Source organism: Coffea arabica, chromosome 1c, assembly GCF_036785885.1.
Source record: "Coffea arabica cultivar ET-39 chromosome 1c, Coffea Arabica ET-39 HiFi, whole genome shotgun sequence".
Classification (NCBI taxonomy): Eukaryota; Viridiplantae; Streptophyta; class Magnoliopsida; order Gentianales; family Rubiaceae; genus Coffea; species Coffea arabica.
In genome coordinates this window covers 53,956,261-54,169,308 of record NC_092310.1, presented here as the reverse complement: position 1 = coordinate 54,169,308, position 213,048 = coordinate 53,956,261, and the positions used below count along the sequence as shown (strand labels likewise).

Below are 213,048 nucleotides of genomic sequence, written 5' to 3'. Positions count from 1 at the left end.
CCCTGCCTCGGATGGCTATGCTGAACTAAGCTACTTTGATTTTGCTTCTTTTAACCTCTGAATTGCATCTTTCGTACTAAATAGAAAAAGGATTGAGACCATTCTATTATTCGAATTGAACGCTTTAAGGATTGAGACCATTCTATTATTCGAATTGAACGCTTTATTAGTCTAGTTTATATAATTTGCTAAGATAGATCACAATCTATATTTTTTACCTCAAATTGCTGGTTGTTTTCTTCAATGGTATTTTGCTGACCGAGCAATTCTACAGCTACAATTTTTTGTGATAGTTAATCAATCCTTTCACTTTTTCTTCTTCTTTTATATTTTCCTCCTTTTGGAATTCTGAGACCTAGGAGTTGTCTTATATTTTCTTATGAGCTAGCTTTTCTTGTTTAATATTTTTTTTGTAAAATGAATTAAGCTTTTTTTTTCTTCATATTTTATGAAGGTGATGTTAATTGCCACAAGTTCACCCTTTAGTTTGACAATTGTTCCATGTTAAAGCTATAAAATCCTTGTTTTTTTAGGGTGGTGGTATCGATTCGAACTCCACGCTTCAGCTCCTTTCAGAACGGTTCAGCCGTTCTTTTCCATGACCAAGTGTCGCTCTGCAAAATGAGCCTTGTTATGACTCCACCGGTCATCTCGAGCACCTCGGATACTGAGATGTTTGTTGTGAAGCCCCATAATACCTAATGGGACAACTGGTACATATGTAACTCTACAAAGAGAGTCTAGTCGCCTAACTTCTTCCGTCAACATGAACTGGTAACTATCACACCACTTTACCTGGTACACAAAAAACCAACCACTGATTAGAATGACTACCGCCCTGTGGGGTTAAGTTCCCACATCGCTTGGGGGGGTTTGGGGGGTTTAGTAGTTAAGTGCTGCGGAGCACTTCAAAAGTTGCCGGCTTTTGAAGTGTCTTCGCAGAGTCCATTTATCGAAACACTCATACAAAAAACTGTGAGTTATGAAAGGGAAAAACCTGTCTCGGGGAGTCTGGGGGGTCTTTATCTCTTAGCAGCGGGGCACCCTGTGGGGTTAAGTTCCCACATCGCTTGGGGGGGTTTGGGGGGTTTAGTAGTTAAGTGCTGCGGAGCACTTCAAAAGTTGCCGGCTTTTGAAGTGTCTTCGCAGAGTCCATTTATCGAAACACTCATACAAAAAACTGTGAGTTATGAAAGGGGGGGGATTAGAATGACTACCGACTGCAAGTCATCAAAAGGGATCCACTTTTTGGGGAAGAGGGCATAGGAGGGTATTTCTTCCAACATCCGTCAAGGTAGGCTACGCGCAGCCAAGTCATTCCCAAGTCACAGTCTGTCGCTTACTAGGGGGCAAGACAATTGATGGGATCTGCCTGACGGACCTGATGAGACAGGTTGATATGCCCAGTCTGTTAGGGCATGGGAAGTTGGTCCTAACCGCCTTTCTCTCCGACTATCCCCTATAAATACAAGGAGGCTACTCTGAAGAAGGGTTTTTTTTTTTATCTAGGTTTTACAAGGTATATCGTCCACAAGCTTTTTCAATACTTTTCTCTAACATAAGCTAACTAGATCGTCGGAGGTAAACCGGGGGGACTACACCCCATCTCTGACACTTTGAGCAAGTGATTTCTATAAGGTTGTACCCACTTCAGGAGAGTTACTCCCGCACCTAGGGGAAGTCTGCTGATTCCGAAAATCACCTCTTCATTTTTTATGTAACTAATTTTGTAAAATCCTTGAAGAGAAAGACTTCTTCTTGATCAATTACTCTTACCCTCGGTTAAATCCCTTTTTTTTGGGGTGGGGGGGTTGTGATTGGTGGTGTTTAATCAATGCCTTGCCACTTTTAACATAACGTACCTCCACTTCTCCTGTCATATGCTTACCATCCAAAATTACTCCCAGGTGAAGTATGTTTCTCTGATAATTGTGTAGAACTTCAGAAAACTGATAAAAGAAGGAAATAATTACTTGTATTTTATGTCGTTGGAAAAAGAAAGAAAAAAAAGTAAAGAGAGAGAGATTGCAGTAAAGAATAGGAAAACAAACAACTACATTCATGATCATGTACCAATTGGATCTCAGTACTCTTAATGTAAATTGTTTAACTTCAAAAATTACCCAGCAAGAAAAAAGAGATGAAATTTCCCACGCATACATTGGCTAATTAAATCAAACTATTATCATTTTCCTTCGACAAATTATATCTATTCTGGCTGGAGGGAAAAACTGTATCGACAAATTATATTTATTCTGGTTCGGGCCGCAAGCGATTAGTCGGGCCCCGTAAGAATTGACCCAGACACCCCTGTGTCGAAAAAAAAAAAGAAAAAAAAAGAAAGACTGTATCTGAAATACCTTATGGCCTTTGTTGTTTAGTTCTTACTATGTTTATCTTTTGTTGCGTTACATCGACCTTTGATTTTGTTGCGTTACATCGACCTTTGACTCTGTAACTTCACAAAAGGCTACTTAGGTCCTATTCGCAGTCATAGTAAGTCCTATAACTTCAGCAATAATCACATGACTGTCCTCTCCCTACTGTTTAACACACTATACTTGCGAGTGTAAGTATATATGTGCGAATATATTCCTATGACTCCATCCCTACGTATCCCTTCTCCCCCTCCATCTTTCTCTCTGCCACCGCTGCGTGTGTCCTTGTGTGAGAGAGAAAGAGAGAAAACGTGCGTGGGTGTTTGAGCTATAGTGTGTGTGTGTGTGGGTGTTTGAGCGTGTGTGTGTGTGTGTTTTCTCTTCCACTGCAGGACTAGTTGATTCCCAAAGACAATGTCCGGGGTATGGATATTCGACAAGAAGGGAGTGGCCCGTTTAATCACAAACCCGACTCGAGAATCCTTCGAGCAGCTGAACCCAACTTACCCGGGCACACCTACCTCACCCGGGGCACGTCCAAAGGTCCTTGTCTACCTTCCTTCGAACCAGGTAATACGTTCTTACACTGAGCTGGAACAAAGACTTGAGGAGCTTGGTTGGACCCGTTACCACAACCCAAACAGGTCGGACTTGCTCCAGTTCCATCGCTCCGATGATTCGGCTCACCTCATTTCTCTTCCTAAAAGCTTTGCCAACTTCAAGTCGCTTCACATGTATGATATTGTAGTGAAGAACCGTTCTTTCTTTGAGGTCCGTGACTCCAACCGCCACCGTAACCACGACCACGACCACCACCAACCTGGTGCAAGATAATCTAATCCAAATTCTACATTTACGATTAAATTAATTATATCATTAATTATATTATCTAATTGCGAAGTTGTTTATATCATTCTCTTTGTTGAGAGCTGATTATGAACAAATGATTGCCATATAAGTAGCGGCAATGTGCTCAGTTAATAGCCAATTAATTGAGGATAGTGTGTGAGTGAATGTGAAGCTATATATATATATATATATATATATATATATATGATGAGTGACTTATGATCTATAATAGTATGTATTGCAAGTTAATTTTAATTTGTAATGTCTCTATAGTAGTATTGGCACCTTAATTTCATTAGTGCAAATTTAATGAAATTATAATGTTTATCAGAAGAAGAAGAAGAAAAAAAGAGTAGCTGCAATGTGGTCAGTTAGTAACCAATTAAATGAGGATAGTCTGAGAGTGATGTGAAGCTACGATGAGCGACTTGTGCTCTATAATATTATGTATTGCACGTTAATTTGTAATGAAATGAAAGTGAAGTATGGAGCTTGGAGGATGATGGGTTGGTGGTTCTAACTTGTATATACGTTTGCACTTGTTGGTTCTTTAAACTTTGCCTTTGATTTGCTCTCATGTCTCCTCAAATTTAGAGGCCTCGTCTCCGTTCACTTATTATTGTTTGTCGTTTGTTGTATGCTGGCATTGCATGCATGTATAGGCGATATCTCCTTTATGGAAAAACCTGAACCTTCTTTCATTTGATCTTTTTCGATCTAACCCTCACGTTACAATAATAATAGTATTAATGTGACTATTGAAATCGTGTCTGCTTCCTATTCTTGTAAAGGAACAAAAGTAACTTTTCTCGACAGTGAAAGCTCTAGGTTTCGAGCTGTGATCATATGTGAAGCCAGTGAAAGCTCTAGGTTTGCAGCCCTAAATCATGTGTGAAGCCTTACTCAACTGTCCGTATTGACTACGTTCTACGTGTAAGGAAATTACTTGTACTTGTTCGAAAACTTGAGCTTCCTCATTGAAAGCAAGTGATATTGATTTCGTCATAGCTGAAATATTTGGTCATTATTGGTTTGAGAGATACATATATGTTGCAACGAAAGTATAATAACATCTGGCATTTTTCCGGGTCTTAATTACTTTGGGAAAAGATGCTGTGTAAGAAAAATACCTCACTCGAGCTTTTATCAATCTTGCAGGCACGTAAGCTTGTAGTATCTAAATTGTGCATATATCTGTTTGGAAGCTCTGAGCTGCTTGAGCTCACAATAGGTGGCCATACTTCATCTTCATTACATCGATCACTCCATTGTGAAAGGCTGGTTCCACTTTGTAACCTTTACGAGAATCATTTTAGAGGGAATGTTAAGAAACGAAGTGAAGTAGAGAAATGAGAAAATCACTCTTGTGTTTGTTTCTTTCACAAGAAAAATTTTGGAAAAAGAATAAGAAAAGAAAGATTGGTTATATATAGTTATGGGAAATGTTGTACGTAACTAATATTTTTCCTCTAAAGCAGGCCAAATTTTACAGAACACAAAACGTAAGAAAATGACGGAAGGTGCAAGAAAATTTTGTAATTACTTTTAAACAAGCACATGCAAAATAAAGTTTTTACTTTCTCACACTTTTCCTTGCATACAAACAAGATTTAAATTCATATATTGCAAAGTGAACTTAGCTCTTATCTCATGAAATAGGGTAAAAATAGTGTATTTATTTGTTTGGCATCATCATAATTTATGATTGGAAAGGAGGAATTAAAAAGGGAAAAAAAAAAAAAAAACCAACAACCACAACAAGAAATGTACGGTTATGGTGGGTGATGCGATAGAACCACCCAATCCTGCCCTTTCATCACCCATCGCAAGGTAAGATTTTGCACCAAGTTCTTCTCCTTATCCAAACATCAGCGAGATTCAAGTTTCTTTAACAAGTGCATGTTGGGTGAAGAATTATTATTGATTCTCGTCAACAAAGGCAACTAGAGTTTTTGTGAAATTATTATGGTAGAACTTTATCGAACAAAATATATATGTGATAGAAAGGTAGTTAAGAAGCGTATTTACACAATTTTTTGAGAAAAAAAAAAAAAAGGAAGAAGCAAATCAATCTTGGAAGCAAAAATACAGAGGCAGGCGTTGGTTGCGTTGGCGGTGGGCAGTGCCCAAATGCCTAACCCTAACCAAGCGTTGTCCTGGGTTGACGAATGATAATTGTACTAGGAACTAGTAGTGGTAGATAGGGTGTAGCCTTTTTTCTCGGTCAAATCTTGGAATCTTCCTTCTGTATTTGGTCCTAGCGTGAGTTGTAAGGGCCACGAGGCATAAGGGCCAAAACATCTAATTACGGAAGGAGGATCTAAAGCTGAAAATTCATGTAAAGCTGAAAGTCTCATCAATAAGGTGTCTGTAGCTGTTTCTACTTCCCTGTTTCCGCATCCGTATCCATGTGCCAACACTGCTGATTAAAAAATTCAACTCGTGATCCGTGAAGTAAGAATATGGGCTATTACTGCTTCTCAGTCCTTGCTCTTTTGCTAACGAATACAAGTGGAGGACTTTTGAGCTAAAGAGTTGAAAGCAGTAATGCAACGAATTGGACAAATTAGTGATGGGGGAGTATGGCAAGCAAGAAAACAAAAAATTAGGTACAACCGCCTGCATATGTTACAATCTCGGCATCTTTACAATGTGCAAAATTTATTTCAGTCCTGAGCAGGGCTCTTCACGAATCGAGCAATTCACGAGACGACCCGCTCGACTCGAGCTAATCAAGCCGAGTTCGAATTCGAGTTCGAACTCAAAAACACTAAGTTCGCTGACTAGCGAACTCGAATATATATATATATATTTATTTATTTTAATAGTAAAATTACATATATATTTTTAATATTTTATTATTTATTAAAAATTATTCTTTTATTTATTTTTTTAAAAAATTATAATTTTATTTATTTTTAAAAATAAAATAATTATTATTTTTTTATTTTTTAAACTCGAATTCGAACTTGACATTTTAAGTTCGTCGAGCTCTAGCTCGAGTTCAAGTTTCATAAAATTAATTGGAGGTTCGGTTCAATTAAACTAAAATTCGACTCGATTCAACTCGTTTATACCCCTCGTCCTGAGCACAAGTATTTGAAGTTGTATATGATTTAACTGTAAACTAGAGCCGGTAAACAGACGATCTATTCATTAGAAGTAATAGCGCATTTCTTAAGAGCAAATCTTTACACTGTGAATAATGGATAATTTTCTGCTTTTAAGATTTGGCATGACTCATGTATCAAATCTATTTTACTCCAACTCTAACCTAACCTACGTTGTTGGAGAGGAAGAGTTCAGGAGGCTTGTAGGGGAGGCCGGGAACCACCATATTATATTAAATAAGTATATTACTAAACTCTCTGGATGTTTTAAGAAAGGAAGACTATACTTCCTTATAATTCATTATAAGACAGAATTTGGACCAAGGCCCAATGGTCAAAAAGAGAACAGAGATTGGAATCTTGGAAATCAAAGAGTCAAGACTTGAAATTGGAATCTTGGATCAAGAGAGCTCTCTTCTGTACTTGAGAGTTGAAAGCAAGAAATGCAGAGATTGAGATCATCCCTTTCATAACTCTCAGTTTTTTGTATGAGTGTTTCGATAAATGGACTCTGCGAAGACACTTCAAAAGCCGGCAACTTTTGAAGTGCTCCGCAGCACTTAACTACTAAACCCCCCCAAGCGATGTGGGAACTTAATCTCACAGGGTGCCCTGCTGTTAAGAAGTAAAGACCCCCCAGACTCCCGGAGACAGGTTTTTCCCTTTCATAACTCACAGTTTTTTGTATGAGTGTTTCGATAAATGGACTCTGCGAAAACACTTCAAAAGCCGGCAACTTTTGAAGTGCTCCGCAGCACTTAACTACTAGGCCCCCCAAACCCCCCCAAGCGATGTGGGAACTTAACCCCACAGGGGATTGAGATCATCCAATGGTGTTATTTGTGATTAGACAAATCCAACACCTTCGTGACGTGTCAGATTACGTCGTACGATTTAACCTTGACCCCATGCCATTAGACTACACTAGAGTCTGCGGTCTGCTACCTCATCACCGTATCTACACCATTATAGAGGCCCAGAGAGAGAGAGGAGCGATATGGGTTTGTTATTCTTGTCCTTTTAAAATTCCCTCGTCATCTTCAAGGTCACAGGTAAGGTTTCAGCTGCATTTATGTATCAGGCCGATGAACCACAACTCAAGCTACAAGTCTACAGCAGAGGCATCCTCATACCCAGCTAGTTCGTGTAATTATTCTCAACGGTGAGCTACTGTAGATTATCAAATCCCCCTCATCGTCTAAAATCATTTCCTTTAACTTCTTCGCTGTAAATAAGAGAGCCCTAATCGGCTATTCCTAACATCTTAGATCAGTCTCTTTCCCTCCCCCCCCCCCTGTTGAACGGTATGCAGACTACACTTGTCCTTTGGGAGCCAATGGTTTACGAACTTGTAGCAAGATTTTCTTCCCTGTATTCAGTTAGAATAAGGGGTCCGATGATCAGCTTTTGTCTGCAGTGGATACAATTAGTAGAAGCTATTTAAGAAGAAATGGATCAAATTTTTCAAGAAAAGAAAGGGAGTTTCATGATTTGCACGTTTCATTTTCTTATCGATTCAAGTGAACCTCCACTCAAGGAAAAGTTGAAAATATATTCCTAAATGCTAGAAAAAATGGACAAAATTTTTTTACCAACTCAATGACGGAATAATAGTGTGTTTCATAATCCTGATCAACACCTATATATATATACACGAGTATTTTGACCCGTGCTATGCATGGGTCATATTTCAAATCAAAATAATATTTTATATATTTATATATTGTAGTACAAAATAATAAATATATATATATATAGATTAAAAATTTTAAAGACGTGTATGCTTAATATCTTGAAAAAAATTAATCTATAATGATTTACATAATAAAAGAATTGTTAACGCATTTAAGAAAAGAGTTAGGTTGGATGATAAGGTGAGAAGAGTTTTCTAAAAAAAAGTCAATTTATCAATATCCGATAAAACATATTATGTTATACCCATATATCAAAACTTATAATATAAAAAAAATTATAACCAATTTATTTTCTTTCATTTTTAGAAAAAAAAAATCTTTCTCCTATCTTGTGCCCCTAAAATTGTTGACGGTATTTAGATTAGTATTTTTCATAATTTTTAACGTAAATTTTAAAAAAAAAATTCTCCGTAATATGTGTTTTTAAAATTCTCAAAATTATTAAAAATCATCATCATTTCTCTCTTCTCTTATATGTCAGTTAGTTATCAGATGCCTCCTACGACTTTCATATCTTCTATCATGGAACCATCTTCTCTATTATTATTATTTTTGTCATTTCTTTCATATCTCTGCAATCCCTTTTCTTCTTCTCTTCCTTCTCCACCCATCCTTTTAATCCATATTTCTTCTTCAATCTTTTCTGCTACTTTTCAACACCTCGCCATTTTCGTCCCTCGCTCCTCCCCCTATACCTAACCTCTAAATTCATAACCCTGCGACCCAATATATTTACTTTTACCTATCATAATGAAAATTAAAAATTAAAAATTAATTACAATGGTTGCAACTATTAGCATCAAAAAATGAAAATAAAAAACTAATAATATCTATAATATCCTCAAGTACTACAATCAATTCATATATATATATATAAATATATTAACATAGCAAATACATATTTATATATGAAGGCAGCAATAAGAATATATAAAATAATTAATGATACCAAAAGTTATCCTTAGTGTTTGGGTTTTGCATTTTTATTCAAATCTAATGTCAAATTTGGGTCAGATACATACAAATTAAGTAGTATTTTAGGGTTGAATGTTCTATATCTTTCTCTTAAACTATAATATTACTTTTTTAAAATTTTTGATAGAATTGGTGTTGTTATTATCATTTTTTTATCAAAAATTAATATTTCAAAAGTACTTTGTTTTTTATTTAGTACTTTGTTTTTTAATATAGTACTTTGTTTTTTATTTAGCGATTTCATAACTTAGATTTCATGAATGGTACCATTCTTGATTTTTTAAATTCACGACATTATTTCCTTTTTGTTTTCTATTTAATTTTGCCTTTTTACTTAGGATTACTAAGTTTAAAGATAAAATATTATCATTTACTTTTTTACTTTTACTAAGTTTGGCAATGTTTTCTTTTTATTTACCCTCCCATTAATAAACTTCAAACCAAATTCCTATATAAGTGGAGCCACTACTTTTTTAAATTAGAAAGGCATGAGAGCCACTTCTTACTTAAGAAAATGTTATTTGCACTCAATTTTTTATTATTTGCAATTCCACCATTTGTTTTATCATATAGTCTAATTAATGAAAATTATATGATCAAAATGATTATCAAAGCGCGAATAACAAAAATAGAGTATAAATAATCTTACTTATTTAAATTAATAAGAAAGCATGAAAGGATATTATATTTGTTATATCTTCTTATGGTCTTATAGAAGTTTTAATTGTTGTAGAATCATAAACAAAGCAAGGCAATTGGAAACGTGATGGGTTGAAGTTCAAATAGGATAACATACATATTAACCAATAATTTAAAATGAAATTATTTTAAAAAATAACCAACAATTTTAAATATGAAGAGTAGATGTGGAAGTTGAGAGAAATATATTTTATAAATTAAATTAAATATGAAATGCTAGAAAAATATAATTGATGGTGGGAAGATGCGTGAAGGTTTGTTGCTAAAAATTCCTTCTCAAATTTATACAGATATAGATATGCAAAAGTCAATAATATTTTTTGGGTGGTTATTGCAGGATTTTCTAGTACTCTCATGAATTTTTGTGGAAGATAATGGGCCGTCCAAGAGTTTCATTTTATCGTACAGAAAACTCCGGTCAATACCGGTTGCATATCAAAATCAAATTGATTACTTACTCCATAATTTAACGATCTAAGAGCATTGTTCAGCGTTGGTAATTGATCGGGAGTGGACCTTGTTGCCTGCGTCGCTGACATCTGAATGCTTGAGATCGTCATGGTGCATATTATTGTTCCAAAACATCTATTTTTCCTTATAACTACGCAATACCGATTAGCCTTCAAAATGTAGATGTTCTAAGATACAATAAAAAGGGAGGACTCAATAAAAATTAGCCTTCAGAACTTAGAAAAATAGAAAGTCAAGAGCTACGATAGAAAGTCAGTAGCTCTCAACCTCAATCATCATGCTAATTGGCACCTACGAAAAGTACAAACAAAAACTGAGAAGAAAAACTAATAATCATGGACCCGGCTTCGTTTAACGCTTAATCAAGAAGTTTGAATAATAGAAAAAGATCATGCGTTGGGTTGCAGGCTTGATGATGTCGACTGTGAAAATGGAGCAGCGGGGCTGACTCGGTCCATGGCTCTACCGCCTCTACGTCGATTCGTATCTGGACCCCAACAATGATACGCCTCTTTCCCTTGCAATCTACTCTAACAGGAACGCCATTACGTTGCATGAGTAATGTTTTCTGCTCGTATCCATGATGCCAAAGAGACAAACATGTTACTTCTTTAGTTACTTACGCTAGAGTATCCTAGATTACTGGTGTTTGTGGCGCAGTAGTATGAATGAAGTTGCTTGAGCCTAGGAAATTAAACAAAATGAATAGTTATTTGCTTTTTTTTTTTTAAGTTCCATTTTAAAATAGCTACTTTAGCTTTAGGGGCTTTTAACGTGTTGGATGTAATTTTTTTTTTTTTGGTAAGTTGAAGATTTTGGGTTGATCTTCTATCTTACCATCCAATCCTCCCACATGCGTTGGATGAGATTGCAAATTTTAAAAGCGATTCTTATCTTTGGTAAATTAAAAGAGTGATAATCAGATCACCAAAAAAAAGAAGACAACAAAAAGTGACGACCCTTGACAAGCCTAAGGCTTAATGTAAAGTAATATATAACTTTCCAACATTTAATTATCTCGTGTCAAACTTTATGCCTCTGACATAGATGGTGCTTCATCTTTCTCTTGGTTTGAAAACCAATTATCTTTGGAAGGGTATTTTACTAAGCAAAAATGTGGCATTTTAGTATTACAATTAAGGGAAATTTGTCAAATTGGTCCCTAACATTTACCAAAAACACTTTTTTAGTCCTTTATATATAAAATCAGCCAAAATGATCCTTCACATTTAAATTGTGAGTCAATGTGGTCCTATTGCTCGTTTTTGCTCATTTCTCCAGCTAAAAATAGCACGCCTCTCTCACGTGGTCATATTTTTAGGGGCAAAACCGGAAACACATTTCATTACCTGTTAAAAGTAAAAGGTGTGGACAACTACCAAAATACACATTTCACCTTTGGCCCTCAAAGTTTCAAGAAACCCTAAATTGCATCCCACCGCCAAGCCCTCAACTGACTCAGCCACCTCCTCCCTCGCTATCCCTTCTCCTCTCTCCACTGTTCGTCCTCCCCCTCCCCCTCCCCCTCCTTATCGCCAGCATTTCTCCAACCTCCGGCGAGCTCTCTCCTTCGACGATGATATTGATGCGAGGGACTCGCAAGACGAGGGAGAGGATGAGGAAGAGCACCAGGAGAACGAGGAGGAGCTTCTCGAGCTGGAGCCCCGAATCGGATCTTGCCGGGTCCGGAAAGCTGCCGATGAGTTGTCTGTGGGAGGTGTTGAGGAGGCTCCCGCCTCCAACACTGTTGTCGGCGGCCAGGGTTTGCAAAGGATGGAGGGACACGAGTAAGCGGCTTTGGCGGGCGGCGGAGGAGCTGAGGCTTAGGGTTCCAGCTAAGGCCCAAATTGGATTCGTGGGATCGATGTTGCACAAATGTCCTGGACTTGTTAGACTCTCACTTAGAATGGAAAGGTTAGGACTTTCGGATATAAGTAAACAAGAACCAGATCTATGGATTCATCAAGCACATCACTTATACAGGAGAATTACAAAATAATTTTTGCCACCATTCGGGGATGCAATTCAGGTTTCTTGAAACTTTGAGAGCCAAAGGTGAAATGTGTATTTTGGTGGTTGTCCACACCTTTTACTTTTAACAGGTAATGAAATGTGTTTCCGGTTTTGCCCCTAAAAATATGATCACGTGAGAGAGGCGTGCTATTTTTAGCCGGAGAAATGAGCAAAAACGAGCAATAGGACCACATTGGCTCACAATTTAAATGTGAAGAACCATTTTGGCTGATTTTATATGTAAATGACTAAAAAAGTGTTTTTGATAAATGTTAGGGACCAATTTGGCAAATTTTCCTACAATTAATAAGAATAGTACGCTTGAAGACTTGACGAGAGAAAAGGTGGAGTTGTTAATCTTCCCTCCTTCCTTCTCCCCAACTCCCGCAACCACTAAAAAAAAAATGGATTAATATCAAAAAATGCTATAATCCCTTTTGAATGTGATAATCATGATTCTAATCCATTTACATCTTGTCATATCATTTAATAATTTATGTTCTTGAAATAATTAAACGTTGACGGTGAATTGATACAGCAGTGAAAACTAAAGGAACTATAGAAGTCTTCTATATAATAAGGACTTGTTTGGAACATAAGTTTTTTGTCAAGTTTATTTGCTACTAGTTTTTTAATAACTTATAAGTGCACTTACGAATTTTGAAGACCATCTCAACCGTCATCATAGATATATATAATAAAGTCGTATTCTCATTCTTATCCCTTCATGTTTTCTCTTTCTTACGTGGTTTAACGAGACGGCAAGTAGTTTCCTACGTGGTTTGCTCTTTTTTTGTTTAAATATATATATCAATTCTTATTTCTTATAAGAATTCTTAATATTATATGATTCTTATTTCCTATCAAAAAATGGAACTGGAAAGTAATGCGATATAAATAAAAGAGACATAAATATCTCTATTAGTTATATCTCCAAATTCATGCCAATAATTTGTGTACTGCATAGGAAATCGAAGTAAATAAGAATTGTTATCACTAGAAAAAGTAGAAAAGTAACTAATTTCAAAATGAACCATTAATAACAGAAGTCAATATCTGATGTTGGAAATAAGATTCTTAATAAATTTTATTATTAAGTGCGTTATCAAGACATAGTGCATAGCATGAAATTTTTGGAAAAGAAAAAGTTAATTGAATCCAATTAACTATACGTATTTGACCTGTACGATCAAATATAAATTCCTATTTGAGCACGAGTTTGTAAATTCCTATAAATCCGTTCGTTGTTAATCAAAACATGCATGCAGGTTATACTCATTGTTAAGTTATAGGATTCACAATACATCTCTATTCAGATAGTGGAGAGTATTTAGTGTGTGGGCCCACACCACAGGAATCCATGCACTTAAAGGACTCGATATAATTGAGGTGGTCTTTCAAAGTAGGTAAAATCTGTCTTGAGAGCGCACTTTTATTTCCTATAAGAATTCTTAATATTATAAGATTCTTATTTCTTATCCAAAGTTACGTACTTTAAACAACTTAAATCAAGATAAACCTACATTTAATGTTCTTACCAATATCTTTTTAGATTCTTATCAATTCTTATTTCCTATGTCTACACTACATATAGCCTCTAATATATTGATTTCAAGCATCAAATTCATGGTTAGGTATTTTCAGTGCAAACGGTTGACACATTAAAACATCGATTTTGGATTTCCACTCCTCTTGATTATCATATATATTTTCTTTCAATACATATATATTTTTTAAAAAGACATGTTGATCTTCAATTGTAAAAGTTTAGTAATATGTCTTGAATTTTTTTATTTTTATTTTCTGTTTGTTTTTTTTATGAACACATAGGATTAGTAATAAATCTTGAATTAGTAATCAATTTCTCTTATATTTCACATATTATATCTCACATAATATTTTTACCTTTAATTTTGATAAATTATTATCAGATTGATGGAACTGACAACCAATACCAATTTGAAGCATTTCTTCCCAAATCTCAATTAGTATAACAGATTATTCTAATCAACAACACTTCAATACACTTCATATGAATCATTCATCAGAAGGTTCAACAAAAATCACAGAGGAAGGAAATTCTCATAAAAAGATTTGCATGAGAAGGTAGATTTAATATACTATTTTACTTTCTTAAATTATAATCTTTACGTGTTGTTATACACAATTTTGAATGCAATAAATTATTTATTTTTTTATACTTAGTTATCCTGCTTTGCTATCATGCAGTGATAATGGAAAATCAATAAATACTGATTTGTACGGACAAATCGAGGAGAATGTTCAAACAGAAGAAAAACAAAAACAAGTTTCTGAATAATAGAATATTATTTGATACAATTTACTGCACTTTTTATTTATTTTCAAGTTTTTAAATGTTATGGTATTATCGAATGTTATTTTTCCATTTTTAAATTATTATTTATTGAATTAGATGTTCAAATTTATATTATAAGAATACTTTATATTACAGTACGCATATAGTAATATACTTAAGAAAGATTATAATAAAATATACATTAAATTTGTATTTTATATAGACATTTTTATAAAATAGATTAAATAATTTATTATTTTTCGAAGATTCCCGTTCAACTCAACGAACGGGTACAAAACTAGTTAGTATTAATTAAAACCGAGAGGGAACTAGTTGACATTAGAGCGAATCTGGAAGCTTGGCTGGCTCACGGCCGTGGTCCTACGCTCATTTTTGCTTCCGCCACCAGCTTGGAAAGTCATTCACGGTCACGACTGCGATCCACCAACCTGCTATCGACATAGTCATACTCCAAAAATATCGGCATATGCTCTTTTCCGTTCCAAAAATATTCTCAACTACGTTTCACGACCCCATTTGCAACTAATAAGGGGTCTATAGCTGGTTAATTGCAACTAACTCCCAAATAATGGGATTACAACCCAATAACTTATTACAATCCCTATCCATCGAAATTTTTGTAAACAAAAAAACTACAGTAATTATTTGATATATGAAAATTTAAAAAATATATTCATGAAAATGTAAAACACTCTCCTTGAAAAATTGCAAAACAAACAAGAGCCGTCAACAAAATATGCGTGAAAAGACCCGCTTCATTAGTCGCTACAGCCGCCGCCTATCCATTCTCACGACTCCATTTGGAAAATTAAACGACTTCTTCTCTCTTCTCCAACCTCCTCGTAATCCAAAGCTTAAAAAAATTTGCAATCAAACCCCTCCCTCCAAATATCCATTTTGTATTCAAACTCGTCACCTGACCTGAGAGACCGCTCCTACCAACTCTCTCTCTCTCTCTCACGCACACACACACACTCTCTGCAGTCTGCAACTGCTGCATTCCTCAGTCATTCCTGTCTCGTGACTCACTTACCATTTCTCTCCCCTTTCGCCCGCAACACGACAATAATATCTCCCCTCCATTTCAGACACCGGTGAAGTGCATCGTTAACCAATATCCCATTAAAAAAAAAAAAAATTTCGAGAAAACCAATGTCCCATAATTTTTTCTCACTTGCTACGTGGTAAGTAGTGAAATATCCCAAGGTAGATAGCATTTGTGGTTAGTTGATTGCCCAACTGCCTTTTGACCTTTTCCGTTTCCCAATTCACCTATTTTTCGCTTCTCTGGAATCCCATTTCTCATGTCAAATTGGGAATAAAAAGGGAAGAAAAATATGAAATGCTTTCATTTTACTAATGGGGAGACAAAGGGGGACGATGAGGACGTCGACGACGCCGTATTATCTCGGACATCCAAGGTGACTTGGGCACGCTCCTTGAGCGTGGCTTCCAGTAGTGTTGATTCAGTGAGGCGCTCTGAGTTTGGCTCCGAGTCCAGGGACTTCACCGACTCCTTCGGCTTCTACGAGTTTCTGAGCCAGCGGAGAGCTAATGATCTCAGAGTTTTCAGCTTTTACGAGCTGAAAGCAGCAACCAGAGGGTTCAGCAGGGGTCTCATGATCGGAGAAGGTGGCTTCGGATGCGTTTATAGGGGGGTTGTTAATGTTGGGGGGCAACCGGACCCGGATTCGGAGGAGAAGATGGAAGTTGCTATCAAACAGTTGAATCGCAATGGATTCCAGGCATGCCCTTTTTTGTTTCTATTATTTAATTAGTGGAAAATTTTTGATGCATTTGGGAATTTGTTCTGTATTTGTCATTTTTCTGGTTTGGGATTTTTTTTTTTGGTTCTGAAAGTTGATCATTTCTGGTAAGAAATTGATTGAAGCGATAATCATGCAAAGAAACCCGAAAAAAGGGACAAATCTTTAAGGATTTTATATTAATATAGAACAGTATCATGTTGGATTCTTTTTATTTTTCCACTGATTGTTTGTCAGCTTCAGCTTTAATTGAGATTAACTGGTATGGATTTGATGGTTCCTGCTTCAATTTAAAACAGCTCCAGTTTTAGAATCTAATTTAACATAAAATGCACTGATCTTCCTGTCTGGTGGTTAGAAACTTTAGCTCTGATAGCAGTGTGTCATCTGTGGCGAGTCCTGGTCCAGTACAGAAATTTTTAGGCGGCGTATTTGAGGTTCATCAAACCAACTTCATAATTCAATAAATTTTGATTACGTTGAAGACTTTGTCAAGGAGCTTGTGTGTGTTTGTGTGTGTGTGTTCTTTCTACTGAACTGATAAAGGTTGTACCCATTCAAACTTTCAATGTCGCTGACTAAGTCTAAGAAGAACATTGCCATCAACTGATCACAACATTAGCCCCAAAGAGTTGACTAGCTTGCTAAAAATGGTTTTTTTCCTTAGCACATTATTTATTTTTTTCATTTTTCTTTCTTATCCCTGTAGTTTGTTTTACTTTATGCTAATGGCTATGCAGATTTGAGTTTTTTTTTTTTCCTCTTGAACATGAGAATAAATTTCTCTTTACCTTATGGGTTACAATTTTGCATTCTAGTATTCAGGGGCACAAAGAATGGATCAACGAAGTGAACTTTTTGGGTGTAGTCAATCACCCGAATCTTGTCAAGTTATTTGGATATTGTGCCGAAGATGATGAAAGAGGGATCCAGCGGCTCTTGGTCTATGAGCTTATGAGAAATAAAAGCTTGGAAGACCATTTGTTGGCCCGTTCTGCATCTCCTCTCCCTTGGATTCAGAGATTAAAAATTGCTCAAGATGCAGCTCGTGGTTTGGCATACCTTCACGAGGAAATGGACTTTCAGGTGATTTATGCTTGTCATTTTTCAATAAGAGTAGTGTTGAACAAAAAGTTTCTTTTTTAGGTTAAGATAGCTTATCATATTCTGATAGTTGACCCTAATCAAGTCTTGAAACGAATTTCTTTATCTTGTACATTATGATGTATCCCAAGCCAAATATGAAGTGAATTGACTTCTGCAAATATTTTCTTAGTTTATGGTTGTATGAAGTACCTAAACTGATTATATTGCCCAAATGGTCTATTTTATGGAAGTATCTTCCTTGTTAAATCTTTCTGGAAGCGTTATTGTCGAATTTTCAAGTTTCCCAAATTAGTTGAGTCAGGCATGCTCTTGGCTGTATCTTAAACAAAAAGAAATTTTGTCTGTTGTAGTGAAGTCGAGAGCTCTATGTATGGTAATCAACAGTAGCTATTCTCTGTATAACTGCAATTGAATGACATACATTTAGCGGCAAAAATCTTTTACAGTTGCAAAGAATTTGTTAAATATCTCAGTTCAAGTACACTGTTGGACATTTTCCTTTTTATGATTTAAATATGCTTATATTGTAATTCTGACAGATCTTGGCTTGAAAGGTAGCTCCAGTTGCCATTCTTGATTAGTGATTGGTTTAGGCATTGAGGAGAAGGGGTTTGCCTATGTTGATAATCTTAAGACTCTTTGCATGAGTGACCCTTCAGAAGAAAAAGTAATCATCTTCATGTCCATGCATATCCTACTTGGATCTAGTCATAAGAGTTACCATATAATTGTATCATCCAAATTGTTGCCATCTCTTTTCATTTGGATATCCTTCATCTTTGTGAATTGCTGGCTCATGTCTTGAAGCAATATTGTAGTTATACTTTCTTTGGATGTTGTTTTAATTTCTGATGAGCTTTTCTGTTTCCAGCTCATATTTCGAGATCTCAAAGCTTCCAACATTCTTCTGGATGAAGATTTCAAAGCCAAGCTTTCAGATTTTGGACTGGCCAGACAGGGTCCAACAGCTGGATTTGGTCATGTTTCCACATCCGTAAGTTTCATGTATCTCTCTGTTTCCTTCTCCTTACTTTAGTCTTGAGATTTGGCTTCGCATCTACGCTATCAAAAATTATTCTTATGCTGTATCTAATTTTGGAAGTTGTCTTCCATAACTGATCGATTTTTCCTTTCAACCTATAGCACATTCACTATTACATCTAAATTCATGAATTTCTTTTTCTTTTCTTCAATGACATTTCGTGTAATGATGTCTGGCATTCCCTTTAGGTTGTTGGTACAGTAGGCTATGCAGCCCCCGAGTATGTCCACACTGGCAGACTCACCGCTAAAAGTGATGTATGGAGTTTTGGTGTGGTTCTATATGAGCTTATCACAGGAAGGCGGGTGCTGGAGCGAAATTTGCCCAGAGGGGAGCAAAAGCTTTTGGAATGGGTGAGACCATATGTGTCAGATTCTAAAAAATTCCACTTGATTCTTGACCCACGACTTGAAGGCAAAGATTGCCTGAAGTCAGCTCAGAGACTAGCATCCGTTGCCAACAAATGCCTCTTGAAACAATCCAAATCTCGCCCTAGAATGAGTGAGGTGGTTGAGATGCTTGGGAACATCATTAGCGAGACAGCCTGTTTGGATCGTGTACCCGAAGGCGTCAATGAAACTGAGGATGTGAAGGAAGAAGTTGCAGGGGTTGAGCTTGAGTCAGGCAAGCAGGGGAGCAACGATAGAAGAAGGGGCTTTGATTTGAAAGAAATGGTGAGCTTTAGGAACAAATCCATTGGGAGGCTGGATTGGAGAAATTGGACGCCAGGCTTAAATAAGAACTTCTTGATATGCACAGGGCTGTCTCTGCGGGCGTCACTAGCCAATGCGCTTTCTTGAGAAAGATGGAGATAGAAGAACATACCGGCCATGATCGCATGGTTGTGAATTCACAATCTTCCCTGTACCACTCGTAAATATTAGGTGTCGCTGTGTGAGGAAGGGTGAAAAGCCATTACTAGTGTTGCCGGATTAAGAAGCGCATATGTAGCGTTATCTTGTCACTACAATCTTGTCCATTCGATGCCTTTGATATCATTATCTTTTCAGGTGTCAAGTTAAACATCTGTGTGTGTGTGTGAGGTTGGTGAAGGATCTTCATGCTGCAATCGAATGCATGTCGTCAATTCGCCAGTTATACAAGTCAAGTCAAAATGGTTCGCGGTATTTGAACGGGCCATAGAATTTTTCCTATGATATGTTTATTGTGACAAAATAGCCTGATGCGAGCTGCAACCATGTCACAAAGAAAGAAGCTTCTTCCTCCAGAAAATCAGCAAAACTGGAATGGCCCAACCCCATTAGAGATGAATATGCGCAATCCCGGCCCTTTTGAGATGATCCAAGTTCCCAGTGCGGACGCATTGGTTGACATACAAAAGCCGCCATTCTAATCCCGTTGCTGCCAATTTTATGGGCTATTATTCTCTTGGATAGAAGTCACACACTTCGCTAATAAACTTCGAGCCGATATACGAATCCCTTATTTGAATTTTCTGGGCCGTTCCCCGATCATTCCTGAGATTTTGCATATTTAAGCTTTTTGGGTCGACAGATAGGAAAATGTTGTGTTGGAAGGTGACGCCATCGATGTTATACTAACATAATTTTAGAAGATGCGGAGGAGAACCACTCGGTTTTGGGGTTGTTGTCCGAGGATTTAGTCTAAAAGAGATTTGCATTTCATGAATTTGCTCATGAGGCTATTACCGTATCAAATATGGTAGCGTGAAACAGTGGATTAGGTGATCCAACCTCATTTTGTAAATCATTTCTTGCTGGCAGTTAGTATTTAACTTTTAGGTTAAGGGTCTCAGACATGGAATTTGCCGCTGGATTTACACGGACGGCACCAAGAGAGAGCGACGCATACGACCACTTTTTTTATCTTCCAGCCAGTTCTAGTTGTCGAACTCTTATAAAGCATAAGTGAAAGTGATTGCTATTTTGCTACTGACATTTATGCCAGGACCACTCATTCACAAGGTCATTCCTCCTTTTCTCCATTGGAATCAACTAATCCGTCAGGAGAAGCAAGAAAACAAAGAATATGAAGCCAAAACATTTTAAGGTAGATAGCTATGTGCTTAATGTTTTCCCTCAAGAAAGAATTGCAAAAATATATATAGAGAACTACACACATATAGATATACAAATTTGAAGATGACAAGACCCCTGCAGGGAAAACAAAAATTTCCCAATAAGATGAGAGCTAACATCATTTTATGCTAGACCAAGCTGTATTCCTACCTAGTGTTGCAAACATGTTTTAAACTGAAGGCAGGAGATCTTTTAGACATTATCGCTGTACATGTCACCGTTTCAAAGTCAATTCCAAGGTTACGAGACTACCGTGAAAACGCTTGAGTTACTACTACTCAGAGTTGGAATGGAAAAGCTTTTTTCCAGTATTCATGTTTACTTGCTGAAAAGGGGAGATGCAGATGGTCTCGGATAAGCAGCAGGAATGTTTCTCTTTCTGGCATCATCAGCACTTAGTCTGCGAGGCCTGGACCTAGCTGGTGCATTGTTGCCAATCTTCTCTTTGCTATTTGAGTCCTGAATGTGCTCTAGTTCCTTCACTATTTCATTCATGGTTGGCCTAAACCGAGGATCCATCGATATACATCGGAAAGCAAGGTTAGCGGCCTTATAACCCACGTCCAATGAATACTGGCCTTCGAGACGGTTATCCAGGATGCGAAAGATTTTTCTTTTATTAGTTAGGTATGGCTTGGCCCATTCAACGAGGTTGTGTTCTCCAGTCGGTCTGTTCTTGTCAATTGCTCTCCTACCAGATAGCATTTCAAGAAGAACAACTCCAAAGCTATACACATCACTCTTGGAAGTCAAATGACCTAAATTGAAGAGATGGAACATAAAAAAATCTGTTTATCATACACAGGATGCAGAATGAAAGGAGAAGAATGCAACTATGGACTGTTTGAATGGATTTTTGAAAAACATCTCAGACTAGTAGAAAATCCACTGAAATTGGTAGATATGCCAACTATAGCATTATTTAGGAGAAGACCAGCGACTGTTGCATTCCGGAGAGGAAAAGGAAAAAGAATAGCAACCACATTAATCCATTTGATCAGGAATTCTGTACATTCTTGCAAGAAGGGACAAACATGGCGGGGCTTGCCCAAATTCAGCCATCTACCCACAACAAACTATAAGTCATATTTGCAGCTAGGTTATTATTGAATTAAAGTTAATCAAGTACCAAAATGGTGGAGGAGGAAAGATGACAAAAAGTTTGAAATTTGGACGGGATAGGAAGAGTGCAAAGGCATGCAACTTGCATCCAGGCTATAAAGTTATGGCATTGGATAAGACAATAGTTTAACAGTCTGGCTGAGTGGCTTGAATTTCCAACAGCCAAAGACTGGATAAAATAAAAGAGAAATGCAGGTTGGGTCATTAACAAACAAGCTATAAAAGCACAAAACTGCATATGGGATATGACAAGCGTTGTAACATACCAGTAGCTAGATATTCTGGTGCTGCATATCCATATGTTCCCATAACTCTTGTGGAGACATGGCTTTTATCACCTGTGGGTCCATCCTTGGCCAGACCAAAGTCGGATAGCTTGGCATTGTAGCTCTGCGAAGTTAAAAAATGAAAAACCAGGTTGACTAATATACTCCTTTCCAATACAAAATTTGACAACCACCAGCCTAAATGCAATTACAAAATCGCTGAATGAGGAAAACATACCGAATCAAGCAGAATATTTGAAGTTTTGAAGTCCCTGTAGATCACTTTGTTTTCAGCACTGTGTAGAAAAGCAAGTCCTTTTGCAGCTCCAACAGCAACCCTCAGTCGGAGGTTCCAAGAGAGTGGTTGAAAGTAAGAACCCCCTGTTACAAAACAATAAAGAATAAGGGTTTATATATATATATATATATATATATATATATATATATATATATATGTTGTAACTAGTCTGATATTCATAGTGTACATATACAGAAGGAAAAGCTTTATACTTCTAAACAAATGGTTCTCTAAGCTGCCCCTGGGCATGAATTCATACACCAAAAGTCGGTGCTCATCCTCCAAGCAATAGCCGATAAGTTTCACAAGATGAGGATGGCAAAACTGTCCCAAATAGTTCACTTCCGCCTATAGAAACAAAAGTGGAATAAGATGAAACCTACACCAACAATTTCATTAACTTATTGATGACACAACTAAATGGCATCCTCGTGTCCTCCACCTAGCATTTCAAGCAAGCTTCAGGACATATTTGAACAATAAAAAGAGTACTAAGAGAGTAATCAAGAAACTTACCAGCCACTCCCTGTGGCCTTGAAAACTTTCTAGGTTAAGCCTTTTGACAGCGATTACCACACCCGTTCCAGGCTTGGTAGCTGCAAATGAGTTCTCATCAATCCAACCTTTAAAAACTGAGCCGAACCCTCCTTCTCCGAGCACACTATCAGGACGAAAGTTCCTGGTGGCCATCTTGAGGTCAGAAAAGCTAAAGCTCTTCAAATTGGGAGACTGCAAGATCTCACCCTCACTCCGTGGAGGTGGTGGCACTGAGCCTGATGAGACCTTGCCACTTGAACTCTTCAGACTATTCCCATCTGTGCTCACATTTTTTGAAGTTAACCCTGATCAGATTAGCAGATCAAATGTACCATTAGGAAATATATATTAAAAAAAAAAGATCAAAACCCCAAAGAAAATCTTGCTCAACCACTTTCTGTGACAAGGAGAAACATGTTTCTAACGTCACTAAAACTTCAAAAAAGCCTGATCTCTTTCACAACAAATTAGTCTTAGATGCATGATTTTCAATTCCGAAAGTAATTTTCACGAGACCAGTCTTGCAAGGTTAAAACGGCAATTAGCCAATCTCACATAAGCATAAGAGAGTGTCACTCTGGCCGATCTCTGAAATTTTCTGATGAGTTTCATGTAACAATACCATACATATGCATGCACAGATTAGAAAATATAGCTGAATTCCACTATTTCGAACTAACAGAAGCACACATCCACCTCAATATATATTAACATTTTGGGAAAGATCATTTCAAAGTTTTCATTCTTCAGGTAATAAATCACAAAGATACCAAAATATAACCTAAAAAGTGCACCTCAGCAATCAAATTGAAATCAATGACCTTCTATTTGATAAACATAATCATGAATTTAAAAAATGTCTTTTGTTCAAGTGAATACAGTTAACATCCTCACCTGTATGATATGGGCTTTCAGCTTTAATTCTAGCACTTAAGCAAATTCCCATTGTAAAGAACTCCTAGGTTATTCCTCCTCCAGCAAACTTATCTTGCTCAGCGGATCACAAGTGAAAAGGGAAACTATTACACGACCGCAGCTTCACACCGCTCGAAAGCTAGATCTAAGGTTCAAGAAAGTAAGTTTTCTTTAGTGCATAAAGCTATTAGCTTTGTAACTAAAAAAGGACCAAATTCAAGCAAGCTCCGGATAAAAGTTGTATATATATTTTTGACAAAAAAAAAAAAAAAAAACCCACCTCTCCTTTTGGCCCCAAAAATACTTTTGCAAACCCCAGACAGGAATGATAAAGCTCTGAGCTTTCTGAGCTGAAAACGAGCTAAATTTTCTTGTTATCTATCTGGGCTTTTGGGGGCTTTGAGATATATGTAGTAGCTTTATTTTTGGACCAAGTATTTTGCTTCAGAAAGAGAGAGAAGGGGAATTCAGCAAATAATGCTAAGCGAGGTTCATTATCAAGAAAGAGAGGCCGTTGGAAGGTGAAGAAAGAAGGCAAGGGGGAGAGGGAAAGGGGCAGCTGAGAGTTAGAAGGTGCAAATGGTATTAATGGCGGGCTGCAGTTGTTGCTGGTCCAACCTGCTCAGCCTCAGCCTTAAGCCGTAGAAGCCTTCTATTGATAACGGGTTAATTGCAACTACATCCCTTGTGGTTTTACAAAACTACTATTGTGCCCCCTGTGGTTTGGGAAATATCCCTTTGACTAGACCGGTGTAAGTTGATGTCAAAGATATGTTTCTGCAGATAAAAATACATTTTTCAAAAAATAAATTTGTAGACCAGGAATATGTTTAAAGGATAGTCTAATGATTAAGGTTGAAATCCCATGATTTAAAGGTTTTTGTCTCAAATTTTCCTTCTTATATATGAAATCTCACCTCTTCTTTACTAACAAAATTTTAAAAACTTAAAAAGTCTACTGTAATGGGGCCAATCTAAAGACGCCACGTGTCAGCTCGGATGTAGTGATACGATCGCTCGGCCAAAATAGTTCGGGTATGAGGGGCGCCAGCTCGACCGTTTCCACCGCCTCTCAGCCGTGTGGGCCTGGTGGGCCATGCTCCTCGAGCTTTTCGGGACTAATAGGCGGAACCTTAGAAAAACTCCCCCTTAACTAGGACTCGTAGTCATACAAGGAAACTATCACCTTCAAACCTATAAATACCGCACCACAAGATGACACAAGGTACGCTATTTACGGTATTCTATACTGCTACTATATTCTCTAACTCTTGCTGACTTGACCGTCGGAGTTATTTCGAGGAGTCAGCCCGGCCATTTCCTCCCTTTACAGGTCGGTCCACTCATTCACCTTCTGTTAGCTCGGCCATTCCCAGCCAATTTGGCTAGCAGCAACTCAACTCGGATCGCGTTTTTGACAGTCACATCTAGTCCAAATGGTACCAAGAGCCATCCCCAAGACCCCTTATTCAAGGAACCGGGGATCGAATTCTGAGGAGGTCCCTATTCAAGCACTACCGCGGTCCTAGCCTAAGACGGTGACGAGACGAACAAATTCACAATTGGTCTCCACATCTACTTTTTTTTTCACTAATTATTTTTTCTCATATTTAGAAGTTTATGCGAAATTTAGGTGTACATTGGATTGGAGTCGTTACTTTGTTGACGGTAGGGGCCTTTAGTTTTGTCGCTTTTGGTCAAAGGGAGTGATTTTGATTTTCCAAAACATTTGGGATTTTGTTCATTTTGGTGAACATGAGGGAAGGAAAATGTAAATATCCCATTAATAAATGCTCTCTCCCCTCACTTCCCACACAGCTTAGACTTCTGAGGCTTCTTTTAAGACAAGTAGGAGTAAAGAACAAAAGTGCAGAAAGAAACCGCTGCCGGATTCTAAGCCGTTGGATCAGAGGATCAGTGTACCTTCAATGATGGAATTCGGTTTGTCATTTTATGGCTTCTGGGCTCCGACTGGCTCGGCTTGAAATTGTTGGCAGGAAAGTGGCAGCCAATTTTGGTTTCGTGTACCGGAAAAAATTTTAAAAATTAAAAAAAAAATGAATGTCTGTGAGCCAGCGGCGTAGACTGGTCGGTCCAGCTGTGGACTGGTCGATGAGCCGTCATCAGCTCATTACAAATATTTCGAGAGAAAATTAAAGGAATATATTGCTACAATGTAATTACAGTCACCTTACCAGTTCAAGATAGACAGGAGGTTCCACTCATAGACAGTGTAATAATTAATTAATTTGTGTCTGCAATTTCTGCACCCTGCATTTGAAAATTGAAACATTTTAAAGGGTTCTAGTGGTGCTTTTGCTTTTCAGTGGTTGAGATGGGTTTTGTCAAACATGTTACATTTCTCAACCTGCTAAATCAGCTGGTTTGAGCAAATTTCAGGAGCTGTGTGAAAACACGGCTGCAAAGGTTAAAGTAATGAGAAGTTACAACAAGTTTTGTACGAATATTTATACATGGACGAAGGTAAAAGTAATTTAAAATGCAGCATTATGAATGAGATCACACCGAATTACTCCAATGATTAAAAATTTGTGCAATAACTTTGGACGCGACTTCCACAAAATGTTAACAGGCATAAATTTCTTTCAGTGACTTTTTTTTTTTATATAAATTCAAAATCTTTTACTCACAATTAATTTCACTTTATTACCTGTTTCGACCCAACCTTCCTGCATTTATAAACCAGCTAAAAATGCATTATGGCAAAGCCTCTACCGGATCTTATTTAACTATTTTCTTACAGCATCTTTTTTTTTTCGTGTGTGCGGTGTCAATTTCTTCATCTTTATTCATTTTTTTCTTTCGTTCTTATATAGAAACTTTTTAAACCCCCCACACATTCGAAATTACTAGTTTCTTTGTAGCAAAGTTGAAACTTTTTGATTGCATTAATACCTCTATTTGTCTCAAGACGTATATTTAAGATGAAATTCTAAAAGATCTTCTTTAATTGTAATTATGAGCAGTTTCTAATTCACATGCATTTGAAATACATTATTGGTGGATATGATTGAGCTTCAATTAACATCCATCTCATTTTCTTCTCCTCCTTTCTGATATTTCACGCTTTCCTCGTCAATTCACTGAAAAAAGGGCAAATAGCTTTTCGTTGGCAACGGTGATGATTAAAGGCACAACCTCTTTTGATCCTTCCAAAATCAAGGGCTCATATTCATGTCATTCATTAAAAAAAAAATAAAAATTAAGACCACCCAAATCTGAGGGCCTGTGGAGTTCGAAATGTGATGGCTAAAAGTTTGAAAGAACCGTGAAGTAGAATTTCAATGGCGAGATTTAGTGAAATCTATAGAAAAAGACGATTCAATTTCAATCAATGCTCAACTTACACCACATGAAAACGAACCATAATTTGTCTTATTAGCGGCTTCAGACATTTCCAATTTATACACATCTCTCTCTCTCTCTCTCTCTCTCTATATATATATATATAAAGAAGGATAAGCAGGGCGTTTCGTGTTAAAAAATTGTGTTATTATTTGTTATTCCAAATATACACTATTTTAAGATTAAGCGTGATATATCCACGTACTATTTAACAAACTTCTCGCTTTTATGTAATTGTTGCTAGGGATGGCAATGGGGGCGGGTGCCCGCGGGCAACCGCCCCGCGGGGGGCTCTCGGGGCGGGGGCGGGGGGGAATTTTTTCCCCCCGTTTAGAAACGGGGCGGGGGCGGGGGAGTATACCCCCGCCCCATCCCCCGCCCCGTCCCCCGCAAAAAAAAAGAAAAAAAAATATATATATATAATTAATACACAGAAGTAAGTGTAAGTCAAGTAACAAAATCCCTAATTATCTATCCCCATTCGGCCATTCCCCCATTCGGCCGTTCCCATTTTTCCCTCCTTCGCAAAATGGCAGCCACTGCTGTCACCTCCAATTCCCCTCAATTCTAAGCAGTAATCAGTTCAGTCACTACTCACTCAACTAAACGGCTAAACCCATTCTCTGTCTAAATCCTTCTAACATTTTACCCAAGCGAGAATCCCAGATCGAGCTCATCTCTTCGTCGGCAAGTGAGAAGAAACTGATTGACAAGTTGGAAGTTTCCAATTCCAGGTTCTACGTAATTTTCTGTTGATTTGTTCCTTTGCTTTGACCAAATCTCCACTATAAAATTGTGTATATATTTGCCCTTAAATTAGTGCACCAAATAAAATCTATTGTTTATTTTGTTTTATTTCGGGAGATATGTATTTAGGTCTCTTAGGAGAATCGGAGGGGAAACTTGAGAATAGAGTATATAACTTTCTCGTGTAGTTTGGGAGTCCCAGAGAGAAAACAGAAATTCAGAAAGGAGTTCTATTGAAGTTTCATGTGTTTGGGTCTTAGGTTGTTTTTATCACTATTCATTTATTTTTCATAGTCTGACATATGGTCCGCTGGGTTGAACCTGCTAAGTGTATTCTTTTTCGCTTGAATCCATGCTGTAGATAATCTCATTATCGAGCAATAAATTCTACCAATTAACACTTAATAAGTTTTAGATCTGAAATTGGATGAAGTTGGAGAGAGATAAATAACAGAATTTTCTGAATTTCAAAGCAATTAAATCTTGGGTGATTAGCCATTCTTATTTGGCATCCCGGTGCACTCATAAAGACTGGCCCATCATTGTTGATTGGGTTTTCAAGTTTTATCAAGGCTTTTTCTTTGCTGAGTGAAGGGAAATTTGAAACTTTATCTGAAGTAACAGTCTGGAAAACATGACCCGGACTTCCATCTGCCAAATCCCTCTACCTGTCAAAAAATTTTAAAAGCCATTGTCAAGTTATTGTGGGTCTCATAGGTTCAGGCTATATGTTACTTCACATTTTTATCCCATTTGTTTAACAATTTCAGCCAAGCTTCCTTTATTCATGTTGTGTAAGAGGTCCAAATATGACTCGTTTGAGCAGCTTGGTGATGTTTGTTTTGTTAAAATCCTAATGATAAACATAAGTGAATCATCAGCTACAAATGTCTTATCTATGCAAAAGAACACTTTCTTTTGCCATTTTACTTTTTTCCTTTTTGAAAGGCCTTTACTAATCAAGGTTGATGATGCAGAAAATTGTGTATATATTTGCCCTTATATTAGTCCACTTATTGTGCTATTTGCTTTCTTGTCTTTGTAGAATTCTTATTACAATGAATCAGTCCGAAAATCTAATTGCATCTGAACAAGGGGATAATTCATCAACTCCACAATCAAGGAATGTTGAATCAATTGACTTGACAGATACAGTAGAAGAAGATGAATATGAAATTGAAGGAGGAAAAAGAAAATTAAAATCAAAAGTTTGGGCGCATTTTGATAGAGAGAAAGGTGAAAATGGCATTTTTTATGGTGTGTGCAAGTATTGTAAAAAAAAATACAAGACAGGTGCCACTCATGGGACGAGTACCTTGCATGATCATTACAACAGGTGTGCTAAAAGGCCTAAACAAGATATTAGGCAAATGTTACTTCGAGGTGGTAGTAAAAAGAATGATGGCAAACAAGAATTGCACAATCATGTGTTCGATCAACAACAGTCACGCCATGAGCTTGCATCTGCAATTGTATTGCATGAGTATCCATTATCTATTGTGGATCACATAGGCTTTCGAAAATTTGTTAAGAGTTTGCAGCCATGTTTTAAACTTGTGTCAAGAAATACAATTAAAGGAGATATTTTGAAGATCTATGAATTGCAAAGATTGAAGAATTGTAATATTTTGGAGAAGCTTGGAAGTAAGATAGCAGTTACAACCGATATGTGGACTTCTAGCAACACAAAGAAAGGCTTCATGGCTATCACTGCACATTATATTGATGAGTCTTGGATCTTACAAAGTCAAATTTTGAGGTATGTTTTCAAAAGTTAAAAACTTGAATTATGTTAATTGTTTGTTATACATGAGCAACTTATTTTTTTCTTTTATTTAGGTTTATCTATGTTCCTGCTCCACATACCAAAGAAGTGTTAAGTGATGTGCTTCTTAGTTCATTGATGGATTGGAATATTGATCGTAAGATATCTACGATTACCTTAGATAATTGTTCCACCAATGATGGTATGATTAATTGTTTGTTGGAAAAGTTGAATGTGAGTGATTTGTTGATAGATGGTTTAGTGCTTCAAATGCGGTGTGCTGCCCATATCTTAAATTTGATTGTCAAAGATGGTTTAGAAATGATATCGGGTGGTATTGAAAGAATTCGTGATAGTGTGGTGTATTGGACTGCTTCTGCTGCTAGAATTGAAAAATTTGAAGAAGCGGCTCGCCAATTGCGCATTTCTTCTACTAAAAAGTTGTGTTTGGATTGTAAAACCCGTTGGAATTCGACTTTTTTAATGTTGCAAACAGCTGCAATTTATAAAGACGTATTTCCACGGGTTAAAGTGCGTGAGAAACACTACACTAGTTTGCCAAATGATGATGATTGGGTAATTTGTAATGCCATTTGTGAGAAGTTGAAATTATTCTACCAAGTCACTGAAATGTTCTCCGGTACTCGATATCCTACATCAAATGAATTTTTTGCAAAAGTTTGTGACATTAAGGTATCATTGGCTCAATGGATGAAAAGTTCAAATTGTTTAATTAGAGTAATGGCAGAAAAGATGATGGCAAAATATCAAAAATATTGGGAAGATTGTAATGTGATACTTGGTATTGCTGCAGTTTTGGATCCTAGATACAAAATGAAGTTGATTGAGTATTATTTTCCTATCATTTATGGTGATGAATCATTCATGAAAATTGAAGCAATTCGTCAAAATTGTTATTCTTTGTTGCATGATTATCAATACCGATCTAGTTTGGGTGGAAATAGAGTTGATAGTCAGTGCATGGCTTCACATAGTGAGCATGTTAGTGGGAGTCATGATAAGAATGAAGTTGAAACGGATCCCCTTGCTGATTTTGATAAGTTTGTGGCTTCTAACTCTGCTGATGTTACTTCTAAGACGGAATTGGATTTTTATTTTGAGGAAAATGTGTTACCAAGAGTTCCGACTTTTGACATACTTGGTTGGTGGAAAACACATGGGGTTAAATATCCCACTTTACAAAAAATGGCTAAGGATATTCTAGCTGTACCCGTCTCAAGTGTGGCATCTGAATCTGCATTTAGTACTTGTGGAAGAATAATTAGTCCTCATCGATGTAAACTTCACGCCAATACCTTGGAAGCATTGATGTGTACTCGCACTTGGCTCTGGAATGAAATAAATGGTATACAAAAGATTTAACTTTTACTTTTAAATTTATACATTTTTTTTTTGCATTTCTTTATTTAGTAAATCAGTGGCTATTTTTTTTGGTGCAGCTACTTCTTCTACTTCGGAAGGGATGTTATGTAATACATTATTTGATGAAGAAGATGATGTTGATTGTGTTACTGAATAGGTATTAAAGAAATTTGATTCATCTAAATTGATTTTCTCCAATTATTTGTTATACACTATACTCTGTTGACAAGATTCTTCTTTTATTTTAACATCAAATGTCAGGGTTGCTTTATCAAGTGAGTTATCACATCTCGAGGTTGACGAAGAGCAAATGTTCTGAAGTTGTTAAGTTATATTAATGAAGAGAAAAATTGAATTTATTGTTGAGTGTTTTTAGTTTGTTGAATATGAGAAATCAACTCGACTGAATTTGTTGAATACTAGAATGAATGTAACTTGACTTGTTATGCTTTATTTTCATCTTGACAGCTATTTCATTTTATTTAACGTTATTTATAATTGTATTATTGTAAATGAATATTTATGATAAGTTAATTTCTTTTTTCGCGGGGGACCGCGGGGGACCGCGGGGGCAACGGGGCGGGGGCGGGGCGGGGGATGGGGGGCAAGGGGCGGGGGACGGGGCGGGGGACGGGGGGAGTTATTTGACAACGGGGCGGGGGACGGGGGAAGGATCCCCCGCCCCACCCCCGCCCCATTGCCATCCCTAATTGTTGCCACTGTATTCTTTCCGTACAAACTATTCACACCTACTTAAATGTTGCCACTGCACTCTTTCGATGGTTGTCGCCACTGTATTCTTTCCACGTCGAGACCTCCATCCCTATTCAGTAACCCGCTAATTAGTAAAAAAAAATTCACTCCCATCTACAAGGCTAATAAAATTTTTAACAATCACCAACAAATTATTTTTTCCCCTTCACAAATATTGTTTTAACGTGCACACATGGTGTATGCCTTCCTACAAGTTATAAATTAATCCGCAGACAGGGTATAAGTCGCTCGTAGGTGTCCAAATATGTGGATTTATCAAGATTGTATTTAGCTGCCCTTCCGAAGCATATTTTTTGGCATTTTCCACGAGAATTGATTGATTGATTAGCCGAACAAGTAAGCTGAATCAAGAATCAGTCGGTACATCTTATTTAATAATAATATTTCAAGTTGAAGGAGAAACAACTCGATCAATCTTACTATTAGTTTGTAAATCTAATAATCAATCACGGCAACATACATAATTTATTCAGCAACAGAGATTTGAAAATTCGTATGATGAGCATTTTTAGATGGGAAATTTGCTAAATTGATCCCTAACATTTTCACAAAAAACTTTTTTAGTTCCTAACATTTAAAATCGGTCAGAATAGTCCCTAAGATACAAATTATGAGCATGTTTGGTTCTAATGCTCGTATTTGCTCATTTCTCCGACTAAAAACAACACACCTCTCTCACGTGGATATAATTTTAAGGGCAAAATCAGAAAACATTCATTAATCCATGGTTTTAGACCTCTGAAAAAGAAGAGAATATTCTCTTCAAAGCTCAAGTTCTCAATGGCTACTCTTCCATAACTCCACCCACTCCTCCTACAGTCAATCTTGAGTCATTTTCCCTGCACCTACTCCATCAGATGCATTCCACCATCACCACTAACCCAAAGCCTGATGATCTCAAGAGAACCAGAAAACTTGAAACTTGAAGAAGGTGAAATTTTGCATTTTGCAATGCTTCACGAAATCCCAAGTTGTTGAATCCTTCAGAAGTTGCAATTGCCCATCCTAGCAGTCTCCATACCGTTCTTTCCATCGTTGATGACATCCCATCCTATCGCAAGATTTTTATCAAAAGTCTATGGTTTTGTTACTTTCAAGAATGTTAAGTCTTTCTTGCTTGCCCAAGAAAACCCCAGCAATAAAATTGATGGGTTTGTCAGCAATAAAATTGGTGGAGAATGCGCCAACCAATTGAGATGAGTTTTGAGACTTTGTTGAATTATTTTGAGAGGTATGGTGAATTTGAAGAAGGGCTTGGGGGTTTGATATAGGGACAGGGAAATCAAGGAAAGTGCAAAAGCTGCTTTGACTGAGAAGGTAAAATTTGTTGATGGTTTCCGGTTAGTTTGCAAAATGGTGTTGAGGGAAAAGGAGAAAAATAATAGGAATCCAAGGGGGTTTGGCCTGTAAAACCATGGATTAACGAATGTTTTTCTATTTTGCCCTTGAAATTATACCCACGTGAGAGAGGTGTGATGTTTTTAGTCGGAGAAATAAGCAAATACGAGTATTAGGACCAAACTGGCTAATAATTTATATATTAGGGATTATTTTGGCTGATTTTAAATATTAGGGACTAAAAAAGTTTCATATGAAAATATTAGGGATCAATTTGACAAATTTCTCTTTTTAGATTGGTAAATGGTACACCGAACCTTCTTGCTGCTAAAAGTTAAATTGCTGGGGTTAGCTATCAAATCGCTGTAAAGATAAAAGTGACGTTTCGTAAAGAGGAAAAGGGTGACTTTGACAAAATGCAGGGTGGAGAGTTGGAGAGGGAGAATAAAAGTCGACGCTGTCTTACTTTTCCGGATTTTACATATCTGGAAACCAAACATTCCCGTGACGCCCACATAACCCCCAATTTCCAAATAGCATTGCACCATTTTACCACTTTTGATTTATAATAATAATTGAACTTACTCAAGATTTTAAATAAGCTTCTTTTTTTTTTTTCTTGGGAAAAATGAGGTAATGTATTTGGTCATTTCTTATGGCGATCCTAATCAACATTCCTCCCTACCGTGTCTCATCGTGGCCGTCCACCCTGCATACTTTATCCACTATTGTCCAATTAAGAGTAAGACATTTTTAATCCATAGAGGAGGCATGCATGTTTGTTGGTCCACTAATTAATTCAACAAAGCATATATTAGCTGTGAATTCTAATCATCCTCTAATATTTTTGGTTGACTTGTCAGGAATCAAAATCTTCCAACTTTGGGATTCATTTCATGTACGTATTTCCAGAACATGCATGCTTGCCAAGTGGCATTAGAAGCAGCCCCCTATTGATTATTGATTAAGACCCTGTCGATATGGCTCGGCTTGGAGCCGGCTAGCCGACGATCCCCTCTTGGCATTAAAAAAAAAGGCAGTGTTTCTCTATTTCAAATTCCTATCGTTTCAAAAAAAAAAAAAGTTTCTCTATTTCTCTCTCTCCCCCTCTCTCTTTTTTTTTTTTTCTTTCTTTTCCTTCTTTGTTGTGGCTTGAATTATTAAAAGGTAAATTAGTGACAGAGTGTCCTTATTCATAATTCGGAAGTGCAGTCTACTCTCGTGACATCATGATACTTTCTATGAGTTGGCATCATTTTTGGAAAGGGAGAAAAGAAAATTTCTGGTATAATTCACAGGGCAGGGAGATCGATTTGTGTCAAAAATTTATGTAGCGAGCGAGTTATTTTAGCATATAAGATATAACCAGTAGCCGTAGGGGTTAGTAACCAAAGATTTGAACTCTCATGATCATCTGACAAATTTGGATTCAAATCCTAACGGATAAGATTGGAGTAGGAAGGGAATAGGGGAGTGGGGAAAAAATATATATATATATACTCCCTCCGTCCCGTTTTGTTAGTCTTGATTTTTTTTTCACACAGATTAAGAAAGTGTAATTAATTTGGTTGGAAACATAAATTTAAATTAGTAATTTCCTAAAATACCCTTATGCTAATCACGAAGAGTGCCAATTAATATCAGTTACAGCTAATGGGTTAGTATTGGAAAAACTCAATGTATTCAATGTAGTGGGTTAGTATTTAATAACAATGTATTAATAACAAGATGTTTAATAAGGGTATTTTAGACAATTTGAAAGATTACTACTCCCTCCGTCCCACTTTGATAGTCCTGTTTCTTTCTTCACACAGTTTAAGAAAAAGTAATTAATTTTGTTGGAAAAGTAAATTTAGATTGTTATTTTCCTAAAATACCCTCACATTAAATAGAGTACAATTTTATGGGAATTTGAATTAATGGTAAAAAAAGAATCAACTCTCATTAAATGGGGTAGGTTTATAGTAACAACAACTTACATTAAATAAGGGTATTTTAGGAAAATTAAAATACAACTACATTCTTCAAATGGAAAGTGGACTACAATTTGGGACAGACGAAAAAGGAAAACAGGACTATCAAAGTGGGACGGAGGGAGTCCATTTCTTAATGGGAAAGCGGATTACAATTTAGGACAGACGAAAAAGGAAAACAAGACTATCAAAGTGAGACCGAGGGAGTATAAAAGATGTTTTTTAAGACAACTTTAAAACAAATAAAGCAATTTTTAAATCAAATATATAAAAGTAAAAAAGAAAAAGAAAAAAAGGTTTGTAAAAGCATCTCATGATCTACCAAATTAAATATTTGCCACATACGTGAGTCTAGAAATTTGCTATCGTATAAATTTGTACGTGGGTGTTGGAGGAAACGGTCAAAGTTTGGGAATTTGTCAACTCATGGACGAGATTGACGGTGATGAAATCATGAAACATGAATGAATATACTACTACTATATAGTTGTAGACGACCCGTGCCCATGGGCAAATGGGCCAGTAGCATAATGTAGTACAAAATCTCCTGCTCAGTTTTATTTTGTAGGAGCAAACTTGAGTTGACGTGATTAGTGTGCTCACTCAATCCGTGCTAAAAAGCGACCCCCTATTCATTGAGACGCATAGTCAAAGCTACAGCCCATTGTCACGTCAGCAAAGTCGTCAAGTGTCAAAATGGGATCCATCCATGACCATATCAAGGGCCGCTTCGCTCGTTTAAATATTCTCTTGGATATAATATACCACACAACTATTACTCCTACATTTTTTTTTTCAAACACTCGATATTCACACTTTCAATAAGATTAATCTGGATTCGATCTAATAAGGAGTGTCCGCATAATCCGACTCTTGCTCGAAAGTGAATATATGATTTATAGCGTTCCAAACAATTATATGCAGAAGTTAAATTTGTGACTTTATAGCGTTTCAAAGGATTACATGCAGAAGTTGAATTTGTGACCGATAAGCATTACCAGCCCACTTATTATCAACCGTCTCGTGAATTACTATTTTTTCTATCTAGAAGATAACGTAGAATATACTGCTACTTTAACTTCATTACTTTTTAAAATATTCTTTTTTATTTGGTTCTAAATATACGGGGGGAGAGGATAATTCACAACAACTACCTTTCTTTACTCTTCTTATCTTTTCACAAACAAACACTACTACTAAATTTTATCCTTTACTACAAGTCAGTTAATTTTATGCGCAAGAGACGGCTGTTAATCAGTCAGTCAATTTTTGCTTTTTTTTTTCTTTTTTAATTTGGGGTGTAAGTAGAGACATCCGTCCCTGTCCGCAGAGTTGGAGTAGGAAAATGAAACAATAGCTCTACTGAATCCACAAATACACATAAAAAAGGTTATTGATGACTAAATAATATATTATTAATCTCATCCACCCACGATAAGTCAGCAGCATTCGTGACTCTCATGGCATGACAAATAAAGGTATCTGAAAAAAAAAAAGAAAAGAAAGAACACTTTGTCAAACACAGCCTTCAAATATTCACATGCCATGCGATGCAACTTTCTCCCTCAGAAATGCAATACTAGTAAAATAATAAACAACAAACCTAATTTAATAAAAAAAAAAACAAGGAGGAAGGAAGGCTTGGAAGCGTAAGGATGACGTCATGCTGCCGTACAGCAGTACCACAAAAAAAAAAAAAAAAAAAAAAGGGGTCTTCGTATTTCCCCAAATCGGGTAGCAAATTCCCTTCCATTTTCAATTTCAACACACATGGGCTATTATGTTTCCTTCAATAATTGTCGTACTACTGAGCACTGAAGACAAATCTTTTTCGTTTTTTTTTTTCCCCCTCTCTTTCTTCTTCTACAGTTCTACTCGCATTTCGTTGTGGTAGACTAAAAAGTGAGATTAAGCATTTAATGGCCTGATGCAGACGTCGCATACAATTTGCTCCGTTGGTTCGCGTTTGCATTTGTTAAATCCTCCGCTGCCAACGAAAGTCTGCAGTTTTGATGAATTCAGATTCATACGATCTTCTTGTTTTCCGTTTTTTACCGAGTCAAAACGAGTCCAAAGGCAGGTGAGGTGGTGGCAATTAGCTACTTACTTTTAAAAGTAGTGGTAGGTGTTAAAGGCACAAAATAAAATTTTAGATGAAAGGAACCGAGAGGAGGGTATTATTGTACTCTTCGTCTATCTTCTACAATGAAATTTGATAGGCTCAATCATTGGAGTCGGCTTGACTTGCTCATCTAATTCAGTAGCAGTAGTGTCTTTTCTGCCTATCAGATTAAGGTTTAAATTTTGCGTGTAAGAATTAAGAGTGCTGACCTTTTACCATCACTGACAACGATTAAGAATATTGTATTATTGCCGAACTTTTTCTTTTCCTTTTTTGAAATCAGCCAGCCACGATGAGATATTATTGTGGTATGAGATCAAAGCTCGTGAATTGAAAGACAACGGGAGACCCCCCCCCCCCCTCGTCATCCTCCGGAGCAGCGTTTTACATCGCCTTCACCATGTTAGATAGATCAGTTTCCATCTTCAACAAGAAAGGAGCAACCTAAATTCGTGAGTCGTAGGGAACTAAACGAGACGAAGAAATATTCATGAGCAACTCAGTTGTGATGAGCTGAGTTGGCTCGACTCCCCGGGTCCACGAAAATTGCATCAGATGGACTGACAGACCTTGTTCCTTCAAGCAAGTTCGAACATTTTTGGGCTGACATCTTCAACCCAACAACAGACGAACAACAAATTAGAGTAGAGCTAGATCATACTTATAAAAGTGAAAATGTCTTATAAGGGAACGATGAGTTGATTTTCTTTTCTCAAGAACTACAAAGAAGAATGCCATTGACTTCATCTCAGCTGCTCTCTCTTTTTTTTTTTTCTCTAGAGTTGACTGACAAACTGGACGAGTTATCAGAGAAACTAATCAAAAAGTTTTGCAATTTTTTCTGTGGCGAATGAGTGGTATTGACTCATTCAACATTCCGGTCGAGAACACCTCTCTTCACCCACCACCAAAATAATGCAAAGAAAAATGCAACAGCATGAACAAAGAACAAGAAAATAGCAAACAAAATAAATAAAAAAAAAAGGGGACTTGAGAAGCAAACAGTAGCCTGAAGGGGAGGGACCCTGCTGCCTGCTGGTTGAGTTAGGAATTTAGGATTTTGCACATAGGCCCACCATGTCAACCATCCTCCGGACTTCCACTTATAAACAAAAGCTTTCGTAGCCTTCATAATCATGTCAAGACAGAGCTGCTCTCCGTCGTGTCGTGTGCCGACTCCTGTAAAAATGTCTCTCTCCTTCCACATTGTTCGCGACACAATTGTTGACAAATTCTGATGGCGGTTGGCTTTAAGGGCTGATGGCGTCCACTTCCGAAGCAACTTCTTCTAGCAATGTGCCCTCTTTTCTTTTATTCAAGCTTGTTAATCCAAGTTTTGTGGCATGCACTGTCCTGTCCCCACCACAGTGGGGCCTGGGACCGGCACCGACTCTTGCCGCTGTCTGCATAATCTCGCTCATTTCCCAATTACTGTCACCATTTGCCTCCGCCGATACAGGTTTTTTGGTTAATCAGAGCATTAAATGTTGAAAACGAGAGCTACTGATGAGAATTTCCATCATGCTATGACATAAAAATGGATTAATCAAAGTGCATAACGTTATACGAAGTTGCAGAGGCATTATTATTTCATATCATGTCATCAACACACTTTAAAATCAATCCTGACTTGAGGTGTTTGACTTGGGACCTGCAGCAGAATATATTGAATTTGTTCGTTACTAGGAGATGATATGATGTTGTCTCGTCCACTCGTGATGTAATGGAAGACCTCGCCACTCACACTGACTTATACACCATGAGGGGTATCATGGCTGCGGTCCGAATCGGCTACATAACATAGCATACTGTTATGCACACCTAATAATGGCGAAGAGGAGCCATAGCAGAAGGCTGATAGAGCCCTTACAATCAACGACACTTTTGCTCGTCATGATTTAGCAGGAAAAACCAGCCAATCTCATGTTCGTTGGCAGAGGATGCTGATACGTCTTTTTCTCTGCCGATGAACTAGACCTTTCTTCTGTTGTCGCCCCACTAAAAAAGAGGGACCAGACATTCCGGCAACACTTGTTTTGAGTTTAATCCAAACGGCCCAACCAAATTAAGACACCAATAGTAATTCATAATTATCCAGTGCTTAAATGAGAATATATATGAAAGAAGCAAGTCATATTGAACAAGTTTAATGGTAGTACGCTTTTATTGTACACGATACCCTTTGTCTCAGGTCTTACACCAGTGATGGAACGAGAAACCAAGGGGGGAAAAAAGATGCTACCAATACCTGCTTTCAGAGACTACTCTTCTTTATAGTTGAAGACTTGATGATATCAATGAATTCGGGCTGATTTGTCATGCACATTCAAAACAACATTAGTAAACCACTGCTAAAGCAAACAACAACTCAAAAGGACAGCCATGAGGAAGGGTGATACTCAACACAGTAGTAGAACAAACCTTAAGGGAAGCTCCACCGACCAAAAACCCATCAACATCAGGCTTAGCAGCCAATTCTTTGCAGTTCGCTCCATTTACAGAACCTTCAATTATCATGGTGCAACAAGCATTGATAAATGAAGACAACAAACTAAAGATAAATAACTGTAGTGGAGTTTCCATTGCTAATCTAAGCACCTTTAGTTCTCTCTCTCTCTCTCTCTCTGGGTTGGGGGGCGGGGGAAAGACTCTATGACAGCTTAAATGCCATCTTCTTAAAATTCCAACCACATTCTCATTTTAAAGTTCTATTGCATGCAGGAGTGGACAATGGAACCCAAGGGGTAGAAGACTTGCTTTTAAGGAGAAATCAGTGATGGTTGGAACTTGATAAGAGTTCACAGAGAAACCTTGAAGCACGAAATTAAGGTTTTGCAAAAACTTGAATAGATTGAATACCTCCGTATACAATCCTTGTTGTTGCAGCAACCTCTGCACCAGCATTTTCATGTAGCCACTTCCTGAGTTCAGAATGAACCTGGAACAAATATACATATCCCATGATAGTAATCTTGAAATGAATCACCAAAGAGACAATTTGCAAACAATAATCCAAAAACCCCTTAAATATGATTTGGAAAAGGAATTACTAAGTTAATAAGCACACTTCAGCCAGAAGGATAACAATCTGATTAAGACAACAAACAATGAAGCCGCACATTCAAGGACGAAGTTTTCCTCTAGCATATCATATGCCTAACACGTAAGCTCATCAGAATTGTTGCCGAGAAATTCATTCAGAATTATTCAAAGCTCAGTTCAATTGCTAAGGAGCAGTACAACTCTGATATCACTCATGCACAAATACAGTACAAAACAAGGTGTCAAATTCACCTACACATGCAATTCTCGGATAGAGGTTGATATCTTCTAATAAGCTGAACATTATATATATATATATATATATATATATATATATATATATGCATGCTAAAAGGACATCACCTTCCAGCAATTGTGGGTACTCATTTTCATTGCAACGACTATAGGCTTTTGTGAGGCCATATAATCTAAAACCTCTTATACTTTCAGAAACACCAATCGAAAATTTCTATTATTAAAAATTACCCCGATTTTTATGGAACATGTACAAAAACTATTCTTAGCACACAGTAAAGAGAGAGTTCCCCATTTGTAGAATGTCCAATTACGCAAATCTCCCCAAACATCTTGCTTGCCCTCTAAAAGAACCAAAACAGAAGTTGATGAATTATCTTAACTTCATCAATCAGAAACTTGATCAATATACCAAAGATAGCAAACTTACTTCTTGAGCTTGAGCAGGAGTAGCAACCTTTCCAGTACCAATTGCCCAAACTGGCTCATAAGCCAAGACGATATTGGACCAGTTCAAAACTCGATCTGCAACAGAATGCTTGACATCTATTATATATCACCAAGAAAGAAACAGAAAAACAAAAATGGAACATAGCTACATCGAATGGAAGCGGCAGTAAGGGCAACCACTGTGCATTTTGAAAAACTGCAATCCACAAAGTTTTGTTCTTTCCTCCATTTGGGAGTGACTGAAAAGGAAGATAAGTCTGTACAATTTGCTTTTATTACTTATAAAACATAAGAGGACCCAAGTTGCAAACATGTCCACCAGCAATATCCTCAAAACCACAATTTGTCCCCTCAAACTTATTTTTAGGGAAATCAGTATGTTGTCTGGAGATTAAGGTGAAACCAAGTTCATCACGAATAGTCCTATACTAATTTTAGACCTCTCGTATCTATGTTTGGGTAAATAATCTTTACTATCAACAATTGGGTGCAATGAATGTTCACCTGCAATAGCTTCTGTTTGTGCAGCAACCACAGCCATTGTAGATCCAGATTCTCGCTGCTCAAGAGTCTCCCCAACACAAGCAATCACTTTCAAGCCTTGGGAAAGGGCATAAGCAACTTTATCTCCAACAAACTGGATCAATATACGAAATGTACAATACCAGTGACTGACAGATGGTATGAGTGGGAAGCCAAAGTATACTGTATCACCATGACATATGTTTACCTCTTTAGATTCATTTAACAGAAGTCTTCTTCTCTCAGAGTGTCCAAGAATAACCCAAGGAATGCCCAAATTGACTAGCATCTCAGCACTGTATTCATTTGATGTAAGATAAATGACACGAAAATAACAAAAAATATACGTTAAAGAGAGCGAGACAAAAACCAAACTCATGGATATATACATAAAACAACCAATCGCTGCATCTAGATCAATGCTGAGTAACTGAAGAAAATGCATTCCAACCTTGAATTTGTGAAAAGAAAAATCAGCCTAAATGACAGGCCAAGATAAAAACTTCTGACACCTCCTCATTCAAAAGTAACATCTAGAAAGGGCCTTAATGCTCAAATATATACTTAAAATATACACCTGGAGAAGTACTTGAATACAAATGACAGTGTTGTAAATCCATGTAAAAAGAGTTAGTTTCTGACAAACTTTGCCGAACATGAACAGATATTCTGTCAAAATAATGATATTTGATGACAACAAAAATATCTATCATCAATGTGAAATTCAACCAAAAGCATTCTCAATGTAATCTTGTATCAAGAAGCATTAGAGAACAATACAATCTGGAAAATGTCAAGGCAAATCTTAAAAATGTAGAAAGCATTCGAGAACACTAGATATCTGCAAAATATTTAGACAAAGTTTAAAAAGAAGATTGATGATCATGCTAAACACACCTAACCTCGCCAGTGAAAGCGCCTCCTTTCCTGACCCAACAGTTTTGTGCAGCAATAGAGAAATCAGGTCGCAGCAAGCTTTTCACGATAGGAAGAAATACAAATGGGGGACTGACAACCACATCTACAAAAAATAAGTAAGCCCACATACGAAAAGCTGGATTACATGCAAAAATTTCAATTACAGATAACAATTAACAACCCGGTTTTTTTTGTTGGGTTGGGGGGGGGGGGGGTGTGGGAATTCAAATGGGGTCAAACTAAGAACATATAGCCACGCGGCAAAAGTTTAAGCCTGGAAAGAACTTGGTTGTAAATATATTAAAATTCACGGTAACTCCACGCCGTCAAAGTTTCCATTGTGAGACTCTTGGAAAGAGAGACGCCTTGCAGAAAGGAAAGATTTTTATTCAAATTGAAAGCATGAATGTGAATTCATCAATTAAACTTGTTATCTTTGAAAACAGAACAGCAAGAAAAAACAGTACTCTAGTATTTGCTCAACATTGCTTTTCCCTTAAAAAAAAACTAAAAAAATTCCTTACCGACATCATCTTCTGAAGGAACTTCAGCTTCATTCAACATGCTCACAATCTTCTTCACCTCATCAGTTGTACCGTTCTGATAAGATTTTTAAAAAATGATCAGAATAAACTTCCCCACCCACATTCATCAGGGAAGAGATGAATAAGTTTTAGAACATACGCATTTCCAGTTGCCGCCGACGAAGAATTTCCGGCCCATTTTTGGTCAAGAGCAATGCACTTGCAATATTCTTCCAGATGGTGCTGCACAGACCGTCGCCTGTCTTTGTTACAGCTTGTCCTTTATACGGGGGCCACAACTTCTGGAAATTTATACTTTCAGCCCCTCAATTAATTAACATGGTTGAACTTCAGTCCCTGCATTTTTTTCTCTCTTTATTATTATTATTCCTTTTCTTTTAATTTTGACAAGTGTATTTAAAACTAGTCAAGAAAGTTTCTATCACAAACAAAAATTTATTTGGAGCATTGATCGTTTACATACATTATCGTAAATATACCTTTGCAGTTCAAGAAAAAAGTGTATATGAATATAGACGAAATGACCATCACTAATAATAAGCAATGATTGGTCAATCCAATCAAATTCAAACAATTTCAACTCATAAACAAAACCGCCATGGTGGTAGGCTCCACTGTTACTCGTCCAAAATCTTGTTCAATTTCTGCAACTGGATACAAGATAAGTAGGCATCCCCCGTCTTCACTTGATCACTTCTCATTAGCACAGTCTCATCTCAGACTTGTAAACTCAATGCACTACTTTGGTTTTGATATGCAAGTGCTTGCATTGGCTTTCAGTTGTACTAGATTATGGAGAAATCCAAGCTCAGGAGAGTGAGGGTATTCGACTCGAGATAATTGGATGGTGTAATAAGCGGAGCCTTCAGTTGGTCACCGGCAACATCAATGCATATGTTTCACTTGCAACTCTCTGCCAGATATGTTGGGTTCTCCTGATATACTAGAACCTGTTACCTCTCCTTGGCGTCATAGTACATGCCGAGCACTTGCTTCAACGTAGTAGTATTACATGACAGACGACATAATCTGAAAACCTCTTAAAGTGATTCCGAAGATATTACACATACAATGAAAAATATTCTATCCAAGATAAAATCTTGAAAATTCAAGGTGAGCCGCTGGACCATAAACCATTCTAGCTCACCCCTGTTTCTTTCCTAGTAAACAATTCCTTAGAAATACGAAAAAAAAAAAATTCAAAATTTTTGCCTTGTAGCAACTGCGGCATTTGTCATCCTAAGTAAGCCACTGGATTATAAACCATCATACCCTATATGAACAAAATCTGTTCCAACAAAACTACTTCAATTCTACTAAAACACACTAGGGCTTTTTTTAATTTCCTGCCTTATTGTTCGCCTACGCTCCTGAGGCTTGTTTAAGAAATTCTTTACAATAGACTTATTATGATTTCGCTAAACATCTGCTGTCCCGTGCACAGCCTAGTTCTCCTCGTAAACTCACACAGTTTGAAGATCTTCAATCCCTTAATTAGCAGGTCCGATTGGTGCTCCTTTCATGATCTGCCAACTATCCAAGTTGAAGTTGAATTGTATGCTTTGCAGCTCCTGTGGTATCACATGGCACTGAAGAGTGCCTAACAGTAATCTAGGAATCTTTAACTTTAGCTTCATGAATCATATCAATAGCAACCAAGGGTTGTACACCACACTTTATCATGTCATTGCAAAGATTTTCAGCCTCTTTCCACTTTCTGTCATTGCAAAGAACTTGAATCGTCATGTTATAACTTGCCTCATTCGGAACCATACCTTTTTCAAACATTTGTTTTAGCATCATCAAGGCTTTATAAGAGTTACCCTCTCTGCAATAACCATTGATCATGGTATTGTATATTACATGATTTGGCTTCAAATCCACCTCAGACATTGATCTGAATAGCTTGAAAGCCTCCATCATATTACCCTCTGAACACCAACCGTGTATCAAAACACCATAAGTACAAACGTCCGCAACCAAACCCGCCTTCTTCATTCCAGAAAGCATCTCAATAGCTTTATCCATGTCATTTGATCTAGCAAAGGCATCAATAAGAATTGTATATGTCACCTTAGACGGAGCAAAGCCTCTTTCCTCCAATTCTCGAACCAGATCCATAACACGAGATAGATTTCCAACTTTAGAGAAACCTGAAATTAAAATATTATAGGTAATTAAGGATGGTCTTAAGCCAGAAGACTTCATCTGATTCAACAAACTCACAGCTTTATCAACCCTCCCAGCTTTGCAGTACCCGTCTATGAGAGTGTTAAATGTGATCAAGTTTGGGCTCAAGCCACCCCCTTTCATCTGATCCACCAATTCCTCTGCATCCAACGCTCTCATATGTTGACATAACCCCCCAATCAAAGTATTATATGTCACCACATTACATGCCACCCCTCTCTCATGCATTTCATCAAACAGTTCAAATGCTCTGAGAATTCTGCCACCATTACAAAATTCATGGATTAGAGTATTGTACGTGTACAAGTCAGGCAATGCACCATCAGTCTTCATCTTCTCATACAACTCAAAACCATCTTTCTTAAGCCCTTTCTTGAAGAATCCATTAATCAAAACAGTGTAAGTGTACTGATTAGCAGCCAAACCCAACTCTCCCATCTCACAAAACAGCTCCTTTGCTTTCTCAATCTCACCACTTTTGCAACATCCATCTATCAAACTAGTATATATAACCACATTTGGTTTCAAATCCATCTTCTCCATACATCCCAAAGCCTCAAAAGCTCTATCCAAATCACCAATATCAGAACAACCCTTAACAAGTATTCCGAAACTATACTTATCCAAGACAACTCTTTCTTTCATTTCATCAAAAAAGCTCCGAACTTTGTCAGAATTTCTCATCTTCACGAGAAAATTCAGCACATTGTTAAACGTGTTGGATGTGGGTGCAAGGCCTTTATTGACCATTTCATGAAAATAGAAAAGGGCTTTTTCCACCGACTGATATTGAACATAAGCGTTGATAATTGATTCATAGAAAAGAGAACAAGAGCTGAAATGGTTTTGGGCTGTCAAATGGGAGAGGAGAGAGGGGACTGTGAATGAAGTTGAGGAGATGCGGGAAGAAAGTAATTTGAGGACTAAAGATTGGGCATGAGAGAGCTTGCGGAAGGAGAGGAGGTGATGAAGGATAATGGAGATGGATTGTGGAGTGTGTTGGAAGCCCGACTGGGTTGCTAAGTTGAAAAGTGAGAGGGCTTTGATGGGCGGCAGTTTTAGCATCTGGGAGAGCACAGCCATGGAATGTCTTTGGGACAATGACGACATCTTTGGGATTTCAGGAGTCTGGTAATCTGGTTATGGGCTCTGTTGAGAGTTTGGTTCACTATGCGCGCAGAAGAGCACAGGTTTGATTCCATGGATTTTAATTTACACGAACAATTTCAATTCAATTTGGAAGAGGAAGGATGAAAATTCTTGAGGAATTACTGAAGCTTCCTGTTAATGATTGGACGGATCATAGATGGACACACTAACTTGTAAAGTATAACATGCCATTTACATGATTCAAGTAATTGTTTTTAATCTATGTCTTGGAAAGATGATGATGATGTTTCTGGCCCTTCTTGCAAAATTTATGTTTAACTAGTGACACATCTAATGTGTGTGTAATTTAAAAGTAACTACTGATTGAGGCACACCTCAACAAGTGTATAAAAATTACATATATGAAATTATGTCCTTATAAAATTTTATTTTCTATCACATCCTTTTATTAATATTTGAAATATTAAACCATTTCTATGTCCATGAGGAATTGGTGGGCTTCTCCTCCGGATGATGGTACAGAAAGAGGAAGTTGCTTTAGGGGGCAACAATGTGAATTGATAACTATGCTGTTATTGCAGGGTTGCCCCACAATAAATTGGGACCATTTTACTCTCATAATTAAAGGTAAAAAACAAATTTTAAAAAAAATGATACTGTATGTTTACATCACATAGTGATCGTCTAACATTATATATTGTAAAAATTATTTTTTTATAAATTTGTAGATTTTATATTTACACAAATAAATTTTATAAGAATTTTTCATTAACAAACTTTAGTTTATAAGTAACTTTTTCTTTAATAAAAAAAAAGATAGGAGTAATTTGATGGTTGCAATATGTAGGGATAGTTATTAGAGATTTATGTTGGTAAATGTAATTAAGTGATTAGAGTAAAAAATTAATTTTTCTAAGAATAAAATTTAAAGTTCAAAAGTTGATAGAAAATGTTTGCACCAATTGCCGCCCGCTCTCACTTTTATGTACTGTCTATAGTTCCTTCTCTATTTCTGTTGCTCGTGAAATTCTACTAATTAGTTGTTTCTCTTCAGCATATTCCTCTAATGATTTGAGTTATATTTAGAATTAGTGCTTTAAGCACATCCAATATGTGTGGGTGCAACTACCAAAAAGATTTTAATTATTTTTGTTTAAAAATAGTAATTTAAAGGAGTTTAGCTCTTTTTTTTTTTTTTTGGAGTGATGAGTGGGGAGTGGAAAATTAAAATGATGTAATTATCTTTAAAGATGAGGGAGCTTTTGATAATGCATTAAGTGATACAATTTATTTACACCAGCGCGGAAAAAGATAACATTAAGGCTTTTTCATTAAATAAAGGTCATTCAAGAAAGAAAAAAGAAAGTGACAAAGGTGATGCTTCTCAAGAAAATATCAATTTAAATAAAATATATAAGAGAGAATACCTTCTCTTAATAATTACATGGATTGGTTTTTAGTGAATTTCCAACCATTTGTAAGTATTTGGTGAGTTTAGAGCAATTCTATCTACGTATTCTCCCTTATCCTAATTCAACATATACGATTGTAAATACAAAATAATATACAAAAGAAAACCACTCTCCTGTCCCTATTCTTTTTTTTTTTAAGGGATAAAAAGGCATTTTCGACGAGTTTCACCGCCAAAGACTATACGACGTCGTGGAGATCTCCTTCTCTTACTCCTTCAAGTAAGATCAATGTACGATCAGTTTCTCCATTTAATCCTCTGTTCAACCCGTCCTTGCGGTCGAGTTTCAAAGTTAGAATCCGATCGGGCTTCATTCTTCTCCGAGTTTCCTCAGGTAAGCGTCCAAAGCTATACTTCTCACTATGACGGTTTCATTCCGATTTCCAATACCAAATTTAAACTCAATTAGGGTTCCGAATCCGCAGATTGTTTTTTCCAGTAAAAGGAAAGGAGAAAGAAACCCTAACATCATCCCTGAAAAATTTTTTGCAGACGTCTGTTTCTCTGTAGCAATAGAATCGAATCAGGATGCCGGCCACAGCAGGAAGGGTTCGCATGCCGGCGAACAACCGGGTGCACAGTAGCGCTGCCCTCCAGACTCACGGTATATGGCAGAGCGCTATTGGGTACGATCCTTATGCACCCACGGCTAAGGACGATGGTAAGAAAGCTTCGACGACCAGCAAAGTTTCCGATTCTGCTGAACCCGAGCCTGAAAATGCCTATGCTAGCTTCCAGGGTTTGCTGGCTTTAGCCCGGATTACGAATTCTAATTCGGATGAGGCTCGTGGGTCGTGTAAAAAGTGTGGGAGAGTTGGGCACTTGACTTTTCAGTGTAGAAATTTTTTGAGCGTCAGGGAGGATGTGAATAGAGGGGGGAATGTTGACGATGATGTGATTAGGGAGGTGGTTTTGGAGAAATTGAAGGGGGAGAAGGTTAAGGGGCTTGTGAAAAAGGTAGGGTTGGAGAGCGGGGAGAGCAGTGAAGACGAGGAGGAGGAGGAGGAGGATAGCGAGAGTTCGGATTCAGATTATGATTCGGAGATGGAGAGGATTATTGCGGAGAAGTATGGAAAGAAGGTAAATGGGAAAGCGAAGGTAGGCTCAAGGAGGAAGGCTGAAGAGGATGATGATAATGATGAGGATGAGGAAGATATGAGGAAGAGGAGGGGAAGGTCAAGGAAAAGGAGGAACAGGAAGAGGGAGAATAATGATTCCGAGGATGAGGAGAGGAGGAGGAGGAAGAGGAAGAAGGAGAGGAGGAACAGGGATGATGACGAGTCTTCTGATGAGGAGGACGAGTCGAAGAGGAGGAAGAAGAGGAAAAGTAGGAAGGAAAGGAGGAGGAGGAGGAGTCATAGGCATTCGTCTGATTACTCTGATGCTTCTCCTGAGGATTCTGGTGATAGGCGACGCAAGCGGAGAAGCAGGAGGACAGCTTCAACATCTGATTCTGATGATACTGGTTCTGATGATCCTCGGGTTGGCAGAGATAAAAGGAGGTCTGAGAAGAAAAGCAGGAAGAGTCGCCATGGAGACTAGTACTAGTTGGTTTTTGGGAGGTGATACGTCACTTAACCATGTAGTTTCTAGTCCTGATGATGAATGCAATGACTGGTATTTGGGGTTCCTTTATGCTATCACTTCTTGATGTCTTTATTTGGGTAATAATTAGGTTCGAAGACCTGCTAAGAATATATTAGCAGAATATTTCTGTGTGAAGAGCTTGTGTTTGTGGCATGGTGTTATAATTCGCTTAATGTACCTCTGATTGCTTGCTTGTTCCTATATGATGACAATTAAGAAAAATTAGTGCAGCACATTTTTATTATTTATAGTTGCTAACTTTTTATTACCACTTGATAATTGATTATAATATGCTCTTTAAAACATAGATACTGCTTTTAGTCCTGTCCCCTTGGTAATTATGGCCTGGGTTTTGTATTTTCTTCACTTCCAATCTCATTTTCTATGCATCTCCTTTGGTAGGTTTGGTTCAGTTCAGTACATCGAGATGCATTAGTCATGTGCTTTGACTAGTCTAATTGTCATGACTTGGAGTATTATCTGGAATTACAGTATGATTTAGATCTCAATCTTGGTGTAAACGCTCGTTTGAAGTCACTGAAGGATTTTGGCAATAGGAGGTCGTGCAATGACAATTGAAACCAAAATCTTCTGCATTGTGTGTTAAATGTAGGTTTAGAGGGTGATGCCATATTGACAGGGCATAAATGCCATGTGTTAGCATTTGGAATAGGAATTGAATTTGTATAGCGTGCTGTGGTTCTAGACCAGCTGCCCTACGTGCTATTTGTTTAGCAAGGGATATTTTAATTTGTAGTTGTCCTTCCCTTGTAATGTCTTTCTGTTATTAGCTGTTATCTTGCGGCACCTAGATCTTCTGATGTTCAGGAGATGCAGGAACAGAAGGGGGTAAGGCAAGAGAGTAATGGATTGAAGTGCTTATGAGAATTGCAATTCTGATCCTATTTTTGAGCATATGATGGTTTTGTTTGTACAGTTGGCCATATCTTTTATCGATGAAAAGTTTATTTTCTTAATGTTTAGGATATTAACTTCTTAAAAAAATGCTAATCAACCATGCAAGTAGTTTGGGAGCTTAGGAGAGGAGGAAGAGGAAAGAAACAGTGTAAAATGAGATAAAAGTAAAGGTCACAGATCCCACCTTTTTATTAATAGTTTAGGAGTTCAGCATATAGTTGGCATTATTCTGGGATACAGGATCAGGGGAATATTATTCTATAAAGCAAGAGTTGTCAAATGTCAAAATCATAGTTGGAGAAATAATTTGGTACAGCATTGACAAATTTGGGTATTGGGCTGTCTTTTAACTAATAGCCAAGAGATGGAAAATCATCTTTCACCCTAATCAGCAGTGGAATGGGGATCTGACATTTACTGTGGAGCTAACTCAACAGATAACCCTTCCTGTTTATTGAGGTTTTCTATCTTTATGGTTCCTGGAATTGAAAAAGACAATTTTCCTTGGAGATGAACCGTTGCCAATGGTAGCTCCGTTTGTGTGCATGCAGCCCATCCTTGCTGCTTTTTTGTTAACCGACCCAAACATTTTCAGATTATGCTCGAACATTTTCTGGCAGGAATCTGGAGCTGTTCTGTTTTGTCGTTTAAAATGCAAGTGCGAGCACCAGAGATCTTAGTAACTAATACATCAAAACGTGAGGTGGCTTTTACTCTATACATCTGGAGCTGTTCTTTTTTTGCCATTTCTGAAATTTACTCAGCTTCAATTTCTCAGCAAGGTTATTAAGAAATATAAGGTCTTGGGTTTTGTCCTTCAAAGCATGAATATGTAACAATATTTGCAATCCCGGTTCTTATTTTATCAGAGAAAGTTCAGGACTTCAGGGTCATATTTGTACCTGTGCACAACAAAGATTTACGGGTTTTGAAATCTTTAGTCTCGAGTTATCCGGCTGTCCTATATTCTACGTATCTTGATTTTTAACTCACAATCAAAGCTCTAAGCGGGATGACTTTTAAACGTTTTTAGTAGACTCGTTGCGGTTTTCTGTGACTTAATCAGAGAAGCCTCCTTAATATGTGAAATCGATCCGACGGGTATTGGTAGACTCGTTGCCGACTCTTATCGTTTAGTTCAGCGAAAAAGGAGGATTTTGGACAATGAAGGAGAAGAGACCCTGGCAGAAACCATGCAAGCATGATGGTAATGGAGTTGTGAATGCACCATACGACTAGCGACACACCTTTTTTTTTAATTAAAATAAATGCAAAGAAGCAGTTAAATAGGTCTTTGTCACGATGAAGACAAAACTTTGTAGAGCAGAACGAAAATTTTCTTATTCAAACAGCACAAGGGTATAAAGACTGTCTCCGGCCTCTTATTTAGAGATTTATCCATTTCCATTTCCTATGCAACATTGTCCAGGACAATTAGAACAGAAGATTCATTTCAGACAATTTACTCCCGAAACACAAGGGTCCAAACACTAGAGCTCCACATTAAACAACTGAAGCCACTGGACTGCCAGAACATCAACTCATGTAGCTTTCCACGAGGACAATGGTGGAGTATTGGCAAACCTCCAAGTAAGAGCCAAGTACTGAGGTGCTAATCTTTCACCCTTGATTGCATTAGCGATGGACTCGAGTTCAGCCACTTCCTCTGAGGTTAACTTGACAGATAAAGCCTTGATGTTACTCTCGAGGTTCTGTATCTTGGTGGTTCCTGGAATTGGACAGACATCATCTCCTTGGTGATGAACCCATGCCAATGCTAACTGAGATGGAGTACAACCCTTCCTTGAAGCCATTTCCTCAACCCGCTCATACATTTTCAGATTGTGCTGAACATTTTCTGGCTGAAATCTTGGGTTTGCCTGCACAAGTACCAGAGAGAGATTTCAATTGCTATGGATACAAGGTTGTTGGTTGAATTTTCCAATTAGACCAAGATATAGAACCAAAACAAAAAAGAGAAGGAAATAAGCGCCTCTGTATGCATAAATATGCACCCAGGAAGTCACATAGATATGTATGGCAAAATGAAGACCTAAAACCAAAAGACAGAGAAACAAGCACCTCTTTACCAAAAGACAGAGAAACAAGCACCTCTTTCTTTACGCATTCCTATGTAGCCAATAAGACACACAAACGTGTACAGATACTGCAGATCTTTAATGGCAAGCCTGGGTAACTGAGTAAAGGTTCTCCTCAGAAGGAGCAATTAGTAGTTCTAAAGGTCATGTATCAGCATCAATCAGCACTTGGTGTTGGTCATATTGCTATTATTGCATGTCATGTAAAAGTGAAGGGGTACAATATTTCCTAGACAGTAGATAAGGCAGAAGAAAGCTGCCAAAGTTATACACCAGTAGAATATAAATCAGATTTGTTCAAATAGTTAGAAGGAAATAAGGCCACAAAAAATGTACAAGCTTCATGACATAGAGACTAGAGTAACTGCTACGTGCTGAGCAAAAACATAGCGCTGTTACTACTTATCCACCAAAAGAGGCAAGATATGGCATGGCAAATTCTTCTGCAAACACAATCCAAATGTCTTAGGATTAATAGTTTGACAAGAAAATGAATGATATAAGAAACGAAATTTTTTTTGCATTATCCCTAGTTATCCCAATTGTATTGGGTCTATCCTTCGTGGATCTAATGCAGGCAAAATGGATCTCACAGAGATGAACAACTCATTAGGACCAACCTTTCGGGCATCAAAATCAGGAGTTGTGTTCAGATTCTCAACCAATTTTGGTCCAGATGCCAAGAATCCGCTTCCTAGGGGACCAAAAGCAACAATCCCAATTCCAAGTTCCCTGGAAAAAGAGCAATTGGGTGACAATTTATTCCTCCTAACTAGTTTGCTTTGCCAATGCATAAGAAATGCCTTACCTGCAAGTAGGAATAACACTTTCTTCAGCATCTCGTGTCCACAAAGACCACTCGAGCTGAACTGCTGTTATTGGATGTACTGCATGTGCCCTTCTGATAGTCTCCGGTGAGGCCTCTGACAGCCCTATGTATTTTACTTTGCCCTCTTCAACCAGCTTCTTAAGTTCTCCAACCTAACAAAAACTAGTAACTTGAGAAGTATCCAAACTCCAAATTGTTTAAAATGAAGAACATGCATTTGTGATATCCACTGTCCACTTAATTCACTAAGTAATTAGTAACCACTCCAAGGTAATCTTCCATGGCTTCCATTTGTTTATCATATCGTGCACATGTGAGCCAGATGCAATCGTTTATCACAAGATACTTTAACTCAAATATCACGAGCGATGAATTCGAATAGATAAATTAGTATTTTAGTTGTTAAAAGTAAACAACTGAATACATAGTTGTATTGCCACAAACATTATAACAGCATATTAGTTATTCAGTAAAGCGGGCAAACCGTGGCTTCAATAGGCACACGAGTGTCAATTCGGTGAACATAGTAGAGATCAATGTAATCAACGTCCAGACGCTTCAGACTAGCCTCGCACGCAGCTCTAACAAATGCTGGTTCACCACAGACGCCGGCTCTGGTCCCATCTTCACGTATTACGTGCCCAAACTTGGTCGCTAGTTGCACCTTCTCCCTGTATCCTCCCTTCAGGGCCTACAAACCAAGGTATCAAAATAAATCGAACTTATCCCCCTCAAAACCAGCAAATTTCTCCAGATAAAGCAATGAACTTTCAGTTTCTTCTTTCGTTCTTTATGAGTCAAATTTGAGGTCAGTTGAACATAATCCGCTAGCAAGCTATTACATCCAAACATCAATACTAAAGAGTGGCAAAAAATTGCAGAGCTTGAAGCTACGAAGTGAATGACCCCCTTTACATGTTAAGATAAACCATAGACAGATGGTGGTGAAAAAGAGAGAGTAAAATCCAGCCTCTAAATTGGATTTTTCATACTATAATCTTCTGAAATTAAAACAACTTTATGCAGAGCCATTATTCATGGGTTTTCTTGCACCCAAAAGCTTCTTGAAAACATCATTAGGTGCTTGCCCTTCGGCATCAAAACCTACATAGATAGTTAATCTATGCATTTTCCATTTCTAAAGATTTGTGTTCTTTCTTAATTGACACCACCACAAAAAAAGGTCAATTTCAGCAGATGAATCGTAGTTCAAAGCCTTTGATCATACTGTTTTTTTTTTTTTTTTTGCCTTTGATCGTACTTATTCACCTGCTTTCCTGAAATTATCAAGCACCAACGCATAGTAACAGATGAAGGTAATGGACGAGGTGAAAGGAGCAGCCGAGCTGAATCTATGATAACGGGGGGTGGGGGCTAGATTAAGGTACCTTTCCAATGAGAATTTCGTTGGTGTGAGGGCCATAGGCGTCGGAAGTGTCGAGGTGGGTGATGCCACTGTCGATGGCATGGTGGATGAGAGGGATCATCTCGGACTCCGATTTGGGATTGCCATAGAAAGCAGACATGCCCATGCATCCAAGCCCCTGTACAGATACTTGTAGGCCTTGGGAGCCCAACTTGACCTTCCTCACTGCTGCCATCTTCTTCTTCTTCTTCCTTCTTTACTTTTCTCAGCTTCCTTTGTGCACAAGACGAATAATATATAGCAGTCAGCAGTGCGCGTACTGCTTTTTCCTAGGCAGCAAGGAATCTTGACGGGTCTTCTTTTTCGTTCTTGTCAGTAATATAAGAATACTTAAATGTTAGATACAAATGTGAGTGACAACTCTTACTCATAATTATTACGTGAACTATATTTGTGTTTAGGGTTAATTACATTTACCTCCCCTGAGATTTGATCATATTACCAATCAATCCCTATAATTTGTCCAAATAACGGTCTCGCCCTTTGAATAATCAAACATTTAATAAAAACCCCCTTAATGCCGAAAATGCCCTTATTGAGGCCATGTTGCATTTAAAAAAGAACATATTTTTATTTTATTAACCCTGAAGCAATCCAAAAAAATAGAAAAAAGTTTTTACTTATTATTTTATAAAAATCATATCTTTGCTTCCATAAATAGTTTTGAATCAATAATTATTTTAAATCTTTAAAATGAATATTAAAAATTAGATAAATTGAAAGAAAAATAAAAAAGAAGCAATTATTTTAAATCCTCAAGTATGGTTCGAATTTATAGTTCAAGGCATGTTGCGGAGAGCACAAGGCGTGTTTTCCTCAATTCGAACCATATTTCAGGAATTAAAATAATTTCTTCTTTTTTATTTTTCTTTCAATTTATCTAATTTTTAATATTTATTTTTAAGATTTAAAATAATTATTGATTTAAAACTATTTATGGAAGCAAAGACATGGTTTTTATAAAATAATAAGCAAAAAAATTTTTCTATTATTTTGGATTACTTCAGGGTTAATAAAATAAAAAGATGTTCTTTTTTAAATGCAACATGGCCTCAATAAGGGCATTTTCGGCATTAAGGGGGTTTTTGTTAAATGTTTGATCATTCAAAGGGTGAGACCGTTATTTGGACAAATTATAGGGATTGATTGGTAATATGATCAAATCTCAGGGGAGGTAAATGTAATTAACCCTTGTGTTTATTGTATTAGTCAAATGTTGTTTAAAGTAAAAAAATTTTATCAAAAGAATACGAAGAGAGAAAATTTGATTTGATTAGGTCTACTTTCGAAAATCCATTTGTTATTGGCATGTTGAATTATTGGACACAAATCAAATGAATCCACCTTTTTTTTAAAAAAAATTATTCTATTTTGTGTCTCATGATACAAGAAAGATGCACACCCAACAAAAATAAAAAAATAAAAAATTGTGAACTCATTATTACAATCAGCGCTTAATATTGCATAGAAGATTTGGTGACATTTGGATTGCAGTTTTCTATTAAAAAATGTTTTATATTTTTTATGAATATATTTTTAATCACTTTTTTATTTTATATATATCAAAATTATTGTAATATATATTTTTTTAAAAATTTTAAAAATAGTAATCTAGACATTAAACTTTAGTTTCAAAACAAAACAAAAAAAATTTTGGTCGGACCTTTATCCATTCACCCAGGCAGATAATAGAATGATCCTAAAATACCTTCTGTTTGGACTTTGGATTAGCCATTTTTTCAAAAATAAGTTTTTTAAATACAATGTTTCAATAATACATAAATAAAAATAACTTAAAAATATCTCATACATACAATATATCAAAAAATATTTATAATAAAAGTTTTTCATATACACTGTTACATTAAAATTTTTTAAAAATACCCCAAAAATAGTTAATCCAAATGGAGTAATGATAAATGAGAAAAAAGAGAGCGGATTTTAGGGCTAATTGCTTAGAATATATGTAAAAAAAAAAAACATCGCACAAATGTATCTCTGACACACATCATTTCGCATTCTATACCTGCCGTGTTAACTGGGTACGACCGCAAAACAAATTGTCAGAAATTCTGTAAAAATATCAGTGGATCAGCGGCCCACAAATTTTTTTTTAGGGAAAATCGTCCAAAATATCCTTCACATTTTGTAAATTAACTTTTTTCATCCCTCACTTTTAAAAGTGTAATTTTATATCTCTTGCATATTCACATCGGATAAATTTAGTCCCTAACTAGGTTTTCGATCATTTTTTGGCCGGAATCTATCATGTATAAGACACGTGATCATTTTTTAAGGGTAAATTTGTCAAATTATATTTTACATAATCTGATTTATAGTTCTCCACATTTTATTAAATAAATTTTTTCGTCCCTCACATTTTATAAAATGATTTTTTTCATCCCTCACATTTCACAAAATGAATTTCTCCATCACTCACATTTCAAAAAATAACTTTTTAAACACATGTTTAAAAAAATGTATTCACACACATAATCGTCCAAAATGCCCTTCACATTTTGTAAAAAGTTATTTTCATTTCTCACTAATTATGTGTGTGAATATATTTTTTTAAACACATATATATGTCTATTTGATTTTGCTTAATAATAATAGCATAAACACATGTATGTAATTGGGTCCAACTTGTGGGCTACCTTCTCTTTTTGTATGATTATGACTAATATTTACCAATAGAATCTTAATTTGTATATTCTTATTATATTTTGACCGAAAATAGGTTTATTGGCCAATTTGACAATGAATGCAAGATTATTTACTAGCTAATACTAGATGAAATCAAATGATCACGTATAATATATGGTATTGGGAAAATCGTCCAAAACGTTCCTCACATTTTGTAAAATGACTTTTTTCGTCCCTCACTTTTAAAAATGTAATTTTATGTCTCTTGCATATTCACATCGGTCAAATTTAGTCCCTAACTAGGTTTTCGATCATTTTTTGGCCTAAATCCATCACGTGCAAGGCACGTGATCATTTTTTAAGGGTAAATTTATCAAATTATATTTTACATAATCTGATCTATAGTCCTCCACATTTTATAAAACAAATTTTTTCGTCCATCGCATTTTATAAAATGATTTTTTTCATCCCTCACATTTCACAAAATGAATTTCTCCATCCCTCACATTTCAAAAAATGAATATTTCTATCCCTCACTAATTATGTATGTGAGGGAAACCCTAAAAAAAAAATTTGTGTAAATACATTTTGTTTAAATACATGTATATATCTATTTGATTTTACTTAATAATACGAATAGTATAAATATATGTATGTGTCTATTTGATTTCAGTTAACAATACGAATACTATATATTATACGTGATCATTTGATTTCATTTGGTATAAGCTAATAAATAATCTTGCATTCATTGTCAAATTGGCCAATAAATCTATTTTCGGTCAAAATACAATAAGAATATGCAAATTAAGGTTCTATTGGTAAATATTAGTCATAATCATATAAAAAGATAAGATAACCCACAAGTTGGACCCAATTACTTATATGTTTTTATGCTATTATTATTAAGCAAAATCAAATAGACATATACATGTGTTTAAAAAAAATGTATTCACACACATAATTAGTGAGAAATAAAAAATTCATTTTTTGAAATATGAGGGATGGAGAAATTCATTTTGTGAAATGTGATAGACGAAAAAATTTATTTTATAAAATGTGGAGAACTATAGATCAGATTATGAAAAATATAATTTGACAAATTTACCCTTCAAAATGATCACGTGCCTTGCACATGATGGATTCCGGCCAAAAAATGATTGGAAACCTAGTTAGGGACTAAATTTGTCCGATGTGAATATGTAAGGGATATAAAATTATATTTTTAAAAGTGAGGGACGAAAAAAGTTATTTTACAAAATTTGAGGGACGTTTTGGACGATTTTCCCTATGGTATTCGTATTGTTAAGTGAAATCAAATAGACACATACATATATTTATGTTATTCGTATTATTAAGCAAAATCAAATAGACATATACATATGTTTAAACAAAATGTATTCATACACTTTTTTTTTAGGGTTTCTCTCACATACATAATTAGTGAGGGATGAAAATATTCATTTTTTGAAATGTGAGGGATGGAAAAATTCTTTTTGTGAAATGTGAGGGATGAAAAAATTATTTTATAAAATGTGAGGGACGAAAAAATTTGTTTTATAAAATGTGGAGGACTATAGATCAGATTATGTAAAATATAATTTGATAAATTTACCCTTAAAAAATGATCACGTGCCTTGCACGTGATGGATTTCGGCCCAAAAATGATCGAAAACCTAGTTAAAGACTAAATTTGATCGATGTGAATATGTAAGAGATATAAAATTTCACTTTTAAAAATGAGGGACGAAAAAAATCATTTTACAAAATGTGAGGAACGTTTTGGACGATTTTTCATTTTTTTAATTAGCCTATCCCCAACCGTGCTAACTGGGGATGGCTGAGGACAGGTGGCAAAAAAAAAAAAAGGCCAGCAAATGGGATGTATTTGGGGACATGAATTTTTGTAGCAAAAGTGAAACGAAAGGCCATACAAATTCATTGCCCTAGCTGCCCTCTTTCTTTCTTTAACTCTTTTCTTTGCTCTTTATTTTTTGGAAGAGATACCTAAACAATTTTATTACACTAATCCTAATCAAAGATTTTGGTTTTATAACTTAAAGATTTTGCTGTAGAGTCTTATAACACTTAAGTTAGGAAGATCAAAATTTCAAAGTGGAAATGGAAGATTATTATATTTTTTAAACTGCAAATTAGTATAATTCTATGTACAATGAAAATTCAATGCTTGCTCAAATTTTTTGACGAACAACATGCGTAAGCTAATATATGAATATTTATATGTAAATTAAATGCAGTCTATACGTGACAAAATTCATGAATAAGAATCCATATATGTAAAATTAATATACATTTTTTAATTTTTGCTAGTAATTAGATACATTTGTGACTAACTAGTATTCAAAGCTAAATTTTAATCACTGAAATGTATGTAAATGTATAATTACCGATATTAACATTTACATTATACAATTGTCTTGAGTTCGAATATATTGACACTTACATATTCTACCCCCACGCTCCCCAACTTAAAAAAAAAAATCTAGATGAATAATGTAAAGAATAACTTATGATCAAGAAGAAAATAATTATATAATGAGATTCTTTGTAGTTCATTTTAATCTTCCTAATCGAAGAAAGACTTAAGCATGTTGGAGGCTTGTTGTGAATCAATATTAATTCATTGAGTTAATATTATATATATATATATATTCACAATATATGTATATACATATTAATTTTTTTAGACGTGTGTTACATGTACAAAATATCGAATTCAAGAATAATTCTATGCCTAAATTGGATTACACTTATCCCAATAAAGTCCAACTCTTTCTATCTATGTAAAAGCTATAATATTTATGACAAATTGTATAAATTTTTTAAAGTTCTTATATAAGTCTAACGGGATTATTTTCCTACTTAATTGCAATACAGAATATTCATTAAAATATCATTGTTAAAAGTATCACTTAATTACACACAATTTCATAGGTTCATTGGAATTCCACTTCAAAAACGAAACATTTAAAATTGGACCAGCATCAGTTAAGCCTGTAACACCAATCGCATAAAAAACGCGTGTCTTGGGCCGTCATAGTAGGATTAGTAGCCCGTAGTCTGGTCTTCGTCAGTCTGATGAGGGCTTTTGTCTTGGAGTGATCATAAAACTTGACCCGTAGTTTTATAATAATAAAATATGTGTGATTGGGAGAATAGAAACTTGACCCGTAGTGGTGTATATGACAACCGTGCATTATACTGATCTTACCACACAAAAAAAAAACAAAAAATTTTTTTTTTGTACATTACCCCGATAGTTTTGACGGGGCTGCAAATGCTAAATGGTTTCAGGTTCCAACATTTAGTATGGCATCAACTATCATCTCTAGGACTAGGGATGCTTATTGTTGAAGCTCTTCTCTTCTGAATTATCCGTTCTGGCTTCTTTTTCTTATTATTTGGCCATGCCGGGTGCGACGGGTCATTACCTGTGAATGTTGTAATTTTCAATCGCTTTTTTTTTTTTTTTTAGGTGGACTCTTATTTTACGAGGACATAGGTTGCCTATTGTTTAAAGGATCCATTTGGTTCTAGCTAGATTTACGGATTCTGAAAGAAAAAAAAAAAAACTTAGCAATTGCTTTTAAATTCTTTTTCGTATGATTTCTGGAAACATTTGCATGTGAATTAGCTAGAACTTCTGTTAAGAGTTTAATGTTGGTGTGGCCTTCTAGTTTCGGGAGAAAACAAAGTACGATTATAAGAACCTTAAATGACACAGTAATCTGTTGAAGTTTGCGATACACCCCAATAGCAGGGACTGTTTAGACCCACCCTTTTGTGCCAGAACTGGAGATGCTTCTTCTGTCATACATCATGAGATTGTGCCAAAACTAATTTTAAAAAAACTGATGGATCCAAATAGAGCCTGAATTAATTGATTGGATTTGTGGAGCACGGACCAATAAAACTCTCCGTTTCTTCTATAACTATTTTACTTCCGTCTAAAAAGACTAAAAGGAAAGCAAAAGTACTCCCGATCTCATAACTAAAGATATGAAAGTCACCACTTTTTTGGGTGCTTCATTAAACAGACACGAGGATTTTTGTGATTCCTCCGTGATGGGGGGGGCTATCTGTAACATTGAATTGCGCAATCACTATTATGAGGGCCAAATAATTGAGTAAAAAATAGCATAATAATATCTCTACAAATTAAGGGGATACCATAAATGCCAAAACAAGTGCATTTTGGCAGCCATAGTAATTGATTCCCCGGCACTAGAAACGACTCGAACATCGTTTAACGTTAAAAACTGCGCCCACGTGTCCAGAAAGTTTTGGAATTTTACGATGTGAAATCGAACTTCGAAAAATGATTGTGAAATGAGAATCTACTTCTACGGCAGCAAATAACAAGCAAAACTGAGAGTGAAGTCAGAAGGAATTAGCGACTAAAGTGTTGTGCAGCAGAGTAAGGAGGAAGAAGAAGAAGAAGAAGAAGAAGAAGGATGCCACGGACCAGAATTTCAGGGACATTCAGTTCCCCTAAGGTGGACCTGATTATCGATACGGGCAACCCTTTCCTCAACCTCACTGTTGATGGCTTCTTGAAAATCGGCTGTGTAAAATTCCCATCTTAGATATTCTGATTGGGATCGGTTCTGTTTGACCAATTATCAATTTCTTCATTTTCTAAATTCCATTTGGTGGTTGGTTTTATTTGTTTTTGTTTTCTTCTTCCTTGAATAGGTTGCTGCAACCAAAGCAGCCGCAGAGGAAGCATATTACATAGTCAAACGAGGTTCATTTTTTACATTTAAGTATTTTTAATTCGATATGCATGCGTTTATTTAACAAATTGCAATTTCTGCTCCAAGCGTACAAATGTTACTAGGATTAAGTCAAACCCTTTTAACTTGACCGGACAAAGTGGGAATTTTCTCAAATATTTTACCTTCCTTGCTTTGATGGGATTTACTTATATTGCATGATGACTCTAATTTGAAAAAAAAACTGACATTTTCTCGAATTCTTGTGTGAAATAATGCTAGTAGTAGCATTAAAAGTGGATTGCGCATGCGACATATACATACATTAAAGAGAATTTGTTGCAGCTTTTTTCTTTTTGGTTTGACATGGTTTATTATGCAGGGAGTATTTCTCATCACAAGTTTGAGGATTCGGTAAGATTCTAGGAACCATTCTGTCTCTTACATCTATAGTTTCTGTCATTGAAAAGCATGGCTAAACAGGCGAATTTGATTTCAGTTTTGTTTGAGGTTGAGTTCTTGTAATGATACTGGTAGTCTCGCTGAATTTGTCTGACACTTTTGACAAGAGGACAGTCAAGACGCGAGATAATTAGTTAAATATCTAGCAAAACTATAAAAATCACTGGATATGGCGGTCAATTTCCGAGTTAGCACTGAGACATTGTGAGAATCATGCGGCCATGTATACCGTATCTTACTATCATTCTGAGGATTCTTTTGTTGTACATGATGCATACTGAATGGCTGCAGTTGGTCACGTTTCTAATGCAAATGAGTTTCCTGTGTTTTTCAGTTAAAGAAAATGTGCAAGGAAGGAGCATACTGGGGTGAGTGTCACTTGAATTTTCTGTTACATATGTGACAGGAGATCACTCAGACAAGAGACAAGAGACTATTCTGGTTTGCTTTACAGACTGACAATCAGTTGAAGTCCATATCTTCATTTCGCTTACAGGAACAGTAGCTGGAGTGTACGTTGGACTGGAGTATGGTGTAGAGAGGATTCGGGGTGTTAGAGATTGGGTAATCTCTCAACTAAATCTTTTTTGTACATTCACATGAGAATCTGTCTTCATGCATCAATGTCCATGTTTCTTTCAGCCTGTAGGATAGGACAGCGGTTGGCTTCCAATCACCCCTTTTTAGTTGAGAATGGGTAAATGTGGTTTAACACTGAATACAAGTAGGCATGTTTCCCGCTTAGATTAATAATGGCGACAGGCAAAAGATGTCACAGAACACTACTAGACATACAAATGGTTATCGCTTCATAACAATTGGCAACATTTGACGGGGTGAACAAGCTGCAATATGCTTATTCAGTTTCAGAAGCATCCAAGAGCTCTGACCTACTATCTGTCCTAATTCTTGTCTGCATTGACATGTTTCGTTTTGATTTGGCTGGATTTCACGGTCCAAGTATTCTTTCTTATAAGATCTTTCTGTACAGTGAATTTGTTCTGTTTATAAGGTCGTTTTAAGCTGTTTTGCTTGTTTCATTTGACCATTTGCAGAAGAATGCAATGATTGGGGGTGCATTGACAGGAGCTTTAATATCAGCAGCTAGTAACAAGAACAAAGACAAGATTGTGATGGATGCCATTGCAGGTAGTGCTATTGCAACTGCTGCGGAGTTTATCAACCATTTCACATGAAACATAGAACTAGCCTTGGGTCGTGATGCAACACTCAGGCATATCTCATGTTACATAGTAATAACAGCATCAGAAGATGCTTGTCCATCTGGGGACCAAACCATGCTAATCCACTTTTTCAGGATGTTTTGTTTCTGTTGAAATATGAGATTTAGCATTTAGCAAGGTGATCATAAGGCCGCTTAGTCCTGCTGCCTTGCTTTGTTTTATACTCCAATTACATTTCAGCCAATTGACTAGAGTGATTACTTTTAAGACTACAAGTTTATGTTGCTCTAAAGAACCTAAATGTCTGTTGTATGCACGAATGTTAGAAAGTTCGTGACAGAGCAGCAGTTCAAAATACCCCATGTTTCCTCCACATGTTATTCAAGGTGTCCACTAAGGAATCAAATATATCATGAAAAGCGAAGGAGGATACCCATTCTGGCATTTTTTCTGCTCACAGTGCTAAACCCATAAACGAAAACACAAGTATACTCCTTATAAATATGAAAAACAAGGTGTGAGTGTGAGTGTGAGTGTACATATAAGCTGCAAAGCCGCATTTGTAGATTCTGTCAAAGAAACTCGACATGAAGGAGTCGAATCTTTCCATTGGCCTGTTAGAACCCATAGTGCAGAAACCTACATGAATAAAGCAAACACAAGGTTTTAAAATTATGCAACATTAATCAAAAGGAAATAAATTGTCAACTAGAATTATAATTGTACATACTGGTCAGTAGAGACAAAGGTGAATGCTATTCCACGTCAACATTTTTGAAGCAACCTTGAAATCAGTGTCAAAAAGTGGCAGCTTCAGAATCTCAATACCATCCCCAATGGCATTAAGCAGGATGCCTGTCGATAGTTAAAGCTCGAAAATGCTGTACTTGGTCTAATGTTCGGGAGAGAGCGTGGACAAGTTTCAAGAGTCCTTGTGCTTACGTCAAGAGAGTTAAGCATGTCTTAAAAAATGGAGCTAATAGTGCATCTGAAATATAACCACCAACAAGCAGAAGCAAGCATTTAAGCAACATCACGCCTCCAACTTTAGCGAGTATGGGACAAAATGTCCAGAACTAGTAGCAGAGTGATTTTGCTTTAGATATCTCTTATCCATAAAAGTCTGTTTGATCAGCTCAACGACATATGCAAATAATTATAACGGCTTACACCACAAAGGCAATCACTTTGGAAACTGCTCAATGAGTTTCAACAGGCTATAGGTCTCAGAATCCGGCCTAGACCCTCCAAGAATCATCCTCTTCAGAAGATTTGGGTCATGTAGTTTTGCCTTAACATATGCCTTTATCAATGTATTATAAACGAATGTGTACCTTGTATAGTTGGCTTTCTTTAATTCTTCAAACAATTTCTCAGCATTTTCAACATCACCATCGTCTGCAAAAATATCAAGTATTGAAAGAGTGGTCTCCAGCCATGGAGTGGACCTCCTAACTTTCATGCTCACTGAAATATCCATTCCCAATTCAAGGGTTTTGATAGCTTCATTTCTTAACCCTGCTTTCAAGCAACCGAGAGCAAGATGCCGGAAGGTAATGGCATTAGGTTTGCATCCATTTTTCTCCATTTCTTTGTACAGGCTGGTTGCTTTTGTGATAAAACCATGTTTGCAGTACACAGATATCAGTGAATTCAATTGCTCTGTAGATTTCAATCCCTTTACTAATTTCATTTCTGCCCAAAGCTCTTCAGCTCGATTTATATCTCCTATTCTGCCAAATGCTTCAACTGCAAGCACAAAACTCTTAGACCTAACATTTGGTAGTCCCTGAATGATGCTCCAGATTCTTTCTAGCTGAGTCCGCATACCCAAGTATCCATACAGTATAACAAGAATATCGTATGTTGACCAATTGTTTCCGCTTGTAGATTTCTCAATGGCTTCAACATAAGCTTTACATACAGTAGACAACCTCGCCACAGCATGTGCAGTAGCTAATATGCAGTAGGAAATCTCATTTGGCTCGACATTTGCTTGTTTCATATCACCAAACACTTTTGCCAATCTTTCAATGTTGTGGTCATTGGCTTCTATCTTTAACAGAATGTTGTATGTAGAAACATGTTGAACCACCTTGTCTGCTCGCATCTGGGTCAGAATCTTCTGAATAGTCTTTTTCCGGCCAGGTGATGAATGAAGAATAATGAGGCGATTGAATACTAGATATGATATGGGATGGCCCAATTCCCTCATTTTCTTCATATACGAAAGTGAAAGCCTTATTAAGCCTTTGTCCAAGCATGCCAATACAAGATTGTTGTAGAGCAACTCATTTTGATACTCTGATGGGATACGAGAAAAAAGGCTCTCACCTTTTGATACCCCATGAAGCTTAGTAGTGAATTCCAGTAAGTACGAGTAATCTAGCTCCTTCGGCCTGAAGGGTCTCTCCCTAATGACCCATTCCATTACCTGTCAATTGTTGAAACAATTACGATCTCTATTTCAAAAATGCTTCCATATCCCGAAGACTCGCAGTAACTGAAAATTGCTATATCAAATGCATTATATTCAAATCTAACAAGGAGAATTAAAGATGGCCTATTTCCAACTTTAACCACTTTTAGCCTTTTACACACTGAAAACTTGGTTTAATCATTTTCACAAACATGTGTGATGCATTTTATACGAAGAAAAAGGCTAAAGGGAAGTCAAGAAACCTCAAGGGCACGTTTGTTGGCTTTGAATTTACGCAAACGGTTGATAGTATGAAAAATGTCGCCTCTGTGAATTGGGAAGCCATCACGCATCCAGCTCTGGAAGGCTGAAGCAACAGGCTCTCCTCTTGGCAGCTTTTCAATTCTCCAGCTCAAGCTCTTTGCTTCTCCTTCTTCGTTTTCTACTTGTTCTCTCTCCGAATCCGAAGTTTCTGGGCAGGGAATAAGGGTTGGCTTTTCTGTTTGGGTGCAAAAGTTGGGGCCAAAACAGCGGAAGTGGCGGGGAGAACATAAAGGGACGGCAATTGTTCGACGTATTGCTCTCAAGACACTTTGTTTATGAACGACTGCTACGATTTGCATCTTTTTGGAGGGAAACTCCGACAGTGGAGAGTAAATAAGGGAAGTGATTCAATCAATTCAATGCTAATGAATTGAGGAACTTTCATTTGGGTCTTTAACCTTTGCCCCATTGTCACTTTAGTCCTTGCTAATTTAAATGATGCTAAAATTTCTACACATTTATTTATTTATTTTTTTTTTTTTGAGATTAAAATCACATCGAAAAATAATTGTTTTTCAGTGGAAAATTGAAACTGATAAGAAAATACTAACTGTATGTGAATGCAGGTGACTGACTTTGAAAGGCTAAACAAATATTCAATTCAAAATGTTGCTTTCAGGGCTTCTTTCATGGATGTTAATCCGTGCAAACTGGCTTAATGAATTTCTTTGTTTTCCAAGCTTGAATTTAAATGGGTTAGCCATCCATATAGGGTGTCTACCTTGCCCGCCTCTAGACTTGAATGTACCATTTTGATCAAAATGCCAGAGAGGGGAACATAAAAGGCCTTTTTGATTGGAAATATCAAAATACAGATGAATGATTTCTGCACTGGAATCCTACAAACAGATGATCTGAGAGTTCCGGTTAAGTTTAGTCTTACCCTTAGATCAGGTTATCTGGCAAAATTTCATCGTAACTTCAGGAAACTCTCCAGTGAGGAGGGTCATAACAGCAGAATAATTCGCATGACAAATTTCACCACAGTGAAGGAATTATTTCAGTAGTACTTTTAATCTTACACAACTCATTGTAGTCTTCACGCTAGCATCAAACAAACACACACAAAGAAAAAAAAAAAAGAAAAGGGACACGACCAGAACATAGCCATAAGATAAGACATCAGCAAAATCCAGAGTGGAGATCTGCAGAAGTCATGGCTTTCTTATTTAGGACAAGCTTTACCACACACCATCAGGAACATTAACAACTGAGGCTACCCCAAGGGTCGCATCATAGTAGTCATAATTACTAAGTGGAGACCTACAGATCAGTCATTTTTTCATCAACAGTTGCAAGGGTTGCATCGGCAGCTTGGTGCGCACTTGCAGCCATGACCTCCTTCTGCTACGAAGCTTTTCTCGGTTCCCTCAGGGAAACTGCATCGGGTACAAAATACACATCAATCCCTCCAATCAAACAAACATATATCTGTTGTTTCCCTTGTTTTTAGCTTTCATAAGCAAAAGCTTCACATACATGTTCACTGGTGCTACCCCTTCAATCAGGGTCACAGTTGTGTCCTTCTCGACATCAGGGTACATTCCGCAACTGTCAGTTTAACATTTTGGTAAGCAACTCAACAAGACTGAAACAGATGAATTCTCCACATATGAACTTTAGCAAGACAGACAATCATCAGATTCGAAAGTTTATGTATCATAAGAAAACGTATTTATCAAAAATACATCTTTTCTTGAAGACATATTCAAATGCAAACAGTAGTCCAGCAGCAGACTTAAAATTTGTCTGACATCTAATTAGAAGTCAAACAAAAGATAGAAGGACTGTTTATGATTTGTGAAGTGTTTACCCTCCACAGCCGCTGCCAGAACCACAGCCACTGTATCCTCCACAGCAAGACATTTTCCTTCCAATTTTAATTCACCAAAGCAGACTTGATTGAGTTATTTTTGCACAGCAGGTGGCACCTATTTATAATGCAAGGGGGAAAGAGAGATGCTGGTGATCATCCAGAATACCAGCCTTTTGATTTTTGTGTTGTTACGTGGAGATGTAGAATAGATTAATTGATAATGCCTACCCTTCTTAGTGTATCGTGCACGTCCATTGACCCATTCATGTCGGTTTTTTGGCTTCTGACTTCGATAACTCGTGACATTAGCAGAATGGAGCATAATAAAACCCTGTTGAAAACTTATATAACTTCTGCGAGCCTTTCTTTCTTTGCCCAATGAAAGCAAGCCTTGTGCGATTATCATAACTTGTACCATTGAACCGTAGGCATAATATCAAGTTGGCATCAAAAAATGATTCAAATAATCATACATTAGAACAATGACCAATGTATTAATCACATCAGTTGCTAATAAATAATACCCACCCCAGAGAACTTGATAAACACACATGTAACCGCAGATGTTGCTTGAAAATGAATACTGTAAAATATTAATCCCAGTACAAAGTTTCTTTCATCTGGATCCGTCGTAGCACAAGTGCTCACGCCAAACATGCTTACCTGTGCTTTATTTTTTGCGCTGTTGTCAACGTCTTCCAAGGATTACCCAACACGAAATGACAGGCATGATGCTTGCCTCTCAACTTACATTATCTCCAATCTGTGCCTATATTATTGCAAGATGAAAACCTACATTCAGACGATTATCAAAATGTGCTGAAGTCAACTTGATGCAAACCAATTGTTCTTCCCTTGTCTGCTCAGTCTAATGCCCATAACTATCAAATCAATATCGAATCATGGTTAAAAGAAGAAAATTCACGCCACAAGGCCAAGACCATAAAACAGAATGGTCCGGGGAATGAGTACCTATAATAGCAACGCCTTGGTTCTCCATCGGTGCCTTAACTTAAGGCTGGGAACTTACGCTTATGTATCCCACTTGGAAGAGACAAGTTTTACATAGGAAATTTCATTTGTGTGTGAAGCACCAATTTGATTAAATTCCCAAGCCCAAGACTCCAAAGGTGAGAATACAAAAAAGCTCCGTGTGATTAAGTTAACCTATGGAAAAACTCCTTTATAGTTTCAAATCATACATTTCGCTCCCTCATGGTTTGAACTAATTTGAAATAAACGAAAATTGTCAAAACTGACGTAGGCGGATGAAATGACACAATTATCCTAATATATATAAGCAATAAAAGACCTTCTAACGACCATTCTATTACTACAGAAAAATCCCCTATGGTTACATGTTGCTTTTATTTATTTATTTATTTTGTACATAGGAATACGGTAAGTTGTATTTGAAAGTTCTTATTTATTTAATCTGTTTATAGAAATAAAGTGAATTTTATTTGAAAATTTTTATTTATTGATTTTATATATAGAAATAAGATGAGTTGTACTTGGAAGTTTTTTTTTTTATTTTATTTTATGAGTTTTAAGGGTTTAAATAAGTATATCAGCTAAAATTTTGATTTTAAAAATCATTTTCCATGTCAAGCAACCTCAAACTTGTTAATTTAAATGATTTTTGTCAATTTTGCATATTCGTTCAAACCATGAGATACTGGATTGTATGATTTGAAATCATAAAAGACTTTTTCTGTAGGTTTGTTTAACAACAAGAGGTTTTTCTATCTTATAATTCTAAGGATATAATAGATATATTAACTAAAAATTTATTTGTTTCCAGTACACTCGCAAAAGAAACGCGTATACTTCAAACACGTTAATTTAGACGATTTCCGTCACTTTGTTAAATTAGTTTAAAGTACGAGGTACCAGAATATATGTTTTGAAACTATAAGAAGTTTTTCTATATGTTGGATTAATCTTAAGGGGCTTTTCTATTTTTTACCCAATTTAATACCATCGAAAACGTGGATTATTCGTGCAAAAATTTTAAGGTATGCCCTTATGATAGCGTTAGGATATCCTATCAATCGTTCCACCTGTCTCTAACTGAACAAGGGTATGCGCTTATGATATTTTATTATTTGAAGAAAGAAATTCCCATTCTTTGATTGACAGTAAATTGCTTCATTATCTTATCTCCCTAAAGAAGTAAAGATTAAGAACCTATTCTCAGATACCAATTTCAGTTCAGCTTTTAGAAGAGCAAACCATTTCATTCTCAGGGAACAGCAGCGATCAGGCTGAATTGGGAAAAAAAAGTGCCAAGCTAAAGCACAAGAAATATTAACAACAGATATTTCATCCACACTAGATCGAAATTCCTGTGCAGTATCAAACTAATAAGACAAATCAAACATTTTGTATCAAGAATGATGCTACAACATATGGTGAACTCCAATCACACATCAATCTAATAATCTATGTACAATGATGCTAGAGCAAAATTTCAATGTACAAAAGCGCAATTGGCACTATCCGAAATTGCAAATCAAGAACATAAAAGTTCTTCCAAGAGTTCATCAAAAATTATGTCTTCTACCTCAAGGCCCACACACTCACTTTCCAACTGTAGGTTCATCCAACCATCATCCTTCCCCATGTCCAGAGCAACAAGGCACTCAAGTGATTGCTTTTGCTCTGTCTTCAATTTCATCAATGTATTAACACTACTATTACACATCTCATCAACAATACGGTCACCAACTGGAAATGGACGAATATAGCAACTAGAACCCAATGCCTTGGGATAATACGGGAATGATCTCCCATATAGGTGGAGTAGCTTCTCATTGACTAGATCAAATAGAAGCTGATGATGATAACAGCCACAGTAGTCCTCTGCTGAACATTCTTTATGCCAGTAAGCCTCCATTTCATCGAATACTAATGGGTCTATTGGCTGGTTAGATGAGTGCAATGTCATGTGGAACGCATCCTTGCCAAAGCCTGAGTTTTCAAGAATATCTTTCACGTAATCTAAATCAGCATCGTATTCATTGTAAGATCCAACAAGCTCAGCATCCTTCACAGGATCTAGATTTGGCATACTAGAAAATAATGCAGAAGGTTCCATATCGAAGCTATTCTTGCAGTTGATCGAAGATTCCTTGTCATCAAAATGAGCGCAACCTAAAAGAGTAACATGTAGAAATTTCTATTAATCATTAGAGCAAGGGTAAGAAGTTACACCAAGTAGCTCTATCCATGGTATGGAACTCTCAGACATTTTTGCAGTAGGAGGGGTCAGGATAATGGAAAAGACAAAATGAAATAGTACTGGATGTTATTGATTACCTTCTGAGGCTTGGAACTCTAATGAGCTAGACGCATCTTCTTCAAAGCAAGTCTCGAAGGCAGGAACAGGACTTGGTCGTGGCAATTCACAGGGATCAATGGCAAAACAGTTGTTCTCTTGCTCCGAGTACGAAGTTCTTTCGCCAACTGTTAGCGCATCATATTTTTCTTCAAGATCTTCGACACTACCCATAATTTTTTCTCTTGATTCACCCAAGTTCTCCACGTGGTTAGCACGTCCATCTCTTTCTTGTAATTCATTTTGGTGAACAGACTCTTCAACACCCCCCGGTGATATTTCTTCTGTGTTTCGAGAAACGACTACAGGCTTCAATTCATCTTGACAACTATCCCTTTCGTGGGAACCATTCTCCACCTCCACTGTTGAAATTGGCCAACCGTCCAAATTAGCATCACCATAGAAGGAACAATAGACGTCAACATTAGATACAGAGCGAATTCTTCTAAAACGTGTAGAAACATTTCCACCAGATTCCATCTCATATTCATTTTTCAACTTTAAGCTCCTCGACTGGTCTAACTTCACTTCCTTCCCAAAATTATTCTCAAACAACCAAGTATATTTCTCCATTGACTCATTAAGGGAAGAACTTCTTCTATGAGTTCGTTTACTTTTGTCAGAAGAATATTCCTCAGCTTCATAAGAATTGAAGGAATTTCCTTCATCGACTCTGCAGGTTGTAGTGGTTTCATCCCTATTATCAGAATCTTTTTCTAATTTGGTAGAGACATATCCACTAGAAACTTCACTCAGGACTGAAAGATCGGAAGAGTTGGCTTGATCTCTACCCTTCTTGACCTCAAAATGATCCAACTGCTTACTTTCCTTTAAAGGTGTGAGCACTTCCTGATTCACTTTGTCTGGTTCACTAGTATTCTCTAGGATAAAATTCAATGCTTGACCCAGTTTGCTGCCTCTGTTAATGTACTCGAGAGGCAGTGATTTTGAGCGGGCATGCTTTGAACGCTTGAACTTGTCCAGATTTGGCAATAGGGAACCAGTGGGCAACTTCTCCCCTTTTGGGGCAGACCAAGTTTCACTCTGCTTTTGCTTCAATGTGCTAGGTTCAAGGCTTCTTTTCTGCAAGAAATCAGCAGCAGGGAACGATCCTGACTTGTTTAATCTTGCTTTTGCATTGGAACCGGGGGAAGTATGAGAGAATTTTCTAAGGCTGCCATCTTTATCCTGTACAATTTCCAGAAACAAGTCCTTATTTACTTTAAAAATTTCCAGAACATTGGCATGTTCTCTCTCTTTTGAAGCATCCTTGACGCTCAACTCCTTAAAACTTTTTCCATGTGCATCTCGCTTGTTCTGGACATTCATCTTTGGTGGAAGTTTTTTAGCACTATTTTCCTTGTTGCTGGGAAAGAAAAGAACTGGATGTTCCCAGTCAGTGCATATTTCACCAAATCCCTGGTCTGGAGGCTCTAGATGATGGATTGAATAAGTACGCTGCAATTTAGGTTGAGAAGCATTGCTTGAAACCCGTTGTTTGCCATTGCCTTCTTTTGACATCTCTTCTGCAATCAATGATTTTATTCTAGCTTTCAGAGATCTTTTATGTTTTGAGCGAGACTCCTTAGCACTCTGACAATTCAGAGATATTTCCGTTATCAGCTAGTCCAACCAAAAAAAAAAAGCTAAAAAATGTGTAGTTATTTAGAAAACATACGGAGAGGTGTTTTTCCTCCTCATATAGCAGCTTTTGCTGTTCCACGGGATCATGAAGAAGTTCCTTAGCTTTGGAATTTCTGCTGCCTGAGGAAAAAGGGGGCTTATGTTAGTAAGACAGAATAAAGAGATCACTTTACAGTACATATCCATTCAAACTTGCACGACACAATCAATCAATATGCAACAGCAAGGAATTCGATTATTGGTAGAGATACAGCATCAGCATTGATGGTTTGGCATCAGTAACTAAGATTTGATTTGGTATTTGAGATATCCAAATCTTCAATTGAGAGTACTAACAGAAAAATGTTACGCATTCAATTTGCTTGTCTCTAATTTAATAGAGTTGGATAAGAGATGAACTGATGCTTAAACATAAATTCGAGTTACACTTAGCATATGATCTATGAACAATTATTCAAAGTCTTCGGAGAAATAGATGAGAAATTTGAATCTGAGAGGATCGTAGGAGATACCAGCATGAACCAGTAATGAAACTGATTTGCTGCAATGCATCTAACGACGACTGTGAGACATTATGAGAAGAAAGACGGTGTGCATAAAAAGAAATGGCTTACCTTTGATACGTTTTCGTGGAGTTATCTTCTGCAGAAGCATCCTCTTGAGATTAAAGTGCCATTGATGGTAGTTGATGGCATGTACAAAGCCCCACATGCAGCTCGGATGGACATGTTCAAGTTCATCTAATTCATTAACATGCCTCATATACGCGTTCTTTTCCATGTTAAGACCGCTCTCACTCCACTACCCAATCAAGTCCTAGTCTAATATATTCTGTCCAACCTGCTAACACATCCAAATCAAACAGTCAGTCTATGATCCTTTTAACTGCTGGAATCATGTGAACCCCATCACCAAATTAAACTCAGGAAGACAATCCATGTCCAATATAAGTTACATCATACATGCCAGGAAACCCAGTACTCTCAGACTGCTCCCTCCCTTGGGAATTAAAGGAGCAAAATCCAAGTTTTTAGTACTAACTGTTACATTTCAATTTTTATTGTCTGCGCTTGGCAATCGTTCAAAACCTGGTAGCTCAACAAACCTCAAATTTTCACTGTAGCTTGCGTTAAAAATGCGAATTAGGAGTTTTTCCGTTTTGAGAAGGAAAACAATATGGTCAGCTATTTGGATAGCCATTTATCTGAAGAAAAAGTAGGGTTCAGCATAAGCTCAAAAAGATGAAATCACAAACCAGAATTGATCAAAATAAATTTGTTTCCAGCATCACTAAAGCAAACACCCTTCAGTATGTAGAGTTTGGATATCAAGGAACCAAACCATGAACTCAAAGAAGAGATGCAGGGAAAGAAGTACTGGTAATCGATCGATTTTGACAAACACGATAAAACCCAGTAATAGAAAAGAAAAATACCAGAAGGAATTGAAAAGGAGGGCAAATAACTTACAGTTCATGAAACAGTTAATGATCACATGTAACAGACACCTCTCCACAACGTTGTATACCGGGAATTCCCAACTCGCGAACAAAGTACTAGCAGAACCAAACAATAGAGGCACTGGAAGGCGGGTTACAATAGAGGCAGCGGAAGAGCCGAACAAGAAAGATAATGTCTTGAATAGTAAGCAGGCATGCAGGAGACTCTAACTTCTGGCGGCCTTGAAGGAAGACAGAGAAAAGTAGAAGACTTGGACTCGTATATATGTTGAATGTAACAGTAACTTTTTACTTTTCTTATCTTGTGGGATAAATTTATGAGAACATTAATGAGAAGAACATCAATTTTAGGAAGTTTTATGTTTTGGTAAAATTTGACGATCGACTAGTACTACAAAAACTGTATAAAGGAGAGAGAATTAGAAGATCGTTGTTATTAGTTAGTCGTTCGTTAGCCATTTTCAAGAAAGACTACAAGAAGAAGACGCCGTCCAAACCAATTTAGGCGCCAGGCTTTTGCCCGTCAACTACTTTATCTATACGCATTTATTTGTGTACCATCTTTGTTTTCTTGTTTTTTCCCCCGCATTTTATGCGGGAGTTTTTAGCTTTTGCTAATCTTTGAAGTGGGACGCCAACAAAGAATGGGTCAATGGAATAAGTTTGCAAGAGATTAGATTAAGATTAGATTACCAAAACCCCTCAGCCATCAAGCCCACGACGTAGTACTACTCGCCATTAAAACTTAACCACCACTGGTTATTATTGAAGGTTCAACTACCGTACTTGAATGTAGGCTGAAGCTGAGCTCAATGAAAGTGACATTTTTATCTAAAAAATAAGATAGGGTTTTTATGGTGCTTTTTTCTACTAGAAAATCAATGAATAATTTTTGTTTAATACTAACAATGCATATGTTAACGGGTTCAAATGCATATTTCATGTGCAAAATTTAGAGTTTTCAAAACAGATTTTATGTATATGTCATACATTTAGAGATGCTATGCACTTTCAAAAAGATTAATTTAAGTTAAATTGTACTAAAACGACTCAAACATATTTTATTTGTGATGTATCACGCATGGGTGGAATTTTTTTTTTTTTTTTTGGATAAAAGATGAATTTCATTAACAAAATTGCCTGAAAACGTCCAACATAATTTGATTTAATTACATCACAAATGTCTACATTAATGAGAGGATAAACGTGCACCAAAAATAACATATCTGTAATGCTACTTTGATCGTGCACTAGGTCTCTTACTTTTGCTGTTCCTAATGAAGTAGAGATCCATCAAACAATAACAATCTCGAGATGATCACTTCACAGTTTTTTTGGTTTGGTGTTCTTTTTCTTTTATGGTTGGACGAGTTCACTGCTAACCCGCCCATTTAACTGGATGCTCATTTAACTGTTCGTCCTCATTGGTTTAGTATTGTGAAGCAAGAAAATCAATTAGGTAAAGTAAATTGCTGTAGTTAGCAAAATACTAATTAATAGTGAATAGCTGATGCTTGATGGAACACAAGACCTTTCGGTAAGAAATATGGTTCTTTTAATTCAAAGCAATTAGCTTATTCTTTTATATTTCTTGGTAAAAATATGACTGTCAGACTTTAACTTGTAAGGAGGGATTACTTGTGGATTCCCATTTGGTTATCCATGATCTTGACGGGCAAATTGTACCAAACTCCTGAAAAGTACAGTTCCACAAGTTGCCATATCCGGTGCGGACACGGGCCATGCAACCGTCCGGACGATTTTGGTCATTTTCAACTGTGCGTAACTTTCTTTGTACATCGCGTAACTTTAGAACAAATTTTTATGAGATCCACACATAGCGTGAAAATCGAGTTACAACTTGTAATTTCAACCGCACAAATTTTTGAGACCAGATCATGACCATTAACCATTCAGGGACCGATCACCGTCCCTGCCCCATTTCCATCAGGCACCGCTGGCAAAAACAGGGTGTTAGCTTCAGAAATAACCCCAGCTGGCAAGGGCCACTGCCTTCTCAATGTAAGAAGAGAAAGACACTAACGATTTTTTCTCTCACGAAAGGTCAGGAGTCATTGAGATTGATGCAGCACCACCCAACAAACCAACCGAGATAGCAATAATGGCTGCCAAAGAAGGAGGGACGTATTTGCTCATAATGAATTGCAGTATCAGATTTCATTTTAGCCAGAGAGGAGATCGTGGGCTATTCTCCGTCTCTCTCTCTTTTTTCTTTTAAGTTTTATTATGGTCCTTTTCCGGACGAGCATTTTAGCACAAACTTTAGACCTTGGGAGTTGGGACAAATGCTGCAGTCTTCAGAGTAGTTTGTCTTGGTCGTATTTCAAAGTATGTTCGTGCGTAGTGACTCTTTGGCTCAAGCCTGCAGTAGCAGTGCAGTGGTAGTTCTTGAAGAGAATTTTATTCTTCACTAAACTATTTTATATTTTAATAGGGTAATGCATTTGTCTTCTGCTCTATGTACCATATGATTATCATCAAATTCTTACCCGTAATTGCAATTACTCACGATCATCGTTTGCGTTACAAGTCCATTTTTACGTACCAATAGTATGTTATTCTTCTCCGCTAAAACTCAAAAAGTCATTTCTTCGGGGAAAGATGAAGGGTGAGTTGAATTGGAAAAAAAAACAACAACAACGTATCGGGTTCGAGTCAACTCAACAGGAGAATAGTCAATCCAGAACTTCTCGAGGGAAAGGGGCAGAAATTAGTCGACGCCCGTAGTCCAACGCAGGTCGACTCAAGTAGATCGTCAAGTAAAAATCCAAAACAAAAGTCAACTACAGTTTCTCCGTTCCAGGGCCAAAAAAGAAGCAGCAATGCGGAAAGAGGAGAGCGAAAAAAAAAAAGCGCCAATGAGAAAACGAAAGATCAAAGACTAAACCAATTTGGGGTTAACGAATTTGAAACTGGCACGTAATGCGTACCTAGTTTCTGGCTGTGACAAGTTTATTCGTACCCGCACCGTGTTTGTGTAAATTCAATGTACTGTTTTTTATACGACTAATTTGAATGCATTCAACAAGAAAATTACAAAGATCAACTGAATTTTCATTCTGATATCTACCGTTTAGATTCCTAGTAACTCCGTTTGAATTAACTGTTTTTTAGGATGTTATTGAAATATTTTACTGTAGCGATAAAGTTGAAAAACTTTTATTGTAGATGAGATTATTCTCTAGATTATTTTTTGTATTTTTGGTGTTTTCTAAGGTAGTTTTTTATGTTTTTGAGGTTGCTTTTTTGTATTTTTGAAGTTGTTTTTTGTGTTTTTGAGGTTATTTTTGTTTGTGTATTACTATAGCATTATAATTGAAAAACTTATTTTTCAAAAAATTGAATGTATTTTAACAATTTGATGTATGTGAATAAAAAAAATAATTAAAAAGGTATTCATGAAAAATGTTTTAAAAAGAATTTCGAAAAATCACAATCCAAACAAAAGCCATGTCTAATGTTTATTGTGCCCGGTGGAGCCTTATTTTCTTTCTATTAACTTAAAAGATGACGCTCATAGTACAATCAAACTCGACCTTCTACCATGTTTGAGGTCACGAGATTGATCAAATCTCAATCCACACGAACTACTATGTCCATGATACACGCTGGCTGTCTGAAGTTCTCAGCCTTCAATTTCAGACGACTGTGCGATCTCAACAACTGTGGTTCCGGAATGTTGAATTGGGATGTGATTGATAAGCTTGGGATTAAGATCACGAACTACTATGGTCCATTGTAGGCCAAGAGATGATTTAATTGAGATGATGAAGACGTCCGTATCAGAATTCAGAGAGAGGGGGGGGGGGGGGGGGAAGACGTTAATATTTGACAAGTTCCTCTCCTTAGTCCTTGCATGCATTTGGGCATTATGGACTTTGACTGGTATTATTGGACTTAGACCGCATCAAAGTTCAAACCAACCCGTGAACCATTGAATTAATTAAACTTCTCATTAGTACTCGAACGCAAGTTTAACGTTGACACATTCATTAAATATACAGCTTCTGTTCAGCATAGATGTGTTTACTCGATCAACGTTCCTGTTTCAGCTTTTTTGAATAAAATTTGTAAAGACTTGGCCACCCTCGGTACTTATAAAGCAGCAGCAGCAGCACTTGGCCATCCCCATATATGGAAGAGAATTCTAATTAGGCAACTGCAAAAAATATCAGGAAGCTGGACCAGAGTCGGAATGCAGTGAGTTTTCTGAGTCATCGGCTGCGAAGATTGAGAACTAGTAACGTGATCTTTACTTCTGCCGAAACATGAGGGAGTTGCGTTATTCAACAAAAAATTAAAAACATCACGAGTTGAGTTGCGTTGCGTTGACGACTCATTTTATTAGCCCGGAACCCCGATTTTTTGGAGAAATTTTGGCAACTACAAACAAGCAATAAACTTTCTACTCGTGAGACAGGAGAGAGGTGGGGGGTTTTAACTCATTACTGTAAGAGCTTCACACGTAATATACATAACTCACAAATAAGGCAATGAAATGAACGGAGGCATACAAAACATCGACCCAAAAGAAGAACAGATGAAACATGGAAGCCGGGCTTCATGGTTTAGGATTTAGGGAACCGTTTTGTTGGGCCAGGTGCTGTTTTGCAATGTACGATTGGATGATATCAAAATAATAGACCGCCTCTGGGTCGAATAATTGTGGCAAATTTTTTCTGTGTTCCATTAATGCATTTTGTCTTGGCTACACAACTCGTCTCCACCTGACCGAACATTTAAACGGAAAAAAAAAAAAAAAATTTTCCACAACTCATTAGAGGACATGTTATATGGATGTTTTAGGAAACACAAATATGCTGTCCCGCTATCAATTGAAGCAAGTTGTCAGTTGATCCTTAAAAAGAAGAAAATGAAAAGTAATCAACTGCAAGGGGACGTCCTCACGAATCAAAGTAAAAAAATATGTAAATCTGACCTACAAGAAGAAATGGGAGAGAGACTTTAAAAGCTTTTAAAGAAGCATTTAAAGAATCATTTAAAAACTTTGTTTCGGCCTAGGTTATATTAGATTTTTCTTTTAATGTGATGTAAGAGAGGGGTTTTTTTTTTTTTTTTTTTTTGGCAAGAAGGTGTTTGATTGCATATTCATGATGTCATGGTTTATTTTGAGAAGAGCATTAAGATTTAGCTTTGCTTCGAACGTCATAAGATAAATTGTTTCGTCTTCCATTCGGTAAATGCTCAAAAGTAAAGAAAATATTACACATTCGTGCACTATACTACTATTTCATCTATTAAACTTAGTAAGATGCATTGTACTGGAGCGAGGGATGAATTGAGTGATTCAAGAAAAATAGTGTAAGTGAGAAATTTTAAGTTCAATTTTTCTCACTTATATTATTTTTTAAAAAAATGCACCGTACATGGACTTGAGACTTTTTTCTTTCTGGGGTTACGTTTGGGCAGGAAAAGGAAAAGTTTAGAATAAGGTTAAAGCTACAAACTCTAAGCTCAGAGTAGGGCACGGGCGCATATTTGACCGTAATTCTTAGAGATCCATAACCTACCCAATAAATCACAGCTGCGATTTGAACTCGAATTTCGCCCAGGCAAAGTGACGCATGATTTAGCAGTTGAGCCGAATTTCACTCGAATTTCAATTGGGCTATTTGGGTCGAGTTTTAGTAAGGCCAAACTCGACTTACTACAAATTTACGAGGCCCGTATTTGGACTTTAACCATGAAATTCGGGTTAATAAATACGAGGTTAATGCTTAGCTCACAAATAATTTCAAATTTTGAGTCTATTTCAAGTTTAGCTTAAACTCACTGATTACAATTTAATTTTCTTAACATAATCACTATAACCATTAAGTAATAAAGTTAATTCAAAGTCTACAAACATTAAACTTACACATAAACTAGTAAAAGTTCATCAAAAAGTACATAAACCAAAAATTTTTCAACAATAATTATATTTAATTTTTTCAAAGTACATGAAAAATAGTCTCTTTCTATGAAAAACTAAAAGGTAATAGTAATTACTAATTACATAGTATATATAAAAATAGAACATTTATAGTATATATATTAGGGTTGTAATTATATATCAAAATATAAATATTAGGACAAAATGTCCCAATGACTCTCAAACTATTAAAAATTTTACATTTGGCCCTCTAACTATTAATTGATAAGTTTTAGGCCTCTAATTAATTAAAACATATAATTCTAACCCTTCCGTTAACTTGCATTGTTATGTTTAACAAAAATAGTATGACATGTGCAGCAGCGGCTCTCAAACTATTATAACATTCAACTTTTGACCCTCAAACTATTAATTGACAAAATGTTACCTTTCCAACCAATTAAAACATATAATTTAACATATAATTCTAGTCTTTCCATCAATTTGAATCGTTACGTCAAACAGAAACATCACCGCGTGCATGTAAGGACATAATCGAGGATGTTTTCGTCTTCACAGGACATGTTAGAATAAAATTATTTTACCCTATTTGACTCATAAACTAATTTACCAAATCTTCAATTGCTGAATTTGATCAAAATCAATTGAAAACGTAAAACCCAAAACCCTAAATGGAGAAATTCCAGCAAGGATAGGCAATTTGAAGTTATCTTCATTTGGAATTTAACTTATTTTTCAATGTTGTTCCAAAATTATTGGATTTATGTGCTTCTCTTAACGGCATAAATCTGGCATACAATCCATATTTTAGGAATATTCCAACAAGTTTTGGTTTACTTTCAATTTTAAACTTTCTAAATTTCTCAAATAATCAATTCTCTCATGAGATTCCTTCAAACTTTACATCACTATATCTAAACCTTCTTAATTTATCAAACACTCAATTGGACACATTCCAAATTCTTTATCAATAGATGTTTCTGTTCGATATAACGATTCAAGTTTATGGAAAGGGTAGAATTATGCATTTTAATTAATTGGAGAGCTAGAAACTTATTAGTTAATAATTGGAGGGTCAAAAGTTGAACTTTGTAATAGTTTAAGGGCCACTAGCATCTCATGAATTCTTTATCTTTGTTAAACATAATGACTCAAGTTGACGGAAGGGCTAGGAATTATATCTTTTAATTAGTTTGAGGACTAAAACTTATCACTTAATAATTTAAGGGTTAAAAGTTGAATTTCGTAATAGTTTGAGAGTCATTGAGGGCATTTTGCCCTAAATATTTTATATATGTGTGTGTATATACTAACAAGTCAAACTTTAATCAAACTAAGTCTACAAAGCCCAAATTTAACTCACATTTTAATCGGACCTTAAATTTAGGACTAAGATTTATCTGACTTGGCATTATAAAAGGCTCGATCCCTTCTCTTTTGAGCTAAAACTCAATTTGACTCGACTCCATTGTTAGCTTAGCCGTTATAAACAAGACAAAAATTTTTGAGAATGTAATGCATAAAATCTATAGCTTGATAATGCGAGGTGGAGAATTTCTCATCAACATTGTACAAGAAAAATCCTAAAGATGCTAGAGAATTATTTTGACATTCATCGTTTATTGTAAGAATGAGCGAGACTACTCGGGTTACAAGTATATTGTTACACTCCAAAGTGCAGTACCCGATGGCAAGTATCCTCTTCAATAACACCCCAAGCTAGGTTTGACTCCTAGGTTAATCTAAGCAATCATGTTTAACGAAAACACCTCTTTCTAGTACGACATTTTCCCTTCCTGTTCAACTAGCAAATCCCTCCCACGAAGAATCTTTCCTCTTCCAAATCACAAATTACTGTATAAATTATTCTCAAGAAAAAATCTACCCCTAGACCACTATTATTTTGCTTTTGCTACTCCACCGGCGACATTGATATGATATCATATTTTCTTTAAGTATACTACTATTTCCCAACAAGTTGCTCACTTAAATAGATACACACCACCTTCATTATTATTGTAGAGATGAAAAATAGAGAGAAATATGTAACCAACAATAATTAAGAAAAAGTAAAAGCACATGGATACTTGTAAAACATTATTCATTATATGTTTGGCTCTTTGAATGCTGGATTCCGGCATTAGTGGCATCTAACCAGCCCTTTAGTCATTGCAGGTTGTCTTTGCTTCTCTAAACTTTTTTTTTTTACATTTATTTTTAGATATTTTGTCGAACAAAAAGTAATATGTTATGCTGGAAATTTAATGATATGATCAATAGCAGGTTTAGCTGCATACGTTAATCTTGAGCTCTAAAGCACATGGACTCGTACTTCTACGTACTGATTGTTGTATACTCGTAGACTTATAATATATATATATATATATATATATATATATATAGTTCAACCCCTATGTATTACATTTACAAGAATGACAGGTTAAAATAGTGGGCAAGGGCCTTAAAGGCCATTACGGCAAGCAAATTTAAAGTAAAGGGTGAGTCGTTTGCCTGTCATATTATTGTTCATCATGGCAACTTATCCTAATGAGTGATCCATCGACTTGCCTGTTTGGCGCTTCAAGTTCAAGCCTCAAACTGTAGCAGTTAGAGAACCAAATTGAAAAACACATCCATCCATCGATTTGTTTGTTGCCTTTGATGCTGAATGCAATAAATTATTAGCAGTAACTTTTTTTTTTTTTTTGACAAGATTATTAGTAGTAACTACTAACACAAATTGCAGCAAAAAGGATAGACCCTTGTATACAATTATTGGTATTACAAAAAGCCTGTCAGTTTTGTCCTGTTTTGGCTAGATCGAGTTGTTTGGTAGTAAATATTAATCTTTCATGCATCATGACAGCGTAATTACGTAGTGGAAACTAGTTCAAAACAACACTCTATGAGAGTTTTTGACCGCTTCATTTGCTTGCATCATTTTCAATCATTTTTTATTTTATATACGTTATATCCAATAAAGCGCTATAATATTTTTTTTTAAAAAAAAATTTATCCCGAATAATCTATTATCCAAATACACTCTATAAATCAAAATTCTTCTGACGGAGAACACTAAAAAGGATTAGGGAATTTAATTTGGTACCATTGTTCTTAATCAACTCCTCCAAACACTTCCACTCTTATTTAATTACATCATCAGGAGGACAAGTATGCCTTTTAACATTCCAGACTGGTAGGTAAATAAATGACTCCCAATAATTTGTTTTCCTTATCAGATTCTTCAGAGCCAAAGGAGAGGAGGGGGATGTGTCATATCCATATCTTGATGTTTTGTTTCTAATTACTCACCAGTAGAATTCACTAGATGAAGAAGAATGGTCCAGGAGGAATACATCATAGAGAATGAGATATAGTACTGGTAAATAGTAGTAATAAGTCTCATGCAGCACCACGTCATCCCTCTCTCTTCAGTCAGTCTTCCCATTCTCGCTCCTCTGTCACTCACTTTCTCGCACAAAGCAAAAACCCCACTTCCTATCAACGCTACGCTATCCCTCGCACTCCCCACTCTTCACTCCTCCCAACTCTCATCCCTCAATCAACTGACTGGTGGAGTACGCAAAAATGGCTACTCTATTTTCCGTTTCCCATTTTACCCCCATCACATTCCTCTACTTCCTCCTCCTCCTCCTCTCTATGTCCCATAAACCCATTTTCTCCATTGAAATCACCAATCTCTTATCCTCCTACCCTGATCTCTCCGACTTCAGCGACCTCCTCACCTCCACCGCCGTCGCTTCCGATCTCGCCTCCCGCACCTCCATCACCCTCCTCGCCGTCCCCAACGCCTTCCTCCACTCCTCCGATCTAGCCAACCACCACTCCCCTCCTTCCCCTTCCTCCCCTAACCTCGCCGACGTCCTCCGCTACCACGTCCTCCTCGAATACCTCTCCTGGCCCGACTTCCGCCTCATTCCCCCCAACGGCAGGCTCGTCACCACCCTCTTCCAAGCCACCGGCCGTGCCTCCACCAATTCCGGCTTCGTGAACATCACGCGCAACCCTGTCTCCAACGCCATCACCCTCCACTCTTCCACTTCAAACGCTACCCTTTTATCCCTCGTCAAAACGCTTCCTTATAACGTCTCCATCTTCTCCATCGACTCCCTGCTCATCCCATCTGATACGAACCTCATGGCCTCCGAAACTCGTCCTCCATTAGGCCTAAACATCACTAAAGCCCTAATCGACGGCCACGACTTCAACGTCGCCGCGTCGATGCTCACGGCCTCCGGTGTAGAGTCTGAATTCGAAGACGACGAAGGCGGAGCTGGGATCACGCTCTTTGTCCCAACTGACGAAGCATTTTCCGATTTGCCAGCTCGGATAAAGTTCCAGTCATTGCCAGCTGATCGGAAAGCGGTGGTTTTGAGGTTTCACGTCTTGCATTCTTATTATCCACTTGGGTCTCTCGAGTCGATCGTCAACCCGGTTCAGCCCACATTGGCCACTGAGTCCATGGGCGCCGGAAGATTTACCTTAAACATATCCAGAATTAATGGGTCGGTCGCGATTGATAGCGGGATTGTACAGGCGACGGTGACGCAAACCGTTTTTGATCAAAACCCTGTGGCCATTTTCGGGGTCTCCAAGGTCTTGTTGCCCAAGGAGTACTTTGGGAGTAACCCAATTGAGGTGGACAAGCCCGTTGGTGGACAAATGGGAAGTGATGCTCCGCCGCCGGATATTTCATTCTCGCCGGAGAATTCACCGGGATTTTATGGTCCGCCGAGTCACATATCTTCGCCGCCCGGTTTAGACATGACATCTGCAGCTGCGGCTGACAAGGGTTTGTTGAGCTGGAGGATATTTTTGGGTTTGTGGTGTATAGGTGTTTATTATTTTTATCTATTGTTGGTATGATACTGACCTTATTGATTAATTTCGAATTTCTTCAATTTTTTCCCTGATTTTTTTTTTTTTTTTACACAGAAAAATGAAATTTGAGGGGCTCTTAAAAAAACAAGCCCGTTTCCTAGCTAGGATTTATGAGGGATAATTGGTTAATTTTGTGGTTACGTCGGTAGCTACTTAGCTCAAGAGTTATAACTTCAAATTTTTTCCCCTCATTTTTCTTCAATGTTATTATTGCTTCTGTTGTTGTAACTTGTAAAGGAACTGGAAAATTTGTTTTGTATCTGTGAAATTTTTTCTCTCTATATATATGACATCAGTACCATGTATTTATGAATTTTGATGCCAGGGAGTACATTTGTCCAAATTTCAGATTCATTTTTTCCTTTTTGGTCTGGTTGGTATGGTGCCCTTTCATTAATGTTTCTGCTTTTCTCAGCAAACAGATGAAGGAAAAGCTGAACATTTGCAATGTGTCATCACCACCGTTTTCATAATGTATATATGGTTCTTGAAATCGTTTAAATATTGAGCAGAAACTTGAGGAAAATGCAAATAGCCCGTTCAGTTTCTTTGTCAAAATGCTCCAGTTGTGACTTGTGCGGTGTCAGCTGCCACAATTTTTTGTTATTCGTCCTCAATGGTTTACAAAAAAAATTTTTGAAGAAGAAGAAACTTTTTTTTTTCTCTGTGAAGTTAGTAGTTACTACTGCCCCAAAATTCACCTGAGGTACTTTACTATTCCGGCGGAAGGTGAGAGTAGCAGAGCGTGTCATTTGCGAAGACACAAATGGTTGGTACTTGGTAGTGCATGTGTATCCAGCTAGCTAATCCTACAACATTGGATTGTGATGGCATATTTTGGTTTGCTTATAATTCGTGTGCGCCGTACCGTACTACTGGGATTATTGGCCGAAAAAAGCGACTGACAATTTATCATCTTTACGGGAAAGAAAAAGACGAGAAATCAGAATAGTTTTGGGTTGGTTGGTTGCGTTGCACAAAGCTGACGGCGACTGACGGTGCTGGTCATTGAAAAGCTGATGTCAACTCAACCCCTGCTTGCAATTGCAGCTAATTCCATGGGATTGCATTTTGGTCACTCGGCAAAGTGCGCCAACCACCGGATCTAATCATCGGCTTTTGTTTGGGGCGACAGTCACGGCACTCTGTGTCGTCATCGTGGACGTGGGTGTTCAGCTCTAGCTTTCTTTTTTTTTGCATTCAAAGGCGTCCATTCACATTCGCCCGCTCCTGACATTATTGTTTTTAGTGGTCATTTTATTCAGGCCCAGTTGTGTTGCATCATTTTTTTTTTTTTTTGCTTTTCCCAAATCTATTCCTCTACGCTAATAAAGAGTGCGAGTTGCTGTTACATCACACAACATCACTCGCTTGATCAATGGCTTCCCGTGTTAAAATCAAAGTCCCACTTGACTGAGATGACACAAACCCGTCCTTTGTTGGGCTTATTCTCTCTCTAAACTCTATGATGAATTTTTCAGGCTTCTGGTAAAAAGTCAAACGAGGATGGAATGGTTTGTGGTGGGTACCTTAAAGCCCATTCTCCCTACTAGTTTCATCACCAGTACTCAATTCCCGTATGCTGTGATGTCAATGGGTTTGTGCATTATTGGATGTTTTGCCGGTCGTTCGTATTTGTATCATGACAAGGTTCGGGATATTGATGTCCTGAATTTTGAGTCTTGTTTTCCCCTCGTTTTCAAGGGGTGACCAAGCCTTCAAAAATGGGAGGAGAAAAACAGGGCGTTTGAGAGTTGAATAATAGGAGGCCTTATAATCGAATGATTCACTCTGGTGTTTGGATTGTATATTATTTGAGATATTTTTTACTATAGCACTTTTTGTGATGTGATGTGATGTGATGTATGTGAGATAAAAAGGTAATTGGGAAGATAAAAAGGTGTGTTGGAAATTGTAATGGTGATGTAAGCAAATATATTTGGGCAAATAATCTCCTGTCCAAACACATGAGTTAACATGTTGAGTCGTCCTCTGGTATCTTTGGCATGAGTGGTGCTTCACCTGGGTTGGTTCTGGATGAGATCCAACAGCTTATCCTGAGCTTTGAGTAGGGTTGTTTTCTTCGACTCATTTTCACAAAGTGTTGGTCAGGAGATTCAACAGAAAAGTCGTCTGGAAGGGACTGTTGCTGCATCCAGAAATGGTACGGCTTATTTCGAATTCAGAGAAGCAGGACCAAGGGAAGCCCAGCACTACATAGGTCCATGGCCTTGGCCCATTCTCATTGGACTCTTCTTTGCTCCTTTGCCCAACAGTCACCGGACGCCGTCTTTGGGGCAAATAACAGCAACCACAACAAATTCCCAATTTCGCATTAGAGAGAGTTTTCGAGAAACTGGACAAAGGGAGTCGCCTGCATTTCTCGAGAAGGCTAACACCTCCTCTTCGAAGCTCTATCCAATAAAGTCGAAAGCACAATTTTCTGTGGTTTATACCCAAACAAACAAACAAAAAAAATTGTCGAAAGCACAGTTCTCTGTATCTTGCTGTCGTAAGAGGAAGAAAAGAGATTTTTGGTCTTGAACTGAAATTCAATCCTACATATCTCTCCGATAACACTCACGCCTTAATGATTTCATATGTTTCACGCTAGCGCTTCCGCTAACAAAAAGAAAAATACAAGAAACGTATTTTAGTGAAGAGTGACTATTGCAAAGGCTTCGGCCATCAACCACTCCTGACAATTCTCTTCGTAATATGTTAATAATATGGCATCCATCCAATATGATTCAAGAAAGAGAGAGAAGAAAAAAAAGGAGGAGGTGGAGATTGCAGAAAAACAATTAACAAAGAAGGTAATTTCTGGTAGGTAATGCATGAATTACTTCATCTCATTCTGCTTGGCGTAACACGAAACAAGCAGACAATTTACGATTCTTGGCATCCCATTTTCCTCTGCCGTAGAAGCAAAATGCAATTAGTACAACAGCAGTGAATCTGACCAATGTTCTCAAAACGTCACCATCCATCTGCAAGAGAAGCGATTTTCACAAGGCAAAATTTCATTTCAGACAAGGGAAACTCTCGACCTCCTGGATCCTTCTAAACCCAGTCCTTTACATGCCACTTGTTCGCCAGTTTTCCCCAAAGTCTCAATACAGAGTGAAGTATTGCCGGAGAAATCCTTTTCTGTCGCTATAAATCATTATGCTATTACAGATGAGAGGTCGCTGCAGTGCAATCGCTTTCTTGCCCAATGGTTTTAGCATTTGAAACGTCTTTCAAACGTAAAAGCGCGTCAAATTTACACTTCTTCTACTCCCGGAAGCCACTCATGCACGGGTTTACTTTTCTTTTGTGAGTGAGAATACTTCCTGAAATCATTTTCTTTTTAAATTCTTTTCGTGGCTTCAGGAAAAGTAAAAAAGTCTGCGCCAACGTTTATTTTAATCATTTCTTAACTTGACCGGATTGGCTGATCAGAAGCTCTTGTGAGTTGTGAAAAGACTAGCCGGCTTAGACAGTAAAAATTCTTCTACAAACTTGGAAGACAATCCGGTAAGTATAGAATATAAGATTGATGGATTGTGTGCCGTGAATCGACAATTTAGGCACAATTAAAGTTTGAAATTTGACATCAATTAGCCAAACCCCAACCTTCATGCATACACTGCATTTGTCTCGAGGAATTTAAGCGAACACCGCGGGGGTCCGTGTGAATGAATCTGGAACTGTCCATTTGGAATTCGGAAGATTCAGAGCTATACCTCGAAGTCGTCGAATATCTTCCAAATCTAAATGTTGACTTAATATATTTCGAGCAAGTCAAACTTTCTGTTTTACATTTTACGAAAGCAGGAATCTAAACCACAGATGGTCTCAAATTTGCCAATTATGATGCATACGAGACCTCCTGGCGGAGTGCAAAATTGTCAATTTTGGTGTACTATTTTGCAGTTTTTTCTTCGCGTGTCCCGGTCCTTTTTTTTGTAATTAAAAAAATCAGGTAAGTTGGACTTCAATCTACGAATCATATATATAATAAAGTCGTATTTTTATTCTTATCGCTTTATACTTTCTCTTTTCTACGTGGCTTAACGACAGGGCAAGTAGTTTCAACACGCTCTATAAAATAACCTACGTTCTTTCATCTCTCTCTTCTTTTCATTTATTCCACGATTTCCACCTTTTTTTAAAAAAATAACCTATGCTCTATATTGAGCTTATCTCTCTATTTTCATAAGCACGAAATCAATTATCAATATCTATCTAAATTAAATTTCAAATATAAAACCGTCCTTAGCATTATATCCAATATTCGCGGCCGATTATCATTCTATCATAATTATATATTTGCGGCCGCTTGTTCCTCTTTTGGTTTGTGAACTTCTAGGTATAGCAACAAGGTATGACCCGTACAATTTCTTTAGCATGCACGCCTTTAGTAAAATTATTTTTTATTATCTCTTTTGGTTTGTGAACTTCTAGGTATAACAACAAGGTATGACCCGTATAATTTTTTTAGCATGCACACCTTTAGTAAAACTAATTTTTATTATCATCTTTTTATATTTTTATCAATATCTCTTTATATCCTTATCGATTCTTATTTCCTACCCAAAGTTACATACTTTCAGCAACTTAAATTAAGATAAAACTACTTTTAATATTCTTATCAATATTTCTTTATATACTTATCAATTCTTATGCCTACATATAGCCTCTTTATATGGTTAGGTATTTCCAGTGCAAGCGGTTGGCACATAAAGCATTGATTTTGGATTTCCGCTCCTCTTGATTATCAGGTAAATCTTTCTTCGATACACATTTTTCTTTTTTAAAAGACATGTTTATCTTCGATTGTAAGAATTTAATAACATATCTTAAATTCTGTGTGTTTTGGTTTTATTTTCTATTTGTTTTGTATGAAGAGATAGGATTTAAAATAGTATTTTCATCATAAGTTTTCATATAGAAACATGTTAGATGTTTCCACCGAATTGGACAACATTCATATGCTATAGGATGCATGTTAGATGTTTGTTAATTTGACTTTGTTTCGTTTGTCCAAGGTACTAGGCTTGTAGCTGGTGCTGTGGATCCTCACTCAGCGCATATTCCAAGAGTTGAATTTGTTATTTTCTCCAGTCTTTTTCTCCCAACCATATGTTAGTTTGTTAGTTACTTTAGTTGAACTATTTATTCTATGTTTTTCACTGCTGTTAAACATTCATATTATAAGCATTTAGCCTATGCCTCTTGAGTGATCATGAACAGAGAGAGGCAAATTTATTTTCGTTCCTTTTGCGAAGACAAAATGTCTACTAAATTTTCATCTTGAATTGTGAGTGATCATGGGTCTTGTTATCCAGAATTGTAAATACAATTTGTAACTATAATCTGGAACAGTTTCATCTTGAATTGTTCAATTTTATGGAAGTAAATGCTTTTCTTGATTACGTCCCATGTTGTTCTTAAATTTTTAATAATCAATTGATGAAGATATTTCTTCAGAAATTTTGTATCTTTAGCTATTATTGCTGTTAGTTACTTTAGTTGAACTATGTTTTCTATGTCTTCTACTGTTGTTAAATATTCATATTATAAGCATTTGGCCTATGCCTCTTGAGTGATCATGAACTGAAATGGGAAAATTTATTCTGGTTCCTTTTGCGAAATTTATGTATGGGCAAATAGACATTACTGCACTTTTTATTTCTTTTCAAGTTTTTAAATGTTATGGTATTGTCGAATGTTATTTTTTCCATTTTTGAATTATTATTCACTGAATTAGATTTTCACATTTATATTATAAAAATACTTTATATTATGATGTGCACATAGTAATATACTTAAGAAATGTTATAATAGAATGTACATTAAATTTGTATTTCATATCGACATTTTTATAAAATTGACTAAATAGTTTATTATTTTTCGAAGATTTCCGTTCAATGAATGGGTACAAAACTAGTTAGTACGTGTTTCTAGAATTGTAAGTCTCTTACATAGATCTTTACAAGAGTTAAAATATGCTTTCGAAACAATAGATTGTAAGAGAATTCAAACATACGATCTTTTGCAAGAAAATTATCTATTATTACCAATTCAACCAACTTGTATTACGTTCCGTCGTATGTGAGACCATGTAAGCAGAGTTCAAGATGTTTCTGATTCACCATAGCCAGATAATAACGGGGAACTCAGAGATAGGATGCTTACCCTCCCGCCCTCATCCCTTGAATGATATGTAGGTTGGAAACAAAAACTCGTTTACACGGGTGAAAAAAAGGGCCCTAATAAGAGAGTACGTACCATGTCTAGATAATGACTCGTAGAAATTTGAGAGGTTGGGTTTCTGGGCTCGCACAACAGCGCGAGAATTTAAAGCAGAAGTAGCCAATTTAGTGAAAACAGATGTAGGCATGGCATATATAGACAATGAAGATAGAGTTCCCGTACAGTAGTGTGGTTGCTGCAGCCGGTAGTGGATATGGTGCTGCTGACGGCCATAGACAGCGACCATCACGGCCATGATGACCATGATGATGATCTTAGTGCCGAACCAACCATCTGGATTTTGTTTGCTTGGTGGCTAGCATTTCCTCCTCCTAAAAATATCAAGTTCGTCTAGCAGTACTATTGCCCATTCCAATGCTACTTTTACCTTAGATAACATCTTCTTTTGCTACCTGCGCACTAAAACAATTTCTTCCCACCTATTATAAGCTGGAACTCGAATTTAACCATACCGGTCTAATGGTCTCAAGTCTCACCATTAAGAAGAGATTTCAGAGATTTAATACATGGCACATTCTTTACTTTACTCAAAATTCAACATATACATTTAATCTTCACTTGAGTTTAAACAAATTTAGGACCCATTTGGATTGCAAGTTTTTCGGAGTTTTTGTGTGTATAATGATATAATATATGCGAAGTAGAAAAGCGATTCAAAAAATTTATCAAGCTAAATTTTTCTGTGAAAACTTACAATCCAAACAACGGATTTGTCAATTAGGGCTCTTTACCTGCACACATGTTTTTACGACTTTTGATAAAACTATCCAAGTTTAGTTCGCCCACAACCCCTCCCCCCCCCCCCCCCCCCCCCCCCTTCTTTCATAATTTTCGCTTCTTCGCAAAAGATTTGCGGAAGATTCTATATAAGAATTTAAGACGTTGCACAGAGAGGGCGATGAGATGAGATTATGAACATGTAGTTACAAAACATTTTCCACAAGAGTCACGCCTGAGAGAGACACAAGAGACCCCAAAGTCCAAAAGCTTGCATGTCTTCCATTATTCATGTCAAGAATATAGCAAGAATCGGATGAACTCGTTAGAAAACGAGAACCAGACAATTGTACAGGAAGAGGAATGACATGTCTCCGTGTTGCCATTACATCTTCCATTTTGGGCGGTACAATAGCAATTGGAGGAAGCTAAGTAGGACTCTCATCACGCCTTGCCTCCTAATGGTTCGGCTGAAGTGGACAGCATAAAATAGGTCAACAAAAGATGGTGCCAGCAGCAGAGTTAAAAAGTCCACCTCTGTAACAGGGAAAACGCACTCGACCTAAGCTAGGAGATAAATAATGACTGACCCTTTAAATCAAAAGTAAGTGGAAGAAAGCCCGAGCAAATTGAGTGCATATCCTATACCAATTTTATATGGGCATAAAAAATTGTAGTTCTGAGATTAAGTTAACATGGCTAACCATTTTCAATATTAACTATGAAATCACAATAAGAGTAGTTAAAGATATGAGATCTTTTCGTGGTTTTTTTCTAGAATTGGACCAAGATAATGGTTCGTTGTGGTACTTCTAACACCAATATGTATGTATGCATGTATTCAGGGATGATCCAATGTAGGACAATCAGCCGGATTTGATAAGAAGCTAAACTTTTTTAACATATTATTTTAGTTATCATGCTTTTCAGAGTAAGACCTGCTTTTCCAATTTTCTAATGAATAGTTAGTATAGAAATATTCAAGTGTTTATTTGAATAAGGTGTGTTGCCAAGGTTTAGACTTGACACTTCTTCTTTCGCATGTTTGTGCAATTTTCAATTATGCAATGAGAGCTGCAAGTGAAGTCACAGAGGACTTGGGATGTAGATATGCAGAATGATACTGATGATCAGGATGTCGATTCGATTCAATGGAACCCGATGTTGTCTAATAACAAAATATGCGGTTAGTTTCTTATAAATGTAAAATCACATCAATTTCTAAAATTTGGCTTTTGGTTTAATGCAGTTACTGCTTTTAGTTTTGTATAAAAAGATATCATATCATATATTACCTAGTACCCAAAGATAAAGGATCTAAAATAGAAAATTTGGATTTTCATTCGCAAATTTAACGTGCACATGATGTTCAAGTAAACATCGCCATTATCTCCTCCAATTTTCAGCCATTGCTAAATTATTAGTTACAGAATAAATTTTATATACACTGATAGTATATATGCTATCGTCGCTGTCCAAACAAGGGTCTAATTGATTTATCATAATAAGCAAGGAAGGGCAATATATATATATATTTTCTTGTTTCTTTTTGGAATATAACAAACGTAGTGCAAGCTCGTAGGCAAGGATAATAATAATATGATGGTAATTCCTCAACGAATCAGTCCTATTGGCATTCCAATATTTCATTTCTTTTTGATGGAGAGAGAGCTAAACCTCGTATCGATGCTTAAAGGAGAAAAGAGCAGTCATGATTAATCGTGCTTTGAGGAATGGAAGTGCAACCTTTTCCCCAAACGTTATCATGATATATGGTGTGAAGTATTATAATACAACATGACTTGGGCGCAATAAACCAAAGCAAGTCTGTACGGCACACCGTAATTTATGAGCACCTCCCCCCTTATAAAAGAAGACAAAAGGGAAAACGAGGGCTGGGTGGGTCAGCAGATAGATCGTGGAGAAGGTGGCTTAAGAGGGTTCTCCACTTGCAATATTGAATGATGATAGCTTTGAATTCTCAAATTGGATGTAATTATGGAAGTGGAAAATCTTCAGCTTCCCCGTTGCCAGATTAAAATAACAAGAAGGTTCTCTTGGTCGCACCAATTCTTTAATGTGTTTTATCTACAAAAATATATATGTATGTATATGAAATTGGGTGCTGTCTACATCAGCTTTTTTTTTTTTTTTTTTGGATAAAATACCAAAAATTCTCATGTGATTTGCCAAATGTACACTTTACCTTCCTTCCTGTGATTTGAAAACCTGCAATTTAACTTCCTGTCGTTTCAACTAAAGTAAAATCTGACGGAAAACATCTAAACTAACGCCTAAACGAAAAATGCCAAAATTGCCCCTCTATAAGTCAATTCCTCTGAACCATAGGGAGGTAAATTGTACATTTGGCAAATCACAGGAAAATTTTTGGTATTTTACCCATTCTCAAATGCACGAAACATTCTTTCGAAAAATTGACTTATAGAGGGGCAATTTTGGCATTTTTTGTTCAGACGTTAGTTTAGATGTTTTCCGTCAGATTTCACTTTAATTGAAACGACAGGGAGTTGAATTATAAATTTTCAAATCGTAGGAAGGTAAAAACCACTTACTTCAGAAGTGTACATTAGAAAACGAAAATTTTTTAGATAAATATTATAACATTTTTTATAATGTAACAAATGTAAAATAAACAAATTATAAGAAATATAAAGTCACCTTTGACTAAAACAAGATTAGGTAGTGCCCGCACACCTCGATCAAAACAACAAAGGCCAAACATAGAAAAAGCAGTGAATTAGAAGGTTTGAATTCATGTACATGCGAATAAAATAGCTTACTTAAACGCAGCGAATATTTGAATAAATATGAAACGTTTTAACAGTAGGTTGGAGTAATAAAGATCCTCCTGTTAAACATCATCAATTGGACGTGGACATTATTACAAGCCTGAGACATCCAATAAATGGCTTACTTGAAAGTCAAACCGTGACATGGGTGCTATCAATTTACTACTGTTGCGGGACAAGTTTGGTGCAAGTGAATAGCACGCACATAAGTTGCACTCTACCCCCGGAAAGAAACCAAAACTCGAAACTGTTCAATTCACATATGCTAATGCATGAAACTGTAGCTGCAATCAAGAACTTGTTTAGGATATAGCTGACTTTATGGGAAGGTTAAAAGTTAGGTACTGGGGTGAAAGGCACCGAACCAGTGGTCAAATTGAGTTCTTGTCTACCATTTTAGGTAGGTTCTTACAACAGTTTTTCCAGGAAAAAAGAAAGAAAAATAGTAAATTTTTTAGAATAACGAGCCATTATCATGAAATTGGATTTGATGCAGGCAGCATGGCGAATGACTCTAGAGTCTAGACCGGGAGAATGGGCATTTTATTTGCATGCCCTCGCGTTAGGTTATTCACGGCAAATGATTTACCATTGCACGGTGTCACACGATTGGAACCCCAAAATCCATGGCCGGAATTTCATATGAGCGTGTTTGAATTGTTATTTTTCTGTTACGTTTTTTCTGGGCGCATTTTATAATTTTTATTTTATCTCATGTATATCAAATTATTATATTAATTTTTTTATAAAAAATTTTTTTTTTAAAATACAATCCAACAAACAAAGCTTATGATTTCTGAATTTATTAGCACGTATTTTGGTTGACAGTCCATATTGATATAGCTGTAGTATCATGAATGAAGTCAACAAAAAGACACGCACGCAGCAGTAGTAGCACAGAGCAGTAGTGTTAGTCAATCCACCTAAAACGCTAGTAAGGCGATAATAAATGTCGTATATTAGTATTTAGTAGAGTTTCAACCACCCCACCTGGCTGGATTTAATATAGAACTAATCCGAATAAGTAATACCACAACTGGTAATTGATTTTTTAGCAAAAAAAAAAAAAAAAAAAGATCATATGCACCAAACGATGGCAAACAAAAATAAAAGAATTGATTGAGGGAGAAGAAGGAAGTGAAGTGAATGTGTGTGTGAAGAAGAATTGAATGTATGAAAAGAAAAGATCCCTTCCCCCGAATCTCAAGTTGACAAATAGGCAGAGAGCCCAGGCGAGGCGCTAATTTGAGATCTGCCACGTGTCAGCCAGCCATCCTTTTTATCAAACGCTCGTACTCTTGATCCAACGGTGATCATGGCACACTTTCCCAGGTCTATTTATTGGGCCCTTGCTCTTTGACTTTTTCGATCCATATCGCAATACACGACAACCCCGCACAACACCGCCTCCTCTCTGCCCCTCCTTCCTCAAACCTTCAGCCATCTTGCTCGGCCACTCTCACTCGCCTGTCTGGCATGTGTGAACCTAACGTCCATTCCATTCCATCCCATCATCAAGGTTGAGTTTGAGCCTTTTGAGATAGGATTAGGGTGTACGCCATTCAAGTCTTCCCCAGTTCAAAGTTACGTTTCATAATTAGATTTCTACGAGGGGAATCTTCGCAAGGTAATGGAAAAAGCGAGCGAGGACCATGAATGAAATACGCTTAAATCTCCATTTGTCATTAAACGAGCAGCTCACGAAATAGATGCCTTGTTTTGTTGGGCAAAATGCACTTTTTCATTCCCATTGTTTATGACATTGGACAGATTCATTCCTAAAGTTCCAGTCAAAACACATTTTATCCTCGAATTTTATAATTTTGGCCAATTTCATCTCTAAAATTTCATGCAAACACATTTCATTCTAATAGTTTCATAAATTTTACTAATTAAGAATAATTGATGGATTGTGAAGTAATTTGAATGAATATCATCACTTGACCATAGCATACCGATTAGTAAAGCAAAAAAAAACGTTGGATCAACAAAAATCTCAAAAATTATTTTTTAATTCACTTTATTATTTAAAAAATAAGAACTTTTTAGCCACTGTTACTCTCTTCTTAATCACAAATTGTACAAAAAGTTTGAGAGGAAACGACATCATGGAGAAGAAATAGCCCTATTATGGCCAATTGGAAAAAATTTTCAAACAATCACATTGCAACTAATTGGAGAAAAATACTAATGTGAAAGAAAAAAATTTTAGATTGTCATTTATTTTGCAAAATTTTGTTTTGTTGTATCATATACATGTTTTTCAAATTGTCTACCTATCATCCAATCTATTTTTTTTTATCTCACATACATCATATCACAAATTTAAAAAAAAAACTCTTATCTGAACACGCTCATTATTATTTATGTAATTTAATAAATAACCGAATTAGGTATTAACAATACAATTATTAAAGGGACATGCTAGTCATGTGATGATATTCTATTCAAATTAGTTAATAATCATTCGATTGTCCTGAATTGATCAATTTTATGAAAATATGAGGATGAAATGTGTTTGCATAAAATTTTAGAGATGAAGTTGATCAAAATTATAAAATTACGAGGATAAAATGTGTTTGGACTAAAACTTTTTGGACGAATTGTTCAACGTCCCAAACATTGGGGATGAAAAGTGCATTTTACCCTGTTTTGTTAGTATTTAATTAATGAAGTGATATATAAAAGTATTATTATAACCCAATGTTGAATTTGAATAAGTTACTATTTGTTAAGAAATTATAACATAAGATAATTTTTTTTATATAATATCGGTGTATAATTTTTTTAAAATCATGTTTAAATCATGCCATATAATATAAATTTAAAATTTAAAATTTAAATTATATACATATGCCATACTTCAAAAATTAGTATTAAAGAATCACTATAATATCAATGCATAAAATGTTAATCATATATTATATAAGATCAATATTTTCTACTTGACAATGTATATATATTGTCAGCGTTGGATGAATGATAATTATACAAAATTTGAATTTGAAATTCAACTTTTATATATGTATCATGGATCCAACGATAATAGTATATGCGCAGGCTATTAGTGTAATATCAATGTAAATTGACAAACGAATCTTAAAACTCAGCTATTAATAGTAATATGTGCAGGCTATTAGTGTAATATTAATGCATTTTCTATCACACGAGTATTTAAAAATCAGCTATGGACATGTAAAAAATTCAAATGATTTTCTATCATTCAGAATATTTTTTTTATTCTTTGTTTGTGGTCAGCTTGAGATCGATTTACTTGTCAACATAAAACATTTTTTTTTTTAAAAAAAAAACACCAAATGTTAAATGACCTGCAATTTACGCGCTGAAACTGGGGAGTGAAGCTGCCTAGTCCTAGTGTCGTAACCATTGAAAAATCGGTAGAGTTTTTCCCTTGTTCGTCATATTTGTTCAATCCGATGACCTTAACCCCTCACAGTTACATGCCAGACGTCTCTTACAGCCATAACCCATCAGTCAACGCCCCACACACATCCAACAATTAAAAGCATTAATTCGAAAAGAGGAAAGGAAATTGAATACTCCTACTTCCAAAACCAATTACTTTAAAATTTTTTTTTTTTTAAAAAGTCTCCAAAAGTTTTAGTACACCTCTCTTTGTATTACTACGTTCAAACACCTCTCTGCCCACCTAAAGTCAACGCCTCTCTCTTTCGCTCTCTCCCTCTCGCCCCCCCTCCCTTCTTGTCATCCCCACTTCTTCTTCTTTGCAGCTTCATTTTCCATTATTTCTGTACCAGCTCAATCAACTATGAAGTTTTGATGAACGCCCGCAAAAACATATCTTTTCTAATTCTATAATTTTTTAAATTCTTTTCCTTTAAAATTTGAAGAAATGGGTAATGGAATCGGAAAATTAAGCGTTTGCTTCACCTGCGCCGACGGCGGAGCTTATGAAGCTCCGAGGAAGAGAGATTTAGCTGCCGTGATATCTGACCCTTTAGATGATTTGGGTCATTCTTTCTGCTATGTTCGGCCCGATCAGACCCGGATATCTTCTTCTAAGGTCCATTCCGAGGAGACCACTGCTTCAACCACGACGTTTAAGTCAATCTCCGGTGCTTCCGTTAGTGCCAATACCTCTACTCCGCTTTCGACCGCCTTCGTCGACGTCTATACTTACAACAGCATCGATAGAGCCTCTGCCGCCGCCGCCTTCGAGAGCTCCACCTCCTTTGCTTCAATCCCTCTTCAACCCATCCCGCGAAATTCAACTGGATACTCCGGCCCGTTATCGAGCTCTGGGCTTATCCCGGGCTCTGGCCCGATTGAAAGGGGATTTTTGTCGGGCCCGATAGAGAGGGGGTTCATGTCGGGCCCTCTTGATCGGGGGCTCTTTTCAGGTCCTCTTGAGAAGGGTTTCTCTGATCAGTTCCAGAGAAGCTTCTCTCATGGGGGTTTCGCGTTTCGGCCCAGATCAAGAAAAGGCTCGCTGATTCGGGCCCTGCAGAGAGCTTTGTCAAAGACAATCAGTAGAGGTCAGAACTCAATTGTTGCTCCAATCAAGGGTGTTGTTTCATTGAAAGAAAATGAGTGGATTGTGGATTCTGAAAAGCAGAATGAGTTGACCATTAGTAGTGTTAATTTGAGCAGTGAAGGTAGCTTAGATGATGATGACTCATCAGAAAGTCAGAATCTTCAGTGGGCTCAGGGGAAAGCAGGGGAGGATAGGGTTCATGTGGTTGTTTCTGAGGAGCATGGATGGGTTTTTGTAGGGATTTATGACGGATTTAATGGCCCCGATGCTCCGGATTATTTGTTATCCAATTTGTATTCAGCTGTTCATAAGGAGCTGAAGGGATTGTTATGGGATGACAAGTTTGATTCTTTAACTAAGAGTTCCTCTGCCTCGGTTGAGACCTTGAATTCAGGAATGGAGGATTTGAATCAGATTAGTAAGGAGGAGGTTTCACGGGATAGGACTAAAGATGGTTGTTCTAGAGGAGTAGAGCAGGAGAGTTATCCGTGTGGAAACGGAGAAGTGACATTTGATTCACAAATCAGTAAAAAGACTAGAAAAAGTTCGAAGGGTAAGTATAGAGGGGCTGCCAAGAGATGGGAGGAGAACCAGAGGAAGTGGAGGTGTGAATTTGATAAAGAGAGATTGGAGCTCGACAGGAGGTTAAAAGAGCAATTGAATAAGAATAGGTTGAATGGATCGGGGACAATTAATCATTCAGATGTGCTGAAAGCTCTCTCTCAAGCGCTGAAGAAAACGGAGGAGGCGTTTCTGGATCTTGCTGATAAGATGGTTATGGAGAACCCTGAGTTGGCATTGATGGGCTCTTGCGTCCTTGTGATGTTAATGAAGGGAGACGACGTTTACGTAATGAATGTAGGTGATAGTCGAGCAGTTTTAGCCCAGAAGAAGGAGCCTGATCTATGGAGCCAAGATTTGGAGAGGATCAATGAAGAAACATTGCATGATCTTGAGGTTGATGGCGATATATCAAATACAGTACCAAGCTTAAGTGCTTTTCAACTCTCCATGGATCATAGCACCTCGATAGAAGAGGTAGAGGGTTCTATCCTTCTCTTCATGCTTTCGTTATATGCTTTAGTTGATCAAGCTTTTAATGACCAAATTTATTTCCAATTAAGTTCCAATTGATGAATGCTGATCTTACTCCATGAAATTCAGGAAGTGCAAAGAATTAGAAGTGAACACCTTGATGATGCTTGTTCTGTAATGAATGATCGTGTAAAAGGTTCACTGAAGGTCACTCGAGCTTTTGGTGCTGGTTTCCTAAAGCAGGTACTGTGGAATCTGGCCTTTCTGGTTCTCTGAAAGTCAAACTTCTGAAAGGGATTTTTGTAGGAAGATATGAAAAGTCTTTTTATTCCTTTTGAACTTGGGAAAAAGTAGATTCCTCAATTGGATATGGAAAAATCTACCATTTAGTTCATATCAAGAAGACTGAGAACAGAGATTATGCTTCCTATAGCCCTTTTCTAGTAGAGAATAAAACGAGTAATTCTTTTTTGTTACTGAGGCATATTCTGGGATAAGCTTATTATTTTCAAACCTATGAAAAAGCTGAAACTGTGAACAAAAAGTTTATGTGATTGACAATTGCTTCAACAGCTTATCCGCCTTGTTTGAAACAACCTTTTGTATCCCTTCTCTCCAATAACCAATCAAATTGCTGTCTTTGACTCGAATTGCAGCTAAACATCCAACAGAAGATCACTTTTGAGAGCATCCCACATCTAGTCCATAAAATAATATAACGATGAATTTCCTTTACATATGAATAGCAGGACATATGGACCAATATGCAATTTATGTGAGAGCCTCGAACAAGTTGGAATTTGTTGCTGTAATTACATGCAATCTATTGAGTGAGGCATTTCATCTTGGAATTTTTTCATAAGAAAAACTTTGGGTTCACGATCATAAAATTTGTCCTGACAGAGGGGTTGTTGGCGGGGGATGAGAGGGATGGTCTGTCTACTTTTTTCTGCTGATTACTTGAATATTCAATTTATTTTGATCTAAACTGTTGCTTTACTTGAGAAACAAATTCCTGATTTCAGGGTTTTAATATGCAATTTCTCTTTTCCTGCAGCCAAAATGGAATGATGCACTCCTAGAGATGTTTAGAATCGATTATATTGGAACTTCCCCATATATTAATTGCCTCCCATCACTCTACCACCACACATTAGGGCCAAGAGACAAATTTTTGGTTCTATCTTCTGACGGGCTGTATCAGTATTTCACAAATGAAGAGGCTGTCTCAGAAGTTGAACTTTTCATCGCTTGGTCTCCAGAAGGGGATCCTGCACAGCATCTGGTTGAGGAATTGCTATTTCGAGCTGCAAAGAAAGCTGGTAAATCTTTTAAACAAGCGATCAGTTATTCTGCCGACCAATACAAAGTAGCTTAGCATGACTGGTGTAATTTTTTTCTGTTCCATTTCAGGGATGGACTTTCATGAACTGCTTGAAATTCCACAAGGGGATAGGCGCCGCTACCATGATGATGTTTCAATCATTGTTATTTCGCTGGAGGGGAGGATATGGAGATCCTGTGTATAGCAGCTAGGACCATGACAAACAAAATAGAGACATTTGAAAAACCTTTTAAAAAAGAAAAAGAGAAAAAAAAAAAAAATCAGGCATCCAATTTTTGATGTTCTTTTATCCCTCAAGTCACCCAGTGACACAGAGTATCAATTAGGCTGTTGAATCAGATGGCCTTAGTTGTGCAATGTAGTGAGTGGATTGTAAAGGTCAGGTGTACAAGTTGCTCCTTGTCGATTATAAACTGTCATATAAAATTGTATTTTCTTTTCCAAATAAACGATGTCCCACGAAGAGAAGTTTTGTCTTGCCAGCTTTTTGTTTTATTACTTTCACTTCATCTATGACTGCTTTCTGGGTTGGCATCATTTTTTTTTGGAAACTCCTTAGCATCTTTCTACGTGAAATGAACATGTCAAACTTTTGCTGCCTTCCCAGAAATTTCCTCAGGAAGAATTAAAAGTTGTAGAGAAGATGCCAAAGTGGCTGCAGCAGTGGAAGTTTCCCAAAGTTCCGGAAACGAGACTCCAATTTTATTATTATTTTGTGTGTGTGTGTGTGTGTTTCACCTTCCATTTTAGTTTTCTCGGGGCGAAGAAACTCAAAAGGAAAGTTCCCTTTCTGTCCTTTTTATGTTTGTATTGAAATCTGATAAACAATCGAATAATAAATAAAAGTTCAAGGACTTCCAGATTTGCTCAAAATTCCCTCTTATTGCTTTTATTTAATTAATTAGTCAAAAACGTGTGGTGCTGCGTTTGGTACCGAGGAGAAATCAAGGAGAAATCAGAAAAGGTGGAATTTACTCAGGTCAACATCAGAGCGGTCAAAAAACTATTCGGTGCTGACTTGGGATCAGAATTACATGTCGTGCCCGATGGCCGACTCACCTAAGGCGGGTTGTTCATCCGAGTCTGCTTGGACTTGGGAGTTGGGATGACGGGCAACAGCTTAGCTTGAATGCATTTTCGTGGGGATGGAAAGGGAACTGGAAACGAATTGATCACCATCATCATTCATCACTTTCATTTATCTAACTGCTAACCAATTTTTCCTCATTGAAGCAGTAAATGCAGGCGGAGGTGGGACGTGGGAGGGTTGGCCGGTTGGGCTTATCAGTCAGTCGGGTTCATCAGTTCCCACCAAGTAGAAAACCTGTCATTTTGTCATTAATATTTTTGTACTGCTATCGATGTTTTAAGCATGCTGCCTACTAAAAATTTGGCCTATCCCCCCTCCATTCGTTTTCCTGGATGGGGAATTCCTTTTTCTCCGGGTTTCCATGAATTTCAACCGTTCTTGAGTATTGAAGACTCAACTCCAAACTACCAACTTCCCCTCCTCTTCTCTGTTTTCGGTTCTTGGAGTTGGGGATTTGGCAATTGTGTGTGTGTGTGTGTGTGTGTGTCATATTGGGCCTACTTCCACGAAATCGTAACTTGGGTGTTAAATGCTATGGGCCAAGTCCATCCACTTACGGTTAGGCTAGTTGGTTACTGTGTTTTAGGAGTGTGTGAGAAACATTCAATTGGGTAATCTCTAGGGGTGCGCAAAATCGAAAAATTCCAATTTATAAACTGTCGGAATTTTTGAAATCGATAAATTGGAAATTGGAATCGAATTCGGGTTTTCCGAATTCATATACTTCGAATTTGGTTCGAATTCGGTAATGGAGTTTTTCAAATCGGAATTCGATTTCAAATTCGCTTTTAATATATAAATATATATTTTATACATATAATATAATATTATACATTTTATATTATATAATAATATATAAATTTTTTCGAATTTGGTGAAATCGAAATTTATCGAATTTCGAATTAAATTCGATACGAATTCGAATTCGGAATTGGTGAATTCGAAATCGAATTCAATCGAATTATCAGATACCAAAATTTCAAAAAATTCCGAATTCTAACTTCTGAATTACCGATTTCGAATTCGATGCACACCCCTAGTAATCGCCCAACTCCTCTGTTAATTAAGTTGTCGAGAATCAAGAACAGAGGGTATCAATTGCAACGGTTACTTGTCTGTACTTGAACAAAAAATCCTTTTCTAATTATTTAAAAATAAAAAGAAGAAAGAAAGAAAAACAACAAGGTCTTTTGGCGAAAATTGAAGTAGTAGCATTTCAAACAAAAATTTGCACCTTGTGATGCAATAAGTTGGAGGCCTATGTAGGAGACTAGATCCCAAAAAATTATCTTTAGCTTGTGGGTAAAAAAAGAAATTGAAGTTAAGTTGAACTTGAAAGTGAATTTTCCAAATGTGAAAAAGTGCAATGAAACTCTCTCTCTCTCTCTCTCTCTCTTTTCCGGCAATGATATTTGTATAAACTAACATACCCTATTATGCAAGAATGGAGAGTCTAAAAATACTATATAAGGGACTAATAAATATACAAATCTAGCTAAATTAAAGAAGTGCTCTAGCAACTCTTTTGAATTTTTTTCACTGCAGGTGACGTTCGAATCCTCGATACAATCCAAAGAAGGATTTGATCCTTTTTTTGTACCTTTGGCTCAGTGGTTTGGCGAAAGCCTCTCATTTGCTATGGAAGGTGACATTAGATGATATGATATCAGAAGTGCAAGGTTGTGTTTGGATTGCAAATTTTCTTTGTGACGTTTTTCGTGGACAAATTTTCTAATTACCTTTTTATCTCACATATATCATATCGCTACAATATTTTTTCTACAAAAAGTCCAGAAAAATGCAATCCAAACTTATCTTTTGAATTTGTGGAGCACAGGAAATGATTAAATAAGTTGGTGGATTACGTGCTGCCGGAGTAGTTTGCCTGTGTACCAACTAAACTAAACTGGCCAACCTCCGCTCGAGTTGGCTGAAACTCATTTAGACAACTAACTCAAACAGGAAGGATCTTTATTGGCCAAGTAGCAAGAATACGCTCAAAGTCCACATCTGTTTCTAATAAACAAAAAAGTTTTATACAAAAGAAAAACTAAGCCCCAGAGAAGAAAAAGGTAAAACTACACGGTAAAAGACAATTTATCAAGGCCTGGTGAAAAAACCCATTGACAGACTTTCTTTTGGGCACAATTTTCTTCTACGTGATGCTAGGCCCAATGGATCAATTTGCAACACCTCAACATTCATGTCCTGCATGAAAGGTTAGAGATTTTTTGGAGCAAAAAGCTACAGGAATTAGTCGAATCAAGAATTTATACGCGAGCAAAATGTAACCAACGCATTGAGAGGTCTGATGAGCGCCCATTGTGCGTGGATTAAGATACAGTTTAGGTGTTTATATTTTGAAAATGTAATCTTAATTAAAGAAACTATGTAAGTATAAAATAAAATAATAATTATTAGTATACACATTCATATTCATATGATAGATTAAACGTAATTTAGGTATATTAACCATTTTGTCCATTAGGCGCTGGATAGAGTTCGTTGGGTATCTGTTAAAAAAATCTTTAAATAAATAGTTAATGTACTTTTGGGTTTCGTCGGAGGGCCATTTATTATTACCACTCACGAGTCACGTCGCACTTTTTGACTGCGTGTAGTCAAAGAGCCACCTATAGTGCAGGCTCTTTGAGAGTTTGAGGGGGAGGGGCGGGGGCGGGGGCGGGGGGGGGGGGGGAATATATTTTATTTGACGTCGACATTGCAGTTCACCAAACAACAAATTCTTTTGTGTAAATCTCTCTCTCTCTCATCGACACAGTCAAGCTCTTTGTTGTTGTTGTTTTTAAAATAAAAAAAAAAAAATTGCCCTCTGGCTCTGGAGCAGGGATGGTGAAAATTTTCTGTTTTACTTAATTGTTCGGGTTAAAAGATTGTTCACATATTCCGTGCCTCTTCTTTCACCATATCTGACACCTCAAATCTTACATATATAGAGCACGAATAGCTTGTGAACAGTGCTGATGGACCGGTTATGCCGTTATTTGTGCGATCTTGAGGGGCGTTTTGGTCTTTTGTTGATGGGTGTCAGTGGCTCTGCTGGCATTTTGCTTCCGTCCGCTGGCTCTCTTCGATTGTAACTTTGCAGGTCCACGTGGCTTTCAATTTTGGTAGTCAACAATTGCTATTAGTCAGTGGGCGGTTGCGTCAGCAATATTCTTTCTTTTCTCTTAGCTTCTATTCTTCTTCTTAGTTTCTTTGGCAGCTTAAGAAATGTCTTGAAAAGTTTCTTTCTTAAAAAAAAATGCAATTTAAGAAATGGATTATAATTTTTGAACTTTTACAGTAGGTCCAATTTTTTTTCTTTTGAGCATGAAAAAAATGATTCAATAAATACAAATTATCAAAACCAAAATCATCAAAATCTCCAAAAAAATAAAAAACAGACAGCCTAAAAAAGGGAAGAAAGAAAGAAAAATAAGAAAATATGTATATTCACCATTGCAAGTTAAACTTGTTCAATATTGAGACTTAAGAAATGGATTATAATTTTTGAACTTTTACAGTAGGTCCAATTTTTTTTCTTTTGAGCATGAAAAAAAGATTCAATAAATACAAATTATCAAAACCAAAATCATCAAAATCTCAAAAAAAAAAAAAAAAAAGGAAACAGACAGCCTAAAAAAGGGAAGAAAGAAGGAAAATAAGAAAATATGTATATTCACCCTTGCAAGTTAAACTTGTTCAATATTGAGAGTCCTATGCTCATTTTCAATAGATGATATCTTGTCCAAAAAAACCACTGTCGCTCCCTCCACTCTTGAACACTTTTAATCTATCAATCAAATAATATTAATCATCTGAATTGCAACAAAAAGAATAGGATCCAATATGAAACCCTGATTAGGAGACATGGTAGTATATATAAACCGAGGTCATGGAGGGATATAGTTGAATAAAAATTATGTGTCATGAATATAGACCTATTAGTGTAAAACAAAAAAGCCACTGAATATACAAAAAATATTAATTCAATTTTACATTGGTTTGAAAATATTTTTAAATATGTTTGAATGCTCATTCAAGTCTAGCAAACAAAAGAAAATGACAAACCCGTTTTATAATTGCTTTTCTTTATTTCTTTCTTCTAAAAGATTGTTAAATGTGAAGTACTAGCAAATAGAAAGTGTCAAAAAAAATGGAAATTGTCAAATTGCTTGTCTTAGAGAAGCAACGTAACTAATAAGCAAGGCTACACATTACATGTATAGTCATATGCCTTTTAGTTCTACCTAATATTAGGCACTACTTACTAATTAATGCTATATTAAGAATGTAAGATAACCTGATTTCAAAGCCATATTTATTTGTGTAATTAGGAAAAAACATACACTCACACACATGACTATTGTATCTAACAAATAAAAAAAAACACACAAACATAACAGCAAAATAATTAATGAGTCTCAGCTACCTGACGCATGGCGTCAGGGCTAAAAAACTAGTAATATACAAAACATCCATTATGGCCTTTTGCAAATTTAAAATGTATAGATGAACAAAAGTCCTTGACATATTGGATTGCATGGTAAAACATAAAGAATTGTAAGTAAGAGCTCATGATTTCAAGAATTCTTACTTGCCAAATAAATTATTTAAAAAATAAAAGTTTCTGACATGCCATGTTACAATACAATTAGACAAAATACTCCTCCCTAACGAAGGCAGAGTACCGGCCGTGCATGGGTCTAAGGTTATGTTTAGATTGTATTTTTTTATATTTTTTGTAGAAAAATTATTATAACGATTTAATATATATAAAATAAAAAAGCGTTTGAAAAATACATTCACCGGAAACACAATAATATCTCAAAAAATTTGAAACATTACTTTTCAAACAAGCCTGACTTTAAAAAAAGTACTACTACAAATATGTACGGCAGGATGAGCAAAAGGGCAACGATCAAAGGACAAAGAGCAGCTGGGGTAAGTAGCAACAAGACTAAACAAAGAACTCTTCTTGGGAACAAGTAAAACTGCACTTGGAGTTGGAGCAATCAAATTCAAATTTTAAACAGGAAAGCCGGCGCCTAGTTGCCGATCCGAGATGCTGACTTCAAACGTTTTTTGAATATGAACAGTCTCCCACACTCTTATCTATGCCTGACGATCCCACGATTAAAACTGTTGTATTTTCTAACTTGGAAATTCCGACGTCTCAAATCTTACCAAAGTGATTCAGACCAAACACATCCTTCTCACCACTCTTCCTTGAATTTGTCAACCCCTACATACATCCCACCTCATATCTGCCACCAAGTGTCCATTTTTCTACTATCATAAATTTCTTCGTGTTACATATGCACTCTTCACTTTATTTGAAGATAGATTAGGTGTTACTTTGGGTGCGTCATGAATTAGTTGAACACTATTGTTAATCCAACATAGTATTATCTATCAAGAGGCTAATCCAAGCAAGAATATGTCTTCCATTCTAGGCAGCAACGGTGGGAATATGGGGTCACCCTTTTTTAATGAATTCAAGAAACAGGCGTCTTTTTTCCTCAAGGAGAAGATCAAGACTGCCAGATTGGCCCTGACTGATGTTACACCGGCTCAACTGTAAGCTTCCTACTTTTTGATGCACCTTGTTGTACGATCTGGGTCTGATATGTAACTATTGAGAGGCATATTTGCCTTTTCAACTTTCAAGTACTTTGAGATTTTTTTTTGATTCTTTTCCTCTTTAAAAGATTGGTAGAGGAAGCTACAAATGGAAATCCAGGAGCTCCAGACACTCGTACTCTTAAATTGATATCAAGGGCTGCTTTTGAAGTAGACGATTATTGGAGAATTGTGGAGATCCTGCATAAGAGGTTTCTTGGATTATTTAGCCTGTGATTCATAAAATAGTGCTAGTATTTTATATCAACTATTGATGGCTTGATGTGTGCCTTACACTTGCTGTGATTCTGTTTGTTCCATATTTCTGTGGTTCAGATTAGTGAGTTTTGATAGAAGAAATTGGAGGGCTTCATACCAAGCTTTAATTGTGCTAGAACACTTGTTAACTCATGGGCCTGAGAGGGTATCGGAGGAGTTTCAGAACGACAGAGATGTTGTTGAAGAAACTGGAAGCTTTCTGTATGTTGATGAGAAAGGGTACTAAGTTCATTTTTTTCAAGTTCTTTTCCAAAAAATTTTGTTTCTCTATCTTAATTTAAGGTAGATTCTCACAAATCCTGCGCTTACGAAACAGATTCAACTGGGGCCTGAATGTTAGAAAGAAATCTGAGAGGATATTGAAGCTGCTTGATGATAGATCATTTCTGAAAGAAGAGAGAAACAAGGCTCGGACAGTAACTAGAGGAATTGAAGGGTTTGGCAGCTTCTGCAATAGGCGTTCTTCGGACCAAGAAGTTCCGCAGGAATCATCTCTGAAATCATTTGAGAAATGCAATTCTCAGTTTAATGAACATGGAAATAAGGAAAATAGCATTTCGTTGTTTGATGATCAGTATTTTACCAATGGAAAGCTGGAAAATTCAAAGCAGGCCAACAGCGATAATTCAAACTTGGCATTGAATACAAAACTAAAAAATTCAACTGATAATCAAAGGATGCTTGAGAAGGATAGTGCACGAACAAGTTTCAAAGAAAATACGACCCCAAAACAGAAAGTATATGCAGAGGACTTGGACGATTGGGATACAGCAGAAGAGTCAAATGCTCTTTTGAGTAATCAAGAAGCTGATTCCAGGATGAACATCTCCATGGAAGATGATCATCCCTTTAACCTCAACCAGCTCCGACATGCTGTCTCCCTGCTTCCTTCAAGAGATCAAGTCCTGCGGGCATTTTGAAGATTGAAGTAAAGTTGAGGCAAGTAGCTTCTGTTAAACCATCCCTCGTGGTTTCTAAGGTTATGTTTCTCTATCATGTATATTTTTATGGATGGGAACAAGCCAATGCTTGTTCTTAAAGGATCTGATTTCTTCTTCCAGCCTGCTCTATAGCAGTCAGTCATTGTGAGATTGTTTATTATCCATGTTCGTCGTGCTTGGTTAGGCAGACACGAACTATGCCACCAACCAGTTCACCTTTCTGATGTGAATCCCGGCACACTATTGCTTGTTTTGTTTATTTGCCTCGTATTCCTTCTGATATTTGTCCATTTTTTTTTCATCTTTTTGAGCAAGTTGAGAGAAAATCAGAGGATATCTAGCTTAACATCGCAGATATGTACGTGTTCCTAGCGAGACTGATTTTTTCAGTTGACTGTATTCAGCTGTTTTATACAAGAAATGTGTAACAATGAGAGGTTGCTCCCTATCTAGTTGTCCCCGGTTGACTGTATTCAGCTGTTTTATACAAGAAATGTGTAACAATGAGAGGTTGCTCCCTATCTAGTTGTCCCCGATTGGCCTAACCTGAACATAATGTATTCTGTCACACTCCGAACTATGAAAGGGAAACAAAAAGGGAAACTGCTGCTAATTACATGATTTATCTACTCTACTCAAACATCAAGCTAGATCTAGATATACGCTTCTATACATGTGCAAGAATATAAATGTCACATAAGTTTCAGAACCTTAAGATTTGCAGAGCCACTCCTGAATGGCAAGCCGCAGTGCATGATTAGGAGTAAGAGTCAAGTGACTTAATTTCAAATTGGTCATGGGAGATGTCTCACGGCCATTTTCCAACCAGCCACGCAAGGCCTCTCCTTCATAGGTGAATCCATCTGCTGCCACCTGGGGGTCATGCATTATCTCCTGAAAGTTACCCGGTAAAATGTTACCATACATGCGCTAGTAGAAACTGATGTAGTAGTCATCATAAAATAAATGACACCGGTTCATCATCACACCTATAGAGGTTACAGAAATCATACTCTTCCAAGAAAACAAGACTCTCATTTTTATTGTTTTAGTCAAGAGAGGTCTAGCACATAACTAAATTTCAAGCAGAATGGCATCTTGTTTCAACTTGTGATTGCTAATGGTCAAGAATGAAGAGTAAGCTTATGTTTCAGGAAAATGATAATAGAAAACTGGACAGCTCAAGCTCTAGCCATTGAAGATTTTGACATTACTGACCTGAAGAATGGGGCACAAGAAGAAAGAGGGCACCAGTCTCTCCTCCAAGACATGTAAATGCTCCAGTTCCCTAACCAGAGTTGGCGTGAGGGAAGGCCTATCCCTTCCATTCAATTCACAGCATTGCAACCCCAACTCCACCAATCTCCTTGCAACAAATGTAGACCACTCCCCTGCAGATGAATCCAAGATTGCTGTTATTTTCCCACAGCAGACCATTTTTCGTACTTCGCAGGCCAGTCCAGCTGGAGGTTTCCCAGTGAGTAACTGAAGTATGATCAGTCCGAATGAGAAAACATCAGATTTAGGTGTCAGGATTCCAGTCCTATGAAATTCTGGATCTGTGTAGGGAAAAGCACCTCCTGTCTCAGTGTAGCTACGGAAACTTGGGCAGCGAAGGGTTTGTACTGGTGCTAATCTGAAAATTCCAAAGTCACCAACTTTGCAGCAGTTCTCAGAGTCTAGTAGGACATTATTAGGTTTCAAGTTGCCATGAGTTATTCCTTCAGGACCAGAAGAGTGCAAAAAGAGAAGGCCACTAGCAATTTCAGAAATAATCTGTACTCGGGTCTTCCAGTCTAAGGGACAAACATTACTTCCGTGGAAGAGGCGATCTTGGAGGCTGCCACCAGGTAAGTACTCAAAAACAAGGGACCAGGCTTCAGGACATACGCCAATTAATGTCACCAGATGAGGATGGTGCACTCTTCCAAGAATTTGAGCCTGCAACAAGAAAAGCTTATGTCAGTCATCACTACAATCACAAAACTCAAACAAAACCTGAGCATCAATAGAGACAATCAAGCTTTTGAGAATTTGAGTTATGCAAGAAAATTGGACTAAAAGGTTGTTACAAGTTGAAAACAAGTTTTACAAACAACCAAAAAAGCACATGCCCGTATAGAGTAATCAACCTCTTGACAAAATTCAGGTTGCTTTTGTATAGAATGCGGATGCAGCATCTTTATGGCGACTGTTCTGTTCAACATCTCCCCTTTGTACACGGCACCATTTCCTCCCCGCCCAATCTTAAAACTCTCTGAAAAATTGCATGTTGCAGCCTGCAAATCCAACAGTGAAAATTCTGCCAATTCCAATGATTCTCCACTAAATTGTACAAGACCATTGATATTTTCACCATTGACTTGTGAGCCACTTTTCCAGTGATCAAGCCACTGCACAGCTTCAATTTTCTGCTGCTGAATTTTCTGCCTTTCCTGCCGTAAACTTGCCAGTGAAGATTGAATAAGCTTCAGTTCTCCAGCAACATCTTCACGCCGGCAGTTTGCTTCCCGTGCACGACTATCTAGAACGGCTATATTTCTCATGGCCTTTTGCAACTCACGAGTTAAAACCTCTCTTTCTTCTAAGAGCTTCTCTTGCTCCAGTATTGTAGTTCTAAGCTCTTCTTCAGCTGCTTTCCTGAGTTTGACTTCCCGTTCATAAGCAGATTCAAAAGCTTTGGCCTATATAACAGCAAATTAGCCATGAATCTCACACATGGACATAAAATACATAAACAATCAGTTTCAGTTAAAAGTGTGTACAAACTATTTCAGACTATGTGCATCAAACAAGTGAATTGATATTCATTAAATGAAAGGATAGAGTTTGCACTTGCAACAATTCATAGGGACCCCATAGAAACATGGCTGTATTTATAGAGTAATGCAAATCCCAGATGGAGGATGGAAAAGTGCATACTTCAAGTCCTAACCAAGTTGGAAAAGAGTTTTGCAAGATATTGTCACCTATAGTATCTAGAACTTGTAGCAAGAAGAAAAATGCTAAAGCTGTACCAACACAAATTGTACAGCAGACCAGTTAAAGCTGTACTTAGATAAGTTGTTGATGACCTGAACTAGAACACATTAATAAGAATAGACAGGAACATGCCTTCATGACTGAATCATTAAAATTTCATTTTGTTAACATCAGTTTTAAGTGCATTGTGAAGCATGAAAAAAATGTTCACGCGCTTAACTGGCCACTCTTATGGTGCATACTCAAGCTCAAAACAGAAATAGCTTACATTGCTGATGGCTTCTACAGCTTCAGCTTCCAATTTTTGAGACATCAAGAGCTCCGAATCTGCTTCATCCCTTGATTCTTCAGCTTCTTTCTTAAGTTCTTTAAGCCAACCATATAAGCCCTCTTTCTCGACTTTTGAATTAGAATCTGAAGACACTCTTGATACAGCAGATGAAGCATATCCTGAACTAGAGCTCAAACTTGCAGGACTGAAGAATTGAAAAGTGCTTGGATAGCATCTAGTTGGCAGAGTAAGAGAAGATGGTTCCACCTTAGCTCCTTCCTTCTGAAAACAATTTCTTGTTCCTGAACAAGCTGGATATTGAGCAGATCTAGATCGAATACATTCTGGGTGATAAATATCATTGCTCTTAGAAGAGGGTGCAGATTGAGATCTTAAGTTTGATGCTGCTGCAAGTTCTTGACTGATTAATGCAAAAGAACTTGAGCTTTGAGAATCTTGTCTCGTCCAGACCAATTTCCCTTTGTTGACGAACCATATCTTGCAGAAGGGAGGAGCCATTTTGGCTGCATAACTTGCTTTACTGGAGCATTTCTTCAACTTCGAACAACTGAAGGATACAACTTTTAGAATTCTATATAGAAGAATTATACAAATGATGCCAATGGCATTATCAATTGTGCAAATAACATATTCTAAACCTTAACAAATTCTCAATAAAATATTGAAGCAAAAACCTAGCTTCTTCCTACTTATGGTCATAAACACGCATGCACGGCAGCTGAAAGTATTGCCTCTCCATCAACAAGTGTAAGTTTAAAAGGGGAGGGGGGGTGTTGAGGGAACAAGTGACGTACTCTGGAATAGCTCCAATGACTAGCTTCTTAATGTCATGTCTGCTTACAAGATTCACAATCTCCAATTGAACTTGGTCAGCTTCACTGGTAACAATGCTTGCCTTAACCTGAAAAAGCAATTTCTAGCAAGTATAACAAAGTAGGCCAAGCCAGGTCTGTGAGACTGAAGAAGATGAGGTAAACATTATGCTCTACACAGATGCCAGAAGTAACATGTAATTGCCTTATGTCAGTTATCTATGCATGGAGTTTACTGTTTGAAACATGGTCTAATAGCAGACATCTAATAATCAGAGTAAGCCGCCAATATTAATGAATTTTAAGGTGATATTCTTAAAGAAACATCCACTTATTTTGGAAAAGGAAAAGAAGTTTGAAGTTGCAACCAAAATCATATGCAAACCACAAAACCTACAATCTCCTCCAAACAAGTCGGCATTAGAATTTTTGGGTTTCCTCTTGTTGATTTTAGTTTAACAAAAAAAGGCACAAACTGGTTTACAAATAAAGAATTTGAAAGAGATTATAGCGATTTGCATGAACAGTTAACATGCCAAAGAATGCTTAACAAGATTGATCCAATAACATCAAATGGTTAATATCCACAGGAATTCTACAAATCAGGTAATTAAAAAGAAAGAAAACCTTGGAAGTGCTGCAAATTTTTTTGTAATTCTGCAGAAGTTTTCCCGTCGCTTCCCACTCCTCATTCCTAAATGCAGTCACCACTTCAGGATTTGCTTGACTTGCTGGTAGTTTCCCCACTGCATTAAACAATAACAAATATAGCAATTAAGCTCCAATTGATTCGCGCACTAACTTTGTGACTAAGTAATCCAAGCGAACAACCCGGAGTCTAAGAAAAATCTTTCATCCTTTCCCATAACACTGCTAGTTTATCCAACTTCAGCTTTTCCAACTTTTTACTTTCAATTTAACTCTTCCTGCCATAGCTATAGAGCAAATACAGAAAAATTAAAGGGAAAAAAAACATTTTAGCCACTACAAAGCCGGGTAGTGCAGCAGACTAATATCGATGATTGTTATGAAAAAGATTCAACAAGCAAAACATTGACAGCATTTGAGCCCAAAAACACACAAAACACCTAAAAAGAAATCATAGATGTCCACATAAAATGTGTACATTTTTACTAAAATTCACATATGAAAGAAGTATATCCGAGCATCGATTATGCCCAAGTGGATTAGATTCTATATTTCTTCGTCCTAGAATAATGATTTGATTATCAACGTTGCTTCCCCTATCCTCCTGTAACTTATAGAGAAAGAGAGAGACTGACGCAGAGTGGGAATCAAAGGAGAAGGTTTGTGAACATGAAGAATGCAAATTTCCGAACCAACGAACGTCCTAAAACACCACTGAAGCAAAGCACCAGCTTTAGCCACTGATTTTCCAACGGCCACGTACACTTTTTCACCACCTTCTTCCACAATTTCTGATGACTGAGTAGTGGCCATACTTTCGCTCCTCCGTGCAAACCCAGCTCGGAATGTAGCCGGCGGGGAGAACCCCGAAAAGAGATCTTCAGTCCGGGCCGGTGGGTGCGTTGGGCTGAGCACCTTCATTGGTTATAAAAACTCGCCGGAAAATAAAGAAAATGTTGAGAATCCGGTGAGCTGGTTTTTTGAAACAAAAATTTTTTTTTTGGGGTGAATTATCTGTGAGTTTTCCTTTGACTTGCAGTGGCAATAGAGGAAGTTTCTGAGTGAGATTTCGTGGAATGTTTTGAATTATTATTTTAAATAAATTGTGCTATCCTCCTTGTGCTTTACTGTGATTATAAATATCTCCTACTTTTTCTGCTAGTTCATGTATTTAAGCAATAATAATAATAATAATAATAAGCCGCTTAGGCTTTGGGAGAGTTTATTTGCCAATTGCCATATTAGCTGCTTTGACGAAAAGTCCAACATTATTTAAGTTTTCAGACGTTAAATTACTTTATTTTTTAAGTTGGTAAATTTCAATTAACTGATGTTTCTGCCTTTTATCTATTGAGACAAAGCAAAAGAAAAGTATTTTAGAACTTCATCATTTGGAATAGATTAAGAAAATTTATCTATTTCTTTATTTTGCAAATGATGTGGTTTACAAAAGAAAATTCTGAATTAAAGTAGACAACGATGTTAGGATTCTAATGACCAACTTACTTATAATTATTTTTCTTTGACAAGCATATTCTCTAGAGTTTTGGAATATGAGAGACCTACTTTCACAGGATTGAGGTAGACAGCCCGACGTCGTTCTCCTTTCATTCTTATCCATTTATGAAGAAATTTTGCTTATGGAATTTCAATTAATTTTCTTTTCTAGTAGACAAAATGGAAAGATTGTACAGCAAATTGAGATTGCATTCTTCTTGCCACCAATTTTTTTTTTTTTTTTTAAAACAATAACTGTTGTATAACTTAATATATTCTAAGCTAAGAGGAGGGGGCGGACTTCAGGAGGTCCAAGGATAACCTGAAAATGACTGAACCACCATCGAATCAAACGAGTGCACTATACATCCGTTTGAATTTTTTTAAACAAAGTCACTTTAAATATGACAATTGATGGGAGGTAAAGTTTGAACCTTTATCTCCTACGTACCCCTATCAAGCTTTAATGCTTTGTTGGTTTCTTATCACCAATCAATTGGACCAACCATATTATTCTACTCCAACAAATGAGACCAATTACATGACTGCTACTATTTCTTTTTGGGTCCACAAAAGGGTCACTAGATGCGACATTGTTGACCTATACTATAAACGTGTATATGTAAGGGATGTTGTGTTATTTGAGGATCTGAGTTCATATTGATAAATTGAGGTTTTTTCATTTAATAACAAATTTTAAAGACGCTAACAGGTAAAACCTACTCCGTTAAACTATTGTATATAGAAGACTTTCCTGCTGAGAAATGCCAGAGAAGGAGAAAGTGTGAGATATGCTGATGCTGTCCTAAGATAATTTGTTTAAGGCGACGATGTCATGGTGAGTGGTTGAGATATTAGGTATACACTTTGAATCATTAACTAAGATAATCAGCAAATTCACAATAAAGAATTAACTAAACGAGGAACCCGCTTGAATTGCTATTTTTAAAAATTTTTATAGTAAAAGAAATGCACTGCAGTGATTTAATGCATGTAAGACAAAAAGATTTGAAAAATGTGTTTACGAAAAACGTAAAAACTTTTTCTGTGAAAAATAGCCATCCAAATTTACTCTTAACTATATACTATTAGTCTTCATCACACTATTTGTAGATTATTAATAGTAATATTGTTCGGTATACTTTGCGCGTATAGATTCCACCAATATATGTTACTTGTAATGAGTGCTTCTAATCATATCAGATAGCTTAAAGGCTAAAATTCCTAAAAGCTACTCACTTAACCTGTGTCTTTACTACCATTTTATATTAGTACTGTCAAATATGTTTTTTTTTTTTTAAATAATGTAAGTGAGAAAATTTGAATTCGAAATCTCTCATTTATACTCGCTCCCTCCCTGCTTCCGAATCAGTCAACTCGTCCCTACCTCCTACTCTCAAATATATATAACTTACATGGAAAATGTACGTGATTGCATGGAATACTTTAGTATGTTACGGTTATAGTGGAGAAGACAAATCCCAAAGACAACTTTATCATTAAATTCAATTGTTTTTAGCGGATGTTTTACTAACAAATTAGAAAAAAAAAAAAAAAAAAACACCTTCTTACATGTTTTGAATTTAAGCATGTAAATATCACTACATTGCGAATAACGATTCCTTAAATAATACTGACACGTAGTAAAACAATTTCATTAATACAACATAAATTGTAGTTTAGTAATTGATTGTGAATCTTATCGATATGGTTGTCGCTTCCTTGCTCTTAAGATGTTCGGAAGTCGACCTATGAAAATAGGGCGTGAATTTGATTTTCCAGGAATTGGCTAGTTTTCTCTGGTAAAAATCGACTTTTGAAAATTCCATGGTGACAACTATTATTTGAAAACCCACAAAGGTTTTTGCCTAGCAAATATACATGCACGCGAAGATCGTGAAGAGTTAGGCAGCAGCCAATTTGGACCTCTTTTAGTTTTACGTTGAAATCACGAAAGCCTATCCTCAATAATTTAAGAAGAAAGCAAAACCGACAGAAAGCTTTTTCGTGCTTCCGTAATTCCTGTGCGTCCTTTGTTTTCATAAGTTTTTTTAATTTTTTTTATTAGATCTAAGTTATTTCAGATTTTGATTATCAAATTCTCTTAGATCTGTTCGCCAGATCTCACCATAATATCTGGACTTGAAACAGTTAATGAAACGATTGAAATCATGCATAGATATTTGTAGAGTTACAATTACTTTTATCTTATTTTCTGAATTTGCAGTTTTATAATATAATTTTTATTATTCTTCATATGATATCTGTATATGTTTGATAATGTAATTTCTGCCGTTAGTACAAATTTTAATGAAATTATGATATTTTATCCAAAAAAGATTAGAGTTATACAAATAGTACTTTGGAAAATGGTGCTTGATTTAGGCTGTAAACATTTTATTGTTCAACACAATAATGTACGGATATATCTGAATTATAAATTGAGAGATCATAAAGGGAAAAAAAATCGTCAAATTGCGTTGGAGAGAGAGAGGGGATAAAACCCGTTTGATCTTGACTCTTGAGTCCGGTCTACTTCTACTTCGTCGCAGAGAGTATTCTAACGTGCTCAAGTCTTGATGATGAAGGCACAAGCCCGTTAGAATACTCCTCGCGGGAAGACTAGATTAATTGTTCAATCAAATTTTATTTGCTTTAGTTCTGGGCCACTCGTGAATGAATGATTTTAGCTCAATACTCGGATATCAAGAAACCACAAATTTCCCGGTCAGGTTTAGTTATTAAAGGATTTTGAGCAACTCAGAGAATTGTTGGCCTTCAAGCACGCGCATCTTATAGTTATACACAGTATGTGCTAATCTCTGCAAGTTAAAAGGCATCAAAATTTGTGGCCATTGAATTGCATTTGTCACTCTCGCCATGTGGTTTATCACTCGTTAGTCCATCCGACTACAATAAGGTGTCGAAAGAAATGCAGATCAATTAAGGGCCAGTGAATTCATAATTAACAGAAAAGATATAAGCGGTTTATATTAGCATCAAGGAAAATGTGTACACAAGCCACGCGAAAAAGCAACACGTTACAAGATCTTTATTTTCTGCACTTTTCTACACTAGTTTCTTACTTATTGCTCTTGAAACAAAATGACAGTGGAATTGACAAGAGCTTGCAGGCAGCAAGTTCGTGTTCAAAACAACGAGTGTCAGAAATCTTGCACTTTTCAATTCCAACTTATTAGAAGCATTTCCTGTGCACGATGGAAGGACCAGCCTCGTCATACTCGGATTTTGCTATCCACATCTGTATTCCAAAACAGAAACAGTTCACCAGTGTTATACCCAATCTTCATTTAAAGCACAGCACGCACACATGCATGCGCTTAATGGACAAAAAATTAGAAAATCATTTGACTCAACAAGGTATTGCGAATCCAGTTTGGAAGCAGCATATAAATAACGATTGTTTTCTTTTGAAACTGAACAAAATGATGATTTGCAAAATAAATTGAAAAATCTGTTCCAAGAGAAGTGTATGAAAGTTGGTACAAGCGGTTAATTATTAAGCTCGCGCAACATGTTCAGTACTCTACGCCGAATATGCTACCACATGAGTTTACTAATGAAACTAACAGGGTTTCATGTCTATTTTACTGTCATATATCTAATAGCACATTCAGAATCAGTAACCCCTGCAGTTCATAATACACAATGGATGCACTGGGCAGCAGAAGCTAACGGTATTGTTTCTTTTCTTGTTTAACTCAAATGCAGGTAGGAAAAACTTCTACTCAATGCTATAGCTAACATTTATGCCTCTCAACAGTCGAATAGAGAACAACTTACCTGCTGGAAGGTGCTTAGAGATGCCAAAATGGAGCCTCCGATCCACACACTATACTTCCTCTCAGGTGGAGCCACCACTTTAATTTTCATGCTACTTGGGGCCAGAGCAGTGATTTCCTTGCTCATTCTGTCAGCAATACCCGGGAACATTGTTGTACCACCACTGAGTACAATGTTCCCATAGAGATCCTTCCTAATATCGACATCACATTTCATGATTGAATTATATGTGGTTTCATGGATGCCTGCAGCTTCCATTCCAATCAATGAAGGCTGGAAAAGGACTTCTGGGCATCGGAAACGCTCATTCCCAATGGTGATCACCTGTCCATCTGGCAACTCATAGTTTTTCTCAATAGAAGAGCTGGTCTTTGCAGCTTCTAACTCCTGCTCAAAATCAAGAGCAATGTATGACAGTTTCTCCTTCACATCCCTAACAATTTCACGCTCAGCTGAGGTAGTGAAGGAGTAGCCACGCTCTGTCAAGATTTTGACAAGATACTCGGTGAGGTCACGACCAGCTAAGTCAAGACGTAAAATGGCATGAGGGAGAGCATATCCTTCATAGATAGGAACAGTGTGACTGACACCATCTCCAGAATCCAAGACAATTCCTGCCGCAAACAGATAGCACTATGTTCATATCAGCATTTACTTGAAAACCACCCCAAGGCATTTTCAAATGACATATGTGAAACAAAGTGGACGTTTAAATCAATATATTACAAATCCAAAGGATGAATATCTTTTGAAATTAAGAATTTAAAAAGATGTTAAAATGCTACTCCTAAAATTTCTAAATTGAGAATAGTCAACACAAATGCAAGACCTAATAAAGTTTAGCAAGAAGTAATTCACAACTCTAAATTACGGTTCTATCTCTCACTTCTAGACAATTTTCTTATTCATATAATTGGACATAAAACTAATGCATAGATGGCGGCAACTGACTCCAGATGATAAAAACTGAAACTCAAACCATGTCAATGCTAATTTATTTGGCTTATTGGTGATTATTTAAGAGAAAACAGAATCACAGGAGGAAAAAGGTAAAATGAATAATGATAAAACTCCAGATGTCCTCTAACATACACTGCCATTGGCTGCATATATTCCATCGATTGCCACCCTAATAATGCAATATTTGACACATGTACTTACCAGTTGTACGACCACTGGCGTAGAGAGACAGGACAGCTTGAATGGCAACATACATGGCAGGAGCATTAAATGTCTCAAACATGATTTGGGTCATCTTCTCACGGTTTGCTTTTGGGTTGAGAGGTGCTTCAGTGAGTAGAACTGGGTGCTCCTCTGGGGCAACACGAAGCTCATTATAGAAAGTGTGATGCCAAATCTTCTCCATGTCATCCCAATTGCTCACAATACCATGCTCAATCGGGTATTTCAGTGATAAGATACCACGCTTTGATTGAGCTTCATCCCCAACATATGCATCCTTCTGGCCCATGCCAACCATAACACCTGTGTGACGTGGGCGGCCAACAATACTAGGGAAAACAGCCCTGGGAGCATCATCTCCAGCAAACCCTGCCTGAAAAAGGCATCGCACAGGAAGACAGATCAAGGAGAGGCTCGCTTACAGAAATGAATAATACTCAGGATCAACTTAGAAATAAATCACTGTTTGAAGTTCAAACACTAATGTCGTGATTGGTACCTTAACCATTCCTGTTCCATTGTCACAGACGAGTGGTTGAATATCCTCTGGTTCTGCCATCTTTTATTCACAGCTGGGAAAGACAGACTCCAGTTAGAAAACACTCCCAGGAAAATTACAAAAGGAGAAAAACCTCAACCTAGAGTGTAAGGCTACCAGCAAGACCTAAACTCCCCATTACAAAACAAAGCAAGCCCCTCTCCTGCTCTGAGGCTTGCCCTTTTACGATATGTAAAGCTTCAGGTACCAAATGCGCAAATCATGGTAAATTATTAGAAGTTCATTCCTCAAATTATGATCTTTCTATTACCAGTAATCTATTTATAAGAATAATGATACTTCTTGCCTGCATATCCCCGTGCCCCTGCTTCATGACTGAAAAAGGGCTGATCACACATTATCACAAGTAAGTTCAGCATATTTTTTAGTTATACAGATACGTCGTATGTACCCTTCCCAGACCGTATTCCACTCTCATTGCTACTATTGGCAGTAATTGTTTCCCTCCCCTCTGACGCAAAAGAAAATCTGTTCAGACCCTCTATACAATAGAATACCAACCATCAAAACCGAAACTGAAACCAAAATATATAATACGCGTGAAATCGGATACACATTGCATCACTATGCCTGGCAACAAAAAAATGTTCGCTAGATTGTCTCTGAGAGTATGAGTTCATAAAAAAGGCGAAGGGAAAAGGAGAGGGGGGCTACCTTAGAAGGAAAAAATTCCTTTTTTCTGGTTGGTTTTGCTGGCCGGGAGGGCCTCAGAAATGGGAATTTCCAATCGAAATACTGTCTGTAAAACAGATAGGGAGAGATATAAGAGGAGAAAAATAGAAGGGAAATAAAACTGAAACCAACCTCCGAATCGAGATGAAATTGGGTTATAAATGCGTGCAGGCCTGCTACTGAGCATCCGCATTTGTTGCTGTCGACAGCCTCGCCCATCCGCTCAGTCTTTTCTTTCTTTCCGCGGGCGGAAAATGTTCGGCCTCTTCGAGTCTTAACAAGTGTTGCGTTACTCTCAGCTTTCCGTGGTTGAGGCTGGTATTCTTTTGAATTTACTCCTCACTCGGGGAAGAACTAAGAAGGAAGAGCGACGTCACAACAAACAGGAAACATAATCTCAGATACCTCCCCTGAGATTCGTAAAATTACAGAATCCCCCTAAAAAAAATGTATGTATCGGTAACAATTGGTAATGTAAGTAGAAAAAGTCTAGCGTGTCCTGTATACATGCTGCCCTTATTTGATTTGTATGTAAATTATTAAACAATAAAAGAAGTTGAATATCATCATTAAAAGGAGTAATTCTTTACAGGAAAATTTAAGGTAGACTTTTGAGTGTATACATGAGAGGGGTAGCGGATGAATGCCACGTAATCTAATTTTAAATTTGAAACTTAATTTTACACACGTACAAAAATTTTACTAGTACACTGGCATGGCACTGTACAAAAATTAGTTCAAAAATTTAAGCCATGTTTTGAAGGCATCCTCTTTTTGGTGTTTGAATTTATTTATTTTTTTTAAATTAAGTAATTTGCGAAGATTCTCTGGGACATCTTTGAAAGTATCCCAAATCCTCCATATAAACATCATAATATGGATTTATTTATAGGAATGATAAAATTATAATTAAGAAAATATGAAAATGCAAGAAGATCACAGCAATTAAACATTGAGGGTTTTATAGTAGTGTAAACACATTCGTATTTATTATTTTCCTACATATATATAGATAGATATAGTCGGACAAGGGCCTCACACTTGATTGTTTTTGATAGTTGAGATTTATTCACGTACAAATTACTAATGCAAACTTTATCCTTTTATCATTTCAGGTCCCTTTGTAGAAATTGACAATACATTGCTAATATGCTTATCCACGGGAAAAGCATGTCTTGCTCCCCCAAGACCAAGAAAAAGAGAGAACTGGAACACCTTGATGTGGAGAAATTGCCCCAGATCGAATTTGGAATTTAGACAAAAGTATTGCTGTAATTAGTAGAGCCTGCAGGAATCTAATTAATTAATCAAGGGCAGTAACACACTGAGTTAGTTTGTAAAACAGTTTGGATTTTGATATTTGCAGCAAGTAATTAAGGCTGGTTTCTTTCTACAGGTTCTAAAGCTTTGGGCTTTGGGGAGATGATTATTGCAGGAGGTTATGGGACACGGGGAAGCAAAATGATTGAAGCTTTTAAGCATGAGAGTGGGTGCAATTATATGTGTAGCATGAGAGTGTGCGTCAATTTTTGCTTCTAACCATCATTCATTTTTCATAGTATTTCATAGCCCCACCTTCTCATTATTCCTTGCATTACGCCTTGTACTGCTGTTTCTCAAAAGCCCTTCATTTATAAAAACAAACATCAGTGCTATGTATGACGCACTCCAAAATTCTAAATTAAACACTGCATCCTGAATATAAAAGATCGAGGACTGCATGTGTTACAACTTTTTTCCTCTCTCGTTTGGTTTGGTTCTGATTTTTTTTTTTTTTTTGTTTAAAAAAAACAGTGGCAGAGTATAATTAACCGTACCGTATTACATTTTTTATACTCATCTATATCTAGTTTTTCCTTTTGATTTTTGAGTGCTATGATCATTGTATGGGGTCAATTATTTAATAGTGGTGTCAGGGCTTTTTTTTTTTTTTTTTTTTTTTTTCCTTTTGTCTAAATGATATTAAATTGGAAAAGTGCATACCACACAAACACATAAATATGAATATTTGAAGACTTTAAATGACAAGTGCCTGTTGAAAATTCGTTAATAAAATTCTTAATGCAATAATAACTTCACGCCATTTTATTATCTGAAATAATTATCGAAATACTTTTTTTGATGTGATGTATGTGAAATAAAAAGATAGTTTAGAATATAAAAAGGTAAGTTGAAAAATGTGTTTATGGTGCAGTCGATATATTATTTGAAAAAAAATGTAGTTATCCAAACACACTAACTATTATTTCCATAAAAGTCCTGAAATGAAAACATCAAAAGTTAGATGGATCTCAGTCCTGAGAACATAACCAAAACCGTGTGATATTGGTGATGAACTCCGGAAAAATTTTTTTTTTTTTTTTCCCTTGACCAAATTGAAAATTTGTTAACGAGGATGGTCCCCGTTACGCCACTCTCCCGGTACTGACTTTATACAACCTGGGAACCCGAGATAAAAAGTCCTTCAACATCTGTGCCGGAAGGAAAAGTGTATTGAGAAAGCGAGAGATTAACACGTGAATCTCTGAAAGAAGTATTCGCAAAATGGAGGAGAAAAGGAAGAGAGAAGAAGAAAAAGGTTTTCTACTTTTTGTAGTCAGTATACATGGATATTAAATGCGATTATCACAGTTTTAACCGGGAGTTTGCTGTTAACACATGATCATCAGCAAAAGCAAGGGCCAAATGGAGACATCTCGTTTATATATTTACGTGGAACTCTTTTATAGTATTGATTAGGAAACAAAAACAATTACTAGCCATATCTATCTAGTAGCTGCTTCGACATAAAATTTTCCCAAAATTATAAATCTATTTAGCCGGGTACTATTTGCCAATTATTCGGCGGAACCATGGAATGAAGGGATTACACATTTAAAAAAAAAAAAAAAAAGAAAGTAAGCCACAGTTCTCTCATGAGTCATCATGTGGATGATGGTGAAATCCAAGCAATCCCTTTGGGTCCCGCCAAGCTTACATTCTTCACATACAATTCATCAAATCTTTATTTCCTCGAGAGATGATGGAGGAAATCATGAGACTCTGCAGCACTTCCCAGCGGCCAGCACCATACTCTCAATGGTCCACCATCCAGTGGGGGAGAAAATGAAAAAAAAAAAAAAAAAGGGGGTTTAATAATGAAGACAAATGTGGGGGCATTATGTTCACAAATGGTGTAAACAGTATATATGCAGCAGAGGCAGATAGTTTAGTGGTAGTAATTAAAGATACTACTACTAATTAAACAAGTTAGTACTATGCACATTAAAATTGTAAACAATTATAATAAGTAATGTTTGATCTATCTGAATCTACTAAATTTCCAACATTTTTCCAAGCTTTTTAATATTCATCCCACCTAAAGATGCAAACGAGTCGAGTCGAGTTTCGATCTAATCGAGTCGAGATTCGACATGATTTTACAAAACTCAAACTCAAACTCGAATTCGACGAACTCAAAATGAGCTTGACTCAAATTCGAGTCAAGCTTGAGTTTTAAAAATATTAAAAAATAATTATTTTATTTTTAAAAATGAATAAAATACTAATTTTTCTTAATAAATAATAAAATATTAGGAATATATATGTAATTTTACTATTAAACATAAAAAATATATATAATCGAGTTTGAATCGACTCGCGAACAACAAATTTAGTATTTTTGAACTCAAATTAGAACTCGAATTTGACTTGATCAGCTCGAGTTCGACTCAAAATCGACTCGAACTCGCGAACAGTTCAATTCCACGAAATGCAGATAAGAAAATCTTAGCCCTTTATTCTCTTCTACGATTTGCTATTGTGAATTCTTGATTTTTTTTTTCCGTAAATTGTTGATAAATTAATGTCGATGCTAAACAAAGTCCAAGTCCCAATTCCCAACTTTCCCCGCCACATTTGAAGGAGGGAATCCAAAGCAGAATGAAGTACAAATGACAGTGGGGAATAATGCATGTTGGCCACTCTGCAAAACGTAAACATGATCATCTTCCTCTCTCACCCTGTAGATTAGTGGGGCCATGTGGTGGCATATGATCCAAGGCTATGCTCAGTGGATATCCCATGCTCTACAGTCTAGATGCTTTCTTTTTTTCCTTTCTTTCTTTAAACTATTAGGATAGATTAGGGATCTGGTGGTGGTGGGGAGATCTGAGTGTGGTTTCGGTTGTCAATGGATTGGGTGTCAACTAATCTATAATTATTATCACTCCACCTAAAGTTCTTTGAAGAACATTTCCTAACTCATGTGAATCAAAAATCTGTCCAACCTCACCCAATTCTATTTAATAATAATGCAACTGATCTGCGCTTTCCTGATGGGTTCATGTGATTATTGCCTAACTAGGCAGTAACAAATTCAAGGATGTACTCCTATATTAAGATGATGATGGATGAGAAGGGAAAAATATTTAGACAACCTAATATGTACGATTTGTCATTTTTACATGCTGCACTGGTACTAGTAATTCATTATTAATTGATGATGATGGATATTCATACCTTATCTAATATTAATAATATTTACGTCAATCACCTTCATGTACGTATATGGGGCATGCAATACCTTTTCGACTGAGAGTTAGCTAGGGTTGGTTAAATAAATGAAAGCCACTTTCTTCTTGTAGTTGATATGCCAAATTTTTAAAAAGTACTCTACAAGGTAATCTAAAAATTAGTTTAAAATTTTAAAAAATATCTCAAAATATATTCTAGAAACTCTTCTACTCTTAAATATCCAAAAATATTTTCTGAAAATATCCCCACGTATAATCTAAAAACTCTGCTACAGCAAAATTTTTCAAAAAATACCCCAAAAAACAGTTAATCCAAACGGAATAGTAGTCTTTATTATTAGATGAAAATGCGGATGAACTAAGTTTGGGCAACCTATACTTACTTTAGGCTGCCTTTAGATTGAAAGATTTGAAGTCTACTCGAAATTCCTCTAATTGTTTAGATTACTTGGGAGGTATTTGAATTTGTAAATCACTAATTGTTCTAGTGTTTAAAATACATTTTTGACAATTGAAGAATGACAAATCCAAATAACTCTTAAGTAGTCCAAAGTATTAAAGCGATTTGGGTGAATTTCAAATCATTCATCAAATTCCTCAACCCGAACGAAGCTCTATATAATTTAATCAAGATTGCCATAATGCATTCCATTTTCTCTAGTGTGCAACTTTTTAATGTTTCTGTGGGTAAATTTTGATGCATGTTCTGCCATCGTTCGGTTATATCAGAGCCAATTCTTTGGAAATGTTGTACATGGGACATTTCTGGTATGGGTTGTACTGCTGCCAATTTATCAAGTTTGGACATTATGTTCAACAATATGAATGATGAAGCATTCGCGGGTAGAGATGGTACTACTTTCTGCATATCAGCAAAACCACAAGATGTGAACGTTGCAGCGCTTCTGAGTGTATATATTCATTTATACTTTCGTAATAACGATACTAAGATTTTTCGTTCTGGCCATATTCTGACTGAACCATAATCGTATTTTTACTTCTTCACATTCAATTAGAAATACCAAACATGAATGTGGCTTGAAAAGGATACTGAAAGATTAGTTTGACATAATAAAGTCAAACAGATTAGGATGATGGAGAAGAAATGTGATCAGGACGGTTAAGCTTACCTTTCTCAATAATATAGGCAGAGTCAAAGGGTATCCTATGTTTAATCCCACTTTCCTCGTGAGGAAGTAATTGAACCTCACTCGTAAAATCCCACTTTCTAGAAGGACAAGAAATCTCTAAGGTAGCAGAGAGCAGACTAAAATCTCAACTCAGATTTGAAGAAGCATTGCACCTATATATTATTCTCACACGTCCTCTATCAATCCTGCATATGGTACTTGTTTGTTAGATGTGCTGCTTTAGCCATGTTTGGCAATCAGAATAGATCTTGCTTTAAAGTTTGCAGGAATTAAGCAACCAATACTGTTCTGCATGGTTTTGCTTCGAACAGCTTTTCATAGGTCCCAGAAATCGTTTGCGAAGTATAAAACAGAAATGCAAACACAAACATGCCCACCAAATAATAGTTAATCTCAACGAAACCTCCAACAAATGCAGATTGTTTTGTCGACAGAATAGAGCATAACTTGGAAAGGAAGATGAATTGCAGAAGAAGAAATGCAACTGCAGCAATATAACTAAACAACCCAGTCTATATACCAAATGATGAATTGTCTAATTACGTAAATAATTATGTAGCCCTTCGACAACCTAACATGTTGAATGGATAATTTTACGCAGGCAACTCAGTTGTGGACTTAAAAAAGACTTCTAGATGTAAGTTTTAGTACTGTGAACGTTAAATCTTGTACAAACATATAAAAGTATTTTTTTTAAAACATAAAAAGAAAAATACAAAACTACACTCTCTTAAGACAATTTTTCATGTTGAGTGTATCATTTTGCAGATCTTAATTTGATGCATAAAATTTTCATTTTTCATTTTGATCATGAGAAGGTAGACGACTGGCTAGGTTGACCTCGGATGGTTTCCATGCATCCAAGCACGTGCCAAGATGCATCAAAGTTCATACAACTTAGCAGCATCAGAAAAAAGATTATGTACGCTTGAAAATCTTTTAATTTACTAGCTAATGTCTGACTGATAACTGGCCATTTTTAACTAAAAGAAAGGGGACAAAAAGGCCAAAAAAAAAAAAAAAGAAACCAAGTCTACCCGGAGAGAGAAGTGATGCATTGGATCCTTCGCCGAAGAAGTATGAATACCTCCACCTTCTCTATCTCTCCTCCGAAACATAGGAAAAGCTAAAATCCAAACAAGTCCACTAAACAAATGAAAAGGTGGATGCTTTTATGATTATAATCTTGAATACAATTTCTATATCAACCATCTTTTCCTCTCTTAGCATCCCAAGCTCTTGCCTTTTTTGAGTACTTCTTGTTCTTAGTTTCTGTTTCTTCCAGGGTTCTCTTTATTCCAATATTTACTCGGTACTCAGCCTCTAAGCATCATTTTGATTTCTTCTCCACTTCTTTTCCATAACTATTCATGCTCTTGAAATTCAGTTCATTCTCCTTCATGGGTTTTCCTGATTCCCTTGAGAAAGATTTACACACCATGGAGTGCAACTTCTTGTCTCGTTCCGACCTTGGAAATTCAAGATGTATCTCAAGTTACTCCATCAGTTGAGGTTAATGAAGAAGTTCCTCAAAAGAATCAAAGAGTTGCTGAATTCTATCAGGACGAAAAACAAGGGAAAGAAGATAGAAGTGGAGACATAGTTTCTTCTTTGGAGGTGAGATTGCCAGAGGTAAGACAAGTACTAACGGTGGATGAAGAAGGAGAAGGAGAAGAAGGCTGCACAACTCCAACATCAGCGGATCATAAAATCCCACAAGTTTGCCCCCCGGCTCCAAGAAAGCCCAAGTCTCTTCCATCATCTACTAACCAAAAAGCTTCTCGCAGAAGGGTTTTACTTGATCTGTCAAATGAAATCGAATCACTTTTTCCTCCAGCCCTACTTGCAGATTTCGGGAAGAAGATCAAGAAAGTCAGGAAAGAAATTTAAAGGTGTCACTATATATGAGATTCATTGATTAACCAAGGCAAGATGTTGAGCTACTGATCAGCTAAGAAACTTGTGTTGAATTGAGAGAGGAATGAGTGTTCCACTTGCAGCTGATTCATGTATTAAACTGTTAATCTGTTGACAACAATTTCCTAGCTGAAAATATATGCTAACAAATTCATCTCATCTTTAATTCGTCCTTCCCATCTTATATTTCCATTCTCTTCATCATGTCTTCTTTAGACTCAAATGTTATGGTGCTCTACTTCTTCCTGAAAAATCAGATCCATCTCATATTTTTTGGTTGCAAGAACTTCAGATTTGAAGCACCCTTAAAAGATGTTATACTGCGGTTTAAATAATTAGTACAAATTTGCATCGCCCTTTATTTTCCAGACAGAAATGGACGGTTCAATAAATTTTTTTTGATAGCTCATTGTTCTGTATTTGATGGCATTGACTTGGGTCGTTGGGACAGTAACAGGTTGCACTGATTTTTAGAAGATGCAAATATCCTCCGTTGTTTCTACCAATGAATTGAGCCGATGAACAGAACAATGAGGGATATTCTCTCTTTTCTCGTGGATATGCAAGAAATTCATCAAACAGTAAATGATAGGGCGTCCCTAACTTCAAGGTTACCTTCTTTTCTTTTTCCTTCTTTTTTGAGCAAAGGTTCGACCAACGTACTAATTTACTGGGACAGCAATATTTTATCTTGCAACCCACTCACTCGTATCTTTTCATGTTTCTTTCTGCCTTTTATCACATGAGACGACTCACGCTACGGGGGATGTTCAGCCAAAAAGAACTTGCAAAAGAAAATTTTCTTCTAACCAAAAGGGAGAGAAGATTTTGGTTAGAAGAAAATGCTCTGGCGTAAAAAATTAAAAAAGAAAACAAAAAAGAAGAATTTTTACAATAAAATTTACTAATGGGGATTCAGATTTGTAATCATGCATGTCCTCTATTATGTATCCAACTAATTACGCATCTGCATAACGAAAAAAATAAAAAAGAAAATGACATGATACATTTGTTTATTACCATCTCGGACATGAAATTTTTTTTTGAAAGTTAGTAAATAAGGGATAATTTCAGAAACCTCCCCTAAGGTTTTTTACTATTTCACTTAGTTTCCTTAAAGTTTTAAAAATTATACTTATCTCCCTTGATTTGACACTTTGGTAACCAAACCTTAAAATAAGGTCAAAAATTTAATGAAAACCCTAAAATGCTCTTATCTTATGAAATTCAATTCAGTCTTCTAAACAATTATAAAGTAATTTGACACATGGGAGACTCAAGTTTTTCATGCCAATATATGTTATTTAATAATCAACTATAACAATAAATCTTTTGCTATGATAAGTTATTTTTTATAGAACTTTATTGGAAATATAGATTCTTTTTAAAATAGAGAAGAAAGTGTTACATTGTGTTTTTTAAGTTTATGGACTATTTTTTTTAAATAAAAGTTTATGGACTAGTTTAGTGATGGAACTACCATAGTTGGTAGTGATTTTGGGCCATTTGTTTTTAATTACTCTTGATTTTGATTAAAAAAAAAAAGAGCTACAAAAAAATTGGATGATATTAAAGGTCATCAAAAAAATTACTAATTTAACATTTGATCTAGATAGATATTAGTGACAAAATTGATAGTTCTTCTATACTTCTGATGAAATATAAAAGAAATGAATAAGAAGAAAAAAGGAAAAATAAAAATAAAAATCCATCCTTTATATAAATATGGCAACAAGTAGGGCTGCAAACGAGCCGAGCCGAGTCGAGGTTTGAGCTAATCGAGCCGAGCCTCGACTAAATTTTACCAAGCTCGAGCTCGAGCTCGAGCTCGACGAGCTGGCAATTTTCGAGCTCGAGCTCGAAAAAAATTAAAAAAAAATATTTTTATTAAAAAAAATAAATAAAATAATATTTTTTTTCTGAATAAATAATAAAATATTAAGGATATATCCGTAATTTCACTATAAAAATAAAAAATAAAAATATATATATATAATATACGTAATTTTATTATTAAATAAAAATAAAAAATATATATATATATATATACTCAAACTCGCGAGCCGGCTCGCGAGCTAACGAGCTTAATATTCTGAGCTCGAGTTCGAGCTCGAGTCAAGGCTCGAGCTCGATTAATCTCGAGCTCGACTTGAGCTTGACTCGAGCCGCTCGCGAGCGGCTCGATTCGTTTGCAGCCCTAGCAACAAGACAATTTTATTAAAATATTAAGGTTAGTATTGTCATTTTAAATGAATAAGGGAAGTAGGTGTAATTTTTGAAATCTTAAGAGAGTCACATGAAATGATTATAAACCTCAAGGCAGGTTTCTGAAATTATCCCAATAAATAATGCAAGGACTGTAAACGGGTGACCCCAGTAGGTGGCCGGCCGATCAAATTCTTTTCATTTTGTCTGGTCGTTGACTTCTTTGGGTTCAAGTTACCATAAGATGAAGCAAAGGTCTCATGGAATCATCAAACACGCGAAATCCTATGTGATGATTTTACCTTTGAAATTCCCCATAGCAAGAAAGATTTTTTAGCTTCCATTACTTTTTGTATTCTTCTTTTTCCTTTTTTTTTTTGGGTGCTGTGTGTGTGTGTGTGGGGGGGGGGGGGGGGGGGGGGGGGGGGAGGCTCATTAGTTGCTAATTAAGGACTTAAAATTTCATAACTATATCGCTTAAAAGATGTCCTCGACTAAGGCATCTGATGACATAAAGAGTAGTAGTTCAGAAGAAAATTTGACATTTGGCGAAACACACCAATACTTCGGAGACATTGATTAGTATCACATCTCCTTAAACATTTCTTGGAATGACCATGATTAACTTGATAAAATGCAACCATTCAATTATTCGTCTTGCCGATATCGGCCACCGTGATTTACTAGAAGGGTTGCAGGCGTGAAACCTAATTGGACGCTCAAAGAGTTCTTTTTTCTTTTTTTTTTTTTGGGTGGTAAAAGGGCTCAAAAAGATTTGTTGAATGCCTAAAAGTTTATGGATAAAATTTCCTACAATGTCACTTACTTAAATACTAACAAATTTAGTTGCATGTCATCGATGTAAAACTTAAAATTTAAATTCAAATTTGATACATATGTCATACATCCAAACTCGTTAATATATGTACTCTATTAATTTATTGTCACAGAAGTCTTTTTGTTGCACAGAATTTCTATCTTACTAACAGTCATTCAAATTATCAACGCATCAAAAATGTAGATTTAGGATGGTGGAGTATGAGTTTAGTTTCTATCATTCTTTTATTTTTTAAAAAATGCTTGACTGTAGCATTTAAGGATGGTGGTATATTCTATAACTATATATACATGTGTATCTTAACTTCATTTTCTTTTTCAATTATGTGCAATTTATGTTGAATAGTTTGGGGACAAATGGACGCTACAAATTAACCAAAGGCAGAGGAAGATCTTCAAATCATCAAACTACTAGTTTGACTTGTATGTGTGACGTCGTTCATAGATGTCCTCTACTTCATATATCGGCAAGAAATGAAAATCAAACATTCTTCTCGCTTTTGCTTCTTATTCTTGGATTAACATATATAAAAAGCAGCATTAGTGGTTAATAAGTTGGCTAGCCGCAGACTAACCGCTAACTACTACAGCGTTGATATTAATATTATAGAACCAGTGGCATGCAATTTGTAAGATTTCTGGTTAGTGGGACCGGAGGAGGGCGAATAAGCCAGTTACATCCACGAAAATCTCTATTTCTATTCAAACAACTTTTTCTTTTCCTTTTTGCATGAAAAGTGAAAAAAAAAAGGAAACATGCGAAAGGGTGCTATGACAAAGAAGCGTAGCCTAGTTAATAATATGCTTCACTTGTAATTAAAAGATCACGAATTTATGTTATTAAAAGTTTAAAGAATAAGTGAAGAATCACCAATGATCCTTTGAAAAAAAAATAAAGAAAAGTGAATAGGATGCTTGATAAGGTTAACAGTAAAGAGTATTTCAGAGAAAAGGAAGTATGGAAGGAATTTAGTGTACCATTGAATGAGAAATATTTAGGCTATAAATAGCCGTACAAAGCAAACAGAAACTACAATAAAAAAGGAGTCTACTGCTAACAGTCTTCTAAACAGAAAGACCTATTCTAAAGCAAAGAATCCCAAATAAAATGGGATTTTATTTACTGGCTAATATTGACTAAATCTAACAATTCCTCCCTTAAACTAAATGTTGAAAGAATTTAGTTTATACTGTTCTTTGCACAAACCCCAAGCATAGTTCGCAGCTTCAGAAAATAATCCAACTTAAGAGGCTTTGTCATCACATCAGCTATTATTTCCAACGTATTGCAATGAACTAGCTCTATTATACCTGCCTGTGCGAGTTCTCGAAGGAAATGGAAATGAACATCTATATGCTTGCTACGACCATGCATAACTGGGTTTCTTGAGAGCTTAATTGCAGAACTATTGTCACAATTGATAGTATTTTTCTTTTCCTAAGTCTGATCCAATGTTTTGAGCACTCTTTTTAACCAAATTGCTTCACAAGCACAAGCAGCAGCAACAATAAATTCAGTCTCGGTGGTAGACAGACTCACAATAGGTTGTTTCTTAGAAGAACATGATATAGATCTTGAACCGAAGAGAAAAACATAGCCTGATGTACTTTTTCTATCATCCAAGTCACCCGTATAATCACTATCAGTGTATGCTATAAGATCATCATTTCCTCCATTCTTATAGAAAATTCCACACTTAGTTGTTCCTTGCAAGAACTAAAGCACTCTCTTTGCCAGTTGCAAATGAAGCTAAGTAGGATTTTTCATATATCTGCTCAAAAGACTTACTGCAAACATCATATCTGGACGAGTCGCAGTAAGATACATAAGACAGCCTACAAGTTGTTTGAAGTGAGTCTTGTCCACCTTAATTCCTTCTTCATCCTTGCAAAGCTTGAAACCAAGAACCATTGGAGTTTGAACAGAATTGCTTTGATTCATTTGAAAACGTTGCAACATCTCCTGAGCATATTTTCTTTGACCGATAAAAATTTCACTTGATTTCTACAAGACTTCGAGGCCCAAAAAATATTTCATTTTACCAAGATCAGTCATATCAAATTCATTCTTCATCGAGTTCTTAAACTCAGTAAACATCAGTTCATCAATTCCTGTGAAAAGAAGATCGTCAACATATAAACTTACAATGAGTATGCTACCTTCCATGTTTCGTTTAACAAAAAAGGTATGCTCATAATCACATTTTTTGAAAACCTTCCTTCATGAAATATGTTTCAATACGGCTGTACCAAGTACGCGGAACTTGTTTAAGCCCATAAAGAGCTTTCTTTAGCTTGTACAATTTTTCCTCATTTCCCTTTTGAATGTAACTACACGGTTGCTCAACAAAAACATCTTCAACTAGTTCTCCATGTAAAAAGGCAGACTTCACATCTAATTGATGGATAGCCCATCTTTTTTGTGCTGCTAAAGCGATCACCAATTGAACAGTCTCCATACGAGTTACCGGAGCAAACACTTGTGTGTAATCTATACCATATTGCTGTGCATATCCTTTTACAACCAGTCTCGCCTTAAACTTGTCGACTTCTCGCTTTTCATTAAGTTTAATCTTGTAGACCCGCTTGACTCCAACTATTTTGACTCCTTTTGATCGATCGATTAGTTCCCATGTGCCATTTTTCTCAATCGCCACAATCTCAGCATCAATGGCATTTCTCCATTTTTCATTCTTCACAGCTTCTTCATAATTAAGTGGATCGGCAGCCACTGTATATGAGGCAATAAATGCTGCTGCCTCTTCACCAGACAAATCTTCACCTGAAACATAATCTTTCAATCAAATTGATTGCTTCCTACTCCTCCCTTCCATGGGATCTGGAGAAATTTCTTGATTAGTGGCAAGAGACTCTTCTGACTGTGTGTCAGCAGCATCTTCTTCTACAGGAGATTCTTCAGTCACTGCCTTTTCATCATCTTCCCATTCCAGCTCGCAAGTAACAGCTGATTCATGTTGCTTGTCCCATTCCCATCCTTCACATTCTTCAAAAACTACATCTCTGCTCACCACAATCCTTTGTGAGATAGGATTATAGAGCCTGTACGTCTTTGATTCCTCGCTAATTCCTAGTAAAACACATTTCAAGCTTTTCTTATCTAGTTTAGTTCTCAAACTGTCAGGCACGTGAGCATAAGAGACATAGCCAAAAATTCTGAAATGTTGAACTGATGGCTTGATTCCGCTCCAAGCTTCTTCAGGTGTTTTGTCCTTCAGCATTGGATTTCGATTTAAAACATGCACAACCCAATTTACTGCTTCTGGCCAGAAAATTTTGAGCACGTTCTTTTCAGATAGCATGCTACGAACCAAATTCATGATAGTTCGATTCTTCCGTTCTGCAACACCATTTTGTTGTGGTGAATATGCTGCTGTCAATTGTCTTTGCACTCCATGTTCCTTGCAGAAATCGTTGAATTCTCGAGATGTAAACTCTCCACCATGATCCATACGCAACACTTTTAGAGACATATCTATTGCTTTCTCAGCATGTATCTTGAAGCGCTTAAAAATGGCAAAAGCTTCTGATTTTTCTGCCAAAAAAATACACCCATGTTTTTCGGTTAAAATCATCAATAAAAGTAATCAAATACATTTTTTTACTATTCGAGACTGGCTTAATTGGTCCGCAAATGTCGGCATAAACTAGCTACAGAATCTGAGATGCTCTCCAAGAACTTTCATTGGAAATAAATCTCGATGTTGCTTCCCCACCAGACAATCTTTGCACAGCTTCGAGGACGGCTTAAGTAATGGTAGACCTTTCACCATTTTTTTTGCTGCAATGTTTGTAAGCTTTTGAAGCTTAAATGCCCAAACCTGCAATGCCACAGCTGCGCTACATCTTCTGTGACTGTGTTAAAACAAGTGGGTGCTATAGGCAAAGAGATGGCATGCAAGATGAACATTCGATTTGCAGACATATTAGCTTTCATGATCAAACCTTTGTCAGGATGATATATTTTGCATTGCCCTTGTTGGAATAAAATGCCAAGCCCCTTCTCTTGCAATTGTCCCCGACTCAGCAGATTGTTCTTCAATTTCGAAACATAAAAAACTCCTGACATGATGCTAACAACTCCATCAATTTTCAACCTGATATTGCCCTTCCCATTGACTACCATGTTTGAATTATTTCCCAGCTTCACTGAATCTGTGAATTTTTCATCAAAATTTGAAAAATATTCTCTTTTTCCACTCATGTGATTGCTGCACCCAGAGTCAAGAAACCACATGTCTGTTTTGTGTTGCTCCCTTTCTTCAACATAAGCCATCAATAGCATGTGTTCTTCACTCTCCACTTGACTCTCTGCAAAATTGGCCTCTCCTCTTTTGCATTCCCACTGAAAATGACCAAGCTTGTGACAAGCATAACACTCCACAGTTGCTTTGTCAAAGCTTTGTCTGCTTCTTCCACGGCCTCTGCCTCCAAAGCTTCCACGCTCTCTTCCTCGTCCTACATATTGGTTTCCATGAGTCACTTTCAGTGCATGTTCTTCATGTACAGTGTTATTCATGCGTTGTTCGTGCACGAGCAAACTGCTTTGCAGCTCATCAATTGACAAAGTACTTGTATCCTTAGATTCTTCAATTGAACAAACGACATAATTAAACTTAGGTGTCATTGACCTCAGAATCTTTTCCACAATAGCAACATCTTTCAACTTTTCACCATTTGCTTTCATCTTGTTCGTGATGACAAGAACATGAGCAATGTACTTATTCACAGAGTCTTCTTTCTTCATGTGAGCAATTTCATACTCCTTTCGCAATGGCTGTAGATGAGCACGTTTTACTCGCGTTGGTCATTGATCTTTCTACTTCATAGAGTCTTAAATACTCTTTGACGTATCTTTGTTAACGATAGTCTCCAAAATGGAACGATCTAACGCCTGAAACAGATAGTTCTTAGCTTTGAGATCCTTCAACTTCTGCTCTTCACAAATTTCTTTTGTGCCTTAGTTAAAGTCACACCCTCTGCTGCTGCAGAAACTCCATTTTCTACCATATTCCAGTACTCCTTTGATCGAAGAAAATTTTCCATAAGCATCGCCCAATGATCGTAGTGACTATTGAACCTCGACATTGCTAGTTGAATAAAGGCACCCTCTGTTGCCATTTTTGTTACCGAAACTCCCTTTGAAGACTGTTGCTTCTACCTATCGAGCCTCTTGCGAGGCTCTAATACCAGATGATAAGGTTAACAGTAAAGAGTATTTCAGAGAAAATGAAGTATAGAAGGAATTCAGTGTACCATTGAATGAGAAATATTTAGGCTATAAATAGCCGTACAAAGCAAACAGAAACTACAATAAAAAAGAAGTCTACTGCTAACAGTCTTCTAAACAGAAAGACCTATTCTAAAGCAAAGAATCCCAAATAAAATGGGATTTTATTTATTAGCTAATATTGACTAAATCTAACAATGCTGCAATTGCAACTATGAACACAGCTCCAAAGTTTAGGCGACTATCCCGCACTCCTACCACCCCCTCCTCCCATCTCTCCTTCTCTTTTTTACAATTGTTTAGGGTGGCTCTATATCTTTTTTGATAAGCAAAATCGATTACAATGAGGCGACTTCTCGTGTTTGCTTATTACCCATTTCAATTAAGCCACCATCGATACATTAAAAGTTTGGTGGAGAGGGAGGCAAGGTTGCCTCTTATCAATTTACCACATTAAAGTGGCTTAACTTTTAAAAATTCAGGCGGGTGGGTAATGCATCCGTCTGATTCAATGGTGGTTCAGTCCACTACGGGTTACCCTTGAATCTCTTTAAGTCCTCCTCCTCCTCTTTAGTGTAGGATCGCATCAATAAAAAAAATTTATTACCCATTTCAATTTTTCTCGTTAAGCAATTTGGATCGTCCTTTTATGGGAATTCATTCGTCTTATCTGGCCTTTTCGAGTTCGTAGAATTCTTCAACCCAATGTTGCCATCAAGCTGGGAGCCCAATTCCTTTGAGGGCCCATGATGGGAAATCGGTTGGTACCTGGACCCAATTGCTTGTAAGAGCTTGATGAATGAATTGATGAAGCCCGATCTGAATGTTTTAAAATAATGATAAAGGCGCCCACGGCCACATTCTTGCATTTTCAAATAGAAGTTCTATTTGTAAATCAATGAGGCTTGAGTAGCTCGCTAACTTGTCTTTTTTTTTTTAAAAAGAAAACAAAAATTTTTTCTCAGCCTTCAAGATTCAAATACTATATACATCAAAAGCAAGGATGTAAAAAATCTCAAGCAAAATACTCCATATAAAATTGGAAATTTGATATTAAATATATCAACTATCACATTCTGTTATTAGCATGGATACGAGCAACTCTATTAGGCAGCATATGAAGATGAATAGAGCACTCAAATAGTACGTAGGAGTGAAAGTTTTCATCATTCATCGAGGGAGTTACAAGCTAAAACGTACAGTTGTATTAAGAAATTTGAGAGAAAACCTAAGCGATGGGCCCTCCAACTTTCACTAGATCCATATCTTTGAAAAATCATTCCAACAGTGAAGCGGAGAAAGCAATCCAGTGGAGCCAGCTGTGAAAGCTTTAAAACGTTGGGCCCAAATCCGGGAAAACGACAGCAGGCCCTTTGGACTAATGGATGAAGGTGTATCTTTATTTTCCCCCAGGATCATAATAATAATTTACCCGTACTCCCATGCCAGCCTACGTTATTGGAGGGGCCGAAACTCAGATCAAAGAAGAGACTCGTGGGAGGCGAATCACAGAATTAATTAACTATTATTGTATTCTTTGAATTTTTCTGAAGGACAAAAGAGCAATGAAGCACTCAAGAAGGAGAAGACTTTCTTCCCCCTTTGCCTCCTGTTCCTGTTCCTGTTCTGGACAGTACAGCAAAGCAAAAGTGCAACTTCTGCTTTATTGTTGTCGCACATCAAAATTTCAGGACACCTTTTTAAATTTGAAGCACATTGGCGTCTATTCTGTAAATTACTCATTGGCATTTATTTCTAAGAGCCCTAATAGGTAAAACCCATATAAACATACAAATCTTTTGCTCATAATTAATCGATAAAATACGCACCTTGGAACCATGCAATCAATCGATTAAATCTTTTGCTTATAATGAATCGATAATTAATTAATCAGTGTACTTATAATTCAAAGAAATACGCACCTTGGAACCATGCAATCAATCTTTGTAGTTTCAGCTTGGACAAAGATGTTCATGCAAATTAAGACATTAGGTGAAGAATTGTTTTCAACACTGCGAAATTCGTTCTAATGGAAGAAATGGCTTCAGGAAACACAAATGATCCTTTAGATGGAGAAGATATTGATGAGCTTAAAACGATGGTCAATGATACCGTAATAAAATAGATGTAAATTAACCATTTAATTATTCAGGTGAAAATGATACGAGCTGAGAGGTCTCAAGTTTAAAAATTTGTTGCTAGCATCACTGCTTGAAAATTCGGGTAATGATGAAGTTGAAGATGATACAAAAATAGTTTTGGAACCTGTAACGCGGAAAGAATTGAAGCACTCAAAGCATTAACAACTCTTTGTGATATCTTATTGTAATAAGAGAATTCAAATTTAGATGCAATAAGAAAAATTATGGAAGCATATTTAAATTTTAAGAAAAAACAAACTCATATTTTAGAAATAATATGATATGTAACTTTAGCGAATTATTAATTTATGATATGAATGGGATCAAAAAAATATATTTTTAGCAACATTGTAGCTTTTATTGAGGTGGGACATATAAGTTTGCACAAGAGATAGAATGTGTCAATAAGCACGTTAAACTAATTACGTAAGGAGCCTATATCGAACCATTAATGGGATTAAAAGATTATGTAAGTTTTTTTTTTGGCAAAAAAATATTATCTTATCATTTTATCAAAATAGTTCGCTCGTTCAAGTCGAACAGAAAATAATTATTACCGGATAAAGATTGGGTTTGTTTGGATTGAGTAATATTTACCCAGTTTTATTTGCTTACATCATCATTACAATTTTCAATACACCTTTTTATCTTCCCAATTACTTTTTTATTTCACATACATCACATCACAAAAAGTGCTACAGTAAAAATATTCTAAATAATTCCAAATAACTTACCATCCAAACAAATCCAATATTAATTTATGAAGATTTTCAAGTGTATTTACTAATCTGGTGGAGACTATAAACAGTGGAAAATACTTTTCTTAGCGAAAAGTTCCTCGGCCACCAATGTTGACCACGTGTGGCCCTTAATCCTTCCTTGAGCTCCTCCGTCTGTCAAGTATTGGTAGGGCCATAGAATTTGCATTTGTCCTGAAGGACAAAACGTTACATAATCTTTATACTATTTCTAACTAACGGGGCCAATGATGGAGCTATTTCTTTTGAATCTTTATACTATTTAATTCTGCGGTGTTTTCTTCATGGTAACGACTAAGTGCTAACATAGCTGATATTACTGTTCACGCGGAAGGATAATGTCAAAAGCGTGATCGTTTCAGAATTTAGTTGCATGTTTTTTTCTTCTTAGAAGCGTCTGTCACAATTTGTTCAAAGTCTAACAACTAAAGGCGTTATCATCTTTTACTGAAAACTAAAAAATCATTTTTGTTTGTAGCACCAAGTTTTGCACCTTTGCATGGAAGAATGTTTGGATTGCATTTTTCTAGATTTTTTTTTGTAGAAAAATTACTGTAGCGATTTGATATATGTGAAGTAAAAATGTGATTGTCAAATGTGTTCACGGAAAACGTAACAATTTTTCTTTGAAAAATAACTGTCCAAACAAGGTGGATGAGACATTTGCAATCCAAAATAATTCTCTAATGCTTCATATTCATATTTCTTTATGTAATAAAATAAATATTAGAATAGAGTGTCGAGAACTATTCTTGACATTCAAATGTCTTTTTTTTTTCACCTAGGGGTGTCCGGGCCCCTAAGACCCGGGGGAAGGCATCCAATCTGAACTCCGAGCGAGGTACACTTGAGACTCGAATCGTGGTCGACATACTCTAAAGAGGTAGGCCAAAACCACCCGAGCTACCCCAGGAGGAGGGGCTTTGACATTCAAATGTTACTGTCCTACATTTACTAGTGTTACAACTTTCTCTTCTTTTTTTTTTTTCATTTCTTCGGTTTTATGGTCGGGGATGACCTAAAAGTAATAAGTGACTTCCAATCAATGGGGGCACTGCACTGCTGCACAACTCAGTAATATTTTACCGTTCGCACGAATACAAACAGTCGAAACAGTTAGTAGAATCTTTTATCATCTTTTATAGCAGGAGTAAAATTACACGGGGTGTCATTTTCTTTTCAAAGCAGCAGTAGTAAATAAATAAAGACAGCCTCTGCAGCACCTGCGGGACTTAGCTTTTGTTTGCTTTAATATTATAGAGATCCGTAATTATTCTGTTTCACATTTTCTGCCAAGATAAAGCAGAGAAATACTAACAGGAGTGCCTAGGAATGATAAGAACTCCCATGATTGGTCACCGTTTTTTGACTCCATCTCACTTGTTTTTATACTCCTTTTCTCCTCCCTCTCTCTTCTGTCGCTTAAAGCATGCCATGTTCTAAGACCTGCATGTAAAGTTGCTCTCTCTGTTGAGTGTTTACATGAACATGAACTTCCCCTTATTTCATCAAAATCTTCACTGCTAGCTTTTTGGCTGCTTTAATGAACACAAACTGAAGACATGACGTCTACTATTTTTTTTTTTTCTTTCCTGTTGTTTTTCATGGCCTAACACCTTGAGATATCATATACCTCTGAGGTTTTGAGGTTGCCTCATTAAACTTCTTTTCTTAAATTCTGTTAAAGACCAAGTGGCCAGCTAGCCAACACACCAGTATACAAGTACTGGTTGCTATGGCTCAACAGGTACATTTTTGTCTTTCCCTCATTGTTTTGGATTTTTATGCTTAATCAGGGGCCTAGCTAGCTATGTATGAAACAATTATCTGCAGTGGGATGCCATTAGATTCTTTTCTTATCAGTTATCTGCTGATGGGTCGATATTCTTTTCCATTCTTCAGTACATTGTCCTCGAAAAAGATTCTTAAACTCTTCTGACTGATAAGAAATTAATTGCAGGAAGAAGGATGGCCGCTGGGATTGCAGCCTCTGAATGTTAGAGTAGGGTTAGCTAGGAGCCGTAATTTTTCTGGATCAACATCATTCAATACCATACTGAGTGGTTCTCCTAGTTCCTCAACAAATTCTTCATCAGATTTGGACACAGAAGTAAGTGACTTAATTAAATTTGGAGAGTGAAAAAAAAAAAGAAGAAAAAGAAATCACCATTCAGTTATTCGGCTAGTAATTGTTGGGCATTTCCTCTTCTTCACTGGCAAAAAGGTTGCAATGGCATGTGGTAGAATGTTCTTCTCTTTTCTTGTTCTTTTCAGGTTATTGCTGTCCGCCTGAATTCTGCATGTTGCTCTGCCTCTCTTCCCCCCCCCCCCCCCCCCCCCCCCCCCATGGCACTTGAATAGCTACCAAAATTGTTTTCTACTACTCACCCTGGGTTGCCATATTGTCTCTACTTTCTTCATGATTATACATAATTAACAGCTGACTTTTCAATTGAAAGTAGCAACATGTTGGTCAAATATCCTGTTATGGCTGCTCCAGAGCAATAATTACATAGGTTTACTCTGATTACTGTTCAAAGATATTACTATGTTACATTGAAATTTTACCACCTTCCAGTTAGCCTGCCTATCCTTTCAAGCTTTGTCCAACTGAGAACCTGAGTGCAGTTATACTAGCTTCTCCTTACACATATTGTCCTTAGCCTTTTAAATTCGTACTGGAGCATTTAAGTTGCTGACACCAGTAACATGTTCTTGCATCAAATTCTTGTGATGCTATTATGACTCAGCATTTAGGTCACACACTAATTCACAACATTGCTGTCTTCTTGATGTGGTCATCAGCAAAAGTCTCACGCATTTGAAGTTGATAGGATTGCAGAGTTATGATCATTTATGGTTGTTGTTACCAGGGCTTCAAGGCCGTAATTAAGATAATACGCTTCGCTTTAAGGTGGTCTAGATGCGAAACAAGTGAGGGCCGAGGGTTGAGAACCTTTAATTTAAAGTGCAGTTAACAATTCATCTTTACCCAGTTCACCACTACAATGTAATAATCCACGTTTAGGACTGGATTTGAAAGAAATTAGAGTCCTATTTGGCATAATTCCCAGATTGTCTAATAGAGTGTTGTGTTAAAATGCAAAGAACACCACTCTTGAAAGTGTGTTGAAAAGCTTGAGCAATTCCAATATTTCCCTGTTTCCAAGTCTAAACGTTGGGCGAGCAAGAGAAAGGATTAAAGTGAGAGAGTTGCATTGAAGCATTTGTCTCGAGAGGAAGAATGATCATTAGCTTATAATCCCTACGCTAATCTGCTGTTAAGAGTTTCATTTTTCCTCCCAAGATAAGACACAATTAACTTAGTACATAGATGTCCTGTGAAATTCTAACACCAAAGTAGAAGTTCTACTAATAACTACTCAAGCCTTTGATTCCACGTATCTTGAATTTGCTTTATATACTTCTCCTCTTGGAGAATCGAGGACCTTAGATAGCTCCTGTGATGTAATTACAACGTCCCAGACGGGGAGTACTTAAATTGTGCTCAACTTTCGCAACTGGTTTGCTAGTAATGCTGCGGTTTCTGCAGTCAACAGGGTCATTCTTCCACGACAGAAGCACTACGCTTGGAAGCCTAATTGGCGTAGCAAGAATAGTGAATCTCTCAAGAAGATCTACCAGGGGAACCTCAAATCCAGAAGCCATCAATGGAGGCCACAAGAGCTATAGGTCGAAAACATGGTGTTTCTCTCTGTGTCCAACGGATACTACGGATGCTGAGGCTGTAGCAAGAAACACCCCATCACTCGGCCATTTTCTTGCGGTGGAGAGAAGGGCAGCTGCTAATGAACATCATAGAAGCAGCCATAGCTCAGTATTTTGTGGTCCTGATGAACTTGCCATGGCTCAGCCTGATCGGGAACCGAATACATTGTTTGTGAATGGCCAAATTGCCCCACCTCCTCATGAGTCAAGTTCAAGTCCATGGTCTGGTTCAGATGTTCACAGGAGAAACACCAGTGGTGGATTAGGACAGGGGGGCGGACAGGGGGTTCCGGTGCTGCAGTTTCCTTGCATGTGCGGGTGCGGGTAGGGTGGATGACAACATTTGGTACTTCAAAAGTTGGACTTCAAGAACATTTTACTTTCTCAGATTAAAATCATCAAATTTTGTTGTTTAGATTCTGTTTTCTAAATTGTTTTAGAATTTATTATTGTTATCCTTTAATGATAAGAAGGGATTTCATTTCCGTGGGCCCTTATAGGCTTTTATAAGATCGAATTTTATTCTCATAAATGAATCGATATTCTTATTTTGGTAATCTAATTCTGGTGCAAGGCTGTTGTTAACGCATGTCCATGATGAAAATTGAGGGTGTGTTTTGGCAATCTAAATCTAATTCAGGCGTGTTTGGATTAAGAAGATTTGAAGTAAAATAATTTACTTTACAAATTTCAATCACTTTTTTATCTTTTCAATCATCTTTTTATCTCACGTACATCATATCACAAAAAAGTGCTACAGTAATTATTTCAAATAAATCATCCAAACAAACTTTTATCCAAACATTGAACTGTAAAGTTTGGTACTCGCATCGGAAGGAACCGTGGTGAGTGAGTTTGCGATATAGACATTTTTTCTAGTGCAATTTTTGTTATATATTAGAAAAAAGAAAGAAAGAAAAGAAAGCAGTATCTGAGTGATTTCATTACCAACACGCAGATTTGGCAAAATTAAAAATTGGACCCTCACTTTTTCGAAATTACAATTTCCTGCCTCAAACCAACTTCCACTTAGTGAAAAGATAGCAACATTAATACCTGCCTAAATAACACTACTTAATCACTTTTTATTCTTTTTCCTGATTCTCTCTTTCTTTTCCCCCTTTCTCACGTTTATGCGTCCCTACGAGGGAAGGTAAATCTTGGAAGCAAATCATGCTTGCTTTATTTGATGTAATCTAATTACATAGTGGTAGTGGCTGATCATTGAATCCTCAGTGTCGCTTTTCACTGATAATTCAATGTCACTTCTATATTTTTATCAAATATCATATTTATTTATCTTATCATATATTATTTATTTAAGTTTCTTTTATTTTTACATGATAAGCAGAATTGGCACAGGATAGTGACACAAAGGATTTCAATGGATAACTGATTGCCATTTTTTTTTTTCCTGTCATCGTCACTTTATCTATATTATCTCCTGCTCTATCCTAATCTAGCTGCTAGATTGCCGGATTACCACCGTAAGTTTTCATACGGCAAGCCGAGGTTCGCGTCGTGGGGAGCAAAAGTGCGCTACGTCTCGTCTTTACAGGTGACATATGCTTCCAATTGACAGCTGACCGACGTTGCTACTCCAGAGTTCCACTCGTGCGGTTACCTCTAAGTAAATTCCAAACTCAAAGGGAAAAAAAGAAAGTAATCCCTGTTTGCTTTGTCCTATGTCACAGCTCGCAGTCTTTAATAGGGAAAAAGAGTCCTCCTCTCATATGAGTTCTCAAGAGTTTCGTTTATTGGTGAGAAAAATGTTGATTGAATACGACCTCTGGTGCCAGCACTCGAGGGAAGATATTTCTCGAGGATTCAACTGTAAAAATAAATGATTACAAGTATTCGGTTCAATCAAGTTGTGATTAATCATTTGATTAAGGACCTCGAGCCCTCCCTTATCATAATAACACGTAACTGCAGGTGATAATGAGACCACTACGTGAAAATCGGATGTCAAATTACTGGACATCATGACTTGCATCTTTTCTTTTTATTATTATTATTTTGACTTGGAACATATTTAAGTGGTCGTCCCACCAAAAATAAATGAAAATTTAAAAAAAAAAGATATTGTTTTAACCGAGCCTACTATTTGAAGGAATCTGATGACTTCACTCTAGTATTTCAGTCTCTAATAATACATACATTTGGCAAAGATATATATTGTGGATAGATAATCTGCTGAACCCCGCAATGTATCGAGTCCGTTTGATAGCGATACGGCACGAGACAGTAGATGAAGAACTGACTAGCGATATTATTGATGAGGTAGTAGTTCTGAAGTTTGACCAAAGAGATATTTTTTGTCTATTCACGAAGGAAAACTCCGTGCCAATCACCCTTTTGATGGTCAAAAGGATGTTAAGAAAAAATTATCTCAAGGAGCTACTCAGTTAGCTAGTCAATCACTCAACTACGTACAAGTGAAAAAATAGAAGGCAATACCAACCCCAAAAAAAAAAAAAAAACCAAGAAGAAGATTGCAATTTTTCGTGGACTTCCCTAATGTAAAAGCAAATTGTACAAGTCGCCGGGTCACGGGGAGCCCCTCTTCCTTCCTTTTTGGATAACGTGATCAAAAGTCAACGACCTCTCAGCATCAAGAATTCAAGATTGGAGAAAAGGAGCTTAAATTACACATCCCCACCATAAAGTTTTTTGAAAAAAAACAAAAAAAAAAGGGGGGGGGGGGGGAGAGGGGGGAGGATAGATCAAATTAGTCCAAGAGAGGGATGCGATGATGGAACCTATTGCTTTTGGTCTTCGTCTTTTGATTTCACTCCTTTCCTTTGATGGGATACTTTCATCAATTGAGACTTTTGAGAGTCTTGAGCAAAAACTATACAGCTTACAGGGAGGCAAGTCAGCTGGCACACCAGTGACTGATGGTATTGGTACCCTCTTGCATCAGAAACCAATTGAAAAATCCGTCCATATATAACATACAAAAAACAAACTGCTTGGGACCCTTAAATCAATAATCATGTCGGGGTGGCCTATGTTTCAGAAGCCTTTTTAACATCTCCTGCCTAGCAACATACTATTCCCTTCGTCCCATTTTAATAGTCATATTTTTCTTTTTGATCTGTCTTAAATTATAGTCCACTTTCTAAAGAATTAAAGAATGTAGTTGTATTTTAATTTTTCTAAAATACCCTTATTTAATATAAGTTGTTGTTACTATAAACCTACCCTATTTAATGAGAGTTGATTCTTTTTTTACCATCAATTCAAGTTCCCATAAAATTATACTCTATTTAATGTGAAGGTATTTTAGAAAAAATAGTAATCTAAATTTACTTTTTTAACAAAATTAACTACTTTTTCTTAAACTGTGTGAAAAAATAAACAGGACTATTAAAGTGGGATAGAGGGAGTAATTCATTCTGAAAATTCCTTATTTTCTGTGCTAATAAATGGTAGTAATTTGTTCGCCTAACTCCCAACTCTCGAAACCTTTAATTAATAAAAGCTCAAATCCTCCTATCCCTGGGCCATTTCTTGTTTATTTTTTCCACCATACATTGAACCTATCGCAGTCCGGGAATCTGAAATCATCTAATCCACGTGGCAGCGTCAAAGCAGAATCAGGTATAATGGGACCATGGCGTGTTTAACCACCAGCCTTTTGGCCGGTAGCCACCACCTAAGTGATTTGTCGAGCCTTTGCCTCTCACCAAAAAATGTCACATTTAAGTGATTTATTTCTTAAAAATTCAGATGAGTATGCTGTGTATCCGTATAATTCAGTAGTGATTCAGTCTCCTCCGGATTATCCTGTACCTTCTTAGGTCCGTCCCTCCCCCTTAATATAAAATAAAATAGATTTATCGTTTCCAAAAAAAAAAAAAAAAAAAGAGACCATGGCGTGTTTCCTTATCTAATTTGTCCTTTTTTTTTCTGACACGATAGAATTTATTCTAAATTTATTCCTACTCTAATATGTATTGGGGGAAGAAGGATATGTAGTAGTTCAAAAAGAATTTCTAAATTTACTCGTACCCCAATATGTATTAGGGGGAAGAAGGATCTCAAGAAGTAGCTCAAGAAGAATCCAAAGGAATTAAACCATCGCGGAGCCAACACTAGTCCCTAGCACCCACATTGAATCTTCGGGAAAAGCTGAATTTTTCCTGGATTTTTAGAATGATTGCTGGGTTCCTTATCTAACTTGTTTTGGTGTATAAAAGATCTAATAACAGTACCAAGAATGATTGCTACTATCAAAAGATATATAGTGCACAAATTAAGTTACCCATTCAGACTCGAGAGACGTGATCACATGACCTGCAGCACCAGATCATGCCTTTTCCTTCCCCCTTCCACTTCATAGTCATATTGCCTTCTTGCGTTTGTTTCTACGCAAAAAATAAAAAGGGCAAGGATACATCACACTTCAAAACAAGAAAAAGGCTTTGCTATCTTATAATGGCAAAGGACAGAGTGACGTAGGATCAACTCTCCTGCTCGCTTGCTTGGCTATTTCCATTGATCCTGTATATTACAACCTAAACTTGGTGGGTAGGCAGTGAAGAATGTGGAAGAATGTTGAATTTCAATTAAAAAAAAAAAAAAAAAGGTAAAAGAATTCTTTCTATGCAGGTCACTAATATAGGCCCCAAAAGCACAACCTTCTTCAAGCCGAAGTGAAACCAAATATTACAATAATCTGACCCACAAACGATATATTCACCAACCCAAAGCTGCAAAACCACTTTCCTTTGCTTATTTCCCAATTCTACGCAGCAGATGGAGAGCTATGTATCTATACCAATGTGGATGCGGGACCCATCGTTTCGATCCTTTTTCACCAAGTCGGGACTTCTTTGATTCTTGAATGTTGATACCAAGCTTTATCATGTATCAAGACCTACTGGCTTATCAATCCATTCATTCTCAATGGTGATCCTGCCTGAACCCCGTCCAACAATTTTACTTATTGACCCTACTGCTCCTAAGCCTTTGAAACTGCTGCTGCCTTCATTGAGGTTCCAAGACCTCCTAGACTTTCTCAGCTTCGGAGAGTTGACATCGAGTTCAATGCTGTTCTCGGTTTTAACCTTTGCAACAATCAATTGGACAATGCTGCTTCGGCAGAACGGGCAGGCTGGTATTGCAACGGTTGCAGTCATTGGGTTGGGTTTGTTATGGCAACACAAGGCCAATGTGCATTGAGCACACATCTGGTGTCCGCAGGGTTGGACCTCAATTGTGCAAACTTGATCAAAGCATATCCCGCACAGCTCCGTGTCACTAATCTGCATGACATCATTATTGTTGCAGTGATTAAAGTCACACAATGAGCTGATGATTGGATATGATGTCTTCTAAAAGCATAGCAATTTAGCGCTACCGTTTCATATTTGCTTATAAAGGCTATACCGTAAGAGTCCAAAGCAAATTGAGTTCCAAATGACGATATGATCATCGCAATATTAGAGGGATGCCATAATATAAGTTCAAATTATGGCTGGCACTTGGATTTGGCTCAGCTACAACAAAAACTCCAGCGCAAATGCAGAACCTAGTTAACTTCTATTATCAATGAATACAACAAAGAAGCTTCATAACTAGGAGTTCAACATCACGCGAAGTCTATGTTCAGCGTAGAGCAGACACTAAACTATGCAGTTAAAAAGTGTGAGATTCTAATTTGGAAACATTCAAGAAGGAAGAAAACATACCTCAGACACGTTATCATCAGTTCCTGTATCAGAATGAGATGGAGAAGCTACAGAGAATGAAGTGCCCTTTAGAATGCTCTTTTCTCTTTCCCTGTTTGCCTCCATCAATGCACGTTCCAACAGAACTTTGGCCTCCTGATTAAGCTCACTAATCAACTTTAAAGGTGATGGCCAGACAAGAGGCTCAGCAGATGATGGATTCAGTAACGCCGCACAAGCTCCATGATTATGCCTCAGAGCAACCGTATACGGTATTCTCCTGCAAGATACCAATTTTTTACAGAAAGTGAGAAATGTGCTATTCTCCTACAAAAGGATTTAACACTAAATATGATCCATATGTTAACAGTTTATTCTTTCCACACCGAATTCCATCAGAACAATATAAAAATGCTCAAGGAAGCAAGTGAATTGGTCCAGTTGTCAAGAAATGAAATCTCTACTCGGTGCATTGTTAATATCAATTAAACTTAATAAGACCACAAAAGATTGGACACACTGAAGAAAAAAATTAAATTTCTGGGACGTATTAACTTCCAATTAGTGAATAAGATCTGGAGGAAGTATTAGTCAGGCAATCAACGGAATAGAGCGCACATAGTTCCACAAAGATAAAGGTTCGTCATTGGCCATATGAAATTTAATTCCAACCAATTAAGCTATAAATGAACAAGAGTACTTGGAAACATGGATTTTCAGAATCAAAGGATGGCTCTTATATGCTCCAGTTTTTGCCGATTAGAAGATAGTTAGCCAAAAAGAGAGATACCCAGATGCATCTCTGTTAAGTCGATCTGCGCCCCAGGCTAAGAGTTCGCGAACGCAATCAAGAGAACCTCCTCTTGCTGCCAAGTGAAGCGGAGTGCTCCCTGGAAAGCTGCAAGGGAGAAAAATACCATTGTAAAGACAGGGTTATTAGAAATAAGTATGAGACTTTAGGTATAAAGCATTACCCATATCCACCCGTTGAAGCACAAACTAGAGCTCCACTGTCCAGCAATGCATGAACACATTCAGGCCGTCTTTGACGAGCGGCCAAGTGCAATGGTGTTGCTCCTTTACCATCTCTAATATTCACAAACCGAGAATATCCCCTGCAATTCCCAAAAAATAAGTCAAACACAAAGAATTAATGAATCAACCAGGTCAAGGAACAAAGACATCAGATGCAATAGAACCTAAAAAACTGCAGAGGGGGCTACCAGGAAACAGCAACATGATTGGTGCGCGCAGCAGAAAGAATTACTTTCAGGCAGTCAGAATGACCATAATAGGCAGCATAGTGCAAGCATGTCCGTCCATTAACCGAATCAAACTTCAAAATCTGTCACGATTTAGGAGTTAGCCTAACGAATTTTCATATCATACTTCATCCAGGCGGAGAACTGAGCAAGCCTAGATGAATACAAACAGAAAGACAGATAGAAAGAAGACAAAATAAAAGATAAAGAACAATGCTTACGTTAGCCCCAGCTTCTATGAGCTTCTGCACACAGTTGATCTTTCCATGCATTGCAGCCAACATCAATGGAGTCTGCACAATTCACAAACACATCAATCAAAACATAATCCACAAAAATCACGAGCTACACAAGTAGAAAGATCAATCTTTGATAATCCAAACATTTTCACATTGGCAAGTAAAAGCAGAAAAACAGATTAAAAATCCAAACTAAAAAAAAAAAGGAAAAAAGAAGATGTTACTTACTTGCTTGTGGCGATTCGACAAATCTGGATTAACAGATCGACTCAAAAGCATGGAAAGAATCTGAAAACCCACAGAAACCCATCAATTAAATCACAAAGGCACACACAAATTCAACCAAAATCCAAGAAAGTTCCAATATCCCACCTCGATCTGGCCATTGGCAGCAGCAACATGCAAAACAGAGTATCGATCATAAACTGTATGATGGATAAGACTTGGGTTTTTGTCTAAAACTGCCACCACAGTTTCCAAATCCCCATGCTGGACAGCACTGAATAGCCCATGTTCATCATTAGTCCCGCAACTTAGCCCCTGACCCATTTTCTCCTTCTCTTTCCCACTACAAGAAATCCTATCTTTTCATGTATGATCCGTGGGGCGTTTCTGGTAGTGGTGGGTGGCTGAGTTTAGAGCTCCTCCACCGGCAGTCATGCACCACCGCACGGGGTGGTGGGAGGATGATGGGTAGAGGTAGCTGTTAGCATAAAGTGTTTACATATTTATGCAGGGGGGAAGAGTGTTGTGAGTATGGAGCTGCCCGAAGTGCAGAAAGTGGGGATCGAGCGGGCAGCTGACCGTGTCAGCGGAGAGTGTAATAAGAGACCGAATACGGGCAGCAGTCAGATATTTTGCGGGCAGCTAGATTCCCAGATGAAATCAATACAATAATACGAATGCCTGATAGTTTGGTTTACGGGTGAAATAGGGGAGAGTCAGCAGTGTTTTCAATGTTTACTGATTGGTCTCTCTCTTAAAATTCTTCTTAGTTTTCACACCCTTTCTTATAATTGTCAAAGTGGGGGGCATTTGAGGGAGATCTTGGCCCTTGAAAGATGCGGATCTTGTTTCTCTGCCGTTGGATTACCTAAGACGTCATTTATCTCGAGAAACTAAACGAAATTTAGGTAATTAATGCAATGGAAATGCACTGAAAGTAGTGGCAGACTTGTCGTAAATGTTTACTCGGTTATATGTATGGTTGTCACCGCTCAAACTTGTAGTTGAGCTTCCAGAGGAGTAATTGGACCCAAAGTTCCTCAACACCCAAAAATGGCCCAATATAAGATTCATATTGCTCAGTTTTAGTTGGATGATGATAATATAGGAGGAGGGAAGGGATTACAGGCATCGGTGCGTCTCGCTTATCAAGCACGTTAACCTTGTACGACCAAAGAAAGAATTCCATCGGGGAAATTCAATTTCCAACCCGGAACAGTTTGCACTTTTATTCAAAGGCCACCTCAGGAAATGGCGGTCACGACTAGAATCAATAATAATGAATCTCTGAACAATTTTCTAAAAACCACCATACAATTATCCGTTTACCAGTCTGTGACAAACAATTTGCGTTATGTAAAATGGTAATTGGGATTTGAACTCCGGACACCATTTTGCTTTGAAAAAATAAAATAAAATAAAATAAAAACTCTGGACACCATCGTTACGGACACATCGGCCGCGTAATCATACTTGACAGTTTCAACTCGTTATCTTACGGTCTCACGTGAGGCTTATTATAATTTGATTGAACCAAGTAAATGGCTCAAGATATTTTTTGTTAGTTGACGTTAACTTCTGTATGTTTACACTTACGTACATGTGATTGCAAATAAAGATACCACCCTTGCTTTATCAAAGATTTCAAAAAGCTACTACTTCACCCAAAAGAAAAAACAATGGACAGTGAAAAGGCGACGTTCGTTTTAATCATATTTTTATCTCGCATATATATCATATAAAAATAAATATTATGATATTTTTTTAAAAAAATTATCACAAATAATCTACGATCCAAACATACTAATTGTAATTTAAAATCCATATTCATGTTCTCGAGAAAATGCTAGTAGAGAACTTTGTCAAGAAGAAGTTCTGGTAAAATAATTAGCAACTTTAGATTTAAAAAATCAAGGCAAGCAATGAAAAGAGGTCCTAAGACCAAAGGTTCTTGTAGAGAGAGAGAGAGAGAGAGAGAGAGAGAGAGAGAAGTATTCCCTCCGTTCCATTTTGATATGTATGATTTTGTTTTCACGCATTAGGAAAAGTTAGTTAATTTTATTGACAAAATAAATTTAGCTTACTATTTTCTTAAAATACCCATACATAATTATATAAGTTACGTTGTACTCAATAACAACCTACATTAATTAAATAAGGATATTTTAAAAAAGTTATAAATTAACTGCATTATTCAATTGGAACGTGAACTATAATTGAAAATAGATGAAAAAAAAAAAGCTATCAAAATAGGACAGAAGAAGTGTGTAGTATGAAGTTTATGCGTCCATTATTATACGTAATAGCTAGGGTTGCTGATTTTATTTTGGAGGATGGATTCAAATTTCAATAAAATATGATAAAGGCAAGTAAAACATACCCACAATTTTTTCCTCAAAAATCAAAAGACAACGATGACCAAAATCCGCACGTTTATGATTATTTAATTACGAAGTCTAGTTCAAACACCTAGCTGGTTAATGAAGACAAGTTGTTAGATAGGAGTACTAATTATCCATCTTAATTATAGTAGTGGTAAACAGTCTGATTTGGAAATCGGAGCAGCAACGATGTACGTAAGATTTATGTTCATATTGACCGCTTATTAGTATAGTACTGGTAAACTCTACTTTCTTGGACAATTACTTGTTGGTAATATCAAATGACATATAATATGTTGGATGGCTTTGGGTGTTAATTAGAAGACCAGTAGGATTGGATGCCACTTACTTTTGGAATTAGAAGACGCCCAGAGTACCATAATAATAATATTGCAACACGAAAGAAAACTTGAGAGCAAATCGAATGAGATTCTTGCAGCATCTCCACACACACACATATATACATACATATATATATATATATTATTTGCTTAGCATGGATAAGGTAGCAATAAGTTGAGAATTGATTCGGAAACAGTAGTTATTGTCTCCTTTTATTGATAACAATAACATATGTCGGAAAATATTGACGAGGGGTAGGTAACGGGCGTGTGTGTCGGTGCAAGAACTTTGTTCCACATTTACAACGTAATTTAAATATACCAACCCAAAGCAATACCGGAATAAAATGGTTCCCAGACCATAAATTTAACCTCATAATTATCACCAACTCACGCGGTTTTGCACCTTTGCTGACGACTAATGGAAGAAGATCAGCCGACACGTGCTTAAGCTGTGTTTCGTTGCATTACATCCGATCGAGGCTGCATTTGACTATTTGTTCTATGTGCATAAATTTATTTTTTTTGTAAGCATCATTTTGTGTTTGCATGACTACCACTTTTTGCAAGCTCTCTTTTTTTAACAAAGTAAAAAAAAAAAAATTTTTTTGAATTTTTTAAAAGAAGGAAATTTAACATCACTAATAATGCAATCTAATGAAAATTTTACAGGGCCGCAGTGAGGTGTGATCGTGCCTTTTATTTGAACCTCTGTTCTGAGCTTTTGAATTGAATACTTACCAACTCGAATTGAATTTGTTTACTTTTTTTATATATATAACAAAGCATATTTCATTAACGGATTGTTAGGCATCGTCCAACGCGATTGATGTACATCGTTGCCCTAATAGCAGATAAAACATGTACTAAAATTGTGGATCTGCAATTTAACAGATATAAAAAAAACCTGAGAAATTAAGAATCGATCTAAAAAGTACCATCAATTTTAAAATCATCTCCTCATAAAATAAATCGCAGTAGCTCATTCCGTGCGTGTTGTAATCGTCAGATCTGCTAATCAACAGTTATAAGTTCCAATAAAAATAATGAGATCCGTCGACATCGACTTAAATTAAAAATAAATTTAGATAGACAACCAAATTTGAAGTAATTTCAAATTCAAACCAAAAAAAAAAAAATAACACAAGAATTTGTTTACTTAATACAAACGAAGATGATGCACGAAATCCATTCAATCTCTACCATTTCCAAATCCTAGGCGAGCACTTGACTAATCGGATTCCAGCTCACACCATTGGTGAAGGGCTTCATTTCCAAAAGATGTTTGTGTTTTTTCTCGTAACAACTCCGATTATGTTAACTCAACTGTACATCAACTGACGCACGATGCACAGTCCCGTCCCCTCCGGCAACCCTGAAAAAAAAAACTGAAAAGTAAAAGGATGAAAGATGAACTTATGGAAGGCGAAAATGGTACTTGGAATATATAGGAATGCATCCGTGGTCATATGATCTTCTTCTTTAATAATAGTCCAGAACCACGCATCCATTTGGAATTAGCGGTGGACGCCAAATGTGTATTGCGGGAAAATTTTTATTCCAATCTTCTAATGAATGTTCAAAATCTTCAAATATCTGTATTAAACCCCAGTTGAGTTTGTTCCCTTCTCCGTAGTATACAAGTCAACGTAAGTGTAGACTATTGACATTATTTTTTTTTTTTTTAAAAATGAAAAGAAAAAAAAAAGAGCTGAGATGCTACATCAGGGCCCATTACTTCCAAGGGCGGCGATCTACTATCTTTCTCGTCCCATGTACATAATTCTAGTACATTACTATATTTGTTGAGTTGTTGATCCTTTTGATTACTTTTCTTTCCCAAACAAAAAAAAAAAAAATCCTTACGATTACCTTTAACTCTGTCCAATTTTTTTTTTTTTTTTGGTGGGAAACTGATTATTGTTGGATGGTACAATCATGAACTTTTCGACTCTTGAGAGCGTCTAGGATTCTAGCTTTTTTTTTTTTATTATTATTGGTTATGTCTGTTTTCCATATTCGTTATTTGGTCAGGAAATTAGATGCTCCTCCTTTGCAGCTATCCAACCGTCCAAGTTCTTTGTTTATCCACTACATCTTTTCCTTAATTCATAGTATTACCACTATTTTGTCATACTCAGAATACGATCATATATCTGTTTATGTGCAAAGTATTTCTTGATGATTTGAGATATGAAACTTTTTTCCGTTTTCTTTCCATACTTTTGTGCCCTTTAACACGAGTTAGGGAGACTCTATATCTACACAAGAATAGGAATTTTTTTTTTTTTAAAAAAAAAAAAAAAGAAAGGAAAATGACTATACAACCTCCCATCCATCCGACAAATCCTCCACCTCGAACTTTTTTTTGGTTTGTTTTGTCCCCCATTTTCGCATGAACATGTCTCCCTCCTCTCCCTTTTGCTATATATGCGTCGTAGATTTTGTGGATTTTGGCGACTGGCAACATTTCTCCTTTTTGAATTCCATCCATACCTATGCTCATCGTTCGATGCAAGGAATAGAAACGAAGGGAAGATAGATGGCGAAAAAAAAGAAAATCTGAGGTTGCGTTTGGATTGCATTTTCCATGGATTTTTCGTTGGAAAATTACTGTAGCGATTTGATGTATGTGAGGTAAAAAGGTGATAGAGAAATGTGTTCACGGAAAACAAGACCATTTTTCGGTGGAAAATGGCAATCCAAACAAGGTGCTAATTAAGTATTATTCTTAATCTAATGATTCTAATCGAGCTTTTAAGTGACAAGTATTAATCTTTAAGTGACGAGCTTTTAGCTTTATAGTCTAAATTGGCTCTATGACACTTGAAGCAACCTCATGATTCTGCAGTTTTGTCACCAAACCATAATGATTTGTGAAAGTGGCTCTCTCTTCCCCATCCCATGGTAGACGCGATTATCAGCTTCGTGTTATCAGCTCTTTAGATGAACTGCTAGTGTAATGTATACATATTTGTTGTTAAGCCAACTTCCTGAATAACACCTTTTGGAATTGCCTAAAAGAAATGAAAAAATGAGACCTAGTGTCTGGTACAACAAGTTTGTATCTTGCGTATGGCTGAAAAGGTTTGGGCCACAATGAAGCATATTTTGAGGCAAAAGATAGTAGCGTAGCTCAGATCAGCCAACCAGCATATCTACTGGAGTATTTCATCTAATTAACCTTAAAAGATTAGAATATTTCTTAGTTACTTGCCCAAGAAAGGAACAATAGATTTAAACCAAAGTTTACAATCGACGAAGGAACAAAGTACAAATCATGGGGACTAATGGGCATAACATTATATGGTCAACATCCGATGCTTAGCGCAGTTGTAAACATCCATCTGAGTTATAGTTATATGTGAAAATCACATACATCTATCATTTTATAGTTGTTTTTGATGTTACAAGAAAGAGAGAGAGACAAGAGAGGACAACACTAGAACAGTCTACGGTCTATTGTTACATTATATCCTAAGTAATAAAAAAAAACATATGGTTTATTGCAAGAGAAAGAGAGGCGTTGGAGATGTTCCCTCCCCACCAAAATGGAAAAGAAAATTATTTCCTAGTATGAGGGTCCTCGTAGAATTGCAGATGCTTGAAGTAGTCAGACCAAAAAACTGATAGATACTTAAAGTAGTAAGCAAAGCCTAGCATCTAATTAACCTCAAATAGTGACACAACTATTCTTTCAATTTAAATTATAAGAAAAAAAAAACAAAAATTAAGAACATAGTACTTGCAGTGGTACGTGTCTTAATTCTTACGTGCTTCTTTTGCTTGTCTTTAGCCTTAAAGAAAGCAGCGCAAACCTACCTGATGACCCATGTTCTTTATTCTTTAACCTTCGCTGATTATTGTCCTAAATAGGTCCCCTTTCATTTCTGTTCTGATCATAGAATCATTTCGTCCCGCAATAAAATAGATATTTCTCAGCATGCTTAGTAACCTTAGAAAACGACATTTCTGATTCTTAAGAGCGCTGCTGCTAAACAGATTCTTTTTCGTTTCTGCAAGAAAGATGGTTTCTTCTGGACCATAGCTTAATTGTAGATATTAGAGTGTATACCGCTGAAAACGAAATGTTAGGCCAATATCAGAAGCCCATAAGATTCCTAAAAGATATATAAAGTAGAATCTTGAGTTTCAGACGTTATTATAGCCGGGCAGTGGGACATGAATTGGCACAGGTTGAAGAAAGAAGTTGTAGAATCGTGACAACTTCCACCAGATTTCCACATCAGTTTTCTGATTATGCCCGTCAGCTTATGGCAAATTAATCATAGGCAACCACTGGGGGTCAACTCCAGAATGCAGGTTGGTTGCTCGTTGAGTACTACATGCCAATATTTGACACGGCATGCAACTTTGTATTACTTTACACAATCCTGCTAATAAAGTTCTTTAATTGGTTGTTCTTAACAACTGAACCATGATCAGAGATCAAGTTTGAACATGGGCGATCGGTGAAAATTATTTTACATGAGATATTCTACTCTTATTTACAGTTGAATGCCATATTTGGTGATGAAATGACACCGCATCAAGCAACTTTATCTAATCGTCCCAAGAATTATGTCTGCAAGGCCGGGGAAGGAAGTTATACTACTAGTCTGAAACGCCAAATATACAGCATAAAGACTCTGTCCGGGAAGTGAAGTGAGGAAAAGTTTACTACCATAATAGTACTCTCCATAGTAGCCCTATCTGGAATGCTATTTTTCGTGAATACATTTCCTAATTATTTTTTTATTTTATATATATTAAATCACTATATACATGTAATGTAAAGGCTAGCTGAAGCATCTGCAAGACAACTAATTAATTAATTTTTTACTATTATTGGTTAATGCTGTGTGTATCGTATGTGGTTCCTACAATTTTTTCTGCTGTTGCTCTAAAAAAAAATAAGTAAGTAAATAAGAGGCAAAGAACTTGCAGGAGCAAAAATTACTATGTCAAAGTGTTATAGACTCGTTGATAAATCAAAGGGGTAATTTCAGAAACCTCCCCTGAGGTTTTTGACAATTTCACTCACCTCCCCTAAACTTTGTAAAATAATCAGATACCTCCCTTGTCAGATTATTGGGCCTTATTTGTGATATCATTGATGATGAATTGATAGATATACCCTCATAACTTATGATATATTTTGAAGCTATTTTGACAGAATTAGTTAAATGAGTAATAGAGATATAACTTTTGATATAACTTATGATATACCTTCTATTCCACTTTACACTTTTTATTCGTAGTACAATCACCAATGAAGAGTTTAGCACTAGTGTTACCTTTCTCTAAAGTCATGTATTTCATGTTTTTTTTTTTGTAAGACAATTATCTAGTGTAACTCATTACTTATATTTGGGTAAATTTGGTTTTCAAAAATTCAATGACGTAAATTGTATATTACATCATCTCATAAAATGATGAGACACAATTTGTGTTATTGAATTTTTTGAAAATCGGATCTACCTAAGTTCTGGTATTCAAACGAAGCTTGTTGAATAAATTCGACTAACTATAGTGTGAATTAATTTTTTTTTTTTTTAAATCTCAACTAAAGTATCTAGCACTAAATGAAATGAAGTATCTTGCTACTTCATTTCATTTTCCACAAAGAAAATCGCAAAAAGAGTTATTAAACTATTAAGAATTTGGTTATTTGATCGTTATACTATTTATTTAAATGCAATGCCATTCACTCAATTAACCAAATAGTGAAAAATTTTTTGTGACTTAACTAGTAAAAATTTATACTTTTAATCACTCAAATTATAAAACTATACATTTTTTTTTATATCACCAGAAGTATGTTTCAATTAATTGAATGATCATATTAGCTAAATAAATGTCTAATAGCTAAAACAAAAAAATATAAATAGCATTGTAACATTGCTTAAAGAAGCCATCTGCATTTGTCTCTATCTGGTTCAACTTATTACTTCTTTTTTTTTTTTTTGCTTTTGATTTAGCTCAAGTTGTGGATAAGCAAAAAGAGCATATGTGGAACACAAATATCATCTCACTCTTCAAAATAAATTTTTAATACTCATTTTTCTAACATAGGCTGATCTTGTTACTCCACCTATAAGCTCAGGGGAGATATCTGATTATTTTGCAAAGTTCAGAGGAGGTGAGTGAGACTGTCAGAAACCTCAAGGGAGGTTTCTGAAATTATCCCTAAATCAAAATGAAACCAAACTAGAGCACCGTATCTCTTCAAACATCCTCCACTTTGATAACAGAGTGGTGGGACATTAATTAATTGACTTGTTTATTGTTTTGCTGTCTTGATTACGTAGGACGACTCTTAGTCGTCCAAAGACATCTTCCACTCTAATACTACTTTGCAAAAAAGGACAAAGATCACTAGTGCAATTTTGATTACGACAAACAAATTAAATGATAGGAACACCCGAAAAATGGAAAAGCAGATCCCACGCCAAGTCAAGGAACACATGGCACTGGATCTGTAGAAGCGAGACATCTCTTGGATTATTCTTGCTCTGGTAGAAATTAGTAATTAACTGTTCTGTAATCCGTTTAAGATTTATATAAACAAACAAGATGAAAGCAGGCGTGCCGGACTTTTGATTAGGAGACCAGATTGGGCTTTTCTTAAGCGAACTTGTAGATTCAGTAAAAACTACAGTATCGTTAGTGACCGCCCAATCTCAGTAGGGTTAACTTGATGACCAAACATGTTGGTCTTGTGCAAATGGACAGATGTCAGATTTTTTGTGATTCAGATTAGAACAATGGTCTTCAGCTATGTCAAAGAAAAATATGCTTACGCCTAGCAATTACACTTATGTGACAGAGAACTCATTAATTGGGCCTCAAATGGGATACTTTGCTATTCTTCATTGACCCAATAGAGACATTTTGAAGATTATTCAGCAAGAACTTTTTACGTTGCTTTGGGCATTAATGTTGGAATGCCCGCCTAAGTTTAGGTTTCCAGGGCCCAACCTTGCGATTTCCCAACTCAATACCTCTGAAAGGAACACCCTTCGATTGGGAATCAAAAGGTTCAGTTTCATTCATCGACTGTGAGAATAGAAAAGAAAATCTATTTTGGAAAAGTGAATAACAAGAAGGTGAGATTTGGACTGCGAATGAGATGCAATAGAAAAAATTTCGATTGACCCGTATAACTGAGACGCAAACCTTGGATGGAAATCTTAAGGAACAGAATCCATAAATTAAGAATTACGTATCCAAATATTCCATAAAAAAAATTTTTTTTTTGAGTTTTCTGCATGGACACACAACTCTGCTTGATAGAAATAAAATTTTAGAATTTTGCTCATATCTATATGATCGAACTTCATTTCTGTCTATCGTTTATGCATGTTGTGATTTTTAATCGCATCTTTTTTCTTTTAGCAAGTACATACTCCTAGGTTCCCACCATTAGAATGAGCATGGATGATTTATGAATTCCCTCAATGAAATACTGACAAGGCAACTGTGAATTTCCTTTTTATCTGCCGTTGTGTGGTTTTGTGTATGAACCAGGCTCTCAAATTGGTGAAGGCATCTTTCCAATCTTTTTTTTTTTTTTTTTTTATCAAAACTTAGATATATACCAAAACAGATTACAAACTATTGGAGCACTACATATATATGCAAATGAAGTCCATAATTAGACTACTAATCTCATGTTGGGCACTACATATGCAAATCTTCATTTTAATTTAGCGTAACAGTTTTTGGCACCTTTTCGTTTTTCTTCATCTCATAAGTGCAACTTCGTGAATTAGTAGTTCAGATTAATTGCTGCCATAAAGACATTGAGTTCCATTTGCCTCGTATGCGGATATTGGACTTCTCATTTTTCTCCCGCTCACCTATGGTTGTGGTATCATTTATCTTATATTCAATTAAACTTTCTTACTACAACAATGAAACACACTATTATCTTCGTTGCATTTAAACACACTTTCTATAAGTACAGTATTAGCTGAGATCGCTTTATTTGCACCTTATTTACACACGCTGACTTACTTGCATCGTCAGTACATTTTTCAATCACTTTTTTATTTCACGTACATTTTTACTATGGTATTTTTTTAAAAAAAAAAATTATCCCATATAATCTCCTGCCCAAATACTAGTGTTTGCTTTGCAGAAAGATGTAAAAATACTATGTATGATGCTTAAAACATTATTGACAAATGACACATAATTACTATAAAATCTATGGAATATGGTAGAAGATTAGAGAAGTTGGAGCAATCAATCTGCTGTGGACCTTCATGGGGGGCTGTCAACTAAAGGCGTTGAAGGGGAAAGTGAAGTAGACCATATCCTTTTTAATTTTTATTATTTTTTCCCCCAATCAGAGCGTCCATGAGAATACCAGAACCATCTTCATCTCATTTTTTTAATCGGATTTCTCATTTTGGCGCTTTCCATTAATGATTACACTAGTCATGTTCATACTCTGGACATCTCTTCTGTCTGACTATAAATATCAAAGCTTGAACCCTCCATTTTCATCAACCAGCAACAGAAAGCAATATCAGTTCCTTCCTGTGCAACTTATACTTGCGTTTGAATTAAGTCTTCTTGGTCATATACTGCATACAACAAAGATGTCCCTGATTCCAAGTTTCTTCGGAGGCCGAAAAACCAATGTGTTTGATCCCTTCTCCCTCGATATATGGGATCCATTTGACGGATTCTTCGTCACCTCTCCTAGTGTAGCCAATTGGCCTTCATCAGCTCGTGAAACCGCCGCCGTTGCCACTGCAAGGATTGACTGGAAAGAGACCCCAGAAGCCCATGTATTCAAGGCTGATGTTCCAGGGCTGAAAAAGGAGGAATTGAAAGTTGAGGTCGAAGAGGGAAGGATTCTCCAGATCAGCGGAGAGAGGAGCAAGGAGCAAGAGGAGAAGAACGACAAGTGGCACCGTTCGGAGAGACGCAGAGGCAAGTTCCTCCGCCGGTTCCGCTTACCGGAAAATGCTAAGGTGGAGGAGGTAAAAGCCAGCTTGGAAGATGGAGTTCTGACTGTGACCGTGCCTAAAGTGGAGGAGAAGAAGCCAGAGGTCAAGTCCATTGAGATCTCTGCTTGATTTCTTCTGCTCAATTACTCCTTCCTCGTATGCAAATGCAAGTGCTCCTGATAAACAAATCATATCCACAATGTTGAACTTGAGACTTTCTTTATGCCATGACCTTCTCCTACCTGTGTTGTAATCTCCCATTGAAAATAAAAGGGTCCTGTGTCCTCTATCAACTGCGTATTGTTCTACGTTGTTTGTGAGTTTGAAATGAATGCGTGGATTGAATCCTCGAGTCTTCTAGTTACATCTTCAGCTGTAAATATTTTTTCTTCTTTGGTACTCAGGAAGCAAGACCCTGTCCCAGTCGCCGAGTGGAGCGACATGGACGTTCAATATGGTTCAGAAACAGTAGATCAAAGGTATTAACGTGGGAATCCTGATGCTGCATTAGGCTCTGCATGAGGGGATGACTTTTGATATTAACGTGGGTTGGGTTGAAAAATGAATATCAAGTCCCATAAAAAGATGGGGCTGATTAAGGCATGACCGAGGACAGGACCATATAAATTCTGCTTATTAATTGAGAATTGTAATATAAAATCGATAGAATTTGCTAAAAAATATAATCTTGTACGTTTATTATAGATTATTAGACTTCTTGATAATTGAAAGGTAGACAATAAAGTAAATTTTATATACACTGAAAGTGTATATACTATTACCGTTGGATCCATGACACATGTGCAAAAATTGAGTTTCAAATTTAAATTTTAAATAGTTGTCATTTATCCAATATTGATAATGTATAATGTATATACGGTTAATATAGGAAATATTAATCCAGAACAATATACGTATGGGCTCGCTATTTGCAGAGGCCTTAAACGGGGGATGCTAAAATGGCTGAGATTGGGTGATGCATTGTTATTTTGATCGTGACAGATTGGACTGGGACTCGACCCTTTTATGTATAAGTAGGCGACACGCGGGCTTAAAAACCCAGTCTTGACAGCCCTATCTGTAGATGAAAGATATCACACACTTAAAAGAGTGTACATAGCTATTTTAAAAAATTTTTACAATTAAGAAAATGTAAAGGTGAAAAACAGAGAGAGAGAGAATAGATTATAACTCAGATTAACTTGCAGAGTTTTTTTTTTTTTTTTTTGAAACATAACTTGCAGCGTTGTAGTCGATCATTGTGTAGTATTACTCATAATTAAAAAATACTGAGTAAGACATAGCTAGGGGTGTCAATTAGACAATTATTCATCCGTTTCGGGTTTCCAATCTGTGTGTCTATAATTTAATTACTGCACAAAATTATCCCTAACCCAGGGCCTAACGATACTAACCCAATAGGCCCAATATTCATCCCATTTACAAGTCCATGATACCACCCTTATTTTATTAACCAGCGCACTATTACCAATAAAGTAGGAGTATGTGAAATGGAAAGTATAAACGCTCAAAACTCCTAGGGATAATTGCAGAAACCTCCCATGAGGTTTCTGACATTTTCACTAACCTCCCCTGTAGTTTAAAAAATTACACTGACCTCCCCTAAGGTTACTAATTCTTTGCAAATTTAGTCCAAACGATTAAAATATTATTTTAGAGAGTGAAATTCGAATTTTGTACCAGATTTGCCCTTTGTGCTACATATCTAATGAACAACAAAGTATTATAAATCAATTAACAATTAATAAACTTTAATAAGTATAATTTATTGGCAAACACGCATTACTCATTTAAAGTACCTGCTCTTTACGGATATTTTACTTTTAAATATTTAATTTATGATAAATATATCAATATTTGTAAGTAAAATTCAAAAATAGTTATAGTAATATTCTTGCAAAAAGGAAATCGATAGGTTATTTATTTAATATAAATTAAATATTTTTTAAAAAAATAAATGACCTATAAAGTATTAATTTTTATGACTTTCATCAATTACACGAGTAAAGTATTCGTTCTTTATGTGCATTTTATTTTGAATCATTTAATTTATATTAAATACATAAATATTTGTAACTAAAATTGAAAAAGTGTTATATTAATACTTTTACGGAAGAGAGATTGGTAGGTTTTGTATTTAACAAAAATTAAATATTTCAAAGTAAATACAAATCTGTATTTGAGCGTAAATATTTATATTAAATTAAATGTTTGAAAGTAAAATACCTTTAAAGAACCGGTACTTTAAATAGTTACCGACTCTTTGTAGGTAAACACGCATTATTCATTTAAAGTACCGATTTTTTACGGATATTTTACTTTCAAACATTTAATTTATGATAAATATATCAATGTTTGTAAGTAAAATTCAAAAAATATTACAGTAATATTCTTGCAAAAAGAAAATCGGTTGGTTATTTATTTAATATAAATTAAAAAAATTTTTTGAAAATGGCCCATAAAGTATTAATTCTTTATGGTTTTCATCCATTACATGAGTAAAGTATTGACTTTTTATGGGTATTTTATTTTGAATCATTTAATTTATGTTAAATACATAAATGTTTGTAACTAAAATTGAAAAAGTGTTATATTAATATTTTTACGGAATAGAGATTGGTAGTTTTTGTATTTAACAAAAATTAAATATTTGAAAGTAAATACAAATATGTATTTGAGCTTAAATATTTGTATTAAATTAAATGTTTAAAAGTAAAATACCCATAAAGACCCGATATTTTAAATAGGTAATGCGTATTTGCCTATAAACTATACTATTTAAAGTTTATCAATTGTTAATTAATTTGTAGTATTTTGTCATTCATTGGACATGTAGTACAAAGGACAAATTTAGTAAAAAATTCTAATTTCACTCTCTAAAATAATATTTTAATCGTTTGGACTGAATTTGCAAAGGATTAGTAGCCTCAGGGGAGGTCAGTGTAATTTTTCAAACTACAAGAGAGATTAGTGCAAATATCAAAAACCTCAGGGAAGGTTTCTGCAATTATCCCAAAATCCTAATAAAGTACCGACAAGCACTTTTTTTTTTTTTTTTTAAGATGTCCCACCAAGTACTTGGTTCACTAGTTAAAAGTGAAAACATTAGTACATTACTAGAAAATCCAATAAGGTCAAATCCCACCTAGTGCATTATATGGAAGCATTGTGCTTATTTTGTACCAGAGCGTGTGGCAGTGAGCTTATCTAATTTGGAGGTTTATCCCCCACACGCATATAAGCATGCAAGTTTAGTTGGGCTCTTCCTCTTCCATAATATAGGAGTAGTGCAGATTATTGTCATCAAACATTAAAAAAAAAGAAAAGACTTCCTAGCATATTACTTCATGCTACACTCGTTTAGAAGTGTTAAAATGAGTTATTTGAACGGATCATAATTGGATAAAGGTATAATTGAATTAACTCATTTATATATATTTAAATAAATAGGTATTCATTTAATAAATAGATATTATTGGTATACTCATTTACCTATTTATGAGTCACTTAAATTTTTTTTTATTTTTTTGCATGTTGTTTGATAAGAAATAGTACTATTTTATTATTATTAGATTGGTAAGAAATTCAAATTTATTTTTGCTTCACACTCACTAGTTTAAATGTATAATTATTTTAAAATGAAAATAAATGGACAAGTCGAGTCAACCCACTTTCCACTAATTAAATGGGTTTAATTAGGTATCCATTTAGACTCATTCAAAATTAATGGGAAAAATTAATTTTGATGAACAAATTTGAGCGAATCAATATAATTGAGTGTTTTGATTGATATCTCTGCGCTCATTACAATTTTTTTTAATGTGATTTAGTCCCTTGATCGGGCTCAATCCCATTCAACACTTGGGCCATCCAAAAACAATCTTCAGTCGTTATCTAGTGGTTTAACATCAATAATAAGCCAACGTGCAATGTATACTGTGCTTCCATACGATTAAAAAGAAAAATACTTCAGTTACCAGTAAGATTTGTCGAGCATGAAGAAAAATGGGGCAGAAATCTGAATTAAGATTGGCAATGCTGAAGGAGACCAAAACAAGAAAAACTGAAAAAAGAACAAAGGGACTAATCGATTGCATGGGAAACGTTACAATTGATAATTTTGTTTTTTTTTGAGGCTTTTGGTCCCATGAAAGTGTTGGAAAACAAGAGAAACGCGTAGAAGTGAGGAAGTAGTTCACGTGCCGGAGCAGGAAGAGGAAGTAGTTTAACGTTTGGCCTTTCCCCTGGGGCCGATAGCCATTAGCCGGTACGTTGAGGCGTCTGCCACGCCATTCTGACCTGTCCTTACGGCGGATCACATGCTCCTGCCATCCCCAACGGCCCTGCCTTCCCCCAACCCTCGGACCCACCCACACCCGCATTTATGCTCACGCACCGCCTGTCACCCAGCCCCTCGCCTCTGCGTTTGTTTCCTTCCCTTGCTTATTATGCGATTAATTAGGACCGCCGTTACTCAAAGGTGATTAATTAGTGATTACCAACCAGAACAAAATATGCTTAACTTTTCCAGTTAATCAATACCAACAACTTATTAAAATTTTATTTCAGTGTGGCTCATGAAACGAAACTGACTCCATACAAAGATTCCGTTTGAAAAAGGGCAAAAAATATATATATATATATACAATTTTGGAAGTAGTTTAAACATGTTTTTCTTCTTCCTTTTTGTTTTACTATTATTTCATTTCATGCACGTCGTGTCACATATTGTAAATTAAATTTTAATTCTTTCAAAAGTAATCTTCAATTTACACAAATAATTCAATCTTTAACTCGGTAGTAATCAATATGCTTAATATGCCAAGTGCATATAACAATTTATTGAACGCTAAAAACAGATGTGTTTTTGGATTGGAGATTATTCAGAATTTGAAATAACTATCGTTGTACTTTTTGAGATATGATGTATATAAAATAAAAATATGATTGAGAAGATGAAAATATTGACTGAAAGAGTATGTTTGTGATACAAATAAATAAATAAATATATGTATATATTACAAATAATACCTATCCGCATACATCTGCTAACGTTCTAACTTGTTTTAATTAATTGATTAACTATTTTTAAAGGATTTAACGACTCTGTATTTCTATAGTTGGCTAATGCAAATTCTCTCTCTTTAGCTTTTGCACGAGGAAATTAGACCGTGATTACCCTCGTTACGTTTTGTACCAAAAAGACAAAAAGATAGCTGTTCTCCTTCCTTCCTTCCTTCCTTCATGTAAATGTAAGGTCCGTTAAACGTCCAAAATACGCATACCCAAAGAGAAGAAAACAAAATCGGGATGATGTATAGCACTGCAGTAGTATACTAAATACAACATGGTATTGTATTTTCTGGGTGCCGGGGGAGCTTGTAAAGTGGGCTGAGGATTTGAACGGTGGTGATTTGGTCATTGCTCAAGATGGATCACCACTAACAATTTGACACGTTTGTTTGTCTGCAAGTATGTTGGCATCGGCCCTAAATTGGTACGAGTCGACCTGACCACGTGCCGCGGTTTTCGTTTTATGTGGGCCACCGGCCATCCCCAAACCCCTGTTTCTCTCCCACGGGAGGAGAGAAGCTGTAAACTTCTCTGACTAATCAACTGTCCACGTCGGACGGTCAGAAGCTGAAAAGTTTCCTAATCCTAATCAGGCACGGGGCTCGGCTTCGATACCTGCACAGCTTCCAGCCGACCCAATTACTAAATTGACTGATAAACTTGATACTTACGTCATACTAGTTTGCAGTGATATACGGCCAAGTACCAACCGTCCTTGCTTGTGGCCCATTTTCCACGTGGACAGTTGATTTTCATTAGTACATCGCAGCATTGACAGCGTCCGACGTGGAAAATCAGCCATCTCTCACGACCGGCTCTACTTGACTTTTCTTTTTTTTTTTTTATAGTAACGGAGACTGAACCACTGTTAGACCAGACAGATGCACCACACACCCGTTTAAACACAAATCTCATATTGAGTCACCTTGATGGAAGACAATATTTGAACCCTTGACCTCCCAAGTCACAGTTAATGTAGCGGCCAACTCCTCTAGAGGGAATTGGTTTTCTACTTAGTTGACTTGCCCGTCTGTAATACAGAAAAATTGCTATATATTCCGTAAATACATTTTCTAATCACCTTTTTACCTTGTATATGTCAAATCACTATAGTAATTTTTCTACAAAAAAATTCAGAAAAATGTAATCCAAACAAGGCCTTAATTTCTTATGATTTCACTAGGGCTACTGCTGTCGAATGGGGTCGATCTCGATTAGTTGCTCGAATAAAAGTGTTTGAATTCGAACTAAAGTTTGAGCTCGTTGAATTCTTCGAAATTGAGATTAAACTCGAGTTCTTATTACTTTATTCGATGAACACTTGAGTTTTAATATTTTCTATTTGAATTCGACTCGATTATTTTATCAAATAATTCGAACTCGATTTGAACTTGATGAATACCAAAGTCGAGTCAGAACATTTAATTAAACTATTCGTGAGTTTGAATTAGAGGTGCAAACGAGTCGAGGCGAATCGAATATTGAACTTATCAAGTCAGGCTCGATTACTGTACACTCGAGCTCGAGCTCAAGAAAATTGAGCTCAAGCTCGACTCGAATAAGTAAGAAGTTGGCTCGAGTTCGACTCAATAAGTCTTGATTTACTCAGATCGACAAGAGCTTGAAATGGCTCAAATTCAGATCGAAATTTTCTGTTACTAAACATAACCAACTTTATTTAATCAGACTCCAATAACACGTTTTAAGTTATTCAATGCCTTGTAAACTTGAATTTAACAATTCCAGACATGAATTAAAAGTAACAACAAACAAGTTCTTCATTGTCCAATAATACATGCACGAAATTAGAAACAAATATCCACAACTCCACGTACATAATTGTTTCACAATTTTTCAATTCAAATGTCCAACACCTCAAACAAACTAAAAAACAAGGAACAAATAGTTTGAAATCACTCTAGATTAAGTCTTCCAACAACCAATAGCCTTGAGTCTTGGATTCTTTCGCCCACAACCGTGCACCTAAGTATCAATATAAACAAAAACAAGTCATTTGACTTCAAGCAAAATAATCTAATATAGCTAACTCAAGATAATCAATCCCATTTTGACGCAATATATACTAACATAATCAACTCAAGATAACCGATGTCATTTTCTACATAAATGGATAGATTACAAATATGTCAAAAGCTCAAAACTGAATATATAGATTACCTAAAAACATGTAGAGCCTCAAGGTATAGGCAATAAAATCCACTGTCTTTGGTCCTTGGAGAAATTGTTATCTAGTTTCTAATTTAGTAATTAGTTATATAAGTAGGGGTATTTTATGTAATTTTGTACAGCTAGCGAGCCGCTTGAGCTTTCATACAGATGACTCGAACTCGACTCATGTTATAAACGAGCCGTTCGAGCTCGACTCGAGTTCGGTATTGATCGAGCTTGAGTCGAACGTTGACCGAGCTGCTCGCGAGCAGTTTGATTCATTTGATTTATGTTCACTCGACTGTTTGTCTTTAGATTTCTCGAAAAACAAAATCGAGACAATGTTTAAATACGATGAGAGAGAGATCAAGAGTGTACGTGAATTTGTGCGGTGTTTTTTGGTGTAAATTATGCCGCGCATGAAAATAAGATAACAAGTTATGCACATTAGGATAGCGCAATAAATTATGCAAATGGGGAGATAGTAAATTTTAGGTGCAGATTATGTTGGATTACAGGGGTAGGACAGAATGATAGTAAAGGTTTTGCCCATCTCGGTCGTAAATGAAGCTGTGGAATTTTCCGTTTTCCTAGGCATGGAAGCCACGAATTCATTAAAGTATATAGTAAATGACTTTAGGACAACACGTAAAGTCGCCAGTAAAATAATACTCCCTCCATTTTCTATAACTGACGTTTAAGGTTTTGCACACCAATTAAGAAAAGTTTTTCATTGCTTAAATCTATACACTACTTTCCTTTTGTACCCTCATTAATTGTCCAATTCACCCATGTTTTATCTCACTAGAGTACTAAATGGTGCTGTTTTACTAGGCCAAAAGCAATGTAAACTAACTCCCACCAAACTAAATGTTTCTAAAATGAATACGGAGGGGCAGATAATTACTAAGGTTGTTACAAAGAGAGAAGCAATAATTACTAGGAGTAGTAATTAAGAACCTTGTATTGGAAAAGAGAAATAAAATGATAAAATTGTGAAAAAATAATTAATACTGTATAGGAATAATAAAACGACAGATAAAAGTATATTAGAGCAAATTTTTTAAACGTGAGTTATAAAAAAAGGGAGGGAGTAGTAGATTAACGGGTAAAGCAATGCAGTCACGGACCAAAGCATTTATGATCCAATCATTGCTCCAAGCATTAAGTCTATTTACTTATTACTATATTGAGGTCCCAATTTATATGGCCAATGTTGCACAAAGCTTAAAAAGAATAATACTCCAACATTTACTTTTACCAAAATAAGTTAGCTACTAAAACAACTCTTTCCATTATTACCCCCCATAAACAACTCTAATATTCCATTATTTACGCATTATGATTTTCATTATTAACAACTCTAATATTTAGTTTGTTGAGTTTGAAATCTTAGAAAAGACATAGCTACCCAATTTTGTTTGGATAGGGTATTATTTGAAATATTATTTGGAATAATTACTGTAGCACTTTTTGTGATGTGATGTATGTGAGATAAAAAGGTGGTTGGAAATATAAAAAGGTAGGTTGAAAAATGTGTTTGTGATGCAAGCAAAATATTATTTGAAATAATTGAGGTATCCAAACACTATGAACCGTTGTAACATTATTTATTGGAGAATCATGACTCTAATGCTTTTTCTTTTTTCTGGAAAGTGTACAAAGTTACAATAAGAAAATTTTTCTTTGTTAGCTAGTTTCTATATTAAACTTGACAAACATTCTGAGACAAACAAAAATAGAGACCGAGACACATAAAATGAGATAGAGAGAGCACTATTTTGAAATGAAAGGAGGCTTGCAATTTTTTTGTTTAAAAAAAAAAAACTTCCAGCACCTCTCGCACCCTTCCTGTCTTCAACTTAGGAAGCTTGCAAGTGTATTTGTTTTCAAAATGCTTCTTTTGTGACTTGTTTGATGAGTACTTAGTAGTAGGATTGATACGGAAAAAAAAAAAGTAAACATAAATGGGAAAAATATTAAATAAATATGACCAAGGGCATTTTGATAATGTATTAGATATGAATAATGTATACCTTTAGGGAAAAGGTTAAATTGTTTTAAACACCATTATATACGGTAGATGCTTGACTCCAAGTTGGTCTTTATATTTATTAATTTCCCTCAAGTTGGTCTTTACATTTATCTGTTTTCGTCAAGTATGAAGGCGTGCATTCTTTAAAGCCAATGTAGATGCTTATTTAGAATATTCTATGATTGACAACGTCATGAATTCTGCTAAATATTGAAGGGGATATTTGTTGTATAAGATTTTCTTCTCTAACACCGGTGTGATCATATCATGATTTTCTAAATAAACCTGTGAACTGCATTTTTAACGTCATCAACTTGAAACTTCAGCTTAATAAGCAATACCGATACTTTGTAGCACTAAAACTGAGCATTATACTGCATGCCAGCATATGTCGGTTCATTTCAGGTCCAACCATTTCATCATTTGTTTGTGTTTAGAATCTCGCTCCTGATATAAAGACTGTGTTAATAGATAATTCGTAAATGGTCCTATAATTTTGAAGCTGTCTTGATTTGTGGTGGTGACTAGAACCAAAATCATCCAAATTTTACAATAATAATAATAAAGTTTCTTACTTGTGGCTTTTGGTGAACCGGTCAATAAACCTTTTTATCGTTCAGAAAATGCTGTCTTACTAAAAAATTCATCTTTCCATTTTTATTTTTGTTTTGCTCAAAAGTTGGAGAAAACTTTGAGTGGTAATTGATTTCTTCACTTTCATATGTGGAACAAGGATGCGCCACTTTTCAAACCATCTCCCGGAAGACAAATAATTATACTTTAATCAGTCCAGACGACTGCACAAAATCGAACTGCAGGAAAAAAGCAGCAGCAGGGTTCTATTCAACTTAGTCGTCCACAGTCCGTAACTGGACTTGAGAAATGAGAACTTGTCATCTGGACAGACCGAACGGAATTCCTGCCCCGTCCGTCTTGCCTCATCATGGTTGCCCTGCATGCTTGGTCAAAAGATTCAGCAGCCCTTTCTATCGGTGCTTCTTTATATATTCAGCACTAACCAAGATTACAAAGAGAAGATGTTGAGCAGGGGACGAGGGATTGTGGACTACGGCAAGGCTTCTTAATTACAAAAAAGACTCAACGATTTAATCAAGTCTTCTCTGAATATGCGCGTTCTTCATTTTTACGAATTTTTTTTTTTTAATAAGGGTCTGGAACTAATAACAAAACCGGTGGTCAGAAAAAAAAGAGAGTAAATGGTTGCCTTTTCCCAAAATTCTGAGCAAGAATAGACTTGCATTCGAGATGGTCAATAATTCTCTGGATTTGTGGAGTGCTTTTATATTATGCATTACTAGAAAATAGTACGTTATGCAGAGAATGTCAAGTCAAGTCTTTTGTGGTGGACAGCATTGCATTGCTAATTAGTTTGTCGATGACTTTTGGGTTGGAAATTTCTTGGGTGTGGTTAGCTTATAATAATAATAATGATTAGACAGGATTTGTTGAGCTACTCGAATCTGTCATTTTTGCACCCGAAAAAGAAGAAGAAGAAGAAGAAGGCAAAGTAGTTATTACAAGCGCGAGCGAGTTGTGAACTATATATTGTGCATTGCCGTATCCATCACCATTTTTGTAATGGAAAGAATCAACAAGCGATCGATTTGATTAAGGCACGCGTTTTGTAGGTTAATACATTGATAAGCGTGTATTAGTGGGCAAGACATAATTAATTGTGTTTTTGTATAATTTCCCTGGAGTGGAGGGAATTAATTAATCAATTTTCCTCTGTACAGATTGAGATTTTTCAGACTCCTCCGAATAGCCGTGGGCTATGTAACGAAAGTTAAACGACCTTTTCAGATTGAGACTTTCTAATTTCTTTCCCCATAGGAAGGGGCAGGCAGGTGAAAAGGTACAATTTCCATCCACTTTTGACCCTTTCCCCATCTACCTAACACCTGCTTTCTAATGTACAATTTGGCCATTTTTCAAACTTCCATCCATTACTAGCTAGAGGCTCGAGTTGCTACGCAGTCGATGCTTTTTTTTACAGTTTTCTCTTCTGCCACAGGCATGTGTTTGAATCAAGCTTGATGATTTTATGCCCTTCCAAATACGGTACACCACCCCCAGCAAATACCAGTCTCCTTACTTACTTGATCGGAAAAGGATTTCATCTTCTAACCATTGTAGTACTTCGTTTGGCCATGGTTTTATATCTCTAGCAGATAACCACACACACGCTTAACAATATGAAACAGAACAGTCAAAGAACAAGTACTGGTCCATAGTTTCCAGTTGTCCTTGACATAACTGCTCATATAGTTTACTTTCCAATCACAGAATATTTTATTATTATATCACCTCTAACCATTTAGACCCCGTTTGAATTGTTAGTTTCTGAAATTTTTGAAAAAAAAAAATTGTACTATAATAATTTGGTGTATATATATATATTTATATATATGCAGCAAAAAAAGTAATTGAAAGAAAAATATATTGACAAAAAATGTGTGAAATTTTGTAGAGGAAAATTGCATTCAAGGGAAGGCCTTAATTATTAGATTAAGAAGGGAAATAACTCTCTATTTTACGCGCTTTCGACACTTGCAATAACCCTAAATTATAGACTTGTGGTAGAAAAACAGAAAATAACTCTGGTGGAAATGATCGCTGTCACGTAACTGTTCATCATTAATTTACTAGTGATGGAAATCATTATGGTGGGACGTAAACTCGTAGTTTACACACAATAATGAAGCACATGGCTTCAGATTCGATATCATTGATTACTGGGAAAAAGCTCTTAGCTCAAGCATTCATTATAATTTATGAGTGCCACGTATACACTTTTCCACGTTTAAAGAAGCTAATAGTTCCCCAGACAAATTATATTAATATTTTACCGCATAAGCTTTAAGTGGAAGTGAAAGCCTTTATCTTGCCGTGGCTTTGGCTGCATAAAGGTGGAACAAAGTCATGGCTGTTAATCTAGCATTAGTACTTAATGTTGGGGTTTGTCCTCGCCAACAATCATTCGGAATCGCCTACTCCGATGGTGGGAAAGGAAGTTAAGGTCTGAAGGGCATCTTTATGATTTGTTAATAGAAATTAAATTTACTCTTTATTGATTTGCCAAATTTACATTGTAAATCACAAATTACATAGGGCAAAATACCCCGCCAACCATTAAATTATTCCCTGACCATCGTGCCATTTTTCGTCCTAATTCAGTCATTTAACTAACTAATTAGTAAACCCCTGGCCACTTCATCAGATTTTACTTTTAATTTACAAAATAATCAAACGCATGCAATTTACATGTCAAAATTCAAGGGGAGCTTCTCAACTCGAAGGCAAAAATTCCAAATAGCCATCAAGTTATCATGTTCGCATACTTTTAACCACTCAATTATCTTTTGATTCAGAATGATCGCTCAACTCACAAACATGTGTATTAGTGCCATATCGTACAAATTCGGTGTTGATCTCAATGGTAATGTTTTGAATCAATTGAGGAAAAAAAGGAATGTTTTGAACAGATTACATAATCTACTAGCTAAAGGTAATGTTTGTTTTGAACCAATTGAGAAAAAACATGTAAGGATTAAAATGTGAAAGAATTGCTATAAAATTTCCTCATGGTTCTTCTAATTTTGATGATATAAAAGTTGTGAAAAATAGTTTGTTTAGGACAACATATTATATGACTTTGGCATAATAGTTCCTTTTTTCTTGACTATAATGAAAAACCATTTTATCAATATGTCGACGTATATACACACGCATATATACACATGTAATCAACGGTCATGTATATATGCATATACGATAATGAACATATATGTATATAAGTACCTACACATGCACGCACACCCACACGCACATATATTCAAAATCAAGCAAGTAATTAAACAGATTAGTAATATCCCCCTAAATAGAAAGAGATTAAAGTCATTAGTGTGCCGGTATTAGTTCTCCTAGTCGCAATAAGTAGCAACTCTTCATTTTCTGACACAGCGCAGTGATAATGCTCAGTTAGTGCAAGACCCTATCCTCCGTTGTACTCCCATCCCTTTGTCTCTCCCGTGCATTTACCCGCGGTAAATTTTGTTAACCTCCTCCTGCCCTCCCGCTAACCACACCCAAGCCAGCCAAGCTGATTTAAACCCCAATATCCGTGCTCAAATCTCTTCTATTTTCCAGCTAAGCCAACGACTCAATCCCTCCCCCCTGGGTTGGAAATCTAACCATAGTTAAGCTCACTCCCCTTAGCCGCGCCACCAACAAAACCACCGCCCCCTCTCCCCAACAAATGAACAACACCATTACTTCCATTTCTTCTCAAAATCATGGAGTCCGAGTCGTCGTCGAAGTCGAAGAGGATAACCTTCTTCTCCGGTCGCCGGTCCGACAGCTCCTTGTCATAGCAAGAGCTTAAACCTTACTTCAATTTTTCAGCTCCATCGAATAACTTTCTTTTTTCAAGTAGTAATACATTTTGTTTAGAGATCTTTAATTTTGGTGGAGCAATGGACGAAGATAAAGCCGGTTTAGCACAGAAGTTAATTGAAACGGTCAATGAGATATCGGCGATACCGGAGTACCGGCCAACGGTGAAGAAGCAGTACTGCAATTTAGCTCGGCGGCTGAAGCTGTTGACTCCGATGTTCGAAGAGATTCGTGATAATAAAGAAGTTCTCCCTCAGGACTCACTTAAAGGCCTGGCTGCTCTAAACCATGCTCTTGATTCCGCTAAGGAGTTGCTCAGATTTGGCTGTGATGGCAGCAAAATCTATCTCGTATGTAGTTGAGTTATTTATGCTGAATTCCTCAAGATTTACTCGTTTATTTTTTAACTTTAATTACTTGAAATGTTGTGAATTCTTTTAGTAATTATCTCATCGCTAGATGTGGATTTAAGTTCTTTTTCTTTTCTTTTCTTCTTTTGGGGTGAATCAACTTTGTTATGTTCACGGCGGGGAGACAGGAAATCCAATGGAAGTGGAAAACATGCAAAAGCAAATATAGAATCTGTGCTTTCTTGTTTTGTGGGAATTGAAGAATTGGAGGTTTTCTTTAAGTGGAACTACAAGATGATGCTTTTTTTGGGACGTGTCCATGATTTTTCGGACCAGATGGAATAGAATCTCTGTAAAGACCTAGAGATTTACTACCAGTTTTAAAATTTATGCGTCATTTCCGTGTTCCAATAACTGGGGAAACAATACAGGCGATAATTCAAGGGTCTTAGGAGTTAATGCTATTTGATCTGTCATTTTATTATTGTGTTTTTTATGATTCATTTTTTTTTCTCAAGCGATGGTTTAATATTGTTAAAGTGGTGTAAGTTAGAAGAATTGGAATACTGAATTTTGCCGGAAAAAAAAAAGCAAAGGATATCTCTTTTGGGCTATTTAAGGTCCTGTAGAGAGAGGCATGGAAGTATCTAACTATGAATGTGGTTGTCATTTAAAAGTGATTGGCTTTACTTTTTATCTACCAAAATGTTAGTATATGACTGTGCTGGAAGGATTTGTTGATTGGATATATACTGCAATATTCATTCAGTTCAGCGTCTTTTTTTTTATTTGGAGGAAATGATATGTTTCGTGCAATTTTATCAGCTTTAACTTGACATCACTGGTCCAAACAGAATACTGCAGCTGATGTTGAATTTTCTCTGCTGACTTCCTTTATATCCCTAAAATTTTTTGTTTCCTTTTCATTTTTCTTTTTACCTTTAATCTGTTCGAGTTGTAGTCAAAGATGAGATGGTTTTATCTGCGATATTTGGTGTGTCTTTTGAGAACAGATACGCATGTCCATTGATCCCATGATACAACCCTGCCTCCCTCACTTTTACTATATGTAAGATGGACGACAGAAGGTGTTTGGAACTTGCTCCATGCGTGCCTAGCCTTTTTGGCAGTAGGGTGCTGCTAAATGTAAACAAATGAGGGGAAGAAATCTGTATATCAGGCTTGTTGATTCGAGAACACAATATTAGGGGAAAAAAAACTGAAAGGGGGTGCCTGTGGCTTGGAGCTGAATTATCACACTTACAGTAACCGTGCTTTGTCATCATAGAAATAAACACACACACTCATAAACGCACCCACAGAGAGAGAGAGAGAGAGAGATAAACATCAATGGCGATGCCAAATATTACAAAAGCCAGTTGCATCCTTAACACCTTTTATCAGGTATCAGAAGAAACTATGGGGTCAAATTTTGCATAGAGGCAATAAAGGATTAGTGGCTACCTAAAATTGGATATTAAAAATCTATGGGTGTGTTTTTGTATCAATACCAATGGCCATTTCCTTGAAGAAGTATGTTACAGGGTCTGAATTTAGAAACTCATATACAACTTTTCTGTCTTGAAATTAATACTTTAAATTGGACAACACATTTTGGCCTAGTATGTTGTTCAAGTGGCTAAATTCGTGCTTGGAACATGTGATGCATTAATTTTAGCAGTTATTTACAATGCATTTGTCCTGATTTACCATTGGCAACACGCCCCTACTATTTTTCCCCCCCAGTACCATGCTGCCGGGGTTTTGCTAAATGAATGTTCATTTTACATGTAGATATGCCTGGTTGCTTTAGTATAGAACGCTAGTGATATAAGAGGCACAAGGGAAGGAAAAATGCTTAATGTTGAATATTGAACTCATTGAATGATGTCTTTGACGTTTTTTGGTACTCTTGGGTTGTAATGTTGCCAAATAATTGACTTTACAGCTTTTAGGTAGTGGATTTGGGGTTTAACTGTTTATTTTTCCATTTTCTATGACGTTTTCATACATTTCATGTTGTAGGAAGATGTGATAACTACCTCTGTATGCAAAAATTTGTGGGTTTTTTTTTCCAATTGTCAAGATCAATTGGAACTCTTAATGTATCATTTTCTTAAAACTGCAAAATACTTCGAGTACCATATTTAGATCAGCTACGGCTTGTTTGGTAACACTGCACTCCGAAGGGCATTCACAAGGTTTTGTGATAGTAACTTTGTAATGTTCATTCAGCGCTCATAATTTGTATCTTATGGCAGAGTTCAGAACTGTAAGCAAAGTGGTTTGTTCTCTGCTTGCAGGTGTTAGAGAGGGATGAAATCATGAAAAGGTTTCAAGAAGTTACAGCGCAGTTGGAACAAGCTCTAAGTGGAATCTCTTTTGAAAACCTTGACATATCTGATGAAGTTAAAGAACAGGTATGGTGTATATGCCTCTCTGCTGCAATTTTGTGCAGATGGAATATCTTTGGATTTAAATGCATTCCTTTACTTTCTCTCAATTTGAAGAAGTTTCAGATAAAAATGTCTCTGTCTTACCTGTTCAGCAATATTGAGATGCGTTCTACCGTCTATAGCCCAATATGTTACATGTACTTACTTGGTCCATCATTATCTTACCAGCTAGGTCTATGAGTACCTCCTATGAGTTAAGTTCATGATGGTTCACAACATAAGTGGAACAACATCATGATCTCAATTAGCTTTGTTATCACAATTTGCAAAAGGAGTTGAAGATTTCCCGAGAAAATAATTCAGAAAACAACTTTTCTGTTTGCAGGTTGAGCTTGTTCTCTCTCAGTTCAGAAGAGCAAAAGGAAGGATTGACTCCCCCGATATTGAGCTGTATGAAGATCTATTGTCTCTTTACAGCAGGAGTAATGACTCTTCTGCAGATCCAACTGTCCTAAGGACATTGGTAGAAAAGCTACACCTAACTGGAATATCAGACCTTACTCAAGAGTCACTGGCTTTGCATGAAATGGTTGCTGCCACTGGCGGGGATCCTGAGGAGAGTATAGAGAAGATGTCAATGGTATTGAAGAAAATTAAGGATTTTGTGCAGACAGAGAATCCGGATAGTGACCTACCTTCAAGTTGCAGTGCACAACTATCCTCAGAAGGGAATCATAAATCTCCTTTCATACCTGAGGATTTTCGTTGTCCTATATCCCTAGAGTTGATGAGGGATCCTGTCATTGTCTCCACAGGGCAGGTGTGCCAACTAACTTCCCTTTTTTAATGCTTGTCATTTAAGGTGTTCTGTTACTTTAGCATTTGTCAGTGCATATGGTTTTTGCACACGATAGCTTCTCTTCTGTTTCCTTTTTTAGGTGTCCAAAATTCCATACTAGTGTAGCCTTTTTGTTTCCATTCCCACTAAATTTTCTGCAAACGTTTAACTAAGTTATGTGGGCTTATCTGCTTTGGTGATAAATGCATTTATAGAATTGAACATGTGCAGTTGCATGTGTCATGTATTCTATATGTTTGTAGCTTTGAACTGAGAACCAGGAACAAAAGTGTGCATTGTCAACAAAGGTATTCTGAATTTTTAACTGTCTAATTAAATGTACTAAGGCTTGCCATTTTTGTCCGTAATAGTCGCATTTAGAATTAATTATAAGCAGTTCCATTTCTGATGTATTCTACGTATTTCTGGCGTTCAAATGAGAATGGGGAACACAAGTATGTGCACATTGTTGACAACGGGTTTTTTGGATATTGATCTAATTTCTGTCCAGGCTAATAAACAGCCATTTTTGGTCTGTTAAAAGCAATTAACTTGGCAGCAATTTTGAAGAGACTCCCAAACATCTAAAATGCTCCATAGCCTTTTTGTGTTAAATTATCATCCCAAGTTTTTAATTTATTACTGGTTCTCTACCCTTTTTGTGGTTGAGACTAATTTTTTAACGGCTGACGAGTTTCTTAGAGAGTATTTGTTTCCTGCTAATTGGAATTTCCTGTTGCTATAGTTTAACAAGTTATAATCTGTTTCTACTGTAGACCTATGAGCGTTCCTGCATTGAGAAATGGCTAGAAGCGGGTAATGGAACTTGTCCCAAGACTCGACAAGCCCTCACTAGCAATGCCGTAACACCTAACTACGTCTTACGTAGCCTTATAGCACAGTGGTGTGAGGCAAATGGGATTGAACCACCAAAACGACCTGGCAGTTCTCAGCCAAATAAGACGACATCTGCATGCTTTCCTGCTGATCGCACTAAAATTGATGTCCTTCTCCATAAGCTCACATCTGGCAACCCAGAAGACCAGCGATCAGCTGCTGGTGAAATCCGGCTTCTTGCCAAGCGTAATGCTGATAATCGTGTTGCAATTGCTGAAGTGGGTGCGATTCCATTGCTGGTTGGCCTTTTGTCAACACCGGATTCCCGCACTCAGGAGCATGCTGTTACTGCACTTCTTAACCTCTCCATATGCGAGGATAACAAGGGGAGAATCATTAATTCAGGGGCAGTGCCAGGTATAGTTCATGTGCTGAAGAAAGGAAGTATGGAAGCACGTGAAAATGCAGCAGCTACCCTGTTTAGTCTCTCAGTTGTGGATGAAAATAAGGTCACAATTGGTACTTCTGGAGCTATCCCACCTCTCGTAATGCTTTTAAGTGAAGGAACCCAGAGGGGAAAGAAGGATGCTGCAACAGCTCTGTTCAACTTGTGCATATATCAGGGTAACAAGGGAAAGGCGGTGAGGGCTGGAGTTGTGCCCACATTGATGCGTCTGCTTACAGAACCTCAGGGTGGTATGGTAGATGAGGCACTAGCTATATTGGCAATATTGGCTAGCCATCCTGAAGGGAAGGCAGCCATTGGAGCTGCAGAGGCAGTGCCTGTTTTAGTAGATGTTATTGGAAATGGTTCCCCAAGGAACAAAGAAAATGCTGCTGCAGTATTGGTGCACCTTTGTTCGGGAGACCAACAGCATCTGGTGGAGGCCCAGGAACTTGGAGTGATGGGTTATTTGCTTGATTTGGCACAAAATGGCACTGAGAGGGGCAGGCGCAAGGCTACCCAGTTACTTGAGCGAATGAATAGATATGTAGAGCAGCAAAAGCAGGCCCAGTCACAAGCCGAGGTTCAAACGCAAACTCAGAACCAGGCGTCACGGCCGCCTGCGTTTGGCGATGCTGTTGATAGTTGAGAACCTCTTTTTTGGCTTTGGTTCTTCAAAAAAAGTATTCAGGGGGGCATTTTAATTAATTAAGTGGAGACAGGTGGAAGATCACCCTCTCCATTTCTCAAGTTATTCGTTGCGTTGCGTGGAGTTGAGGATTATACTTCTAGAGAATGACCATGACATGAGAAAGATAACGACCATGGCATGAGGAAGATAACGACCATGGCAAAGGAATGTCTTCTGTACCAATGTAACCTGTAAAATTTGTAATCACCCTCGGTTTTTTATAGAAGGAGATGCTTTTCTCTGTAGAAAATTTGCTTCTGCTGGCAACTGTAGCGGAGCTTCAAAAGAGAATCATTTGAGATGAAAGGTGCAATACAGATTATTCCTTTTTATGAGCTTTGGCACAGCTGGATGGATGATTTCTGCCTTGTTTAGAATCAGGAATAGCGTTCATTCATCATCTTAATCGTGGTTCTTGATCCGTTGGATGTCCTTTTCATTTAAGAAAGATCTGGGAGACTTGTGACAACAGATGCCTAATTGCGTACAATTCCTTCCATGAGATTCTGCTAATAACTGCCTAATTTCGATAAGGGGACTTGATCGTCTCCTAATTAAACAAGCTACTCGCCTCAAACGCTCTGTTTCCATTTTTGGCCCCACCAGCTCCAACTCCTGTCCTCGAATATTAATTGGAATACTTATTGGATATGGGTTTATCTATTAATTGGATATGCACTGGATAACCGTTAACACATTTAAAATTTACTTAATTTATACATATATATTTAATTAATGATTTACTTTTCCTAATTAATTTTACATTTCAAAAAAAACATGACACCTGAAATTGACAGATTCGGTGGATATATCTGTGACCGCCCCAAAACGAAAGTACTTCATGCCAGCCACAAAGATGAGATTGGGTACGTGGCTTCAAATAATTATTCAACTTCTTAATTCTTTTTTGCTCGGGTTTCTAACATATCTACTCTCACGAGAAAAGTCCGCATGCTTTTATCAATAGAAATTAACATGAATATAATAAATCCACGCTGCGGACTTAACATAAAAAATTAATGGAAAGTTAACATGAATAGTCCTTTATATATCGTATTTGTAGTTATTTAGTCCCCCACTTTCAAAATATTGCTAATTCATTCCTCACATATACAAATCGCATCATTTTAGTCCTAAAAACCATTCTTAGGAGACTGACTATTAGGAGATTTTTGAACTTGAAAACATCACGTCACCACCACATGATTACAATTTCAAGGGCAAAAAAATGTATAACATACTCATAATTTATCATTACTATTTTTATTTTTATTTTTTTTATTTTCCTCATTTGTTTCTTTTTTGATTTAAATCTAACTGGTGCTTGGTCTTCTTTATTGCAGTTATTAACTAAGATGACATTGAGTTTAAATATGTTTGGAACAATTTGTGAATTTCATTATTATTTGTATATAATAGAGGATTTGTACACTAATTATTTTTTCTTTTATTCTCTTAAAAAGAAAGGTGTCGTTAGTCATTCAATTATAATAGTGCTTAAACAAACATATTGAAGTTTGGTGTTTTTGCGTGGGATTGGGTATGTGACGTCTATCTTGCCCTTGAAATTTTTATCCTTTAGCAGTCATATAACGTTTTATAAGCCAAAAAAGTGGCATGAAATGGGGTTTAGGAATAAATTAGTCTAATTTGCTTATTTGAGGGACTAATTTGCATCATGTTGAAAGTAGGGAGCTAATTAATAACCACAAATGTAGTAATATGTAAGGGATTATTTGTGTGGTTTTCCCCAGCACGTTGAATTGGATTGGATTGAACATACACCTCTAAATCGCTAATCAGAGTGGAACAAGAAAAATCAAACCTTGATGGTGGAGCAAAACAGGAAACTTTTGTATGAGCAACTTTCAAGGTCAAGTCACTGGGAAACTTTCGTATGAACAACTTCAAAATGTAAAAAATAGGAGCAGAAAGTCATCCTTTTCCATAATCGGGTCATCCTAATATGTTAATAGGTCTCGTTGACTGAATTATCATTCGCCACAATATGATTCCCTTTAGTTGAGCTGAAATCAGAAGCCAAACCATCAACGAATGAACTGTCTATCTTTTAGAATTAATCTTGTATACACTTATTGTGTATACATTAGTGAGTATAAATGCATCTCACATGGATAAAAAGTAAAATTCGCATTCAAATTAAAATAATTGGCATGTATCCATACTTGGCAATACGTACAAGTACGTACTGATAGTAGTTACAAGATTAATCCTATCTTTAAAAGGTCAAACTAGAGGAGCTAACAAAATAATAAAACTTCTGAAACACCACTCAAGAACGAAAATTTTCAAATTTGATAAACATCTAATCATTCAATTTACAAAAAGAATCAAAGCATGGTACCTTAACACAAAAAAAAAAAAAAAGAAACATGAATTTGCCCTTCTCTTTCTACGTACGAACGCGATAGACATTTATTTAGAGCCCAACAATAATATCAGAAAAAAAATAAAAATTTTACCCTCCTAGTGTGGAAAAGATTAAAACACAAAATTGAAACAATAATCTCTTGCCTTAAACTGTTTTTTCAGTTTATGATAATCCTAAAAATCTTGAAGACGTAGCAAGTATCGGATGGAAGCAACAGTATTGCCTTTGTGTGCTTCTGCAAAACTCTTAATGAGCATTCTTCGTGTCTTGCCCCAGTTCATTGACAAGTGCATCCACATAATTAATCAGGAATTAATCTCCACACCACCTAATTAATTGGCTCATCATTCTTTCTCTTGGCTCCAAATTCAGCATTTTTAGATGCTTTAATTTTGGCAATGGCCTCCTTGGAGACGAGTCGAACTGGACCACCAATCTTCGAGAGGATCAGTAAGCAAAGCTTATTGAGGTCCTGCTGTGCATGTCCTTTTACTTCTTTAGTCTCCTAGTCTTTCCAACGCTTTTGCTTTCCTAATTAACGTCCTTTTTCTTCCTTTACTTCTATATATTAGCAGGTCTAGTAATAGTTTTTTGAGTATTTACAAGGCCCGTGTAGAAAGTAGTCAGGGATTGGAAGCCCTGAACTTGAACTCCAGAAACAGGAGATGATAACGAACAACGTTTTGCTGCACGCCTGCACGTAATTTGTTTCGAATTTTAGCAGCTTCTTCTCAATCGGTTTCCATTTAAGTTGTTTTCGGTAAGAAATTCTCTTTTATACTTTCAAATCAATACGTTACTTACTTAACTCTGGCTTTGCCGTATTCAACTAATCATATATCTTAGGTAACAATCCTTTTCCTATTCCATTTGTTTGCCCTTTAAAGCTGACATAAAATATTGGAATTGTTGATATATACTAATTGGCTCGGAAAGGTTTTTCAAACTTACATGATTCTTTTGAAGTTTTTTTTTCCTACATAACTTGATGCAAAATTTGACATGATTATTTTGGAGTTTTTTTTTTCTAAATAATTTCATGCAAAATTTGATGATTCGATCGATGCTCGAATCACTGGACTTTTGATGCTTTGAGCCTTAGGATTACATGTCAATGTCAGTGCTTTTAGCTTTAACAAACCCATACTTCTCTAGTTAGAAGTCAAAAACTCAAAGGTGGGATACACTATATGTAATCAAGAATTATTCTCCTATGTGTTTAAGCAACCGTAAACACAACCCAAATCCTAGATTCAGCATAAAATATTTGCTAATCGCATTCTTTCAAGTATTCCGCCAGAGAGAGACATAAGATCTCAATAGTTACATGTACAACTCCCTGAACTGAGGATGTTGGCCCGTAATTGCCACTACATACCTTTGCTTCGTACCTTAATTTGAAGAATGACATAGCCAATGAATCTTAACTTTGCACAAATCATGGCGGCGGTCTGCTCAAATCTTGCCCGATGGCAATGCTGGAGACTGCTATCATTAAATAACATTCGCTGGGGTTCTATATCCAACTATAGCTAGGGTCTGTAGCTAGTTTGTGCACCTTTTGTGATTTCAGCCATCTCTTGATCCTGATCGGGTAAGTTCAAAGCAATTTGCTTGTGCACAATTTTATTTAAGTTGTTTCAAGACAATAGGTAGCCACGTCGTTCCATAGATGGTATTATTATTCATCCCTTTACCTTTTTCCTTTGACAGGTGTTATGGAGACATTAATATACAAAATTTTCACTTAAAACTTCTAATCTCAGAAAGGTCACATAATATAAGGAGATGGCTTAGGAGTTATGTGCAAGTTCATATAAAGCAGCATATTCTCCGTTAGAGCCGTTCCTATTTGGGTTTCAAGAAGTGATAAAAACAGACACATAAAGAAAGAAAGAAAGAGAGGGATCTAGAAAAGTAAAAGCTGGCTAAGGAAACAGATTAAGAAAAAGATACCATTTCACGACTATCCATGGTTGGTTGTGGCCTCAGTATGTGGGCATAGATCAACATGCATGCACGAACTATATATGAGGTACTCTGTGATCAGGTCTCTCACCCCAAAACACATCAGCTAGCTTTGGTTTTCTGAGCTCCTCTCGTACAAAACTACCTTCACGATAAGGTCCAACAAAAACAACTTACTAATTCTTTTTGTACTTTCTTGGCTTTCCTTTTTTATGAGCCGTTCAACGATAACAAACACAGCTACAGAAGGAAGTTGCTTTCTTACAACAATCCAATTTACCCAAGAGAGAGTTTCATTTTCATTCCATTGCTTTATTCGTTCTCGAGAGGTTACATTGGTCCTTGTAAAAGTAAATCTTCTTGATTCCCTTTCCATTTTAGTCTGCCAACCCCGAAACCTCAGCCCTATAATACAATATTTATTCACGTAATTATTAGTGTGGAAGATATGTTCTATACGTGTTATCGATTCAATATTCTAAATGCTGAATTGGGAATTGGGACCAACGTAAAAGCTGCATAGCTCCACAAATTTCAACATAAAAACACCATGGCGGCCCTACCCTTATATCCCTACAGCAAAGTAGGAAACTCATTACAAGCTGAACAAAGACAAAGTCCGTACTATTACAAGTTTACAACAGAGCAGGAAAGTGAAGATTGAAGAAGTCTAACAACGATAATTGTTTTGACCTTGGAGTCAAAAGTTCAACGTGTTTCTTGTTCTTTCTTGTTTCCAAGGGGCACAAATATCTTCTTATTCCAAAGTTCGGTGATAATTGCATGGTTTTGAGTGGAAGTTTGGCGTTTTATTACTGTTTCTTTCCTGTCTCATCAATTCTGCTCAGCACAACCGACAAATCAGTACTCATTGCTCAGTACTGCAGCCATACATATTATTACTATCGACCATTATTGGAAAATTATGCCTGACAGTAAGATAAGCTTCCATCTCCTAGCTAGATTGGTTCTGCAAACACTGAACCTACCAACCTCATATTGCACGTAACGGAATCTCTCGGCCGAGGTTCGAGGAAGGGATTAGTTTGAATGAATCCAAGTACTATAGATGATTCAGGACGGCCTTTCTCCAGCCCTAGTATCAAGAATCAAGATCATTCTCTCTGTCCAAAGGTTTTGGAACATAAGAATCTTAAAGAATTTACATTGTCTCCAGTGTATAGGCTCTTGAGACTTTCAGTCATGACACAAACTCTCCTAAACTGCTCACTAACAAATGTAGTAATCCTGATGGCTTGTAATGAAATGCAGTTTGATACTAGAACTGGATACTGGTCGATCTATGCTGAGAAAGTTAGAGATGCAGATGTGGTTAGGGTTTGAGATATGTAAGTATATATTGATATACTAACATATGTAGAGAAGTTCCGATCCATGACAACAATCTGCTTGTTATATATGTCAGACACAGAACTCATACATCTTCAGACACACAAAAACAGCTAGCTATAGCTGAAAAGCCCAAAAACACACAAGAAATACCCTTATCGAGCGAAGAATAGGATATATATAAGTAAGACTTAAGACCAAGACAGACCGTACCATGCATGTCTTTTTCTTCATAACTGAAGCATGATGAGGTAGCAGGCCTTCTTGTAACCTCACTTTCTAAACACTCATCTGCGTGTACTTAGGTTGTAACAATCTTTATGAAAGAGAGCTTGAGAGTTGAGATAGTTATACTTCAGGAAAGACATTAATCGTTGCTGTGAGAATGGAAGTTGAAACTTGAGCTGGTTCAGTCATAGAAGATGGCTGGTAGAAGAGGAGTTGAGACCAGAGAATCCCGTCCAAGGACTTCCACCCCAGTATTGATTATTCTCAGAATTAACTAAAAACTGCTTTGTCAAATTGAGTCCAGGATTTTCTTCAGTTTTCACGGATGGCACCTGACTAGCAACCCCCGATGAGCTTGTTGCCAAAGAACCAAGCTGCTGATGATCTCCTAGCATGGAATTAGATGATGCTTCAACTCCTTCACTTTGAAATGGAAACAAACTTGTCGTCGCCTCAAACCCCCCAATAGAAGGCAATCTCCAGTGATCAGCTCCTCCACCAGCAGCAGATAGATCGTTCCCATTCCCTCCTAAGTTAAAACCCATGTTTGCAAGTCCATTACCAGTTGGAGGCATCATCTGTGCTTGAAATCCACCGATACCCGGACCAATATGACCACCCCCATAGTGATTAAGGCCTGTTAAAGCAGCCATAAGAGGTAACTGATTTGCTTGTTGGGGAAATTGGCCAGCCATATCTGCACTGCAGCTGGAGGGACTTGGAGTACTAGTTGAGTTAGACCCAGGCATCTGCCTTTCAGCTGTTGAGGAAGATTTTGAGCTGCTGCTTTTGGTTTTCTTATTTCTCCGGCAGCCTCCTCCAACTGGAACGTTTCTTAGGGCCCCTCCTCTGGTCCAGTAGCGGCGACACGTCTTACAAAAGTGTCTTGGCTGAGAGAGGCTGTAGTTGTTGAAGTAGCAAAACTTAGTATTTGTCGACTCGCAACGAGGGCACTTGAGTCCGGCCTCTGGAAGCGGTAGCTTAGCTAACCGGGCTCGATCAACCATCGATCCGGGTCTGATCGAGGTACCACCACCACCCACCGGAAAAGGTGGGGGCGGTGGTGGAAGTTGGCTATTTTCCACACCACTTCCTTGATGCTCTGGTTGCTGGAACTAAAAACACCAACAGAGAAAAGATAAGCTAAGAAAATAAAGGTGAAGGGACTGATCATGCATATAATTACACACACATGTACATCCAGTATATTCAATAAAAGTTTGGAGCAAAGGAATTAGGAATATGAATATAATCTCTTTTTAATATTGCTTTTTGATGAACAAGATGTACAAGGGAGAGGGAGAATTGGAATGGATGAACTTTTGCAGAAAATTAACCATACCTGGTGCAAATTGGGATGATCTAAATAGACTGGAAAAGATGAGAAAACCATAGTTTCTTTGATGGATGATCTTTTATCTTTTTATAAAGGTTGGTCGGTTTTTTTTGGAAATATATGGTGGAGAATCACACTAACCCACACACTATCAGAGGGAGAGAATACCAGAGCCCAACAAAGAGAAAGGAGGGGAAAAAGGAAAAGAAGAGATGAAGGAATTAAAGATAGAGGGAGAAGGGAAGGTAGCTTTAGCTTAATTTACTACTCTCATTCTCTCCATCTCTCTTTTTGTATTTATTATAGTATTAGTTCTAGGGTTTTGAGTGGGTGGTGAAGTTCCTTAGCCTTTAAGCTTGTTATGTGACGCTGCTCCCATCTCCCTTCTCCCGGCAATGGTATGTTAGTGCTCTTGAAAAAGGGAGGGTGTGACTCTTCAATCCTCTCAAGTCTCAACCTTCATGCATATACACAACTATATACGGATGTATAGGTATCGCTGTCTTTCTGGCCATTGTGGTGGGATCGACCTGCGCAAGTCTAAAATTCCATACGGGGCTTTGAAACATGTACATCATTTTTGTTCATTAACAATCATTCACTGTACTTTATGATTGATTTCTTATCAATTTTGGCCTCGTGATGCATATACAATTACTTAATCAGCTGCAGTACAGCTGCTTCTTTTTTAGTAATTCTACTTTTTTCTTTTCGTATCATTTTTCTGTTCTCGTAATGTACTTGCTTGTAGCTTATGATGCTTTTTCTTGGACGATCGACCAAATTTTGTAACTTGTTGGGGTTTATAGAAATTGAAAGTCTTTACTACTTTTTATTTTTATTAATCTTGTCAACTTTTCTTTTCTATTTTGTTAATGTGAATTTTACTTCCTTTCAATTTCCTTGTGCTGCAGCAGATTTTTTTTTTTTTTTTTTTTTTTAGCTTGTATACTCTTGAATTCCCTTCTGATCATCATAGAGAAATATTAATAGCAGAATTTTGCATCTACGCCAACTTCATAATATCATTGATTCAAGCTTCATCTACTAAATTACTAGCCATTCAAGTGTTGTATGAATAAACAGCAATTTAGAAGTTGAATGGATAGCAATAGGAGAAAAAGAATTAGATATTGGCATGTGCTGCTTCTCCAGGGCATGCATACAAGGTTGTGCCTCCCGTCTTCTTTTGATGCTCTCAGCCCCAAAGGTTGTCGCGTACTTCATCTCATCTCTTATTTAATGCTCTACGCCACACTTCATACTTACTACCTGATTACTACTTTACCTGACAGATCAACAACTTCAAGCATGAAGTAATACAACTGGTAAAGAATTTGAAGAAGGAAAAAAAACGAAAGATTTTAGTACATTATATTGCAAGAATGTAAAATTTGAAACAGTGAAAGGCAGGGATGAAAGAAAAGTGATTGGAATTCTATGCTCGAGAACTCGTGCATGTCCATGTCCATGTATTTCCTGTGTGCTGAAACGACTGGTCTACATCTCAAGCCTAACCGTTTGTATCCACCAGATTCTAGGCTTTTCATATGCGGTGTTGGAATTCTTCTGTGCCAATAAATGGAATATCAACCAGAAGCTCCATGTAAATTTTCCCCAGGATCAGGGCCGTTTTTTAATGTACTAATACTAGTTATTGTTGGAAGAGGGATGAATTGAGTGGTACGTGAAGAGAGGAAGTACAAGCAAAAGGTCCCGAATTTAAATCTTTCATTTGCATCAAAAAATTAATAATAATCATCATAATACTAGTTACGGATGTAGGTTAAGAATGCACTATTACTAGAAACTTAATTTCATTAATATATATATGTATATATATGCTTTTGGTTTCTCCTTCATTTTTTTCAAATGTACGTATGCTTATGGTTTCTCGTTCGCTTCTTTCTCCTTTTTCGATGAATGGGTTGCTTTTTAAGATGACGCTATACCTTTGCATGGATGTTCTTTACCTTTGGAGACTATTTCAGTTCACTTTTGGCGAACGAAACAAGTATAAACTCATTTGGCATTTGAAAAATTAAAGCTTCTCTGGCATTTGAAAAGTCTTGTTTGATCAAAAGCAACATTCAGGTGAATCATTAAATAAGTCCTATCGCAAACCTTAACAATTGCCAATAAACTTTCGCTGGATGAGTCTATAGAAGCCTTTTCAACAAGCCTACTTACTCGCTTAAACACCTGCAAACATTGACCTTAATGTTCTAATGTATTCTGCATCAGTGATCAGCTTCCTCGTTTCTGCCTGATTGTTCTATATTTTACATTTCAGCGTAATAAACCGCAGCATGAGGGTGGATAAAAACAATTTGGGACTCTTAATTAATCTTGTAAGAACGGATATATGTAGTGTTTGTCGTATTAATTAAATCAACAAAAAAATATCAGGGCCTACGCAGTCAAAAGTAAACACTGAATAGCGATATCTTCAATTGTTAATCATGCAATCATCAATTGCATTTTAGACCTCTCCTGCGGAAAAGTAGTTTTATAGCAGCTTGTGCCTAAGAAGACAACCCCTTGAGGATGTTTTGGTTCTCTTTTTTTTTTTATAGGAAACTCATAGTAAAAGACAAGCTGCCAGCAACACAAACCAGCGGTTATTTATGATTGTGACTTAAACCAACGGTTAGACATATATCAATGGGACACACACATGCATATATACTAGTACTCAACGCACATCCAATGTGTGTAATAAAAAAATATATAACATTTAAGGTCATATATTTTAAATAAAATTTTTATTACTAAAGTAAAGCTTAATCTTTAAATATTTTTCATAAAATAGTTTTATATTGGTAGTTATAATATTTAGGGGTAGTTACGTTGAAAACATATAGTTAAATAGTTAAAAATAAAACTAATCATGGATGAGTATAGGTAGTTAACATAAAAATAATTTTTATAAGGGCTGAAAAGGAAATTCATGAGCGTTAATCCCAATGTTAATCGCAAACCCCGCTTCCTCGAGCTTTATATATAGTATAGAGATATGCACGATCAATGTGTAAAAATTTGAATTTGACTTTAAATTTTACACGTGTAATATGCTTTTAAATTGCTAATATATATACTGATAGTATAGTAAAGTTTTATCCTATAGTCATACGAAGAAAACTAATCAATATTTAAGAAAAAAAAAAAAAGATCAACTTTAACACGTCATTTGGTTCTGATTAGTTTCATAATCTAGTCCAGAATATTCGAACATGTAAAAAGTTGGCAGCCTGATCCTTTTTCAAGAATAAGAGAATACGTGACTAGTTTTATGTGCATAAAATCTGCATACTACTTTTCTCTCCATATCTTTCCCTATAGTATAGCCACACAACCTGTTTTGCTCTCTTCTTGGCTTATATGGGAGTGTTTGGATACAAAACTCATCCCAAATAATATTTTGCTTGCATCATAAACACATTTTTCAACTCACCTTTTTATCTCACATACATCACATCATAAAAAGTGCTACAGTAATTATTCCAAATAATATTTCAAATAATATCCTATCCAAAAAAATACTTCGTCAATTAAAAAAGAAATGAGTATTACTATACACATTCTTAGTTTTTCTGCCTGTACATTATATTATATGATTCTGCTCTTCTGCAAAATTAACGAGGATGCTTGGATAAAAGATTATTTGGGATAACATTTTGAAAAAAAAATATTAATTATAACACCTTTTGATGTAATTTATATAAAATAAAAATATGATAAAAAAATTTATTTATGGTGCAACCAGATAATTTGTGCAATTAATTTGCTACTCAAACACACTTTGGTTTCTATGAAAAATAAAATACTAGAAATCAAAGTGGCCCTAAGTAATAAAGTAGCTAATTACAAGACATAGGGACGCGTAAGAGGGCCACGCACGCACTCGCTCGATGGAATGGTGGAGAGGCCCCGAGAGCCATCCGATACAACGACAAAGGTACGGTCCCACCTCACCACCCCAATCAATCTATCATTTTCAGCAGATTCTCACGGTCTCTACATCAAAGCTGCCACGTTTGACCCTTATCGTGGTCCCCACTACATTACATAGGCCATAGGGCCGGGTTTGAGTTCTCAAGAGAATAAGGTGTTCTTTTTTTCTTTTTTGCTTGTGGTATTTCTACAGTTATAAAAGTATTTCTAAAATTAATAATGTTATTTATGCACAAGGATGTGTCGCATTCAATATCCAGGAAAAGAGGACAAACAAGATATAGTTTGACGTATGTATATATAAGATGAGATGAATAAAAATTAATGAAAGGAAACCAAAAGAAGATGCGCTTCAACTTTTGATTATAATATGCAAAGACTTTCATTAATCAAGACATTTATAACGACTTGAGTTCCTCGTTCAATTCAACACTTCTTATTTCAGAATAGAGCTATACCAATATTTTGAACTTTTGTCCCATAAACGTTGTGAGAAGGGGGAAAAAAAAATATGGCCCAAAAATAGAAAGGCTAGCTTCTTCTTCCGATAATAAATAAAAATACTTTTCTCAATCCTAAATAGAGGTTTTCAATCTACGCCTTTGGATCATGCTTTTGTCCTATTCATGAACTTCTAATTGAACAATAGTTGGTCGAAAAGCAAAGGTAACAACAAAAGAAGAAAGATCCAAACACTTCGCGAACAATATATCATTGGATGAAGAGCTCGAATTTTTGTGAGTTCGCAGTGGATGATTTCTGGTGGTGGCAATGAAGGATGACCAGCGGTTACCTATGTCATCCACAGCCGAAAGAAAATTGATGCCGATGGAAATAGCATTTCATTTCATAGTTAAGAATCATGTCCATCTATGATCTATCCTATCCTCTGTTTAGGGCATGTGGTGGTCGACTGCTGCATGTATGATGCCGTGATACACCATGCTACTAGTTCAACAGTGTACAACACAAACTTGACTATCTTCGTCACGGACTGAGGAATCAGCCATCGAGGTATTGACATGAATAGGTTGTACAAATTTCAGGTACTCTAGTCTAGTATGTGAAGTGTGAACTGGCTGGTGGGCAAATGTGAAGAACTTTGGCCCCGTACGGATTCTCCTTTTTTTTTTTTCCCTTTTTCACAAGCTGTTTTTATTTGTTATATCTATAATAACAAACTCTTAAAACACTCAACTACATCTAAAAACAACAAAAAATATTAAATAAAAAACTACCACCATCCTTTTTTCAAGCGCTACCCACCACCACCCTTTGCTAGCTACCATCAGTGCCACAACTCCTCCCTTCTCCATCGCCACTATCACTACCTTCCTCCTTCCTCCCTCTCCTTCCTTTCTCCTCCTCCTCCCTCTTTCCTCCTTCCTCTCCTTTCTCTCTCTTCCCCTCCTCCCCTTTTCCGGCAAACCCCTCCCTTCCTCCAAAGCTCCAAAATTGGGATTGGAGGGATCCCTCTAGTTGATATTGGAGCTCCGAAGGAAGGGGGAAGGGGCCGGCAGGAGGAAGGGAGGAAGAGGGAGAGGGTGGCGGTGGAATGTTGTGGTGGTGAATAGTGGTTGTATTTTCAATTTTAAAAAAATATGTTAATAAAATTTAAAATTTAAAATTACCCCAACAAACAACTACAATGACAAGTTTTTCATAGACAATACTATAGTATAATATTTTTTTAAAAAAAAATCTCCAAAAACCCTTAATCTATATGGAGCCAAAACATTTCAAATCTAGAAAATAATTCCTAAATTAAAATTTCAGAATATTCAAATTAAATACTACCCAAAACGTAAAAAGACATCTCAAATTCTACTCTCTTAATGCTGACACATGCGTTTGTATAACTCGATCGAGTTAACATTTGTATAACATGGACGCCATGCATGGTACATCCAGCCATTTCTGATAAAGAGGGTAAGTAAATCCATTCGTATGACTCAGAGAATGATGAGATCCGGATTAACTTAATTCTCCCTTGATTGTTTCTACGTTCTTTTTCACTCCAAAGATTCTGGTTTTGCCCCTCCTTTTATGAGGTCCATCACGTGCATGATCTAAAGATGATGGCATCTATGTATTTTGTTAACCAAAACTGGCATGTTATTTTATACTACTACATAATTTACTGCCCCACTTCCAGATCACGGTCTCCTTCCTTAATTCTCGTTGATCTAAAACATAGCAGTAGATCTTATCTTCATTAAATTAGTATTTCATGGGAAGTGATTTGCGAGGAAGGCAAGAAGGTGCCTTGGTGGTCTCAGAATCTAATTCTCTTTCTCAAACTTTGATGCTAAAAGCAGCTGTTCATGAATGCAGACGTAGTTGTAAAAGGAGCAATACTGCAGCTTTAACTTGTGTACGTTCCCGCTCCTCCTACCTCTTTCTTCCTAATGTCAGATCCAGGGATTCTTTCTTTTCTTTTTCTCTTTCTCTCTTTCTTGCTTCATCCTTTTTCTTTTTCAATTTTCTCGTGTGACAATTTTTCAAGGACGAGCATCCTGACCTTGTTTGCTTCATATATAGTTGAAGCCTTTAGGTAGAAGGGTTCACTTCAAACTAATTATGCATGAAAGCAGATTGACCTAGCCCTTTGTCTATCTTACCTGGGTGGACGGCCACTTGCTTTTTTTCTTTGAAGGCAAAAAAGAAGCTCTGAAGCGAAAATTTGCACATGCAAACGACTGCGACGGATGCCTTATGGCCTTGTGGGTGAATTGTGGATCACCTGGGTGGGTCAGAATGTTGGCTCCCTGCAATTTTTAAATTGTGAAGCCGATGTGCTTCTGATCATCACTTAGATTTATATTGTCTGTGCAAATTATACCAGCTTAATTAAGATATTTAAAAAAAAAAAAAAAAAAAAACTCAACCATAGTTCCCTAGCTCAGGCCAGTTTTATATGCTCTATTTGTCCTAATACACATGGCCATATTTTTTTCAGTGAAGAAATAAGTAAGCCTGGTTAAGGTTGAGATTTAGGAGTCAGAGGGTCTTGGTTTAATTTTTTCCCTTCTCCTTGATTGCTTCTTAGCTCCCGCCCTTCCCTACCCTGCTTTATAAAAAAGAAGAAAAAAGGACAATCAGCCCACAGCGTCCCCAATTACTTTATGTTCTTCGTAGCCTTCAATCACTTTCGACTCTCTGCAGCATTCCTCGTGTTGTTGCTGTTGCTGAGCTTAGTGATTTGGATCAAGTTTGGCCCATAAGTAAGCCCAGTGGTTTTGTTTTCTTTTTGGGTTTGCTTGTCCGAAAAACTTTGGGAGGGGTCCATGGAAGCCCAAGGTCAATGGCAAAGTATTTTTTTTTGAAAAAAAAAATTTATTGTTTTCCCCTTCATTTTTCTAAAAACATGTGTTGACAATGTGAAACTTAAAGCCATTTTAAGCGCAATTCGGGAGTCGAGGAACCCAATGAAGAGATAAAGAAATTTAGATCAGCATATAATTCGTTGGAGATTATTTTGAGTATCGGCTGAGTTTTAAGTTCGGTTTCTATCTGTTTGCTTCTCTAATATTATGGGATAACTACATTGATTTGTTTTATTCTCGATTCCGATACCAATTCTGTTTCCCAGCCACATTCTAAACTTGAAGCAACCTCAAATAGATTACCTTTTTCACACGTGAGTTTCACATTTTGTATCAATTGAGCCGAAGTTTTAAAAGTTGTTATGTGTATGATCTTTGTTCAATCTTTAATTAATTAGATTAGACAAGAAACCAATATCAAACAAGATCAAGTCAAGTGTAAAGTAGCTGTCTGTATTCACCTTTCACCCCTAAATATAGTCAAAAGACATTCAAATGCTTTTCTTGTTCTTTTAAGCCTGAAAAAAACCAAAAGGAAAAAAAGAGGAGACTTTTTTTTTTTTTTACAGAGTGGGTGTCTGGGTCAATTCTTACGAGACCTGACTAATTCCACTCTGACCCAGGAGGAGAGGCCCATCCTCTCAAACATAATAACCACAGGACTCGGATTTTTTTGACAGAGTGGGTGTCTGGGTCAATTCTTACGAGACCCGACTAATTCCACTCTGACCCAGGAGGAGAGGCCCCATCCTCTCAAACATAATAACCACAGGACTCGGATCCTTGCGGACACTGAACACCAGCTCCTAAGGAGGTTTGTTGAAACCAATTGAGTTGCCCAGAGGGGCGAGGAGACTTATTTCATTCCAATGTTAAAACATGCCTAGTGATTTTATTTTGACGTGAATCACCAATCAACTGCGCTTCAAAAAAGCCGTGCCACATACATGTGACCAAAATTGGGCAAAGTTTAAAATAATCTTCTGCAGCGTTGGTTCGATTCGTTTTGTGCATGGGGCTAGCTTTGAAAAGATCAAGGCTTGGGCTGGGCTACGTAGAATGAGAAACAACTTGTTTTAAATTCAGGCACACACTTTGATCCATATGGGGGAATGCCAGCGCTAATACAATTGATTCCATGTGGGTTTTACTAAAGAAATATTAATGCTATCTCTAATAAATCATACTACCATTCAAAAGTAAAAAATTATGGGTGCCAATTCGACTCTTCGAGTCCGGTTTTAGCAAACCCAAATTCAACTCGCAAATTATATGAAATTTTGGATTTTGGACCACGGGCTTATATTAAGAGACTCAAACTTATATCACATTATTTACCCAAAGTCATAATTAAATACATAATTATATATAATATATATTTTATAATTATAAATTATTAATAGTTTATATCAGAATATGTATAATTATAAATTATAGATATTATATATATATGTATATATACATTTTTAATATATATATAATTATACTCATATATAGACTGAGTTTTAATCAAACCTGAACCTAGTATGATCTAATCTCGACGCACATTTAGTTTGTTTCTACTTGTCCTAATTAAAGCTTACGCTCAATTAACTTTTTTTCGGCCCAAACATGCAAATTTGAAGTTGATCCGACCCCATTGATAATCCTATAAAAATCACCATTAGACTCAACAAATTTTGGTTTATCGATTTTTCCATATTGATGTCATATTTAGTGTTTTGGCGAGAAAAATGAACTAGTTTGGATTGCTATTTTCTTGTATAAACATGTACTGTAATAATGTGATACATGTGAAGTAAAAAAATTATTAAAAAATATGTTAACGAAAACATAAAAATTTTTGGAGAAAAATATCAATCCAAACAAGAAGTAATTAGGAATTGGGCTTTAAGGCCTGGTCCGATTACTAATCACCAAAACTTGGGGCAAATAAATAGTCAACCGGTGGTTCAGACCTTATCTACTATTATTTGCTACAATTTGTGATTTTCTCAAATTCATATGAACACGTAGTGCATTCGTTTGATCCGACGATAGTTTAACTTCCATGGGTTAAGCATAATTGGGCCTCCCCTAAACTAAGCTAAAGTAGAAATAGGAGTAGAGTAAATAAATAGTGCATGACCCAAAAAAAAAGAAGCGTCCAATTTGGACTGGCTATAAATTCTGAAAAAGAAACAGAAAACAAAATACGAAGAGTGAAGGGATTGGACAGAAAAAGGAAAGACAATTAATAAAAAAAATATATGACGTCTAGATGGCAAGTGGTCTGGCAGAAGATTCTAGAACCCAAAAAAATTAGGGCTTCGGCCAACCAAATACCTCAATATATACCACACCACTTTTCCGCCTTCTGCCTCTTCACTCATTCCTCCGAACCCTAGTTGTTGTATTGTCTCGTTCTCTCTCCGCCTCTTTTTTTGTTCCTTAGTTATTCTCGCCCTAAATTAGAAGCAGCATTAAGAATACAATGGCCGGAAAAGGTGAAGGACCTGCGATCGGAATAGATCTAGGAACCACGTACTCGTGCGTCGGCGTTTGGCAACATGACAGAGTCGAAATTATTGCCAACGATCAAGGCAACCGAACGACGCCGTCCTACGTTGCATTCACCGACACTGAGCGTCTCATCGGCGACGCGGCTAAGAATCAAGTCGCCATGAACCCTACTAACACTGTTTTCGGTAAAAGCAATCTCTTCGACCTAGATCTCCTGTTTTTGTACGCGTATTTTTGTACTTAGCATCTATTTGTAATTATATGTAGGATTTATGCATATTCTGTCTACCATATGGAGATCTTTCGTTTAAGGAGCTTTAGATCTTTTATTCCTTTTTCCGAATTCTCTGACTTGCTACATTGTTACTGCATCTTTGTTTTTTTAGATGTACTTTTTGGCTTCGATTTTGGTATGACTATAAGGAACCTGAAAGTCTGGAATGTCTATTGTTTTCTCATGGTGGTTTTAGATTGCAATGGATCTACGTGTTGAAGATCTAAATCATTGTCGTGTCTATAGGAATTACTTCAAGTTATCGCGTTCTGATGGATTACTGTGTGCGTTTTAACAATTTTGTTCGGATAGGTTCTATTTATAGTTGTTTCAGCGCATGCTAATTTGTTGGCTTTGGCTTTTAATCTTTGAATTTGATTCGATAAGTTTGGTTAATTGTGAATCAATTGTTTAGCAAAGTTTGGTAGTTATCATATGGAGTTAAATAGCCAACTCTAGGTGAATTGTTGTGCTTTTTACGAAGGAATTGCAACTTTGTTCCTTTTGGATTAACAGTTTGACTTGTGAGTTTGCTTTAACTATTTCATTAACATTCAGCAATATTACATTTTGTTATCTACTGAATGATGTATCTCAATGCGTTCCTGCTTATTATTATTATTAGTTTGTTGTGTCATTGGCGTGATAAACTTTTATGGCATCCGTGATACACTCTCCCCGCCCCCGGGCCCCCAAAAAAAACCCTAAAAGGAACGTTTCTGGTTCCACTCATGATTTTTATATTATTAGTTCAACTAGTACTGTTACCTCTCAATATGTTTTGAGGTAAATTTTTTCAGATGTGTGATTTCCGTTTTTAGTTGTGATTCTCTTTTATTCAGTGAGCTCTGGAATCTGCTTCTGATGTCTTTGTTTTCACTTTTTTTTTTGTTGGCAGATGCTAAGCGACTTATTGGTAGGAGATTCAGTGATGCCTCTGTACAGAGTGACATCAAGTTGTGGCCTTTCAAGGTCATTCCTGGTCCAGGCGATAAGCCAATGATTATTGTGAATTACAAGGGTGAGGAGAAACAGTTTGCTGCAGAGGAGGTCTCTTCTATGGTGCTCACCAAGATGAAGGAGATTGCCGAGGCTTACCTTGGTTCAACAGTCAAGAATGCAGTTGTCACCGTCCCAGCCTACTTTAACGACTCACAGCGTCAGGCAACTAAAGATGCTGGTGTCATTTCTGGCCTGAATGTTATGCGCATTATAAATGAACCCACAGCTGCTGCAATTGCTTACGGGCTAGATAAGAAGGCTACTAGTGCAGGTGAAAAGAATGTGCTGATATTTGATTTGGGGGGTGGTACATTTGATGTTTCCCTGCTCACAATTGAGGAGGGAATTTTTGAGGTCAAGGCCACAGCTGGTGATACCCATTTGGGAGGTGAGGATTTTGATAACAGAATGGTGAACCACTTTGTCCAGGAGTTTAAGAGGAAGAACAAGAAGGACATTAGTGGGAACCCAAGAGCATTGAGGAGGTTGAGAACTGCTTGTGAGAGAGCAAAGAGGACTCTCTCATCAACTGCTCAAACTACAATTGAGATTGACTCTCTCTTTGAGGGTATTGACTTCTACTCCACCATTACTCGTGCCAGATTTGAGGAGTTGAACATGGATCTCTTCAGGAAGTGTATGGAGCCTGTTGAGAAGTGTTTGAGGGATGCTAAGATGGACAAGAGCACTGTACATGATGTTGTGCTTGTTGGTGGATCTACTCGAATTCCCAAGGTGCAGCAACTGTTGCAGGACTTCTTTAATGGAAAGGAGCTTTGCAAGAGTATCAACCCAGATGAGGCTGTTGCTTACGGTGCTGCCGTTCAAGCTGCTATCCTTAGTGGTGAGGGTAATGAGAAGGTTCAGGACCTCTTGCTGTTGGATGTTACACCGCTGTCTCTTGGTTTGGAGACTGCTGGTGGGGTTATGACTGTTCTGATTCCTAGGAACACAACTATTCCAACAAAGAAGGAACAAGTGTTCTCAACTTACTCAGATAATCAACCTGGTGTGCTGATTCAGGTCTACGAGGGAGAGAGAACAAGAACCAGAGACAACAACCTGCTGGGTAAATTTGAGCTGTCTGGTATTCCCCCAGCTCCTAGGGGAGTGCCTCAGATCACCGTTTGCTTTGATATTGATGCCAATGGTATCTTAAATGTGTCTGCTGAGGACAAGACCACCGGACAAAAGAATAAGATCACAATTACCAATGACAAGGGTAGACTTTCAAAAGATGAGATTGAGAAGATGGTCCAGGAAGCCGAGAAATACAAGGCGGAGGATGAGGAACACAAAAAGAAGGTGGAGGCCAAGAATGCACTGGAGAATTATGCCTATAACATGAGGAACACAGTGAAGGATGAAAAGATTGGATCAAAGCTCAGTCCAGCTGATAAGAAAAAGATTGAGGATGCTATTGATCAGGCAATTTCATGGCTGGACAGCAACCAGCTTGCTGAGGCTGATGAGTTCGAAGATAAGATGAAGGAGCTTGAGAGCATTTGCAATCCCATTATTGCCAAGATGTACCAAGGTGCAGGTGGTGACATGGGTGGTGGTGCCATGGATGATGATGCTCCCTCAGGCGGTTCAAGCGGTGCAGGCCCCAAGATTGAAGAGGTTGACTAAGAGAGTGGATTCTTTTGATTATCGGGATTTCGTATGTTGCCTTTTGTTTCGATATATGATGGCCTTCAGGATTATTTGCTGCCATCAGTCTTTTTTATTTTTAAAACATCATTTTGTCGTGCAATGTCGGCTGCTCTGAGCCTATCATTTTTTTCTGTCGTGCCATCAGTTTTTGTTTTCGAATCCTAATTTTGTCGCGCCATATTGGCTGCTTGAACCTTATTATTAACGTCATATTCTAGTTTCTGTTATCCTATGGAGCTTTGTCTGTTCGTTTCCTGTTAACTGTGTCAGTGGTTCGGCATTAAATTAAAATAAAATCAAGCCTTCTACTTATTGTGGGGCTCTGTGCGGGAGGGAATTTGGTGGGCCTTTTCTGGGGTTGGGCCGGGTTGGGGGGGGGCTAGCGTGATGCGCGGTGAGGAAGAGAATTTTTGTATTACTGGCATTTGATTTAGGGTGATGTTGATTTCCATCGGCCCAAGTACCGTTTCCGTGTTTTCTCGGGTTCGGAAAGCTTTTTATTGGTTAGATTGGAGTTCATAGTGGAGAGCTAAAAGTAGTATTTCGTTTCTTGTCTGTGTCATAATTTTGTTTTCTTATGAACCATACGACAATTATTTAGTTTCCATTTTGCCCCCCTCCCACGTCTTATTTTGAGGGATACCTGACCTTTGGTTCCCCGTAGGACATCAACTCTCTCTATTGTCTAATTTACTTGTAGTAGAATACACAATAGAGTTAATTAAACGAAATTAGAGTTAATTTGTATGAATCTAATAAAGAAAGACGATAGTATATAATGAATGAAACTTTTCTTTTGTAAATGGGAAAATTGCAGAAACCTCCCCTGAAACTACTGACAGTTGCACTGAGCTCCCCTCTAAGTTCTGAAATGGCAGATAGCACCCCTCAACAGGAACATTAAGTTGCAAAATCAGTCCAGGCAACTTCAATTCCCATTAAAAAATTAGCTGTACAAGTGAGATAAAAAATTTGTTCCAAATTTGCCCTGATGTTAGTTGACAAGTAGTATTAACAAGGGAGGGGCTTTTTCATTAAGCACAAAGAAGTTCAGGGGGTATAAATGCAACAACATGCTTCCAGATGATGACCTGCAACAACTTCATTTGCTGAGAAACCAACGGCTACTTAACGGCTAATTGATGTAACTAAGGCACTAGCTTATAAACGATGGTCAGTAGCAAAATGAATACCAGAATCTGGACTCATGTATGCAGCAGCAATTTTCTAGCTCAAAACACAGCTTGCTTGATACTCAGTTTGGCAGTTTCAAGTCATATTGCAGAAATCAGAAAATGGCTTCTTCCAGCCACAGGAGAACATCATGGAACTCTCCTACATCCTTCACAATACAAAACAAATATTGCTGGTGCAATAGAAAGGCAACATTGAAGATTTCTGAGTCTGAAAACAACCCCAACAAATTATACTTTTTTTGTGCAAAATGCAAGTACTTCCAGTGGTATGAGGGTCCAGAAGAAGAAGAGGTTAACAGTAGAAACTATGACACCAATTCAGTGCTACAATCGCACCTACAGCAACAAAGGTCTATGGCTGTTAGAAGGGAAATGCCAACTGTTCTGACAAGTGCAGTGGCTATACTTTGTATCATCAATCTCATACTTGTTGCTGTTTATGTTTTCATCCATATTGTGAAGTCAATAGGCTGATGCTATCCAGAAATGTACATTAGTGATGAAGTAGATATAGCTGCAGTTCGAATTTATATGTAAGACATAGGAGAGGAACAAGTTCCTTTCATCATGTATGCAGCAGCGTTTGTAGTTTACAATATAAATGCAAACCAGAGTTCTGTTTATATCTACTGTCATCAATACAAAATCACTTGTTACCAACAATACAAAACAAAACAGTCACAGAAGCATACTTGTATTACAAGATTAATGCATTAATACAACAAGTCTGATCAGAATTCAGTAATTTGAAGTACTACAAAAGTGAAACACAACAGGCAAGTAATAGCAAAGCATGACTGAGCAATCCACAAAAGGTTCAAAACACCATCTGAACCATTAAATCACTTAGAACAGATGGTGAGGATTGCAATGTCGTGAGAGGCAGAAACATGTCTAAAACTGCCACAGTAGAGTACAAAATAGCTCTGTTATGTACCTAATTAATGGCATACTACTGAGTTGATACTTTCAGCAGTAAGCATTCACTTGCCAAAACTATAGAGATAGTATCAGAATTGCATACTAAAACTGCTATTGTTGCTAACATTTGTTGAGTGCAGTGTTGTAGCTGCATTGATGGATTCAGATGCAGGTGTAGCAACTTGAAATGTAGCAATTTGCTGATGACCAGCTTGTTCCACAATTTGAGTGATCTGAGCAGTATTTGAGTAGTTTCTCTTGCTGCTCCCTCTAGCAGATGCTCCAGTATTGCTTAAAGGTCTTCCTCTCTGCACAATCACACGTGTTGAACATTACACTCAAGCATTTTATTGAAGCATATCATAAAAGCTACTCATTCAACTGCACCTTTTTCTTTGAAGTGGTTGCTGTGCTCTGATTCTGCACATGCACATTCACAGTTGCAGGTGCAGGTTGAGTTGAAGGAGAAGGATTGCTGCCTTGGCTTGAGTGTACAACTGGAACATTGCCAGAGACATGATCCTAGCAGTAAACATTGACAAGTAATATTAGTTTCAACAAGGCATGTACTATAAATGTTACAATCAGAATCTTAAATAAGTTAACAAAATCTTACCCAAAGAGTTGCTCCTGACAGGCCCGTGTTTGCAGTCCCTCTTCCTGGTTTGCCTCTTCTATAGCTCTGTTGTTAAGGAACAAGCTAATTGTAAGTAATGAATTGATATAAAATAATCACATTCAGTAGCAATTGCAGCACATATAGCACCTGCTGGCCAGTAGTTCTGTTGCCATTCTTCTTATTCTGGACAGGTGCTCCTTGACATGACCTCTTGTTGTGACCAAAAGAGCCACAGTTTTCACACTTGATGTAGCAATGTCTTTTTGGTTGTGACGCAGACTGTCCTTCATCATGTTCCCTTCTCCTTTTAGTCTTTGGTCTACCTGGAGCTCTCCTTAATGGAGGACGCAGGACTGTTACAGGTGTAACATATGGCATAGGTGGCCACATTTTCTCATCAGGAATTGGATGAATCATACTTGAATATGTCTTTAAGTACTTATCTCTTGAGAACCAATGCTCACAGTAGGATTCCAGCTTTTCTCTCTTGTAGATAATCCCTAGTGCAGCATGTTTACAAGGAAGGCCTGAAATTTGAAATGCTCCACAATCACAAGTTTTAGCTGATAAATTGACTATGTAGGACCTGTTCATATCCCCCACTTCAAATACATCAGTAGAAGCCATAGTGAGTTCACATTGTCTTGATACTTGTCCTATTTTTTGTAGTTTACCAAGCATCTTTGGTGTGATGGCAGTGGTGAGCATGCACCCTTTCTGATATCGCTTATGCATTTTCTTCATGAACTTCTTCCTCAGCCCATCAACAAGTGTCAAGATAGGCTTCCCTCTGAGCTCACCTATCCATGCATTGAAGGACTCAGTGCAGTTATTTGTGACATGATCACATTTTAGTCCAGTATTGAAGGTATATCTGCACCATGTTGTTTTAGGAATTTTGTCCAAGTATTTCCATGCTTCTATGTTTAACTCCTTTATGCTAGCCATGGCTTCATTATGTCCTGCAACATCAAAACTTTTTGCTGCTCTCCAGAACAAGTTACTAAGCAGAATACCAGGAAATTGAGCTTTAAAATTACTGCAGATATGCCTACAGCAATGTCTTCCACTAGCAACAGGCACTTTCTCTTCATAAGCTATATTCAAGCCCTGAAATGATCACCAAAACATGCAAACAAGTTACACTAAAAAATACAGAATCATTGACAAGTACATAAGCATTCCAGAATCTGCAGCCTTCAAAACAGAATCAGAATAATGTTCAAGGCCTGTTGTGAAGCTCACCTTTTGCCTGTCACTCATGAAGGTTAGAGGACCATGAAAACCACTTTCTGAAGTAAATGGCCCAAAAAACTCCTCAAAGTAATGAAAAAACCAACTCCAGGTTTCTTTATTTTCAGCTTCAGCCACAGCAAATGCAATAGGAAAAATGCTATTGTTAGCATCTAATGTGACTGCTGTGAGAAGCACACCACCATAAGCACCTTTTAAAAAACATCCATCAAAACCAATAAAGGGTCTACAGCCTTCAACAAATCCACTTCTTTGAGCTTTGAAACTAATAAACATTCTGAGAAATCTAGGCTCAACAAGAAGAGTAGGCCTATCATAATGTATTTTGCAGATACTTTGTGGGTTGTATTTCCTGATCAGCTCTGCATACTTTGGCAATTTGGCATACGATTCAATGTGATTGCCTTCAATCTCATTTCTTGCTTTAGTTAGTGCTCTATACATCTGCCATTTGCTTGGATGCACACCATACTTAATCATCTCAGCTTCTACCCCTTTGGTGGACATGTTGGGGTGAATTCTCATGATTGGAACTAGTTTCTTAGCAATCCAGTCAGCTGTAGCTTCTGTGTTCTTCCTGTCCATCACACATGTGTGTTCACCTTGATAAGTCTTAATCATAAAGGTCATGGAATCTAAAACTGGTGATGCATGGATTCTCCATTTGCATCCTTCAACACCACAAACAGCAGTGACTCTGCTCTTCTCATTCTTCAGTCTCATAATTGGAAATCCTTTCTGAATTACATAGTCCTTTAAAGCTGCTCTAAATGCATCGACATTAGTAAATAGTTCACCTTTCTTAAACTCTATCTCTACTTTTGGGTTGTACGTCCACAGTTTTGATTTCAAAGCTTGCTGAACAGGGTCAGTTTCTTCTTCATTTTCAGAATAAGGAACTAAGGCACCCTCCTCAGTGTCATCAAAATCAGAAAATGACATGTTAGATTCACCACTATCGCTATGAACATCTAAATCTTTCTCATTGTCACTATCCATGCTGTGCAGCCAGCTTGAATCAGAGCTGGAATCACTATATTCACCCTCAGAATCATCAATGGCAACAACACATACCTTGTCCTTTCCTTTTTCTCTTAAGTTCAAATCAGTGTTATGACCATTTTCATTTATCTGATTAGCTTTATAAGATGGAATAACATCCATATCCTGCACATGCACATTAATCATTCTTCCACACTTATGCATTTCGAACATTTCATGTACACTATCATCATCTGAAATATCAAACATACGATCTGTCTTAGGAATCTGACACCTCATATGTATTAACTTATTCAGATGCCCAGGGACTTCACCGAACACCTTCTCAGCAACATCAAATAGTAGATTAAGGTAACAGTAACCAATTGGATCGATATTTGAAATTTTCACTTGTTTCTCCTCATAGTGAACAGCTATATCATAAGCAGAAAAAAGAGCCATCCTAGGTTTCAAAAGTGGCAGAAACTGAGCAATGTAAGTAGCAAATAACAGACAACTGTATCTAGTTTAGACACTTATGTCTACACTGATGACTAGTCATGAACTCAAGACTATTGTAGCATTCACTGAGTTGATACAAATCTTAAAAGATCGAAAAATAGATCATGATCAAAACATCCATTGATAAACATGTCTAAAACAACATGAATAGCAGAGTACAGCAGCTCATCTAAAACCAGCTACAATATCATCATATTTGGCATTGATCATTACTGACAATAACATCACATTTGTTTCTGATCATTACTAACACATTCAACTCATAATGGAACAACAAACATGCATTCACTGCACTCAGTATTCAAAAACATGATCATACAAGAGCTAAAGTACAAATTTATTTACCTACTCCACTTCAGTTCTTGCAAATTGACTGCAGTTGATGCTCAAAATTGGTTCCTAGCTCACGGTCACATATGTTGTTTATCTTTCACGGACAATCAGCCTCCCATGAACTAAGCCAGAGTTCCAATTTTCTTCTCTTATGTTTCCTTCTCTCAATGGTTAGAACTTTATCTGCAAGGCACACTCTCTTATGCTGCAAGTAGGCAGCTTGTCACCTCAAGAGCAACTTGTAACAAATTGGCGCCAATTCATGGCGCCATCTTCCTCAGCAATTGCCGCCTTGTTCTTCCCTCTAAAACTAGTCTCACACTAAAGCATACTCTTAATCAAAGCTGGACGGAGACTGCAGCTTGAGTTAGTTAGTTAGTTAATTAAGAAGTTAATTAACTAGTTACATAATTAGTTAAGCATCTAAAGTTAATTAGTTAATTATCTATTTATGTCAACAGATAATTAGTTAATTAATTAATTAGATTATTAGTTATTTAGTTATTTAGTTAAACTATGCATAAATAGTTAATTTAGTGTAAACTACAATTATCAAAATGACAAACGTTTTATTAGGTTTAAGTCATCACATTCTTTGGTAAAATTAAATTTCAGTGAGGGTATTTTAGTAAATTGATCATGAAGAATCTATTAAATTGTGTCCACCTTTTTTTAGGGAGGTGATTGCTATTTCAAAACTCATAGGGGAGGTCAATACTATTACCATAAAACTCAGGGGAGGTTTCTGCAATTATCCCTTTGTAAATTCCACGTGACGGATATTGCACACCACCATTTAGCTATTGCAGTTCTTTTGCTGATAGCAGGTCACATGTATAGGACCAACTGGGTATTATTGGTCATGGCCTGAAAGATATCCTAGAAGCTCACAAAGGTCCATTTACAGGCTAGGGCCATAAAAGGACTACATGAAATCCTAACGACGTCATGACATGCTCAATTATCTCTTAACCTAGCCAGGTTAGGCTCTTTAACTATTGTTAAGCTCACAACTTGTGATATTGAACTTCGAGGTCTACCTTGCCTTTTGTAGATCACTAGTCATAAAAAGATATTACTAATTGGCACTTCGTAATGTTTAGCTCGTAATCCCATGTTGATGTCTTTGGTTCGCTGTAGTAACTTGAGATGCATTAACATTTAACAGGGGAAAAATCCCGCTAAACGCATGATTTCAGGCCAAATTACAGTAACAGGACTGCCAAATCTGCACAATAAAATTTTTGACCGGCAAGGCGTTGTTTATCACAGAATCAATAACCTGTCTTACCGGTGGATTCAAGTGTAGGCTTGCTAATATAATTCCCTATGGCTCATCTATGAAAATACCCATCAGAAGAACAATCGCTAAAAGAAAAAGCAACAGGGAAAGCTGTGATGGTAATGTTATAAACATCATCTAGCTTACAAGAAAATGAAAAACACTGCTGCCTGACCAACTCAAGCAACAAGAATCGCAGACAACAAAATAAGAAGGCCAATAGACTAGATATGTTAAAAGGAACTATTTTCTTCCCCTCATAAGCCTCTGCAATTGATAATTAATGCTGCCCCATGGCTTCTTATTTTTACCAGCCTGCAAGCAAGTCTCAAATCAGATGTCTATATAGCACTGGTGCAAAAAACAATTCAGTTAAGAGTGAAATCATAAGAAGTTGGTTCTTTCTGAAATAGGAGGAGTCTTCCATTTTAAATTGCAATCACCTGAGCATCCATGCAATCGCTCAAAAGCTTCTTTTGGCGTTCACAGTGATCATCTTTGTTATGGTTGAGAGCCATACAATTTAGAAATGTCATTGTTTCCTTCAAGCAAGGCTTTTGTAGACCCCCAAATTTCTTTGGATTTATGTATAAGGTACCAGCTTTCCGACCCATTCTTCCCGGTTCAGATATTTAACCTAAAAAATAACAACAAAAATAATTAAAAAGAGAGAGAGAGACAGCAGGGAAGGCATAGTTGGTCTGATAATGGTACATTAAGACAAGCACAAGCAAATCGGGACAAGCCGATTGTGTAGTTGAGCAGCAAGACAATATGTAATCAAGAATAAACATGCAGACTATAACAAAACTTACGAAGACACAAAGCTCCCCATTCAAGACAGACAATTTGGAATTTCACACCCAGAAATTCAAACAAGATCTAATTGAGATTCTATAACAACATACTTACCATCCACAAATAGATTTGAGAAAGAAAATGCATATAATTAACAGGTCAGAGATATTAGATCCAGTCAGAGATATTAGATCCAGCTTATGTTTCTTAACAAATCATACAAATAAAATTCATGCTTCCTGGCACTGTCAATACCCTTCCTTTAAAGAGGTACCACCGCAATCAGTTTGAAGTTTACAACAGGAGCCTTGGAGGCACCTTGCTTCTATGGAATACAAATATTAGAGACATCTTACCCTATTAGCTCAATACTTCAAACTTATAACTCCACCTAACTGGTGTGTACGTACAATACGCTACTTCTTAACACAAAAGGCACCAAGTTCAACAAAACTGAATGTTAGTTGCGCGGAAAATAGAAATTTTTCTTGGAAACCCTGTGCAGAGAACCTAAAACCCTAAACACTTTGGAAAGCCAAGGCAGCAAGAGTAGCATGCAAGTGGAAAAATTGCAGGGAAAAACTGACCCCCTAATCTCATGATCACCAAGCAAAATATGCTCATGATTCTCATTCAAGCTTGGGGAAATGAGCCCGTCAGGATTAAGGACTGATGTGACTAAATTGGCAAAGAAATAAGAGAAAAAATGGAAAAATGAAAACTCTCTCCTACCATAATTAACTGAAGTAGGATTTAAGGCAAGAGCTCTATCTTCAGGTTCTAAGTCCCAATATATCTTAAGATAACAGACCTCTCCAATATCCGTAACCTAGCTTTCAACTATGAGTCCACAGATAGAGCGTGTGCAAACAACACCCCGTGTCCTCTCCCCCCCTCCCCGGCGACAAAAAAAAAAAAAAAAAAAAAAACCCTTTAAAATGGAAGATTCAATGATACCAAAATGCCAACAATATCACAAATAATTTGCAATAGTGTAGCATACCACTCAAAGTTACTACTACACTCCACATAGCAGACACAACCGAAGCTAGTTAACACCAAAACAGGACATCACAATTGGAGAATCTCCAATTGACAAACTTCTCAGCCCTGAAAAACCCAGACACTGAGCTCATTTCTACAACTTTAAAGCCCTCATGAAGATTAAACAGGCATGTAACTCTTTGAAATTGACTCAAGCATAAAAGAGCAAAACCCAAGTAAATTGGCTACACGGAAATGAATCGATGGTTCTAGAATCTTGACAAAGAGATAATTATCCCAATACAATTATAAAGTCTACAGACAAAGAAAGAAATAATAATTCATTAGAAACCAATATAATACTAAGCTCTACAAATTCCTGCCAAATTGAAAAAGGAACGAAAGTAGTGGGAGATAATTCATGGAGGAGCAATACCTGAGCAGCTCCGCTTTCGCCAACCAGACTCCCGGGGTGGAGGACTGAAGTAAGCGGTGAAGCCAGAGGAGGTATTATGGGCCTTTTGGATGCTGTGACGTTGTCTAGAAGTGCAACTCATAATGAATTCATTGAGCCGTTTTCATAATTGAATTTGAGCCCATATATTCGACCCAGCCCACTGACCCTCACACCATTTCTCTTATAAAATTGGGCTATTCAACAAAAAGGACTTTTTACCAAAAAAAAAAAAAAAAGAATTGGTCTTTTTCTTTTTCTTTTTTGACCATTTTTTCCTTTTTGGGTAAAAATTTAAGGGTTAATTATATTTACCTCCCCTGAGGTTTGACCATATTACCAATTAATCCCTATAATTTGTCCAAATAACGATTTCACACTTTGAATGATCAAACATTTAACAAAAACCCCCTTAATGCCGAAAATGCCCTTATTCAGGCCATGTTGCATTAAAAAAAGAACATATTTTTATT

The 213,048-nt window shown here is 36.6% G+C and overlaps 23 protein-coding genes and 1 long non-coding RNA gene across 28 annotated transcripts; 11 read left to right on the top strand and 13 right to left on the bottom strand.

Moving 5' to 3' along the window:
* The first annotated feature begins 2,792 nt into the window (after positions 1-2,792).
* LOC140005982 (flowering-promoting factor 1-like) lies at positions 2,793-3,212 on the top strand. Its single transcript, XM_072047412.1, has one exon. It carries the CDS (start codon positions 2,793-2,795, stop codon positions 3,210-3,212), a length of 420 nt encoding a protein of 139 aa, XP_071903513.1.
* Positions 3,213-15,326: 12,114 nt separating this feature from the next.
* On the top strand, positions 15,327-19,569 carry LOC113722292 (serine/threonine-protein kinase PCRK1-like). The gene is made up of 4 exons (XM_027245698.2): positions 15,327-16,272; positions 17,119-17,379; positions 18,272-18,394; positions 18,631-19,569. The coding sequence occupies exons 1-4, from the start codon at positions 15,865-15,867 to the stop codon at positions 19,240-19,242; spliced, it is 1,404 nt and encodes a 467-aa protein (XP_027101499.1). The 5' UTR covers positions 15,327-15,864; the 3' UTR covers positions 19,243-19,569.
* Positions 19,570-20,453: 884 nt separating this feature from the next.
* On the bottom strand, positions 20,454-24,269 carry LOC113722300 (probable serine/threonine-protein kinase PBL9). The gene is made up of 7 exons (XM_027245709.2): positions 23,921-24,269; positions 23,620-23,785; positions 22,705-23,030; positions 22,401-22,536; positions 22,129-22,271; positions 21,891-22,014; positions 20,454-21,260 (listed from the first exon to the last, which is right to left on the bottom strand). The coding sequence occupies exons 2-7, from the start codon at positions 23,669-23,671 to the stop codon at positions 20,821-20,823; spliced, it is 1,221 nt and encodes a 406-aa protein (XP_027101510.1). The 5' UTR covers positions 23,672-23,785; positions 23,921-24,269; the 3' UTR covers positions 20,454-20,820.
* Positions 24,270-39,244: 14,975 nt separating this feature from the next.
* LOC113722290 (triosephosphate isomerase, cytosolic-like) lies at positions 39,245-43,135 on the bottom strand. The gene is made up of 9 exons (XM_027245693.2): positions 42,980-43,135; positions 42,820-42,895; positions 42,275-42,398; positions 41,586-41,673; positions 41,360-41,492; positions 40,836-40,930; positions 39,968-40,046; positions 39,530-39,612; positions 39,245-39,416 (listed from the first exon to the last, which is right to left on the bottom strand). Exons 1-9 carry the CDS (start codon positions 43,016-43,018, stop codon positions 39,363-39,365), a joined length of 771 nt encoding a protein of 256 aa, XP_027101494.1. The 5' UTR covers positions 43,019-43,135; the 3' UTR covers positions 39,245-39,362.
* A 1,118-nt stretch (positions 43,136-44,253) lies between these two features.
* On the bottom strand, positions 44,254-46,276 carry LOC113722289 (uncharacterized). The gene has a single exon (XM_027245692.2). It carries the CDS (start codon positions 46,138-46,140, stop codon positions 44,452-44,454), a length of 1,689 nt encoding a protein of 562 aa, XP_027101493.2. The 5' UTR covers positions 46,141-46,276; the 3' UTR covers positions 44,254-44,451.
* A 1,526-nt stretch (positions 46,277-47,802) lies between these two features.
* On the top strand, positions 47,803-49,442 carry LOC113729098 (CAX-interacting protein 4). The gene is made up of 2 exons (XM_027253432.2): positions 47,803-47,945; positions 48,104-49,442. The coding sequence occupies exon 2, from the start codon at positions 48,140-48,142 to the stop codon at positions 49,151-49,153; it is 1,014 nt and encodes a 337-aa protein (XP_027109233.1). The 5' UTR covers positions 47,803-47,945; positions 48,104-48,139; the 3' UTR covers positions 49,154-49,442.
* Positions 49,443-51,431: 1,989 nt separating this feature from the next.
* Positions 51,432-54,782, bottom strand: LOC113729092 (auxin-induced protein PCNT115). Its single transcript, XM_027253426.2, has 5 exons — positions 54,433-54,782; positions 53,529-53,735; positions 53,024-53,196; positions 52,836-52,947; positions 51,432-51,996 (listed from the first exon to the last, which is right to left on the bottom strand). The coding sequence occupies exons 1-5, from the start codon at positions 54,643-54,645 to the stop codon at positions 51,658-51,660; spliced, it is 1,044 nt and encodes a 347-aa protein (XP_027109227.1). The 5' UTR covers positions 54,646-54,782; the 3' UTR covers positions 51,432-51,657.
* Positions 54,783-61,276: 6,494 nt separating this feature from the next.
* On the top strand, positions 61,277-63,773 carry LOC113729080 (outer envelope pore protein 16, chloroplastic). Of its 2 annotated transcripts, none has more exons than XM_027253412.2 (6): positions 61,277-61,705; positions 61,833-61,884; positions 62,235-62,266; positions 62,649-62,682; positions 62,787-62,878; positions 63,370-63,773. In XM_027253412.2, the coding sequence occupies exons 1-6, from the start codon at positions 61,592-61,594 to the stop codon at positions 63,508-63,510; spliced, it is 465 nt and encodes a 154-aa protein (XP_027109213.1). In that variant the 5' UTR covers positions 61,277-61,591; the 3' UTR covers positions 63,511-63,773. The 2 variants fall into 2 exon arrangements, with proteins under 2 accessions (XP_027109213.1, XP_027109216.1); XM_027253415.2 differs by having other exon boundaries at positions 61,287-61,705; positions 62,811-62,878.
* An 816-nt stretch (positions 63,774-64,589) lies between these two features.
* LOC113729066 (pentatricopeptide repeat-containing protein At1g07590, mitochondrial) lies at positions 64,590-66,661 on the bottom strand. The gene is made up of 2 exons (XM_027253395.2): positions 66,181-66,661; positions 64,590-65,932 (listed from the first exon to the last, which is right to left on the bottom strand). The coding sequence occupies exons 1-2, from the start codon at positions 66,538-66,540 to the stop codon at positions 64,682-64,684; spliced, it is 1,611 nt and encodes a 536-aa protein (XP_027109196.1). The 5' UTR covers positions 66,541-66,661; the 3' UTR covers positions 64,590-64,681.
* Positions 66,662-67,210: 549 nt separating this feature from the next.
* On the bottom strand, positions 67,211-68,229 carry LOC113728166 (uncharacterized). The gene is made up of 3 exons (XR_003457999.2): positions 68,055-68,229; positions 67,721-67,792; positions 67,211-67,620 (listed from the first exon to the last, which is right to left on the bottom strand). It is a non-coding gene; the product is annotated as an uncharacterized lncRNA (long non-coding RNA).
* A 2,163-nt stretch (positions 68,230-70,392) lies between these two features.
* On the bottom strand, positions 70,393-74,987 carry LOC113729058 (uncharacterized). 2 transcript variants are annotated; one of them, XM_027253388.2, is made up of 5 exons: positions 74,511-74,987; positions 73,656-73,884; positions 73,076-73,161; positions 71,379-72,990; positions 70,393-71,213 (listed from the first exon to the last, which is right to left on the bottom strand). In XM_027253388.2, the coding sequence occupies exons 2-5, from the start codon at positions 73,819-73,821 to the stop codon at positions 70,573-70,575; spliced, it is 2,505 nt and encodes an 834-aa protein (XP_027109189.1). In that variant the 5' UTR covers positions 73,822-73,884; positions 74,511-74,987; the 3' UTR covers positions 70,393-70,572. The 2 variants fall into 2 exon arrangements, with proteins under 2 accessions (XP_027109189.1, XP_027109185.1); XM_027253384.2 differs by having other exon boundaries at positions 73,656-73,881.
* An 8,842-nt stretch (positions 74,988-83,829) lies between these two features.
* On the top strand, positions 83,830-86,695 carry LOC113729055 (fasciclin-like arabinogalactan protein 4). The gene is made up of 2 exons (XM_027253382.2): positions 83,830-85,295; positions 85,732-86,695. The coding sequence occupies exons 1-2, from the start codon at positions 84,003-84,005 to the stop codon at positions 85,822-85,824; spliced, it is 1,386 nt and encodes a 461-aa protein (XP_027109183.2). The 5' UTR covers positions 83,830-84,002; the 3' UTR covers positions 85,825-86,695.
* A 12,040-nt stretch (positions 86,696-98,735) lies between these two features.
* Positions 98,736-102,482, top strand: LOC113729048 (probable protein phosphatase 2C 23). Its single transcript, XM_027253377.2, has 4 exons — positions 98,736-100,658; positions 100,785-100,898; positions 101,713-101,977; positions 102,069-102,482. The coding sequence occupies exons 1-4, from the start codon at positions 98,979-98,981 to the stop codon at positions 102,182-102,184; spliced, it is 2,175 nt and encodes a 724-aa protein (XP_027109178.2). The 5' UTR covers positions 98,736-98,978; the 3' UTR covers positions 102,185-102,482.
* A 5,564-nt stretch (positions 102,483-108,046) lies between these two features.
* LOC113729041 (uncharacterized) lies at positions 108,047-110,194 on the top strand. Its single transcript, XM_027253370.2, has 4 exons — positions 108,047-108,673; positions 108,805-108,927; positions 109,052-109,213; positions 109,311-110,194. Exons 1-4 carry the CDS (start codon positions 108,534-108,536, stop codon positions 109,912-109,914), a joined length of 1,029 nt encoding a protein of 342 aa, XP_027109171.1. The 5' UTR covers positions 108,047-108,533; the 3' UTR covers positions 109,915-110,194.
* A 162-nt stretch (positions 110,195-110,356) lies between these two features.
* On the bottom strand, positions 110,357-115,813 carry LOC113729036 (U-box domain-containing protein 33). Of its 2 annotated transcripts, XM_072078011.1 has the most exons (8): positions 115,305-115,813; positions 114,649-114,767; positions 114,004-114,110; positions 113,186-113,756; positions 112,068-112,619; positions 111,154-111,876; positions 110,646-110,829; positions 110,357-110,481 (listed from the first exon to the last, which is right to left on the bottom strand). In XM_072078011.1, the coding sequence occupies exons 1-7, from the start codon at positions 115,588-115,590 to the stop codon at positions 110,647-110,649; spliced, it is 2,541 nt and encodes an 846-aa protein (XP_071934112.1). In that variant the 5' UTR covers positions 115,591-115,813; the 3' UTR covers positions 110,357-110,481; position 110,646. The 2 variants fall into 2 exon arrangements, with proteins under 2 accessions (XP_071934112.1, XP_027109165.1); XM_027253364.2 differs by having other exon boundaries at positions 110,357-110,829; positions 115,305-115,812.
* A 3,318-nt stretch (positions 115,814-119,131) lies between these two features.
* LOC113729024 (actin-11-like) lies at positions 119,132-122,717 on the bottom strand. Of its 2 annotated transcripts, XM_027253360.2 has the most exons (6): positions 122,516-122,717; positions 122,366-122,450; positions 121,652-121,724; positions 121,132-121,525; positions 119,971-120,584; positions 119,132-119,428 (listed from the first exon to the last, which is right to left on the bottom strand). In XM_027253360.2, the coding sequence occupies exons 3-6, from the start codon at positions 121,709-121,711 to the stop codon at positions 119,363-119,365; spliced, it is 1,134 nt and encodes a 377-aa protein (XP_027109161.1). In that variant the 5' UTR covers positions 121,712-121,724; positions 122,366-122,450; positions 122,516-122,717; the 3' UTR covers positions 119,132-119,362. The 2 variants fall into 2 exon arrangements, with proteins under 2 accessions (XP_027109161.1, XP_027109156.1); XM_027253355.2 differs by having other exon boundaries at positions 122,366-122,717.
* Positions 122,718-142,516: 19,799 nt separating this feature from the next.
* Positions 142,517-145,440, top strand: LOC113729016 (uncharacterized protein At3g17950-like). The gene is made up of 3 exons (XM_027253349.2): positions 142,517-142,901; positions 143,115-143,264; positions 144,708-145,440. Exons 1-3 carry the CDS (start codon positions 142,890-142,892, stop codon positions 145,209-145,211), a joined length of 666 nt encoding a protein of 221 aa, XP_027109150.1. The 5' UTR covers positions 142,517-142,889; the 3' UTR covers positions 145,212-145,440.
* Positions 145,441-149,510: 4,070 nt separating this feature from the next.
* Positions 149,511-152,757, bottom strand: LOC113729008 (putative E3 ubiquitin-protein ligase XBAT31). Its single transcript, XM_027253340.2, has 8 exons — positions 152,435-152,757; positions 152,291-152,350; positions 152,045-152,116; positions 151,785-151,906; positions 151,536-151,676; positions 151,352-151,459; positions 150,583-150,841; positions 149,511-150,156 (listed from the first exon to the last, which is right to left on the bottom strand). Exons 1-8 carry the CDS (start codon positions 152,609-152,611, stop codon positions 149,755-149,757), a joined length of 1,341 nt encoding a protein of 446 aa, XP_027109141.2. The 5' UTR covers positions 152,612-152,757; the 3' UTR covers positions 149,511-149,754.
* A 10,583-nt stretch (positions 152,758-163,340) lies between these two features.
* On the top strand, positions 163,341-164,336 carry LOC113728093 (17.4 kDa class I heat shock protein-like). The gene has a single exon (XM_027252628.2). The coding sequence runs from the start codon at positions 163,442-163,444 to the stop codon at positions 164,099-164,101; it is 660 nt and encodes a 219-aa protein (XP_027108429.1). The 5' UTR covers positions 163,341-163,441; the 3' UTR covers positions 164,102-164,336.
* Positions 164,337-177,424: 13,088 nt separating this feature from the next.
* On the top strand, positions 177,425-183,578 carry LOC113729002 (U-box domain-containing protein 13-like). Its single transcript, XM_027253335.2, has 4 exons — positions 177,425-178,036; positions 180,340-180,456; positions 180,818-181,252; positions 182,047-183,578. The coding sequence occupies exons 1-4, from the start codon at positions 177,767-177,769 to the stop codon at positions 183,199-183,201; spliced, it is 1,977 nt and encodes a 658-aa protein (XP_027109136.2). The 5' UTR covers positions 177,425-177,766; the 3' UTR covers positions 183,202-183,578.
* Positions 183,579-188,999: 5,421 nt separating this feature from the next.
* LOC113728994 (dof zinc finger protein DOF3.6-like) lies at positions 189,000-190,939 on the bottom strand. The gene is made up of 2 exons (XM_072077989.1): positions 190,524-190,939; positions 189,000-190,296 (listed from the first exon to the last, which is right to left on the bottom strand). The coding sequence occupies exons 1-2, from the start codon at positions 190,572-190,574 to the stop codon at positions 189,367-189,369; spliced, it is 981 nt and encodes a 326-aa protein (XP_071934090.1). The 5' UTR covers positions 190,575-190,939; the 3' UTR covers positions 189,000-189,366.
* Positions 190,940-200,153: 9,214 nt separating this feature from the next.
* LOC113728985 (heat shock cognate 70 kDa protein 2) lies at positions 200,154-203,458 on the top strand. The gene is made up of 2 exons (XM_072077985.1): positions 200,154-200,484; positions 201,472-203,458. The coding sequence occupies exons 1-2, from the start codon at positions 200,271-200,273 to the stop codon at positions 203,205-203,207; spliced, it is 1,950 nt and encodes a 649-aa protein (XP_071934086.1). The 5' UTR covers positions 200,154-200,270; the 3' UTR covers positions 203,208-203,458.
* A 1,667-nt stretch (positions 203,459-205,125) lies between these two features.
* On the bottom strand, positions 205,126-209,505 carry LOC140036486 (uncharacterized). The gene is made up of 5 exons (XM_072077979.1): positions 207,213-209,505; positions 206,115-207,077; positions 205,965-206,030; positions 205,736-205,870; positions 205,126-205,656 (listed from the first exon to the last, which is right to left on the bottom strand). Exons 1-5 carry the CDS (start codon positions 208,662-208,664, stop codon positions 205,438-205,440), a joined length of 2,835 nt encoding a protein of 944 aa, XP_071934080.1. The 5' UTR covers positions 208,665-209,505; the 3' UTR covers positions 205,126-205,437.
* Positions 209,506-210,286: 781 nt separating this feature from the next.
* Positions 210,287-212,674, bottom strand: LOC113728979 (uncharacterized). The gene is made up of 3 exons (XM_027253318.2): positions 212,558-212,674; positions 210,783-210,976; positions 210,287-210,654 (listed from the first exon to the last, which is right to left on the bottom strand). Exons 2-3 carry the CDS (start codon positions 210,951-210,953, stop codon positions 210,583-210,585), a joined length of 243 nt encoding a protein of 80 aa, XP_027109119.2. The 5' UTR covers positions 210,954-210,976; positions 212,558-212,674; the 3' UTR covers positions 210,287-210,582.
* Positions 212,675-213,048: the final 374 nt, after the last annotated feature.

What these genes read in the sequence shown, in the direction of transcription:
- LOC140005982 (XM_072047412.1), top strand. Translation starts at nt 2,793, where the DNA reads ATGTCCGGGGTATGGATATTCGACAAGAAGGGAGTGGCCCGTTTAATC.
- LOC113722292 (XM_027245698.2), top strand. Translation starts at nt 15,865, where the DNA reads ATGAAATGCTTTCATTTTACTAATGGGGAGACAAAGGGGGACGATGAG. An exon ending in ACGAGGAAATGGACTTTCAG is followed by an intron (nt 17,380 to 18,271) that starts GTGATTTATGCT and finishes TTCTGTTTCCAG; the next exon opens with CTCATATTTCGAGATCTCAA. An exon ending in TTGGTCATGTTTCCACATCC is followed by an intron (nt 18,395 to 18,630) that starts GTAAGTTTCATG and finishes CATTCCCTTTAG; the next exon opens with GTTGTTGGTACAGTAGGCTA.
- LOC113722300 (XM_027245709.2), bottom strand. Translation starts at nt 23,671, where the DNA reads ATGGGAATTTGCTTAAGTGCTAGAATTAAAGCTGAAAGCCCATATCAT. An exon ending in AAGGCCACAGGGAGTGGCTG is followed by an intron (nt 22,537 to 22,704) that starts GTAAGTTTCTTG and finishes TTGTTTCTATAG; the next exon opens with GCGGAAGTGAACTATTTGGG. An exon ending in ACCAGAATATCTAGCTACTG is followed by an intron (nt 21,261 to 21,890) that starts GTATGTTACAAC and finishes TCTTCAATTTAG; the next exon opens with GTCATTTGACTTCCAAGAGT.
- LOC113722290 (XM_027245693.2), bottom strand. Translation starts at nt 43,018, where the DNA reads ATGGGCCGGAAATTCTTCGTCGGCGGCAACTGGAAATGC. An exon ending in ACAAACAGAAGCTATTGCAG is followed by an intron (nt 40,931 to 41,359) that starts GTGAACATTCAT and finishes ATTCTGTTGCAG; the next exon opens with ATCGAGTTTTGAACTGGTCC. An exon ending in CTCCTGCTCAAGCTCAAGAA is followed by an intron (nt 40,047 to 40,835) that starts GTAAGTTTGCTA and finishes TATTTGTTCCAG; the next exon opens with GTTCATTCTGAACTCAGGAA.
- LOC113722289 (XM_027245692.2), bottom strand. Translation starts at nt 46,140, where the DNA reads ATGTCGTCATTGTCCCAAAGACATTCCATGGCTGTGCTCTCCCAGATG.
- LOC113729098 (XM_027253432.2), top strand. Translation starts at nt 48,140, where the DNA reads ATGCCGGCCACAGCAGGAAGGGTTCGCATGCCGGCGAACAACCGGGTG.
- LOC113729092 (XM_027253426.2), bottom strand. Translation starts at nt 54,645, where the DNA reads ATGGCAGCAGTGAGGAAGGTCAAGTTGGGCTCCCAAGGCCTACAAGTA. An exon ending in ACGAAATTCTCATTGGAAAG is followed by an intron (nt 53,736 to 54,432) that starts GTACCTTAATCT and finishes CTTGGTTTGTAG; the next exon opens with GCCCTGAAGGGAGGATACAG. An exon ending in CTGATTTTGATGCCCGAAAG is followed by an intron (nt 51,997 to 52,835) that starts GTTGGTCCTAAT and finishes GTACTTGTGCAG; the next exon opens with GCAAACCCAAGATTTCAGCC.
- LOC113729080 (XM_027253412.2), top strand. Translation starts at nt 61,592, where the DNA reads ATGCCACGGACCAGAATTTCAGGGACATTCAGTTCCCCTAAGGTGGAC. An exon ending in GCTTCTTGAAAATCGGCTGT is followed by an intron (nt 61,706 to 61,832) that starts GTAAAATTCCCA and finishes TTCCTTGAATAG; the next exon opens with GTTGCTGCAACCAAAGCAGC. An exon ending in ATCACAAGTTTGAGGATTCG is followed by an intron (nt 62,267 to 62,648) that starts GTAAGATTCTAG and finishes TGTGTTTTTCAG; the next exon opens with TTAAAGAAAATGTGCAAGGA.
- LOC113729066 (XM_027253395.2), bottom strand. Translation starts at nt 66,540, where the DNA reads ATGCAAATCGTAGCAGTCGTTCATAAACAAAGTGTCTTGAGAGCAATA. An exon ending in CCAACAAACGTGCCCTTGAG is followed by an intron (nt 65,933 to 66,180) that starts GTTTCTTGACTT and finishes AACAATTGACAG; the next exon opens with GTAATGGAATGGGTCATTAG.
- LOC113729058 (XM_027253388.2), bottom strand. Translation starts at nt 73,821, where the DNA reads ATGGAAAAGAACGCGTATATGAGGCATGTTAATGAATTAGATGAACTT. An exon ending in TCCACGAAAACGTATCAAAG is followed by an intron (nt 73,162 to 73,655) that starts GTAAGCCATTTC and finishes CTTTTTCCTCAG; the next exon opens with GCAGCAGAAATTCCAAAGCT. An exon ending in AGGAGGAAAAACACCTCTCC is followed by an intron (nt 72,991 to 73,075) that starts GTATGTTTTCTA and finishes CTGAATTGTCAG; the next exon opens with AGTGCTAAGGAGTCTCGCTC.
- LOC113729055 (XM_027253382.2), top strand. Translation starts at nt 84,003, where the DNA reads ATGGCTACTCTATTTTCCGTTTCCCATTTTACCCCCATCACATTCCTC. An exon ending in ATTATTTTTATCTATTGTTG is followed by an intron (nt 85,296 to 85,731) that starts GTATGATACTGA and finishes TGCTTTTCTCAG; the next exon opens with CAAACAGATGAAGGAAAAGC.
- LOC113729048 (XM_027253377.2), top strand. Translation starts at nt 98,979, where the DNA reads ATGGGTAATGGAATCGGAAAATTAAGCGTTTGCTTCACCTGCGCCGAC. An exon ending in ATAGCACCTCGATAGAAGAG is followed by an intron (nt 100,659 to 100,784) that starts GTAGAGGGTTCT and finishes CATGAAATTCAG; the next exon opens with GAAGTGCAAAGAATTAGAAG. An exon ending in TCGAGCTGCAAAGAAAGCTG is followed by an intron (nt 101,978 to 102,068) that starts GTAAATCTTTTA and finishes GTTCCATTTCAG; the next exon opens with GGATGGACTTTCATGAACTG.
- LOC113729041 (XM_027253370.2), top strand. Translation starts at nt 108,534, where the DNA reads ATGTCTTCCATTCTAGGCAGCAACGGTGGGAATATGGGGTCACCCTTT. An exon ending in GATGTTACACCGGCTCAACT is followed by an intron (nt 108,674 to 108,804) that starts GTAAGCTTCCTA and finishes CCTCTTTAAAAG; the next exon opens with ATTGGTAGAGGAAGCTACAA. An exon ending in CTGTATGTTGATGAGAAAGG is followed by an intron (nt 109,214 to 109,310) that starts GTACTAAGTTCA and finishes CTTACGAAACAG; the next exon opens with ATTCAACTGGGGCCTGAATG.
- LOC113729036 (XM_072078011.1), bottom strand. Translation starts at nt 115,590, where the DNA reads ATGAAGGTGCTCAGCCCAACGCACCCACCGGCCCGGACTGAAGATCTC. An exon ending in GTCATTGGAGCTATTCCAGA is followed by an intron (nt 113,757 to 114,003) that starts GTACGTCACTTG and finishes TGTATCCTTCAG; the next exon opens with TTGTTCGAAGTTGAAGAAAT. An exon ending in AACCTGAATTTTGTCAAGAG is followed by an intron (nt 111,877 to 112,067) that starts GTTGATTACTCT and finishes TTCTTGTTGCAG; the next exon opens with GCTCAAATTCTTGGAAGAGT.
- LOC113729024 (XM_027253355.2), bottom strand. Translation starts at nt 121,711, where the DNA reads ATGGCAGAACCAGAGGATATTCAACCACTCGTCTGTGACAATGGAACA. An exon ending in ATGGAACAGGAATGGTTAAG is followed by an intron (nt 121,526 to 121,651) that starts GTACCAATCACG and finishes TGCCTTTTTCAG; the next exon opens with GCAGGGTTTGCTGGAGATGA. An exon ending in CTCTAAGCACCTTCCAGCAG is followed by an intron (nt 119,429 to 119,970) that starts GTAAGTTGTTCT and finishes TTTGGAATACAG; the next exon opens with ATGTGGATAGCAAAATCCGA.
- LOC113729016 (XM_027253349.2), top strand. An exon ending in CATCAGATTTGGACACAGAA is followed by an intron (nt 143,265 to 144,707) that starts GTAAGTGACTTA and finishes CGGTTTCTGCAG; the next exon opens with TCAACAGGGTCATTCTTCCA.
- LOC113729008 (XM_027253340.2), bottom strand. Translation starts at nt 152,611, where the DNA reads ATGGGTCAGGGGCTAAGTTGCGGGACTAATGATGAACATGGGCTATTC. An exon ending in CTTAACAGAGATGCATCTGG is followed by an intron (nt 150,842 to 151,351) that starts GTATCTCTCTTT and finishes GGTATCTTGCAG; the next exon opens with GAGAATACCGTATACGGTTG. An exon ending in CTGATGATAACGTGTCTGAG is followed by an intron (nt 150,157 to 150,582) that starts GTATGTTTTCTT and finishes GATGTCATGCAG; the next exon opens with ATTAGTGACACGGAGCTGTG.
- LOC113728093 (XM_027252628.2), top strand. Translation starts at nt 163,442, where the DNA reads ATGATTACACTAGTCATGTTCATACTCTGGACATCTCTTCTGTCTGAC.
- LOC113729002 (XM_027253335.2), top strand. Translation starts at nt 177,767, where the DNA reads ATGGACGAAGATAAAGCCGGTTTAGCACAGAAGTTAATTGAAACGGTC. An exon ending in CTGATGAAGTTAAAGAACAG is followed by an intron (nt 180,457 to 180,817) that starts GTATGGTGTATA and finishes TTCTGTTTGCAG; the next exon opens with GTTGAGCTTGTTCTCTCTCA. An exon ending in TCATTGTCTCCACAGGGCAG is followed by an intron (nt 181,253 to 182,046) that starts GTGTGCCAACTA and finishes TTTCTACTGTAG; the next exon opens with ACCTATGAGCGTTCCTGCAT.
- LOC113728994 (XM_072077989.1), bottom strand. Translation starts at nt 190,574, where the DNA reads ATGGTTTTCTCATCTTTTCCAGTCTATTTAGATCATCCCAATTTGCAC. An exon ending in ATCATCCCAATTTGCACCAG is followed by an intron (nt 190,297 to 190,523) that starts GTATGGTTAATT and finishes TGGTGTTTTTAG; the next exon opens with TTCCAGCAACCAGAGCATCA.
- LOC113728985 (XM_072077985.1), top strand. Translation starts at nt 200,271, where the DNA reads ATGGCCGGAAAAGGTGAAGGACCTGCGATCGGAATAGATCTAGGAACC. An exon ending in CCCTACTAACACTGTTTTCG is followed by an intron (nt 200,485 to 201,471) that starts GTAAAAGCAATC and finishes TTTTGTTGGCAG; the next exon opens with ATGCTAAGCGACTTATTGGT.
- LOC140036486 (XM_072077979.1), bottom strand. Translation starts at nt 208,664, where the DNA reads ATGGCTCTTTTTTCTGCTTATGATATAGCTGTTCACTATGAGGAGAAA. An exon ending in ACAGAACTACTGGCCAGCAG is followed by an intron (nt 206,031 to 206,114) that starts GTGCTATATGTG and finishes CCTTAACAACAG; the next exon opens with AGCTATAGAAGAGGCAAACC. An exon ending in TGTCAGGAGCAACTCTTTGG is followed by an intron (nt 205,871 to 205,964) that starts GTAAGATTTTGT and finishes GTTTACTGCTAG; the next exon opens with GATCATGTCTCTGGCAATGT.
- LOC113728979 (XM_027253318.2), bottom strand. Translation starts at nt 210,953, where the DNA reads ATGGGTCGGAAAGCTGGTACCTTATACATAAATCCAAAGAAATTTGGG. An exon ending in GCGATTGCATGGATGCTCAG is followed by an intron (nt 210,655 to 210,782) that starts GTGATTGCAATT and finishes ACTTGCTTGCAG; the next exon opens with GCTGGTAAAAATAAGAAGCC.